Source organism: Phyllobates terribilis, unplaced genomic scaffold (assembly GCF_046119375.1).
Source record: "Phyllobates terribilis strain yellow unplaced genomic scaffold, ASM4611937v1 Scaffold_5__5_contigs__length_657084704, whole genome shotgun sequence".
In the NCBI taxonomy this organism is placed as follows: domain Eukaryota; kingdom Metazoa; phylum Chordata; class Amphibia; order Anura; family Dendrobatidae; genus Phyllobates; species Phyllobates terribilis.
In genome coordinates, this window is record NW_027362765.1 from 442,240,813 (window position 1) to 442,529,170 (window position 288,358).

At 45.5% G+C, this 288,358-nt stretch overlaps 1 protein-coding gene across 5 annotated transcripts; it reads right to left on the minus strand.

Moving 5' to 3' along the window:
* Positions 1-1,315: 1,315 nt before the first annotated feature.
* Positions 1,316-227,009, minus strand: SEMA4G (semaphorin 4G). Of its 5 annotated transcripts, none has more exons than XM_073685302.1 (16): positions 226,799-227,009; positions 219,818-219,898; positions 165,179-165,367; positions 72,941-73,089; positions 62,631-62,693; positions 60,852-60,950; positions 44,938-45,031; positions 42,506-42,619; positions 39,682-39,839; positions 26,702-26,865; positions 17,396-17,540; positions 16,048-16,270; positions 14,255-14,370; positions 6,639-6,793; positions 5,612-5,673; positions 1,316-2,478 (listed from the first exon to the last, which is right to left on the minus strand). In XM_073685302.1, exons 3-16 carry the CDS (start codon positions 165,294-165,296, stop codon positions 1,649-1,651), a joined length of 2,490 nt encoding a protein of 829 aa, XP_073541403.1. In that variant the 5' UTR covers positions 165,297-165,367; positions 219,818-219,898; positions 226,799-227,009; the 3' UTR covers positions 1,316-1,648. The 5 variants fall into 5 exon arrangements, with proteins under 5 accessions (XP_073541403.1, XP_073541402.1, XP_073541400.1 ...); XM_073685301.1 differs by having other exon boundaries at positions 219,783-219,898; XM_073685299.1 differs by lacking the exon at positions 219,818-219,898 and having other exon boundaries at positions 226,799-227,008.
* Positions 227,010-288,358: the final 61,349 nt, after the last annotated feature.

Below are 288,358 nucleotides of genomic sequence, written 5' to 3' on the forward strand. Positions count from 1 at the left end.
AAATATTTCCTGGATCCGCACATTCCTTAACCAAGGAATCTGCAAACACACTAGTGCACGCGCTCATCATCTCCCGCCTAGACTACTGCAACCTCCTGCTCTGTGGCCTCCCTTCTAACACTCTCGCACCCCTCCAATCTATCTTAAACTCTGCTGCCCGACTAATCCACCTGTTCCCCCGCTATTCCCCGGCCTCTCCTCTGTCAATCCCTTCACTGGCTCCCCATTAACCAGAGACTCCAGTTCAAAACCCTAAACATGGCATAAAAAGCCATCCACAACCTGTCTCCCCCATACATCTGTGACCTAGTCTCCCGGTACATACCTGCACACAACCTCCGATCCTCACAAGATCTCCTTCTCTACTCCCCTCTTATCTCCGCTTCCCACAATGGTATACAAGATTTCTCCTGTGCATCCCCCCTACTCTGGAACTCTCTACCCCAACATATCTGACTCTCGCCTAATGTGGAAACAGTCAAAAGGAACCTGAAGACCCACCTCTTCCGACAAGCCTACAACCTGCAGTAACCACCGCTCCACCATACCGCTGCACCACCAGCTCTACCCTCACCTACTGTATCCTCACCCATCACTTGTAGATGTGAGCCCTTGCAGGCAGGGTCCTCCCTCCTCCTGTACCAGTTGGTGAATTGTATTGTTCATTACTATTGTACTTGTTCTTATTATGTACACCCCTTTTCAGATGTAAAGTGCCATTGAATAAATGGGACTATAATAATAATAATGGTTACAACTGAGGCTTCTAATGAAGCTCCAGATGCAAATGTGAACAGACACCAATAGCTACAGATGTGTCCAGGGTTCATCATTACCTTTTCTTGAATTTGGTTGAGGACCTTCATTTCTCACAAATCAAATACAATATCGCAATGTGCTAGCAAAACCCTTGACAGGGTACAATGCACATAGCAAGTAATGGGTGGCCATTAGAGTTGGTGTGAATAGATTTGCACGGTCTGATTCATCAACAGTATTCTGTGGGTGCTGATTCCAAGCCAAGAGATCGGCCTTTCTGGTTGGCCCTCTAATCAATACAAGAGCAGAAGATCCCGTCAGGCAAGAGGTGGTTCTCACTGCTCCCATCCAGTGGCCACAGATTCCCGCCGAATCGATTTGCACCAACTCTAGTGACCACACACAGACACACATAGCATATATACATCTCCTCATGCAATCATATTTTCTTGCGTCTTGCGACACACATCTTTCAGGCCAAGACAAAATTTAAGGAAGAACATATCCGTCATTGTACAAAAATTACCACAGTATCTGTGTGCAGTAGGTAACCTACCTTTATTAGGTCTTTAATTTTCTTCTTCTTTGCTTTGGTCACTTCCATATCAAACTGTAGTGGGAATTTTCCCCCAAAGTAGACAAGTCTCTTTGTACATGTCCATCTTAGGGCTAACACATCACAGCAGAGGAGAACCCAGGTACTCCACAGATAAAGGTTTGTAATGTAAAAGTCAAAGACTTTCACAGTGTTGCTTGATATAAATATAAAATAGAGATAAGCATGAGTAAAAGGAAAATACAATAAAAAGATAATTTTTTTTTTTTTTAAAAAATGGGTTGTTCATTGAGGTAGTATTGTGTTATATCACTGTCTCTTATCAGTTCATCACTAAACAGAACTTTCATCCAACTTTTCAACCAGCTGCGTATGTTTCCTCTTCTCCAGGATTTTACTGAGCTCCTCCGTGAAGGAATTATATAATGGCGAGCTTGCCTCGTCATTTTGTCTTAAAAGCATATAGCTATTCCCGTTCATCTTTCTTAACATGTTGGGAAGGGTGCTGATCCCATTGGTGAACTCTGAAGGTAGTGGAGGTGGTGGCGGAGGAGGAGGAGGGTTTGCTTTGCTTGGAGGACTAGTTGGCGCCTCACCGGGAATAATCTGAAGACAGCCGTCAGAATAATTGTTCATCTCTTCTGACTTGTCTTTGAAGTTTGATGACACAGTTTGGAGCTCTACGGCATTTATTCTGGAGCCGCCCGTGTTGTATGTACCTTTTCTTTTCTGCTGGCAAGATACAGAGACTAAGACAATTGTCAGAACGAGGCATAGGCCACCAAGGATAGTAATTATGGAAATGTACACAAACTCCAACTTGGAAGAGTCTTGAGGTGCAGGTGTTGGCAACTGGACAATGGGAGTTGGTTCCGAGTAGATCTTCCCTTTTGGTAGCTCCAACAAAACACTGACATTATAAGAAGTCGCTACAGCCTGCAATCCGCTTTCTTCAGAGTAACAACTATATTCACCGCTATGTTCGAGAAGAGCATCGGTGATAAGAAGCCCATCGATGCCAACTCTAAGGTGGCCGTCGTCACTATCCAGTGGGTCCGAGCCATTTACAAACCATAGTGGCTTAGCCAGATTAGAGCGGAGGTCACATTGCAGAAGAACATCGTCACCTTTTAAAACTGTCCTCATTTTCTTCATAGGAGGAGCTGAAAAACAAAAAGGTTACGTATAATTACAGCCGAGACCGCGGTTTAAGACGCAAAATGTCACAGTGCATTAATAAGCTTGGGATGGAGAGGAATCGATAAAAGGTATAAAGCGCCAATATATATTTACTGCTCAATGAAGCGCACAGAATGTGTTTTGATTCTCCTTTCTGTTCTTAACCTCCGTCCTCCTCAATCTAATATTGATTTGTCAGATTTGATTCAGAAAATCCCAGATGATAAATTCTGGACGCCAGCTTTGTGCAGTGAATTCCAATACACAACGCTCCTATTGAAATCATAATAAGTGCAGATGAAGTCTCCATACAGGGGGGTCTCAGATACACAATGCCAGGGTCAGGATAATTACCTAGAAATCCCTGTTCTGAATGGCTTCAGGGTTTTATTGCCATACCAATCATGATCAGACAGCATGGCACATTTCCTTACATTAAGAAGACCTTTTAGCTCTATGTAGGATCAGGCTTTGCCAAGTTTCCTTCTCATAGGCTTTACAAATTAGATTTTTCAAGCATCAGAAATTTAATTGAATTTCCCCTTTAACCATTTTTTTTGCCTTTATATTCAGTGGCGCTTTTCTTATCTTTTTTTAATTTTCCTTTTAATAAAGTACTACGGGCTTGTATTTTGCAGGATGAGTTGTATTTTGGAATGGCATAATTTTGAGATACATACAATAAACAGATTAACGTTTTTAACTCGTAAGGTCCATTTAGAATTGCAACTAATTGTAAAACAGGAGTTTCTAAGAACCTATTGACCTGTCCAAATAAATCGGCAATCGCCTGATGAATGAATAAAAAGCTTGTTTGCCGGTTTAAGATCATTTTTTATCGGCAGCACATCATTCTATTCAAACAGGATATGTGCTGGTGAGAACATGGCGTTCCATGTTCACAGAACAATCATATTAACGATCGTTTTGTGCAAATAGCATTTGGGCCGGCCTGGCCATTAAACGAATGTTGATCGGCTTGCATGTGGCTGATCAGTGGTCATTTAATTCCACATGTGGCTCATATAAATAAACTCTCACTACAGAAGAATGGGAAAAAATACCAAAAAAAACCCCAGTAATTTCAGCAAATTTTGTTTCTTCAAAAACCTCCATAAATCTGTAACCTTACTGATCCACCCATATGTTTTCGTCTTCCCATGACCTTGGGTTACCAGCCACTGTTTTGCTCCAAACCTTGTCACTGTTTGAAGAGGGTGGAGACCTTAATTTCCTGTAAATCTCTTATCTTTAGAAATGTTCCTCAAAATATAAAAAAAAAGTACATATTTTTAAAATTACTAAAAACAATATCACTATATTCTAAGTACTGGAACTGATTCAATGAAATCTATAGCGTAAAATAATTGTAGATACATATTATTTACTACAAACAAGAACAGTTAAAAAAAAAAATGAAGCGATAATGTCTTATAAAAAAAAAAAGCTCCATGATTAAATGGAAGAAAGTTTATTATGAAAAATATTCCGAATTCTGCTTCAACTTGTGGTCTTCAGAATTTAACTGAAGCCACTTTTTGTCAAATTTGTCATGTCATTTGAGCCAATTTGGATTAACTGAATGCAATTTTCAGGCATTTTATGACACCTTTGACACAAATTATCTCCCACTAGTAATATTCACGGCCATTTTTTTTAATAACCATCTTGCTTTTTCATTTCTAAATAATACCATCTTTGCTCCTTTGTACACTAACTACTTCCCATGTTATTCATGTCCTGTGAAATGGTCCGCATGTGTGGAGGGGGCTAAGAAGCTCAGCTCCCTCCACATGCAGCAGATATAGGCTATATTAAATAGCCAACATCTGTTTCTAACAGTCGTGGCTGGCATCGAGTTCCAGCAGCGGCTGTTAACCATTTAACTGCTGCTGTCAATCTGACTGCGGCATTTAAATGGAACGAGCACCGATAGATATTTAAATAAAAAAGTGCATGTTTGGCATCATCGGAATCGAAGCAACATGCCCAATCATGTTTCAAGGTCATTTTAACTGCACAATGAACGCCATAAAAACAGAAGCCAAAAAACAATGGTAGAGTTGCATTCTTTTCAACATTTTATCACCCTTGGATTTTTTTTTCCCCATGTTTTAGTACAGTATATGGTAAAATGAATGGTGTTATTCAAAACTACAACTCTTCTTGCAAAAAATAAGCTCTTTCTTCTTTTGGAAGAAAGAAAATGTGGCACTCATCATAAGTGTCTTGGTATCTTTATTTGGTATAAAAAAATGTAGCAGCTAGGATACAGAGGAAGGAAGCTTGTGCATGTAGGCAACAACTGGTTCATGCTTTGTCCGATGTATGCATAGGCCAGACGACGCGAACAGCAGGGTGAAACGACCGTCGCCTACATGCACAAGCTTTCTTCCGTTGTATCATAGCTGCTACATTTTTTATTCCAAAAAAAAATATAGAAGACACTTATGGAGAGTGCAGCCTTTTCTTTCTTCCACAGCATTTTACTGTACTGTCTTTTGTTGTCCTGTGCACCACCTGGGTGTCATCCTTGCACGTCTGGTTACATTTGATTTATTCAGTAGTTTCCCAGCCTTCAAACACATCTCTTACATCTATGTTGGTGGAAACATAAGGAAGTGATGGCTCTTGAAAGAAGGCAAGGAAAAAATGAGGGGGGGACGACGAAAAATTCCCTGGCCCTTAAAAGGTTAACCACTGCTAAAGATCTCTTGTATAAACGTGCAGGATCGGCAGTGCTTCTATGTTTAACATTGTGCATTTGGGAAGTTTATGTGAAACTGTGGGCAGCATTACGACTTCCTGAGACTTGACGTTTTTAGGCAACAGATCCCATGTGATCACTTTTGGTGAAAGCATCTGTTGCTTTTTCATATACCTGATATTCTAATGGAAGGCTCACTCATCAGATTAACTGTGAACGCAAAAATATAACAATGCTAAAAATAACATCAGCATAGATTTACTGCCCATTTAATAGCAGCACTTTGTATATTAAGCTTTAACTCCTACAGCCCTGTGTTCGCCGTCTCCCTGGCTTAGCAGCCGGCTCAATAAGTCTTATTTTCTTGCCAGCATGCAATGCTGATGTTGTAAAAGAAACAGAGCGTTTACCCTCGTCGGCGTCGATTAAACATCCTCCGTTACCATTCTGCATATCCTGCGTCATCTGTACCCTGCAAGCAGCCAAAAACAACAATTCATACAGTGAAGTGCGATGACAGTCTTAGGCCTCAAGTCAATTGCAGGCACGAGACGTAATAAAAATTGAAAGTAAAAAAAGCAAAAAAAAAAAAGCACAGAATTCTTGATGACATCAGTAGAAAGGAAAACAATTGTGTCTCTGCTACATTCATTTAAAGGGAATTTTATATATATTATATATATACATACACAAAATTTTTGCCATCCTGAGAGCAGCACGATGTTGGCGATATATCGTTTACTGGGCTGCTTGTAGTTTTGAATCCCTGTTTTACCAGCTGCAGCTCTAGCAGTTCTCTGAATGCTGAGCCGTGTATAACTCCACCCACAACACTGGTTGGCAGCTTTCTGTGTACAGTGTGCAGAAAGCTGCCAATCAGTGTACATGGGGGGGGGGGGGGTTATACAAAGCTCATGAGTATGGAGGACTACATGGCAGCAGGTTTATTAGTCCTCTAGCGATAATCTCCTGCTGATAAAACAGTGATATTATTAAAACTACAGCAAGCAGCCCAGTAAGTGACACATCGCTGGAATCAGAGTCTTTGTCTGGAATTATGCTGAACTTGGGTTAGGTGGCAAAAACCTGGTAATAAATTCCCTTTAAATGATTTTCTGTATCATTCTGAAGTTTACATTTTAATAGATTTGTCTAATATAACATTTGTAAAGAATAACTCTGGTGAAAACAAAATTCATATTGCTAGAAGTTTCTCAAGTACAGCACTTTGTTCTGGGGTTGAAGATATGGTATTAAATGACTTCCAGCGACTCTTGTCTGGCTGAATACAGTCATATAATGAACACAATCACAGCTGGCAATGGAGGTCATACCTTATAACTATGTCCACCTATGGCCAAATCTGATAAGTAGAGTAAAAACAATGGCAGAATTATCTATACAAAAAATTATCTATACAAAAAAAATAAATCTTACCAGTCTTGAGGTTTACGAGGTTTTCTACATGTGCGGCCATCCCAACCGCAGTAGGGATTCCTAGAGAGGACGCATTCATAGCATGAAGTGTAGCGATTACAGCCAGATAGGGGGATCTGTAGCACTCCGCTCTGGCCGCCAATATACAAACTGTTCTGAAAAAACAAAAACAAACAGGTATAAATTATATGTTCAATGTATAAACCTTTTACGTGATATCCATGAGAAGATTATTTGCCCCCAACCGAGTTGCTTTGGTCCAAAAATAGTGCCACCTCTGTCCACAGGTTGTGTGTGGTATTGCAGCTCAGTCTCCATTTCAGTACAGAGGAGCAGCAGAGTCTATATAGAATCCTTCGCCGGTTGAAGTGTGGTTTATGGAAAAATATGCAGCCATGTTTTTTTTTTTTTTTAAATGCTGTCCACTTTGTTTAAAGAAGCCGTCTCTTCAAAATTTATAGTTCCTAATTATACAATAATAAATAATAATCTTTATTTATATAGCGCCAACATATTCCGCAGTGCTTTACAATTCAGAATTAATTATCTATGTAGTGGTGTGTAAGTGTATTAAAATACTTACCGACCACCATCTTCTCCAGTTTCGCGCACCACTCTGGTCTCACGTGACCGCTGTGCCGCCGGCTCACACGGCATATTCAGTGCAGGGCGGTGCAGCTTTCCCAATGTAAGTCTATGGGACTCAGAACAAGGCTCCATAGACCTACATTGAGAAAGCGACTTCTGGTCCACGCACAAACCCCTGTGTGACTGGGTTGGTCCGACTTCAGGTCACGTGGGCCAGAAGAGGACCGGAGTGCTGCTTGAAATGAGGGAAGGCGGTATTCGGTAAGTATTTTAATACACTTACACCATTACATAGATGAGATGAATTATGGAATAAATGTTTTTAGAAAACTTTATTTTAGTTACTGAACTCATCTCAACCTGCTGCAGAGGTCGAGGACACACAGTCTTCTTCCCCCAAACCAGCTTGTTAAAGTAAATCATATAAGCAGTAAACAAGCTCAAAAGACAGTGAGAAATAAATGCTTGATCTTAACCCAAACTAATTACATGACCAGGCTCAATATATAAACCATGAAGTGTCAAAAAATGTAAGTACCAGTCGGCAAAATGAATAGATTGCATTGTGCCTGGTACAGGCCCAGGAATGAAGGTGCATAGTTTCTCTCTGCTCTTTGTGTTTCAATAAGTTTTATTAATTATTTTTAACAAAAAAGTATATACAATGTATACAAGGAAAATATAAGGGACAAGTGAAATGCGTTTTTGTTGCACCTTTTTTCTGCAGGCAAAACCTGCTCTCTTGGCAGTAAAGAAGCTGCGTAAAAAAGCAGGTTTTGCAGCGCTTCTTTGCTGCATTTTTCATGCGGATACAGTTTAGTGCCTGTTGATCCTGAGCTTTCTGCACCAAAAAAATGCAGCAAAACCCAATACCTGCATTTTTGCACTTACTCATTGTTTTCTATGGGTGAAAAAAAAACGCTGCAAAAACGCTCAAAAGGAGTGACATGCTGCAGTTTAAAAAAAAAATGCAGCAGTTTTCCAATTCAGCCAGGAAAAAAACAAACAATGTGTGTGCATGAGGATTTCTGAAATCTCATAGCTTGGGCTGGTACTGTAAAAAGCAGCTTTAAATTTGCATAAAAAAGCAGCAAAAACGCAACGTGTGAACATAGCCTAACACTGATACCAGGGGTGATAACCCTAAATAGCTCTAGAAACAGATACTTAAGCAAGATATAAATTTGTTTATCTATCCAAGAGTCTCATATTCAGAAGCGATCCCCAACATACACTTCCATGTAGCCATGTAATTGGTATAAGTTGGTCAATTTTATACAGTTGTTTTATAAGGGATTCCAAGATGCAAGAGTAAATGGACTCTCAAAGAATTACAAATGAAATCATACAGTTCACGAAGAAAAAAAATAGGTAAAACACAACATGAATTCTATTCAAATACATAAACTATGCACTGAAACCCGCGCACTCAATTTCAGGGGAAAAAAATTGTTACAAAGCTGCAAAAGGTATTGCACACAACTGTCAACCATGTGCGGAGTTCTGAGAAATGGGTACATCGTATAAAGGCATGTACCTTTGCGCTATGTATATCCCATGTATAAATACGCTGCACAAAAATAAGAGGCTTAAGTGATGCATATAAATATACACTGCTCAAAAAAATAAAGGGAACAGTAAAATACCAGATCCTAGATATCACTGAATGAAATATTCCAGTTGCAGATCTTTATTCATTACATGGTGGAAAGCGTTGAGAACAATAAAACATAAAAATGATTAATGTAAATCAAAATTAATATCCCATGGAGGTCTGGATTTGGAATGATACTCAAAATCAAATTAACGGGTTGATCCAACTTCAGTGGAAATGCCTCAAGACAAGGAAATGATGCTCAGTAATGTGTGAGGCCTCCACGTGACTGTATGACCTCCCCTACAATGGCTACAATGGCTACAATGGCTGGGCATGCTCCTGATGGGGCGGCAGATTTTCTTTTGAGGGATCTCCTCCCAGACCTGGATTAAAGCATCAGTCAACTCCTGGACAGTCTGTGATGCAACGTTGGTGGATGGAACAGACATGATGTCCCAGATGTGCTCAATTGGATTCAGGTCTGGGGAACGGGTGGGCCACTCCATAGCTTCAATGCCTTCATCTTGCAGGAACTGCTGACACACTCCAGCCACATGAGGTCTGGCATTGTCCTGCATTAGGAGGAACCCAGGGCCAACCGCACCAGCATATGGTCTCACAAGGGGTCTGAGGATCTCATCTCGGTACCTCTGGCGAGCACATGGAGGGCTGTGCGGCCCTCCAAAGAAATAACTCCCCACACCATTACTGACCCACTGCCAAACCAGTCATGCTGGAGGATGTTGCAGGCAGCAGATCGCTCTCCACGGCGTCTCCAGACTCTGTCACGTCTGTCACATGTGCTCAGTATGAACCTGCTCTCATCCGTGAAGAGCACAGGGCGCCAATGTCGATTCTGCCAATCTTGGTGTTATCTAGCAAATGCCGATCGCACAGCACGTTGTTGTGCTGTGAGCTCAACACCCACTTGTAGACGTCGGGCCCTCATACCACCCTCATGGAGTCGGTTTCTGACAGTTTGAGCAGACATATGGATGTTCGTGGCCTGCTGGAGGTCATGTTGCAAGACTCTAGCAGTGCTCCTCCTGTTCCTCCTTGCACAAAGGAGGAGGTAGTGGTCCTGATGCTGGGTTGCTGCCCTCCTATGGCCCCCTCCACGTCTCCTGGTGTACTGGCCTGTCTCCTGGTATATTCTCCATGCTGACACACACAGCTACCCTTCTTGCCACAGCTCTCCTTGATGTGCCATCCTGGATGTGCTGCACTACCTGAGCAACTTCTGTGGGTTGTAGACACTGACTCATGCTACTGTATCTCAAGGGGTGAGAGCAATGACAAAATGCAAAAGTGACCAAATCAACAGCTAAAAAGGATGAGAACAGAGAAATGGTCACCACCAGCAGAACCACTCCTTTATAGGGGGTATCTTGATAATTGCCTATCATTTCTACCTGTTGTCTGTTCCATTTGCACAACAGCAGGAGAAATTGATTCACATCAGTTTTGCTTCATAACTGGACAGGTTGATTTCACAGAAGTGTGATTGACTTGGGAGTTACATTGTGTTTAAGTGTTCGCTTTATATTTTTGAGCAGTGTATAACGCTGACAATTTGTCAGATCAAAAGAGAAAAAAAAGATTGGTTGTTGCGCAATGCGCCCAATCTGAAAAAAGATAAATTAAAAGGCCAAAAAGAAAAATTAACAAAAGTTCATGAAAATATAAACTGGTATTACTTCCAGAATTCTAGAATGTTCAGATAGTAGAAGGAGTATAAAATAGTACTGCAATAATAATATACTAAATGGAATATATTCAATATCTAATATAGGGCACGTGCAAAGAGGGTGGACGCTGAAAAACCACCAGCCTGATTGCAACCAACCCAATAATAATACATAAAAAGTATCCTAAGGTAACTAGTTAGGAATGTCCAGGTATCTGGCAATCCCTTGTACTTCCCTTACCAAAGGCTAATTCAAAGCTGAAATTAAGGCCCCGATTCATCATTTCCGTTTTTTTTTTAAAAAAATCACTTTTTTGTATTTTGGCTTTCGTTGTGTTTTTTTGTCAAAATGGTGCAAGTGCTTTATGAATTTTGCGTTAAATAAAAAATGCTCCTTTTTTGTCTTTGATCCACTTTAGAGCAAAAAGTCGCAAGTTTGCTTACTTTCAATTAGATCCCTAAAAAGGAGTACCAACCAAATGCAAATTTAACTAGAAGTCCTCATACTTAGAACTAGAAATAATTTCTTTTGCATTTACTTCCCATGTCTAAATGGAGGGGGGGATACAATTATTTTTATTTTGTTCCTTGGAAACTCAAAAAAAATATTTGCATGGGTTTAGCCAAGTGATAAGTAATGACGTCTCATAACTGCCAAAACTCTGTATTTGCAAATGAGCAGAAGATGCAAGGAACCATCAATATGTGCAGCTAAGGAGCCAAGTACTTCAGATAAACATTTCTCATTTCAAGACGGTTTCAGAAGATTTATACAATTGTTGTCCCCTAAGATGCACTTTAATTATTACAAAAGCCCAGCCTACAACCAACATTTCTTGCAGGACTCTGCATTTATATTCTACCACTAGGATGCATTACATTTAAAGGGACGTCACATCAGTGAATGACTGCCTTGGAACAACTACGTCCCTATGGACAAAGTCATTATGGTGAATGTCATTGCAAACTCATCCATTAGACAGTACAATTATAATGGTTGTAAGGTCACTACAGTCTAGTCCTCACATCAAAAGGTATAGGCAGGAACCTTTGAGATTAAGTAAATAAGCCTTAAATTATATTACAGTTACATTTTTAAATGATTGCTGCCCGCAGCCAACAGGACAACACTGTGCATGGATTTAAACTTAAAGAGGACCTTTGACCAAATTTTCCATGTTCAACTGGACACACAATATAATGGAGGCTGCAGGGAGGAATAAAATGATTTTATTTATTTTACCTTTATTTAATTCCACCTCTCCATTGCAATCAAAGTTTTTGACACCCAATGGGTTTAGGTTTGTTAAGTCCAAGTGGGTGATATCAGATTAGCCTTCACTGGGGGCGTGCACTTCTTACCCCTGTATGATGCTGACCAATCATAAGCAGGCAGCAAAACACTGGAGAAAGAAGATGCACTCACAGTAGCTTAGAGCAGGTTTTTCAGTGTGTGAGAAGTAAGGATACAGGTATGATCTTCTAATCTAACATCCTGCATGATTAGTAAGTGTTGGAAGTAGAGAACAGATATCTAATACCTTAGGAGTCTACTCCTAACACACCAGCCACCACGCTCCAGCTGAATGATTTCTGTACAGCAGTTATTTGCTCACCATTCTCCACACTTCCCTCTCAGCTCCTGAGCATTGCTCATACTTTTTTTGTCTTGCATATTCTGGGGTTGACATAGAATCATCATCATGTACGTCCTGTCATGTGACCTCAGGTTACAAACACACATTTACAAGATGGGAGGTCACATTGCAAGACAGCTATGTACATAAGAGTTATGAGGGATTAACATGGTTTACTCTAAGTATCACTCTTTGCAATAGTACAGCGCTCCCCCCCTCTCTAGACAGAATATAATCTGGAAAGTTTACATGGAATTTGAACATTGTGTAAGAAATTTACTGCTAGTTGTCTGAACAAAATCCATTGTAGAACTAAAGTAAATCAGAACCTGTTACAGCAGGTCAGAAGCTATAAAGCCAGACTTGTAAAATTCACAGTATCATCGGCTCTGGTGCTGGATTTGTTGTCCATACATTGAATTACTGCAGCTTTTATACAAGACCTTGAGCAGCATAGTAGAAGGACACTGGAATATTTCTCACTTTTACAACCCCTGTTCTTCATTCTAAAGTTCACATTGTTTGCATTTTTTCTTTAAAAGGGCTTACCTGATTTTGCCTACACATTTGATATCTATTCTGCAAAACTTTTAGACAGATGTGGAAAAAATGCAGCAAAGTAAAGATACTTTCAAAAATAGAAGTGTTAGTAGATTGATAAAAAATAATTAACAAAACGCTAAGTGATCGAACAAAAGAGAAATCTAAATCAAATCAATATTGGTGTAAGCCATACTGTTTTGAAGGAAAAGTGACGCTATGTTCACACATCGCATTTTTTATGCAAATTTTAAGCTGCGTTTTACAGTACCAGCAAAAGCTATGTCCACTGCTGGTCCAAACACCACGTTCAGCGCTTCCTAGCTGACCCAGGGGATAAGACGCAATCTGATATCTTTTCAATTAGACAATAGGCACACAAACAGTGGTCTAATGTAGACCGAAACGTTTGTAAACCTTTATTGTTGGATTGCATATTAAATCATTTATTTAATTTCATCTACTCTGAGTGCCAAATTTTCTTATCATTGAAGGGAACTGGATCCTACATGTGCACCATTATACAGTAGTGCCATGGTCAGCTCTATACTGCTTACACCCAGAGAAGATCTGTGGTTAGTTCTCCAAGATGTTTGGAAAAATCTCCCTACAGAGTTTCTTCAAAAACTATGTACAAATGTACCTAGAAGAATTGATGCTCGGACGCTGTTTTGAGGCATAGGAGCAGTCACACAAACTATCAAATTGATATAGATCTCTTTTTGTTCATTCAATTTGCATTTTGTTAAATGCTAAAAATAAACTATTAACATTTCCATTTTCGAAAGCAGTGTTACTTTGCAGCATTTTTTCCACATCTGTGTGAAACTTTTGCAGAGTAAAGTATATATTTGCTGATGCCATTGATTTTGCCAGCTAACTAAAATGCATTCACAATGTAGGATTACGCTTCTTTACTGCTCCGTTTTATGATCTGGGCTGTATAGATCCCACATCTCAACTCAGCTTTGATCAATGGCTTTCTAGGTACTGAGACTCCCCACCAATCACTGGAATAAGAGAACAGAGGTCCTTAGTTGAGAGCTGTGTCACGTTATTATTGTTCAGCTTTTTTTCCTATGAAAATCATTGTGTTAATCTATCCAAGGAGAGCCACAAATTCAGTAACTGGTGATGGGGCACCATGCTCATATGAGGGCTTCTGACCTTTGTTCCATATGGAGGTCTCAGTACCAAGAAACCAGCTAAACAAAACTGACATGACATGTACAGACATTTTGGAATGGTAGGAACCCTTTATATATAGTCGATTTCCCAGTGATAACAAGACAAAGAGTCACATTTTGGTACAACTCATAAAAGGCACCAGATTGTTCCTACAGATGTCGCAAACAGTACAAAGATTTATACGTCTGGCCAAAATTGGATTACGTTGCCCGCGATATTGGCACTGCACAAAATATGTTGTCGCCAAAGGCCAGTGTCCTTCCATGGCAGTGTCCTTTGCATCTACAAAAACCAGGTCCTACCGTACAGATAAAGTAGTAGTAGCTTATAGAATTACACTGAAATGAAACAGATACAATAGAAAAGCATAATATCCTACCTGTTTTTTGGATACAACCAAATTTTCAACAGCCTGAGGAGTCTTGAAAACCTGTATTTCTTCTATTATGTGAACCTTGTTGTTGATAACGACGGCCTTGTGAATCCAGCCATTGTCTGCAGAAGAGATTATAAAGTCTGATTGGGATGGTATTTGTGTCCTCTTTAGTACAAGATATGGAAACCATGACAATATGGGGAAAGCAGTGGGGAGGAGAACGGACAAGCCAGAAATCGCTGTATGCAGGCTGGAATAAATGGTTCTGTGATTTCAGGATACGTTCTCTCCAGACTAATGCAGGTCTGGAGGCACAGCTGGACATTTGGAGAATTTCTATTCAGATATTAGAGAACTGTATGAATAGTGATTACCTACAACATGTATAATCTAAAATGCATCACGTCCGTTTACATGGCAGCCTGTAATCTGCTGATAGACTGCAGGTAATGGGCTAGCATTGACATTAACAAATAGCGTTATCTTTTGTCCTCATATAGAGGCACAATAAGCTTAATGTTGGCTGGTTATGTGCATGCTTGATGGGTTTGTAACACATGAGCAGGTCGAAGCACTTTACTTGAATACAGTTGTCACTTATTTTGACCTAAAGGACTGTGCATCTTACCATTTATCCCATAGGGGGATATGGGGCACCCATGGCGGCTCATGGCTACTTCCCAATTCTTCCACTAAGGATTTCAGGGAGACTCCATCATGCAACAGCGTAACCGGCCTAGGCATTACATGCTGGGTTAAACTAGTCGCTTGTCTATGGTAGCCCAGTGTCTGAGGGTCCGTAATGGAGAGGGGTCTGAGCAAAGCACCAGAATTGGTGCATCTCATGTGATGCGCCAATTCTGGGGAGGCTGTCGTCTTGTATTTTTAGGCTGGGAAGGGCCCAATAACAGAGGCCTTCCCACCCTGGTAATATAAAGCCCACAGCTGTCTGCTTTACCTTGACTGGTTATCAAGAATAAGGGTGGACCCCAGGTCATTTTTTTCATTTATTTATTAGGTTAATACATGTACAGTAAGAGACAAAACGCTTGCAAAAACGCGAGTGAGCTGAGGTGCGGGATTCATGTGGAAATTCAGCTGAGTGAAAGTCTGAACAAACACTGATCATGGGAACGTACCCTACGGCAACAGTTTGTGCACAAGCAAACTGGACCAGCAGCAGTATTGGTACTTCACTTAACTTGACACATAAAAATTGCATTTATTTCTCTTCCAAAATTAACTCTGTCTCAAAACTCATAGTGTCACTTGCACCTTTATAGAGAAACACCTCAAATATGTTTTTTTGAGATTTTTCTCAACTCACAGCAAATTTAGTTTCCTGGCTTCTATTCAGACTCACAAGCCGTTCGGCTGCTCCCAGTAGCTGCTGTGCAGTCGCATTGTCTCTCTGGATTTACGCATCTGTTTACTATCCCGAACTGGTTTCATTATAGAAAATAAACCAGACTTAACAACTCTCACGTCTATTGGCCCACAGTTTTGGAAAAAATAAAGTATCAGCAGCACATCTAACAGTTCTCTCAATGCTGAGCTGTGTATAACCCACCCATACCACTGACTGGCAGCTTTCTGTGTACACTGTGCATAGGCAGAAATCTGCCAATCAAAGGTGTGGGTGAAGTTATACAGAGCTCATGAACAGATTCCCCTTAAAGGCACATACGGAAAATTTTTTTGCAAACGAACAAGAGTGGGTCACCTGTGGTTAACCACCTTACATGTAACAGTAGTGAACCACGGGACTAAAGCAGAGAAGATGTCGTCATACAGACCTGTCCCTAGAAACAGAACGTCATACTGTTCATTATTCAGGGCTGTGACTCGATCTACAGCGATACGGGTATAGACGATATTCTTCTTAGAGAGAAGCTGCTGGTCTCCAATTGGCTTAACGACATCAGATACCAGAGGTTGCTGCTTCACAAAGTCAAGGACATAATCCGGGAGATCTTGTGAAGAGTTGTAGCCACTGCTCCGAAGTTCATTTGTAATACACTGTCAAGGAAGAAAATCCAACTAAGTAAAATATCAAAATAAAGATAGTAGAAACATGCTCAAGGAAATCATTCTAAGGCAATGAAAATCATCCTTAATATGGTTACCTCAACGTTTACTAAGATACCATCAACTAAAACAGAGGAAGAACAAGATCTAAAAACAACCATTTTATAACTTTTTTACAGTTTATAAAGTCAACTTTTTCCATAATTTTGGTCATCAAGGTGCAATAAAAACACTTAAATTATTTACATATACAATAAGGTTGTAACCGGTTTAAAAACCCGTTCTACCAAAATGTGAGCAATCCATCTAAGATGGGACATCAGTCCCCTACAGATCAAAGGTCAGCAACCTGCGACACTTCAGCTTTGGTGAAACTACCTCTCCTGTCCTGACTGATGTACTCAGAAATAAAAAAGGTTTCTTCATTTTTCTTATTTTAAATGTTCACATCAGGATTTTTTATCTAAAGCAAAGAGTACAGAACCTGGCGGAGCACCGGGAAGTGTTGCAACTGGAGTGACTAGGAATCGGGAAGGTGAATGTTTTCTTTTAATATGTTATAACATGCCAAGCAAATTCCCGAAAGGAAAAATACTAGCGGGACAACCCATTCGTTCTGTGCCGATTTTTCTAATATATCTTTACAGCAGTGAGTTCTTCATTTATTTTTCTAATCCAGAGCTCAAAATCTTCTCCATCAACCTTTGTTTCAAACATCACAGACTGGCAACCTACAGCCCAAGCTGGAGTGGACATAGGAGCGCACTGCATACTGTTACATATTGGACTGAAGGGCTGTAGATACTAAAGCCAGGAAGCCATCGAGCACTTCCCCTGCCTTAAAGGAAAGTGCTCATCTGCGTAGGAACGGTGCCTGTGACACGAGACCATTGTAATAACAATCACTGCTTCCCTGTAGGGGAAATCTGATGATAAAAGAAAGCAATAGTAATGGAGGAAGGCAATGGATTCTGAAACCCTAGCCTCAGGCACCTAGTCCTGCCAATGAGCACAACATAAATGGTAAGTGCGACTTGTGTAATTCAATAAATTGGCTCATATAATGGGAGCGCACTACTAAAAATAAAAAACTCTCTATACAAATTAATCACTTACTGAACCAGGTCTTGGTTTGGGAATTTTTCCATTATATTTAATCCATTTTTTTAAGGACTCTTGATAGATCATGTATGGTCCTTCAAATACTTTCTGAATATCCGGTAGTCTATATCGACAGACTGCTGAGATCTTCATATTTCCCCTATGTACAAGAATGGGGACATATAATCAGATAACAAAACACTCCACTAGTGGACGACTCACGGTTCGGAAATCACTGAACAATAAATGATGACAGAAGGAAGGAAATAGACCATAAAGAATTCGGAGACATAAACAGAGCAAAAAAACAATTATTATAGGTCATACAAACAAAAAAAAATAAATCCTGTTATAGACAAGGAAAATGCACGAATATGCTAAAACCATTTAGGCATTACATGGATGAGGCATAAAGGAACGGAAAGGGTAAATCCAAAGAGAATCCACCAGAACCAAGAAAAAAAACAATTCTTCTTCTTCTTCATCATCATCTAGATAAATAGGTTTCTAACCCCCGGCTTAAATGAAGTATTGTACATGAATTTGTTCTGATTAACAGAACAATCAAGCAAACAAGCGAATTATTTGGAGTGATTTTCTTGTGTGCTCCATCTCCAATACTCATTATATACAATTTATGCAATGTGCGAGAAAGCGGGTGTTTGGACTGGGAGAGGAATGACAGAAAGAATTACAAGGGAAGGTTTGAAATTCTGCAACATTGTGTGACATCGCACGGACCAATAGTTCCCTGACAGACTAGAAAATTATTCTTATTATTTTGGACAGCTAGACATGATTAACCCTCGCTCTGTCGCAAAGCTGGAAGTCATCCTTAATTTGCAGTAAGAATTGCTACGTCAGAGTAGCCTGCTTTCTGGCCACCAATGCATGTCGTGGGACAAGAGAAGAATAAAAGATTACCATGGTCAACTCCTGGAAAAGCAAGGATTCTTGTTGGACCTGATGAAGATCTTTTAAGTAGAATTGTTTTAGTCGCCATAGCCATTAACAAGAGTAGTAATTGTAAAGGTCTTTGGTAAACACCTAATTTTACCAATACGATTCCTGAAATTGATTTAGTATGCTTTTTCTCTGCAAAATGTTATGAGGAACTCCTATTACAATGGTAGCTGACATCCTATCAGGGCCCAGCGCCACCACCCGGCACATCCGGGCAAATGTCGGGACCCTGGACAAACTCGCCGCCTGGGACACCAGCACACTATGGCACCACCCCCTCCCCTCCGCATCCTTATTTAAAATGATTACCTCTCCCCGTTACCCACAACTCCGGTCTCTTCAGCGTCTTCTGACTGTGTGACGCCTCAGAGGAGAGGGCGCGATGACATCACTACAGCGCCTATATTAGTGCAGAGAGTCAGAAGACGCTGAGGTGACTGAAGCTGCGGGGAATGGGGATAGGAGAGAATTTGATTATTTTTTATGTATGGAGCACAGTATGGGGCCCATAATACCGTATGGAGGACTACGTGGGACCCATAATACTGTAACGAGGACTACGTGGGGCCCATAATACTGTAACGAGGACTACGTGGGGCCCATAATACTGTAACGAGGACTACGTGGGGCCCATAATACTGTAACGAGGACTACGTGGGGCCCATAATACTGTAACGAGGACTACGTGGGGCCCATAATACTGTATGGAGGACTACGTGGGACCCATAATACTGTAACGAGGACTACGTGGGACCCATAATACTGTAACGAGGACTACGTGGGGCCCATAATACTGTATGGAGGACTACGTGGGGCCCATAATACTGTATGGAGGACTACGTGGGACCCATAATACTGTAACGAGGACTACGTGGGACCCATAATACTGTAACGAGGACTACGTGGGACCCATAATACTGTAACGAGGACTACGTGGGACCCATAATACTGTAACGAGGACTACGTGGGACCCATAATACTGTAACGAGGACTACGTGGGACCCATAATACTGTAACGAGGACTACGTGGGACCCATAATACTGTAACGAGGACTACGTGGGACCCATAATACTGTAACGAGGACTACGTGGGACCCATAATACTGTAACGAGGACTACGTGGGACCCATAATACTGTAACGAGGACTACGTGGGACCCATAATACTGTAACGAGGACTACGTGGGACCCATAATACTGTAACGAGGACTACGTGGGGCCCATAATACTGTAACGAGGACTACGTGGGGCCCATAATACTGTATGGAGGACTACGTGGGGCCCATAATACTGTATGGAGGACTACGTGGGGCCCATAATACTGCATGGAGGACTACGTGGGGCCCATAATACTGTATGGAGGACTACATGGGGCCCATAATACTGTATGGAGGACTACGTGGGGCCCATAATACTGTATGGAGGACTACGTGGGGCCCATAATACTGTATGGAGGACTACGTGGGGCCCATAATACTGTATGGAGGACTACGTGGGGCCCATAATACTGTATGGAGGACTACGTGGGGCCCATAATACTGTATGGAGGACTACGTGGGGCCCATAATACTGTATGGAGGACTACGTGGGGCCCATAATACTGTATGGAGGACTACGTGGGGCCCATAATACTGTATGGAGGACTACGTGGGGCCCTTAATACTGGATGGAGGACTACGTGGGGCCCTTAATACTGGATGGAGGACTACGTGGGGCCCTTAATACTGGATGGAGGACTACGTGGGGCCCTTAATACTGGATGGAGGACTACGTGGGGCCCTTAATACTGGATGGAGGACTACGTGGGGCCCTTAATACTGGATGGAGGACTACGTGGGGCCCTTAATACTGGATGGAGGACTACGTGGGGCCCTTAATACTGTATGGAGGACTACATGGGGCCCATAATACGGTATGGAGGACTAAGTGGGGCCCATAATACTGTATGGAAGACTACGTGGGGCCCATAAACTATGTGGTGCCCATAATACTATATGGTAGACTATGTTGTGCCCATAATACTGTTTGCAAGACTATGTGGTGCCCATAATACTATATGGAAGACTATGTGGTGCCCATAATACTATATGGAAGACTATGTGGTGCCCATAATATTATATGGAAGACTATGTGGTGCCCATAATACTGTATGGTAGACTATCTAGTGCCCATAATACTATATGGAAGACTGTGGTGCCCATAATACTATATGGAAGACTGTGTGGTGCCCACAATACTGAACGATGGACTATGTGGTGCCCATAATACTGTATGGAGGACTATATGGTGCCCTTTATTTTGTTTTTATGAAATAAAGCCCCACATACACTTTAGATAGCTGTAGATAGACAGTTTTTTCTCGCGACTTTGCCATATACAGGAACGCTCCACGCTGCCAATCCAAAATCAAACATGCCGGATTCTTATATCCCTTGACATGGATAATGTCAGGGGGAGGGCGAGCCATTCACAATAGACTAACGTCAGCTGATATCGACAGGTTCAGCTGACAGTCTAATGTGAATGTGGGCCTTAAGAGTGTACCTAATATATAGTTAGGACACATGTCTGTGATGGGGCCTCTGGAGAAAGGAGGTTCAGTCCAGGTACGTAGGCTTTATTTTTTTTAATGGATGATGAGAATCTGGGAAATGGTCCTTCAATAAAATGAGCCAAGTCCTCCTGTCCCAGGTGGCCAAAGTCTGACAGCAATAAACACGACCAGAAGAGGTGTAAAAGGATCTATAAATGGTCCACCAGTAAAACAACAGTCACAGAACAAAGTTAGGAAAAACAAAAAAACTTAAACTTTTTCTTTCTTCACACAAAGTGGCACAATATGCTTGACAAAACCAGTAGGGCATGAGAGCCTCGTGGTCACACTTTATGGTGCTATTGCTCAAACATACCAGAACACAACTTGAAGACCCTGGAGAAGCTATAATCACTCTCATCCCTGCCACAGAGGAGTTTCCGACCGGAGTTACTTCACAAGGACCTATGGACAGTGTTGGCTAGACAATGCTATACACATGATCATAAACTTACAATTCAACTTTGCAACACAACTTTCGACATACAAACATGGCCACACGTAACATGCTACTGTTCATTTCACTATACCACAGGATTGATTTAACCAGGTCACAGGGTGGGATGTTTGTGTCGGTGTGTTTAGGGATGGATATACCCTCTAGTTACTTCACTCTCGCCCCGCATACGGATACAAAAGTACCAATCAGCGCTCATTCACCAAGATGGATTCATATTCCACCAATTCTTAAAACTTACTCCAGAAGAACCATGTGAGAAGGTGTCAAAACTGCTGTAACGCTCTTGATGTATTAGAATTGATTTTGGGTTAAATTTCAAGGGAATTTTGCTATGATGCAGCAGAAAGAATGCCAGGGTGAAAGGGAGAGTGTAATCTGTGATGGCTGACCTAATCCTCCAGAAGGAAGAATGTACAGGACAAATCACAAAAAGTTTGCAAAACAGTTGCTTCGGCATTGTTACAACGCCAGCAATGCGATGGGAGGAAAAGTATCAATGCATGTAATTTAGAGGGAGCTCTGTACCTAGACAGCACTTTATAGCTCATCTCCTGAACACGACAAGAGATGAGGGAGTCATGCGCGAAGCAATATAGTCTCAAAAGCACATTGGCTAAAGAACACAGTTCCTAAGTGGTGGTGAAGGAGGAGGGCCATCTGTGTAGGGGAAGACACCAACATGGCACAGATCAGGACGAGATGGTGTCTGACTGGGCAGAGTTAGAACACAAGGATTCAAATTGGGACTTGGGTCAAACATATGAGGACACCGGACGGAGAGAGGTGAGAAAATGATGGAGTTGGCATGCTCTGCAGAAGAACAACGTTCTGTAATATTACCTTCAACCAGGTCACTCTATGGTCCTTGTCATATCTCTACAATCGGCTCAGTAGACCCTTGATGGTTAATGTCTCACAGAGCTCCAACCATTCCAAGCCGACGATGTGCTCAGCCAAGCCGCTAATCATCTACTCTCTGGGCCTTGCACAAAAAATTCAAGATGATAATTTTCACCCAACAAGTCTGTCAAAGAATGACAGACGATCCACTGTGCAGCATCATCATAGACCCTGTGTCATACTCTCCATCTTCAAGACCAACGTCTCTCCGGAAATAGACAAATTGGTCTAACCTCCAGCTACCGTTGCTGCACAATTAACACTCCCACAGTGGTCTAGCCTGCAATTCTCGGGCACTAGTCTAATAGACAGACACCAGACCCCACTCTCAAAATGGTCCCAACAGAGGTTCCCTTTACACCCCATCCTCCGGCAAACAGCCCCCCGATGCTAAAGCACTTCTTTTTATTAGCTCTTCTCTTGCCATCAGCACTTCAGGGCAACAGTTTTGCATCGCAACACACGCTCCCAATGGCTTAACGCTCTTCCTAGTTCCACGCTGATGGTGGTACCTTCCCATTATGGGCAGCCAAGAAATAAAACCGTTTTGCTACCAGCTATTGTGACTGGCATGGGAAGCTCTACTGAGCACTACTGTTTCCCAAAAAGAAATACATTTTTTCCAGCTTTCTGAACAATCTGATTTCAGAACTGTGGCAGATGGATGATGCCAATCAAGCAGTTTGTGGATGGTAAGAAATCTATTCCTTCGCAATATTTACTTGATAACTCACTAGATATTCGCAAACAAACCCCGTATGGTCGGGCGTCACTCTCTATAATCTTGGCTATATTTCACATAGTTTTCTTTTGGCGTCATTTTGAGCATCTGTTAGCAGAAAATGCTTCTACTCAATCAAAAGGCCCCCTCTCACTCCTCATTGTCACCACATGAAAGGTTGTCTTGTACGAAGTCAGTGCCAGGCGGCTTGTGAGTCACAATTCTAAAGATACCAGGTGCTAGACTGGCATAAATCCAGGTGACGGAACCATTAGGATAAAAATAACACTGGTCATTTACTGATTATTGCTAATTATTCCTCCTGTGTCATCACTAATGAGAACTCGTATGCTTTCAATAATCTGAAAAACACTTTATTTTTTACAGACAATGAGATGTCCCAAGCCTATTAAATGGCTTGTATCATTCTTCATTGCTCAGCAGCACGCCGCTCCCCTGCCTCCAGTGTACCCGCTTGCCAAGGGCAGAGCATTGATGATTGATTGACAGTTCAGACTAGCAGAATGGCTGTGCCACTGACTCGGATTGTGTGTTCCCTGCCAATGCTGCGATATGAGGCAACTTTTGCCTCTGCAGCATCGCAACTGGCCAGATCCAACAATCCGGACAGCTTCAGAGCAGCACTTACAAGCTCTATGGGAAAGAGATTATAAGCACTACGCTCCTTGCCAAGGAGCATAGCCAACTCTGATAAACTGAAGAGGTGGCCGGTAACGTAGGCAATGAGCAGAAATTAAAAATCCTTTATGTTATTAAGCACGGAGGGGATTTTTAATACGTAAATTGCAAAATTGCTTATTTTTACAAACACTTTAGCATTTTTAACTACTTTATTTATTGATGATGAGAATAACCCTTGAAGCTTAAAAGGAAAATTCTCACTTTATAAAGTAATGACAAATGGCTAGGATATGCCATAACATAATGATTGGTGATAGCAGAAACCCTGGAACATCAAAGGATACTAAGAATAAGCATTGAAAAAATTCAGTGCTAATGCTCCTTTATGTTTCTTTCTTTGTTGTTCTACCAGTCTTCTATTATTCCTCCTAGAAATTCTAAATTTTATAACCATTCTTCAGTCAGAAGGGTGTGTCCGTACATAGACTGCCTCTGGTAGCATTGATTGGGCAGTGTTAAGCCCCCGTCTCACATAGCGATATCGCTAGCGATATCGCTGCTGAGTCACGGTTTTGGTGACTCACCAGCGATGTCGCTGTGTGTGACACTTTGCAACGATCAGGCCCCTGCTGTGAGGTCGCTGATCGTTGCAAAGTGTCCTGGACCATTTTTTGGTCGTTGGCCTCCCGCTGGCCAGCACACATCGCTGTGTGTGACCAGCGGGACCAACGATCTGGCTGGTAACTATGGTAAACATCGGGTTACTAGGGGCACGTGCGCACTTAGTAACCCGCTGTTTACCATGGATACCACTCTGCTACGGTGCGCGGAGGCTCCCGCGCACCGTAGCAGAGTGGTATCCATGGTAAACAGCGGGTTACTAGGGGCACACGCGCACTTAGTAACCCGATGTTTACCATAGTTACCAGCCTGCTCCTGCTTGCAGCAGGCTGGTAACGGGAGCAGGACATCGTGGAACGATTCTTTCCACGATATCGCTGCTCCCCTGATCGCTGGTGAGCCTGCCTGTTTGACAGCTCACCAGCGATGTACTAGCGATGCAGCAACGATCCCTGACAGGTCGTATCGTTGTCGGGATCGCTGCTGCATCGCTTAGTGTGACGGGGCCCTTAGGGCTCCTGCAGATGGCTGTAGATTCTCTAATCAGATTATGTAAAAGACACTGATCAAACTCTGACCAGAGTGTCAGCATAGTGTGATCCGATTCTCTCAGATGAAGGAATCAGAGCACACTGAAGAGAAGATGGTGAACAAAATTTCTCCATCTTCTCCATTGTGTCAGTGCGTGGAAATGATACTGCACTCTGTCGGCCGAGTGCAACAGTTGACATTCTGGCGATTAGTAAGTTCTTAGTAGTGGGACCAAAACCAATCACCAGAATGTCCTATTCACAGAGGAGATAATACCTGTTGATAGGAATACCCCTTTGAATAACTAGAAAGCAAAGTCCAAGGAGCTCAAGGAGCAAAATACTTTGAAAACTTGTTCTCCGCTAGGCAAGAAAACAATGCTGTATGTCTTCGGAGAGTTTGCTCAGTGTAGTACACATTGTTTACATAGACGAGTAATTCTTTCTTCTATCCCAGAAAGTATTCTCCGTATGACAGGTCGCACATCTGGATTATTGCAAACTGGAAACCGAGCACAGAGATTCACACTGAGAGAAAGACAGCATGCAGAAAACAATCTTCATAGTCAGGAATCGGTCATGTTCCACTGATTATTAACCATTTAAGCAAATTTTTCACTAAATACTTTAACATTTCAATTCAGTAAGAGGCAATTACATAAATCTCACCACTAGTCTGAAGCACCATACAGCTTTATATTAAACATTAAAGTGCACCTTATGATCAGTAACAATGTGCAGTCTCCTAAGCTCCGCCGTTCCTGCCTTTGTTTTTTTTTCAGCATTTCTAGTCTGGTGGAAGTGTAGAGTCCAGACCACTGAACCTTTGAATTCCTACTAAAAGGAACCGGTCAGCAAAGAAAAAAACTGCATTCATAGTGCTAATCTGCAAGTAAATACCCGTCTCCTTAAAGGACATCCTCCTCCGCACACGTATGCTGCAAAGAAGGCTGTCAGTCAAGGTGTGATGGGCACGATTACAATGTACTCACTGCGTAGTGAGCACTGACTGATCACAGCTCCAGCGTCACCCAGATGACTGGAAGGAAGCGGCTGAAGGGAGGACGTAACTTCATTTTCTCCCGGCAGCATAACTTCCAATCATAATGCCACAAATATTTAAAAAAATAATTTACTTGCAGATTAGCACTACACCTGCAGGTAAAAACATTTTTTTATTTTTTTTTTTTTTTACCAACAGGTTCCCTTCAATTTTTTGTCATAAGGAATAGAGTCATTGACAGGACGCGATGTCTTCTGGGTTATTCTCATCCCTATTAAAGAGGACCTGTCACCAATGGTTAGATTTTTCATTCATTATATTCCTGCTGCTCCCCTGAGTAATTGCTTTTTTACTTTTTTAAAATCAGAAATTGGGTTCCAGAGATGTGAGACTTTTTATTTAGTGTCAATCTTTATGGTCTTTAATAAGGGGAGGTGGCTAACTCATTATCTGGGGGCGTGTCTCCAGGCTGCTCTACATAATTACCATGAGAGCAACGCCCTCTTGCTAAAGACTAAAAAAATTTGCAAACTTGGCATACTAAATAAAAAGCCAATATCTCTGAAACCATATGGTGGACTTTCAAAAAGAAAAAAGCAGAGTACTCAGGGGAGCAGTGGAAATAAAAAGAGAGCAAAAATTGGCAACTTTTGACCTGGTGACAGGTCCCCTTTAAGATGCCAAAACATGTCAGCTAGCTAAGATCTAAATGAATAAAGTGGTGGTCATGTATGTAAACCACGACTCCATTCACATGGGAGACACAGTTCTTGTAATCAGTGGTGGTTCGAGTCTCACCGATCATAAATTTATCACCAAATCTTCTTTTGGAGAGATTGCTTTTGGACCCTATTATGGATCTAGTGCAGATATAAAATAGAACACCTACCATTGAAAAATAAAGGCTGCATAGAAGATGGTTTCGTCCCAGTTTCCCACATCCAATGTGTAGGCACTCTTTAAAGTTTCATAGTATGGACTCGAGCAGAACAATCTCGCTTTCAGGAATGATGTCCACTTCTTCTGTAGAATCTTCCTGCCTCCTATATCACTCTGAAATTGTAAGAAAATTGCATTAATCTTTTCTAAAATATAGAATACAAGCAGGAGGCAAACCAAAACTTAAACCGGACCTGTCACTTGCCATCATTATTCTTTTTAACATGGCATAAATGCAGATGTTCTCCTTAATCTGATTTGGATTGTTTTTTGTTTCTGTGCCTTTCTGTTCCTGAGATATGGCTCTCATAGCCTTATCTGCCAAATGGGCGTGGTCCCAACTCTTCTCTGTTGGTTTTATGGGGACCACACCCAGAATACATTTCTATTCATGGAAAATTGGGCCATTTCTCAGAAACGGAGAGGCGCAGGAACAAAAAAATAAAGTCCGATTCAGGAGAATTTTTGTATATTTTTGCTACTTTGGTTTGTTTTATGTGTACCTGTGTAAAAACACTGTATGTTACATGATAGGAGCATCCTTTGTGCTGGTTGAAGGAGGACAGTACATAACAGCATGGATTATATTGTATAGCAGTACTAAGTAGTGTAGCGCTGAATCCAGCACTAATGTGATACAACTCACGTACTAGAAGCTGCAGCAAAATGTGCCCAACTCTCTTCCTCTGCCTGTTCTCTTACTGGGTTCCTCACTCTTCCCTCTACTTAGACTTTAATAGGAGCTGTAATCTGATACCTCAGTGAGCTGTCTTGTTTTGACCAAGAATACTTTTAGTTGTTTTTCAGAGATTTTGGTGTTTTCAGAGAGCAGGGAGGATGGAGACGGATAGGCTTATAAGAGGAGAAAGAAGCACATTTTGACAATAAAATATATTAGAAGGTTTCTTATATCCACTGGCATTATCGACTACAATTATTTAAATTTCCCATAAAGAAATGAAGGGCATTAAATACCGATGTTCAATGAGGTTGACAACTGAGAAGGACAAGTATTCTAACTTTTTAGGTTAGGCTTAATTTCATCAGTTTGATACAAGTGGTGGATAGAAATTCAGCAACTAATCTGATAACATTCCGGCTGAATTTAGAAGCCTGTATATCACAGAGTATGGATTGGGATGTCTTGACAACCGCAGGTCTCTTCAGCTGAACTATTCAGCCTAATATGATTATGAGGCTTTGGAGTTTTGGTCAGGGACCTGTGGTCAGCAAAAAAATAATGCTCAGTATGTGTTAGGGACGACAGAGGCGACACAGGGAAGATCACATAATATCCCACCGTTGCCACCAATTTGTCAGGGACGACACCGGGGAAATCACACAATATTCCACCCCTGCCGTCACTCTGTCAAGAATTCACAGGATTGAGCAGGGATTCGCGAGCACATGATCCCGATTGCTCACTACATAGCTATCCGCAAGCGAGTAGGAAGTGTATGGCGTCACACCCCCGAATTGCAACGAATGAAATATGTGTATACGACCCAGTACGGTTACTGCCAGCTCCACGATAGCCCAATTATTATTATTCGCTGCCACCACTGGCCAGTTTGAAATATAATACAGGCCTAGTCGGACGCCTGCATTCTGGTAGCATATATGGCTTCAGGGGAGGGAAAGATCACAGAGCAAAAGAAAGAGGACTATTAAATTTTATATTTAATCCAAAAGGCAGTGTTTAGGAAAAATATACAAAGATTTTACAAAAGGGGACAACACGATACATATGCAGTTACACAAAATAATAAGAATTAAAGAAGAAACTTACTATACGACTGCAGAGACGATTCAATATAGCTGGAGGAGAGACACTCCACTTGATTAGACCGTTATCGAATGGGATCCTTTGATATAATAAATATATACTCCCAGCAATGAATACTGATCCATCCTCAGTGGGGTCTTTCATGCTGAAGGGGGAGGGCGGCGCACACACCCCCTGTGCTGACATCATGTGGGCTGGGCTCCAGCCTTCACATTTTTATTAAAATCGCTAACTTCTGGGATAACTTATCGCTCGTTGATTGCAGAAGCATGCAAACGATGCCATAATTTCCATTATGGATTTGCCTTTCTTTAGAGACCACACATGACATACTTGCGGTCTGTTATTTTGTTACTTCTGCGTTATTGCTCCCCGAAGTGGCTCACAGCTACGGAAATTAAGCATATTGTTCCTTAGCTGACCCTGTCACTAAAAATATGGGTCCCATTATTATCGGACGTATGAAACTTTAGTTATTCCATATTTTGTGTCGGCTCCGGCCAGTCTGCAGACCTCTGTTAAATTCCCTTGACGATCTGGGAATACAACCTTCTCAGCTAGATGTAAATTTATGACAAGCCTGTGTTAATTGGGTTTGGTAGCACCTTTTGGGCTAGCATTTGTTTACAAGGCATTTCTCATGTGTGTTAATTTGCATACAGAAACATGGTAGATTGTCAGCTCTTCTCTCCTGACAAATACTATAAGGGAGAGGGGAGAGGAAGAGGGGTCTGGGAGGGAGAAATTCTTAATATTTTTCTGACAGTATGTGAGCAGTGTTTCACAGACGTATGAATTTGGCCTTATAATGGGATAACCACAAAAAAAGAGCCAAGAGCAGTGTTGGACATGTTTGGGCTCTAGCTAACTGGCGAGGCGCCAACTGACGGACCCAGTTAGCTCAATATGCCCTCAAAATAGATCTAATAAATAATCACTATTTCTATAGCGCCAACATATTCTGCCACACTTTACAATTAAGAGGGAACATGTACAGACAATAATAAAAATCAAAGTAACACATTGTTCAACAGTTACAGAAGCTTACAACCTCTAAGGAAATAGGGGGGACACAATAGGCAGAACGTGCTTATGTATGGTCCAGCCATCTTTATAATAAATAGGGGTTATGATATGATATATAGCTGCATGAAACAGTCATCAGCCATACATGGTATACATGGCCCCCCCATCACTGCACACATGAAAAAAAAATAAACACTTATACTCACCTTCCTTCCTCACCTCTGCTCCAGAACTGCGTCATGTCGGCCAGCATCTGAGCAGCGCATGACATCACTGCCATGCGCCCTCAGATGCCGAGGTGAGCTGGGATACTCACTCCTCTCCACGCCGGGACTATGTGCGTGGAGAGGAGTGAATATGCATTATTTTTTTTTTTTTTTAATATCGGGCACTGTCAATTGCAGCAGTAGTTCAGCGCTCCTCTGTGCCCGCTATTAAAAGAAAATGCATATTCACTCTTCTCCACGCCCATGGGCGTGGAGATGAGTGAACATTCATTTACCTTTAGCAGCGGGCACACGTGGTAGCTGCAGCAGCGGCTACTGCCTGTGCACCGGCTCCTCTGCCGCCACAACTCCCCCACCGAAATGTATATACCCGAGTATAAGCCGAGGAGGGCCTTTTCAGCACAAAAAAATTTACTGAAAAAGTCCGCTTGTACTCGAGTATATAAGGTACAACATCAGCTGATGTTTTTCTTGGACTCACCTCAACATTAAGCACTTAAAGTAGTAAGATTGTATTTTGTAGTGAATAGGCAACCAAAGCAATGACTGGCACAGGGTGGAAGCATCAGTGTACCGGTTGGACAGAAACAGGACCCTGGCTGCCTCTAGAAGGAAATATTTACACAAACAAGACCCTTTAAGGTTTAACTCCACTTTAAAAGTATGTCTATACAGAAAATGCTCAAAAGAATGATTATAAGGATCTCCATGTAAAAACGACTTGCTGTTCATACGTTCAGACTTTTCGTTTTAGTCTTATAATGAATTTCTAAAAACTCCAAGTGGTGAAAAGAAGTGACCTGATCATCCTTCTGGCATTTTCTGCTGAGAAGACGTGTTCTACTTTTCAATACAAGTCAATGGGAAAGCTCACAAATGGCCAGAAGATGCCTGGACATCTTTTTGTGCCCTTTGCCATTAATTTTTTGTTTAAACGCTAAAGGTTTCTTCATTATTTCATAAAGTGAAAAAAAATCTGTAAAACGACAGTAAAAGAGACTTAACAAAATCCATGGGAAAAATCTGCAAAAGAAATACCAGCAGCAAAACAATAGAAAAGACGCTCCCCAGGAAACTACCGAAAAAATGACACAAGATGCTTCAAGAAAAATACATCAGATCCTCAAGCGTCTTCCGCTTGAATAATGTGGTGGGTTCACCTGAGTTTAAAAGATTTTGTGTGCATATACCCTAAAAGAATTATGAAGAGTTTATTGAGCTACATCAGGATTGCGTTTAAACATGCAACAAGCTTATCTGGAAAAGGTCCTGCGCCCATCTCCAAAACTCTACTCCAGATATGGGAGCAATGGAGGCCATTCCGGTGACTCACCGACTACAACACCTACATTCCTGACCTGGTAAACAAGGCGTTATCTGGAGCAGGATCACAAACTAGAAATCAAATTGTGAAAGATCTAAGTCAGCTATTTGCAGAAGTCCAAATCTTTTATTTTCCCTGCATTATCTGTTGGCTTTATCTAATCTCAGCCATATCCTCATAATGAAATATAAGGGAATTTTATTAGTGCTTATCTAGTCAGGCTGTGATGTACATTGCAAGTATATAATCAAGACCTGCCATGTATTAGCTCACATTCACAATCAGGTCAACATGGTGATTTATTAATTATTGTTTATGAATATCTGTTGTCACTGAATGAAGGGGATAGCAAAAATGGCTCCCATTGACTTTGAATGGGGCGACAGTGTGCATGCTCAACCTCTATTTCATTTAGATAGGGGCCTCTGGGCCCGTAACCCATCCTTGTGATCGGTGGGAGTGCCGGCAATTATCAACTTGCTTTCCTGAGGATAGGCGAAAAGTATTGATTGTAACTCTGAATTTAAAATTCCCCAACATCTTGTTTCTACAGCTTCTGCGCAGGTCAACCCACAGCTCCTGCGCAGGCCAACCCACAGCTCCTGCGCAGGCCAACCCACAGCTCCTGCGCAGGCCAACCCACAGCTCCTGCGCAGGCCAACCCACAGCTCCTGCGCAGGCCAACCCACAGCTGCTGCGCAGGCCAACCCACAGCTGCTGCGCAGGCCAACCCACAGCTGCTGCGCAGGCCAACCCACAGCTCCTGCGCAGGCCAACCCACAGCTGCTGCGCAGGCCAACCCACAGCTCCTGCGCAGGCCAACCCACAGCTCCTGCGCAGGCCAACCCACAGCTCCTGCGCAGGCCAACCCACAGCTCCTGCGCAGGCCAACCCACAGCTCCTGCGCAGGCCAACCCACAGCTCCTACGCACACCAACCCACAGCTCCTACGCACACCAACCCACAGCTCCTGCGCAGACCAACCCACAGCTCCTACGCAGACCAACCCACAGCTCCTACGCAGACCAACCCACAGCTCCTGCGCAGACCAACCCACAGCTCCTACGCAGACCAACCCACAGCTCCTGCGCAGACCAACCCACAGCTCCTGCGCAGACCAACCCACAGCTCCTACGCAGACCAACCCACAGCTCCTACGCAGACCAACCCACAGCTCCTACGCAGACCAACCCACAGCTCCTACGCAGACCAACCCACAGCTCCTACGCAGACCAACCACAGCTCCTACGCAGACCAACCCACAGCTCCTACGCAGACCAACCCACAGCTCCTACGCAGACGAACCCACAGCTCCTACGCAGACCAACCACAGCTCCTACGCAGACCAACCCACAGCTCCTACGCAGACCAACCACAGCTCCTACGCAGACCAACCCACAGCTCCTACGCACACCAACCCACAGCTCCTACGCAGACCAATCTTCAGCTCCTACGCAGACCAACCCACAACTACGCAGACCAACCCACAGCTCCTACGCAGACCTATTTGTCTCCATAGTAATACAGAACAAATGCTAGACTGACAAATGAAAAGAAAATAGAAAGGCAGCAACTCACACAGGTGTGAAACGGCCGTCATCCTCTTCCCCTCTCGCTGCATTGCTCACTCTTGCCTTGCAATGTACCGCTTGCTGGATTAGCAGTTTTTCCAGATTAAAGGACTTTTAATTGCAGCAGGATCGGTGAGTTGCTGCCTTTCTATTTTCTTCTCATTTGCTTGAATATTTGTCGGCTTTTGCACCACCAGGAAATTCCTGTCACAGCTGAGCCAACAATACTCTGGAGACTGGTGCCTATTAACCCCTTATTTCATATTCAAATGCTAGACTGACCCTGCAGCCATACTACGTGTTATCTGCTCCCTACTTCTTGCTAACCTACCTAATGCAAGTAGGGAACAGGCAGAAGTAGTATATGTGCTAAAAAGTCACAAACACAGACTTGTTCACAGCCAAGCTCGGACTGGCCCACAGGAGAATCCTCCGGTGGGCCCCCATGCAGGGACTGGCTCTCTACACCACCTATATCATAAGTAGTTGGCACAATACATGTTTCACTATGTACAGACAAGGGTATCATCTCCACATTCATTTTACCCAGTTTATTATTACATAGAAATAAAGGCAAATTTGTGAGTGAGGGTAATGTGATACTTGCATGTAGCTGAACAGTGGGCCACCAGACTCAATGTTACTGGTGGGCCTTTGGCACCCCCAGTCCAGCAGACACAGCCCTTAAAAAAATATGGGTGTTTTTGCAATCCAATGATAGATGAACTCCATCATGAGAGATTCATTTCCGCTGTTGTGCAAATTTATAAAAAGTAATTTATCTCAAGCAGCAGAGATGCCAAAACTGTTTACAGGGACTATGCTCAAATCTCTGTCACTCTGCTCCTGCTGAGCAGTCGGTCAAATAGCATAAATGCATAACAAAGAGGTGGACTTTTAGTTTAGGACTGGCAAGGCATTAGAAAAACCATAAGCAAAGCATTCTGAGAGTTAAGGTAACGGTCCAAGCGCCTATGGTGCTGGCAGAACTCTGATAAGGGAAAAAAATAAAAAACAAAAGTATAAGAACTGGGACAGTTCCCGGACAGATTACACTTCTATGTCCACTAAAAGCAAATGTACTATGTGGGGATGAAGACACCAAGAGCATGCTTTTCTACAGGTTTTGTGTGAAAGGACAGGTATACTGTAAGTCTATGATATATGTTTATATAAAAAGAGGAGTATTGACATTCAGGAAAACTGCTTAAAGTAAATGCACAGTTATCATCATAGTTGGTCAATAATCTTAGTCACAGAAAATGACTCAAAAGTGAAAGAAACTTGAATGCAAACAAGTTTCGAAAATGGAGTTCAAATTATTTTTTCTCTGGACTGTAGACCCAAAATTGTGGAAAGCCTACATACCATTTCGACAGTGGAAAGCAGAGCTAGGAGCCGCATATATTACACCCAAATGCAATAATATATAAATTAGTACTCGGGGCGCAGTTAACCAATAATTAAACAAAAAGTTGCAATTAGTACAGGTTTATACTCAGAGCACAGGAACTCCCCTGTCTGAGCCTCTCTGCTCCCCACGGCCCCAGTCTGACAGGGAATACCTTACACAGACTGAATATAGTGTATGGATCTTGTTGAGCAGCAAATGAAAGGAGCTACTAAAGGAGCATCAACTAGGGATTGAAGCTGCACTACAATATGGTGTGTGGGAGGGAAAGAAGCAAAAGAAGGTAAGGAAGAATGTTACAAAAATGTATACTTCTGCAAAACCTGGAGGATCATTAAATTAGGGAAAAAAATAAAAAAAATGTTGAGTTCCTCTTTAAAGGGGACCTTTCAGCACCCTAACATGAAGTAGTTAGAGGCGTTGGTTTCAGCAGTGTGTCCTTTATGTGCATCTATAGCGTAGTTCTCATAAAATATACATCTTGTTAGTTGCAGCACAGTACGAGTGATGTGATCTGGGTGTCCTGTGCCTTTATGAGCGGTGGACCCACATGCCTTTTGTGTTTTCATTGGCTGTAAGCCATAATCATCAACATTAACAGAAATAAACACTTGAAATAGATCACTGTTTGTAATGACTCCATATAATATATGAGTTTCACTTTTTGGATTGAAGAACTGAAATAAATTAACTTTTTGATGATATTCTAATTTTGTGAGAAGCACCTGTATGTATTTCATTAAAACGACGCATGACCGAAACCAGAGGCACTGTCAGGGAAACAGGAGCAACAAAGTCAATGTGACCAAGAAATCTACGCAAGTAATGGCAGCGCTCACCAGGGAGTTGACAAAAGCAGAAAAGTCCTTTATTTCTCCATTCAGCAACGTTTCGACCTGCATGTTCTTTGTAAGACAATACAGGGCGAAACGTTGCTGTCTTTTTACATGTCATGTATGGAGGAATAGAGGACTTTTCTACAGTTCACAACTCTCTGGTGAGGGCTATCATTATTTTGTATGGATTAAACCGGAATCTGTCATGACTTCATGATGCCCTCTAAAAAGAAAAGCATCAAGGTGCTTTCAGAATCCCTTTAAAGTAAAGTCCAAACAAAATAAATGCTTTAAAAAGGTTACAAAAGTGATTGTAAAAACAAGCAACTTTGTTTAGGGTTCGCTGCTCCTGGCCTTGCTTACTGCCCACATCTGCAGTCCGGTGGACGGACTCCTAGACAAGGAGCACAACGCTTACAAGCTCTTTGCAATAGAGCTTGCAAGCGCTTCTCTGAAGCTGGTTATATTACTGGATCCTGCCAGCATCTGTGCTCTTGCACTCCTCTAATGCTCCAGAGACAAAGCAGCCTCTACTTGCACCATTGGACAGTGCACAAGTCAGGCCGACGGCACAACCATACCGCTGGTACAAGCTGTCAATAAATCGAGAGCGCACCACCTCCTGGCAAACCGGAATCCAGGTTCCAAGGGAACAGATCCTGAATATCGATGAGAAAAACCTTTAAAGGCTACGTTCCCATGGTGAGCTTTTTGGTAAGTTTTTGATGATGCATATTTTCTGCACCCACTAAGTAAAATAGGTTACTTGTTTTGTTGTTTTGTTTTTTTAGAAAATACGCAGGGTAAAAACTCCTGATCACTCTTTAGGAAAAAATATTCTCAAAAATGTATTTTTCTTAGTAAGCTATATATAAAGGGTGCATCTTATGCCTATAGCAAAAGCAAACTGATTATATAAGAAGAAAAACTGTTTTCCCAGTATAGACACCACTGTCCTATAAAGGCAACGATACTGCAGCTCCGCACCAGTGAATCGAATGGGACGGATCTGCAATACCAGAAATAGCCCATGCTCAAGAGTGGCGCTGTTTCCGGGAGAAAGCCATGTTTTCCTTATTTCATATAATGGCCATCCTCACCGTGTAAAGCGATTGCCTCCACGTCTCATGCAGACGAGATGATGTGACCAGACACCCACTTGGTTGTCTGACAGCCACAACACAAGTTCGATGTATAGATACACGTTCTGGGTGTCCGCGCTTCCAGCAGGAGGAAATGTTTCACAAATTGATAAGAAATAAAGCTATTTACCATCTGTCTGCGAGTAACAAAACAACAATGAGATCACCGGGAAAACACGCTTTATGCGGATTTCTTTTCAGACAACATTCATGGCTGGTTTTTAAATTGGGCAAACATGAGCTATTTTGTGATATTTTGGAACAGCCGGGGCGAGACGCATTTATTGCCTTATGTGAACGCAAGAAACATGTTTGATAAAGTGATCTTCTGGGACCATTTCACTTCATAGGCGAGACAGTGCCAGCTACTCAAATTGGAACAAATCACTGTTTTTCACCAGTGGGTCTGAACGGATTACAGAAAATAGGATTTGGTTTCACAGCTAAAAATGAACGTTCAATCCCAAAAAATAAATAAATAAATAATGGGTCATCAATATATGCCATGTAACAAAGCAGAGACCGTACAGCTCTAGTAAACCTTCACATATCTATTCCCCCCTGACATCTATGTGCCCTAAGACAGTATATAGTCAGCCCTCTTAAGCCCTGCCAAGTCCCACTATTCACTTGGGGCCCTTCAGAGTCTAGTTCTTGAAATCTGTGGGGGTCCCAGCAGTCAAACCTCCAGCGATCGCAAAGTTATCACCTATCTAATTGATAGGGAATAACTTCCCAACTTGGCACAACGCATTCAAATGTATTTATTTTGGTCTAGAAATTATTTTTGCAATTGGGTTTCATTAAAAATTTTGAACAGTTTGCCTTCTATATAACTTCATGTTTCACTGTCAATTGCCGGCTGAAGAAAGAGTTAACTAAGATTCTGGCAGTGAGCTTGTTCAACAGAGAGCTTGCAACTCTTCTGTCTTTAACTGAATTCCTCTGTGCCAATTTATCATTACATAAAAGTTCAGCTCTCCTGTGATTTTTGGTCATCAATCAGCTGAGAGGAGCTCAGAAAAAGTCAGATGAAAGAGTTACAAACCCCTATTCAAAACAAGCTCACTGATAGATTCTCAGTTAACTCATTCTGCAGTCAGCAATGACCAGGGAAAAAACAGCCCCAGAAGTCAAACAGTGCAACATTTTTAACAAAATCTAGATGCAAAATTATTTTGAGCCCAACAAAGTACAGACCAAAAGTTTGGACACACCTTCTCATTTAAAGACTTTTCTGTATTTTCATGACTATGAAATTTGTACATTCACACTGAAGGCATCAAAACTACGAATTAACACATGTGGAATTATATACTTAACAAAAAAGTGTGAAACAACTGAAAATATGTCTTATATTCTAGGTTCTTCAAAGTAGCCACCTTTTGCTTTGATGACAGCTTTGCACACTCTTGGCATTCTCTTGATGAGCTTCAAGAGGTTGTCACCGGAAATGGTCTTCCATCAATCTTGAAGGAGTTCCCAGAGATGCTTAGCACTTGTTGGCCCTTTTGCCCTCACTCTGCGGTCCAGCTCACCCCAAACCATCTCGATTGGGTTCAGGTCTGGTGACTGTGGAGGCCAGGTCATCTGGCGTAGCACCCCATCACTCTCCTTCTTGGTCAAATAGCCCTTACACAGCCTGGATGTGTGTTTGGGGTCATTGTCCTGTTGAAAAATAAATGATGGTCCAACTAAACGCAAACCGGATGGAATAGCATGCCGCTGCAAGATGCTGTGGTAGCCATGCTGGTTCAGTATGCCTTCAATTTTGAATAAATCCCCAACAGTGTCACCAGCAAAGCACCCCCACACCATCACACCTCCTCCTCCATGCTTCACGGTGGGAACCAGGCATGTAGAGTCCATCCGTTCACCTTTTCTGCGTCGCACAAAGACACGGTGGTTGGAACCAAAGATCTCAAATTTGGACTCATCAGACCAAAGCACAGATTTCCACTGGTCTAATGTCCATTCCTTGTGTTCTTTAGCCCAAACAAGTCTCTTCTGCTTGTTGCCTGTCCTTAGCAGTGGTTTCCTAGCAGCTATTTTACCATGAAGGCCTGCTGCACAAAGTCTCCTCTTAATAGTTGTTGAAGAGATGTGTCTGCTGCTAGAACTCTGTGTGGCATTGACCTGGTCTCTAATCTGAGCTGCTGTTAACCTGCGATTTCTGAGGCTGGTGACTCGGATAAACTTATCCTCAGAAGCAGAGGTCCCAACTTCATTTATAAGGCAAGAAATCCCACTTGTTAAACCTGACAGGGCACACCCGTGAAGTGAAAACCATTTCCGGTGACTACCTCTTGAAGCTCATCAAGAGAATGCCAAGAGTGTGCAAAGCAGTCATCAAAGCAAAAGGTGGCTACTTTGAAGAACCTAGAATATAAGACATATTTTCAGTTGTTTCACACTTTTTTGTTAAGTATATAATTCCACATGTGTTAATTCATAGTTTTGATGCCTTCAGTGTGAATGTATAATTTTCATAATCATGAAAATACAGAAAAATCTTTAAATGAGAAGGTGTGTCCAAACTTTTGGTCTGTACTGTATATGCATTAAGGTAAAAAAAATAAAATTATACACAACTAGGTCTATATCCTTTAAAAACCTTTAATTAAAGTAAAGACTATGTTGGCTATAAATCATCTGAAGCCACTAATTTCAGGGGGACCGGTTGACCAGAGTAAGGGAGCATCTCTTTACTCTCCCGTGAAATTGGATGTTGAATTTCAACTGTCTGCGCTTTTTATTCTCGGAAAAATAAGTCACCGCTGAAAGTTATTTCCCCCCTCTCCCTATTGAGATCACATTTATATACCAAACATGGGCATGGGGGTGTTGAAAGGGATCATTATCAGCCAAACAAGGGTTTGGTCAATAGCTACCTAATATGTATCACTAACCCAACTTGTTGCAATAAGCTTGTATTCTGACAACCCCATTGGAAGGAACATTGTAGATGCGCAGTATCTTTAGAAATCAGTCTGACAAGAGCTTTCTACTTGCTAGCAAGTAAAACCCTTTTATAAAAAATCTCACATGGTCATGGCACAGCTCTATTTAGAAAGGTCCCTGTGTTAACGGAAGAGTAGAACGGCCCCTGTGTGAATTTTAGAGTAGCAGCTCTATTTAGAAAGGCCCCTGTGTGAATGTAGAGTAGCATTGCACCCCCTCCATATACAAAGGGTAATTGGGGGTCATTAAAGCTGTTGTTGCATGATCTATCTTCAGCAGCGCACCGCTCCCTAGCCTCCTGCTTGTCGATCATCATCAGATCCTGATGATGGGCATTTCTGATATCCAGCATGGCTGAGTCGCTGGCCCATACTCCGCACTCTCCTATGCTGCAAGCAAAGGCAACTTTGGCTCTGCAGCATCTGAGGAGTGCAGGGCCACGGAAGCTGGTCGGATCCAGTGATTCTGACCAGCTTCAGAGCAGTGCTTACAGGCTCCAGAGCAAAGAGCTTGTAAGTGCTGAACGCCTTTGCTTAGGGGACCAGCCAACCATTTTCGCATGTAGCATTTTATCAGTACATTGCCTCCATTAAGTGACATAGTTCAGTAACACTAACATGGATGGAAGTAGACCGGCTCGTCTTACCTTGCACACACGAGCCACTCTTGCGACTTTTGTCTTGTCTAGAAACTCTGAAGTTTCTTCCATAATGTTCTCATTGAAGAAGTAGTAGATTTTATCATCGTCTCCTACGGCAGTAGTTAAACTTTCTGGGATCAAAGTAGAAGTCACAAACTCTGCATCTAAAAAATGACAGAAAAATATATATTATTATTTTACATAACTAATTAAACAGAATGCACAAAGTAAGTAAACGTCCCAGAAAAGAAGCCAGTGTTTATAGTCTAAACTCATGTCTGATACATTGTTTTAATACATTATGGCTGTGGGAGCTCGTCTTCTGCTGCACAGTACCAAATCCTCTGCATAAATATAGCAATAAATGAGAAAATCTGGGCTTCCTGCAGTCACACATTAAAATCAATAATTACACAGCAAACAGCTTCGCCTTTACTCCCCATTTTCTAAGTACAGGCATTGATGGTATAAAGCCAAGATATGGCATCAACATCTGATGGGTTGGCGTCCAAACAAGAGGTCCCCTGACAATTAGAAGCTTAGAGCGGCAGACTAGGAAAATGTCATCCAACGTCTCCTGTTGGCTCCGTTCTGCTTTTTCTGAAGGCCACACTATTGTTCTCTTAAAGTCACTGGCGCACCAGGCAACCGCGAACAAAAAAAAACCCCAAAATATCAGAGCTTACAAAAGACATGATACTTTGCTTTGGGATGTCAAACTCTAACACACAAAGGGCCAAAATGAAAACCTTGAACAAAATCGCAGGCCAACCAGTATACAGTATAATGGGCCCCACATAGTCCTCCATACATAATAATGAGCCCCAAAAAGCCCTTCATACAGAATAAGGGGCCCCACATAGTCCTCCTTACAGAATAATGGGCCCCACATAGTCCTCCTTACAGAATAATGGGTCCCACATAGTCCTCCATACAGAATAATGGGTCCCACATAGTCCTCCATACAGAATAATGGGTTCCACATAGCCCTCCTTACAGAATAATGGGCCCCACCATAGTTCTCCGTACAGAAAAATGGGCCCCACATAGTCCTCCCTACAGAATAATGGGCCCCACATAGTCCTCCATACAGTATAATGGGCCCCACACAGTCCTCCATACAGTATAATGGGCCCCACATAGTCCTCCATATAGAATAATGGCCCCACACAGGGGTGGTAGTTCTGGTGTCGCAGGTCAAATAAAACCACCCTGCGGGCCAGATTTGGCCCAGGGGCCAGAGTTTGACATGTATGCTTTAGGGTAGGTCTCCGTAGGTCGTATATCCAGAGGATTATTTGTCCGGATCCACTGTATATTACCATAGCACCATTGTGGATGAGATTTTGTGAAATATCATCCATACACTGGAGAATATCTGTTGCGGAAATTGACGATCATGTCAATTTATGTTGTTATGAGCACAAATTTCTCCCCACCGATTTTGCCTGAGCATCTAATGGGTATGGGGACTTCCTGACTATTTCCCCTATAAGTTATGTCAGGAACATACGGATCAAGAGGTTGGGATTCAATTACCTGAGCCTCTTGTTTGCAGAAGACAATCACAAGGTGGATGGAAACTATTAAAGAACTCATGAAAACCTCAACGAGAAGGCTGACGGCAAAGGATACCATTATCTACATGTTCCCGAGATGAGGTCATCGTTTCTTCACAAATAAATTAAGGTTATCCAGAAATAGTTCAGTAATTAAAGTCAAGGGCTAATTCTAATAAGCAGAAAAAATCTGACAAAGAAATCATCCCGTCCAGAGGCGACATTCTTGTCACAGCTGATAAAGGAATGAGAGCTCGGAAACCCAGACAGCTATGAAAAGGCCAATTACAATCTGCCTGCCATCTTGGAAAATTTCACACTGACCCAGAATCCCATGTTTACCGAATGTCACAACCGAGAACGTCAGAGAATGAGCAGAAGCGTTTTCATATGTTCTGCCATCAATTATTTACAGCTCTTCCCAAAAATGTCACTCGAACACAAACTGTAAGGTTGAAACAGAGGACAAAAAGCATCTTCAAAGACTATCGAGACAAGTCTGGATATGAAAGGGGTTCAAGCGTTTGCTGCCTTAGACATGGAAATAGTTGACGAGCCCAAATATTCTGGTGGCAAAGGACAATTCTGACGAGACCAAAGAGTCACAGAAATGATACCACAATTTATAGGACATAGCAAACATAAAATGGATGGTCGACACAACAAGAGAGACATATACTGTGCCATGACGACATGAAGAAAGGAGTCAACATATCGACCAGATCCCTAATCTGGCCAGGAGGCAACCATCTACTTGTGTGGTAAGTAATTTTGGGCCATTTGTGTGGCTATACTACTTAAAAGGGAATAGGTCATTAGAAAATGACCTAATGGTTAAATCAGATTTTTGTGTTTAATGTATTTTTGTGCAACATTTGATTGGTCCAAATCACAATTTTTATTAAAACATGAAAATGAGGAATCTTGCAAATGACCATCAGCCCCCAACAATGTGATTGTGGGGCACGAATCAGTTACAATGGCAACTGGGGATCCCCACCGCTGCCATATTCCTACTTCTGAAGCTCAGCCACAGGCAGAGCTTCATAGTAGACCGCAGTTATACTATATACTGCAAATGCTACAACTTTTACCATAATTCACACAGGACTTTATGTAGCCATAGCCTTAACTCCTACAGGATTTGCTTTCAGGTACCACCATACATAAAAAGGCTTCCAAATAAGCCACCACTGGATTCAGGCATGTCCTAAAAATATATGAGCTGTTAATACTCAAGAGCTTTTATCCCCAAAAATGGAATAACTTACCCATCAGCCAGTGCACAGTAGATGCCTCAGTTTTTATAGCAATTGGACCAATATTTCTTCTTATATCTGGCAGATACTGGAAGCCATAGCGAGAAGCGGTGTACAGGCCTCCATCTGGAAGCAACAACATTCAAAGTGATTAGATCTATATTTATCACATAAAGTGGATATAAACAGCATTATCGCGTTTTAGACCCTATTTACACTGCCCATTCATGGCCGTAAAACGACCACCGTGCGGCAATAGATAAAAGACGATCAGTGGTCTTTTATAGGACGATAGACATTGTAGGTGCACAGAATGATCGGTAATACAATCGTTGTGTGTGCAGGGAACATCGTCTCATTTCCTGAAATATCACTCTCACGCTGCAGATTTAAAACATTCGTGCTGCGGATGCCGTCCATTGATTTCTATGAATACGTGAGGCCACATCTCCACTAATAGCGGTACTGTGCCAAGGCCCACTACCAGAGATAGATGCGGGTCCCAGTGGCGGGTTCCTGCATTTCTAGTCTATCCTTTGACTATGCCATAAATGTACAGCGGGATAACGAATTTAGATTGCGAGCCCCAATGGGGACAGTGACAGTAATGTGTGTAAAGCGCTGTGGAAATAATGGTGCTATTTAAGTGAGTAAAATAAATAACTAGGAAAGCTGAGAGCAAATACAGCAGTCATTATTTCCATGTGGGTGGACATCCATAAATCCCTAACTTATAAAAGGCATTAAAGTCTATTATAAAGTTCTATATTCCTGCTTCAGTATTGAGCCGTGGCCTCTACAACTGGATCTGATCAGTTTCAAAAAGCCTGATTTGTCAAAAAAAAAAAAAGCAACCCTGACATTTATGGAAAAAAAAAATCTACCAAAAATGAACAACTATTAGGCTAGGTTCACACATTGCACTTTTTCAGCGGTTTTTTTTTTTGCCGCAAAATCTGATCTCTTGCCAGGAAGGTTTGTTCAGGATTTTTCGAGTTTTTTCTCCTTGTTTTTGGTGCGTTTTTCAGGATCCCAAAGTTCAGCTTTGATTCCACCACAGAAGCATAAACACAGGTAGGACACTATTTATTTTTACACTATGGTCTGCCATTGAATTGCTCAGGGATTGTTCAATTTCACACCTCACTGGGCCACAGGTATTGTTCAATCTCATACCTAGCTCAGCCAATGTTTACTGTGTGCAAATCAATAATTTAATTAAACTGTACTATCCAAACTGCCATCTCAGGTGACCAAGACAAGATGGTAAAAAATCACAAAAATAAATGTGTTTCACATACTGTTCTACTTGCCCTTTTTCACTAAAAAGGCAGCAAAACCTGATAGCTATGTTGACACTAGGTGTTTTTTCACCACCCATTACTTCCAATGGGTGAAAAATGCTGAAAGTAGTGACACTCTCTATTCTGCAAAAAAACACGCAAAGCACAAAATACTGATCAAATAAAAATCAAGGTGTGTCCACGAGATTTCTGTAATCTCATACTTTGCTGGTACTGTAAAACACAGCAGAAAATTTGCATTAAAAAAACGCAGCAAAAACGCAATGTGTGAATATAGCCTTATAAAGTGGAGCTGGAGATCCTATAGTCACTGATCACTGTTTTTTCCTTTAGGTCCAAGAATGCACTGTAGCTACAGAGGGGAGGAGAAGTAGCAGCGGATCTCTGGTACCTGTGGAGCTTCAAGTCACATCTCCGTAAATAAAAATCACAATTATGGCAGCATAATGGTTTCAGATGGTCTTTGTATTCATTAAGATGAAGGTATTATGACTGTGAATAAGACTGACCTGCGATATCAGACACAGTCCATTCAGTGGCGAGGCATGGGGACACCATATAGGCAGCTGCAATGGGTGTAGATTTTTATGGGAGCAAAATAAGAAAAATAAAAAGTAGCAGTGGCATCCCACTACTGCAGAATATCTGGGACACTGCCCAAGTCGCAGACTTCACAGGGTGCCCCAAATCTTCGGGGGAACACTAATTTAAGTTGTACAAGACATCAGCAACCAGGCAGAGGCGGCACAATAACGTCACTGCGGTGCATCATTTGTGCCAGTCCGCTCTGTGTGCAGGGGAGATAAGGACACAGTCAATCGCATTGGGAGAGTATAAAAAAATTTTTTTTTTCCCGACTTGAGGGCACAGAGATGGCATTGTTACTTTTGTAGGGGGCACTCAGAACATTATTTATTTTAAGAGGGGATTAATTGATTTAAGAGGGCACTTAAGGGGTATTGTTTTAAGAAGGCACTCAGTGGGCATTATTAATAGCTTTGGGGGCACAATACTTATTTTGCCCGAGAAACTATACACCAGTGAGTGAATTTCAAAGATATCCGTTTTTACAAACACAAAAAAAAAATAAAGCAGCCATGTTTATCAACCCCTTTAATGCTGAATACACACACATCTTACCTATTATGAGGCCAGTGTAACCTATCACGGGGTCATACGGGCACTTCTCTTTTCCATCATCAAAGGTAGCAGGTAAAAGGAATGTCCGGGCATCCTAAACACACAAACAAATAAATAAGATAAAAGGGACAGAAAACTACACGCCTCATTGTACTAGATAAAAGCTGAACTCGAGAGCCAAAACCCAGCTGAGCTAATGGATCACAGGAGCGCGCATCCATCAATGAGCTGCAGCCCCACAGCCGGGCTGCCCGGCTCGCTCCATGTAACACAACCTGAGAGCTACAAGTCCCGACTGTGCTTTACAATAAAGGTTCACTGAAAAGGGTTTCTTTTCTGTCAATAACAAAACAATAGATTTCCCGGCTTCTTGGAAATGGCTCTTTAGTGTATGGTGCGCCGTGCCAGCACCACTGGATTGTTAATGGCTTATTCCCAACATACAGCTCGGCTCTAACGGCCCTTAGTGAAGCACAAACTAGATATGAGATGCATCTGCTACAGCAAACATTACACCCGTCAGGAGACTGAGCAAATGCAGGTCCAGATAAAAAGGGACTGTCAGCACAGAATGACTGTTCAAACCAAGCACAGGAGCTCACTGCACCATTGGCGTGCATTTAAACACACCATACCACCTGCTTGTTTTCCCTCAATATCCACCCCTTCTCCTATTTGTTTGACGGCTCTGACTTCATAGAGCCGGAGAAGGGTTAGAGATAGGTGGAAGCAAGCAGGTGGGAAGGTTTACTTACATTTTTTGGCCCTGCCATGATGGACCGAGCACCTGTTCTTGGTTTGAACAGTCTTTCTGTGTGGACAGAGTCCCTTTAAAAGGAATATATCAAGGTGGGATTCTTTACAGAATTATTATATCATTGGTGAAAGACAAGGCCAGACTTCATGTTAGGCTACGGTCAAACATTCAGTATTTTACATCATTATTTGTAGCCAAAATCAGGAGTGGAACAATCAGAGGAAAAGTACAATAGAAACACGTCACCACTTCTGTATTTATCACCCACTCCTGGTTTTGGCTTACAAATACTGATGTGAAATACTGACCAAATACTGACAGTGTGACCGTAGCCTTAGATAGCACATCGGCAAAGACAGAAGCAATCTTAAAGAAGTCATGGAAGGACACATCACTCAAGATATTTCTGTGGCTGACCTAAACTGGGCTAGCAGAAAAAACTCATACGAATAAGGCCACGGCCCCACTATCAGTATTTGGTCAGTATTCGGTCAGTATTTTTTCTCAGGAGTGGGAGCCAAAACCAGGTGAGGAACAATCAGAGAAAAGGTGTAATAGAAACAAGTCACCAATTCAGCATTTATCACCCACTCCTGGTTTTGGCTTCCACTCCTGAGAAAAAATACTGACCAAATGCTGATAACAAGGCCGTGGCCTAAGAATTGAAGTTGCAGAAATTGCTACATGTGAATACATGCATTTCAGTTCTACACCTCGTTCATTCATCATGTCCAGCAAAGGCAAAGTCAGATGTTCCTTTTAGGGTTGTACGAGTTGGCAACACAATGTTAGGAGCTGTGCCTTGTAATTAATAAAAAGGGATCTGTGAGGGCCAGAAATCAGACCAAACAAATTTAAGCAGTAAGTTGGACTCCTTTATGCATACTATGCGTCATAACACCCATCAAATATATCATAGTGGTATAAATTACATGTTGGATTCATGGAATTTAAAGGGGTCTCTGGAGAGAATAAGTAGTCACTGGGGTTGAGCCAGTATGTTCTGTCCGAGTATTCTCGGGCCGAGCTCCGAGTATTTACAGCTGCTCGGTGATATGGTTGAATCGCTCCCGTGTGCATGATTTGCAACTGTTTGACAGCTTTATTACATGTGAGGAATGTGTAAGAAATAGACAATTCTTCACATGTAATAAAGCTGTCAAACAGTTGCAAATCATGCACACGGGAGCGATTCAAACATATCACCGAGCAGCTGTAAATACTCGGAGCTCGGCCCGAGCATACTCGGCGAAAGGGTTAATAGAACATACTTGCTCAATACTAGTAATCACCTATCTAAAGGATAGTTGATGACTTATGGCGTGGTGGAGATCCGACTGATGGAACTCGCACCCACAGGCAGAACGGGACTTTTATCCCTGTTAGAACGGAGCGACAAGTAGAATGCCCCATTGCCGCTCCACTATGAATGCTGGATAAAGTCGAGTGCAGCACTCAAGTGCCCCATAGGGAATGAATTGAGTGGCAAGTCAAGGATGCGCACTGCTGCTCCATTATACCGGGAATAAATGTGTCCCATTAGGGATAAAAATACCCCTTTCTGACGATTGAGGAGGGTCCTAGAAATCGGACCTCCACCACTCAATAAGACACTTATTCTATGAATAAGTCATAACTTGAATTAATCAAAGATCCCCTTTAAAGGGGTTATCCAGAGCCGCTCACTTCCATATTGGAAGTAAGCAGTGCTGATGATGTTATGACCCCACAAACCTCTTATAATGGGTACATGATCAGCAGGTATCATGCCCGAGCCTGGTTTATTAGGACAGGACACATGCACGATGCGCTACCAATCATGCACGCGTTTCGTCAAGTCATCAGTACTGCTCACGTCCAATACAGAAGAAAGCGGATCCGGACGACTCCGGATAACCTATTTAAGGGCCATCTCTCAGCTCCATTTATAGAGTAACAGCGGTCTGGTCACCCTCGTTAAGTGTTTTTCTCTTTATCAGAATACATTATACCAAATGAGCAGCTGTGATCAGAAAGAAATTGAATTGTGAAGACACTTTCATAACCGCTAAAGACGTGTTACTAATTACACTGCAGCTCAAATAAGGTAAGACGAATGAATGCGAGTGATGAATTCCTTGAAGAGAAAATTAATAAGTCAGAACGCATTCTTGGATCACACTAACTGCGAGTTTCTACAAAGTGATTTCTCAATCCCTATATGCAGACTTTGGAATTTCAGCACTTTTTTTTTTTTTTTTAAGCTGATGAAATATTTTGCTCTTTGACCAAATGGCATATTGAGAAATGCTGGCGGGAACATTACCCCTTACAGATCATCTAAACATACTTGATGCTGATGACAAAGAGCAGAGCAAGGGAGATGGTTCTGTCCAAGCTTTACGTTGGGACAAAGAAACAAGACTAGAAGCCAAAGACAAGCTTCAATCCCCTCCGAACATCCCAAAGGTCTAGATCTGGCCAACATCATGTCCACACCAAACATTGGTCCTTCTCAAAATGACATCTTGCTTTCATTTCATGTGTATTATATCCAATGCCTATTCTATTTGTCAACTAGCAACTTAGGCCAATCTTCAGCAACGCCGAGACATTGCCTTGGGCAAAAGGGGTTTCCAAGAACCCCAAAATAGGGTCTGCTTTCTGTTCCAGAAACAGTATTACTCTTATCGATAGGATCAGTCTGGTATTGCAGATCCTTCCCAATGAAGTAAATAAGGTTGTGCTGAAAACCTAGAGGTTTCCAACACCTGGACTTTACTAGGTAAGATGGGCCTGTCTATGTGCCCAAAACTACAGCGCATAAGGTTAGGCAATTTTTTTTCCTTTTCTGTAAATTATGTACATCGGGCATACAAAAAACTGCCTATTTGTACTGCTTTATAATAATGGCCATATACATTAAACAGGACCCGTCATATTGAAACATTGGCAGCATGTTAGCGGACAGAAGCAGTTGAGTAGAGAGTGAGTGTGTGAGTGAGATACCTATATATCTAATTTATATATTATATATACACACAACTTTGTGGAAAACTATTTAGGATAATTTGTAATTTAATCATTGAGATCCTCACTGACTGATGGCTACAAAGTCCAGTGGGCGGTCTTAACAACTGATTGACAGCCTTCTCTGTCAAGTATGAATACAGAAATGGCTGGCAATTACTTTTTAGTACCATTCACTGGACGCTTAAAACTACTTGGGCAACCCCTGCTTAAATGCTGTAGTCCAAAGTATAAAAAAAAAATATAATAGATAATGCTCAAACATTGATTTTTTTTTTTTGGGGGGGGGGGGGGGGGGTAGAGTGTTTGACAGCGTTTTATTCCCTTTTATCAATTGAAATAAACATGCATGTGATGACCAGGCTGAGAATTCATGTTTATGGAGAAGTCTGAAGTCCTTATCAGCTCAAAGAGGTTATCCAGGATTTTTCTTATTTTCTTTTACTATGGGCCTAAAAACTAACAGGCAGGTAGTTGCTAACAGAGGCCCCTACCCGCCTGCTGTACCCAGCGCCGACCCAGTGGTCACTGACCGTTCCTGCCGGCGATTCAGCTGCTCCATATCAACAGAGCAGCTCTTCTGCCAGACTGTTCGGTCAAAGGGGCGTGACTTTCGATATCATGCTGACTGACAGCCGGCTCCCTGCATTCAGCAGCTTGTTGGTCGTCACACCCGGTCAACAGAGCAGAGTGGAAGAGAAGCTGCTGTTCTGTCGACATGACATCGGCGAAAGCTGCTGAATCGCCGGCAGGAGCTTGTCTGTGACCGCTCGATGCCAGCAGAGATCGGTGCCTGGAAACTACCTGTCCTGGATAACGCCTTTAAGTCTTAACACTACTGCAGCCTGTATAGCTGACATGTGCGTGCCGACAAACATTTTACATAAATTCAGTTTAACTGTTAAAGTATGTTGTATTACCTAACCGGTTACAAAGTCATACAGAAACTAATGACTGCGTTTACTTCTGCAATTCATGGTATGAATGAGATCATTAGGTCACAATCCTCTGAAAACTCACAAGAATATTTCACTAAGAATATAAAGACTTAGTAACTAACTAAGGACATTGCCATCACGTCTAAATCTTAACACAAAGGAATTGGCATTGGGAATTTCAATGGGATTACTAACCAGAGGTCCAGAAAAAAATATACCTGCCACTAGCCCTCCGACTGACCACTACTTTAAAGCCCCCACACACAATAGATGTTTCATCGACTGACATCTATTTGTGTGACAGCCATCTCTCCTGAGTCCCCAAAACACAAGAAAGCTTGGCCAAGTGCTCTTGTGTTCTCTAGAAGAGACCTGCTGTTGGAAATCAAACGTGCCAGGAGGCTCCACAGCCATTAGAATGACGAAAGAGTCCGCCAGCGAGTTCGGCCAACGTTAGTCTAATGTGTATGGGAGCCTTAACGCAGATCTCTTGTTATGATAATCTCAAAATATATTTACATGTGTGATCGACCTTAAAAGATCTTCTTGTATGAAAACACTTCTCTTTGTAACCATCATTGAACTGACGGTATGATCAGGTCATGCACTATAACATGGTGATGTCATGGGAGGATGGATGAAGATTCAGTTTCACAAATGTGTGACTCCAGTTACATGAAATCTTGAAGGAACACTATAATAGTGAGGCACAGAAGAGCACGCAAGCAAACAAATGTGCTCATCATTGTGACGAATATGGTTATTGTATTCTCTGTCTCTGAATCAGTGGTAAAGTAAAGGTTCAGGTCACCAAAACCGGGACGGGGGACAGTTCTCTCGAAACCAATGCAGAAGTGGAGATAACTAGAACTGAACTCTGAGCATGGAGGCAGTTTTCAGAACTAAAGAATATTAGTACTTTCATCTATTTTTACTTGAAACACATTAAGATAACTTTTCTTCTAGCTGTAGAACCTGCTTCAACTATATCTCCCGATACTGTCCATACACACGATGATGGTGGGGGAGAGAAGGACTGGGCAGATTACGGTACATTTTGACACCAAAACCTTTTCTTTTCAGGAGATATAAGCTGCAACCAGGGATGTCTGGAAATAGCTTTCGCTTCTCACGTTGTAGATCTCAGCTGAGATATGGGCTCCTGTGTATGGGGTACTCAGAAGAGATGGCCATCATGTGTGTATGGTCAGCTTAAAGGGGTTTTCCAGGCTTGGGGTTCAAGTCTGCAGTCACTCTGACTGTCAATATTCTCTGGTTCCGCCGCCGGGAGCATGACCTCAAGTATGCAATTTGTATTCATGCAGTCACATGCTGACTAGACGTGCACAGTCTTGCTCTATACAGGTGAATTGAGCAAGGCTGGACAAGTCTAGTAGGGAATGTGGCCAGAAATATGTAAATCACTCCCGGTGGCTGAGAATCCGGACAGCGCGCATTGTCAGAATTCACACAGACACAGAGTGACTACAGACCTGAGCCACAAGGCCAGACAACCCTTCTAAGAGTACTGCACCTCTGGATTATAGTCTACCAGATGATTTGGTCAATCTCTGACATAACCATAAAATGAGACCCTTCCGAAGCTCTACAAAGCACACCGACCGATTTTGCTCACAAATTGAACAAAGAAACAAACATTTTTGCTTTATGCAGAAGTTAAAAGTAGGTTTCCTGGCATGTAGTCAATAAAAAAGTGTCATGTTAGAACACAGGCACGCCTGAAAACTCCCCCCAGATATGATCCCCTTATCTGTCATTTAGGCGCTCTCACACTCTAAGGTATTTATGTATGGACGGTATCACCCCCCCACTTCTCCTCTCCCCATTTCCTCTTTCATACATCTTTTCTTTTTTTACTGTTTGGATGCAATAACCCTTTACTTTCACTTTTTATTTTTCATAATTAGCTGCCGCGGTCTATTAGAGGGAATGTGTCATCGGAAAATTAAAAATTGCTTACAACAGATTTTTGTATTAAATGTATTATTTACATTTTGATAATGTTTTCACTGTCTACATTAAAAAAAAATCTTTACATTTTTACATCAGCTACTAGGCATAATATTACACTCCTGCTTCCTGTTCCTCACATGGACATTAGCAGCAATAGACTGCCTCACACCGTATTTGTTTGCATAGAAGCCTTACATTCACTAATTTGAGCAAAAGGAAATTGTGGGGTGTGACTGCCAGGAGGCAATTTTCATACATGCAGTCACGTGCCCACATACTTGAGCCCCGACTGTTTGCAACCCCGTTTAGGCTTAGTCGGCAGTGTGAAAAATACAAGATTTTTTCTTATATACCGTATATACTGCATTTTTCGGACTATAAGACGCACTTTTTTCCTCCAAAATTTTGAAAGAAAATGGGCAGTGCGTCTTATAGTCCGAATGTTGGGGGGGGTAGTATGTATTTATTTTATTATATATACAGTACAGACGAAAAGTTTGGACACACCTTCTCATTTAAAGATTTTTCTGTATTTTCATGATTTTGAAAATTGTACATTCACACTGAAGGCATCAAACTATGAATTAACACATGTGGAATTATATACTTAACAAAAAAGTGTGAAACAACTGAAAATATGTCTTATATTCTAGGTTCTTCAAAGTAGCCACCTTTTGCTTTGATGACTGCTTTGCACACTCTTGGCATTCTCTTGATGAGCTTCAAGAGGTAGTCACCAGAAATGTTTTTCACTTCACAGGTGTGCCCTGTCAGGTTTAGTAAGTGGGATTTCTTGCCTTATAAATGGGGTTGGGACCATCAGTTGTGTTGTGCAGAAGTCAGGTGGATACACAGCTGATAGTCCTACTGAATAGACTGTTAGAATTTGTATTATGGCAAGAAAAAAGCAGCTAAGTAAAGAAAAACGAGTGGCCATCATTACTTTAAGAAATGATGGTCAGTCAGTCCGAAAAATTGTGCAAACTTTGAAAGTGTCCCCAAGTGCAGTTGCAAAAACCATCAAGCGCTACAAAGAAACTGGCTCACATGAGGACCGCCCCAGGAAAGGAAGACCAAGAGTCACCTCTGCTTCTGAGGATAAGTTTATTCGAGTCACCAGCCTCAGAAATCGCAGGTTAACAGCAGCTCAGATTAGAGACCAGGTCAATGCCACACAGAGTTCTAGCAGCAGACACATCTCTTCAACAACTGTTAAGAGGAGACTTTGTGCAGCAGGCCTTCATGGTAAAATAGCTGCTAGGAAACCACTGCTAAGGACAGGCAACAAGCAGAAGAGACTTGCTTGGGCTAAAGAACACAAGGAATGGACATTAGACCAGTGGAAATCTGTGCTTTGGTCTGATGAGTCCAAATTTGAGATCTTTGGTTCCAACCTTTGTGTGACGCAGAAAATGTTAACGGAAGGACTCTACATGCCTGGTTCCCACCTTGAAGCATGGAGGAGGAGGTGTGATGGTGTGGGGGTGCTTTGCTGGTGACACTGTTGGGGATTTATTCAAAATTGAAGGCATACTGAAAAAGCATGGTTTCACAGCATCTTGCAGCGGCATGCTATTCCATCCGGTTTGCGTTTAGTTGGACCATCATTTATTTTTCAACAGGACAATGACCCCAAACACACCTCCAGGCTGTGTAAGGGCTATTTGACCAAGAAGGATAGTGATAGGGTGCTACGTCAGATGACCTGGCCTCCACAGTCACCAGACCTGAACCCAATCGAGATGGTTTGGGGTGAGCTGGACCGCAGAGTGAAGGCAAAAGGGCCAACAAGTGCTAAGCATGTCTGGGAACTCCTTCAAGATTGTTGGAAGACCATTTCCGGTGACTACCTCTTGAAGCTCATCAAGAGAATGCCAAGAGTGTGCAAAGCAGTCATCAAAGAAAAAGGTGGCTACTTTGAAGAACCTAGAATATAAGACATATTTTCAGTTGTTTCACCCTTTTTTGTTAAGTATATAATTCCACATGTGTTAATCCATAGTTTTGATGCCTTCAGTGTGAATGTACAATTTTCATAGTCATGAAAATACAGAAAAATCTCTAAATGAGAAGGTGTGTCCAAACTTTTGGTCTGTACTGTATGTATTATAAGTATGAAGGCATACTGAACTAGCATGGCTACCACAGCATCTTGCAGCGGCATGCTATTCCATCCGGTTTGCGTTTAGTTGGACCATCATTTATTCTGCAACAGAACAATGACCCCAAACACACCTCCAGGCTGTGTAAGGGCTATTTGACCAAGCAGGAGAGTGATGGGGTGCTACGCCAGATGACCTGGCCTCCACAGTCACCAGACCTGAACCCAATCGAGATGGTTTGGGGTGAGCTGGACCGCAGAGTGAAGGTAAAAGGGCCAACAAGTGCTAAGCATCTCTGGGAACTCCTTCAAGATTGTTGGAAGACCATTTCCGGTGACTACCTCTTGAAGCTCATCAAGAGAATGGAAAGAGTGTGCAAAGCAGTCATCAAAGCAAAAGGAGGCTACTTTGAAGAACCTAGAATATAAGACATATTTTCAGTTGTTTCACACTTTTTTGTTAAGTATATAAATCCACATGTGTTAATTCATAGTTTTCAGTGTGAATGTACAATTTTCACAGTCATGAAAATACAGAAAAATCTTTAAATGAGAAGGTGTGTCCAAACTTTTGGTCTGTACTGTATATGTATGCATATATACCAGAATGGGGGATATCATCAGAATTTGGGGACATTACCCCTATACCAATGTCTGAAGCAAACCCCCTCCCCCTTAACAGGGCATCGTGACCACATTCTTTGCTTACATTTTTTGTTCAATTTTCCTCCTCTAAAACCTAGGTGAGTCTTATGGTCCGAAAAATACGGTAGATAGAGATATGGAAAATTCAAAAAAAAAATAAAAAAAATGTTCTAAAAACATTTAAACATAAACATATGATTTAAATAATAGATAATTTTTCTGATGACATTCCCTTTCATCCTCCTTTTCATTTACTGTAATTGTTGCTTTATGTAGTTTGCGACCTCGCTTGTTTAATGGCAAAACTCCTTCGTTCTCAATAAAAATTCAAATTAAAGAATAGATAACCACTGAATGAATCTACCCAATGTGTCAGCCTTTCTGCTCCAATGCCCCTATGTTAACACTTCCGGTCTTCTGGCTGTTCAGAGACAGCTACCGCATTAGGCTAAGTGTTGTCATGAACATTGGAGCAGAGGAGCTGAATGCTTCAGGTTTTAAAAATAAAGCTCATTGTTTCTAATTATCTCAAATTTTTATCACTTTTTCCCACAAATATTTGAAATTAACAGAAAACACCACCCAATAACAAAAATGTACTATAATCGTCGCATCAATCTATTTGAAATGATATTTTTCTTCCCGTTTCCCCAGAATATACAGCTGCGCACCAATTCACATATTCCTATGAAGAGAAATGCGAATGGTCAGTTCAGTAAATCTCATTGTGCTCAGGGCTGAAATGTGTCCTAGTTTTTCCAGAAACGTCTGTAAATGTCTGTTTTGCTCCAACATCCTTTATATATTTAGTTCATCACAATAAATTGAAAAGGCTTCTAACAATAATCCAATCTGTATGAAGGCTTCTTGATGTTGGATTAGAGAAATTGTTAATGATTTTTTTCTTGTTCTTCTAATTTGAAATTAATTCCAAATGCAGCAAAATTCCACGTTAAAATATTGCAATTCTTAATACAAGCAAAGGGTCAAGCCCATTGAACTATAAAAAATATGTAAGCAGTAGTTCAAAAAATTTAAATATTACTTTAAAAAAACAAGCTCTCATATGACTATGTTAAAGTAAAAATAAAAAGTTATACCTTTTGGAAAAAAAAAGCAAAAAAAAGAGATAAAAATTTCATACGGAAGGGTTTTGGAAGGAGTTGTCCCAACGTCATTAAAGGCTGCATTTTATTTTTGCAAAAAAACAAACTGTGCTTTATTCAACTTCCCTTCCCCAGGAAACAGAGCTGGACGGCAGAGGAGCGCTGTGCTCCTGAATAAAAAAGAGAGGAGACTAACCCTTTAACGGTAGGTCATTTTCTAATATCAGAATCCATTTAGACTCATTTTATATTCAAAGCTTAGAAACAATTCTCATCCTTTTGCCTAACGAAATGCAAATATAAAATGTGGAAGGCGGCTGAAGTTTTTGATCTGTTTTATTCTCTGCGCTCACAGGGTCTTGGCAGCGGCATTTCATCATGTACACAAAATGTTAACAAGAGCGAGGGGAGCAGAGTGTTTACATACATAGAGGACCAGGTCTCCCACCATCCGGGTCTGTTTTCTGCTTTAAACATGACAAATCACAGAAACCTAAACATGAAATAAAAGAGGGAAAACAACAGACCCTACATCAATAACCCGGGGGGTTAATGGGCGCTGCTATAAATACAGGATCTACAATGAATCCTTAGCACACCGGGTTTTGATTAAAAAACTACATATACATCTCCTTAAGGAGGGCACATTGGACGCCTATTTGGGCACCAGAACATCTGCTTAGAGTTTATATAACATGTAAACAAGTAAAAAATGAGCATTTCTATTTCTATATAGTAATATATCAGGCTATACATTTACTATACAGATTGTGGTCTTAGCATGTCAAACCCTAAAGCTGCACATTCATATTTTCCTAGTCGCGAGGCCTTTGAAACACCATCCCAAATCCACCCAAGGCAGCCTATAAACTTTCCAGAACCACCAATAAACCAATAAATGGAAATATTGAAATAAATATAAAGTTGTTTAACAGCGACAAAAAGAACAGTCTATTTTATCAATTTTAAGTTACATATTTTAGGGAAACCCAAGCGACAACCTACATGGGTGCCATTGTGTCCACCACAAAACATTGATTATTGTGATGCAGTTATACATCCATTGTTCCAATATTTTTTGCAAGACAAGGTAGCGTTGTTATTCTGAACTCTACAAAGGTTGGGATAAAATGCATTTGACAGCTGTAAAAATGGCCATATTGATTGCAAGCCAACTTTCTTAGAAGAAAATGACGCTAAAGACAAAGTTATCCCTCAATATGGGCCAAGAGGGGGCCGACACTCGCCGGCGAGAGGGGGCCGACACTTGCCAGCGAGGCAACGTCCCAGGACATGAAAAATCATTCTGATTTGTTAGTCGGAACGGATCCTTTTTACCATAATATAACTCAAACTTTGAATAAAGCGCTTGGACTATAACCGCATCAAAGTCTATATGGACAAAAGTACAGCATTATGGACCATGAATTAAGCGACAGGACACATGGTAGACCCCAAATGTATTCACAAGTTCTTCCTTCCTCAGAAGTTGTGACTGTGGGGTTCTAAGCATTGGGGTCTTCTGCGATTTGACATTACAGACCCTGAGGATAAGTGATAAATGTCTATTATGGGACCCTATAGGCAGCTTCAACATTTCTTTTTACAGGAAAACAAGAAAGGGGCCTGGATAATTTCTTGCAAAAACATAATATTGTAGGTTATGCATACTAGATTTTGTGAAGGGATCTTGAGAACTGATCTGATTGCCATTTGTGGCGTCGGGATGGAATTTTCCACCAATATGGGGAAATTAACATTTGCCTCATGAGATTTTTGTGTTCCTCTGGATCAACATGATCCACGATTATATGTTGGACTTGATGGACTTATGTCCGTCTATCTTCAACCTTGAAAACTATGAAACTATGACAATCTGATAAATTGGCTACAGACAATCTGATAAAAGGGTAATCTGATCATGGGGCCTCAAGGAAGAATCTGGTAGCAAATTTCACTGCAGCGCCAACAAATGGTATAATAAATTAGATCAATCACCAGATTTCAAAATAGACGTTGCATACATTATTAATTAGATTCCTCGGACCTAGTGACATTGATGTACTTACATTGAAAATTCATGCCTCTATGGCTGTATTTTCCTTTTTAAAGTTTTCCTTACTGATATTTAAATAAATACTTAATGAAAATGCTAATGTTGCTCCAATTTGCTCGGATCTGGTGATAGATCCCTTTTTAGCGTCCCAGAATTCCCAATTAAATCAGTGACCTTGCTGTGTAATTTCAGACATACCGGGGCCTTCGAAGTTCTGTTGTAATCAAGTAATCAAACTGAATAATATAAAGTCCCACCTATACTGCTCTCCTTTATAGGACATCAAACAAATTTTTGCATAGATCGTCAAAAATAAACAATACGGTGATATTTCATATAGGATGACACTGACTGCCCACGGCTAAACTAGTTATGTCACCCTCCTAATCCTCTATTCTATGATAAGGTTAAATAGACTAAACTACAAGACGTCTACTGCTCATTACATCACAGATATACGGATACGACTCTCATTGACCCTTAGGCTCCTCCATCCAACAGACACAACAAATATTTGGAAAGACTTCAAAGTGCAAGAGATATAGTCAACACCTGCTAAGAAAACACATAGGTTACTAAAAGGTCTCTGAAGAATCTCTGACTCTTCTCAGAGACCCCTGAGCACTTTGTCAGCCTCCAGGTATTTCACAAGTCCCCCCTACCATAAATACAACTTGCTACCCCGCTTTGAACTCTAGGACTCCCTAAAATATAACAACATTTGTAACAATATCTCTTTGTTAGATGGGTACTCTGACGAGAAACCCATCTCAAAATATCACACTGCTGTGACCCCCAGTGATCAACTTTAGAGCAGAACTGAACAGCAAGTGCTACAATTTCCTACAGCACACTCGCAGGAAAAATGAAGTATTACACAGCTGTGTACAATGTTTAGGACACTGAAAAGTTCAGTCTATGATGTCTTATCAGCCACAAACTGAACTTGTAAAACATAAAAAGTGCAAACTTTTACAGGGGCAAACCTCATAGGGCAAAAGAAAAGTACGGGAAATAAACTTGTTACAGTTCCACATTATTTCTAACCTGCCTTATAAATATTAGAACTTCAGTAAGATTGGCAACAACAAGGTCTGTATTCAGCACTTCCCATAGGAGATTTACTAGAAGAGACTTCAAGGAATAATATACTGACAAGTATCAGTCTAAACCAGCAGACATACTACTGGGAAAGTGATGAAACCAGTGATAAATGGCAGCAGCCAAGGGCTGGTGCAATATGGCAACATGTGGGTAAGCAGTTTAGGACTGGGGTGTCTGGTGCTTTGATAATAATTACTTGCAGATGTTGAAGTAAAATTCCAATTATTTTGACGCTTAAACACAGCTTTTAAGATTCTCATTTGATATACGGCAAGATTACATGGTTCTAAGACAGCATGGTGGCTCAGTGGTTAGCACTGCAGCCTTGCAGCGCTGGGGTCCTGGGTTCAAATCCCACCAAGGACAACATCTGCAAGGCGTTTGTATGTTCTCCCTGTGTTGGGGTGGGTTTCCTCTGGGTTCTCCGGTTTCCTCCCACACTCCAAAGACATACTGCTAGGGAATCTAGATTGTGAGCCCCAGTGGGGACAGTGTCGATAATGTCAGTAAAGCGCTGTGGAATTAATAACGCTATATAAGTGAATAAAAAAAAATAAAAAAATTTAATCAACAATAAGAAATCTGCTGTAAACTAAAGTGTGGTTTTAAAAAGGACCCTAAAAATGGAGTGAAATACCTAGTAAAATCCTTGCGTTCCCCTGATTCTGCTGCTGTTTTCCGTTTTCTGCTGCGTTGCTCCATTGCAAAGATATTCACTTTTGTTTATTCTGTAATGTATTATGTGAAATCTCTGCTTTGCGATCCAACTGAGCCTGTTCATGTTCATTCCTCCCTCCCCAAGGCGGCCAGTCACCGCTCAGCAGCTAATCTAGCAGTCTATCAGTCTCAGAGGCAGCCAAGCTGTGATTGGCAGTGTCTAGGGTGATGGGTGAAAGCGCACGCCCCCAGATAAGACTCTGAAGAAACACCCAGTTGGACTGCAAAGCAGAGATTTCACAGTGCGCTCCAGAAGAAACAAATGTGAAGGTCTCTGCAATGGAGCAACACAGCACAAAACAGAAAACAATGGCAGAAGCAGGAGAACTCAAGGATTTTTATTGGGCATCTAACGCAATTTTTTTGAGCAAGTGACAGATCCTCTTTAAAATATTGCATAAATTGCAGATATATAAATCCTAAACTGAACTTCTGTAATACATCTTCTGGAATAATTCCTTTGGGAACCTTACACTCAGTGTTCCTCTCCCCCCATCTCAGTTGTCCAAACACTCCGATCTGCCTCTTTATTGCCGTATGACAGCAAAATTTTGACAAAATGTTATTTTTCATTCTTTTTCCCAGCAATTATAGCAGTTAGTGATCACAGCAGTGTTTTCCTTTCCACAATGGTCACAGCATTTGTCCACTCTCCCCTACAAACTCAGCATGTTCCCTTCTCCCCAGTGGCTACAGCAGTTTCCTGTCTCCCCAGTGGTCACAGCAGAGTTCCTTCCTTTTCTCTGTGGTGGTAACAGCATTTTTTTCTCTTCTTATTGGTGGTCACCGCAGTACCCACATGACAGATCAGCAAAGTATTATATTCATTTAGCATGCTACACGTGAACAGCCCTTTTCCACTTACAGCATGTAGTTTCTGGTCACTGCTTACAGCTCTGCTAGCAACGATAGAGTGCAGAACCACCATTGATAAGTTTGTGAAGTCTTTGAAATTATCTCTATGATCCAACTTCAGAAACCTCCTAGTGGACAGCTATTATCTCATCTCCAGGATGAAGAAGAACTCACCACCAGAGGTGGCAAGTTCTCCTTCAATGGAAGTCTTCAAACAGAGGCTGGACAGACATCTGTCTGAGATGGTTTAGTGAATCCTGCATTGAGCAGGGGGTCGATGACTCTGGAGGTCCCTTCCAACTCTAACATTCCATGATTCTATGATAAGTTATGGCCTGCCAAACACTGCCCCTTCAGGAGAAATGCAGTATTACATGCCAGTGGTTCAAATAAATGGATAATATCTAAGAAAACTGCACAGAACAGGTCCACCATATCTAGAGAAATCCGCTCTTTGTTGGTGATGCTCTGCTCTGGCTATTAGAAGGGAGTCCCTAAAAGGACATATGCAAAGGATTATCCTGGTGCGACAACCCCTTTAAACGTAACACAAGCAATGCAAATAATTATATTAATGACTTCATTATACAAATAACAATTCAAATCATTGAGGAAATGGACAGTAGATAAAACAAACAGTGTTGGTACTTACAATGTAGCAGCAAAGAGGGGAAAAGGCGTACGTCCCGCAGACATACAGGTGGGTTTCATTAAACCTCTGCAAGAGCCTTATATGGTTGAAACACTCAGTCTGCCGGGAAAGGAAAAAAGGAAATTATTATGTTCTAGCACAAGAGCACTAAATTCTGCTGGTGAGGAGACAAACTAATCTTACATTAAACAGTATCTGGTTTGTAGACTGAATTTGGCAGGACACGAGCTTCTCTAGGATATATACTATAAATGCAGAGAGATTGCACGGAGATAACGGGATCTGACAATGCTTGCTACATGGACATCCAGCTACAACCCTAACAATAGGCTTCATTATCCTAGTAATGATTAATAACAAGCTCCGACCTGGGGCCAGTTTCCATAACATTTTATGGAAATACAAAAATAGCAACTCGGTAATAAAACGCTATAATTGGAATAATCGTCAGTGATTATGTAACACCGCGCTGGGTTGTGGTTATTTTACAACCTGTCGGCAAAAAATGTAGCACTATATATGGCAGCCTGTACTGAGAATCTATCCAGGCATGAGATATATTCCCATAACTGCACAAACCTGAAAGAATACATTTTCACCATTCTTATTCTCCAGTGCCATACTATTGGGAGTTCAGTTACAGTATTGCATCTCCCAACAGTATACTGTATTTTTATTTTTTTTTACATGGGCCTGTCCAGGGAATGGGACTGCAAAAAGTTAAGGCTCATGCACAGAGCCGGCTCCAATTTTCTGCGGGCCCTTGGGTGACAGAATCTCAGTGGGCCCCTCTACACTTTAAATTTTTCCTCTTTGCCTTCCAAAAGCTACAACTTTTGGTAGATAGAATATTATCAGGATTTGTTTCTTTGCTGTATGATCGTTCGTTTTTACCATTACCATTTTGTGCTACGACTTTGATTTGTTTCTATTCCATTTTTATTTTAGGAAACCAGGTTATTAGAAAATGTGATTCTGCCATTGCAATATTTTTTTTCCATTTTGATGTACACTATATGGCATAAATATTCTGTTTTATTAGTTAGCACAGTTATGCATGCAGTGTTGCCAAATATGTTAAATTTAAAAAAAATGTTCTGGGAAAAGGGGGTAACATGAACTTTAATATATGTTATTAAAAAATTTTTTTTTTTTTAACATTTTGTATAATTAGTCCCTATAGGGAACTTTAACCTGTAATCATTGATCATTTGTACACAACACTGTAATACTGTAATATTGCAGCGTACTGTTAAATTACCTACGAAGCCCAGGTAAAAGTGTACAAATAGACATGTGGCCTTCAGTGACTCCCTCCTCCCCCCCAGATATCATGACATGTAGAGTGGAGCAATGGGTGTCAAAAGGGATACCTACCCCCATTTCATGAATGACAGTAGCATCTAAGAGGTTAAAGTTCTGTGATCATAGCTAGCTCCCATGGCAGCAGTTAAACTCAGATAAATCACAGCCAGCTCCTGGCGCTGCGCGGAGCCGGCCCAGCTCCTGGCGCTGCGCGGAGCCGGCCCAGCTCCTGTGCCAGATCCCTATCTGCAGTATACACATCATGCAGAGTGCACATTGAGATTTTTGAGAGACAACCCCGGCAAATCTGTGGCATCCTCATCCAAAACAGAGAGGGGTTTACAAACACCTCACCGACACACGTGTGGCTCCTGGCGGAGCTAAGGCAAAGATAGGGCACAAATTAAATGTTCCCAAGGTATCAATACAAATGCTAATCGCTATCCTTCCACCTTTCCTGGTTGTCCTTTTTACCTGATTGTTTCGGCCTTTGTCCTGGCACGCCTTGGTCTCATCCGCATTAACTTCCCAGTGAATCTAAAACAAATAGAGAGATAATAAAATATTATTGTGGCTGGTGGCTTATTCACCATTAGATGAGACATTCTCCATCTTGGATGAGAGGACATGACTAATGCAACAGCTATTCATGTAGTCAAGAAAAGAAAAATGTGTCCTAGCCTGGGAATCAGGTATTGGTGCTCAAATACATAGTCATCCTGCCTAATATCCCTCAAAATATCAGTCAGCTCATTGCTTAAAGTTACTACAATATGTATTTGAGATATATGCATCTAAGGTAGGAAGCAAAAAATGGCAAATATTGGTGTATGTGCCAGTCATACATTATGCACATCTCTGGATCTCTTGGCTTGTACTCTGCATTACTTCATAATATCACGGCACCTTCAGCTGGCACCTACATATAGCTTCATCGCATACTTATCAGCATTAACCAAGGGGTGCTGCAGCAGCAGAGGTATCTAGATTGGGTGCCAGTGTAATAATAGTCAACCCCAACAAAACCAGAATATTACTTTGTTATGCTTTAGAGAACATGGCTCTTGCCTGAGACATTTCACAGCAGTTCTGGCATTTCTGATCTTACTACAAGAAGACAGTTTGTACATCGCTATTGTGCTATAAAGCTTTTTTCCACGTTGCAATGATCGGATCAGCGCATACACATTTTTTTTACAACTCCCAAAAAAGAAGTTTTGGCAGAAGGTCTATTAACAGCCTCTAATTCAGCAGTATTGGAGCTAATGAGGAGGAGAGGATTAAAGGGGTCATGTAGATTGTGATGAAATTGCTCCCCAAAGGCTGAACCAGAAGCTCTCCTGCGTGTTTGGGCTCTTACGTTACAGAACAGGCACTTCTGTACACAGAGGGGCATTTACTAAACAAGAGGACTTGCTGGTGGTTCTGACAGACACTCAGTTGCACGGAAGAGACAAAACTTGTATTAAAAAGTTTCCCCCAACTCTGATGATCTGAAGCGTTGTCTCCCGAGACCACCCAGCAAACAGCTGATTATACCCAAAGGAGTTGGTAATCAGAGCACCCCCCCATGAAACAACTAATTTTACCCAGGGAGTCCGCTAGACTAACAGTCTGTAAATGAAGCAATGAAAGGGTTTGTACCAAGTTAAGATACCACTTAAAGATAAGGGATAGCATGATTTATGGGGTCCGACCGCTGGCACTCCCAGTGCTGCACATGGCCATCTCTGGAACTCACATTGAGAATGAATGGAGCAGAGGTGGACATGCAGGACATCGCTCCATTTGGAGGGGTCACTTCAGAGCCCCGTTGATGGGATAGATCGGGGTCCTAGCAGTCAGATCCCCGGTGATCAGGAAGTTATCACCTGCACAGTGGCTCAGTGGTTAGCACTGTTTCTTTGCATCACTGGGGTCCTGGGTTCAAATCCCACCAAGGACAACATCTGCAAGGAGTTTGTATGTTATTCTTGTGTTTGCGTGGGTTTCCTCCGGGTTCTCTGGTTTCCTCCCACACTCCTAAGACATACTGATAGGGAATGTAGATTTTTATTTTATTCTTTTTTTTACAGTTTTCTATGGTACCCGGGTCCATAGGAGAGTCTCCTGTCCTCCACACCCGGGTACCATCCGCACATTGGAACGCATGGAATGCGCATCTACAGATGCAGTGATGCGGAATCCAAGCGTTTCAATACAAGTCAATGGCGGCAAAAAAGCAGCACTTCCGCAAAATAATTGGTAGTGCTGTGTTTTTTTCCGCAATGATAATCTGCAGCGGAAATTTCCGCGGCATGTGCACAGCACATGCATTATCATTGGGGACCATGGCAGACCTTCTACCATACGTTTTTGCCGCTGCGGAAACGCTTAAAAAACGCATCGTGGGCACACAGCCTAAGCCTTACTTCAGGCAGCAAGTAACCAATTTACACTCTGTTCCACAGGATAAACATTTCGGAATGTGTATTTTCTCATAGTGATTAGTAACGGGAAGATCTGCAGTCACAGTGAGAGGCCTTTCTAATACAAAGTTATAGAAATAATGGCTTCAATGAAAGCAACAAATAGAGGAGTCGGACTCTGATGCCGTGAGTCATTTGTTGTCAACTTGTTTAACTTGGCAAAGGAAAATCAAAAGCAGTTTTACATCTGCCCTTAGGCTACAAGGAGCGTCCGACTATCACCTGCTGAGTCACAAAGTAGGGGATCGACTGTCATCAGCGCAATCACAGAATACACATTGCTGACAACAGTCCTGATACTTCTGTTAGCGTGTACTCATGACTCATACACCTACTTGCAGAGAAAAATACTATGGACTGTACTTGCCTTTTCCCTTGTCTCTCATATTTCAACACTCAATTTTCTTTAGATACATACAAGCACCACCCTTTAAAATATGTCAAAAAGGCTTTAAGGAGGCATCAGATTGACAGGTGAAGGCACAGAAAAACTTTATTAATGATTCCTAACCTTAAAAAAAAAAATTACACTTTCATTTAAAAAAAAATGTAATTTAAATTAGATTTTCTTAATAAAAAAAAAATAATAACATATTATATATATATATATATATATATATATATATATATATATATATATATATATATATATATATATTATATGTTATATTATAATATATATATATATTTTTTTGGATATTTATGATGGTGTTTTCTTACATTTTTGCAGCTGTCCAAACGTTTTTTTTTTTTGTTTTTTTTTAAACATTCTAGTTTGGCACTTGTCTCCTAAGCAGGCTGAACTTTTTTGGTTTCCGTAGTTCACATGTCAACTTTGCTGTGTAGACTGAAGCCCCCGTCTCACATAGCGATATCGCTGCTGTGTCACGGTTTTGGTGACTCACCAGCGACCTCACCAGCGATGTCGCTGTGTGTGACACTTTGCAACGATCAGGCCCCTGCTGTGAGGTCGCTGATCGTTGCAAAGTGTCCTGGACCATTTTTTGGTCGTTGGCCTCCCGCTGGCCAGCACACATCGCTGTGTGTGACCAGCGGGACCAACGATCTGGCTGGTAACTATGGTAAACATCGGGTTACTAGGGGCACGCACGCACTTAGTAACCCGCTGTTTACCATGGATACCACTCTGCTACGGTGCGCATTCAGTCTTAGTGAGACTGAATGAGAAGAGTTATCTCATTATCAATCAAGGGTAATCACGTTAATGACAGCTCTAATGTATTGCCCTGATCTTAAGCGTAAAGGCCCCATCACACTAAGCGATGCAGCAGCGATCCCGACAACGATACGACCTGTCAGGGATCGTTGCTGCATCGCTAATACATCGCTGGTGAGCTGTCAAACAGGCAGGCTCACCAGCGATGAGGGGAGCAGCGATATCGTGGAAAGAATCGTTCCACGATGTCCTGCTCCCGTTCCCAGCCTGCTGCTTAAGCAGGAGCAGGCTGGTAACTATGGTAAATATCGGGTTACTAAGTGCGCGTGTGCCCCTAGTAACCCGCTGTTTACCATGGATACCACTCTGCTACGGTGCGCTGGAGCCTCCGCTCACCGTAGCAGAGTGGTATCTATGGTAAACAGCGGGTTACTAAGTGCGTGCGTGCCCCTAGTAACCCGATGTTTACCATGGTTACCAGCCAGATCGTTGGTCCCGCTGGTCACACACAGCGATGTGTGCTGGCCAGCGGGAGGCCAACGACCAAAAAATGGTCCAGGACACTTTGCAACGATCAGCGACCTCACAGCAGGGGCCTGATCGTTGCAAAGTGTCACACAGAGCGACATCGCTGGTGAGGTCGCTGGTGAGTCACCAAAACCGTGACACAGCAGCGATCTCGCTAGCGATATCGCTTAGTGTGACGGGGCCTTAAGCCTAAATCTCAAAATCAATTATTCTAGTAAAAAGTGGGAGAACACAGAAGTGAATTCTCGCTTACTGACCACATTTTCAGCAAGTGAAGTCGTGAGGGGTTGTGGCGTAGGAATCTACATGTTTTACTAACTGTAGCACAACTTTTCTTGTGTTTACAGAAAAAGGGGGGAGGCTCCTGCTGCAGCTAGTTGGATAATATAGGATACTGAAGCAAAGTCGGAGAGAGCACTTTAGACATAGACAAGATTTAGTATGCCAGGGGAGGAGTCCTGAGGAGATAATCTGCGTATTCCCACTGCATTTTGGGGTAAGTGAAGAGTCTCCGCGAGCTCAAAGAACACTGGATTTTGGCTGTTGGAGCTGAAAAGAGGACATCGGTAAACCAGGGGAGGAGTCCTGAGGAGATAATTTGCGTATTCCCACTGCATTTTGGGGTAAGTGAAGAGTCTCCGCGAGCTCAAAGAACACTGGATTTTGGCTGTTGGAGCTGAAAAGAGGACATCGGTAAACCAGGGGAGGAGTCCTGAGGAGATAATTTGCGTATTCCCACTGCAATTTGGGGTAAGTGAAGAGTCTCCGCGAGCTCAAAGAACACTGGATTTTGGCTGTTGGAGCTGAAAAAAGGACATCGGTAAACCAGGGGAGGAGTCCTGAGGAGATAATTTGCATATTCCCACTGCATTTTGGGGTAAGTGAAGAGTCTCCGCGAGCTCAAAGAACACTGGATTTTGGCTGTTGGAGCTGAAAAGAGGACATCGGTAAACCAGGGGAGGAGTCCTGAGGAGATAATTTGCGTATTCCCACTGCATTTTGGGGTAAGTGAAGAGTCTCCGCGAGCTCAAAGAACACTGGATTTTGGCTGTTGGAGCTGAAAAGAGGACATCGGTAAACCAGGGGAGGAGTCCTGAGGAGATAATTTGCGTATTCCCACTGCATTTTGGGGTAAGTGAAGAGTCTCCGCGAGCTCAAAGAACACTGGATTTTGGCTGTTGGAGCTGATAAGAGGACATCGGTAAACCAGGGGAGGAGTCCTGAGGAGATAATTTGCATATTCCCACTGCATTTTGGGGTAAGTGAAGAGTCTCCGCGAGCTCAAAGAACACTGGATTTTGGCTGTTGGAGCTGAAAAGAGGACATCGGTAAACCAGGGGAGGAGTCCTGAGGAGATAATTTGCGTATTCCCACTGCATTTTGGGGTAAGTGAAGAGTCTCCGCGAGCTCAAAGAACACTGGATTTTGGCTGTTGGAGCTGAAAAGAGGACATCGGTAAACCAGGGGAGGAGTCCTGAGGAGATAATTTGCGTATTCCCACTGCATTTTGGGGTAAGTGAAGCGTCTCCGCGAGCTCAAAGAACACTGGATTTTGGCTGTTGGAGCTGAAAAGAGGACATCGGTAAACCAGGGGAGGAGTCCTGAGGAGATAATTTGCGTATTCCCACTGCATTTTGGGGTAAGTGAAGAGTCTCCGCGAGCTCAAAGAACACTGGATTTTGGCTGTTGGAGCTGAAAAGAGGACATCGGTAAACCAGGGGAGGAGTCCTGAGGAGATAATTTGCGTATTCCCACTGCATTTTGGGGTAAGTGAAGAGTCTCCGCGAGCTCAAAGAACACTGGATTTTGGCTGTTGGAGCTGAAAAGAGGACATCGGTAAACCAGGGGAGGAGTCCTGAGGAGATAATTTGCGTATTCCCACTGCATTTTGGGGTAAGTGAAGAGTCTCCGCGAGCTCAAAGAACACTGGATTTTGGCTGTTGGAGCTGAAAAGAGGACATCGGTAAACCAGGGGAGGAGTCCTGAGGAGATAATTTGCGTATTCCCACTGCATTTTGGGGTAAGTGAAGAGTCTCCGCGAGCTCAAAGAACACTGGATTTTGGCTGTTGGAGCTGAAAAGAGGACATCGGTAAACCAGGGGAGGAGTCCTGAGGAGATAATTTGCGTATTCCCACTGCATTTTGGGGTAAGTGAAGAGTCTCCGCGAGCTCAAAGAACACTGGATTTTGGCTGTTGGAGCTGAAAAGAGGACATCGGTAAACCAGGGGAGGAGTCCTGAGGAGATAATTTGCGTATTCCCACTGCATTTTGGGGTAAGTGAAGAGTCTCCGCGAGCTCAAAGAACACTGGATTTTGGCTGTTGGAGCTGAAAAGAGGACATCGGTAAACCGCGCGCCGCATTTTGAGGCTTTTTTTTTAAGCTTTTTTCACTGTTTTCAGAACATTAACAATAAGAACATGGAAGAGTCCAGGAGCCATTTGGTGAGCTGCATATCCTGCTACATGTTCACAGACTTGCCAGTGGAAAAGCCAAACTTCACATGCCAGAAATGCAAGCTTGTGTCCCTGTTGGAGGAAAAGTTGCGAAATCTAGAAGAGAGGTTAACTACCTTGAAAATCATTAAGGAAGGTGAAGAGTTCTTAGACAGAGCAGAATTATCTCTTCATGATTCAGAAAGAGAAGAAATTCGAACTGCACCTGACGAAACAGAGGAATGGAAGCATGTGACCCAAAGAAGCAGGAGGATCGAGAGGCAGTCAGCACCCATACTGCTCAGGAACCAGTACCATGCTCTTACGCAGGAGAACCATGAAGAAATACAGCAAAATAAGACTTTGCCAGCAATGAATAACCTTGTAAGCCCTCAGAATCCTCCTGGATGGAGAAAGAAGAATGTTGTGAAGAAAAAACGGAGAGTGGTGGTCATGGGGGATTCCCTGTTAAGAGGAACAGAGGCCGCTATCTGCAGACCAGACATAACCTCAAGAGAAATGTGCTGTCTTCCAGGAGCAAAAATTAAAGATGTGTCTGACAGGATATCAAGACTCTTCAGACCTACAGATCACTACCCATTCCTGCTAATACATGTGGGGACAAATGACACCGCAAGAAAGGACCTGGAAACCATCTGCAGTGACTTTGAAGACTTAGGCAAGAAAGTGAAAGAATTGGGAGCGCAGGTGGTCTTCTCATCCATCCTCCCAGTGGATGGCCATGGAACAATGAGGTGGAATAAGATTCTACAGGTGAACAACTGGCTACGTCGATGGTGCCGTCAACAAGGATTTGGATTTCTGGATCACGGAATGAATTACCTATACGATGGACTACTTGCTAGAGATGGGGTGCACCTTACGAAGACTGGAAAACATGTATTTGGAAGTCGCCTTGCTACACTCATCAGAAGAGCTTTAAACTAGAACAATGTGGGAAGGGAAGCAAAAGGCCAGAAAAAGCCATACAGCTGACAAATACTATTGAGATCTCTGCTACTGGAAGTGGAAAAGAAGAACAAAGACAAAAAAATCGAAATAATAAAAATATGGGAGGAAGAGAAACCAATCACAAACTAAAATGTTTTTATACAAATGCACAAAGCATGGGCAACAAACAAGGAGAATTGGAACTACTAATGAAGGAAAAGGAATATGATGTCATTGGAATCACTGAAACTTGGTGGGACGATACACATGATTGGAATAAAAGGCTAAAAGGATACAACTTATTTGCAAGAAACAGACTTGATAAACGAGGAGGAGGTGTTGCATTGTATGTTAGAAAAGCGTATATCTGCACAGAGATTGAAGCTTCAGAGACTGGGAGTTCTGTGGAAACTGTTTGGGTAAGAATACAAGGAGAGAACAACGGAAAGGACACCATTGTAGGCATTTACTACAGGCCACCTGGGCAAGCTGAAGATATGGATGAACTCTTTATGTATCAAATGACCAAGTTCTCCAAAAAATATGACGTAGTGGTCATGGGAGATTTCAACTATCCAGACATTTGTTGGGAATCTCTCTCAAGTAAAACTAACAGGTCAAGCAAATTCTTATCCTCTCTTGCTGACAACTTTATCTTCCAAAAGGTAGGGGAGAAAACAAGGGGATCTGCTACTTTGGATCTAATCCTTATAAACAGGGAGGAAATGGTTGAGGAGGTAAAGGTGGCTGGGACCCTAGGAGGCAGCGATCATGCTATTATAGAATTTTGGATAACTAGAGGAGGAAGACATGTGAAGACTCAAACTTCAAGGTTAGATTTTAGAAAGGCAGATTTTAAGAGACTCAGAAAGAGAATAGGAGGGATCCAATGGCTGGATGTCCTTAAGGACAAAAATGTCCAGGAAGGATGGGAAATTTTTAAAAATGAGATTCTCAAAGCACAATCGTTAACAATCCCGAAAAGTAGGAAGAATGGGAAGCATTTAAGGAAACCAGGATGGATGAACACAGAACTTAAACACATGCTAAAAAGAAAGAAAGAAATGTTTATTAAATGGAAAGAGGGAGGCATATCTAAAGAAGATTATAATGCAGTCTGCAGATCCTGCAGGGCACGTATCAGGTTAGCTAAAGCTGACAATGAATTAAGGCTTGCAAGAGATGTCAAAAGCAATAAAAAAGGATTTTGGGGGTATGTCAAAAGTAAAAGAAAAGTCAAAGATGCTATAGGATTTTTACAGGAAGAAAATGGAGAAATGATAAGAGAGGATGTTGAGAAGGCCGAACTTTTTAATTCCTATTTTGCATCTGTTTTCTCTCAGAAAGAAAATGTAACATCAACTGATCTTCACTGTCCTTTTAAAGGAATAGAGGAATCCAAGTTATCTGTAAACAGAAAGATTGTGAGGGAATATTTAGCTAACATAAATGAGTTCAAGTCTCCAGGTCTCCAGATGAATTACACCCCAGAGTACTGAAGGAGATCGTAGAAGAAATTTTAGAACCACTCTCCATAATCTTTGAAAATTCTTGGAGAACAGGAGAAGTCCCAGAAGACTGGAGAAGAGCAAATGTTGTTCCTATCTTCAAAAAGGGGAAGAAGGTGGACCCAGGGAACTATAGGCCGGTGAGTCTGACTTCTATACCAGGAAAGATCTTTGAACAAATTATTAAACAACATGTATGTAAGTACATGGATAAGAATGAAGTGATTAACCAGAGTCAGCATGGGTTTGTAACTAACAAGTCATGTCAGACTAACTTAATTTCCTTCTATGACAGAATCACTGACTGGGTGGATCAGGGAAATGCTGTAGATATAGTATATCTTGACTTCAGCAAAGCATTTGACAAAGTATCTCACACCATCCTTATTGAAAAAATGACCAAGTATGCAATGGACCAGGCAACTGTTAGGTGGATTCATAACTGGCTTAGTGATCGGACTCAAAGGGTGGTTGTAAATGGCTTCACATCCAGCTGGATGAATGTCTCAAGTGGGGTACCACAGGGCTCCGTCCTGGGACCTGTATTGTTCAACATCTTTATCAATGATTTAGATGAAGGAATTGAGGGTAAACTGATTAAATTTGCTGATGACACAAAGCTAGGAGGGATAGCTAATACTAGAGAAGAGAGAGAGAGGATTCAAAAACACCTAAATAAACTGGAGCAGTGGGCAGCAACCAACAGAATGGCTTTTAACAGGGAAAAATGCAAAGTACTACATCTGGGCAATAAATATGAAAAAAGCATATACAGAATGGGAGGAATAGAGCTAAGCAACAGTACATGTGAAAAAGACTTAGGTATACTAATAGATCATAGACTGAACATGAGTCAACAGTGTGATGCAGCAGCAAAAAAGGCAAATACAATTCTGGGATGTATTAACAGAAGCATACAGTCTAGATCACGTGAAGTCATTATCGGTCTTTACTCCTCTTTGGTCAGACCTCATCTGGAATACTGTGTACAGTTTTGGGCACCACATTTTAAAAAAGACATAGACAAACTGGAGCAAGTTCAGAGAAGAGCGACCAGAATGGTGACTGGTCTGCAAACCATGTCCTATGAGGAACGGTTGCAGGATTTGGGAATGTTTAGCTTGCAAATAAGAAGACTGAGAGGAGACTTAATAGCTGTCTACAAATATGTCAAGGGCTGTCACATTGTAGAAGGATCATCTTTATTCTCATTTGCACAAGGAAAGACTAGAAGCAATGGGATGAAACTAAATGGGAGGAGACACAGATTAGATATTAGAAAAAACTTTTTGACAGTTAGGGTGATTAATGAGTGGAACAGGCTGCCACGAGAGGTGGTGAGTTCCCCTTCAATGGACGTCTTCAAACAGAGGCTGGACAGACATCTGTCTGAGATGATCTAGTGAATCCTGCTTTGAGCAGGGGGTTGGACCAGATGACCCAGGAGGTCCCTTCCAACTCTACCATTCTATGATTCTATGCATTTCTTTTGCAACTCATTTGGCTCCGTGGCGGTAGTATAGCTTCTCTTCTGTGATCCACTCAAATGAGGAATTGGGCGTTGGGCAGTTGCCTCAGCAATTATACCACCAATTGTGCAATATCATGTAAACATTGATGTGTTAACAGGTATTAAATCTGCGGATTATCCCTGCGATTTGGAAATTTGGGAAGTCATTTAATGTATCCTATGATAGTGAACAACAAAAAAACCTTACTGTTCTCCGGGACCTCTGAGAAATGTCACTTGAATTGAGCGAGAAGATGGCACCTCTGGCCCCAACGTACAGAATCCCATTTTCATCCTCCAGGAGTAAAGTGCTGTAATTCTTAACATTATCACTAAACCATTTTGCATCAGAAAGTTCTGTGGAAGAAAGAAATGCAGAAATTAAGAATAAGATTCTATTGAAGGTTATGTGGTTACAATACAGAGTATTTTAGAAAGTAGAAAAAAAATGTATGCTATTGTGTGGTATCTTACAAAATATTACATTTAGATGAGGCAGTCCGGTAAAAAGAAGTTATCACTTCTCCCCAGGATAGGTGGAAGCCCCACCAATCCATAGTACATGGCACGGTCATCCCTGGTGGAATGGAGTGGTCAGGGGCATGCTGGATCGGAACTCCATTCATTCTCTATTGGAATGCTGAACACTGCGATCGGCTTTATAAGACAGCCCCATAGAGAATGAATGGAGCGATGGTCGAACATGCAGACTGCCGCTCCTTCCTACCGGGGAAAGAAAGTCCCCAATTCTTCAGGTCAGTGTGTGACCCATTCAGTAGGTGATAAACACTTTTCACTGGAAACCCATTTAACGTGGTTGTTTTATGACGCCAATCCTTGGTTATATGCAGACCAGAAATTTATAAAATAGGTGTATACGTATATAATAGGATAATAAACGTTTTCAAGATGTAATACGTTCTTGCAGCCTTTACTCCCAGGTCAGTCTTGTTAGATGATACGTAACCCGTGGTATTTTAAAGGTTGGACGAACTTGTATTACCAGTTATTAGTCCTTTAAAATGTGTCATGTTCCAAATACAAACCCTAAAAAAATAAGACTAAAATAGCCGTGCTCTTTGCTGACGGTGCCTTGTAGTACAAATTTTAGGAATCTTTGTTCCACCTCAAACCTGCACTTCTGGTCAGCAAACAGGTTTCTTATTTAATCAGATTTCCTTTCAGTCCAACTAAGTATTTCAGGTGATTTATTTCATAAAGATGACATAGCTTTCTTCTGTCTGGGAGGCTGGCCATACATTAGATAACTGTCAGAACAACACTTGTTTGGCTGACCGCCATCTCGCTCTATCTCTTATAAAGTTGGCCATACACAGACTTATGTTGGCCAAACCCGCCGATATCGACTGGTTCGGCTGACAGTCTAATGTGTATGGGGAGTGTCGGCAGACTGATTGTCGGGAGATAGTTTGTCTATACACAGTTCTTGTATCTAATAAACCACATCATTTTGAGTGCCGGATTCCTGCTTTTTATAGGTTACCTAGGGTTGGGACCTTATCTGTGCACCACAAGATTGGCGGAGTGCCACACTTCTACTCTATGATGGTCAGGAGAGATGTTGATCAGTTATGTAAGAGTGCGGAAGGCCGATCGCATTATTCTCCCTTAGATATGCCACCGGCCGACCCGTCAGTTGGCGGCTTTCTCATAGAGAACACATTAGCGCTTGGCAGAAAGAGTGCTCCTGTTTTGGGTCGAATCAGATTAAATAGCTGTCGGCCAAACGATCTTTCGGCCAACAGCCATCTAATGTGTATGGCCAGTTTTAAACCCTGTTCACATTATGTTCAAGCCACACATTCATGACTAACCGTTGGGTGTTTCTGTTGAACCCCTGAAAAATGGAATTTGGAACCCCCCTGAGTACTTTAATCAAGGTTTTATCACCTGGAGATTATCAATGTTTTGACTAGCTGGCATGTGCTTGCTATCTAGACTCTGCCCCTTCCTGTGATAAGCAGCTCATTGTCTATAGATATGTATATACGGAGCCTGGTTTTGGCGGGGGAAGCTTTCTGACCTCTGCTTCATGCTGTATCTAAGAACTCTGGGTCAGAACGGCTGCATCCAGTAAACTAAGTGACACATCGCTGCCATCAGGGTCTCTGTCTACATCATGCTGCTCTCAGATGAGGCATCAAAAACCTGCTGACGTATTTAAAGGGGTTGCGAGGGCATTTAAGATTGATGACCTATATCAATATCATTGGTGCATGTTGGACACCTGGTTCCCCACCGATCAGCTGCTATTAGTTCCAGCAGGAAGCAGATCTAAATATTAAATAGTACAGCTTCATATACAGAAAAAAATATATATATCTACAGGAAACTGGTACAGCGATGGGAAGCAAAATGGCTCCACAGTATGCAAATCTTTTCATGGCCAAGCTTGAAAGTGACTTTTCGTCCTGATGTCCTATCAGGCCTCTGGCCTACTATTGTTTCATTGACGATATTTTAATCATCTGGACGGGGTCTGAGCAACAGCTGAAGACGTTCCATGAACACTTTAATCAATTTCATCCCACCATCAACCTAACACTCAACTACTCCTGTACTGAAATTAACTTTTTGGACACCATCATCAAGCTACAGAACAATGAAATAGAGACATCCTTGTACCGGAAGCCAATCGACCGTCCTACATACCTTAAATAGGACAGTTTCCATCCAAAACACATAAACTCTATTGTTTACAGCCAAGTTTTGTGACGCAACAGCGACCTCAGCAGCGATCTCGTTACGTTTGACCCTTAGCAGCCCCTGCTGTGAGATCGCTGGTCGTGTCGGAATGGCCTGGAAATTTCTTTGATCGTTGAAGTCCCGCTGGGTAGCATGCATCGCTGTGTTTGACACCTTACCAACGACCTTGTTGACGACACAGACAAAGAAACACATAGGCGTGCATCGTTATACAGATCGCTACGGGTCGCTGCATCGCTGCTGCGTCGTTGGGAAGATCTGACTGTTTGACATCTCACCAGCGACCACATAGCGACGCAGCAACGATCCCTGACAGGTCGTATCGTTGTCGGGATCGCTGTAGCGTCGCTTAGTGTGACAGGGCCTTTAGAACAAGGATGAATCATCATCGCCACACAATAAAAGAAAAAAAGAATAGATCTACCTGTAGCCAAGCATTTTTGTTCCCCTGATCACAGCATAAAAGATATGAAATTACTAGTATTAAAAGGTAACTTCAAATCTCACAGAGAAAGGAGAGTCTCAGAATATAAACTGATGATGACCTTTAACACTTTCAGAGCAGGAATGAATGTGTCGCATGGATTTATGTCATTCTACATCAACTAAGGAATGTGCTCCTCAGATTCTCAGACTTGTGAGGTCATCACAACACTGGACCTGGTCACAGGACAATAAAACCTTCACACTCCTTATCTATTAACTGCTAAAATATTTATAGCCAGAACTGTTTATTTCTTCCATAATAACTCTGCTTTTCATCACCTGTCTTACCTATTGCACTTTTTTTTTTTTTTTCTTGTGTGTCTTATTGTGTATAAATATGTGACTCTTCAGATTTTGTGTTATACTATGCCTGATGAAGAGACCTGAGTAGTCTCGAAAGCTTGCAATTTGTTACCATCTTTTCAGTTAGCCATTAAAAGGTATCAACCACTGAGGACTCTCAAATCTAAATATTTATAAAAAAAAATAAAATTATGGCAGACAGATTGCAAGAAATCTATAAAATCGCTATGGACTGATGATTTTGCATTGTAAATTCTGAATGCATCCTATAGAAATTTACAAGTTGTCCTATTTAAGAAAAAAACAACAACTTTCTAATAGATTTTTAAATGGGTTTTCAGTGAATTTAACACATTTTCTTAATAGCAGGCAATGTGATAACCTAATAAAATGACCCTAACTCGCCTATCAAATCCCTCGAAATTGCAGCACTGCTGTTTCCTAGGCCTGAAACAATAATGGTTGCTAAGCAACACGCAACAGCCTCTACTGAGAAGAAGCCAGAGGGAGCAGAGCGCTGCGCTTTACGCTGCCTGCCTGTTGCCATGGCATGGCCTCGGGACACAAGGTGCTTCATGCATCCAGCTCATCTGCTGACTCAGTATTTAGATCCTCAGGAGGGAATACAAAGTAATAGCTTAAGGCCGCATCCTCCACAATGCAACCTCCCCTCCCAACAGACACGTCCACGTTAATCAAACTATATCGGCAATGCAATGTGAAAATGTGCGTGCAATGTAGTGTAACATTGCTTTAATACGGCATCCGATGGTTTAAGGTTATTACAGTAATGCTCGTTCCCTGTACAGAACAGAAATATTCTAAAAATTAATTCGAAAACAGAATACTGAGTAAGGCTATATTCACACTTACAACAGAGTGAGCGATGCGACTGACACTGCAGACCCCATTAACTTACAGTGGGGTCTGTCGTTTTCACAAGAAAAATAGTAGTAAATGCAAATATGACAAAATCTATGATGGAAGGGTTTAAAGGGACTCGGAGGTAAACATAGCCTTACACAAGGCGTTTTCTCAAGCACTGAAATGGGTAAAATGGTAAACTTTGCAATTTACCTTGGTTTTAAAAATCCTCTGTAATAAACTCTATAGTCTACAGATTGTTGCCTGCAGTTTATCAGAGGTGGCCAGTTTCCTAGGCAAGGACAGCAAGCTTGCAAGCGCAGCTCTGAAGCTAGCTAGATGGCTGAATCTGAGAGTAGCTGCACTCCTCCAACCCTAGTGGCAGCACCTGAGACAGCACAGTTTGGACTAGAGGTGCTGTCCTGCTGATCCAAACAGTCATGAAAAATGTACACCCCCCCACCTCCAGCAAGTAGTAAGTAGTAAGCCAGAAGTGTGCAACTGAAGACCGAAAACGACAAAAACCTCTTCAAAGGACTTGGACATCTTTGGGGACATTTATTTTTACCAAAATAATGTATTTTTTGGTTAAAGCTAATTTTTTTTACATTTTGTTTAATTAAATATTTTGGACTTTTTAGCTTGCACACTCCCTCATATGAAAAGCAACCCCACACATGAATGGTCTCAGGATGCATTACTCATGGCAGCTCTCACCTTGTGTTCTCCAGACAAATCATTTTTCCCACATGTCCCTAACAGTCTTATGGGGGCTTCATCAGAGAAAACAACTTAACCACAGTCCTCTCTTTGTACTTCCTGCTTCACTTTAATACATGTATTTTTTTCTGATGAAGCCCCCTTCAGACTGTTTGGGATGACTGGAAGATTGATTGCCCAGAAAACACAAGGTGAGCGCTACCTGTACCATGCCTTACACAAGAGCACTGCCATGAATAAAGAACGGTATCTGAATATCCTCCAAGAAAAACTTCTCCCAACGATCCAAAGCAATGTGGTGATGAACAATGCTTTCTCCATGAAGGCAAAAGTGATAGCAAAGTGGCTCAGTGAGCAAAACATTGAAACTTTGGGTCCATGGCTAGAAAACGTCCCAACTTTCAATCCCATTGAGAGTTGGTCATCAATCCTCAAAAAGAGGGTGGAGAAACAAAAGAACAAAAATTGTGATAAACTCCAAGCACTGATTAGACAAGAATGGATTGCCATGAGGCAGGATTTGGGCCAGAAGCTGATATTCAGCTGCCAGATCGAATCACAGAAGTTTTGAAAAATAAGGGAGAACTTTGTAAATACTGAGTTTTTGCATAAATTTGATGTATTTGTCAATAAAAGTTTAAAAACATATGAAATGCAGATAATTATACTTCAGTAACCGTAGAAACATCCGGCAAAGATCTAAAAACACCGAAACAGCAAATTTAGTGAAAACCAAAATTTGAGTCAGTCTCAAAACTTTTGGCCACGGATCTACAGATGTAAGTAGTTAGACAACTCACTAATGGACTTTAGTGATAACTTTCTCTACAGCAGACCCGGAACTGTGATACAGAGTGGCTGCAAAAGCCGAACACTATCGCAAAAATGCTTTTAGCCAAAAATACATGCATTTAATTTAATTAAGGAAATCAAAGCTTCCAAAGTTGCTAATATCCTTTGAATAACTGAGCCATTCTCCAATTAAAGTTCTAGTAGTATATCTCAGGTTAGCGTTTTATAATATATATGTACTTTTTTATTACATGTCCATTATTCCAGATCATTTAATCATAAGGTCCTACTCATAAGAATGGATTACATATGTAGACCCCAACTATCCACAAACAGTGGCCAACAAGTCCATGGATTCTTTCTGCTATTGCAGCTCAACACTAAATAGGAAAAGCACAATTTATATGTGCGGATATCAGCCAAAGGAGTGTTTGATAAGGACACTCAGTCTTGATCATTGGCTTGATTACAAATACAATTGGTCACCAACTTATTGGATTGTTTATGTGGGCCATTAAAAACAAACAGAACGATACCCATATGTTTTGCATGGAGTCATGTAAAATGTTGTTCAAAATGAACATCAATCTACTTACCGTATATACTCGAGTATAAGCAGACTTCTCCAGCCCATTTTTTAGGTTGAATAAGCCCCCCTCGGCTTATTCTGTGGTATATACATTCCGGTGGTGGATAGTTGTGTGTGTGTGGGGGAGGGGGGGTTGCGGAGGGGCGGGGCACACACAGTAGCCGGCTGCTGCAGCTACCACATGTGCCCGCTGCTAAAGGAGAATGAATATTCACCCTTCTCCACGCTCATTGGAGTGGAGAGGAGTGAATATTCATTTCATTAATAGCGTGCGCAGTGTCAGCAGCACCGCAGCTACCGCTGCAGCTCAGTGGTTCTCTGTGCCTGCTACTAAAGAGAACGCATATTCACTCTTCTCCACTCCCATGGGCGGGGAGAAGGGTGAATATGAATACTCATTAGTAGTGGGCACGGAGGATCACTGAGCCGCAGCGGTAGCTGCAGTGCTGCTTACACTGTGCGCACGCTATTAAAGAACAGGGATATTCACTCCTCTCCACTACCATAGTCCTGGCGTGGAGATGAGTGAATATCCCCGCAGCTCAACTCAGCGTCTGAGGGCACATGGCAGTGACGTCATGCGCTGCTCAGATGCGGAGGGGAGCTGCTGGCAGAACAGGAGCAGCGCTGGAGTAGAGGGAAGAAAGGTGAGTAAAAGTGTGCAGTGTTGGTAGGCCATGCATACAAGGATTGGGGGGCCATACATACCAGGATTGCAGATGAGGGGGCCATGCACACCAGGATTGGAGATGAGGGGGCCAAGCACACCAGGATTGGAGATGAGGGGGCCAAGCACACCAGGACTGGGGATGAGGGGGCCAAGTGCCTTGCCCCCTGGGCCATGGGGCACCCAGAACCGGGCTTCGGTGCAATGTTGGGGGTAGTAGTGGCAACCCGATCCCGTGGCTCAGGGTGGTCAGACCAAATGCTGTGGCAGTCTATTTGTAGGGTTTTGATTGTCCGACTACGCCACCTGTGGATTGCGGTCAGGGATGACCGCCGCTGCAAGGCAGACCGCTGAGGCTGATGTTGGTATGCAGCACAGGGATAGGATAACTCCCCACGGGAAGAGTGTAGCCTCAGGGCAGTGTAATAGGATGCTGGGGGTGATGGTGCAGGCCGCAATAATAAGGGTTCAGAGTCCGCTTCAAACAGTCCAGGGTCTTTATTGTAGTTAGTAATAATGACAGGAGTACAGGGTAGGAATGGGCCTGGGTGTCTGAGAGCATTCGGGTGAGCCCCATTGGTCAGGGTGAGTGGGTAGGCCTACCGTTCTCTCTCTGCCCTTGCTGACTATCCCCCTTTTCGTGGTGTGATAGCCCACGTCCCTGAGCTGGCCGTGTACTACGCCAGTATGGCTTGCGACTCCGGCCTTAGGTACCTGTTGCTTCTCCGTGCTGAACCGCCTCTATCCCTGGCTTGCTGTTCCTCCTCTGCCTCCCGGACTCCTCAGCTGCTGCTGACCTGTCCCTTTCCTCTGGGAACCCTTCTGGATGCTTCAGAAGTGGGTCCTGGTCTCCCTAACCCTGCCCTCAGTTCCAGCTTTTATAGGGGCAGCCTTCTCCCCCTACTGGCCTGGGACAGGAGGTGCTGCATGCTAATGGTCCCTGACCAGGGAACCTCCCTCCTGCTCTCAGACACAGCCTTTAACATTTGTGGCATCCAGGCCTGGGGTGACACACAAGCACACCAGGATTGGGGATGAGGGGGCCATGCATACCACAAATGCAGATGATGGGGCCATGCATACGAGGATTAGGGATGAGGGGGCCATGCATACCAGGATTGGGGATGAGGGGGCCATGCATACCACGATTTGTGATAAGTGGGTAATGCTTACCAGGATGGGGATATTTACCAGTAGCAGCTGCATTTCCCACCCTAGGCTTATACTTTAATCAATATGTTTTCCCAGTTTTTTTAGGTAAAATTAGGTGCCCTCCAAAGAAATGCCACAGAAAACCAGGATTGGCTAAGTCACCACTGGTGCCCTGTGCTCTTCACAGATGAAAGCAGTTTCACACTGAACACATGTGACAGACGTGACAGAGTCTGGAGACGCCGTGGAGAGCGATTTGCTGCCTGCAACATCCTTCAGCATGACCGGTTTGGCAGTGGGTCAGTAATGGTGCAGTGTGGCATTTCTTTGGAGGGCCGCACAGCCCTCCATGTGCTCACCAGAGGTAGCCTGACTGCCATTAGGTACAGAAATGAGATCCTCAGACCCCTTGTGAGACCATATGCTGGTGCGGTTGGCCCTGGGTTCCCCCTAATGCAGGACAATGCCAGACCTCATGTGGCTGGAGTGTGTCAGCAGTTCCTGCAAGATGAAGGCATTGAAGCTATGGACTGGCCCGCCCATTCCCCAGACCTGAATCCGATTGAGCACATCTGGGACATCATGTCTCACTCCATCCACCAACGTTACGTTGCACCACAGACTGTCCAGGAGTTGGCGGATGCTTTAGTCCAGGTAGGTCTGGGAGGAGATCCCACAGGAGACCATCCGCAACCTCATCAGGAGCATGCCCAGGCGTTGTAGGGAGGTCATACAGGCAAGTGGAGGCCACACACAATACTGAGCCTCATTATGACTTGTTTTATGGACATTACATCAAAGTTGGATCAGCCTGTAGTGTGTTTTTCCACTTTAATTTTGGGGGTGACTCCAAATCCAGGCCTCCATTGGTTAATAAATTTGATTTCCATTGATGATTTTTGTGTGATTTTGTTGTCAGCACATTCAACTTTGTACAGAACAAAGTATTCAATGAGAATATTTCATTCATTCAGATCTAGGATGTGTTATTTGAGTGTTCCCTTTATTTTTTTGAGCAGTGTATATATTTACTTATAGCGTTATAAGAACCAAACAGGCAGAGAAGAAATATGCAAGAGAACGTCGCAGATCACAAGGAAGATTTATGGCTGTAAGACAAAACAATTATGATAATGTAAACACATTGAAGCAGGTTGCGTTATAGATTCATGAGGACTTTATTTCTCATTACCGCTGTAATCCACTGGAGTGTACTTGGATAGGAGCGAAATAAGCAGAGATTTCTCCAGAAACCATTCCAATTGATGACACAGGAGTATTCTTATTGGAGGATAAGTTTTGATAAATGCCCCTTGATTCACTTAACTAATTGGCACAATGTTTGGCATCAGGGTACACAAATACTAAATAACAAGTAGATATAATCATCAACGCACGTCAGCTTTAAGATGAATTAATTACTCAAGAACTTTACTCAGAAAACTTAAAGGTCCATAGATTATCATGAGCGAGCCTTCCTAGGAGTGTAAACAGGCTGCCAAACACCCGATGAATGAGCAAAGCGCTCGTTCACCTGAGGAAATTATCTTTTTTTGTGCTGCACAAAAGATCATCAAGTGATTAAAAACGGAATAGCTGAATCCTTCTAAGCTCTATGTAGAAACAGGAGGTCAATTATCTCTGCACAAGTCATGAGTCACAGCAAAAGTCCCTGACAGGGTGAGAAGGGAGCAGCTGGGTCAGAAGTTGGAGAGGAAGGTGTTATGAAGGGACAAGAGACTTCCTGTTTCTACATAGTTCATTCTCTTTTCTCTGCTCATTTACCAGAACACTGCGGGGAGAAAATTAACTTTATTCCCCATGGCAGTGTTTGTGTTTCAGTTACGGGGGCAGCGCCAGCGCGGGATCAGCCACTGCTCTGAGAATACAGAAGGAGTAAAAGCACCCCCATGCCCTGTCTGACAGAAACCCCTAATCACAAATGGCTGGCCAGTGAAACGTTTCAGATGATTTTTCAATAATGTTAATGGGGACTTTAGCATGGGAGATCAGATTGCGTGACCCAATGCATAAAATTAGTGCAGACAACCTGTTCAGCAATGCGATAGATCTAATAGGAACTCATTAAGGGCTCTTTCACACGTCAGTATTTCGGGTATGTGTGGTGACAGCTTCCAAACGTACCGGAGACACTGACACATGTAGACCCACTCATTTCTGCACAGTTGTCAGTGTGTTTCCACAGATCGTGTGATCCACACGTAGACATGTCCGTTTTTGGCTGGCAGCACAGATCACACAGACACATTCAAGTCAATGGGTCCGTATAAACAGGTACCGCACATGGATGTCATCCGTGTGACACGTACCAGCGTTTGGGAATCAGCAGTACAGTTCGCGCTGTTCCCAAGCGCCAGGTGCTGAACACTGCCCTCATCATTGTCCCCTGCCGGCGCTGCGATCAGCACTAAGGAGCTGGGGAGAATGACTCCTGAATCGAGCGGGCCCCGGAGCGGAGCTCAGCGAGAGGTGTCCTGTTACTTACTGAGAGCAGCTCCGGGGCCTGCTTGCTGCAGCAGTCATCCTCCCCGGCGTGAGCAGTCACATGGATTACAGCGGGGGACACTTAGGACAGGTGAGTATAAGGTTATTTTTATTTTATTCTTATTTTTACAGGTGGAGACACCAGGAGCGGACTACTAGTCTCATCATTGTCCCCTGCTGGTGCTGATCGCAGTGCCGGCAGGGAACAATGATGAGGGCAGCATTCAGCACCCGGCGCCTGGGAGCAGTGGTAACTAACGCTGATTCCCAGGTGCCGGTACACGTGCTCCTGATGCGGCACACGGTTGCCACACAGGTGCACAAGGACACTGATATCTCCGGTACTGGTTTTTCCGGTACCGGAAATATCAGGACGTGTGAAAGAGCCCTAACAGTTAGATACAATCCTCATAGTTAAAATAATAAAACTTCAGTGTCTTGATGAGAAGATTTTATGTTCTGCTGCCGGGGATTGGGCAGGCAGAATAACTCAACAGGCTACATTAAACTTTAACTTATGTCATCACTCGTCTTTATCTTCCAATTCATGGATCAAAGGCTGGAGAGTAACAGGCACATCATATGTCTTTTCTTGCATGTGCCCTATTCACTGACATTTTATCTCTAAGATAATAAACACATTAGTATCAAATCTTCATCCATGGCATCGGCTAGTCACACTCCACGAAGAGTGGACGAATAATTTAAATGGAGTGTGTCAGCACAAAATGACTGTGCAAACCAAGCACAGCTGCTCGGTGCACCCTTCAGAGTTGCCAAACAGTTCAGTACACTTTTCCATATATTCACCTATCCATCCATCCAACCACTCACTCATCCATTTCTATTTTGATTGCCACCTCAAGTTTTATAGAAGCTAGAGAAGTTTGGAGATGAAAAACAAGTGGAAAAGTGCACAAAATGGTTTGGCCAAACCAAGGTTCACCGAGTGCCTGTGCTTGGTTTGAACAGTCATTTTGTGTTTACAGACCCCCTTTTAAGACTGCAATAATAAGACCACAAGTCATCTATCCAAAAGTTGAGGCATACATAACTTTCTTTTGCCTTTGTTGCCCATTCATTCATAATAGATATTGGGCTAAATTCACCGGACCCTTTGGCAGCGTAATTCCCCTTCTTAATAACTAGTCTCCTAGTCAATAAACCTTATGTTCTGAACTTCTGATCATTTCTATGTGCAACCGATGTATTGGTGGAAAAGAAAAACTTCAGTAATAAAACTACTAAACCAAGTCATCTCTACCCCAAAATACCGCAATGGTGGATCCCCATAACATCCTTTCCTTCTGTTTTTAGAACAATGCCTTTATTACTGCTATGACTTATTGTGCCCAGAAAACCACAAGAGAACAATCAAGACTAAGATCTCTAGTCCGCTGCACTTGTTCCTGCTAATCACCAGGGAACTACCTTCTGTGAGAAGACTCCTGTTCACGGAAACGCTGGCCGAGCGGCTGCCAGATATTCCCTTGGTGCATATCAAAAAATTAGGTCAACTACTAGGTCAGAACAATGAAGCGTTCTCTGAAACACTTTATATTAATAAAATAGTTTTTGTTTAATAGCTTTTTTTTTCTGAGAGATCAAGATCAAATTATGGACCTACTTTCAGTCCTCGACTATTTTATGGTTAACATGTTATTGGACAGATCTAGAGGATCCCACAAATAGCCCTTTAAAGATAATAAAAGCGAATCTGCATACAACTTGAGCTTTCTTCTTCGTCTCCAGTCACACAACACATGCTGGAGGGAGTCATAAAATACAAGGACTGACGCCAATCATATCAAAATAATTGTACCCATAGACTCTTTAAAGGGACTTACCGGTTTCAGTAACATGGTCTTTATATTTGCTCCTTGCTAAATATTTTAATTTACCTTTGTCTATTTCCAGGAATAAACGAGCTGCTGTTATAAAGTTTTCTTTTGTTTAGTACTTGGAAGGTAAAGGGGTTGTCCTAAAATCAAAACTTAATCACGTATCCATAGGATTGGTAATAATTTTCTGATCCCTGGGACCCCTCCGTTAACAAGTTACCAAGTCCCCTGGGTGAATGGACTGCCAGTCGCACATGCACAAGTCCCCTCTTCTAGCGACAGATGAGGGTTTCCGTAGCTGGACCCACACTGATATAGTATTTTTCACCTACCCCAACTCCCCCATACATGGGAAGGCTCTGAGAATGCTCTATGAGAATGAGAGAGGATACGTACAGGGGGTTATCTCACTGCAAAATAAAAGAACATATTCTGTAGGAGGATAGTCGTGGCCTCCATGCATAGATGGGTGTCCATCCTGTCGGAATCAGCAGGTTCAGCTGACTTATCAAATGTGTATGGAAGCCTTAAAGGGGTTGTCTGGTCTAAAATATGACTGCAGACTTCTGAATCTTCACATCGCACACACTGCGTGCTGTGAGGATTCTCCAGTGAAAGGAGAGAAGGGGGCGAGACCACAATCATGTGATTGCATACATGCGGTCACATGCCGACTAGACTGTATTCAGTCTCACTCAATGCATATTGTGGCTTGTGGCCGTGAGTATGCATATCACATACTTGCAGTAACATGATTGCCCGCTCCAGACACCGGCGAATCCTCGCACTGCACGCGATATGAGGATTCACATAGAGTGACCGCAGACTCGTAGTTTTAAACCGGACAACCCCTTTATAGCTTGAGTAGGCCAAACCAGTAGATTTAGTCACCCATGTAACATATTTGGGAACCTCCTCACTTTCCACCAACATAGGATATTGGAGGAAATCCTTTTCTTCCCAAGGGAGATAAGCCACCAAAAGGGACAATGGTTACTCTCATCCATGTATTATATGGACAGGCATAAATCTATATGACCACCAAGACTATTTAATCTTCTTGCAAAACTAGATGATTTCAGAGGTCTCGAGAACCAAAACTGCATCAGTCGGCTCAGTGGCAGCCTTCAAATTAAAAGGGGTTGTGATGAGACAACCCCTTTAAATAATCACATCATACATAAATCTTTCAGTACTGGATGACTAAAAAGCAGTTTTGAAATATCATTGCACCAACTGGGGTAAATTATTATCTTCTTTTGTACGGAGCCTCATTACTCCTGAGTCTCAGAGTCCGTCCTAATCGGAGCAATTTATACATTTTTCCTGATCTGCTCCCCGGTGCTGATCCCTTGGCCTTAGTCCAGATATACCGTAATCCGAGAAGTCTTCTCCATTTATTACCATTAGACAGAAGCTTCCTATTTTTATTCTTGCTCTAGGAAACGTTTGACCTTGGTTCAAATAATATCTATTCTGATATTAAACACATTAGTGTGCATGACACAGAAGAGTATTGGGGCATACAATTAGCATTATACAGCCATGGCCGAAAGTGTTGGCACCCTTGAAATTGTTCCAGAAAATGAAGTATTTCTCCCATTAAATTATTGCAATTACACATTTTGTTATACACGTTTATTTCCTTTGTGTGTATTGGAACACCACAGAAAAAAGAGGGAAAAAAGCAAATGGGACATAATTTCACACAAAACCCCGAAGATGGTCCACACAATATTGTTGGCACCTTTCCAAAATTGTGGGTAAACAACTTTGTTTCATGCATGTGCTGCTCGTTCAAACTCACCTGTCACTGTAACAGGTGTGGGCAATACGAAAGTCACACCTGAAACCAGAAAGAGGAGAAGAAAACTGTCTGAGGACCTGAGAACCAAAATTGCTGAAAAACATCAACAATCTTAAGGTTAAAAGTCCATCTCAGAGATCTTGATGTTCCTTTGTCCACGGTGCGCAACATAATCAAGAAGTTTACAACCCATGGCACTGTAGCTAATCTCCCTGGACGTGGATGGCAGAGAAAAATTGATGAAAAATTGCAATGCAGGATAGTCCGGATGGTCGATAAGCAGCCCCAATCAAGTTCCAAAGAAATTCAAGCTGTCCTGCAGGCTCAGAGTGCATCAGTGTCAGCGTAAACTATCAGTCGACAGTTGAATGAAATTAAAAAGCTATGGCAGCAGACCCAGGAGGGCCCCACTGCTGACAAAATACATATAAAATCTAGACTGCAGTATGCCAAAATGTACGTGAGTAAACCAAAATCCTTTTTGGTAAACAGTCTTGTGGACAGATGAGACAAAGATAGAACTTTTTGGTAAAGCACATCATTCTACTTTTTACTGAAAATGGAAGCCTACAAAGAAAAGAACACAGTACCTACAGTCAAATATGGTGGAGGTTCAAAGATGGTTTTGGGATTGTTTTGCTGCCTCTGGCACTGGGTGCCTTGACTGTGTGCAAGGCATCATGAAATATGAAGTTTACCAAAGGATTCTGGGTCACAACGCAGTGCCCAGTGTCGGAAAACTCAATTTGGGTCCTAGGTCATAGGTCCTCCAGCAGGACAATGACCCCAACCATACTTCAAGAAGCACCCAGAAATGGATGGAAACAAAGCGCTGGGGAGCTCTGAAGTGGCAGCAATGAGTGCAGATCTAAATCCCATTGAACACCTTTTGAGATATCTTAAAATTGCTGTTGGGAGAAGGCACCTGTAGTGCCGGCGTCCCTGCCCTCTGCTAGGCAGGGACGCTGCTCCCCTCACCGCTCTGCTCCGTGCCCGGCATCTTCCCCCCGCTCTGCTGTCAGCGCGCGCTCCGTCCCCGCGTCCTCCTCCTGCTCTGCTCTCAGCGCGCGCTCCTTCCCGGCCCCTGTGCTTAGGGCGCGCGCGCGCGCGCTCCCCTCCTCTTAAAGGGGCCGCGCGCGCCGCCCTAAAGAGTCCCCGGCCAATGGCCGGAGGACTTCATCATATATAAGGCACCTCCTCCAAAATGGAGGTGCCCGAGCAATGTTGTTTGCACCTGTGTCTCACCTGTGCTTCAGCCCTCAGGTCCCGTTGCCAGTTACCTGCCAGTTTCCTGCTAGTTACCTGCCAGTTACCTGCCTGATTCCTGCCTGAATACTTGTTACCTGTCTGCCAGTCTGAGGTCCGACGGTCTGCCTTGCTACTCCTGTCAGTCTGTCTAAAGGACCAGCCTGCCCGCTCACCTGGGAGCGCATATCAGCTACCTGCCTGCTTGCCTGAGGTCCGACGGTCTGCCTTACTACTCCGGTCAGTCTGTCTATGGACCAGCTTGCCCGCTCACCTGGGAGCGCTTCTCCGTTATCTGCCTGCTTGCCAGCCCGGAGGTCCCGTTGTCACGTGCGGTGACCACCAGCTATTCCAGAGACTCTTGCCCGCTCACCTGGGAGCGCATCTCCGTTACCTGCCTGCTTGCCAGCCCGGAGGTCCCGTTGTCACGTGCGGTGACCACCAGCTATTCCAGAGACTCTTGCCCGCTCACCTGGGAGCGCTTCTCCGTTACCTACCTGCCTGCCAGCCCGGAGGTTCCGCCGTCACGTGCCGTGACCACCTGCTATTCCAGAGACTCTCGCTTGCTCACCTGGGAGCACACATCTACCATCTGCCTGCTAGCCTACCCGGAGGCTCTGCCATCACAGGTCGTACCTACCCCTTACCCAGAGACTGCCCTGATCACTTGCCGTAACTCCCTGTCCATTCACCCAGAGACTGCCACCCGCTCCCTTACAAGGGCCGCCCCCTTGTATAGTAGCTCAGAGGTTCCGCCTCCCGGACCCGTTACAGTTTGCTCGGGCCATGGAACCCGGTGGCACCCAAGCTCCCTCGCTCACGGACCTGTGTCATGAACTGTCCCGTCAAAGGTCCCAACAGGAGTCCATCCTGGGTCACCTGCGGAATGTCAATACTCGCCTGGACACTCTGACTGCACCACCTGCAGCCACTGCCAGTACCATGACTCGCAGCCCGGCAGCTCCGCTACCCACTAATTCCATGGTAACCTATCCCGGTCCCCGGCTGTCTGCACCTCCTCGCTTCGGAGGCGACTCCGTCCAGGCTCGGGGCTTCATAAATCAGTGCACCCTGCACTTTGAACTTTTGTCCCATCAGTTTAATTCCGACCGGGCCAAAATTGCCTTTATCATGTCCCATCTCACCGGGGAGGCCCTGGCCTGGCTAAATCCTCTATGGGAGAGAGGAGACCCCCTGGTGTCCAACTTGCCTGCTTTTCTCTCGGCTTTCCGGAATGTCTTCGACGAACCCGGACGGAAGACCACATCCGCATCCTCTCTGCTACGCCTCCGTCAGGAGGGTCTCACCGTGGGCCAATATGCCATACGGTTCCGCACCCTTGCCTCGGAGCTGGCTTGGGATAACGACGCTCTGGTATCCGTCTTCTGGGAGGGTCTGTCCGGTCGTATTAAAGATGAACTTGCTGGTCGGGACATTCCTACCTCTCTCGATGATCTAATAACCCTTGCCACCCGGATTGACCTACGGTTCCAGGAGCGTGCCAAAGAGGTCACCCGTGAGAGAAGGATTCCACGTTTAGCTCCTACTTTCCAGAAACCCGTCATTCCCTCCATCTCTCCCCAGGTACACTCTCCTGAGCCTATGCAGGTCGACCAGACCAAGATGGTCAAAACCCGTCAGGACTCATGCCGTGCCGAGGGGAGCTGCTTCTACTGTGGCAGTAAGGAGCACCGGATCCGTGCCTGCCCGGAGAGGTCGGGAAACGCCTGTGTCTAGGTTCGCTCAGAGAGGTCCACCTAGACAAGAATAAATCCTCTCCATCCCTGCTGTTGTCAGTTTCGATCGTCTACGAGGAGAACCGTTATTTCGAACTAGCCCAACTTGACTCTGGAGCAGCCGGGAACCTTATTTCACAGTCCCTGGTTGAGAAATACCGCATCCCCACCAAACCTCTGGCTGTACCCTTGTCTGTCGCTGCCGTGGATGGGGGCCTCTTACCTCGCCCCATTCAACTCATCACCGAATCCATTACCCTGCAGGTGGGAATGCTGCATTCTGAAAGTATCTCCTTTCATGTTCTGCCTGGACTCTCTCACGCCCTCTTGCTAGGTCTGCCCTGGCTCCAGAGACATGCACCCGTGCTAGACTGGCAAACCGGAGAGGTCCTTCGCTGGGGACAAGACTGTCATAAAACCTGCCTGGTTCCCGTCCATCCCGTCCGTCCCTCTCCTACCCCAGCTAATCTACCTGGACTTCCGATTCCTTATTGGTCTTATGCAGATGTCTTTAATAAAAAGGAGGCAGAGACATTACCACCACATAGACCATACGACTGTCCTATCGATCTGCTACCCGGTACTACTCCTCCCCGTGGGCGTATCTATCCTTTATCCGCTGCTGAGACCCGGTCAATGTCCGAATATATTGAGGAGAATCTGGCCAGAGGATTCATCCGGAAATCTACCTCCCCGGCGGGAGCAGGCTTCTTTTTCGTCAAAAAGAAGGACGGCTCTCTCCGTCCCTGTATAGACTATAGAGGCCTAAACCTGATCACGGTGAAGAATAAGTACCCCCTTCCGCTCATTCCAGAATTATTTGATCGTCTGAGGGGGGCTAGGATCTTCACCAAACTGGACCTTCGTGGGGCGTACAACCTGGTTCGTATTCGTCAGGGGGATGAATGGAAGACGGCATTCAACACCCGGGACGGCCACTATGAATACCTGGTAATGCCCTTTGGTCTCTGTAATGCTCCTGCCGTCTTTCAAGAGTTGGTCAATGACATCTTCCGGGACCTTCTCTACTCCTGCGTAGTGGTGTACCTGGACGACATCTTGGTCTTCTCTCCGGATCTCCAGACTCACCGGAGGGACGTTCGTCAGGTCCTGCTCAGGCTAAGGCAGAACCATCTCTACGCTAAATTTGAGAAGTGCCTCTTTGAGCAGACCTCGCTTCCGTTTCTGGGCTACATTATCTCTCAGACCGGCCTACAAATGGATCCTGAGAAACTGTCTGCCATCGAGAAATGGCCCCGACCGGAGGGGTTGAAGGCCATTCAGCGATTCCTGGGCTTCGCCAACTACTACCGCCTCTTCATACCACACTTCTCTTCCCGGACGGCCCCAATTTCTGCGCTCACCCGTAAAGGTACTAATCCCAAAGAGTGGCCACCCGAAGCAGAGGAGGCCTTTCTTTCCCTTAAACAGGCCTTCTCTTCCGCCCCGGTGCTGCATCGCCCAGATGGCAACAAGCAGTTCTTCCTGGAAGTTGACGCCTCCTCCTCTGGAGCCGGAGCGGTACTTACTCAAAAATCATCTTCCGGGAGGATGGTAACTTGTGGCTTCTTCTCTAAACTCTTCTCCTCCTCTGAGCGCAACTATTCCATAGGAGACCGAGAGTTATTGGCCATCAAACTGGCATTGGAGGAGTGGCGTTACCTGCTCGAGGGGGCTCTTCACCCGGTAATAATTTACACTGACCACAAGAACTTGGCTTACCTCCAGCATGCCCAGAGACTTAACCCGCGCCAAGCCCGGTGGTCCTTGTTTTTTGCTCGTTTTGATTTTGTCCTTCATTTTCGCCCGGCTGACAAAAACGTCAAGGCGGACGCCTTGTCTCGGTCCTTTCTGGTGTCTGATCTCGAGGAGGATCCGAAACATATCATCGATCCCGCCAGAGTAATGCAGGTGGCTCCCGTGTGTCTAAATCGTCTTCCTCCTGGTAAGACGTTCGTACCAGTACCTGATCGGGAGAAGATCCTACACTGGGGTCATTCGTCTAAACTAGCTGGCCACGCCGGTCAGAAAAAGACCCTCCAGCTTATTACCCGGCACTACTGGTGGCCTAACCTGCACAAGGATGTAATAGACTTTGTTTCTGCCTGTGTGTCCTGCGCCCGCAACAAAGTTCCGAGACACCTGCCGGCCGGCCGCCTCCTACCTCTGCCAGTACCTGCTGCCCCCTGGCAGCATATAGCGATGGACTTCATTACTGATCTGCCCGTCTCTGCCGGTTGTACGGTCATTTGGGTGGTCGCTGACCGCTTCTCCAAGATGGCTCACTTCATTCCACTGCCAGGTCTTCCGTCTGCACCCGAGCTGGCTAAAGACTTTATCCGCCACATCTTCCGTCTTCATGGCCTGCCCCGTCACATCGTGTCGGATCGTGGGGTACAGTTCACTTCCCGTTTCTGGAGAGCCACTTGTAAATTGCTGGACGTCACCCTGGACTTCTCCTCCGCTTACCACCCACAGTCTAAGGTCAAGTGGAGCGGATCAATCAGAACCTGACCAGTTACCTTCGGCACTTCGTTAATGCCCACCATTCTGACTGGGTGGATCTCCTGCCATGGGCCGAATTCTCGTACAACAATCACGAGAGCGAGTCTTCCTCCAAATCCCCGTTTTTTGTAGTCTACGGTCAGCATCCTCGGATCCCGTTTCCCGTCTCCACCTCGGCGGACAATCCGGCTGCGGAATCTCTTGTTAACAAATTTTCCTCCATATGGGAGAGTACCCGGTCCGCACTCCTTCTGTCATCCGAGCGTATGAAAAGACACGCTGACAAAAAACGTCTGGACCCTCCTCAATTCCGCCCTGGGGATAAAGTCTGGCTCTCGTCCAAATATGTCCGGCTCAAGATCCCTTCCTATAAGTTAGGGCCTCGGTTCATCGGCCCACTGGAGGTCATCAGTCAGATCAACCCGGTGGCCTATAAATTGAAACTCCCGGCCAACTTACGGATCCCTAACTCCTTCCATGTGTCTCTCCTCAAACCTGTGGTGCTTAACTCTTTTTCCAAGTCTACAGGTACGCCTCCTGCTCCGGTTTCTGCTGAGGACGAGTTTGAGGTAGAGAACATTCTTGCCACCAAAAGGGTAAGAGGAAAGACCTTTTTTCTGGTAGATTGGAAGGGGTTTGGTCCTGAGGAGAGAACGTGGGAGCCCCGGGAGAACATCCATGCCCCTCTCATCCTAGCTAAATTTCTGTCTGGCCTAAAAAAGGGGGGGCCTAAAGGGGGGGGTACTGTAGTGCCGGCGTCCCTGCCCTCTGCTAGGCAGGGACGCTGCTCCCCTCACCGCTCTGCTCCGTGCCCGGCATCTTCCCCCCGCTCTGCTGTCAGCGCGCGCTCCGTCCCGGCGTCCTCCTCCTGCTCTGCTCTCAGCGCGCGCTCCTTCCCGGCCCCTGTGCTTAGGGCGCGCGCGCGCTCCCCTCCTCTTAAAGGGGCCGCGCGCGCCGCCTTAAAGAGTCCCCGGCCAATGGCCGGAGGACTTCATCATATATAAGGCACCTCCTCCAAAATGGAGGTGCCCGAGCAATGTTGTTTGCACCTGTGTCTCACCTGTGCTTCAGCCCTCAGGTCCCGTTGCCAGTTACCTGCCAGTTTCCTGCTAGTTACCTGCCTGATTCCTGCCTGAATACTTGTTACCTGTCTGCCAGTCTGAGGTCCGACGGTCTGCCTTGCTACTCCTGTCAGTCTGTCTAAAGGACCAGCCTGCCCGCTCACCTGGGAGCGCATATCAGCTACCTGCCTGCTTGCCTGAGGTCCGACGGTCTGCCTTACTACTCCGGTCAGTCTGTCTATGGACCAGCTTGCCCGCTCACCTGGGAGCGCTTCTCCGTTATCTGCCTGCTTGCCAGCCCGGAGGTCCCGTTGTCACGTGCGGTGACCACCAGCTATTCCAGAGACTCTTGCCCGCTCACCTGGGAGCGCATCTCCGTTACCTGCCTGCTTGCCAGCCCGGAGGTCCCGTTGTCACGTGCGGTGACCACCAGCTATTCCAGAGACTCTTGCCCGCTCACCTGGGAGCGCTTCTCCGTTACCTACCTGACTGCCAGCCCGGAGGTTCCGCCGTCACGTGCCGTGACCACCTGCTATTCCAGAGACTCTCGCTTGCTCACCTGGGAGCACACATCTACCATCTGCCTGCTAGCCTACCCGGAGGCTCTGCCATCACAGGTCGTACCTACCCCTTACCCAGAGACTGCCCTGATCACTTGCCGTAACTCCCTGTCCGTTCACCCAGAGACTGCCACCCGCTCCCTTACAAGGGCCGCCCCCTTGTATAGTAGCTCAGAGGTTCCGCCTCCCGGACCCGTTACAGCACCTTTCACATATGAGAGACCTGGAGCAGTTTACAAAAGAAGAGTGGTCCAAAACTCCAGTTGTAAGAAGACTGTTGATGATTTTAGGAAGCGATTGATTGCAGTTATTTATTCCAAAGGGTGTGCAACTAAATATTAAGTTGAGGGTGCCAACAATTTTGTCCGGACCATTTTTGTGGAAAATTATGTCCTATTTGCTTTTTCTTAACTGATTTGTGTGTTGTTTCAATACACACAACCAAAATAAACATGTGTATAACAAAACATGTGTAATTGCAATAATTTTCTGGGAGAAATACTTCATTTTCTGGCACAATTTCAAGGGTGCCAACACTTTTAGCCATGACAATATACTATTATTGGACCACATCTTCCTACATATGAAGGAGGGTGGAGCTTCCTACTGCACATGCTCACAGGCACCTGTCCAAACATTTTAGGACAGGTTTCTCTCAGTGAAACAAGGTGGCCATTTTATGTCTATAGTGATTACTTCCCTAGATAAAACCATTGTGATTTTCTAATTAAATGTATTTATGAGTTTATTTATAATGACTTTTCCTTTAATTGCTTTTTTTTTTCCATTTCACAGAGAACCCCTTTAAGTCTAGAATCAAAACTACTTGACGAGTTTGAGATTTAGAAACGTCCTCATTAACCCACAGGCATTCTGCCTCATTAGTAGGAATATGGGAATTTCAAATATTGCTATACTTGGCTGAAAACTATATTGGTACATTTTTTATGGGGTTTTGCATTATGAGAATGGTGAGACTGTAATATCTAATTAAAAATCATAAGAAAGATGAATATATACACAGAAGGTAGGAAGTACACAGAAAGTACACGCAAAGGCAACACAAAGTCTACCATAACTAAACTGGATTTAGCTACATCACGTCTCCTCTTCCTTAAACACCATCGTCAAGGACGTGTCCTACATTTATACAGATTGCAGCAATATGGTGCATACGATAGAGACGGCGGTATTGTCTACCGCATAATACCACATAATCTGTCCTGCATTCTCCTATATTAAATTTCTATTGGTAAGAATAAAGCTGATAGAACGAGAGACCTAAATAATGCATGGTCCTCTGGGCCACACTAAGACCAGAACCTCCAAGGACTGCTGCACTGATGGTAGGGTGATATTAAATGCCAAGTGACATGCACTCTCTGACGGTTAATGCAATTTAAAAACGTATCGCGTCTATTATCCCATCAGAGCTTTACTACAAGAAGCCATGTTTGAGTTGTTGTCAGGAAGAGATGTGTGAAGGTCAAGCATGAATAACCTGCGGAGTAATTGTAGCACCCTGAGGATTCGGCTGCTACAGGGGTGTTGCACATCAACCCAGAGGTGTGATATTCCACTCCCGGGTAAGGATGGAGTGTGGACCTGAGCTCGGTAGGCTGCATGCACTACACACATCCCATTTCCGAGGGGCAGGCCGACGGTACTCCCACTTAGAAATGTGCAGGTACGACCGAGTCTGTTCCTGGCTGGAGTGGGAGGGGGGTGGAACATCCCAAGTAGTGTAGGGGCAGATAGGGGGAGCAGCCTGGGTAAAGTTAGGAGCTCATTGGGTGCTGGTCACCTGAGCTCACACATAGAGGGAGTATATAAGGTGGGCACCATCTTAGATCAGAGTCAGTCTGTCAGAGTGGAGGCAGTCAGCGAGTCTTTGCAGAGAAGTCAGAGGAAGAGGAGCAGAGCAGCCCCAGGCCCAGAGAGAGTGAGAGAGGAGAGTCAGAAGGACCCAGAGAAAACAAGCAGGAACTCTGAGAACCCATATACGAACCTAGGGTGAAGAGTTGGCAAAAGGGTACCGGATCCCAAACTGGTGGGGGCTCAAGTACACCTCAGCCAGAGACCGGAGGCCGTGGGCAGGATCTGCCACGGCCACCCACCACATCCACCCTGAAGGCAAACCACGTGTAGGGTCAGGGAACCCAAGGCCAAGGGTTTCCCAACAGAAGGCCCGAGGGAGCTGGACCTAGGTGGATCCCTGGTGGGGACGGCCAGAAGACAGGACAGGAAGGAGGGCTCAGGGTCACGCTCCGGACTTGCTTGGGGGTTGGCTGAATCCAGGACCTGGTGGACGCAGCACGGCTCGGGTGGTCACTTGAAGCTGGAGTGACCGGAACATCAGCAGTAAGTAAATACCCTAAACTGCACAACCCGACTCTGTCTTTAATTACCATCTATGCTGCACCACCACAACCCCCATCCTCTGCACCTGACCCCCTGAGGCCATACCCCTCCCGTTGGGGGTTATACCATCTCAAGCTGCACCAACACCATCAGCCTCAGCGGACCCTGCTGCAGCGGCGGCCGTAGTGACCGCAATCCAACGGGTGGCGTAGTCGACATAACGAACTTTGTAACATCTGTAGGACTGCCACACACTCTGAGCTTGACACCCTGGGCACGGACCGGGTCACAGCCACTCGGAAGACTACAACCCCCATCTGATCCGGCTCCGGGTATTCCCCTAAAGAATATGGCCCAGGGGGCGCGTCAACTTTGGCGTAGTCGGCAGGATTACGTGCCCGCAACACCCGGGTACTGCGTGCCTGAAGAAAAGTGCAAGTTTACCTCAAAAAGAAGTCTCCTGCCGGTTCCGGAGGGTCCCCGCCATCGGACCCCATCACCAGTCGATTCCCGCCGGTTGTCCGCCATTAACAGCGTTTTCCCGCCATCTGCAGAGTTTCCCGCCACTGGGAAGCGATTCCCGCCATTTCCAAAGGTTTCCCGCCTTGGAAGGGCAAGAGCGGACGCCATTATGGGCGTGCCAGAGGATGGCAAGAGGCCACCTCCCATCGTGGGCCAGGACCGAAAATGGCGCCAAAAGTGGAAACCGCCCCCACCAACAGAGACTGTGATGCTAGAGGTGTCTGTCAGCGTGAAAGAACCGCCTCTGGAGCTGACAGTCACCAAGTGGCCCCGGGACCGCCCTCGAAGGGGGAGGAGACGAAAGGAGAGAGCAAAGATGGGTGTCGCTTGGGGCAGTCTGGAGCGAGCGCACCCGGAGGCAAGAAGCCTGGAGAAGAGTATCGGAGGAGCTTACCCGGAGATGGCGAGAAAGCAGAGCAGCACCGGCCCGTTGGCCAGGAGCCTGCTAGAAACGGAGGAGGAAGAGCAGAGCAGCACCGGCCCGTTGGCCAGGAGCCTGCTGGAGACAACGGAAGGAGAGCAGAGCAGCACCGACCCGTTGGTCAGGAGCCTGCTGAAAACAACGACCCCACTAGGCCTAGTGGAGGTCCTAGCACAGCTCCCCCGAGACCGGGAGTGTGCACAGACCGCTCTGGAGGGCCTCGCAAGGAGGATGGCCCGGGTGCAGCGAGAGACGTTGGCGGAGTGGAGCCGTGAGATGGCCCAGCAGACCGAGACCTGTCAGCGGAGCACGCCACCCAAGACGAGGAGACAGACCGCCTCTGAGGATGGCGCGGGAGGACTGAAGGCCGGAGACGGCGCCGAGAAGGGAGCCGAACGAGTGGAGGCAGGTAAAGGGGACGTCTATACCCCAAACCGGGAAACCGCGTACCTGCCCCAGCTCCCCGTCGCAGAGCCCGAAGTCTATCCTGCCGTGCCCGTCGCTGCAACGTCACCGCCGCAGACTAGGCCTCAAACGGGAGCCGCGACCCCTGTGACGTCACACGCCTCGACCCCGAGCGTGACCAAGCAGGAAGTACCACCAGCCTGGTCGCAAGGCCTAGTACCCCCGGGCGCCGCAATACCAACAGCGCCCCCTACCTCCGCGGAGCCCCCGGCCTGGTCGCAGGGCCAAGTAGCCCAGGGCGCCGCCGTCCTTACGGTGCCCTTCACCTTCCAGATACCCCAGGCCTGGCCGCAAGGCCCGGACAACCCGGGCGCTAACACCACCGCGTCCATAAGACCAAGAGTGCCGCATCTGGGAGAGGACCTGTACGCCCAGCATACGTGCCCGGATGGGCAGCCATTTATATGGCCACCGGAGTTCCACCATCCCCGACTCCGGAGAGAGAGACCCCTGGATGAACCCCTGATCCCGGCTCCAAAGCCCGTCAAGAGGATCTCGCCCCCGCTAGCAGAAGCGCAGTTTGAGTGGGACCCCACCGGAGAAGATCTCATGGGGTTCACTCAGGAGACTCGGGCAGCTGCAGCGGAGCGTGCTGAGTGCTGCCGCCAACAACTCGAGGTCTTCGAGAGGGAGCGGAGAGAGAGGCGGGTCCGGGAACAGCAAGCTCAAGTAAGGAGCGCGGAGCAGAAGAGCCGGGCCAGGAGAGACCCCCGTGCAGCGCATAGTCCCCGCACCACCGGGACTGTGATTAAGTTTAACATGCAGCATGGGTGGGGCTTCATCCGAGACCACCGCACCCCAGGTGACGTCTTCGTGACAAGAAGAGACGTTGAGTCCCACCTACCGGAGGGACACAGAGGTCGTGACCTTTATATAGGGGACGAGGTCACCTTCACCCGGCACAAGTGTGCCAAAGGACCCTACGCCCTCCATGTGCATCGCCTGACGGAGGAGGAGCTGCGGTGTGAGGAGGAGCAAGAGGACCCGGACGGGTCTGAAGCTAAAGTTAATCACAAAGAAAGAGCAGGAGGACGTCGTCATTGAGGACGGCAGAGTAGAAGCTGTATATAGTTGCCCGTCGGGGCACAGTGAACCGTTGCTGCTAATATAGTCCCCGTTGGGACAGAGAACTGAACTGTTAACCCCGTGTGTCCCTATTCCCACTGACCGAGGACTGAGAGCGGTCAATCCTCCCTAATACCTGGCCGAGGACTGAGAGCGGCCATATCCCTTTGTATATAGTTGCGCTTCCTAAAGCGCCCCCTACCGGTTTTATAGGAAACTGTTTTCTTAAAGAGACTGTCGCACTTTACCCGGTCACAAGTTGCACCGTGACCGGAGGTACCAGAAGACAAGAATGTTTTTATGAAAAGTTTATATGAAAAGTTTATGCTGATATATATGTTGTTTTATATGTTTTATTATGTTTATATGAAAAAAAAATTGTATGTTTTGTGGTGTTTTGTTCTTACAGCCCGAGGACGTGCTGTGATTTACCAGGGGGGAATGTAGCACCCTGAGGATTCGGCTGCTACAGGGGTGTTGCACATCAACCCAGAGGTGTGATATTCCACTCCCGGGTAAGGATGGAGTGTGGACCTGAGCTCGGTAGGCTGCATGCACTACACACATCCCATTTCCGAGGGGCAGGCCGACGGTACTCCCACTTAGAAATGTGCAGGTACGACCGAGTCTGTTCCTGGCTGGAGTGGGAGGGGGGTGGAACATCCCAAGTAGTGTAGGGGCAGATAGGGGGAGCAGCCTGGGTAAAGTTAGGAGCTCATTGGGTGCTGGTCACCTGAGCTCACACATAGAGGGAGTATATAAGGTGGGCACCATCTTAGATCAGAGTCAGTCTGTCAGAGTGGAGGCAGTCAGCGAGTCTTTGCAGAGAAGTCAGAGGAAGAGGAGCAGAGCAGCCCCAGGCCCAGAGAGAGTGAGAGAGGAGAGTCAGAAGGACCCAGAGAAAACAAGCAGGAACTCTGAGAACCCATATACGAACCTAGGGTGAAGAGTTGGCAAAAGGGTACCGGATCCCAAACTGGTGGGGGCTCAAGTACACCTCAGCCAGAGACCGGAGGCCGTGGGCAGGATCTGCCACGGCCACCCACCACATCCACCCTGAAGGCAAACCACGTGTAGGGTCAGGGAACCCAAGGCCAAGGGTTTCCCAACAGAAGGCCCGAGGGAGCTGGACCTAGGTGGATCCCTGGTGGGGACGGCCAGAAGACAGGACAGGAAGGAGGGCTCAGGGTCACGCTCCGGACTTGCTTGGGGGTTGGCTGAATCCAGGACCTGGTGGACGCAGCACGGCTCGGGTGGTCACTTGAAGCTGGAGTGACCGGAACATCAGCAGTAAGTAAATACCCTAAACTGCACAACCCGACTGTCTTTAATTACCATCTATGCTGCACCACCACAACCCCCATCCTCTGCACCTGACCCCCTGAGGCCATACCCCTCCCGTTGGGGGTTATACCATCTCAAGCTGCACCAACACCATCAGCCTCAGCGGACCCTGCTGCAGCGGCGGCCGTAGTGACCGCAATCCAACGGGTGGCGTAGTCGACATAACGAACTTTGTAACATCTGTAGGACTGCCACACACTCTGAGCTTGACACCCTGGGCACGGACCGGGTCACAGCCACTCGGAAGACTACAACCCCCATCTGATCCGGCTCCGGGTATTCCCCTAAAGAATATGGCCCAGGGGGCGCGTCATAATCATCCCCTACAAAGCTATACGGGCGAAGTTCATGGTAGAGGAGCCCTTTGATTTCTAGCGTCATCTCTTGTCACCAGATTCTTCCAATTCATCTTACAAAAATTCTGCTTTCACAAACCCACCAGAGAAAATGATTATGAATTGCCATACTCTACAGTTATTATTACACATACCTGAGGTCATATAATAAGCTAGTGGATCAATCCATAAGAAACAGACCATAGTGGCAAGTGACTGGCTCCAAAACCAGCGCCGAATAGGGCTGCCTTTTAGTGGAAATGGTGACAGCAACAGAGAGGCAGGGGATTTGTAAGGTAAGAAATTGTTCGTCTATTTATATTTTATATAATTTACTACTTTTAACCTAATTTTTGGCCAAGAAAAATCGCTTTAAAGACGACCCATTGCCAACACAAGAGTGTTCTGTTTTTGCTCTTTTAATATCGCTGCTCACCTGAATATTGTTAACTTTTTGTTGTACGGTTCCCAGAGATATGGGTCTTATTTAGTGTTAAATTATCAGTCTGTTCCATGGGGGAATGGCTCACATGTTATGCAGAGTAGCCTTAATACACCCCCCAAAGAACGAGCCACACCCCCAAGGTAGAGACCATAAAACTTAGAATGAGATCCGTTTTGTTTTTTTCACGGGTAGCACTCGGATCGAAAATACGGTCAGGTACTCAAGTCCTTAGACTTAGTACCAATGACCCACGCCTTACAGGACACTGGATTACGTACAACTTGATCATTTGTAGTCTGTATGAACCAAGGCCTAGATGTCAAAACTAAAAGATAACAAGCCAAAATGGGAAAAAATTATTTATGGTGGCATCCTTGATTCTAGAATAACCAAGTCAATTACAAGTAATAAATACGATACAGGACACCATCACGTAAAACTATGTTCTAAGGTAATCAATATTATTATTAAAGTGTTAAAAAAATATAAAAGTAAATAACTTATGCTAAAACTTTATTCAAACTTCAATACCATTAATCAAGCAGTTCTTAAACAAATTACTGGACCAATAACCCCACTAGAAAGACACAAATATGGAGGAGATGGTTGATGGTCTTGAAATCTTCAAATGGCCTTGACCTGCTGCTTTTTATTGGAGACGCCTTCCTGCCACCAATACTAATGGACCAAACATGGCAGAGATGAACCTCACGAGCACGAAGTCCTTCTGAAGTCAATAAAATATAAAAAGGGAAAAGAGACCAGAGAGATATCAGAGGAACCATAGCAAGCCAAGCTGGCTAACACATTAATTATTTTAATTATTTTACAGTCCCACGATGTGTCCCCCAAAATATTTGTTGCGGGGTCCCTCAAACTATGGGCATTCTTGCGGTTTCTCCATTGGGAAATGGCATAGCAGAACAGTCAATGTGTTACTTTTTTGTTCAGTTACTTCACCTTTATATAGAGTATGAATGAAGATCGAATAGAGGCAGGTCATTAGGCTTCTACAAAAAAGTAACAACGTGTTCTTACCTTATTTGTCTTCTAAATTTATTTCGTATAAGAGGAACGAGTCTGAAGCTTGGATTTAGGCTTCAGTAGGATTTACTCAACATACAACATCAAGTACAGTAGAAAAATTGGTGAACCGCATATGAAGCATTTCAGTAGTACAAACATATAAATTGAATTATATTGGCAGCATGGTGGCTCAGTGGTTAGCACTGTTGCTTTGCAGCCCTGGGTTCAAATCCCACTAAGGACAAATCCCACTGCTAAGAGTTTGTATGTTCTCCCTGTGTTTGCGTGGGTTTCCTCCGGGTTCTCCGGTTTCCTCCCAAACTCCAAAGACAAACTGATAGGGAATGTAGATTGTGAGCCCCAATGGGGACAGCAATGATAATGTATGTAAAGTGTTGCAGAATATGATGACGCTATAAAAACAAAGCATAATAAATAAATATTGCAATTAAACATTGTGAAGCTAAGTAAAGAAAAGATAAAGGAGACAAGGTGAACTGAAGAAAATGCTTATTGTTTGGCAGGTGTGGGTGAGAGTATTGGCCCACTTACACTGGCTGATAATCAGTAATACTCATTTCCCAATTATCAGCCTAAACAGGCTATCAATCACCTGAAAAAAAAAAAAAAAAAAGCAAAAAGCTTAAAAATCATCACTCTCGACAGCACATTGTCCCGTGAAAACAGGAGATGTGCTGCCGAGAACATGATGGTTTATGCCCAGAGACTGGATTCAGATCATTATGTGTGCATGGAAGTGTGGTCGACTGTCTGTAGGGCCATTAAACAACTTGCACGGAAGCTGATCAGCGGTGGTCTAATGACCTGGTACGGCCTCTCTAAGTCCAGCTTTAGTTGTCCACAGTGTCAGATGGGTGTCTTTATTTATTAACATTATTGTATTTTACTAATTAGACACGGGATATACATGTTTGTTATCTGAGCATGATTTTCACACTGTTGTGCTTGATCTCCCAGGATTTTATGTTCATGCTCGTAACTAGTAATGTTGACAGAGGTTTATTATCCAGGTTGCAGACTGAAATGTTGATCTCCATATAACACCACACCTTCTAGACACTCTCACGATGTTTACCTTTCCCACATCCTCACCCTGTCGTCTATATTGTCACCCCACATTGATGACACTATTTAAACAAAGTTTATGCATCTCCTATTGAATCCATGTAACCAGCAGTGACCACAGAGATTTCGCTGTATCAATAACCATCATAGGCACTTTAGGAACAAACGTTTCCAGGAATTGTAGACCAGCCAACAAAACATCCACCATTAAGCTCCCGATACATATTAGACTGCTTTCGGTGGAACAATGCTTGGACCGATGGTTCGGCGGCCAGCCATCTTGATCACCTCCCCCACACACAAGAGAGCTCATTTGACCAAGTGTTCCTGTGTTCTCTTTGAGAAAGCCTTCGACAGACATCTCTGCTAGTGGCTTATCTTCGGGGAGAACAAGGTGATAAGTAGTCCAAAATCAGACATGCCCTATCTACATCTTCACCGACAATCAGTTGGCTGGCACCCCCATACACAGTGTACTGGCAGAACTGCCAATATGAGTGTAATGTGTATGGGGGAACTGTACCTGCACTCTGGAAGAACCTTTAATATATTCATTTTTGTTGTCTATGAAGAGAATGTTAAGATTCGCAGTATCACAGGATTCTTCAATAGATACAGATTAAAATTAAAATGTCTTTGGCAATTCACATCTTTATCTCCTAATTATTAAAATGGAGGTGAGCCTACAAAAAGGTGTCCACCACTCTATTCCCAATATTGGAGTAGCCAAATGATCGTTCGGCCAACCATCATCTTCCTCAAAGATTCAAGGGTACTTGTGTTCTCTGTGAGAGAACCGCAGCTAGGCTCTTATGGCAGCGGCTTGTCTTCCAGAGAACAAAAGGATCGAATAGATAGATCAATATCAGTAAGAATCAATAGAGAAGGACAAATTCCTTTTCCTCCATTGACAAATAATGTCCAGGGGAGTAGGGAAGCCCCCACACACAGACTGTTGGCTTATCCTGCTGATATCTGCATGTTTGGGTGACTTAAGTCTAATGTGTTTAGAGGCTTTAAACTTTCTTTATCTCATCCAAAAGCAGCTTAAAAGGGAATCTGTCAGCAGGATTTCAACCCCCAAACTATTTCAATGCATATGCAGCTCTTTAAAAAAAAAGTCCAGCAATATCTTTACATGGCAAGTCCGGTCCTGTATTAGTGAGAAATTAGAAGTTCAATTGATATGCATAGGAGGCTGAAGAGCTATTTGTAGCTCTGCAGCCTCTGTCACTCCAGCTCTATTCCCCGCCCAGCACCCCATTCTCCTGCTTGACCAACAGCTTCTATGCTGTGTGACTTCAGGCAAAGGAGTTGTCAGTCAAGTAGGAGGAGGCGACACTGGGTGGGGAATAGAGCTGGAGTGACAGAGGCTTCAGATCTACAATAGCTCTTCAGGCTCATTTGCATATCAATTCAAACACTGATTTTTCAGTAACAGGACGGACTTGACCATATAAAAGGTCTTTGAAAGAGTTACATGAGCATATAAAATAGTTTGGCGTGCGAAATCCTGCTGACAGATTCCCTTTAAACATTTCCCTTCAACCAGAATAAAAAGGAAAACCTGTTTATGTATATCAACCGTGGACAAGTTTATAGGGGTTGAGCAACGCCTCTTTTCCTCCCAATCTGAAATCAGGCGTGGAGAGATGCTGCTGCACCCCAGGCGAGAGAGAGTTGCAGAAGCAAATTTTCAATGACTGGCAGGTATTGTGCTCATGTCCTATTAATTAGATATGCACAAGTAAAATTCTAGCAGGAAAAGTACATTTGAGATGTCAGAGAGACAGGATTGGTGTGGGAGTACAAACTCCCAGGAATTAATGAGAAGGAATGAATGTGCAGCATGGATTTATGTCATTCTATTGTACAAGAAATATTCCGCTTAGACCTTGTGGGTGCATCACCACCATAGACCAGCTTCATGGTAGGGTTTTCAGAAAGAAAATCTCATTGTTGGTCTTAGAAACTCGGTATGATGCTCATTTGAGGAGGAGTCATTCTACTCACAGATATAAGCCCTGTGGTGGCACCAATCTGTGGCCTTAGTGGTTACATACTATATTTTACTGGCATCGCCATGACTAATGTGACCACTAGAGCTGGTGCAACTCATTTCGCAGGATCAGGTCCATAGATCACGTCGGTAATCAGTGACTGCTGGAGAGGAGCCCTGAGAACCTCCTCATCCCCAGCTCAATAGATTTGCTGGCCTGGTGCAACGTCATTATTGCCAGGCTAGCTAATCAAAAGGAGAGCCACATATGCCATCAGGTAAGAGGCTATTTCCAGAGCTCCCATCCAGCGGCCTCAGATTATGAACTTGGCTGATGGAACAGGTCCTGCAAATCCATTCGCACTAATTCTGACTGATTGTCTACAGTAGTCATGTGTTGGCCGCTTGTTGGCAAAGCCTCTGCGCAGGCTGCATTTTTATAACCTATTTGCTGGCATTTTCCAGTCTTATTTATTTTTTTAAAATTGGGATAATCTCTTCGATGTTGAGCTGCCAAATAGCCACAGGATTATGATTCACTCATATCTTTTTGAAGAGCCAGAGAAAACTTATTTTCCTTTTTTAATCCATAAATTGTACCTCCCTCTTTATGGTGCCCTAGGCAGATGCCTACTCCTTTTTCCTTACCTGATGTTATAAGGTAGTCTAATTTTTATGCACAAAGCTTCACTTTTGGTCTAATTGTCTTTTAACTATTACCAGTCACAAACTGGCTACAATACGGCAGTAAAGACAAGGAGGAAAAGTCCAGACAGAAGTGCAAGACAAATATAAAACCTTTACTATTATTACTGTAAAGGTCTAATCTGAAGCCTAAAGTCAATTTAAATCTGCCTCCACCATTGTAGAGCCGTCTAATGAGGCAGAATAAGCTGCGTTATTAAAATTGAATTTACAACACTCCTAAAAAAAAGCCTGGAGGGGTGACGGAGCAGTAAAGCCTCGCAGCCGTTGAGAACACTTCTTCCACAAATGGTGAGGATTGAAGGAGCTTTCTTTTCCGCATTCCCTGCCAGCCTGAAATTGTCATTATTACATCTTGATTAAGTTCCCTAAAACTGCTGGAAAGGTTGAAGTTGTGTTATAACAAAGCCCATCTCTAAGCAAATTACAAGGTCTCCGCAGCCTTCCCTGGCTTGGCCGGTGGCCAGGAGCACATTACTGCACAACGTGTTGGAAGGTTGGTCTTCTAGGAGATGCTGACCATTCTCGATTTCAGCTAAAATGATAAGTCATCTCCCTCCAGCCCCCTCCTATAATGCAATAAGAAGTAGAAAAGAAGATCACTTATCCCAGCGAGGAGTAGATTTGTGTCTTTAATTACCAGAGAAGATGAATAGGACGTTGGCCACCTTTATGCCAGATACACAATATTCTTTTAATTCCCTTCTTCTTTAACTGCTGCAATTAAAAAAGGTTCTTTACAATTTAATTCATTTTTGTATTATCAAAGCAATTACTCATCCGCCATTAATTATCCTTTAAAGGGGAAGCACAAAAATAAAGTTTTCTTCCCCTAAGAATAAGAAGATCTGCAGCAGCTTACTCTTTCCTACTCCCTCGCATGGACTACATTTTGCTCATGGACATTATGATGCCTCCACTGACTACAAGTACAAATATAATAAACCTTAGTTTACGGCTTACATTTTCTCTTATAAACCAAGACTTCTCCATTAATGTTGAAGGTGAAAAGTGCCCTGTGTTCAGCTTAGCGCAGGGCTTTAACGTGTGGCGCATGACACCAGAATACAAAGAATATCGCAGGACAGGTGAAGAATGTACGATTCCTGAGGACCCCACCGATCACTAGAATGGGAATCCCAAGTCCCAGTTCTTCATGATTGATGCCGGATAATGATTGGATCAGCATGGCTGTGCATGGATGATGATGCTCCATTCAATGTCTTACGGACGGAGGGAAAAAGCCAAGTAGCCAAGTACAGATCCCATAATTTATGGAGAAGAAAGCATGGGCAGCGATACTGCTGCATTTTAGAGTCCAATGAAACCCTTGCTCTAGTGATTGGGGAGAGGGAGCCCAGCGATCAGACATTTATTACTTATCCGATGGATAGTTAATGTGATTCGCAAGAAACCCCTATGCTTCTTTAAGTTGGGGCAGGATAATACAGATATGGGTCCATACTCCCAGTGGCCAAACTGGTACACAAAAATAAAGTGTCCCGTTTGACTAAAAGGGTTGCAGAAAAAATTAACCGTACACCAATATAAACGTTACAGTCTCTCAAAGTTTTGATTGACAGGCTGCTGTGTATGTATATATACTTATTAGCCTGATAAGAAGGAGGAGGAAGACTCTGTAAGGATGAGCGGATCCGTGGAAGTTTGGGTTCTGGCACCCAACCGAACTGGAACCCGAACTTTGGACTCTCTCTTTCGGAGGTCAGCACCGAACACGTCCAGTACAAAGCCCAAACTTTACAATTTTGGTTTGCTCATCTCTACTCATGTCGTGAACTGGAATCAGAACTGTGTGACTTGTGCATTGGTTCTGCCTACATTTAGGCCTCCTGAACCCATCGTTAACAAGCACCCTCTGCTGAACAATTATGTTAATTTGGGGAAGAGGAATAAGCAGTAGTCAGGTTTGTCTGGCAGCAGGTTGTCGCCTATAGGAACAAATGATTGGGTATGTTGAAATTCAATTTGCCTGATCCCCCTCGCACCCCCGATATTGGCCATCAAGGAAGAATTAGGACACCACAGACACATTAGATAGTTGGCTGTTTGTGACTCCATGAGGTTTAAACAACCTTCATTTAAAGTTCGGGCACCTTAATATAGTGATCAATTTTCTCCAGATTGATCCAATAGGTTCCTAAGTGAGCAAGGAGATCTTCTCAGCCCAGGAACATAGACAATACATCGGCATCAGTTACAAAGACTCTTTTACTCACAGCAACAGTTTCAACTTTTTATGGAAAATTAGAACAAAATCTTCTTGTGCTCAGAGCAAAGCAGACTAATTATAAAGCAGGGAAACTCATTAGACAAGGATAAGCCGACAAGAGTCATTAAAGGCATAAGGGAAAAAAATCTATTTATTTCACTTTAAAATTATAACGTTGCACAAATTCGTTTCTGGTTTTATTATGCTAATGATCTGGAAACAAAGGATGAAATGTACAGAGATATTTACATACATTATACACAGGGCTGTCGAGTGGGTAAGCCAAACTACCGACTCCTCAATTTCTCTGACTCCACGTTACGGCCTCACTACTGAGCGTGTACATAAAGTGCAGCACAGATTCATCTCATCTAAAAGCCGAGATCCTGAGATCAGGAACACAACAGACATTTATAGGACATGTCACAACTTTCCCAAATTGGAAAGTATAGAAGAAACTTTGTAATTTATTTATTTATCCATCTGTAAAAAACACTGATGACACACTGATCCAAAACATGGATGACACCAGTACTATTTTTTTTATGTATGTGAAAAATACTGACAGAAAATCTAAAGCAAAAAAATACATTTATTTAAAAAAAATAATAAAATCAAAATCTAAATATCCAAGAAGGAGAGGTAGCAATTGCAAAGTCGCTGCAGTATGATTGGAGCAAAGTTTCAAACCCCACATTGCTGGTGTAGACAAATATAGTAATCGATCAGCGTTGCTTCCCCAGGGGCCCTCGCTGTCTATGCTGCCAGCGGTGATGCAGGAAACACTTGCCTTATTTAGATGCCAAACTGAGAGGAGAACAACGGCCTGGGAGGAATATATTATACATGCATTTACAAAAATGGGGAGAACCCCCCTCCCCAAATAAACCCTCTCTAACAAGCCATAAAACTTAGCTTTTGTATATTAATTATATGAAAATGCATAAGGGTATAAAATCTTGTCCCTAATCTGCCTTAAGTATTGTTATAGCGATGAACACTTGTATATACTCACTTGTTGACACCCCGGGGTGCCATCATTCATACGGTAGAATAGGACAATTTGTACACATAGCACAAGTCCCCGCAATATGTTTCACCGCACGTGCGGCGTCATCAGGGGATGGGACACTGGCAAAGATCTTATTTAGATGGGCTGTGCTGCAATACAGCTGCCGTAGTAGGAGAGGAGCAATGCACTTTTTCAGCCTGTCTGCATTGCCTACAATGCTAGCGAGTGTATGGACATGCTGCCTATGCATTGGTTCAGGGATCCAAAATAACACAATAGGAAATGCAATTTTAAGACGCACGGTACGAATTTATACTTTAAAAAGAAAAAAAGAAAAAAAAAAAGAAGAGGGCCTGGAGGATCCTAGTTATGAACAAAGATAAAAAGAATTGCATTTATTTACTCTTGACAAACGATGTCTAAGGGGGACATAATTACTTTGTGTAAGTACATAAATGGCCCATACAAAAAATATGGTCAAAAGCGGTTTCATGTAAAACCTCCTCAAGAGGCAAGAGGGCACTCCAGACATGCTTTTTTTTTATTTTATTTTTTTTTAGAAGAAGAAACACTAAATTACTTACCAGTAATGTGTTTTTTTTGAACCCATGACAGCACCTACAACGAGAGAGGGGATCCGCCCTTCCAGGACAGGAAACCTACAGAATAAAAGGGCGGCGCCTCTCCACCACCTCAGTTGTTTACAGAGCATGAGAGGATACTACTTAATAGTTCTATATCCCATGATTTTTCCTTCTACACACCACGTGAATCAAACACCATGAAGTAAAAGAAGTGATCAACTTCTACCAGTGATGGGAGGGAATATAAGGGTGCTGTCATGGGTTCAGGAAAATCACATTACCGGTAAGTAATTTAGTGTTATCCTATCACCCATGACAGCACCTACAACGAGAGATTTACAGAGAAAAAATTCTAAAGTTAGGGTGGGACCACAGCCTGTAGGACAGTTTTCCTAAAGGAAAGGACAGCAGAAGATCCCAGATCAAGCCTATAGTGTCTATAGAAGGTGCAAGGTGAAGACTGAATCGCAACCTTACATAATGCTTGATGGGGACATCCGCTTTCTTATTGTTCTGCCATGGATTCCCCGGATTAGCACAGAAAGTAGGGTGCATAATTTCCTGACTTTTATGGAAATTGGAAGCTATTTTCGGAAGATAGGGTAGCTCTGGAATCGGCCCATTGTCTAGGATCTGTATAAACAAAGGATTAACCAAAAAAGCTTGAATGTCACTAACTTACCATGCTGAAGTCAGGGCCATCGGGATAATAGTCTTTAATGGAAAGACCCTGAATCCATGGGTTCAAGCGAAGGCTTGTTACAGCCGTAAGCACTGGATTCACATCCCAGGGTGCCATCTTTGGACTGAAAATGGGCCTAGATCCAAAGCTCACTTTCACAATCCTTGCTTATTCTATGAAGGTTGGACACTGTTCTAGTAGTCTACGGCTAAAAAGGTCCACTTGCAATTCTCTTCCTATTTATATGAGGTGCTGTTAAAGATAAAAGGTGAGACTTCGTCATCTGAACTGATTAGACATAAGTGTCATTAGGGATCTTGGCAGAGTTCCTCCATAATGGTTTATGTAAGATAAAGCTACTCTATTGTATGACAAGACCTTTACATGGTGACCATGTATAGATGAATGGCGCTTTCTTATATACTGCCTAAAGCTTCTTTAGGTTAGAGGAACCGGGTCTTTAGAGGCAGCCCCCGGGTGTGTACCTGTGACCATGCTACTACTGGAATGTAGGAGATTAGAGTTATTAACAGCAATATTGCTTTGTTCAGAGTTGTGGCCAGATGGCTTATTAGTTTTGACATATAGCAGGACTCCTTATTCTACCTTGGGAGACCACAACTCTTACTCACTGCCCAGTGAGTTCTACAGCGCTCGATGGATCTGCCAATAATCCCAAAATAGTTGAGGTAAGCTATTGTCAATGCCTCTTCCTTCGATATAAGAGTTGTCCCAACTACTATAATTCTCCATAAAGCCTTAAGGTTCATTAACATCTGAATGGAAGGAGACAAACTGAAAGCCTAAATCCTCATTTTATGCCAAGAACTATTCTCAGGAAATTTGACGTTTCATGTGAATTGGAACCTGATTGTATACCTCCTTAAACGCCTATACTACTATATAGCAATCTGGAACTGCAGATTTACTAGCAGGTCTTATAGAGTCCATTCCCAATTATCTAACTCAGGAATCTCTACAGCCCCTTCGGGTTGTAGCAAACCCAGGTAGGACTGGGTTAAATAATAGCTTTGATTAGGGCCCCTGGAGAGCTAAGCACCATAGCAGGCTAGGCATTCACCTTAGTCAGACTGCTGGAGAGCAGAGCAGATGGTATGTGCCTTGGAGCTAATCAGAGACACAGGCCAGACTCCACAAGTATCAGTGGTTCCCCTGGATAAATATTGTTTTGTTGGATCAAGCTGGGTTAGTTGAGCTGTATATGAGTAGTCAGGGTCTGTCCTATTTAGTCAGAGCTTGGACAAGACCAGAAATATTAATGTTTATGACTTCTGTGCAACCTGTAAAAAGCAATAAAACTGCGCTCGATTGGACCAAACCCACAATGGCTGTATGAGCACTACATGATGCCTCCTACCTTTAAGAGTGAAACCCTACAAGGTTTATTATTAACCTGCAAAACTAAGGAAGCGCTCTTATTGTCACCTGCCTCCAATCGGCTTCCACCGAGCACCAGCCAGGAATACTGCCACCCTCGGTCTCAAAATAGAGGCTAGGATATTTTTCTCCCTGAATTCGGTAAGCTTGCCATGCACAGTTTACAGTCGCTGAACTTGGTTTTGTCAGACATAAACTTAGTTGTGGAACCAGTAACTTTACAAAGAGGGACTATGAGGCACAGACACCCTATAAAAGCACTACAAGGCCCAGGGGCACCCTGAAGCACTGAGAGACACTATAAGGCACCATTAGGTACTAAAAGGCACTGTGAATCGCTATGAGGTACTAACAGGCGCTATACGGCACTATGAATGCACCATAAGGCACTATGATATGCTATGAAGAGCCATAAGGAGCTATGAAGTGCTATGAGGCACTATGCCATGAGGCACTATAAAGCACTATGAGACGCTATACGGCACTATGATGTGCTTTGAAACACTAACATGAATTATGAGGCACTGTAAAGCGCTATGTGCCACGAGGCACTATTAAGTGACATGAAGAACTATGCCATGAGGCACCATGCTATAATGTGCCATGAGGCACCATGCCATGATATGCCATGAGGCACCATGCTATGATATGCCATGAGGCACCATGCTATGATGTGCCATGAGGCACTATGATGTGCCATGAAGAGCTATGCTATGATGCACTATGATGTGCCATGAGGCGCTGTCAGGCACTATGATGTGCTATAAAGCGCTATGCCATGACACACTATGATGATGTGCCATGAGGCGAGGCACTATGATGTGCTATGAAGCGCTATGCTATGATGCACTATGATGTGCTATGAAGCGCAAAGAGGCTTTATAAGGCTGCGTGCCCACGATGCGTTTTTCATGCGTTTCCGCTGCGGAATTTCCACAGTGGAAAGGCATCAAAAACGCTTGGTAATCCACACCTCATGGTCCTCAATGGCATTCCGCAATGTCAATGCACATGCTGCGGATTTTTCCGCAGCGTTTCTGCGGCGCTCATAAATCCACAGCATGTTCATTAATTTTGCAGACACGCAGCGGAAGCGCCGCCATTGACTTGCATTGAGACGCATAATATCCGTGTCTGTACATTTGTACACGCGGATTATTTGCGTTTCAATGTGCGGATGGTACCCAGGTCTGGAGGAGAGAAGACTCTCCTCCAGACCTGGGTACCATTGTACCTGTGAAAAAAAGAATAAAATAACAAATAAAGTTTATATTCACCTTTCCGACGGCTCTCTCTGCTTGCCGGCAGCGCTGAAGGACCTTCGGTGATGTCACAGTCATGAGACTGCAGGCCCTTCACCGCTCTGTCTCGCGATATGCCGGCAGCCGGGAACCAGACAGGAATGAGAGCTGCAGCAAACGCCGGGGCATCGGGGGTGAGTATAGCTTTATTTTAAGCATTGTTTTACGGTCACAGTATATAAATCCATGCTGTTTGCATGGATTTATATAGTGTGACCTAGTTGTCAAGCACTTTCCAAGTGATGCTAATCGCCTGGAAAGCGCTTGTCAATCTGCATGCGGAAACACATGTGAATCCGCATGTATTCCGCATGTATTCTGCAGGAAAAACCCATGCACAATCTGCATGCGTTTTTTCTGCCAGGGAGATGCACTACGCTCAGATTTATATTTAAAAGAATAATCCATCTGAATGAAGGATAAACCTTTCCTTTGGGTGGTAAATCTCAATTGTCAGACTAGCCCCACCTGAAGGAGCCAACTGATGAGACGCAGCTGGACAGCAGACCTTCACAGAGACCATGTGCTGTATTAACACCATGTGCCGTCCTATGGATGGAGTAAACAGACTGGAGGACAACAGTAAAAACCTCAGTGTTAGTATAACATTTACTGAGCAGATAGAGGCTCATTTTTGTGGTAAATTCTGAAGGCCAGTCATGAGGCTCTATGCGGCCCAAACATGTGGCTAACTTTAGCCTAGCGGTCTAAGGTCCAGCTTCCGTCCTGAAGCCAATTTTAAAGCACGATGCCCTTGGCCCAGATGGGGTCTTAGAGCGCACACACACCCATTTTTGAGTTTTGCGCTAACATCCTTCAGCCTTTCCTAGTAACCATAACAAGGAAAGGGCCCCATAAACAAGGTAAACATTCACGAAGATCACTCACCACCAGCTGTACGGATTCGGAGGCTGGAACGAGTCACAGGCCTGTTCCTCTCCATTCTTCCATGTCTGAGCAATACTGGGGTGGTCAATCCCAGGCAGGGGCGCCTCCAATAGTGCGCCGTTCAAAGCTGGAGCTGCTGCCTCCAGGCAGGGTCGCAGCTCAACAGGTGCTCCCATTGATGTGCAGAGCTGAGCTGGTGACCCCAGACAGGGGCGCAGTTCCACAGCAGCTTCTCCACTGATGCACGGAACTGGAGCTGCCGACCCCAGACAGGGGTGTAGGTCCACAGCTGCTCTCTCACTGACGTGCAGAGCTGGATCTGCAGACCCCAGACAGGGGCGCAGTTCCACAGCAGTTTCTCCACTGATGCACGGAGCTGGAGCTGCCGACCCCAGACAGGGGTGTAGGTCCACAGCTGCTCTCTCACTGACGTGCAGAGCTGGATCTGCAGACCCCAGACAGGGGCGCAGTTCCACAGCAGCTTCTCCATTGATGCACGGAGCTGGAGCTGCCGACCCCAGACAAGGGTGTAGGTCCACAGCTGCTCTCTCACTGACGTGCAGAGCTCGATCTGTCGACCCCAGATAGGGGCGCAGTTCCACAGCAGCTTTTCCACTGATGCACGGAGCTGGAACTGCAGACCCCAGGCAGGGCGCCACTCAGTCATATCCGGATCTTCAACAGGTAAGCCTGTCTAAGGTTCTCCCATTGGGAATAATCTTCTCTTCTTTCTTCTGCCGCCATATTAACAAGGTTCCCCCTCAAGGACAGGAAACCAACTGAGGTGGTGGAGAGGAGCAGCCCTTTTATTCTGTAGGTTTCCTGTCCTGGAAGGGTGGATCGCCTCTCTCGTTGTAGGTGCTGTGTTGGGTGATAGGATAAATATCCAATATCTATAAAAGGCCTCATTCAAACATCCGTGTTGCACATACGTGTTTTATCTTTTTTTCACTGATGCAACATGTACCTATTATGGTCTATAGTGCCATTCACATTTTCGTTGTCTGTGTTTTTTCATGGACCGTGTGTCTGTGCCATATTCGCGGAGAAATATCCGTTTTTCTCCAGCATCACAGATGAAAAGTGACAATACAAGTCTATGGGTCCGTGTAAAACACACATAGATGACATCAGTGTACAGTCCGTGAGCTGTAGGTATGTAAGATTGCAAAGTAGAGGAGAAGCTTTGCAATTTATTTATCCATCCACGAAAAACACTTATGGTAAAAACGGACACATGGTCCAAACACTGATGACACACTGATCCAAAACACTGATGACACACTGATCCAAAACACTGATGACACATTGATCCAAAACACTGATGACACCAGTACTATTTTTTCACAAATTTCAAGTAAAATTCTTGTTCTAAATATTGATAAAGTTGAGTCACTCGGAAAAAAATTGCATTTTTATTCCAGATTGGTATATGTATTATGGATGTACCTTCATCCCTTTCCCATTCCTCGGTTAAACTTTATGGATGTGTCTTTTTCAAGTGGTTACCCTGTGTAACTCACCTGAAAAAGCGCAAAATAAATGCTAAAAAGACAGATCATACAGTATGCACAGCAAAGCAAAAAGGGCCTGCTGTTCATATGTTCAAAAAGATTTCAAGCAGTTAAAAGAAGTGACCCGACCATTCATCGGGCGTAGTTTTTTAACTTCTTTTTTTGCAGCTTTTTACACTGGACAGCCGCCGCTGTTAAATGGCCGTCTTCTATGTACATGGAATGACTATTAATATAATCCTTCTGTGTGCATAGAATATCACTTACACAAGGTGCAACATAAAGAGTTTCACTCCCACCATAATAGGCAAATGTGAATGCGACCTAAGGTGTATGGTCACCATTATAGAGATCAATAGTAAAGGAGTGTGACACAATGTAAATTGATCTTATAGTGCGGCAAGCAATGCAAGCAGAGAGATACTTTGAGCTTCAATGTAGCTGTCATTAATCATCATTATATCACAAATAATTCTACATTTTTGGCTTTAACTTTTTTAAATGGTTCTCCCATCTTGATATGCATTAGTGGCCATACTCCCTACAAGACATGCTGTATGGTGTCCTTCCTACAGACAAGTGGAAAATTCCAGTCCGCCTCCATAATAATAAAAAATGACGTGTAGATGTGAGAACAAGGCTAAAATGTCTGCTAATTAAACAGAATTCTTCACTAACCAAGCACAAACCAAGGACAGCTCCTTGACAACTGCAGGGATTGAACAAGGCTGCATGAAACGCTATATGCAAGTTCATGGTAAGAAAACTTTCTCAGAGTAAAGCTGCTGCCATCAGTCACACAGAGTATGGGGATGGATGTATCCGGAGGTTCTCACATTGAGGCGAAGAAATTGGAATAAGTGCAATAAAGTTTTATCCGAGTAATAATGGGGAGACCAAAGACAACGGTCCTCACCTGGTAGGGTTATGTGACCACAACCACACAAAAGACTCAAGGCTGCTGCAGACCCACAACTGAAAACTGAATTGGAACGAAAGGGTTAATTCTGCGCCGCCAGTAGATCAAAGATGGACGATGAAAGCGGTATCCAGATGTGCAGTTTATTAGTCAACGCGTTTTGAAGTTACAAACTTCATCAGAACAAACCACAGTGTCTTGCCCTGAGAAAGAAGTTTGTAAGTTCGAAACAAGTTGACCAATAAACCGCATATCTGGATACCGCTTTCATCTTCCAACCCTGATCTACTGGCGGCGCTGCAGACAATGGCAGACACACCGGGAGCAGCAGCGGAGACCCAACTTTCTGCCTCTCCACTGCGGATCCTACCAAACACTTGTAGCACCCCGAGGATTCGGCTGCTACAGGGGTATTGCACCTCAACCCAGAGGTGTGATATTCCACTCCCGGGTAAGGATGGAGTGTGGAACTGAGCTCAGTTAGCTGCATGCACTACACACATCCCATTTCCGGGGAACAGACCGATGGTACTCCCACTAGAGAAATGTGCAGGTACGACAGTGTCTGTCCCTGGCTGGAGTGGGAGGGGGGTGGAACATCCCAGTAGTGTAGGGGCAGATAGGGGGAGCAGTCTGGGTAAGGCTAGGAGCTCATTGGGTGCTGGTCACCTGAGCTCACACATAGAGGGAGTATATAAGGTGGGCACCATCTAGAGACAGGGTCTTTTGTAGAGTCAGAGGAGGAGAGCAGAGAAGCTCAGCCAGGAGGGCTGACAGGGAGCTGTGGCTCCGGCTGGGCCCAGCTCCAGAACAGAGCCTGCTGAGAGAGAGAGAGAGGAGTCAGAAGGACCCAGAGAGGAAACAAGAAGGAACCCCAAGACCCCAGAATACAGACAGAAGGGTGAAGGGTTGGCGGACAAGGGTACCGGAACCCGAACTGGTGGAGGCCACTAATCCTCAGCCAGAGACCGGAGGTCGTGGGCAGGATCTGCCACGACCCTCACCAAATCCACTAGAAAGGCACACCGAGCATAGGGTCAGGGGACCCAGAAGGGGTCCAACCAACAAGAGGCCCGAGGGAGCCGGACATAAGTGGATCCCTGGTGGGAACGGCCAGTAGAAAGGGAAAGTCAGAAAGGAGCTCAGGACCACGCTCCAGAATTGCTTGGGGGTTGGCCGAGTCCAGGACCTGGTGGACGCAGCACGGCTCGGGTGGTCACTCAAGGCCAGAGTGACCAAAAGAACATCAGTAAGTAAAAACCCCTGAACTGCACAGCCCGACTCTGAGTCTTCTTGCTTAACTCTCCTGCACCTTCACAACCACCATCCTCTACATCTGACCCCCTGAGGCTATACCCCTCCCGTTGGGGGTTATACTACCACAGCTGTACACATACCACCAGCCTCAGCGGACCCTTCTGCAGCGGCGGCCCTTTTGACCGCAAATCAACGGGTGGCGTAGTCGGCACTAAGAACATCTAACAACATCTGCAAAGACTGCCGCACACTGAGTTTGACACCCTGGGCACGGACCGGGTCGCCGCCACTCGGAGACTACAACCCCCATCCGATCCGGTTCCGGGTATCCCCAAACAGCACTGGCCCAGGGGGCGCGTCACACTCACAAGATCTCAGTGCAGAAGACAGAGATGTTACAGCAAGGCGACGCATTCAATCAAAGTCAAGTTGAGGGCGCAAGGCAGGGTTTTCCGCAGCAAGTTGGCGCACTTGCCAGGATTGAGACTGCCCTCTATTGCTCATTTGATCAAAGTTCAAGAGATTTTAAGGGTAATAGGACTATGATACAATACCAGCCAAAGCAATTCATCTGAAAAAAAAAACAATAAAAAGTCCTCAGTGCTCTATTGATTTACAAGAAAATCATTACGTATGCCCAGAAAACCTCACAGTCAATATTAATGTTAGGGTCAGACAGGCGTAGATTCTCTCAACCGAAAGAATTGGGCCAATTATGCAAATCTCACTTATCACAGTTTGATCAGAGTGTCAACATATTGTGCGCAAAGAATCGGAGCACACTGCGAGGAGAAAGTGGAGAACAAAATGTCTTCATTCTGTGAGTGCACAGAAACCGGACTGCACTCAGATGTCATTCAAGTGCAGTCCGATGATTTTCACACACTCCTCGACTTGCATGGCCCAGAGCAAACAGAATATTGGATCAAAATCAAACATGTGCGTAGCCCCATAGACTAACATTTGTATGATAATGTAACATTCGTATAATTAATAATGAATAATAATAAATAATCACAGAAACACCTTACCCAAGTACTCATTCAGACATCAGTTTTTCACGTATGAGTTTTATCCGTGTTTTTCATGGATAGAAAACAAACTTCTTATAGTCTATGGAGCTGTTCACATGTCCATAGTCCGCACAAAATCACAGAGACATGTCCGATTATGACCCAGGATCAAACTCACCAATGCAAATCTATGGGTCTGTGAAAAACAGAAAAAAAATTGGACAGAACTCAGATACCATCTGTGCTCCATCCGTTTTTTAATGACTAAGGCTGTGTGCCCACGATGCGTTTTTTTAAGCGTTTCCGCAGCGGCAAAACGCTGCAGAAACGTTTAAAAAACGCTTGGTAGAAGGTCTGCCATGTTCCCCAATGATAATCCGCATGTGCTGTGCACATGCTGCGGAAATTTCCGCTGCGGATTATCATTGCGGAAAAAAACGCAGCACTACCAATTATTTTGCGGAAGCGCGGCGTTTTCGCCGCCATTGACTTGCATTGAATCCGCATCACTGCATCTGTACATGCGGAATCCATGCGTTTCTATGTGTGGATGGTACCCGGGTCTGGAGAAGAGGAGACTCTCCTCCGGACCCAGGTACCATAGTACCTGTAAAAAAAAAAGAAATAAAATAAAAAATAAATATTATATTTACCTTCTGACGGCCCCCGCTGCACTTGTCTTCCCTTGCCGGCAGATCGCGATGGACTGAAGGACCTGCGCTGACGTCATTTAGTCATGTGACGGCAGGTCCTTCAGTGCAGTGTACCGCGATCTGCCGGCAGCCAGGACTGAACGAATAAAGACTGCGGGGTCCATCAGAGGGTAAGTATAGATTTATTTTTTATTTTTTACGGTCACACTATATAAATCCATGCCGGTTGCATGGATTTATATAGTGTGACCAAGTTGACAAGCACTTTCCAAGTGATGCTAAAATCGCTTGGAAAGCGCTTGTCAACCCGCATGCAGAAATGCATGTGAAGAACGCTTCACATCCGCATGTCCCTGGCAGGAAAAACGCATGTACAATCCGCATGTACAGTCCACATGTACAATCCGCATGTACAGTCCACATGTACAATCCGCATGTACAATCCACATGTACAGTCCGCATGTACAGTCCGCATGTACAGTCCGCATGTACAGTCCGCATGTACAGGCCACATGTACAGGCCACATGTACAGTCCGCATGTACAGTCCACATGTACAGTCCACATGTACAGTCCACATGTACAGTCCACATGTACAGTCCACATGTACAGTCCACATGTACAGTCCACATGTACAGTCCACATGTACAGTCCACATGTACAATCCGCATGTACAATCCGCATGTACAGTCCGCATGTACAATCCGCATGTACAATCCGCATGTACAATCCGCATGTACAATCCGCATGTACAATCCGCATGTACAATCCGCATGTACAGTCCGCATGTACAATCCGCATGTACAGTCCACATGTACAGTCCACATGTACAGTCCGCATGTACAATCCGCATGTACAATCCGCATGTACAATCCGCATGTACAATCCGCATGTACAATCCGCATGTACAGTCCGCATGTACAATCCGCATGTACAATCCGCATGTACAATCCGCATGTACAATCCGCATGTACAGTCCGCATGTACAGTCCGCATGTACAGTCCGCATGTACAGTCCGCATGTACAGTCCACATGTACAGTCCACATGTACAGTCCACATGTACAGTCCACATGTACAGTCCACATGTACAGTCCACATGTACAGTCCACATGTACAGTCCACATGTACAGTCCGCATGTACAATCCGCATGTACAGTCCACATGTACAATCCGCATGTACAGTCCACATGTACAATCCACATGTACAATCCGCATGTACAATCCGCATGTACAGTCCACATGTACAATCCGCATGTACAGTCCACATGTACAATCCGCATGTACAGTCCACATGTACAATCCGCATGTACAGTCCACATGTACAATCCGCATGTACAATCCGCATGTACAGTCCACATGTACAATCCGCATGTACAATCCGCATGTACAGTCCACATGTACAATCCGCATGTACAGTCCACATGTACAGTCCACATGTACAATCCACATGTACAATCCACATGTACAATCCACATGTACAATCCACATGTACAATCCACATGTACAATCCACATGCGTTTTTCTGCCAGGGAGATGCAGAAACGCTCAGGAAAAAAAACGAGGCATTTCTGCATTGTGGGCACATAGCCTAATAGGATAAACATGAGAAAACTCCCATTAGTTTTTGCATACAAGTAAGGGCTTATTCACACGTCTGATTTTTCCATGCACGAGAAAAACAGATCGGTTATTCTGATCAGAGTGTGGTCTGAGTGTCATTAAAAAAAAAAAAAAAAGAAGTTTCTCCATCTTCTACATTCTGACAGTTCATGAAAATCGGAGTGCACTCGGATGTTATCTGAGTGCAGTCAGATTTTTTTCACAGACCCATTAACTTGCATTGTCGACTATGATCCGACAAATCGGATAAAAATCAGACATGTCTCATGTCATGAAAATCAGCCCCATAAAATATAGCTAGAGTGCTATACATGAAAACCACGGATGGCACTTGTACGGGAAAGCCAGCCATGAACGAACCCAAAGTCTGATGGTAAAAACGGACACGATGACGTCTGAAGCCTAGAGCATCAGTGTCACAAAAAAATCATAAAATCACTAAAATTGCATATTTCGCCAATGTAAGCAAAATACTGTTACAAAACCGCGCTATGTAGAATCAATATGAGGAGGAAAGTCTATCTACAGGACTACTAGACTCAGGGCTAATGAGAATGACCCTGCTCTAATGCGAGAAGAAAGTTTTAATCATTTTTGCAGATCAAGGAACATATTCATGTCATATACTGACTGAGCTAACTGAAGGATAAAAACTGCATTTAATGTACAAGACAGGAGGACACCTTCTTCCATCCATTACTGGAATTCTCAAAGGCTTTTAAGGTCATTCAACTTGAGGTCTATTTCTTCACGATTTCCACTGAATTTCGTTGTGGATGTTACTTATTAATTGCCTGACAATTATTGGTTGAGGTTACAGCCTGTGTTGTAAGGTCACATAGCAGAGCTCATGTGGTTTCCAGCTTTCGCCATTTAATCAGATGATAGCAGCATGTTCCAGAAAATCTTGCTTTATTCTTGTAAGAGCCGTGTTTGGTGGGCTCTGAAAGGTTTCGTGTAGTAAACATCTCGGGATCACGATGTTCAGGATGTTCCCCACAAAAATAGTTTTTATGATGTTCTTAAAATGCATTTAAGATAAGGAACACAGAAGATCCTTTTCCAGAACATTCAGTATTATCTGCCCTAGAGTGCAAGAAATGTGCCATGAAGGAGCCAACAACAAACAACCAGAGACCACTACTCTTGTGTGTGAACGCTCATAGTTAAAACTTTAAGATTGCGTTCACACTGAGTATTATTGGATATACAAACTGTCTCTTCAGAGAGGAAGGGGAGTAGAACTCTATAGCGCCACCTGCTGGAAGCAGCGATCTTACAAGTCACTATCGACCCTTTAACGAGCCTTGCAAGATGACTTGGGATAAAAGATAAATCAGAATCTCAACTTGCAGACACGGTGTTTCGGGGTATTGCCCCTCATCAGTGCAAAGTACGACATCTGATTTGACTAAGTGAGAGGCTCTGGACTGAGGTCTAAAATCTAATGCAGAAATTCCAAATTGACCCTCAGATTTTTACCATGGATTTGCTGTTTGGCCTTTAATAGGGCTGAGGTTATGCATACACGGAGGCTTGTTTGAGGAGGTTTTGGTATGGAGAAGAAACTGAGCCCAAACTCTCCAAATCCTCCTCAAGAACTCAACTCCTTAAAAACCTGGAGGTTTTGCTCAATTTCTGATCTGAAAACTCAGCAAAATTATTCCGTGAGCGCATACCCTAATACAAGGGTGGCTATTAAAAAATGTTTTTTTTTACCAGGATTCCAAAAATGTTAAATGATTTTTCTTAATCTGTAAATCTGCGGTAGAAAATACAATAAGTGGTATATGAACTAAAGCAAGGATTCCCACTGAAAACAATGGAGGTCAGTTTGCAGCAGAATTTAAGAGGATTGTTGAGTGAGAAGCGTACCAAAATACACGTTATAATTATGCAGTGTAAATGTACCTTAAAAAGAATATTTTAGAACCCAATCACATCTTTAATAAACATATTTTCCTTAATTTTTTACTGTGATTATCCACATAAAATCGTGAAATGCCATTTTAGAGCAGTCACAATCAGCTGATATTTCCTTTTACACACTTGTCAGCTTATAGACTGGGACAGAATGTGTAGTATCATTTTATACTACTAAAGAGTACGTGATTTAAAGAGGTTGTCCACTACCCAAACTCAGTTACTATTTTTGCCATAAATGCTTAAGGATAATGCCCCTAGACAACACCACATACCTTTTCTGCCAGTCTCTAGTTGTTTTACACCTTTTTTGCTTCACTTCCTGTCCCATGGCACCAGCACTGCTGTCACAGCAATCACTTCCTCTTAAGAATCCTTGGCTCCCTTCTAACTATATTTCCCATCAGCCCTTGTGCTGGGCTTCAAGTCAGCATTGGCACACCCTTTTTAACTCTGCCTAAATCCCTCCCACTACTCCCCAGCATGATCTTCTGCACTGGGCGCTTTTTACAGGGAATAGAAGTAATGCACAAAGCACCAGAACAGCAGCCCTGGCCATAAAGATTATTCCCTATTCCCCCTTCACTGACTAATGGATAGGGGAGAAAAATATGAGTGCATGTGACGCGCCCCCTGGGCCATATTCTTTAGGGGAATACCCGGAGCCGGATCAGATGGGGGTTGTAGTCTCCGAGTGGCTGTGACCCGGTCCGTGCCCAGGGTGTCAAGCTCAGTGTGTGGCAGTCCTTACTGATGTTACTAAAGTTCTTTATGTCGACTACGCCACCCGTTGAATTGCGGTCACTACGGCCGCCGCTGCAGCAGGGTCCGCTGAGGCTGATGGTGTTTGTGCAGCTTAGGTAGTATAACCCCCAACGGGAGGGGTATAGCCTCAGGGGGTCAGGTGCAGAGGATGGTGGTTGTGGAAGTGCAGGGATGATGGTAATGAGAGTCAGAGTCGGGTTGTGCAGTTCAGGGTTCTTTACTTACTGCAGATGTTCCGGTCACTCCGGCCTTGAGTGACCACCCGAGCCGTGCTGCGTCCACCAGGTCCTGGACTCGGCCAACCCCCAAGTAGTTCTGGAGCGTGGTTCTGAGCTCCCGTTCTGTCCTGTCCTCGTCTCTGGCCTTCCCCACCAGGGATCCACCTATGTCCGGCTCCCTCGGGCCTCTTGTTGGCGAACCCTTGCCTCTGGGTTCCCTGACCCTATGCGTGGTCTGCCTTCTGGGTGGATGTGGTGGGTGGCCGTGGCAGATGCTGCCCACGGCCTCCGGTCTCTGGCTGAGGTATGTTGTAGCCCCCCACCAGTTTGGGATCCGGTACCCTGTTGCCAACTCTTCACCCTGTGATTATATTTGGGCTCTCAGAGTTCCTTCTTTCTCCCCCTCTGGGTCTTTCTCTCTCCTCTCTCACTCTTGCTCTGGGGCTGCTCTGCTCCTCTGCTCTCTTCCACTGACTTCTCTGCAAAGACTGGCTGACTGACCGACTGACTGACTGACCCTGATCTTAGATGGTGCCCACCTTATATACTCCCTCTATGTGTGAGCTCAGGTGACCAGCACCCAATGAGCTCCTATCTTTACCCAGGCTGCTCCCCCTATCTGCCCCTACACTACTGGGATGTACCACCCCCCTCCCACTCCAGCCAGGAACAGACTCGGTCGTACCTGCACATTTCTAAGTGGGAGTACCGTTGGTCTGTTCCTCGGAAATGGGATGTGTGTAGTGCATGCAGCTTTCTGAGCTCAGTTCCACACTCCATCCTTACCCGGGAGTGGAATATCACACCTCTGGGTTGAGGTGCAATACCCCTGTAGCAGCCGAATCCTCAGGGTGCTACACATGTGTCTGCAGGGTGGGCCGAGTCTGCAGCAGTATGCACAAGAGCAGAGTGAGGTCTGTTGAATGGAACCTCACCCACACAGGGAGGGCCGCATCTGCAGCAGTATGCACAGGAGCAGTGTGAGCTCTGTTGAATGGAACCTCACCCACACAGGGAGGGCCGCATCTGCAGCAGTATGCACAGGAGCAGTGTGAGCTCTGTTGAATGGAACCTCACCCACACAGGGAGGGCCGCATCTGCAGCAGTATGCACAGGAGCAGCCTGAGCGAGAGAGAGCAGGCCGGACACAGGGCAAGGGCAGGCCGGAGCCAGAGCGAGAGCAGGCCGGAGCCAAGGCGAGGTCAGGCTGGAGCCAGGGCGAGGGCAGGCCCTAGCCAGAGCAAGAGCAGGATGGAGCCAGGGCGAGGGCAGGCCGGAGCCAGAGTGAGGGCAGGCCGGAACCAGAGCGAGGGCAGGCCGGAACCAGAGCGAGGGCAGGCCGGAGCCAGGGCGAGGGCAGGCCGGAGCCAGGGCGAGAGCAGGCCGGAGCCAGGACGAGGGCAGGCTGGATCCAGCAGTGTGAGCTCTGCTGAATGGAACCTCACCCACACAGGGAGGGCTGCATCTGCAGCAGTATGCACAGGAGCAGTGTGAGCTCTGCTGAATGGAACACCACCCACCCACACTACAAGACCTTCTCACACATCAGTTTCCAGAGCCAAGAAGTCAGGGAGAATCTGATGTGAAATCTCATGAAGTCAGGGGATTCTCAGCCAAAAATCAAGTGATCAAAAGAGGAGAACAGGTTACAGAAAGATTTGGGAAAAATAAGTGTTTAGTAAAGTGCTTATTTATGGCAGTAAGTTCACATGAAAGGGACCTCCAACGTAATGGCTAACCCCTTTAATGACAGCTAAATTGTTCTGCTTTTAAACAAGTAAGAAAAAGGTAGGATAGTAACACACGGATCAGTCTGTATCGGCATCTGGCTGTCCTCAGGGAGGGCTCTGTACTCCTTCATTTCCTGGAGACTGTAATAGTCAGACTATCCTTTGTCAATAAACTCCAATTCTTTTAGGCATCATAAAGCTAACACCATCTTGCATTTTTATACAGGAACTGCCCTAGGAAAAGGGTTGTTTATTTTATTTAATTTTTTTAAACTAAAACCAAACTAATAACTACAACATTCAAAATATTCTTCAACTAAGCAATCCTAAATGCACCAAATTTATCATAATGGCTCATGGTGAATAAATCTGGTGCGACTGTGGACACGTGTCTAATTTTATTGCACTTCTTAGCTCGCTTATATTTAGCCCATTTTTGTTTGCACCCAAATTTCTGTGAAAACTAAGCCATACCCCTCCTTGTAAAGCTCCTGTTCCCCCTATTGAGTATGGTGCAGGTGGCGTCATGAACACATTAATTACCGCAGGTTTAAAACGAGATCCAAGAATTGGGTGAATTTTCCAGCAGAGTCAAGACCCACTAACCATAGTGAACCCACTGTATTGTTTCTCACCGTTAGACTAAAGTGAAATTATCAAAACTAAAATGAAGTACATGGCAGATTCCTTACACTGGGAGATTATCCCAACAATTATGGGTTTGATGACCAGACGATCAGTTGAGGTCATGGCGAGTAGATCGTTTCCAACTATAATATTAACTGGACATGAAAAGCAAAGAGGACAAGGCCTGGCAGAGCGGACGCCACAGTCTGGCTTATACAGAGGTTTCCCCTGTTATGATGGCGGTAGGCAGAAAATGCCTGCCTTCCTAATTATATTCCAAAATACAGCTGATCATAAGCATAAAACTATTCTCTGACATTAATTTTATCAAATAGCAAGATGAACGTACTCTAAAAATCATTATCAAATCATCTTTAGAAATAAGAATTCTAAATATACATTGTAAGAATTGGAGGAAGCATTGCTTAACTTTATTACTTTCAGGGTTATAAGATCATATGACAAAACTTTGTTCTTGTGTAAACCCTTACGTGTGACTTTGAGGTTGCGTTGCCCTTTGCGCTTCTCTGATGTTTGTTAATGTTCTCACATATCAGGAAGAACAAGTTAAAGCTTGTGGTGGTCACGTCCGTGTGATATTTTGCACTAAACGTACACCGATTTGTCATCTATTTGTTAATAATAATAGGATTAAGCCCTGGTCAGCCAACAATATTTTTAATCTGTAACACAAGGTTCTCTAACCCTAGACTCCCAAGCATTTTGGGCATTGCAATTTTGCAATAGTCGGAGAGCCAGGAGATAGAAAATGCTCCACTTAAAGGGGTTGTCCAGTCACCAGATATTAATGACCTATCCAAAGGAAAGGGTTGGTGGAGGTCAGACATCCGAGATCCCCACCAATACGTAGCCTCATTCAATGTAAAGTGGAGTGGCCACTGCAGGGTACTGCAGAACTGCCCCTATTCAAGAGAATGGCTCCAATTCTTTTAACTGTATCTCCAGTTTTCTTTATTTATTTATTTTTTATTTATTTATTTTTTTTTAAAGTCTTTACATTTTTACTTGACAGCTTTGCTTCTCTTTAAACCGCACTTGTTTGGATTTCGATCTCGTCATTACTGATGGCAGCACAGGTTAATCCATTCCTCTCCAGGTTCTTCTCTTGCTCGTCTTTTAGACAGATTCATGACTTTTACCAAACATCACTTTTTTTTGCGCATATCATTTCAATCCCCTTACGGAGTAAAGGTTTCTGGTGCAGTTTCAAGTTGGTGCATTTTTCAGACGATCATGCAACTTTTCAATGGTTTGGTGACTTTTGGTGCTGAAAAGTCACCAAAACTGTTAAAGACCGAAAAAGTGCATTTTAGAAGAATTTAGCTCAAAAGTTATCAGCAAATAGAACAAGATAAATGAAGAAAAGAAAATTGACTTCAATGTGTCTCAAATGATGAATTGGGGCCAAAATGTTTACATCCGGCCGCCACTAGAACTTAACAGCTAATCAGTGGATGTGCCAGGGCTCAGATCCCCACTGAGCTGACACTGATGACCTATCCTAAGGACAGGACATTGATATCTGGGGACTGGACAATCATTTTATTGCACGCCTATATATGTTATCAGTTAACTGTGGATAGAATTGCACGAAGATATCCACGTAAATGTTTGTGTGTCCATTGCCACGTGCTAAATGTTGATTTTTGGATAATGCAATGGCCCTAAGTGCAGCTCATATTTCTTATGTGCCAGCAGGCATTTTACTAGTGAAGCAGCACTCTCGGTTAGATAGAACTGTGCATCAGACTTGATGTATTTCAACAGGTCCAGGTGGACGCGTACAATATTCAGTAGCCAATTGCAATATGCCACATCTTATCCTCCTCCTTTACTCTTGCAATGTTGACACTCGGTGGCTTCAGGTGAAGTGGTATACGTGGACATGTTATTCTGCTGATGTGCTTAGTGACATCATTTTTGTATCCATTTCTTGAGGCGTCCCATAATCCTCTCCTGGAGGTGTCCAAACATGTTTGAAACCTGTTACCTGGCCATGAAAAGTTTGCAAATTTTTATTTTTTTTGCATTGGCCACAGACCCGATGTTATGCTACCTCCACACCAAAACAAGCATTTGCTTGAACGGAAAGGTTTCAAAATTGACCTCTTGAATCAGTCTGTGTCATATAGACCTCCATCATAACAATACGGCATGGTGGACAAAATCAACTGCATTGCTCAAAGTAACGTCTCGACTGGCAGAGATTGATTCAGTGGGGCACATTGATTTCTTTTACTGAACTTCCCAATGTAGTAAGAGAAGGGGACACATTTATATTTATGGTATTAGGCTGGATGGTTCTCCTTTTAGAAACAGGATTCTGTCTGTGTGCCTGGTGTCTTACTGTTGGGAGGGTGAAGTTTATGAAGAGATGTAATTTCCTGTCTCACTGTCTCTTCCTCTTACCAGAAGAAATGGCAGAAATATTTCCCTCTTACCCAGTCCCTTTTATCTTCTTTTACAGTGCAATTATACAGTTTATCTGTATGCATCTTTTCTACATGTGCCATTATGACATTAAAAATAAAACATCATGGTGATTGGCATTTTGGCATTAACCTTGCCAAAGGAAGGGCAATCCTCCAGTCATGGTTCCCTAGTTTTCCTCCATAGTTATTTCATCTCCTGAGTGCTGAAGGATGACTCTTCATTAGTTGGAGGTTTAGTAATTGTTTTATAGATTTTGGCCTTAATTAATTGTAAAAAAAAAAAGTCAAAAGAAAAATGTAAATTAAATCAGCTTGGTTTCTTATTTTCACAGCTGTGAAGTTGCGGTTGGGGAGTTTGGTGGAAGTGAGCGGCAAGTTCTAATGGGCTAATTTTAATGAATAGAAGTTGTTAAAACAATGGTGGTGAATAGGCTTTGGAGGCCAACCTGAAGGATGTGATAATGATAACGTCATCCAAGGGCGGTTTAGCTGTTAAGCACAGGAATGAGGATTTTTGGTAGGGTCATTAGAGCCATTGAAGTGGACTGGCTTTACTACTGGGACAATTCAGATGGTGTTGCCCCTGAATTGCTGCCTGCCGATTGCTGTATGGCAGGCAGCTGGGGGATCTCACGTAGTCTGTGAACCTCAGAAGTGACTTGACTAGCATTTCACCAGACTCTTACTATACTCATGGGATTAATTAAAGAGGTTGTCTGGGACTTTAATATTGATGGCTTATCCCTGGGATAGGCCAATGTCTGATCAGTGGGGGTGCAACACTTGGAACCTCCGCCTATCAGTTGTTTCCCATGGTGGTGGCTAGAACTGCTCAGAGTGGCACAGCACAACTCAGTTGATTGTATAGTGGCCAAGTACTGCACATCTGCAACCTATTCAAATCAATAGGGAGTGGATGTGCAGTACACAACCGCGGCCACTATTCCGTCGACAGAGCTGTGCAGTTCCAAAACGGAGCAATTACGGCCACAGATACTGGGAACAGCTGATGGGCGGGGGCAATGGGTGATACCCCCACACCGATCAAACAATGGCGGCCTATCAAAGTCCTGGACAACCCCATTACAAGCTATGGCTTTTGGTACCAAATAACGTGCTGTGTATTTTTATTAGACCGTATAGGACAGTGTGGGTCGTAATGAATGAGGGTCCATCCCATGTCCAGATTTCATCCTCTAGTAAAATGAAAGCTGAGCTCTGATTGATTGCTATGGAAAACAGATGCTTTTACTGTAGGACAGTTTTACTTAACGAAGCCGGATATGGATTATACTGTACAAACCACACAAGGTAAATGGGGCTGGTTTTCGTGGGCCAATGTATGTACATGAGTAGGTGCTCCAATTGGTTGTATCTGCAAAAGATTTCTCCATAACTACGGTAGTTTTTAAACTAAAACTAACCCAGGACTTTATACCTCCAGAATGCATTTGTACGGACATTATACACATTCCTGCCTTGTGGACTGCATTCTAGCTATGCCTATTATCTGAAGGTTGCATATGACATTGTATTACATGATATGCGAGGGTGGCAGCAAGAAACTACAGCCCACACCACATGCTACAGTCACCAATTGTTAAAGATAAGTCAACAAACGGTGCCCTGTGATGGAGATAACTAGAGAGGTTGAACAGATTTTTTTTTTTTATAACTTCAAGGACAAGCGACTGTAAATGCTTTACTTAGCTCGTACTGATCCTGAGCTGCAGCCTGAGTTAAGGTTGAGCACATGGTGTCTCTGGTAGCTTCTACCTGGAACCCGCCCAAAAAACACTAAAAATCTAAAGCTGAATGGGCATATGCACAGCAATGTCACAACAACTTGCTGTGCACATTTTGCCTTTTGTAACTACATTAAGGCTATGTGCCCACGATGCAGAAATGCTCCGGATTTTTCCTGAGCGTTTCTGCATCTCCCTGGCAGAAAAAACGCATGCGGATTGTACATGCGGATTGTACATGCGTTTTCCTGCCAGGGACATGCGGATGTGAAGAGTTCTTCACTTGCATTTCCGCATGTGGGTTGACAAGCGCTTTCCAAGTGATTTTAGCATCACTTGGAAAGTGCTTGACAACTTGGTCACCCTATATAAATCCATGCAACCGGCATGGATTTATATAGTGTAACCGTAAAAGAATGGTAAAAAATAAAAAAATATATATATTATACTCACCTTCAGATAGCCCCCGGTGTCCTTATCGGATCCGTCTGGTGTCACTGGTGTCTGGTGGTGGTCTAAAAGGACCTTCCATGACGTCATTTAGTCATGTGACGTCATGTGACCAGTCACACGACTAAATGACTTCATGGCCGGTCCTTTTAGATCATCGTGAGCTGCCGGGGAGCCAGGACACATCGCTATGAAGACCGGGAGCCATCGGAAGGTGAGTATAATGGATATTTTTTATTTTAATTCTTTTTTATTTTCAGGTACCATGGTACCCGAGTCTGGAGGAGAGTCTCCTCTTCTCCAAACCTGGGTACCATCCGCACATTGAACCGCATGATATCCACATGTGCACACGTAGTCATGCTGATATTAAGCGATTCAATGCAAGTCAATGGCGGCGAAAATGCCACAATTCAGTAAATAATTGGTAGTGCTGCGGATTTTTCCGCAATGACAATCCGCAGCGGAAATTTCCGCAGATGTGCACAGCACATGTGGATTATCATTGGGAGACATGGCAGGCCTTCTACCAAGTGTTTTTTAAGTGTTTCTGCAGCGGAATTGCCGTTGCAGAAAAGCTTAAAAACGCATAGTGGGCACACAGCCTAGACCTACCCAGGCTTCAAAAGCTATGAAGTGGCTAAAAGAAGTGACCGATCCATTCTTCCTTGTGGGTTTTTCAACCTATGTGACTTTTTAACTGATAAAAGAACACAATTTCCCTTCAGAATAGAAGCAATGGAAAGAAAACAATATGTAAAAGAGAAGTACAATAATGTTTTTCCATATATGAAACTTAATTGCTGTGGGTTCAATTCTCAATAATAGCAAAAAAACACATGCATTGCTCTGATTAGAAAGCATTTCCTAAAAAATTGCTTTCCTCTCAGACGAGCCATTGTATTAGGTGAGGCCCGGGTTTCCCCAAGTCTAATCAGTGTACTTGTTCTTCCTTTCCTTGTACAATTCTGGAAGCCAAAGTGTTTTACTTAATATTACCCATTGTCTGGGGGTAAAAAAAGTGGAACTTTTCGTCTGGCACTCATATAATACCTGTTTATACAGTGAATTGGAAAAAATGTCAAAAAGTGAAAGCACCAATCTGACTTCATGAAGTGTGCTGGTGGGCAAATTATTAGGGAAAGCGTTTCGATAGAAACAGACAACAAACTGATCACTGCAATGGCAAAAATTTTCATGACTACAACTTTGAACTTATTCAACAAGTTCTTTAACTCACCAGAACTAGAATTTTCTATTTTGGGGTTTCCCCCCCCCCCTTTGGTCCCACACAGAGGTGCTTCTCACAAAATTAGAATATCATCAAAAAGTTAATTTATTTCAGTTCTTCAACACAAAAAAGTGAAACTCATATATTATATGGAGTCATTGCAAACAGAGTGATCTATTTCAAGTGTTTATTTCTGTTAATGTTGATGATTATGGCTTACAGCCAATGAAAACACAAAAGTCATTATCTCAGTAAATTAGAATACTTTATAACAACAGCTTGAAAAATGTTTTTAAAATCCAAAATGTTGGCCTACTGAAATGTATGTTCAGTAAATGCACTCAATACTTGGTCGGGGCTCCTTTTGCATCAATTACTGCATCAATGCGGCGTGGCATGGAGGCGATCAGCCTGTGGCACTGCTGAGGTGTTATGGAAGCCCAGGTTGCTTTGATAGCAGCCTTCAGCTCGTCTGCATTGTTGGATCTGGTGTATCTCATCTTCCTCTTGACAATACCCCATAGATTCTCTATGGGGTTAAGGTCAGGCGAGTTTGCTGACCAATCAAGCACAGTGATACTGTTGTTTGTAAACCAGGTATTGGTACTTTTGGCAGGGTGGACAGGCGCCAAGTCCTGCTGGAGAATGACATTTCCATCTCCAAAAAGCTTGTCGGCAGAGGGAAGTGTAGCACCCTGAGGGCTCGGCTGCTACAGGGGTATTGCACCTCAAACCAGAGGTGTGATATTCCACTCCCGGGTAAGGATGGAGTGTGGACCAGGGCTCAGTAAGCTGCATGCACCACACACACCCCATTTCCGAGGGACAGGTCAACAGTGCTCCCACTAGACAGAAGTGCAGGCATGACAGCATCTGTCCCTGGCTGGAGTGGGGCGGGGGGTGGAATACCCAGTGGTGTAGGAGCAGATAGGGGTGGGTCTCTGGGCATAGGTAGGAGCCCATTGGTTGCTAGTCACCTGGGCTCACACAGAGGGAGGTATATAAGGTGGGCACCATCTTAGGACAGGGTCCAGTTCAGTTCAGTCAAGAGTTCAGCCAGTGAGGGCTGACAGGGAGCTGTGGCTCAGTCTGGGCCCAGCTCCAGAGGCAGGCCTGGAGTGGAGGCCAGAAACAGCAGAAAGAGAGAGGAGAAGGAACAGAAAGGAAAGTAAGAAAGGAACTGGAACAAAGGAGAAAGGAAGCAAGGAACACCGAGAAAGGCCCATAGACACGAGGACAGAAGGAACCCCATATGCCCAGGAGATACAGGGTGAAGGGTTGGCAGAGCAGGGTACCGGAACCCAAATTGGTGGAGGCGACAAATTCCTCAGCCAAAGACCGGAGGTTGTTACCACATCTTGGTGCGACCCCTCACTACATCCACCAGGAAAGCATACCGCATAGGGTCAGGGAAACCGGAGATAGGTTTCGCCAACAGAAGGCCCGAGGGAGCTGGACAAAGGTGGGTCACTGGTGGGGACGGCCAGAGAAAGGAAGAGAAGGGAGCCCTGTGCAACGCTCTGGAATTGCCTGGGAGTTGGTCGAGCCCCCTTGCCTGGTGAACGCAGCACGGCTCAGGCGGTCCTTCATGTGCACAAGTGACCTGGATGAAAACTGTGAGCCATACTCGGCTGCGCAAACTACATCAGCCTCAGCAGTCTGCAGCGCAGCGGCGGTCCCCACTGACCGCAATCCACGGGTGGCGTAGTCGGACATTGTTATTACCTAAGACTGCCACTGGTTTGACCACCCTGGGCACGGACCGGGTCACCGCCACACAGACTACAACCCCCAGCGATCCGGCTCCGGGTATCTCCTGCACAGCACTGGCCCAGGGGGCGCGTCAGAAGCATGAAGTGCTCTAAAATTTCCTGGTAGACGGCTGCGCTGACTTTGGTCTTGATAAACACAGTGGACCTACACCAGCAGATGACATGGCTCCCCAAACCATCACTGATTGTGGGAACTTCACACTAGACCTCAAGCAGCTTGGATTGTGGCCTCTCCACTCTTCCTCCAGATTCTGGGACCTTGATTTCCAAATAAAATGCAAATTTACTTTCATCTGGAAACAAACCATGGACCACTGAGCAACAGTCCAGGTCTTTTTCTCCTTGTCCCAGGTAAGACGCTTCTGGCGTAGTCTATTTCATGAGTGGCTTGACACAAGGAATGCGACACTTGTAGCCCATGTCCTGGATACGTCTGTGTGTGGTGGCTCTTAAAGCAATGACTCCAGCAGCAGTCCACTCCTTGTGAATCTCTCCCAAAGTTTTGAATGGCCTTTTTTTTAACAACCCTTTCAAGGCTGCGGTTATCCCGGTTGCTTGTGCACCTTTTTCTACCACAGTTTTTCCTTCCACTCAACTTTCCATTAATATGCTTGGATACAGCACTATATGAACAGACAGCTTCTTTACCAATGACCTTTTGTGGCTTACCCTCCTTGTGGAGTGTATCAGTGACTGCCTTCTGCACATCTGTTAAGTCAGCAGTCTTCTCCATGATTGTGGAGCCTACTGAAACAGACTAAGGGACCTTTTAAAAGAGTAGGAAGCCTTTGCAGGTGTTTTTTGTTAATTATTCTAATTTATTGAGATAATGACGTTTGTGTTTTCATTGGCTGTAAGCCATAATCATCAACATCAACAGAAATAAACACTTGAAATAGATCACTGTTTGTAATGACTCTATACAATTTATGAGTTTCACTTTTTGGCTTGAAGAACTGAAATAAATTAACTGCTTGATGATAATCTAATTTTGTGAGCAGCACTTGAAGTTTTAAAAGGAATCAAGCATGTGCATAAGAATAGGCAGCTCCTATCTGACTTCTCTCTACCTGACTTGATTGACCGGTTTCTGGCCATACCAGTGTCTGCAAAACTCCTACAGACTGGGCAGCCAAGGGTTATTGTTTTAAGGTTCTGGATACTTTTTTTGTTCAGTACAGGACAGAGGGGGGGGGCAGAGACAGATTAAATCAGGTTGGGATAAAAACTGAAGAATTTGTAGTGTACATGTGTGACACCCCAGGGGTCTGGTTGCCACAGTGATAGAGATATTACGTCTGAGAGGAGGTGGGAGGTCCTTTGGTCAGGGATCCTGTGCATGCCACACCTCCTGCCCAGTCTTGGGAGGGGAAGGACTTCCCCTATATAAACCCGGGGCTGAGGCAGGGTTAGTGAGAAAGAAGACAGAACAAGAGTAGAGAAGAGAAGCAGCATAGCAAGAAACATCAGGAGCTCTGTGGGGAGCAGTGTTACAACGAGTCAGGGGCTGGCAGCTGCAGAGCTCGCCCTGACTGAGAAGATTTCTAACCGGACCCGGAGTCCGAGGCTGTGGGGACTAACTCCTACCCAGCAGCAGAAACCGTCCGGCAGAGGATTTCAGGTCCTCTGGCCCAGAAGCCCGAAGGCACGGTCACACGCGTGGGACCAGCACCGCCATCGTGGAGCGGAAGCCATTAGAAGGCCCCGAGTCACCGGCCATACGGGTGAGCACCACACGGTACACTCAGGGACGTGGGCTACTTATTCCTGCCTCTAGCAAGGTAGCCAGAAGAGTACAGTTAGTTGGGAAGGCCTACAACTCCGCCTGGCCAGGGGAAATCCCATCTGCTCAAGGACTGACCAGGCCCCTATCACTAGCAAGTACTCCGGGAGGGTCTTTCTTTGTCACCAGTAAAGACCCTGAACTACACCGCACCGTCTCTGAGTGGTTCCTGCTACCCCCATCATCCACGTCGGCTGCCCTGAGGCCATACCCCTCCCGTTGGGGGTTATACCATCCACGCTGCACCATCCTTCCACCGGCCTCAGCGGTCTGCCCTGCAGCGGCAGCTCCATAGCTGCATTCAACGGGTGGCGTAGTCACCAACCATCTACTGCTAGTACATCGCCGCTCAGTTTGACTCCCTGGGCACGGACCGGGTCGCCGCCACGAGACTACAACCCTCAAGAGATCCGGCTCCGGGTAAGCTCCCGCGTGCGCATCGCAGCGCGACACAGGCCCAGGGGCGCGTCAACTTTGGCGTAGTCGGCAGGATCTCGTGCCCGCAACCACCGGGTACTGCGTGCCTGAAAAGCAAAGACTGTTCAAACTTACCAGTGGTGAAGATTCCCGCTATCCGTGGAGGTTTCCCGCCATCCGGCGCCATCTTCTACCTTCTTCCCGCCATCCGCGAAGTTTTCCCGCCATCCGGCGCCATCTTCGACCTTCTTCCCGCCATCCGTGGAGTTTTCCCGCCATTGGACGCCATCTTGAGGACGCCGCGCGGGAAGAAGAGGGGTGTGGACTCCGAAAGCGCGCGAGAACTGAAGCCCCGCCTCACGTCCGGACGTTGCGTAAGGTCCTGGAAGGAGCCCAGCAGACGCCGACGTCACCGGAGCGCGACGGAAGGTCCTCAACCCTGACGATCCACTGCGGAGCCGCGGCCTACGGAACAGGATCATCGCAAGGTAGGCCACGGTCCACTAGGGGGGAGGAAGATGTCGGATACGGAGGAGAGCTTCACTGCCTCAACCCCCGCCAGCGCCACCGCTGCTGCAGTTATGCCCTTCACCATGCCCTATATCCCGGGAGCAGCTTGGCTACCCCAGTACTCAGGGGAGTCACATACCCTGCATGACTTTAGAGAAAAGCTGGATAGCCTCTTCCAGGTGTACCCCCTCACAGAAGAGCAAAAAGTGAGCATCCTGGTGGCCCAACTAACTGGGGCAGCCAAAAGGGAAGTAAAATCCTGGCCACCTGGGAGGAAGACTGTCGCAGGGATACTAACCCGGCTGAAGGACACCTTTGATACCCGCACCTCAGCCGAGATTAAGCTTAGATTCTACGGGTGCAAGCAGCGAGCGCATGAGAGTATAAGGGACTATGCACTAAACCTACAAGAGGCCCTGAGGGCCATAAAGCAGACCGACCCTGATGGGGTGGGAAACGAGGACAGGCTGTTGACTGAACAATTTATAGAGGGTTTATATTGCAATGCCCACCGAACCCAGTTGCGGGCAATGGCCTTACAGGATCCCCATCTAGACTTTGCACAGTTCAAGGACAGAGCCATCCGGGTGCTCCGAGAACCGGCACCGGGTGGCGTTGTGACCCACAGGCGCCCAGCTATCACTTACCACCAGGAGGCGGCGCCCTTGTCGGCAGGGCCTGTGGGAGCTGATGCGCAGGCTTTGGACAATGACCCGGCTCCAGACCTACGCCATCAGATCCAAGAGCTAGCTAAGAGCGTTGCTGCGCTAACCCGAACTGTGCAGTCTTTACAGGTTTCCACCCCAGGGAAGATCCAGCTGGCATCCGGACCGGAGGACATCCCGTGGCGTCGACCAAGGAGGACCCCACCGGCCAGAGGAAGACCCAGTGACCGATACAGCGAGGACGGACGACCCATCTGCCGCCGCTGCAATCAACCCGGACATATGGAAAGGTACTGTTCTTTAAACGGGCACAACCTGGGGTAGAGGGCCAACCCCCAGGAAAAAGATCACCAGGCCCATCGAACTGGCACGACAGATATGTGGGAGGACGTCCAGTCTTGCCTGTGGTACTGGATGGCATTCCCATGAGTGCCCTACTGGACACCGGGTCACAGGTCACCACCATCCCGTACGTGCTCTTTAAGCAGTACTGGAATGACTCGGATATTACCCGCTACCCTGACGACGACTTGAGTATCATCGCCAGCAATGGCCAGCCCGTGCCACAGATCGGATTTAAAGAGGTGACCATCAAAATCGGTAGAGTCGAACTGGCAGCACAGGGACTGATCATTGTAGACATTGACAAACATGAGAGCCACCCAAAAATAACTCTAGGAACTAATGTAATTGAAAATTGTCTTGCAGAGGTGATTTTTCTTCTACAGCAGGTTGCCAGGAACGCCAGCTCCGGCGAGCAGCGAGTGCTCCAGAAAGAGATCCGGGCACTGATGCGACGTCAACAGGTGGAACTCTCCGGCGGTGAGATTGGTAGCGTAAGAATGTGTGACCCTTTCCCTATTGCCATGCCCCCAAAAAGTGAAATGATGATTTGGTGCCGGGCAGCTATTGGTCTGAGAGGTAGAGATTACCAGGCAATGGTAGAACCAGTTTACTCAGACAGTAGGCCCACCATTTTGACAGCACGGGGGGTGGTCAATGTACGCCATGGGAGGGTGCCCGTTCGCATAATCAATATCGGGGAGAGGGAAGTGTACCTGCCCCGGTATGCCACGCTAGCAAAATTATATACCATCAACCAAAACTCTATACAGTCTGTGGAACCCTTGCCTCCATCTCACCCGGAGGAAGGTAACGGCTCTAAGAAAGTAATGGAGGATTGGTGTCAGCAACTACACTTGGGAACTGACTCCACTCCCTCCCATCAGAAACAGGGAGTCTACCGGGTGGTTCAAGAGTATGAGAGAGTGTTTAGTAAACACCCGTTAGACTTCGGGCGAGTCAAGGGGGTAGAACACCGCATCCCCACGGGAGATCATCCTCCCATAAAAGAGAGGTATCGACCCGTACCCCCTGCACATTACCAACACGCCAAGGGGATGCTTAGAGACATGAAGGAGGCTGGGGTAATCCGGGATAGCTGTAGCCCCTGGGCAGCTCCACTAGTCTTAGTCCGAAAGAAAGACAACACCATGAGGATGTGTGTAGATTACCGGAAAATCAATCGTATCACACACAAGGATGCGTACCCCTTACCAAGGATAGAGGAGTCATTGGCTGCTTTAAGATCTGCTAACTTCTTCTCTACCTTGGATCTCACTAGCGGGTACTGGCAGGTTCCTGTAGCAGAGGCGGACCGGGAGAAGACCGCATTCACCACCCCGATGGGACTTAGCGAGTTCACCTGCATGCCGTTCGGACTCTGCAACGCACCGGGAACCTTCCAACGACTAATGGAGTGTTGTCTGGGCCACAGAAACTTCGAGACGGTCCTGTTGTACCTGGACGATGTCATCGTATACTCCAAAACTTATGAGGACCACCTGAAACACCTGGCGGAGGTGTTCGAAGCTCTGGCGAGTTACGGCCTAAAGGTGAAACCCTCCAAGTGTCACCTCCTGAAACCAAAGGTGCAGTACCTGGGACACGTGGTGAGCACTGACGGAGTGGCTCCCGACCCCGATAAGATCACCGCAATTAAGGGATGGCCAAGCCCCTCCAGCGTAAAAGAAGTGCGGCAGTTCCTCGGGTTGGTAGGCTACTACCGAAGGTTTATTCCCGGTTTCACCAAAAAGGCAGCGCCTATGCAGGACCTCCTGATAGGCCAGTCCCGGAAGGCCAAGAACCAGAAGCCGCCCTTCAAATGGGAAGAGCTAGAAGAAGAGTCCTTCCGCCAGCTGAAGATGGCCCTCACGGGGGATGAAATCTTGGCGTACCCGGATTATAGCCAGCCCTTCATCCTCTACACCGACGCCAGTAACATCGGGCTAGGAGCCGTACTGTCCCAGATCCAGCAGGGGAAAGAACGAGTAATCGCCTACGCCAGCCGAAAACTGCGACCCACCGAAAGGAACCCCGAGAATTATAGCTCATTTAAGCTAGAGTTCCTGGCCGTGGTGTGGGCAGTCACTGAGCGCTTTAAGCATTACCTTGCTTCTTCCCGGTTCACCGTGTACACGGATAACAACCCGTTGACACACCTGGACACGGCAAGACTCGGTGCCCTGGAGCAGAGGTGGATGGCCCGTCTGTCCAACTACGAGTTCATAATCAAATACCGGGCAGGGCGCTCCAATACTAACGCGGACGCCCTGTCCAGGATGCCCAACTTGCCGGACGAAGGAGAAGATTCGGAGGGACTGGAAGAGATTGAACTCCCTGCGTTCCACCGTCATGGGACTATCCAGTATTCCCACCGGGTAAGGAGTAAGCAGGCTGCTACGTTAAACCCCTTACCTCACTACAACTGGGCGGAAACGCAAGACAGCGACCCTGCCGTCCGACTGGTGAAGGAGATGCTGACTCGGCCGGAGGCTCGCCTTGAACCAGACGCTCCGGAGGAAGCCAAACAACTATGGGCAGAGAAGAGTCGACTGTTCCTTTACAAAGGGAAGTTGTGCCGCAGAATGGTTAACTCCCGGACGCATGAATTACTCTGGCAAGTAGTGGTGCCACGAAGAGACGCAGCCATGGTCATGGAGGCATACCACGACGGAGCTGGACACTTCGGGTGGAAGAAGCTGGAGTTCCTGCTGCGCGAGCGATTCCACTGGGTAGGCATGAGGGGAACCATTGAGAAGTGGTGCAGAGACTGTGGCCCGTGCAACCTGAGAAGGAAGGACCGCGCCAGCCAGAAGACTCCCCTGCAGTCCATCGTCACCCGGCAACCGTTGGAACTGGTAGCCTTGGATCATGTAAAACTGACCCCAAGCAGAAGTGGCTACGTCTACGCGTTAACCATCGTGGATCATTACTCCCGGTTTCTGGTTGTCGTCCCCGTCAAGGACTTAACGGCTCAAACAGCAGCTAGAGCCTTCCAGCAGCACTTTTGCCGTCCACACGGGTACCCGGACCAAGTGCTGACGGACCAGGGACCTGCCTTTGAAGCGGAGGTCTTCCAGGAATTCTGCAATCTGTATGGCTGCCGGAAGATAAGGACGACACCCTACCATCCGCAGACTAATGGACTTTGTGAAAAAATGAACCAGGTGGTAATGGATCTTCTAAAAACGTTGCCCCTGGAAGAACGCAGTCTGTGGCCTGAAAAGTTGCCCGATCTGGTGGACCTATACAACCACATCCCGGTAGGTTCCACCAACTGTACCCCGGCTTACCTAATGAGGGCAAGACCTGGTAAGTTACCTGTTGACCTGGAAATGGGAGTCCTGACACCTGAGGACACTTCACCAGAAACAGACTGGGACACAGAGAGGCAGCAGCAGTACCGGAGAGTACAGGAGAGCGTGGAGCGAAGTCTCTGTCAGGCTAGGGAAAGGCAAGAGAAAACTTACAACCAGTATGCTCCCGCTGTTCCCCTGGTACCCGGAGAGCAGGTCTTGAAGAGGAAGAGACGGCTCCACAAGTTGGACGACCAGTGGGAGAAGGACCCGTACACCGTACTGCCCTCAAGCCACGAAAACCCGAAGGTCTGTACCATCAGTAAAGACGGAGGGGAAACCACAGCCATTGTATCCCGGGACCACCTGAAGAAGTGTCCCGAACAACTGAGGAACCCTGAAGAGGAACAAGAAGACCATCGACCCGTAGAGGAAAGGGAAGATATGGTTAGTACCGTGCTCGGGGACTTCCCTCGGTCTTGGACTCAAGTCAATGGTGCAGTTGTGGTACCCGTCCTCACCTTCCTCCAACCATCATCCCAAGAACCTACGGAGCAACCGGTAGAGCTGGAAGAACAGCCGGTCCAGGAGGCAGAAGACTCTACACAAGCAGACCCGGAAAATCAACCCTCTGCTTATAGTGAGCCTGCCATACCCCTAGTGAGCCAGAGGGCCCATAGACAGCTGCCCAGTTTACCCTTGACAGCTCCTACACCCTGTAGTTCAGGGCCAGACAGTCAGCTCCGTAGGTCCACTAGGGCCACTAGAGGCCAGTTACCCGCACGTTGGAGGATCTAAATGTTTAAGCTATCTTATAATGTTTACTTGTTTATAGTTGCTTGTGTATAATTTTGTGTTTCTAGTTCTTTTTAGGAGTCCTTGGTGGATTTACCGGGAATCCTTGTACATAGTTGGAGCGTAACCCAGGATGGACTAAAGACTGTTAAGGACTCGGGGCAGGACAGGCCCCTACCTGGTTACGTCTCCCTGTTTTGGTGAAATGGACACCTTGCTTTTCAAAACTGCACCCGGTTGCGGACACGCCGTAACCATCTTATGTGTTTTTCTTATTGTATTGTTATTGTTATACCTTGTTATGTTTTTCTAAAAAAAAAAAAAAATATGTTTAGTCCCGGAGTACTAAATTTCACTAGGGGGGAATGTGACACCCCAGGGGTCTGGTTGCCACAGTGATAGAGATATTACGTCTGAGAGCAGGTGGGAGGTCCTTTGGTCAGGGATCCTGTGCATGCCACACCTCCTGCCCAGTCTTGGGAGGGGAAGGACTTCCCCTATATAAACCCGGGGCTGAGGCAGGGTTAGTGAGAAAGAAGACAGAACAAGAGTAGAGAAGAGAAGCAGCATAGCAAGAAACATCAGGAGCTCTGTGGGGAGCAGTGTTACAACGAGTCAGGGGCTGGCAGCTGCAGAGCTCGCCCTGACTGAGAAGATTTCTAACCGGACCCGGAGTCCGAGGCTGTGGGGACTAACTCCTACCCAGCAGCAGAAACCGTCCGGCAGAGGATTTCAGGTCCTCTGGCCCAGAAGCCCGAAGGCACGGTCACACGCGTGGGACCAGCACCGCCATCGTGGAGCGGAAGCCATTAGAAGGCCCCGAGTCACCGGCCATACGGGTGAGCACCACACGGTACACTCAGGGACGTGGGCTACTTATTACCGCCTCTAGCAAGGTAGCCAGAAGAGTACAGTTAGTTGGGAAGGCCTACAACTCCGCCTGGCCAGGGGAAATCCCATCTGCTCAAGGACTGACCAGGCCCCTATCACTAGCAAGTACTCCGGGAGGGTCTTTCTTTGTCACCAGTAAAGACCCTGAACTACACCGCACCGTCTCTGAGTGGTTCCTGCTACCCCCATCATCCACGTCGGCTGCCCTGAGGCCATACCCCTCCCGTTGGGGGTTATACCATCCACGCTGCACCATCCTTCCACCGGCCTCAGCGGTCTGCCCTGCAGCGGCAGCTCCATAGCTGCATTCAACGGGTGGCGTAGTCACCAACCATCTACTGCTAGTACATCGCAGCTCAGTTTGACTCCCTGGGCACGGACCGGGTCGCCGCCACGAGACTACAACCCTCAAGAGATCCGGCTCCGGGTAAGCTCCCGCGTGCGCATCGCAGCGCGACACAGGCCCAGGGGCGCGTCACATGCAAGCTGCAAGAGAAAATGATTAACATTCAATTAAAAATGCAAAAATGTTTTTTACCATATAAGATACGCTAAAAAAAACACAAAAATATGGCTGTAGTCTGTAAACCTTTGTATGTACTTTTCAAAAATGTGCATAGCAAAAAAAAGAAAAATTCACGAAGTCAGTTTTAAAAAAAAAAAAAAATACATCAACATAAAAATGCTATCCAATCTACGAGGGACTTGGTATTGAGAAGAAAAGAAGAGCAGAGCAGATTGATATATAGTATTAATAGAAATCCTAGCTCTTTCTAAACTTGAGTCCAGTGGGTGGTCCCAATCAGTGATAGATTGCCACCACTGCATGCTTGCTCACATAAGGACGACTGTCAATCATTGAGTGAGACCGCCCCCACAGGACTCTCAGGCATAAAAAATTTAATTTTAATTAATAAAAATACAATTTTTACTGTATTTTCCCACAAAATTATATATCAATCTGCTCAGCGCCTCCTGCTCTCTAACATGATGCTGGTAGATTGGATGCCATTTTCATATTGACAGGTTCCTTTTAAATGTTGTCCGTGCTGATCTACACAATCCAATTAAAATATTTTTCTTTTTTATGTCTAGACCAACCCAAGTCTTGAAATCCTTACCTTGGCATCCATTAAATACTTCACAGCAGTAATGACCCCAGTTACCCGACTTCTCTGCCTACAACAAGGCAACAATAACCTGGGAATCTTCCATAAGCCTTTCCTGTCCCTTTGATGGTCGCAGCCAGTTATTAATATTAATGGAGCAGCCTACCCGTTTATAGATGGAGCGGAGAGCCTGATGTCAGACTGAAGAGCACTTTGCTTTGAAGATGAGATCTCTGTATACTTTGTGACACACAAGTTCCATTCATTATTTCTTTTCTGGGATTTTCTATTTTTTTTTTTATTGTGCCATAACTCCCTGTACACTTAAATGGATATAAATACAAGTTTCAGCGTGTTGCGGTTCTGCACTATGATGGTGTTTAGGTTTCTTATGCGTCCCCAACAGAATACAGTGTTCTGCTTCTATGTATAAGGCCATAAGTCTGTACAATACAATATCTTACTAAGAGAATCAAGTTACTGACAGCAAATATACAGGAGGGCTGAAAAAAAACACCAAAACTAGGAAAGGTCAAGATTCGGGATGAAAATTGGTAATTTCACATTTGCGTAAAAATCAGATTGTGAGACCGATTGGGGACTGATTTGTGTGAAGACCATCTCTGTACTGCGCTATGGAATATGATGGCACTACAAGTTATCAGTTAATTATTTTCTTTATTTTCTTAGAGTTTATAAAGTTTTATAAAGAGTTTATAAAAATCCAATGTAGCAAAATAACGGTGGGTAATATTGACACAGTACGTACACCAGGACCAAGGAGCATTAAACTATTCCTCAGATATATGAAACATTTGAGTGTTTGTCTTTTAACACATACAGCACATAAACCTGAAATAATGTGTTTATTTCTCGTTGTCCCCATCAGATTTAAGGGCAGATGAAATGGTTTCCTTCTTGGCTTCCAAATGAGCGCAGTTCTCACCGGTCTTGTTTTATAGCTAAACTTTGCAGAAGTGATGCAGTAAGTGTTCTGTCCAGAGAGACATCGATTTGACAGCGTCTTACAAGTAAGTACACCGATGCCCAGAACACTTAGGGAATAATAAATGAGGAGGTGTATACCTTACAACGGTGATATACCAGGCTCTGTGCTGGGACAAAAGGAGATTGCATTCCTTTTATTAGATGCAATAGTCACTATTATTACATGGCTTCAGGAGATGGTATACAATGGATAAATAACTTATAATATAGCTTTTGTATTCATAGGATCTGCAGCTAGATGGTGAGGATCTGCGCATTTCTCAGCTATAGAAACCATCACCAGATTCTTCATCCTCGGTCTCAAAATCTGCTGGGGATCTGTTTTGATAGAACATTTAATCCTCGTAATAATCAAACATGCATATGGTATGATTTGTATGTCTTTGTTCGGAAAATGTCTGATCTTCCTACCAAAGTTCTTAAAATTTATTTATTTTACTCACTTATATAGCGCCATTAATTCCACAGCGCTTTACAGACATTATCGTCACTGTCCCCATTGGGGATCACAATCTAGATTCCCTATCAGAGTATGGGAGGAAACCGGAGAACCTGGAGGAAACCCACACAAAAAAGGGGAGAACATACAAACTCCTTGCAGATGTTGTCCTTGGTGGGATTTGAACCCAGGACCCCAGCACTGCAAGGCAGCAGTGCTAACCACTGAGCCACCATGCTGCCAAAATAAGGATATAGCATGTAAATAAAAATGAGGATGGAGAGGGGTGAGAATAAAACTTTTTTGCCCTCGTTCCGCACAAATTAAAACTGCTTTTGGTGCACCTAACATATTAAAATGCCAAGAAGTCCCTGAATTCTCATGTTCTTTAACTTGCCATCACTGTTTACAGTGGGTGGTACTTCTTTCATCAGCATTCTGACAGCACTATAGGTGCTAAAACTTCCTTTGCCTCACTTCCCAACGTGCATTGCTCTTGCTCTTGTCCAATAGCTCGTCTGCTCTTAACTGGAAGCCCGCCTCACTGTTTTGCCTAGAAGTTTAACAGACAGGAGAGAGGGAGCAGAGAAACAAAGACCTGCCCCCACAGATTACACTGGACACATGGACAGTAAAATGGACAGAAGAGACACAATGACCGGTAATCTGGTAAGATCAAGTCTGTAGTGTAGAGATCAAGTTGTCTGCAAGGAAGAATTTGCTCACATATTAAATGATGATATTTATTGTAATAGTGATGTCTTACAGTTGAAGACAATTTATTTTTATTCAGTCATTTTATGTTATACACTTCAACCGATTTCCGTTCCAAATCTATATTTTTTCTTTTCTATTGGATTTACTTGTTGGTTAGTATAAAAGGGTGCAAGTGGCAGAGAGGAATGCCGAACAGAGATAAAGTGCAAATGTAGCACCCTGAGGATTCGGCTGCTACAGGGGTATTGCACCTCAACCCAGAGGTGTGATATTCCACTCCCGGGTAAGGAAGGAGTGTGGAACTGAGCTCAGATAGACTGCATGCACTACATACATCCCATTCCAGAGGAGCAGGCCGACGGTACTCCCACTTAGAAATGTGCAGGTACAACCGAGCCTGTTCCTGGCTGGAGTGGGAGGGGGGTGGTACATCCCATGTAGTGTAGGGGCAGATAGGGGGAGCAGTCTGGGTAGTGATAGGAGCTCATTGGGTGCTGGTCACCTGAGCTCACACATAGAGGGATATATAAGGAGGGCACCAACTTAGATCAGGGTCAGACGCTGAGAACAAGTCAGTTGGAGAGGAGAGAGAAGGAAACAGCAGCCCTGGAGAGAGAGAGAGTGGAGCAGAGAAAGACCCAGAGGGGGAAGACTGAAGGGACCCAAGAACCCAAATTAGAGCACCGGGTGAGGAGTCAGCAAGAGGGTACCGGAACCCAAGCTGGTGGGGGCAAAGACATTCCCCAGCCAGAGACCGGAGACCGTGGGCAGTGTCTGTCACGGTCACCCACCACATTCACCCCGAAGGCACACCACATGAAGGGTCAGGGAACCCAGGGCCAAGGGTGTCCCAAAAGAAGGCCCGAGGGAGCTGGACCTAGGTGAATCACTGGTGGGGACGGCTGAAGAAAGGACAGAGGGAGAGCTCAGGGCCACGCTCTGGACTTGTTTGGGGGTTGGCCGGATCCAGGACCTGGTGGACGCAGCACGGCTCGGGTGGTCACTAGCAGCTGGAGTGACCAGTACAACATCTGCAGTAAGTAAACACCCTTAACTGCACAACCCGAGTCTGTCTTCATTGCCGGCTGCATCGCACCACCACAACCCCCATCCTCTGCGCCTGTCCCCTCTGAGGCTATACCCCTCCCGTTGGGGGTTATCTCACCAAGCTGCGCACCCACCATCAGCCTCAGCGGACCCTGCAGCAGCGGCGGCCACAGTGACCGCATCACAACGGGTGGCGTAGTCGACACAAAAGAACTTTAGTAACATCTGTAAAGCTGCCACATAACACTGAGCTTGACGCCCTGGGCACGGGACCGGGTCACAGCCGCTCGGAGACTACAACCCCCCATCTGATCCGGTGCCGGGTATTCCCCTCAAAAAGGAATATGTCCCAGGGGGCGCGTCAACTTTGGCGTAGTCGGCAGGATTACGTGCCCGCAACACCCGGGTACTGCGTGCCTGAAGAAAAGTGCAAGTTTACCTCAGAAAGAAGTCTCCCGCCGGTTCCGGAGGGTCCACGCCATCGGACTCCATCACCAGTCGTTTCCCGCCGATTGTCCGCCATTTCCAGCTTGTTCCCGCCATCTGCAGAGTTTCCCGCCACTGGGCGACGCTTCCCGCCAAAACCGCAGATTTCCCGCCTTGGAAGAGCAGCGGACGCCATTATGGGCGTGCCAAAGGAGGGCAAGAGGCCACCTCCCATCGTGGGCCAGGACAGAAAATGGCGCCAAAAGTGGAAACCGCCCCCACCAACAGAGACTGTGATGCTGGAGGTGTCTGTCAGCGTGAAAGAACTCCCCCTGGAGCTGACAGTCACCGAGTTGCCCCGGGACCGCCCTCGAAGTGGGAGGAGACGAAAGAGAAGAACAAAGATGGGTGTCGCTTGGAGCAGTCTGGAGCGAGCGCACCCGGAGGCAGGAAGCCTGGAAAGGAGTAGCGGAGAAGCTTACCCGCATATGGAGAAAAAGCAGAACAGCACCGGCCCGCTGGCCAGGAGTCTGCTAGAGACCGAGGAAGGAGGGCAGAGCAGCACCGGCCCGCTGGCCAGGAGCCTGCCGGAAGAAGAGCAGAGCAGCACCGACCCGATGGTCAGGAGCCTGCTAGAGTCCACAACCCCGCTAGGTCTAGCGGAGATCTTAGCGCAGCTCCCCCGAGACCGGGAGTGTGCACAAACTGCCCTGGAGGGCCTCGCAAGGAGGATGGCCCGGGTACAGCGCGAGATACTGGCGGAGTGGAGCCGGGAGATGGCCCAGCAAGCAGAGACCAGTCAACGGAGCACGCTACCCTGGAAGAGGAAGCAGACCGCCTCTGAGGATGGCGCGGGAGGACCCAAGGCCGGAGACGGCGCCGAGGAGGGAGCCGAACGCATGGAGGCAGGTAAAGGGGACGCTTATACCCCAAGCCGAGAAACCGCCCACCTGCCCCAGCTCCCCGTCGCAGAGCCCGAAAGTCCCCCTGCTGTGCCCGTAGCCGCCAGGTCACCGCCATGGACTAGGCCCCGACCGGAAGCCGCCGCCGCGACCCCTGTGACGTCACACGCACCGACCCGGAGCGTGACAAAGCAGGAGTTACTACCAGCCTGGTCGCAAGGCCTAGTACCCCCGGGCGCCGCACCACCAACAGCGCCCCCTACCTCCGCGGAGCCTCCGGCCTGGCCGCAAGGCCAGGTAACCCAGGGCGCCGCCGTCCTAACGGTGCCCTTCACCTTCCAGGTGCCCCAGGCCTGGCCGCAAGGCCTGGGCAACCCGGGCACCACCACCACCGCGCCCGCGCCCGCAATACCTAGGGTGCCACACCTGGGGGAGGACCTCTTCGGCCAGCTCACATGGCCGGACGGGCGGCCCTTCATCTGGCCCGAAGGGTACCCTGAGCTGGAGCGGCAGCAAAGACTAGGGCCCTTGTGTGAGCCCCTAATCCCGGCTCCGAAGCCCGTGGCTCGGGTCTCGCCTCCTCTAGCAGAAGCCCAATTCGTGTGGGACCCCACGGGAGAAGATTTGATGGGGTTCACCGGAGAAACTCGGGCAGCCGCAGCTGAACGTACAGAGTGTTGCCGTCAACAGCTGGCAGAGTTTAAGAGAGAACGGGAGGAGAGGCGGGTCAGAGAACAACAGGCCCAAATCCAGAGCGCGGAGCAGAAGAGCCGGACTAGGAGGAACCCCCGTGCAGCGCATTGTCCCCGCACCATCGGGACAGTGATAAAGTTCAACCCGCAGCATGGGTGGGGCTTTATTCGGGACCGTAACAACCGTGGTGACGTTTTTGTGACCCGCAGAGACGTCGAGTCCCACCTGCCGGAAGGTCACAAAGGCCGTGACCTCTACGTCGGAGACGAGGTCACTTTCACCCGGCACAAGTGTGCCAAAGGACCTTACGCCCTCCACGTACACCGCTTGACGGAGGAGGAGTTGCGGTACGGGGAGGAGGAGCCAGAGGACCCGGACGGGTCTGAAGAAACATCATATCAAGAAAGAGCAGGAGGAAGACGCCGTTGAGTGCGGCAGAGCAGGAGCTGTAAATAGTTACCCCATGGGGGTATAAAGAAACTGAAACTGTTGCTGCTAAAATAGTCCCCGTTGGGACCAGGGAACTGTTTACCCGTTAACCCCTTCATCCTACAGGCTGAGGACTGTGAGCAGCCATTCCCTACCCTCTACCTGGCCGAGGACTGAGAGCGGCCAACTTTCAACTTCCCTGTATATAGTTGCGCGTCCTAAAGCGCCCCCTACCGGTTTTATAGGAAAACCAGATTTTTCTAAGAGACTGTCGCACTTTTCCCGGACACACGTTGCACAGTGTCCGGAGGAAGAACCAGAGACAAGAGAAGTCTACGAGAATGTTTATATAAAAAGTTTTATATATATATATAATGTTTATATGTTTTATATGTTTATATGAAAATTTTGTATGTTTTGGTGTTTTATGTCTTACAGCCCGAGGACGTGCTGTGGTTTACCAGGGGGGAATGTAGCACCCTGAGGATTCGGCTGCTACAGGGGTATTGCACCTCAACCCAGAGGTGTGATATTCCACTCCCGGGTAAGGAAGGAGTGTGGAACTGAGCTCAGATAGACTGCATGCACTACATACATCCCATTCCAGAGGAGCAGGCCGACGGTACTCCCACTTAGAAATGTGCAGGTACAACCGAGCCTGTTCCTGGCTGGAGTGGGAGGGGGGTGGTACATCCCATGTAGTGTAGGGGCAGATAGGGGGAGCAGTCTGGGTAGTGATAGGAGCTCATTGGGTGCTGGTCACCTGAGCTCACACATAGAGGGATATATAAGGAGGGCACCAACTTAGATCAGGGTCAGACGCTGAGAACAAGTCAGTTGGAGAGGAGAGAGAAGGAAACAGCAGCCCTGGAGAGAGAGAGAGTGGAGCAGAGAAAGACCCAGAGGGGGAAGACTGAAGGGACCCAAGAACCCAAATTAGAGCACCGGGTGAGGAGTCAGCAAGAGGGTACCGGAACCCAAGCTGGTGGGGGCAAAGACATTCCCCAGCCAGAGACCGGAGACCGTGGGCAGTGTCTGTCACGGTCACCCACCACATTCACCCCGAAGGCACACCACATGAAGGGTCAGGGAACCCAGGGCCAAGGGTGTCCCAAAAGAAGGCCCGAGGGAGCTGGACCTAGGTGAATCACTGGTGGGGACGGCTGAAGAAAGGACAGAGGGAGAGCTCAGGGCCACGCTCTGGACTTGTTTGGGGGTTGGCCGGATCCAGGACCTGGTGGACGCAGCACGGCTCGGGTGGTCACTAGCAGCTGGAGTGACCAGTACAACATCTGCAGTAAGTAAACACCCTTAACTGCACAACCCGAGTCTGTCTTCATTGCCGGCTGCATCGCACCACCACAACCCCCATCCTCTGCGCCTGTCCCCTCTGAGGCTATACCCCTCCCGTTGGGGGTTATCTCACCAAGCTGCGCACCCACCATCAGCCTCAGCGGACCCTGCAGCAGCGGCGGCCACAGTGACCGCATCACAACGGGTGGCGTAGTCGACACAAAAGAACTTTAGTAACATCTGTAAAGCTGCCACATAACACTGAGCTTGACGCCCTGGGCACGGGACCGGGTCACAGCCGCTCGGAGACTACAACCCCCCATCTGATCCGGTGCCGGGTATTCCCCTCAAAAAGGAATATGTCCCAGGGGGCGCGTCACATATGTTTAGGCTATGTTCACACACGTTGTGTTTTCCTGTGTATTTTGCAGCAGACTTTCATGCAAATTTCCAGCTGCTTCTAGAAGTACCAGCAAAGTGTATGAGAAACCAGAATTCGCTGTTCACACGTTGCTTTTTTTATTGCTGCACATTTTCTGCCTTGCTTGGGTATTTGGAAAATAGAGCGTGTCACTTCTTTCAGCGTTTTTGCAGCATTTTTTCACCCATAGGAAGTAATGAGTGGTCAAAAAACGCAGCAAAATACGCAACAAAACCTGCGCTTTTTATGCAGTTGTTTTCCCGCCAGAGAAAAGTTAGCAGCAGAAAAAAAAAACGTGTGTGAACATAGCCTTAGTGTGCAGATTGTGGGGGTGAAAGACCCCCGCTGATCATCAGGTACAAACCTCTCTCACATCTGTATTGAAGTAAGTACTTATATTGTAAGTAATTACATATCAATTACACATACAGGGCAAGTTTTTTTGTATCTGTGATTGACTGTGATGGTAAGGAAAGAGGCTTTTTAATGCTAACCTATGGTCCCTGCATTTGTAAGTACATCAGCACCCCCAGTGCCAAAGTCATCAATACCATGAAAAGTCACCATATAAAGGCTCCAAATCTATGGAATAGATATAATTAGACATAGATTCCAATTTTAATATTAGAAAAAAGCATTTCACAATATCCCAGTAGGACAAGCTGCCAGCCATATAACTTACTCCCTGCTAAACTTAGTTTAGAAAAGACAACTGCCTGTCTCTTCAGTGTCTAAGGGCATGTGCACAATATGTCTATTTTTTCCAGGGGAAGAGACGCCAAGTTTTTCTAGGCAAAGCCGCTTAAGAAAAAAGCCAGCGGTCTTTTTCCTGACTCATGTCACCATTCACCATTCCTTTTGAGGTGTCTTTTCACTAGAATTTCCACTATAATGGCAAGATCTTTTAATCATTTCAGGGTTCAGAAACCATTACATGTAAGACCTATGGGGGCCAACAACCAACAGATCAGTGGCAGATTCTTATTTTAGAAAATTCTCTATAATTTTTGAAAACCCTTTTAAAAGTGTCTGCAGTCAATGTCACGATTCCTTGGTCAAGTGCAGACTAGACTCCTCTGGCATATCTCAATTTTCTTCTAAATGCGGCTAGTCGGCATGTGACCACAAGTATGTCAAATCACATATGCGTTCTCATGACCACTCGATCACACCGGCAAGCTTTTGTCCCAAGCCTTGACAACCATTTAAACATCCCCCATACCTTTTTTTTTTTTTTTTTACCCTTGTTGGTTGTCTCTCCATAGTCTGCTGAAAGGAACAGGAGGAACTTGACTAAACCTAATCTAAGAAGAATCCCTCTTACCCAACCCACCAAGCTGTACACCGATCTAATGGTGCTTCTAAATAAATTAACTCCCACTGAATATATGACATAACAATAAAAACACCTCAATGGTTTATATTGGAAAAAACTTCCATTGAGCAATTATTCCATCCATAATAACCTTGAACGTGACCTTCATGCGTTCTACCAAGAAATCTAATGATATTCTTCATATATGCCTTCGGCAGTTTTCCTCCTTGAAATACAATTTTCCAATACACAGAGCACTCGGATGTATTTCTGAAGAGCTCGGCCTGGTTATATTTAGTTTGTTGTTCACGCTTTATATTACAGCTATTGTGAGATCTGGGACGCAGCGTGGACTATTACACCGAGCCAGACGCGGGTTACCTAGCACAAGCATCTACAGCATCAATTCACCCTCGTAAAAGTGACTTGTGAGCCTGAGAAACGGCTCCGCACCAAATAGGAAGGAGACGATTAGGTGATTGACAGAAAAATCACTGTCCTCATTAGCGCCCTCGTTAACGGGTGATCTCAAGTAGAGATATTTTCTTCGTCAAGTTGTCTGGACAGTTTCATTATATTCTCAATATAAGACTTGTAAAATGAGGATAAATGAGGATAAACGCGGAAATACTTGCAGTGTATGTGACAACATGTCGGTCTTAGTAAAGGATTGTAATTCCCATGAAATAATTCGGAAACACTTTTAGAACTCTGTGTTGTCCCTTTCCTCTGTTACTCCTGCAAATGTATGAAATTTACGGACAACTTGGAGTAACGGAATGGGTGGGTGACCATACTGTCCAAGGGCGGGTACAGACGACTGTAGATTTGTCTCATCCAAGAGAATAGTGCAGATTATGCAGATAAAACGTAGAGTGCAGATTATGCAAATGAAACGTAGAGTGCAGATTATGCAAAACTCCAATCAGAGTTTCATTTGCATAATCGACATGATTCTCTCGTATGGGACAAATCTACGGTCCTCTGTACCCGCCCATGGACTGTATGATCACGCACCCATTTCGTTACTGCAATCAGTGTGCAATCACATTCTATCGAATGAAAATATGAAGAAAAAAAAAAAAGTCTCCATCTTCTCTATTCTGTCAGTCCGTTGAAATTGGCCTGCACTCAGATGTCATCTGAGTGCAGTCCTTTGGTTTCCACAGACTCATTGACTTACATGGCCAAGTGCAGTCCAAATATAAAAGTCTGTCCTTCTCTGTTCCTGCTCTCCTGTCTGTTAAGCTACATAAAAGGTATAACAGAGAGGAAGGCTTTCATTCCAGGGCAGGCAAACCGTTAGATAATGGCAGGTACAATGCATGCTGGGAAATGATCGGATGAGTGTTCGGGCACCTATAGTGCTGGTAAAATGCTGATGAAAAGAAACTGCCATCTGCAAAAGATTTAACAGCACACTGCAGAGCATGATAATTTATACAGTCCCGGTACATATTAGACTGGCAGATGTTAAAAAGCAGTTCTAACTTCTTGTAGGGAATTAGAGTCATTATTTTATATTTTCTCAAGGAAAATAGTAAACAAAGATTTTTTCTGATATAATATACATAATTCTCACTCCTTCTCCCAAACTGATCCCTTTCCTCACGAGCAAGGGAATCAATAATTAAAAGGAACACGTGAAATAACACTGGGGCACAGAACAGTCATTTTGTTTTAACCAGGGGGCCTCAGATTTTCATATAAATTGCATAGTTTCTTTAATGCCCATAGACTTCACATACTGTATTACACAGCGGCAATATATTTTTCCAATGCTTCAGTGACGGCGCGTTACTGGGGTCCACCATTATAATTGCATTAGAAAGGTCCATGACTGGTTGGTATTGAGTTGGCTGGATAAGGGCCAAACAACACATCCCACAGCACCAAGATATGGAAAATCAGTTCTCGCTTCACAGGGGCCCAGTTCATAATGGTTTCCCCATTTCCTTTCACAGAAGAATATCTGGATGTCGGCGTCAGTTCTCACCGAGTCCACATCACTTCTCACTGGTGAGACCGAGCCTATGTTCTAATTTTTATTCTTCCTACAACATAATTTCTGTAGTTTATTAACCTTCTGCACAGGGATAAAACAGATTTTATAAAGCCTATTGAAAAAGAACAGAAGCAAACATATTTTATGAGATCAAACAAGCGCTAATCAAGCAGTTTGTCAGGTCACACCGGCATCTCACAGAGGAAAATTCCACTATTAACACTCATCTTCCTTTTATCACGTGATAATCCGGATGGTGCCTGAGCTCTCTGTGCAAAGCTCTGCCAGCAACATTCAAGTTTGCACAGGTATAAACGTCTGCATACCATCTGCTGCTAAGGGCAGTTACACTCCCAATATAGCCTTCCTCCAAGAAAGCAAAAAAAAAGTCTATACTATTTGAAGAAAAATATTGGGGAACACCTCTTAAAGAGAACAAATACTTTCTCCTGTAAGATGTAATGACTGATAGCCCTGATCTCTGTAGCTAATGAAGGTATAGATCAGAGCTGAGTGTTATTACAGACAATTCTGCAGCTCTCCTCTAATAGTGCTGTCAACTCTGATTACTAATTATTGTGAGATGAAATCTGCTCGAGGTGTTCGTAATCACACTCAGCAACTCTAAAGTACACAAGACAGTAAGTACAGAGAGCAGAACTATCCACATCTCACAGAAGAAGAAATTTTCTTCTAGGGGCGTGTTCTTTTCACCCTAAATGAAGTCTCCTCCATCTGATTGGTCAATATCATGCAGGGGAAGAAGATAAACATGTACATGCCCCATCAAAGACAAATCTCTGGCAATACCCACTTGGGCTTATCATAAATTATATCCTAAACTTTACCACCTAAAATCTCTGCAGAGAGGGAAAAAAAAATAAGTTTAATTTAGCTCCAGCATGGTCCTGTACTTGGATGTTACTGGTGTATCAAATCAGTTCATAAAGTGTCTTCCTTCCTAAATATTCCTCAAACAATATTCCACTTTTGTGGAGTGACGGATCACACTTCTCTATCTGGCATCTGATTCACAAGTCTGGGCTTGGTGAAAGTCAACGCGACCTTATCTGCCTGACTGCATTGTGCCACCTGTAAAGATTGGTGGAGAAGGATAATGCTACGGTTTGTTCTTCAGGTGTCAGCCTAAGCCACTAAGTTCCAGTGGAGGGAAATCTTAATGCTTGAGTAAAACAAGACATGTTGGACAATTGTAGCCTATAACTTTGTGGTAACAGTTTGGGGGAAGGCCCTTTTCTGTTCTCCATGACGTTACATAGTGCATAAAGTCCATAAAGACATGGTCAGGCGAGTTTGGTGTGGAAGACCCTGACCGGCCGCACAGACCTCTGACCTCAACCCCATTAAACAGCTTTGGGTTGAACTAGATCGGAGATTACGAGCTCGGACCTTTCATTTAGTATCAGTGATTAACCTCACATATGCTACTTTGGATGGAGGTGAGGGGAGGAATAGCTCCACATTAAAAAATGCAGCAGCTACTTGACAACTTAGTTTTTGGCTGGGCGAGTGCCGCCCTGTGTAGGGTCCAATATAACACTGGCCAAGAAGCCGCACGATAAATGCTTGAAGATGAAAGTCGCTGCATCTTTCGGATAGATTATTGGAAATTATAAATTGATTGCTCATCTTTGACACACGGATTTGCAAAAAGCGTGCTGCAATATCAATAAGCAAATATTTTACACTCACTTTTTAATAATCCTTTTAAAAGCCACTAGTCCAACAAATCTAACATGGTTCCACGCGTCAGAACTAGATCCAATGATGGTCTCTGTCAGGATTGTCAGGGATTCGTGCACATATGATCCGATTACTCACTACGTAGCTATCGGCAAGCAAGCAGAGTGCGTATGGTGTACATACCTCCGGATTCCAACGCATGGAATATGTGTACACACCCCCCGTAGATCACTGCCAGCTTCACGACAGCCCAATTACGATTATTCGCTGCCACCACCGATCAGTTTTAAAATATAATACAGGCCTGATAGGACGCCTGCTTCCTGGTAGCGTATGGCTTCGGGGGAGGGAACGATTACAGAGCAAAAGAAACAGAACTATTACATTTTATATTTAATCCAAAAGGGAGGCAGTGTTTATGAAAAATATATAAAGATTTTACAAAGGGGACAACACAATACATATGCAGTTACACAAAATAAAATGGGATTAAAGAAGAACTTACTAGACCGATCGCAGCAACGATTCAGTTTAGCTGGAAGGAAGCACTCCAAAGCCCATTCCGCCCCTGCTTACACATAAATATGTAACTTCCAGCATGAGTATGGACCCATCTTCAGCTGGGTCTTTTATGCCGAAGGGGGACCAACCCACATACTCCCCTGCGATGACCTCACGTGGGTTGGTCCCCGCCCTTCATGGTTTTATTAAAATATCTAACTTCTGCAATAACTTCTCGCTGGTTGATCGCAGAAGTTCGCAAGTGACACCAAATTTTTTTATTATGAATTTACCTTTCTGTATAGACTACACATGGCATAGCTGCGGTCTGTTATTTTTGTACTTTGGCATCATAGCTCACCGGAAGGGCGTACGGATCCGGGAAAAGGTGTATTGTTCCCTAGCTGACCTTGCCACTAAAAATATGTGTCCCATTATTATCGGAAGTATAAAGCTTCCGATGTTCCATATTTCGTGTCGGTGCCTGCAAGCCTGCAGATTGAACACATATGCAAATGGAGATATCTTGGTATGAGGGAGGATTCCTTTGAAACCTAGGAGCTGCATCCTCCTCACCCAGGTGTATATTTATCACAGGCCTGTTCTACTATGAACTACATTCGTATGTTAATTAGAATGGACAATGGAGCTTGCCATCTCTCCTGTGTATGACGATTTTCATAGAGACAGCTCCATAGATTGCAAGCTCTTCTACTCTGACAAATAGTATAGAGGAGGGGGAAGAGGGGTTTGGGGGTAGAGAGAAATTCTTAATATTTTCTATGACAGTCTCCAATTACGATTGTTATGGTTCGTGTCACTTTTGTGAATGCAGAATTACCATATACATTTATCATATCAGTTCCACAAGTGAAACCTCTGTACGTGATGGTTATTACTGGGGGATTACATTCTCATGGATGGATTACAAGTGATCAGCAGTTTGGCACCAAGCTGCTGTATGCCTGACAGAGATGTCACCTCCGATTCACAAAGCTAGGAAGATCTTCAGCCGTGTGTGCAGAGTCCTGGCAACAAATCCTGCAGTCAGATGCCCTATCCTGCCTCTGATGTACATAGCTGCTGCTTATGTCAGGACCATTGTAGTTAGGAGGACAAGGGGTTACAGAAATAATCTCTGGACAGTCATTAGTTTGCATCAATTTAGTTGCAATTGTGCTTTTTTTTTTTTCTACTGCAAAACGCCCATCTAGGATTTATTACAAAATTGGTCAAGCGAGGAATGGGTTAAATAAAAAACAAACTCAATCTCTTCATCAGCAGCTCTGGTGGTCCCACCAGTCTCTGCTTACATCTTGCATGCTGCCCGGCGCCTGCACGCCGCCGAATGCAGAGGGGAGAAAATGAACATTTCTGACTGACACTCCCTCTGCATTGCGGGCGGTATCAGTGGCCACCCTGTATTCTCAGAGCGCTGACTGAACCTACGGCGCCCCCGCCTACATGACTGAAACCAAATGCTGTCGGGGAGAATAAAGTTAATTTTCTCCCCGCTGTATTTGGCTGTGTGCAGGCACCGGGCTGCATAATAACGCTGTTAACCTGCAGATTAACAGCATATCTGCTGATTAATAGCGTTATTTCTGGTGACAGTTTCCCTTTAAAGCACCACTCCGGGGGGAGGGGGTTTCAGCGCTGGAGGGGTGCTTCTAACGTAAGGTCCCTGCCCCCTGTTTTACACTCACCCCCCGGCCTCTGGCTTTTTTTGGTGCCATTCCTGTCCTGTGGCGCCATGTTGTGACAGCAACTTCCGTCTAGCCGAAATTCAGAAGTTACGTCACAAGCTCTCAAAGCAAGTCTATGATACTCTCATAGACTTGTATTAAAATGTGACCTCTGGCTTGCCAATAAAACTAGAGCGATCCGGCAGGTCACAAACTGACGGAGACCGACGGGAGCGGCGGAGATAGAAGGTGAAGACGGCGGCAGGTGAGTATAAGATTAGGGTTAGGGACCATAGATTAGAAGCACCAGTCCGGTGGTAAAAAAAAAGAAAAAAAAGAAAAGAAAAACACTGGAGTGGTGCTTTACTTGCATGCATTTGGAGCTAAAAAATTTTTTTGCAATGGTGTTTCATTACAAATGTTGTGCCATTTGGTCTTTGCAGACTTTGATTCCCTGCACAATTGATGTGGTCTGTGGTCATAAATCATCTGAAATAGACAGATAACAGAGTTACAAACTTCCCGATACACAGTCATAGTGGGCTTTGAAGGGTTCTCAGTTGATTCATTCTGCAGCAAATGGAAGGCTATGGAAGGAAAAGAGTGCAACATTTTCCATGAAATCCAATAGCAAAATTGATTACATGCATTTAAGTATTAAGAAAAAAGAATAAAACTGGCCTAACCAATTGGACAACCCCATTAATCCGTAATTCTGTATAGTGGCCGTACTTTGTGATCTGTATTATCGGGACAGCTCGTGACCTGGATCAATAGCATCATGGGCACGTATGATGACATGATGATCAAGGGAAGTACATAGAAGACAGAAGAGAGTAGGCAGCCGCTATACATTGTATGAATTAGCTGTTGGCTGAACATGAGCATATTTTCTTAATGGTGAAAGTCGAAGCAGCAGCTACCCAACACCTCTAGATGGCACTGATCTCATGTGACTACAACATGCCCTATCCTTAGTTTCCTTGACATCTGCCGCTGGGGGAGAATCAGGACACCCCAATACACATTAGATGGCAGGGACCATCATAGTATGGGTAAGGACTAGGTTATGTGCTTATTTATGACCACATCAAAGTTCAGTTCCACTTTTATGCGGTCACTAATCAGCTGAGAGGAGTTCAGAAGAAGGAAGATAAGAGTTACACACTCTCTGTCATAAGAGCTAACTGACAGATTATCAGTTAACTCATTCTGCAGCCAGCAATAGACAGCATAAAGGCTATACAAAGCAAAAAAGGTGAACATTTTTAAAGCGAGCCAACTGGAAAAATTATTTGTAATTACTAAATATCCAAGTCCTGTCCAGACTGTCCAAAAGGAAGAAGAGACGGACTAGAATTTGGAAACCCAGTGTCATCTTCTGCATGTAACATCTATAGATCTCCAGTCTGGGAGATGGAAGAAGATTTCCTAAATGACAGCAGAAGTTCCGACACTTATAACTTTATCATTGCGCTTGTATTAATACAGTTATCATGCAGATGGGCAACTACTGGAGCCTATAAATGCTCTGCTTTCTAACACAGCTGCCAAGTGGTATTGTACGGATGTAGAGCACAGATTAGAGACTCGCTACTTGTCATATATTCTAAAAGCGGAGATGTACCCATCGCAATGAAAGCAGTTAATAGCAAGGAAGCAGCACTCCGCAGAAGCATCCAGGAATAAGCCATCACAATATTGTAACTCACCTTGACAGCTTTATACTGAAAGATAATTATACTGCTGAGGAGTCTGAGATCACTGAAGAGAAGGCGTTTGTGTAACGCTGGTTCACACTGCATACTATCACACAGATATGGCTACTGGATACAGGAGACTCAGCATTTATTCAGATTGACAATTTCTTTCCAAAGTACTGCAGCAAAGCCTTAAAGGGAATGTGTCATCAGAAACTGGCCTAATGTTTAAATCCATTTTTTCTACAAGCTTTTTTTTTTTTAATCAGACATGCTTACGTTAATATGTTTTATAGAGGTGCCTAAAGGGAAGCGCATGAAAAAAGAAACACCTGGAGCAAAAAAGAAAGAAGACATCAAAGACGTGGAAAATGATCTCCATAAAGAATGTGTATGGTTTACAATGTGTTTTATAGGGCTGCTGTGTAGTATAGGACACTATGCGTGTAGTTACCTCGCCACGAAGAAGAGACGTCACAAGGATAGAAGCGCAGTTGGAATGGGGAGGACAGCTCAGGCCTCCTTCTCTGTGACCCTGTTCTATTTCACGATTTTGAGAAAAATCAGAATCATACTTAAAAGGGTTGCTGCACTACTTTTGCAATGCTGACTTTTTGTAAGGATAGGTCAACGGGTGTCGGCGCCGGTGGCCAGATGTCAGTCAACGGCTGTCGGCGCCGGTGGCCAGATGTCATCAACGGCTGTCGGCGCCGGTGGCCAGATGTCAGTCAACGGCTGTCGGCGCCGGTGGCCAGATGTCAGTCAACGGCTGTCGGCGCCGGTGGCCAGATGTCAGTCAACGGCTGTTTGCGCCGAACAGGAACTGGGTTCCTGGCTCCAAGGCCCCAACATAATGGCCTGTCTCTACAATATGGGCACCTTGTTACCTGTTGTGGGAGTGGAGTGAACAGAAACAAACCTATGGTATGCGGAAAGAACGTTTTTTGTGCAGATCGGGTGCACCTGCTGCTTCTTTATCCACAAATTGCGCATGCGCCAGGTGCTGCAAGTCTTGGTGAAAGAAATGAAGAGGAAGAACGTGCACCTCGTGTCAGCAGACATGGCCATAATGCAGAACAAAACACGTGCAATATCTCAGGAGAAATTCTGCAATGTCGGACACTCTTTGGTACAATCAATCACACCACAATTGCCATAACAGGTTGCCTTTAAATAATTCATGTTCCCAGCCTTGTTATCTTGGCCCCTGCTAATAACATATGAAAGAGAAGCAGACCTGTGAATTTGGAACAGGTACACAGAACAAATAGTAGGAAACTCTCTCTTCTATGTCAGAAGCTCTACTGAAAGTGGCTATAATATCAGCAGGATATCGGTAGGTGCACGGCAGACTTGTGCACGGCAGACTTGTGCACGGCAGACTTGTGCACGGCAGACTTGTGCACGGCAGACTTGTGCACGGCAGACTTGTGCACGGCAGACTTGTGCACGGCAGACTTGTGCACGGCAGACTTGTGCACGGCGCATTTCTTAGTGTACCGCCTACTTAGACCTCCGAGGATGAGAAAGAATGGTTATTGCAAGATGGAAAAGCTACAAAAAAAAAAAAAAAGTACAAACTTTAAATCTTCCTTCTAGATTCATTTTTTAATTAGACTGAGCTGCCTTATGATAATTCAGCCAATTGTTTTCCACCAAAAAAAAAACTGGAAAGTGATCAAAACTTGCAAAATTGGTAGATAAAGAAGATGAAAGCATTCGGAAGGAGTCAAGGTTAGACACATCAGCTTGGTTTACATGAAGAAAAAGCCCAGCAAAAAATAAAGTAATGAATGGTATATATTCAAGGACAGTCAGAGGATCCCTGGGGAATATTCTATCGGCCAATCTGTGCAGGTGACAAGAAACCATCCCTTCATGACTATAATAAAGGTGCGCCACTGATTTTCCCAAACCTCCAGCAGCCACATAGCAAAAAAGGGAAATTTATAAGGCCAGATTACAAGATTCTATGGGGACTTGCTGTAAAATCACAGGTTTAGTGTAGAAGAAAAAAATTGCACGTGATCTAGCGAAGGTTGCAAAAAAACTTCCAACATGGCTAGATTTTTTGTGATGGGGAGCCAAGTCATTTACGGTCGCAGAGGTGCCACAATTTGAGAACAATTAAAAATCCCCATGTAGCATTGACCTGAAAGATTCTTCCTTTTCTATAAAAATTCTTCCAACCGTTCTATTTTAATGTTCTTGGTTCTTCTAGTCTCTGTGAAAGTGATGTGGTAATACAATGATATATTACTAGGCAGGTTTACCATTCAGGACTCTATAAAAAGTTTGGCAACAAGTTTTGTGGAGGAATGGGATGTACCTTATTTTCGAACTATAAGACGCACTTTTTTCTTCCAAAATTTGGAGGAAAGTGGGGGGGGCGTCATAGTCCGGATGTACGATCCGGCTGTGGATGGTGGAGGGTGTGGAGGGAGCGTCGGAGGAGCGGGGTACAGGAGGCAAGAGCCGCATGCTGCAACTAATACAGTGCCCGCTGTTAAAGAAAATGAATATTCACTGCTCCCCATGCCCATGGGCAAGTGGAGGACTAAATATTCATTCTTCTTAATAGCGAGCGAAGTGTCAGCCACAAGCATCCTGCAACAGCTCGGCTACCACTATTAAAGAGCATGAATATTGAATATTCACTACTCCCCACTCCCATGGGGAGTAGTGAATATTCATGCTCTTTAGTAGCGGGCACACGTGATCGCCGAGCCGCGGCAAGAGTGGCGGCTGCGGCTGACACTGTGCGCGCTATTAAGGGGAATGAATATTCACTACTCCCAACGCCCAAAGTCCCAGCGTGGGGGGCAGTGAATCTTCCTGCAGCTGACCTCAGCGTGTGAGGGCGCATGGTGGTGATGTCATGCGCTGTTCACACAGTGAGATCAGCTGCTGGCAGCAGAACAGGACGCAGCTCTGGAACAGAGGGGAGGAAGGAGAGTAGAATCCTTTATTTTTTTTTATGTGTGCAGCGTGATGGGGGTGCCATGTATACCAGGATGGTATGGGGGCCACGTATAACAGGATGGGGGGGGAATACATATAACATGATGGGGGGTATTAGTACAAAATTGGGGGAAATTTCCCCTATAACAGTGTCAGCAGCAGACCCTCCCCCTCCCATAACAGTGCATCATGACCACATGTTTTGCTTCAATTTTTTTTCTATTTTCCACCTCTAAAACCCGGGTGCGTCTTATGGTCCGATTCGTCATAGTCCAAAAAATACGGTACATCATTATATTGACAACCTCCCGGGTTCAAGAAGAGACAGATATAACTAAGGAACAACTTGACACAACAGAAGAACAGGAGTTTTGGAGTTACCTTTTTAACAGAAAGAGTGTCATTTTTTTTTTTAAAGCAAAAATTTCATAAAAATGGAAAATCAACCATTATTATTCCAATGTATCAAAAAAAAGAAACAACATGCAGTAAAAGTCTATAATTGTTTTAGATCTACAGCTTCTCTGCAGACCTGTGTGCCTCTTTGGTAACACTACAAACTCACTCTATGTAGTCTGATCATGTAGTTCCCTTGCTATCTATCCGTCCTTTATTTTTTTAAAGGGAATCTATCAGAAGGTTTTTGCGACATAACATGAGAGCAGCCTGATGTAGGGGTTGAGTGTCTGATTCCAGTGATGTGTCAGTTTCCAGGCTGTGTCTTGCTGTTGCAATAAAATCAATGCTTCAGGAGCAGGAGATTATCACTACAGGACTAAGTGTTTAGTGTCCCTAGTCCATCTACTGTATAACCCCCGCCCACACCACTAACTGGCTGCTTTCTGTGTACATTGTACATTGACCGAAAGCTGCTAATCAGTGATCGGGCAAGGTTGGACCAGGAGGCACGAGACACCTAGTCCTGTATCGATAAACTTCTGCTCACAAAACACTAATTTTAGTGGAATAGCAACACACAACCTAGTAAGTGGCATCGCAGGATTCAGGATCTCAGCCATCTCCGGAAGAGCCATCTCCGGAAGATCACGCTGCACTCAAGATTATATAGCAAAAACCTGCTGACAGATTCCCTTTAAAGCATACTAAATGTACATTAATAAAAAGACAACAGATTGAGAAAATTAGGATTATGGGACCAGACTACAAAGGGTTTGTTTGTAGTCTGTTACCATGGAGACATGCAAAAGGGGCTACATATACAAAACAATCTGAGATTTTAAATTTCTAACTATCAATAAAGTGGCTTCATTTTTCATTTTAGATGTATTGGAATCTTAAAACAATGAAAAAAAAAATGCTCAAAACATGGAAATAGCCTTTAAAGCAGATCTGTCAGCGGACAGAACAATACAAACTGCAAAAATTATTAAATAGACCAAATAAGGCTGGAGTAATTATGTTAAAAGTCCACGTCAGAATGACAATGTGATCATTTTCTACCTGATAATAAAATAAGCAACAAGTTCAGAAAAAAATAATAATACAGCCACTCTGACGTGAATCTTCCAAGTAAACACACCAGCCTCATAAGGTCTAAGACATTTTTTAAATTATGTATGCATTTAGTATTGCAATCCTCTTTAGGAAATACTATGATAGAGAATATACTTAGTAAAGAAACAAATGTAGCATCCTCCTTAAAGATCCAATCTGTTTCTAGATTTATCAGGAGCAATAATTATTACACATTTCCCCAAGGAGAAGAGTAAGCCACATCATTAGCATGTTGGTAGAGACTTTCAGGAAATGATCTGCGCTCTTTGCATCATCATCATCATGGCTCCTTTCTGCCCGTGTCATCTACATAAAGATGCAAATCATCATTAACAGCAACAATTCATCCTCCGTAAACACAAAATGCTGCAACAAGCAAGTGCCACCGCTCCACTGCTCATTAGCCAGTCAATAGTGTCTGATGGATGAGACTGATAGAAGCCCATGTATTATCGGCACGTCGGCTGGCTGACCGGCCAGGAAAAACAATGCCACGATTTCACCGGTTGAACGGTTCTCAAAACACCTCAAGAGAAGTTTAATAAACATGGCATTACCGTTATATGTCACCGTGATCCTGGGAGTCGCATCCAAATCTGCAGTTGACCTCTTTGACAGATAGCCAATAGTTATTGCACAAAATGCCACAAAGTAGCAAGCCACACGTTTCTTCATCTTCTCTTGCAAAATCCCTGTATTCAGTGTTCAAAGCTGGAAAGATTTAAGAAGCTGCCGGTAATTTCATCCTGAAAGATAAGAACATCTGTATGAGAATCTGGGTTGTTCAGCAGTTATCCATTTTATTCCTCATTAGTATAAACCAGGAAACTGTGAACATATGGTAAAAAAAAATAACAAAAACACTAAACTTGAGACATGATAACTGAAAAGCAATTAATAGATTTAATTGACACATGGGTAAAATTGGACAAAAGATTCTATGGCTTGTAACTCATAAAATCATTAAAAGTAAGCTATCAGAAAATTAGTGTTTAAATCACTACATTACATTTTGTTTACATTTTGGCAATGATTTTTTTCATTATATCACACACTGTATTAAAGGGACTCCGTCAGCAGGTTCATAATATGTAATCTGAAAGCAGTACGATGTAGGGGCAGAGACCCCATTTCCAGCGATGTATCACTTTTTAGGCTACTATTTGTAATTTCAATAAAATCCTTATTTTATCAGATGGAGATTATCACAAGAGGACTAGTTGTCTCCTGCCATTTAGTCCTCCTGCTGTGTAACCATGCCCCCCACCACTGATTGGTAGCTTTGTGTACAATGGGAGAAAGCTGCCAATCAGTGGTGTGGGCGGAGTTATACCCAGCTCAGCTTTCAGATAACTGCTAGATTGGCAGCAGAGAAAACAGGGATTTTAACAAAATAATAGCACACAGCCCAATAAGTGATACATCACTCGGATAACCTTTAAAAATAAAAAGTTGCCATCTTGCAACTTTCTCATAAATTAGATGATGGGGATTTGGGCTGAGATTATTCCAATGTGTATAAAGGCCCTATCTCCCCTACAGTAAGGGTGTAAAAATATAACTAGTGGTACAACACATTTCAGTGGATATAGTGGTCACAGGAAATTACATCCGCTTCACAGACTGCGCCAAAAGGATACAGGATGGTTATAGGTTCGCTCACTCCAGTTTTAGAAACTTGAGAAAACTTCATAATATCCCGCTAGTAAGACTGAAAACAAAATATTATATTACTCATCTACAAGAGATAAAATCCTTTTACAGTGCAAGAGACTGCTCCTCTGTGCTACACAGGACCACCCAATTTTGTGCCAAGGAGGAAACTTTAGAAGGAAGAGCCAGATTTACAGTGAAGGAAATAAGTATTTGATCCCTTGCTGTTTTTGTAATTTTGCCCACTGACAAAGACATGAAAAGTCTATAATTTTAAGGGTAGGTTAATTTTAACATTGAGAGATAGAATATCCAAAAAAAAAAAAAAAGAAAAAAATCACATTGTATAAATTAGATCATTTTTTTTGCATTTTGCAGTGAGAAATAAGTATTTAATCCCTCTGGCAAACAACACTTAATACTTGGTGGCAAAACCCTTGTTGGCAAGCACAGCAGTCAGACATTTTTTGTAGTTGATGATGAGGGTTGTGCACATGTCAGGAGGAATTTTGGTCCACTCCTCTTTGCAGATCATCTCTAAATCATTAAGATTTTGAGGCTGTCGCTTGGCAACTCGGAGCTTCAACTCCCTCCATAAATTTTCTATGGGATTAAGGTCTGGAGACTGGCTAGGCCATTCCATGACCTTACTGTGCTTCTTTTTGAGCCACTCCTTTGTTGCCTTGGCTGTATGTTTTGGTCATTGTCTTGCTGGAAGACCCAGCCATGACCCATTTTTAATGTCCTGGAAGAGGAAAGGAGGTTGTCACTCAGGATTTTACGGTACACGGCTCCATCCATTCTCCCATTGATGCGGTGAAGTAGTACTGTGCTCTTAGCAGAGAAACACCCCCAAAACATATTATTTCCACCCCCATGCTTGACAGTGGGGACGGTGTTCTTTGGGTTATAGGCAGCATTTCTCTTCCTCCAAACACGGCGAGTTGAGTTAATGCCAAATAGCTCAATTTTTGTCTCATCTGACCACAGCACCTTCTCCCAATAACTCACAGAATCATCCAGGTGTTCATTGGCAAACTTCAGACGGGCCCGCACATGTGCCTTCTTGAGCAGGGGGACCTTACGGGCACTGCAGGATTTTAATCCTTTAAGGCGTAATGTGTTACCAATGGTTTTCTTGGTGTCTTTGGTCCCAGCTGCCTTGAGATCATTAACAAGTTCCCCCCGTGTAGTTTTAGGCTTATCTCACGAGGTGAGATTTTTCATGGTGCCCCAGATCGATGGCGATTGACCGTCATTTTGTATTTCTTCCATTTTCTTACTATTGCACCAACAATTGTCTCCTTCTCACCCAGCATCTTACTTATGGTTTTGTAACCCATTCCAGCTTTGTGCAGGTCTATGATCTTGTCCCTGACATCCTTAGAAAGCTCTTTGGTCTTGCCCATGTTGTAGAGGTTAGAGTCTGACTGATTAATGGAGTCTGTGGACAGGAGTCTTTTATACAGGTGACTATGTAAGACAGCAGTCTTTAATGCAGGTAACGAGTTGATTAGGAGAGTCTAACTGGTCTCTAGGAGCCAGAACTCAAAATAGTTTGTAGGGGATCATATACTTATTTCTCACTGCAAAATGCAAATAAATGTATCTAATTTATACAATGTGATAGAATATCCCCCCAAAAATCCAGACTATCTATTCATGTCTTTGTCAGTGGGCAAACTTACAAAAAACAGCAAGGGATCAAATTATTTCCTTCACTGTATGCTCCCTCATGAAAGAACAACAGGACAGCCTTGCGTATGATCATTTTAGGGTTAGCATACCAACAAAAATCTAGATCCAGACTTAGGAACGATAATGAGACCCCATACTATTTCAGAAAACGTATAGACACAGTTGTTATCAGGGAAGAGAGTTGTCTGATTGCTGGGTACGGTGCACAAGCACTTTGGTTACTCTCAATAACAAGGTTCTTACATGATAACACAAGGAGGACCCCATTTAGAAGAGAACTTCTAAATAAACCAATTTTTAGTGCATTAACGCGTCTCCAAAACATTTGTAAAATTACCCTTATGCACAAAATAGAAAATTATTTTCTATCACTAGTCATTCAGCAGATTCAGCAAAAGACACGGCCAACCTCCCTCATCTGTATTCCGGCGGTATCCCCTACAAGTCATAATCAACTGCTCAGATAGCTTTTCTAGGAAAATGTCAAGCTTCATTTTAATGGAGATGCATCAAGTTTTATATTTTTCTGCTCTTATGAACTACCAAGTGCCTATGTCGAGTGCAGCCATCTGCTTAAGACTGCCATCTCTCCACTTTTCATATTCCACAGCAGGAAATCTTAAAAGGTATTATTAAATTATCACTGGACTATAGTGGTGGGTGGCAGACTTAGATGATCCCTTTGAAGATTTTGCATTGTGGGTGGACTTCCTTTCAGGACGCTGCCATGGAGGTATATTTTCTTATCAATGGATATGCATTGTGATTGGAGGTGGAGCTAATTGGCAGATACAGTGCCTTGTGAAAGTATTTGGCCCCCTTGAACTTTTCTACCTTTTGCCACATTTCTGGCTTCAAACATAAAGATATGAAATTCTATTTTTTTTGGGAAGAATCAACAACAAGTGGGACACAATCGTGAAGTGGAACGAAATTTATTGGATATTTTAAACTTTTTAAAAAATGTAAAACTGAAAAGTGGGGCGTGCAATATTATTCGGCCCCCTTGAGTTAATACTTTGTAGCGCCAACTTTTGCTGCGATTACAGCTGCAAGTCGCTTGGGGTATGTCTCTATCAGTTTTGCACATCGAGAGGCTGAAATTCTTTCCCATTCTTCCTTGCAAAACAGCTCGAGCTCAGTGAGGTTGGATGGAGGGCGTTTGTGAACAGCAGTTTTCAGCTCTTTCCACAGATTCTCGCTCCCCAGGCAATATCTCTGGACCTGACTTCTCCATCCGGTTCATCAAAACATCACTGAGTATAATTGATTGACAGAATGTAAGTTATTCTAGAAAGTAAGACTGAGCTCATGAAGACCAAGCTAAAAATGGAAATGGGTGAGATATCTTCGGTCCATATGCAGTGTTGGAGTAGGATTGGATTGGGATCTCTTAGAAGGAACTATTAGAAGGATTTAATTCTGAGGGCCAACCCTCCATCTATACAGAATGTCCTCTTAACTGTACCCTAAATTGTGGTTATTTCTGCAAATGTGTGAAACTTGTGAGTCAACCTTGTAACAATTTTCACTACCAATGAGTAGCTCCAAATCAGCTTCAAATGGGGCTGACTACTGCTGGGCCTTTAGGCATCACTAGAACGTAACTTCATCCGGGGGAGGCTCACTGTTTATAAGAGACCTAGAAAGAGTTGGTCTAATTAGGTGCATGATGTGAAACTATCATTTAGGAGCCCCTATTTAATTTTCCAAGATTAGTGAATACCATGATCATGCAAGAGTATCATTGATTTCTACTGAAACTGAATGCAAGGCCATGGGATGGGAAATACACTTCAGTTACGTGAAATAACGGTACGCTTTATCAAAATGAGCTGTTGTGTGTACATAGAGTTGACACAATGTCTGGCCATTATATGACTTGGATCCTGCATTTTTACATCAGTTTCCCCTCATCCCCCCTGCAGACTAAGTCTCTAATTTTCATTTATCTCTGACCTAGTTGGCGAAGAGTAGCTGCTATGATGTCTCCTGTGCACAGCACAAGGAGAAATGGATTCCTGCTGTTCTACAACATGTCCAGGAGCAGTAGCATCAGCATGGATGACACTATACAGAGCTACTGAGCAGTGTGACTGTGAATCCAGCACTGAAGTGAAGTAAAAGAGTTGCATAAAGCTGCAGCATGATCTGCTTGTCTGTCTCTGTGCCAATAGTTCCTCACTCCTCCTTCCCTCTGCCTCTATAGAAAATATAATAGGCAGTGTAAACTAACAAGTCACTGTGCCGACAGTCCGGACAAGACGGAATTGAGTTGTTGTTCAGTTGATCAGTGGAGAAAGAAACAGATTTCTTTGTGAAGATATTTTACAAAAGTTTCACTTGTTCTGTTGAATTACGCAAAGTTCGTTGAAACAATAGGGATCATTTAAAATTGACGCTTTGGTGTATAATATATTTTGCGCAATAACTTTTTTGCAAGTCTTTGTAAATCCGAAAGACGTTCTTATGCTTCATTTTAATAATCCTTATTTAGTAACTGTAAGAAAACCGGCACAATAATGAATAAGAATTGCTTTACCAATTTATAACAGCTCGTGTTCGCCCAGGCAGGTAGCTTTCTGTAAAGCAATATGTATTTAGTATACCGCTGATGAAAACAAAGCTCTCCAGCGTGTCATTACCATATTACTTATTAATACCCCACACATGTACTATTTCACAGTGACAATAACAATTTGCCTCAATAGACTGAACTTTCAACACTGCTGTAATTATACGGTTATGTACGAACGTCCTTTAATACAGATTTTTTTAGGGATTGTCCCCAGAAGGTTTAAATGTAGAAACTAATTTTCTCACAAAGCATCATATACACATGACAGTAGCTGCCATGGAAGATGTCATGTCTTGTGGATCAATACAACACACCAATTTACTAATCGACTCAAAGGTAGATTTAAAAAAATTTGAAAGATTTACATGAAATATATTGATATGAAATACAAAAAAAGTGTAATGTTTTAAAAATACAATTAACATAAAAAACATGATTATTTCTTGATTATGCTTGTTCATATATTCTGCAGGGATGTATAAACATGGTCATCACTGTCTCCAATGGGATTGCCCCACATAGCCCTCCCTCCATACAGAATAATGGGCCCCACATAGCCCTCCCTCCATACAGAATAACGGGCCCCACATAGCCCTCCCTCCATACAGAATAACGGGCCCCACATAGCCCTCCCTCTATACAGAATAATGGGCCCCACATAGTCCTCCATACAGAATAATGGCCCCACATAGTCCTCCGTACAGAATAATGGGCCCCACATAGCCAGCCCTCCATACAGAATAATGGGCCCCATATAGCCCTCCCTCCATACAGAATAATGGGCCCCACATAGCCCTCCCTCCATACAGAATAATGGGCCCCACATAGCCCTCCCTCCATACAGAATAACGGGCCCCACATAGCCCTCCCTCCATACAGAATAATGGGCCCCACATAGTCCTCCATACAGAATAATGGCCCCACATAGCCCTCCCTCCATACAGAATAATGGGCCCCACATCGTCCTCCGTACAGAATAATGGGCCCCACATAGCCAGCCCTCCATACAGAATAATGGGCCCTACATAGCCCTCCATACAGAATAATGGGCCCCACATAGCCCTCCATACAGAATAATGGGCCCCACATAGGGGTGGTGGTTCTGGTGTCGCGGGCCAAATAAAAACCACTCTACGGGCCAGATTTAGCCCAAGGGCCAGAGATTGACATGTATGATCTAAACTATCTAATCAAGAATATCTTTGGAGTGTGGGAGTAAACCTAAGTACCCAAAGAATAACCCATTTTTTAAACAAGAAGTCATTTCCTAACAACACATTCGGTCAGACAGAAGACATCACCGCTTATTTTAGGTGAAGAAAGATTAGGAAAGATAAAAACCCAATCTCCAATCCTTTCTTCTCAGATCAGCGACAAAAAACTGGCACCTTTTATGAAGGTATTGGGGTGCAATGCATTACATGGTCTTTTGCATTTGTGTTGTATCCAAGTAACACCCCGCTCTGCATTGTAGGTAGCTGTTGGTCAAAAGCTTGTTTGGCCAATTTGATGAACCCAAAATTAGTGTATTATAGCTACGCTCGTTCCCAAATATCGACCCGTCTATACAGGACAGCAATCACCCAAAGAATGAGAAAAAAGCTAATTCGTCAGGTGTGAAGATTTTTAAGCTGGCCTAAAAATCATCATTTTCGGCAGCACATCAATCCATGTAAACAGAACGTGCTGCCGATAACATGATATTCTATGCGCACAGACTATCTTTAGATCGGCACTATACAAATCAGATAAACTCAGCTCATAGCTAGGTCAAAGTGAAGTTTTGACATTATGTCTTATTTTATTTCTAGGGACTGGAGAGATCATAAATTTGTAATGTTTTAGCACACAATATGTACTGAGTAATCAATTACACGTTTCCTTGGCCTCCAGGTCAGGATCCTTCCTGAGAACGCCCCAAAAGGTAATTCTCAGATTAGTGTAACAGGTACACAGCAGCTTCTCACACATGACTCACACTATGGTAATAATCTGTAATGTGCTGGAGTTTACACAGCGTGAAGGAAGAGACGTCAACTAATTATACAGGTGGTGTTACACCGAGAAATCCACATAGCAAACATATGGGGAGACACATTTTGATACAGGGAAATCCTATGAGGATACTCTCTCTCTCTTTAACAGGATTGTCCAGTTTAAAGGGAATCAGTCAGTAGGTTTTTGCTATGTCATCTGAAGGCAGCAGGAGACAGAGGCGGAAACACAGAATTGAGGAATCGATGTAAATACTTTTATGCCAAAAATGACAAAAGTATTCTCAGAGTGATACAAATGTAATTTTGCCTGACGAAGGAGCCTCTGTTCTCTGAAAGCTTGCATATATATGTATTTTTTTTCTGGTTAGCCAATAAAGGTATCACTCCAAGAATACTTTTTTCATTTTTGGCATAAAAGTATTTACATCGATTTTTCTGGCTAACACGGTACCACAATACAACTTTGTATTGTACATGAGAATTCAGGGATGTGTGTCACTTGGTAAACAACAGCACTCACATTGACAACTGTGAAGGATTAAATATTAAGATTATCATTGCTGGACTAGTCCGGCAACACCCCCCACCCCCTCCCCCCCCCCGTGATAAGCACTTCACTGTCTATGGACTTTGAATATACAGAGCCTGGTGTGGGTGGGGTTAGATGTGGTATGGGCGGGGTTAGCTTTCTCAGCTCTGCTTCATTCTAAATGTAAAAGCTCTGATTGTGTCAGAACGGCCGCACCCAGTAAACTAAATCCCCCGTCTCACATAGCGAGATCGCTGCTGTGACACGGTTTTGGTGACGCAACAGTGACCTCACCAGCAATGTCGCTATGTGTGACACTTTGCAGCGATCAGGCCCCGGCTGTGAGGTCGCTGATCGCTGCAAAGTGTCCTGGACCATTTTTTGGTCGTTGCCCTCCCGCTGGTCAGCACACATCACTGTTTGTGACCAGCGGGAGCAGCGATCAGGCTGGTAACCTCCCCTGATCGTTGGTAAGCCTGCCTGTTTGACAGCTCACCAGCGACCACATAGCGACGCAGCAACGATCCCTGACTGGTCGTATCGTTGTTGGGATCGTTGCAGCGTCGCTAAGTGTGACGGGGCCTTAAGTGATACATCGTTGGATTCAGCTCCTCTTTGCCTACATTACACTGCTCTCAGATAAGGTAGCAAAAACCTGCTGACAGATTCCCTTAAAGAACACTTTACATCATAGGCAACACGGGAACACTTATCTCAGGAAATCTCTATACTAGAAGCTCCGATGATCTACTAATATCTGTGATGGCATGGCTGCATGTAAATGTATGGCAGGGTGCACAATGAAATCATTAGTTATCTTCAGACACCCCTTATCTGATACAAACCCTGTGGAGGAATGAAAAAAAAGAGAAAGAGGGGTAAGAGAAAGGGAGGGGTGAGAAAGGGGCTCGAGATACAGAGAGAGAAGAAGAAGAGGCGGGTCGAGAGCGAGAGAGAAGAAGAAGAGGCGGGTCGAGAAGAAGAGGCGGGTCGAGAAGAAGAGGCGGGTCGAGAAGAAGAGGCGGGGCGAGAAGAAGAGGCGGGGCGAGAAGAAGAGGCGGGGCGAGAAGAAGAGGCGGGGCGAGAGCGAGAAGAAGAGGCGGGGCGAGAGCGAGAAGAAGAGGCGGGGCGAGAGCGAGAAGAAGAGGCGGGGCGAGAGCGAGAAGAAGAGGCGGGGCGAGAGCGAGAAGAAGAGGCGGGGCGAGAGCGAGAAGAAGAGGCGGGGCGAGGGCAAGAAGAGGCGGGGCGAGAGCGAGAAGAAGAGGCGGGGCGAGAGCGAGAAGAAGAGGTGGGGCGAGAGCGAGAAGAAGAGGCGGGGCGAGAGCGAGAAGAAGAGGCGGGGCGAGAGCGAGAAGAAGAGGCGGGGCGAGAGCGAGAAGAAGAGGCGGGGCGAGAGCGAGAAGAAGAGGCGGGGCGAGAGCGAGAAGAAGAGGCGGGGCGAGAGCGAGAAGAAGAGGCGGGGCGAGAAGAAGAGGCGGGGCGAGAGCGAGAAGAAGAGGGGGGGCGAGAGCGAGAAGAAGAGGCGGGGCGAGAGAGGGAAGAAGAGGCGGGGCGAGAGCGAGAAGAAGAGGCGGGGCGAGAGCGAGAAGAAGAGGCGGGGCGAGAGCGAGAAGAAGAGGCGGGGCGAGAGAGGGAAGAAGAGGCGGGGCGAGAGAGGGAAGAAGAGGCGGGGCGAGAGAGGGAAGAAGAGGCAGAACGAGAGAGAAAAAAAAGAAGAGGAGGAACAAGAAATAAAGACTAGGGTGAAAGAGGGAAAAAAATAGCGTCAGTGACCAGGAAAGAAAAAAAATTTAAGTAAAAAATGAAATTAAGAGAGGACGAACATTTGGCGCATGACAATAAGAAAACAGGTACACCGCTTGTAATACAGGTTAACTTTTCCCATGCCACTTGTATGTTAAGATAAGAGTGCAGCCATTATCGGCGGCCCCAGTGTACAGCAATGTACATTTACAGATACTGATCTCAGAGGCCGCGGGGAGTCACTTTGCAGCTGTGACAAAGGGCGATTTTAATTATAGGAAAAAAAACTAAAAGATCCATTTTATTTTTACGACGTATTAATGACAACTTGAGGGTCTGCAATCTCGGGAGAGAAAGTGACGGGTGTGCAAAATCCCTAAAAATAGGTCTGCATTGATGTCATCCATAGGATGCAGGTTGCCATGGTAACAGCCTGCAGCCTCTGGTACTCGGAGATGCCCCTGAGCAGCATCTGCAGTGTATACGCTCAGGCCCCCTGGCTGCCCCTCACATGTTGCCGTATACCTCCCCCTCTCCATGGTGTAGCACATACCGCAGAGCTAGGAGGAACGTTCATAACCATTTATAAGGCAGATTATCTCCTGGCACAATCTCACTGTGTCTTGCACAAGACGTGATAATTGCTGCAGGCATTAACGAGAACAGGATATTATTTTACATGCAGACAATAGAAGACCTATAGTGATAGCTTATTTTCCTGGGCTTATAAAAACTGGTTGTAACAATATCATTTCCCAACCGGCAGACAGCTCCAAGCGCTCAATAAATGTTTTGCAACCTCGAATCCAAGAATCGCCAGGGTTAGAGGACACACCGGGCATAATGGCCGTTCTGTAACTGCGACTTTGTAGCCGCAGCATCAATATTCAATGTACTGTACTACAATGTCAGAGCTGCGTGCGCTGTATTCAGCTCAGAGCTGCGTGCGCTGTATTCAGCACAGACCAGGTTCTAATGAGCTTGCAGTCTCCAGCTGACAGTCACGGCAGTAACCCTTTCAGAGCCTGGGAACCTTCTCTGTATAAGCAATCGTATCACATTCTAAGAATATGCAAAGAATCAGGGTATTACTATCTTGTCTACACCTTTAGTAGGGGCAATTTTAGCTATGGATTAAAATAAAAAAAATATCTATTACAGCTGGTGAAATAAAAAATTGGTGATGCGTCCAATACTTAAGTAAATATATTTCTAAAGGTGCTATTTATATGAAATGCTCACCTGATGTCAGTAACAACCCATCCAATCCACACAGGCAAAGAAATCAACTCATAGATGTCCATAAATAAAGTTATGCGTAATAATGAGAGATGACACAGGGGAGAAGTATTGAACACATTTACAGAAATTTAATTAATACTTCGTACAAAGCCTTCGTTGGTGATGACAGCTTCAAGACGCCTCCTGTATGGAGAAACTAGTCGCAGGCATTGCTCAGGTGTGATTTTGGCCCATTCTTCCATGTAAACACTCCCGTGGGCTCCTTCTATGAACTCAGCTTTAGTTCCTTCCATACATTTTCTTTTGGATTCAGGTTCGGTGATTGGCTCGGCCATTCTTGCAGTTTTATTTTCTTTCTCTGAAACCAATTGAGGAGTTTCCTTGGCTGTGTGTTTGGGATCATTGTATTTCTGAAATGTCCACCCTCGTTTCATCTTCATCATCCTGGTAGATGACAGCAGATTTTTATCAAGAATGTATCAGTGCATTTGTCCATTCATCCTTCCTTCTATTATAAGAAGTTTGCCAGTGCCGTATGCTGAAAAACACCCCCACATCATGATGTTTCCCCTTCCAAACTTCACTGTTGGTATGGTGTTTTTGGGGTGATAAGCATTGCTTTTTGGCCTCCAAACATGGTGTGCATTATGGTATCCAAAGAGCTCAATTTTGGTCTCATATGACTAGGCTATATTCTCCCAGTATTTCACAGGCTTGTCTAAATATTGTTGAGCAATGAACGCGCTTGAACATGATTTTTGTTCAGCAATGGAGTCTTGCGTGGTGAGCTTGCATACAGGCCATGGAGGTTCAGTGCATTACTTAGTTTTCTTTGAAACAATTGTACCTGCTGCTTCCAGGTCTTTCTGTAGCTCTCCACAGGTTGTCCTTTGCTCTAGGATAACTCTTCTGATAATTATTTTCATTCCGCTGTCTTAAATCTTGCGGGGAGCACCTGGTCATGGCCAATTTATGGTGAAATTATGTTCTTTCCACTTCCGGATTATGGTTTCAACAGTGCTCACTGGAACCTTCCATAGTTTAGATATTCTTCTGTAACCAATGCCATCAGTTGCAACAATAAGGTTGTAAAGGTCTTTAGACAGCTCATTGGTTTTATCCATCAAAAGAAGACACCTTTTTATAGGCCATCAGTTGAATCAGCTGATATATATTTTTTTTTTACAGTAAGTAGCAGGATTGCCTTCTAATTACTGATTTCAGCTGGTGTTTTCAGCTTTACATGGCTTTTTGCACCTCTCTTTCTGCATGTGTTCATTACTTTTTTCCCTGTCTCATTTCTCACTATTACACATAACTTATAGACATCTATGGTGATTTCTTTGCCTGTGTGTATTGGATGAGTTGTTACCGACATCTGGTAAGAAATTCATGTCAGTAGCACTTTTAGAAATATATTTACTTAAAAAATTGGTGACGTATTCAATACTTATTTCACCTGCTGCATTTATTCCAAAAATGGCAGCACTACTTCGATAAGTGAAAAAATAAAACATGTGCACTGTGAGGATTCTCCGGTGCTGGGATCAGCGGGCGCGTGACTGCAAGTATTCGATTTGCATACATGCAGTCAAGTACCGACTAGACTTGCGTGGCCTTGCTTAATGCAAGTGTATTAAGCGAGGCCGAACACGTCTAGTCGGAATGTGGCTAGACGTATGCAAATTGCATATTTGTGGTGACGTATCCAGGATCAGGCAAATCCTCACAATGCGCAGTGTGCATGATGTGAGGATTCACAAGTCAGTAGTCACATACAGTGACTGCAGACTTGTAGCCTGAAGTCGGACAACACCTTTAAGTGTAAATGGTTATTCATTATTTTTTTTATTTATTTAAAAAAAAAAACAAAAAAAACAGGTCACTGGTGGTCTAAAGAATTAAAAAAAAATATGAACAACAAGGGTCTAGTATACAAGTATCTATCAATTTTTTTTGCTTTTTTCATTTTCTTGTTTGTTTTGATTTTGGAACCACCAAAGACCCATTTGTTAAATAAGAAAAAAAAGTAGAAAGTTAAAATTCCTATAAGGAGAAAAAAAAAAAGTTAATAAAAATTATAACATTAATGTACAAGTGCTTCTCACTAAGTTAGAATATCATCAAAAAGTTAATTTCAGTTCTTCAATACAAAAAGTGATATATAGATATATATATATATAGAGAGAGAGAGAGAGAGTGATCTATTTCAAGTGTTTATTTCTGTTAATGTTGATGATTATGGCTTACAGCCAATGAAAACACAAAAGTCATTATCTCAGTAAATTAGAATACTTTATAACAGCTTGAAAAATGTTTTTAAAATCCAAAATGTTCTCCTACTGAAATGTATATTCAGTAAATGCACTCAATACTTGGTCGGGGCTCCTTTTGCATCAATTACTGCATCAATGCAGCGTGGCATGGAGGCGATCAGCCTGTGGCACTGCTGAGGTGTTATGGAAGCCCAGGTTGCTTTGATAGCAGCCTTCAGCTCGTCTGCATTGTTGGGTCTGGTGTCTCTCATCTTCCTCTTGACAATACCCCATAGATTCTCTATAATAGATTCTCTATGGGGTTAAGGTCAGGCGAATTTGCTGGCCAATCAAGCACAGTGATACTGTTGTTTGTAAACCAGGTATTGGTACTTTTGGCAGTGTGGACAGGCGCCAAGTCCTGCTGGAGAATGAAATTTCCATCTCCAAAAAGCTTGTCGGCAGAGGGAAGCATGAAGTGCTCTAAAATTTCCTGGTAGACGGCTGCGCTGACTTTGGTCTTGATAAAACACAGTGGACCTACACCAGCAGATGACATGGCTCCCCAAACCATCACTGATTGTGGAAACTTCACACTAGACCTCAAGCAGCTTGGATTGTGGCCTCTCCACTCTTCCTCCAGACTCTGGGGCCTTGATTTCCAAATGAAATGCAAAATTTACTTTCATCTGAAAACAACACCTTGCATCACTGAGCAACAGTCCGGGTCTTTTTCTCCTTGGCCCAGGTAAGACACTTCTGGCGTAGTCTATTTCATGAGTGGTTTGACACAAGGAATGTGACACTTGTAGCCCATGTCCTGGATACGTCTGTGTGTGGTGGCTCTTGAAGCAATGACTCCAGCAGCAGTCCACTCCTTGTGAATCTCCCCCAAATTTTTGAATGGCCTTTTCTTAAAAATCCTTTCAAGGCTGCGGTTATCCCGGTTGCTTGTGCACCTTTTTCTACCACACTTTTTCCTTCCACTCAACTTTCCATTAATATGCTTGGATACAGCACTCTGTGAACAGGCAGTTTCTTTAGCAATGACCTTTTGTGGCTTACCTTCCTTGTGGAGTGTGTCAATGACTGCCTTCTGGACATCTGTCAAGTCAGCAGTCTAACCCATGATTGTGGAGCCTACTGAAACAGACTAAGGGACCTTTTTAAATGCTTAGGAAGCCTTTGCAGGTGTTTTTGTTACTTATTCTAATTTAATGAGATAATGACTTTTCTGTTTTCATTGGCTGTAAGCCATAATCATCAACATTAACAGAAATAAACACTTGAAATAGATCACTCTGTTTGTAATGACTCTATATAATATACGAGTTTCAATTTTTGTATTAAAGAACTGAAATAAACTAACTTTTTGGTGATATTCTAATTTAGTGAGAAGCACTTTTATATGTACAATAAAAAAAATTACAAGACCTTATTCACATGTAACCATGCAAAAGTAAAACAATTATATTATTCCTTTACATTTATATATGGAAAAGTCATTTTTAACAAATAGCATACCTATCCGTAAGGGGAACATATGGCACAACAGTATCTCCAAGGCTTACTACCTGCAAAAGAATCAATACTAAAAATCTGGAAAGCCGCTGAGTCGAATACCCTGCCCTTCTTCAGGATCTGCTTATTTCACCCACTAAAACAATCCTGAAAATAGGAAAACCTTGTCCTGAAAAGGAAAGCATGACACAGCCCGTGGATCGCCGTGGTGCAGACATTGAGGACGGTTCTTAGGTGTAACACTCTGGCACTGCTCTAGTAGATGAAATGCAGGCGGCACAGAGACACAGCGCAGTGCCACGGTTGCCACAACATTGTAATGGCTTTGCTTTAAGCCTCGGCTTTGATCATAAATATTTTCCAGTTCATGCTTAGTAACCCATGCCTGTTCTAGGTCACTCGTAAGAAAAGCGAGAGAGAAAACCAGACTCCTGTAGCAATCACTGGAAGTACAAACGCTAGATGGAAACAGACCGGGTGAAAGAGGCAAGAAAAAGCAAGAACTAAGCAGTAACCGAGAATGCTTAGAGGGGAATACTACTATCGTGGCACTATGCCACATCACACAGATTCACTAAGAACATGGTACAAAATCCATAAGCCTCTGTTTACAATCAGAAGCCTATGGAGATACAGAAGGGCCCTGATTTTCCAGTTTGACATCAAATAATCATGGAAATCCAACATTTTCTACAGACAAATAGGAAATCCATAATGAAGAGAGAAATAATATATCTGCAGTCAGATATTAGTAGCATTTACTATAATCTGTAAAATAACTAATCATTACAATCACAATAATTTGCTTAAAGGGAACCTGTCAGTACGTTTTTGCTAACCCATCTAAGAGCAGCGTTATGTAAGGGCAGAGACCGTGATTCCAGAGTGAGTGCAGTGATGTGTCACTCACTGGGCTGTTTGCTGTAGATTTAATAAAATCCTTGTTTTATCTGCTGCAGATCTACCAGGTATCTGAATGCTGAGCTCTGTATAACCCCACCCACACCCCTGATTGGCAGCTTTCTATGTACACTGTGCATAGGCAGAAAGCTCGCAATCAATAGTGGGTTTATACAGAGCTCATGAATATGGAGGACTACATGACAGCAGGTTTACTAGTCCTCTAGTGATAATCTCCTGCTGATAAAACTGTGATTTTGTCAAAATAACAGCAAGCAGCACTAAGTGACACATCGCTGGAATCAGGGTCTCTGTCTCTACATCTTGCTGGTTCTTAGGTTAGGTGCCAAAATCTGGTGACAAAGTTCTTTTAAGCTTCTAAAAAAAAAAAAAATCAGAAGGCATTGTTTTTTTTTTACAATGCACGTTTTTACAGATTGCCAGGATTTTAGAGACAGTTCGCAACCTTTGTAGAGCCCTATTGCCTTCTACAGGTGCTGTATTACTATGCAACTCATAGATTGAATGGAGCTATATTACGGTATTCTGTGTAAGCACAGAGTTTTCAGGTTTTTACTGTATAAACAAACAATAGGATACTATGTGTCATCTAGAAGAGGAGCAGCTGTAAATCTTGTTTTTAGTTTACTAATGTCCAAGGTTGTTGTTTTTTTTTTGTTGTTTACAACTAAATTGTTATTTTACTTGCATCAAAGCCATTGTTTATAAGCATTAGAAAACCATGGTAATGTGTAGTAAAGCTGCACTATTTGTCTCTTATGGTTATCTGTGTACTTACCCTTCATGTAAGTAGATCACTAACTACGTGCACGTCTTTAAATTTCCTAAAAAAATTAAAGCCTTTTAATTCAGCAATATTCACTGGAGAATGTTCCCAGAGAGAATATTTTAGCTCTTTATTAATAAGTCAACATGCTGACAGAGGATCTAATTTATGAAACGTATGTCAGTATTTCTAGTCTTGTGACTTTACTTACTGGAAAAAGAGTCTTTAAGAACCTCAACCAGACACATTTTAATTAAGATTTCCTGTAAAATCCTCCATACAAAAATGAGAAGAAGAATCATACATGAAAGACCACAAGTCACAATGTTAAATGAGAATTATTATTAATCAAAGAATCGCATATAAAAGTATACAGAACATTGGTAGGAAAAAAAAACCAAACAAGCAATTGCACACAGTGTTTCCACCATTTGTAGCAGACATACGTCTACCTCATGTATGTGCATAAAGGTGTATTCTACCTACCTGAAAAAATGTACCAGGAATTGAGTTGTTCGATGTACTACAGATCCCAAAGATTTCATTAAGGTTGAGGTTGATGAAAATGTGTTCAAGTCTCATTCCGAAGCAATTTTAAGAAATTCAAACAAACAAGTTGGAACCGATGGTGACATCCGGTAAGAAGTTGACCCCTATGTCCCACGGGACTCTCATATTCCCATGCCAAACTAGATAATAGAGCCATATAGGACAGGAACTACATTACAGCCTTACAAAAGTGTAGGTTCCCCATGAAAGGTGGATCCAGACAGACAAAAAAATGCAACACACAATCCCTCACTCCCCCTTTCGGGATGACAGTTCTCAGATCCCCATCCCACAGACATGGCTGCCCTGACAGAGGATTAGCTGTGGAATGCACTGATGAAGGGTTTCGAGCAAAGAACATCAGAGTTTACAACATGGAAGGAAGAAAGTAAGAGGCTCGGGCTCCAGAGGCAAAATGTAAGTAACAATATACCTAAGGCGGCACTTCTGTACTAAGGTCATCATAAAGGGAGGCTTTAAAGTAAAAGAAATGTGACAAATGTAAGGTAAAATTTGGGACCTTGGCTGCTTTAGATTTTTACAACAATCACATATTAGTAGAGACTGAGCTAAATGTTTGATTGTTTGATAGTCGCCTAAACTATTTGCCACCTCCCTACGCTCAAAACGACTGAGCCAATTATTTCTGTAATCTAAGGCCTTGTTCACACTGTGTTTCTGCAGTGCGGTCGGGAGTTCCACCTACATCCCCCTGAAGTGTGTGGATATTTATATACACACACACATAAATACATATGATCTGAGGCCTGGTAAAAGCTCATACATAATAAAGAAAAATGAATAGCCCATATGATGTGTGATGCTACCACAATATTGCAATGAAAGGTTAAATTAAGTTGCATAGGATGGTACTGAATAAAAAAATGCAAAACAATAGGGAGATCACTTTCATGTGGCCATAAAGGGCATAGTGCAAGGGTGAGAGCTCTCTCTTAGAGGCGGCAAACCTTAATTTTGTATTAATATAACGGAAAATATGGAGAGAGCCTCACCTGGGAAGTGCATAGTAAAGATGGCTCATAAAAATGGCAGAAGTGAATGGCAATGGCTGAAAAGTACTGGCGGACACAGACAGAAGAGGGCACCTGTGCAAGAACAATATCGCGGCCATTTGCTGTCTAATAGTTCATCAAAATGCACAATTCCACTGGTTTAAAAGTGGAAATGTCCCCGCGTGTGGCTGCATGAATGATATGTCCACCTCTGATCAGAGGTCCGGAGAGGGATTAGAAAATATTAAAAGATTTGTCCTCAGCCTGCCTCTCAACTGTCCTGCCGCAGCAAGTCCCCGACCAGTCACTGATGGGTGTCTCGCACCACATGAGGCCTAGTCAGCATCAAAAGAGTGAAGACCAGAGGGGGCAATGGTGGACTGAGCAGAGAGATGTGGCAGCAGGACAGGTAAGGTCTAGCACAGGGGAGTATATCATTTAACCCCTCCCAAACCCAGTAGAGAATTCAAAAATTAGGGCCGAATGGCATATTCTTAATTTGCAGGAAATTCGTAACACATTCGATTAATTACAAAACGACTCGGTCTTCTGTAACTACAATGTGACATTACACCAGGGAAGGATTATCAGGGTGCCAACAAGTCACCACGACTATCACATGAACATATGTGCTATTTGATGACCAACTTCCATTCTGTATATACAAATGATCACAAAATGCTTTTTCCTCTTTATCTGAAGACAACAGGGCAGTTTCACAAAGGCAATGATCATCCTTTACATCCTTATATTTCCTGTCTCCCAACTAAATGCATTATCATTCATAGAACCTATCGGTTGTTATCCAGAGCCAACAATAACCCAATTATATGCAATCAGTAGTCTAAGAAAAAACAAACATCACAAAACAATAGAAAATATACAAAATGAAATATGGGTACAAATTAAATGGGTTCACCAAAGGTTGTTACTAAGTAAGCTGTAATACTATACATTATTACTAACCAAAGGGAGGGAAACCGGCATCTCAACACAACCAAGAGGTGTCAACCAGGAGAGTACACAGGGTGATACAAGAGCAGAAAGTCATAGCAAAAATAGGAGAATACATACATACACACATACAATATACCCAGATATATCCCTCCTAACTTAATTTATCCTCAATAACCCAAATATATCAACTTTATGAATATGACAATGAGATGGAAAGTCCCTAACTCCACAGTATGGTGGAAATTGACCCCTAGCAATCCAAACACGTCTGTGCTGACATCCATAAAACACTACGTCCTACAAATGGAAATATAAAGTAGGGCGAGATTACAGGTGCAAAATCATTAACCCTTTATAAGGGAATCTGTCAGTAGAATGAACACTTACAAGTCGTCTATTCATAAGTTCATAAAAAGTTGAATAAAACGATACCTTGACATCTGCGATCTGATGTCTTATTCTAGAGAAACCTATGTTTTTCTTAATATGTAAATGAGCGGTTAAGATCTATGGGCTGGACATAGATCTCCCCAAGAATCTGCCTTCAGAGCTTATTTTAAATAAAAGAGGGAGTTACCAGAGTGAGACATGTAATGACTGACAGGCTGCTCTCCTGATCTACATGTCTCACACTGGTAACGCTCCATTTCATTTCAAATAAGACATTTAAACGGTTTAAGCAGTGATCGGAGCTTAGCGCCTCTTGCTGCTTTTACAGGCTGAAGCTGGCTGTGTAACACAGCCAGGATCTGCCTTGTGTGGAGCAGGCTCAGCTCTTGAGCTCATTTCATACACCAGCACCTCCTTCATGGCATTATGGGACATCATGGAGGGTCAGAGGTTTACATGAATGAGTTCCCTAGGATTAAAAAAAAAACTTGTCTTCTTTCTTTCAAATACAGCGCCACTTTTGTCTACAAGCTCTACCATGCATCATTTTCGGTAGTATACGTCTGCTGGAGGTGGACACTCAGACGCAGTCTACTATGTTTGGATGTCTGCCTCCAGTAGGTGTATACGCCAGAAAATGATGCACGTCAGAGTACATGTTCACTCTGCCGTCACCATTATAATCTATGGCCCAGTCGGCACATAAGTCCAAATCCCGTTTTGCGAGGGGCTCCGACGTAAACCCCGAAGGGGCCACTGAACGGGTGCTGGAACACAATGTGAAAGCAGCCTTACAGAACTCTCCTACTTCGCTTCAGTCATAGGTCCACATTTATCCATTGTGGTGTAATTTGTGCCAAATATTTAAAGTACTGACTTCAAATTTGCCACGCCATATTTATCAATTTGGCGCAAAACACAATAGTGCAAATTTCTAAGCATGGTAGTACACTTTCCAACCTAAGAGATGAGCCCAAGACCAATGCAAGCATGGTAGGTCAATATACTATTAGAAAAGTGCAAAGGACCAATGCGTCAAATGACACATATGAATGTATAGTTTTTTTTGCAAATTGTGACTTTTTTGCAAGTCAAAAATGATTACAACACAAATGTATTTTTCTTTTTTAGTCCCGATTTTTCCACGGACATAGACTTGGATTGCCGATTTTGACCTGACACTTATTACAATATCAGAAATGTGTCCGTGATTTTTGCGGACTACTTGTTCTGCAAAAAACGGACATGTGAACAGCTCCATAGACTTTAGAAGGTACAAGTTTTCTCTGTGAAAAAACTTGGAACTTGTAAACGAAAAATGGACATCTGAATAAGTCCTTACAAAAGTGATATTGGACTTCGCAGAAACTGGAATCAGAACTAGAAATAAATACAAATGCACAGTGCACCAGTCAGAAAATCTTAAATTCTCAGCTTCGCACAAGCCGTTGCACTCGCTCGGCTAGCTGAACACAAGTGTCAAAGAAATTTTATCAGGCCCTATTAATCCTTAAGATCTTGGAGCTGCAGCCACAGGAATAAAGAGGAGAAACCGATCTGAAAAAAACATCCCCTCCCTTAAAGTGACAGTAGGACTCAAAGAAAATATTGTTCAGATGTGAACGAATTCAAGAATTCATAACGCTAATCTCACCGTGTAAATAGTTACAAAACCGACTGTTCATACATAAGAACTTCAAAGATGTTCCCAATCATGCATGGGCGCTCGTTCGGCCGGTACACAATAAAGTAGAACAGTAGTATCCGTTTCCTCTTGGTGTAAATGGGCTATAACCTGCTATATGTTGAAAGCCTCGCTCTAAAAAATACATACATACATCTATATATCTATATCTCTCTCTATATCTATCTATAGATATATACATATATTGGCCTTTATATCTCTACAAAGGTACATAGGCCACTGTGAAGCGGGAGAGGGAGCTGTGTCATTACCTATTGTCATTGGTGGATCCTGTGTTATCAGCTGAGTATAGAGGTGTTACGTGTGATTGTTATACTGTCTCTGATGATAATGAGGCTCCTGAAAACTCTTCCTGAAAGGACAGGAAGTAGGAGTCTAAAAGAGCACCAATGGCCTATGTGAAAATTGCAAAATTACTAAATTAGCTTCAATAAAGATTGTGATTTTAAAAAAGAAGCTCGATTTAAATAAAAGGTCATTTATCCAATGACATTCATTTTTATTGATAAATGAGCAGCAGCAATTAAAAATAGTTAAAGAAGATACTTGTAAATTAGAGAAACATACAAAGTGTTGCTTCATACTTGCTCCTAATAAATATATTTTCTTCTCTGCTGCACCAACAGAGCCTGGCACACGGCATAACATGCCCATCAAACATTCATGACTTGCCCGAACCGTGAACCTATAAACATCAGACAATTTAACACAAACTATAATAGCTACATGGAAACTCGTTGCCTGAAGAGATGACAAATATATTAGTACCAAAAGTGGGATGGCCAATAAATAATAGGATGCACAGGGTTCTTTTTATTTAAGGACTTACCAATCATAAGGAATAGCAGCGGAAGATGGCGCTTGCGATGGCAGAGTCGTGTACAGGAAGCCACCCGGAAGAACCCTGTGTGTCCCCTATTCATACCCCCAGAAGAAGCGAACGCGAAACACGGATTACAATACCCTTCCTTACCTCCTCAACGTTGTTCAGATTTTTTGTGTGATTAAATATGTGCTTCTTCTCTTTGCATATATATATTATTGGCATATAGTGTACATTACCCACCATGGGATATCATTGATGGTCTTTTACGTGCCTCTGTTTAAGGTCCTCTATGCCCTCAGTATAACATGTAGTCTTGAGTCCTGTACATTTCATTAGGCCTGTGTATTTTTTCATGTTTTGGCTGTTTATCTGTGTTCAGAATAGGTGTGGTCACATTTCTCCCCCCTCTTAACTTTTTTATTGTACTAGATTAAATTCCTAATAAAGATTGCCATTACTTATTTGTCTGTATTTGCTTCCATTGTTTTTGGGATGACAAATATATTAGGTTATAAATAATATATGTAAATATTATTAACTTCTATTTCTCCACTAAAGAAGTAAAAGGCCTAAAACTAAATCGTTCAACTTTAATTTGGCAGTTTTACACAAAAAAGCACAGACAGGCACAGACCCATTCAGGTGGCTTAAACAGTTGCTACAAGTCCCTAATATGGCTGAATAAGGTTTGATTGTGCCGCCAACTTATATATTTACAAGACAAACTGTGTAGTCAGTGGTGACTGTAACCACTCCCTGCACCACCAATGATGGGAAGAAAGCGGCTGCAGGGAGAATAAAACTTCATTTTCTCCCTGTGGCCACTGCTCCTGGGTTCACAGGGTTTAAATGCCAATTACCTGCAGATTAACCCCTATATCTACAGGTAAATAGTGTTTCTGGATATGAAAGGTTCTCTTGAAGAACTTTTTCTTTATAACAGAAGTTTATTAAAGTAAATGATTTATGCACAAAATGCATGCATACGTTCAGTATGTGCGTGTGTATAACATATACTACAACATCTTATTATAGCCTGCAGTTATTTCTGTTAATGAGGAAGCCTGTCAATCTTTTTTGAGCCTTAGCCAGACAAATTTCGCCAAGAACCAAAACTCATTCATATCAGCTAATGTGTTCATATCATTCACTCAGGCTTCAAATCAGTTAGCCCTCCCACCGAGAGCGGAGTCAGACGCTACGCTCAGCAAGAGGCAACAGTACTGGCAGCTTGCATATAAAAGGGGGCGAGTGGAGGGGGGGTTTGATATTGATGCTGTTTTCACAATTTCTATAGTGGACACCCGTTAGTGTGATGACCACCATTCAGGATAGCTGACAGCGACATTTGCAGCAACATCAAAACGGGAAGGCAGAAGATACAGTTGGAAAAGTGGTCAGTTAACTTGCCTAGACGTTCCTCTGATGCCAGGAGCCTCAGCTGCGGAGCAATATTCAGGTAAGAACTCCATAGCTGGCTGGCCGATAATCATGGTAAAATTTAGTGCAACGCTACTCTAACATGACCTCAAAGAGGTTGAAGCGTTTGCCACCTTTTGTATGATCTTGCTTCCGTTCCTTCATTCTGGTTTCCATTTATACAAAATGGTCAACACAGTCTGGGACGTCTCAACATTGGCACCGCACCATCACTTCTGTGAGTGGAGGGGGCATGGTTAAAAAAAGGTTTTCATTTATTTCCTCGTCCTCTCCCCCATCCAGAGTCTTTATTGTTGCTGCTTATGTCATAGGGGTTTTTTTGCAGTGATTTTAGCAGTCACAGAAAAACTGCAGCCATTTTAACAAAACTAGTGTTGCCTTATTGCAGCTACAAAAAAAAAGAAAGAAAAGAATCTGCATAAATGATCCCCAAGGCCTTATTCAGGTGTCCGTGAGTCACATACACGTTCTGTGCTTTTCACGTAACCATTATAGTCTATGGGGCTGTTCACATGTCCATCACGACAACATGATTGGTTTCGATCTGAGTCACGGATCAAAATTACCCAAGTCTATGGGTGTGTGAATATCACGGATGTCGTTAGTGATGAACACTGCAAACGATAGGAGAAGCTTTGCAATTTATTTATTTTTGATATGTCAAAAATCACTAGTGAAACAATGATGAAAAACCGGAACGGATGACAAGACACTAACGAAAATCAAAAGACACTGATGATGCTCAGATTGTTTTTTGCATACGTGAAAAATCGAGAAGATGAGGTCGAAAGGACAGATACCTTACCACACTGGTAACACCTAGTAAGGCTGAACCAAGTCATTGCAGCAGAACACAGAGATAACTAGGAGGTGATGGACTCTGCTTACCCTGAAAAATGACTTTGACTACTTGCATTAAAAACTTTCAGACTAAAAAGCAGCCATTTTTTAATTTCTATTTTGTGTCTCTTTAGTCTCTACATTTCCATTGCTGATGTCTACAGGGAAAATATAAGGGTTGCATCATGTGTTGCTCTTTGTTCGGCATTGACAAATGCCATTTGCTCCAGAAGGTCCAGCCAATGAGCGAGTACTAGATATTCTCCACCCTACACTCGGCTCAGTAACCAAGGTCAGACCTTACACACCAGGTGATCATTTCACAACACAGACCTGAATTTCCAGTTAAGAGCATGGATTCCTTTACACTTGTAAACCAACAAATCATGAACGGGAATTGCAGTTCTCTGTACAAGCAGGAATTTTCCCATAACAGTAGGATGGAAATCACATTTCTAGGTTTTACCATGCAGGATTAATCAGCAAAACACAAGTGGCTACTTACGGCTCAGTAGAGAAAAGGGACAGATTCAGAATTTATTTTCACTAAACTTGCAGTCTTTTTGCACTCACCTCACCACTTTTCTAAAAAGTGGGAGATCTACATATTCACTATGAGATACACCAGTGGACCCCAAAGATTATAGTACTACATCTTGAACCTGGCGTTGGAAATAGAGATTCTGCTGAGAATGTATACACCCCCCATGATATGAAAAATGACATATTGACTGCAGAAGGCCAGCCGACAATGTCAGATTGAGGACCCTTGGGCCAACCAAAGAAAAACAGCTTGTGACCCATCATATACGTCTACAGAACATGTGCATGTGTGTTTTTTGTTTTTTTTCAAGAGAATTCCCACCCCACTCAAAGGAGACTATGTTCTGTTAGACCTTTGAATAGACCCATTAATTGTGTCAGAACATGGGCATATGGCAGGATCCTATGGTGGGCCTGATCATCCTGCCATGCCGTTGTGCCAAACAGTGACTGTTACACGCACGCCGACTAAGTTCAGATAAGGACGAGACCTGTTACATGATGCACAGCATTCTTTATCTTGCATGGAGATGGGGGGGGGGGATGGTGTGATGAGGGAGATGATCTCTAGGACAGGCTTCCTTCCAGTCCTTCTCTTCCTGGCCGATAATACTCCACATGTTAGCTCAGGGAATCTAACTGACCTTTGTTTAGCTTCCCTCCTGACCTGAATTCTGTTCCCTTGACTTCTGTGAGATACAGAACACACACATCACCTTTCTCTTTGGCTCAGGCCAGACAGTAAACAACTTACCCACAATCCCCCTGGGGCTCTGGTAAAATACTCCTCTTCTCCTGTGACTGTGTTAACCCCTCTAGTTGCTGGATGCTTCAGGAGCACAACACTTCCTGTCTCCTGTGCTTGTGTTACTTCTAATAGTAGCTGAATGCTTTTAAAGCAACAGCACTACTTCTGCATGTCACATGACCCATGTATGGCAGGCACCCAAAGTAGCTACCAGGTATGAGCCGTGCTTTTATTACCATTTGACAATCGGTACAAAATGGCAAAACATCTTTACAGTTTGATCATACATGGGAATATTGGAATTTTTAAATTCTATATATCAACGTTCTACATGGAAACTAATTTATGGAATATCCATACCATAACTGGCTTTTATCTAACTAATACCACCAAGCAAATGACAAAAAAAAAAAAAAAAACACACTGGAACCCGTTTGCTTGTTATAGTCTTAGGCAAGAGACTATTTAAGAGACTTTATTTACTATGTGCTGGGATTTCAGGACTACTAAATGTTCGTGTCACCCATCCATTCCTTAAGACAGCGATATCACGTCGCTTATTTATAGGCTGCATGTTGTTCCTCTGGACAACATTTTTTTTGTAGTCATTAGTGTTGAGCATTCCGATACTGAAATATCGGGTATCGGCCGATATTCGCGATATCGGAATTCCGATACTTAATTCCGATACTTTTGCAATATCGTATACCGGAATCGGAAGTTCCCATAATGCAATGAGCCATTTTCATTTTATTCAGCCAATGAGGATCCTAAGAAGTGTGGGCACATCCTGTTAGGCATGTAGGCATCTTAACTAATGGCATGGCTGTGATTGGCTGCTGAAATTATGTCATGATGCACTATAAAAGCCGCCGCCGCCATTTTGAGCTCACTCTGCTGTGAATTCAGTTAGGGATAGGACGCCGTTGTTCTGAGGGACAGTTTTAGCTACCTATTTGGTCTATTCTGCTTTACCCAAACTACTTTATAAATTGCTGTGCCTTGCAGTGCTAGTGCACAGTTCTCTGTGCTGTTCACCGCTTTCTGCAAGGTCTGTGTGTGTGAGTGCAGCTCACCCTGTAGTGTGTGCTTCAGCCACGTCTGGTTGTAGTGCACTCAGTGTGTGTCACTGCCTCATACATTGTCCTTTTTTGCCAATTCATAATTTTTCCTGATATCTCCTATTAGTGTGGTGGTTCCATCCGTATTCAGCTAAATTGGTTCCAAACACACTATATAGGAGTAGATAGAGAAATTTTTTTGGTCTTGCAGCGCTAGTGCACAGTGCTCTGCATCTGTACTGTTCACCGCTGTCTGCAAGGTCTGGTGTGTGAGTGCAGCTCACCCTGTAGTGTGTGCTTCAGCCAAGTCTGGTTGTAGTGCACTCAGTGTGTGTCACTGCCTCATACATTGTCCTTTTTTGACAATTCATAATTTTTCCTGATATCTCCTATTAGTGTGGTGGTTCCATCCGTATTCAGCTAAATTGGTTCCAAACACACTATATAGGAGTAGATAGAGAAATTTTTTTGGTCTTGCAGTGCTAGTGCACAGTGCTCTGCATCTGTACTGTTCAACGCTGTCTGCAAGGTCTGGTGTGTGAGTGCAGCTCACCCTGTAGTGTGTGCTTCAACCACGTCTGGTTGTAGTGCGCTCAGCGTGCGTCACTGCCTCATACATTGTCCTTTTTTGCCAATTCATTATTTTTCCTGATTTCTCCTATTAGTGTGGTGGTTCCATCCGTATTCAGCTAAATTGGTTCCAAACACACTATATAGGAGTAGATAGAGGAGCCTTTCTGCAGCATTGGGCCCTGCAGCCCCAGCCAGATTAGTATTAGCCTATTTTTTGTAGCCTCATCTATTGCATTGTAGGTTACCTTCCTACATTGTAATAGCTACAAAAAGTTTGTGATACTATCGTTATTACATCTTTAGGCACATCCAGTGTCTTTTTGTGACAAAAAAAACCTAAATAAAGTTCACGAAACACTCCACTTTATAGTTGTGTAGGCCACATTAGCTCATATTAAAGTCTAGTCCACACTTTATAAAATTAGTGTTTCTTATACCTGTTAGCAGCTGTTCAGGAATAAGCACACTAAGCCCTTAGTACTTTTCTGCCTATCTTTATCAGTCTACCAAGATGAAGAAGGCAGGGAGTAAGGCACGTGGTCGTGGAGTTTCTGCAGGGAGAGGACGTGGGGATTCTGTGCCTGCTGCGGGCACCAGTGACTCAGCATCCCCCAGTTTTACCAGGGAACAGTCCTTTATGCGCAGCTTTGTAGGAGCTAGCCGTACCCCACTGCTGCGGGAGGACCAAATTGAAGCCGTTGTCGGATGGATGGCAGCTAACGCATCGACTTCAATTAGTTCCAGATCCTCTCAGGTCCTGAGCACTGAAGAGCACCCATCTGTCTCTTCACCACCTGCCAAATTGCCCAGGCAGTCAGAGAGCCCTGGACAGGAGCCATCTCTACTTCTGTTCTCTGAATCTCTTGGCTTGGAAAGAGGGGGCCAGCCAAGAAGAATTCGAGAATTTGAAGAAGAGATAGTATGCAGTGATGCGCAACCGTTTTGTCTCTCTGAATCTGAAGAGGCAGGTGGGCCAGTGCCTATGGTCAGCAGCACACCTCAGTACGCATCTGATGATGAGACTCAGGTGCCACTTTCTGGTGCGTACTGTGCTGTCGAGACTACCCAGGAGAAGTTGTTTGAAGAGGGTGGTGTAGATGAGGAGGTCCTTGACACATCATGGCGTGAGGGACAGGAAGGTGGTGGGAGCAGCTCTGAGGAAGAGATTCCCCGAACAGCCCAAAAAGGAGGGAGAGGGAGGGGGCAGACTTGGTTGCCTGTAGCCTCCACTTCGGCACCCATTAGGAGCATGGCTCTTCCAAAATCCAAAGCGGGCGCTCCCAAGACTTGCAGTGCCTGGTCCTTTTTTGACACAGTTGCAGATGACATTTGCTTTGTCAAATGCAAGCTGTGTAATCAGAAGGTGAAAAGAGGGAAAAGTGTCAGCAACCTCAATACCACAAATATGTGGAAACATGTGGGGACCAAGCACGTGGTGGAGTTACAAAAACACACGTGTGGTTTGTGCCAGCGAATCTCCAGCCAGGCATGGTAGTGTGTGACAATGGCCGAAATCTGGTGGCAGCTCTGGGCCTAGGCAACCTCACTCACATCCCATGTCTGGCACATGTGCTCAACTTGGTCGTGCAGTTTTTTGAGGGACTATCCGGATCTTGATGCACTGCTTCACAAGGTCCGCATAGAGTGCGCTCACTTGCGGCGTTCCAGCAATGCAAGATCACGCATTGCAGCTCCGCAGCGCCGATTACGTCTTCCGGAACATCGCATCATATGTGACCTACCCACCAGGTGGAATTCAACGTTACATATGTTGGATGGTTGTGTGAGCAGCAGGCGCAGTAATGGAGTACCAGCTGCAGCAGGCGCAAACAAGTCGCAGTGCGCGCCGTTCACACTTCACCACCACTGAGTGGGCCTCTATGAAGGACATTTGCCACGTTTTGCGTGCCTTCGATTATTCCACGCGGATGGCGAGTGCAGATGATGCACTAGTCAGCATGACTATCCCCCTTATCTGCCTGCTTGAAAAAACACTGCAAGCACTAAGGGACGAGGTTTTGGAAGAGGTGGAGGATGAGGAGTCACAAATGCCATCTGCTTCTCTACAGTCTGCGCAAGGGGTTCCTCACAAAGGCCTAGGCAGGGGACACTTTGTGAGGAGGATGAGGAGGAGTCCATGGATGAGGAAGACATCTGTCCAGAGGAGGGAGGTACACAATGCTCTAGTAGTCAGTATCTAGAGCGAGGGTGGGGTGATGCAGAGCAGGCAGAGATCACGCCTCAAGCAGGGGACAGTGTTTCTTGGCCAGTTGGCAGTCTGCAGCACATGGTAGATTTCATGCTGCAGTGCCTGAGAAATGACCACCGCATCGCCCACATTCTCAACACGGCTGATTATTGGGTGTCCACCCTCCTAGATCCTCGCTACCGGGACAACTTACAAAGCCTCATAACACCGTTGAACCGGGAGCGTAAAATGAGGGAGTACCAAGACGCACTGGTGCATTCCATCATGTTCTCCATTCCAACCGAGAGCAGTGCTGCTAGTGCTTTACAAAGCAGCTCAGTGCGTCGAGGCAGTGGAGGAAGCTCTGCACAAAGAGGGAGCAGAAGCAGCACCTCAGCACAAGGCAAGACCAGTATGGCCGAAATGTGGCAAAGTTTTGTGTCCCCGCCGCCACAAATGTCTACACCATCACAGACGGCTCCAGTCAGCAGGAGGCAACGTTTCCGTCAGATGGTGACAGACTACATGTCTTGCCCTCTTAGTGTACTCCCAGACGGCTCTTCTCCCTTCAAGTTTTGGGTCTGTAAGCTGGATACATGGCCAGAGCTTAGTCAGTATGCATTGGAGGTGGTAGCTTGCCCTGCTGCTAGTGTATTATCGGAACGCGTCTTTAGTGCCGCAGGTGGTGTACTAACAGACCGTCACATGCGACTATCCTCCGATAACGTTGACCGGCTTACTTTTCTCAAAATGAACAAGGCCTGGATCTCTCATGAATTTGCCAGTCCTCTTCCAGAATAAATAATTGGTTGGCAACAGTATCCAGGTCTCCTGTTCTGTTCATGTTTCTACCACCTTAACTGTAATCCCTGAGCTCCAACACCGCCAGTTGGCGCTCGGAAGTGCCTTCTGCACAGTCAACACTTGCTGCCATGTTAATGGGGTTCAGTAACGTCAGCTGTTCCCCTGCTGTGCGGACGGCAATTTCTCCTGCTCTGTCCACATTCTCACTACTACAGATTTTAAAGTTGCTCCAATTACACCTCTGGCTCCTCTGTTTTCAGTATTATCCCTGAGCTCCAACACCGCCAGTTGGCACTCGGAAGTGCCGTCTGCACAGTCAACACTTGCTGCCGTGTCATTGGGGTTCAGTAACGTCAGCTGTTCCCCTGCTGTGCGGACGGCAATTTCTCCTGCTCTGTCCACATTCTCACTACTACAGATTTTAAAGTTGCTCCAATTACACCTCTGGCTCCTCTGTTTTCAGTATTATCCCTGAGCTCCAACACCGCCAGTTGGCGCTCGGAAGTGCCGTCTGCACAGTCAACACTTGCTGCCGTGTCATTGGGGTTCAGTAACGTCAGCAGTTCCCCTGCTGTGCGGACGGCAATTTCTCCTGCTCTGTCCACATTCTCACTACTACAGATTTTAAAGTTGCTCCAATTACACCTCTGGCTCCTCTGTTTTCAGTATTATCCCTAAGCTCCAACACCGCCAGTTGGCGCTCGGAAGTGCCGTCTGCACAGTCAACACTTGCTGCCGTGTTATTGGGGTTCGGTAACGTCAGCTGTCCCCTGCTGTGTGGACGGCAATTTCTCCTGCTTTGTCCACATCCACTGTACTACTGATTTAAAACCTCCTCCAAATACACCTCTGGCTCCTCTGTTTTTAGTATTTACCCTGGGCTCCAATACTGCTAGTTGCTGCTCAGAAGTGCCGTCTGCACAGTCAACGCTTGCTCCAGTGTTATTGGGGTTCAGTAACGTCAGCTGTTCCCCTGCTGTGTGTCCGGCAAATTCTCCTGCTTTGTCCACATCCACTGTACTACTGATTTAAAACTTGCTCCAATTACACCTCTGGCTCCACTCTGTTTTTAGTATTTACCCTGGGTTCCAGCACCGCCAGCTGGTTCTCGGTAGTTCCATTTGCTCTAGTACCTTCTACTACCCATCCGGGTTCCAGTACCGTCAGCTGGTTCTCGGCAGTGCCTTTGGATTAGGTGCCTCCTTCTCGGTATCCAAGTTCCACCAACGTCTGCTGGTCCTTGGTAGTGCTTTCTGGCACAGGTACCTCCTGCTTAGTAACCGAGTTCCAGTACCGTCAGCTGGTCTTCGGCAGTTCCATTGGCTCTTGTACCTTCTACTACCCATCCGGGTTCCAGTACCGTCAGCTGGTTCTCGGCAGTGTCTTCGGCACGGGTACTCCCTCCTGCCCAGCCTGGTTCCAGCACGCCAGCTGTTTCCGGGTAGTGTCAACGTCACTTTGCCTCCAATGCGTTGTCCTGTCGTGTTGCGGTCGGGTTAGCCGACTCTATGGTGCCTGCAGTTTAGGTGACTCCTATGTGGGCTGCGGGATCTGGCAATGAAGGCTGGTTCCATAGTGCCAATAGGACAAGCACCCCCTGTAGGACTGTGGGTTTTGGTAACTGCGGCCGGCTCGCGGCCTTGAACTTTTTTTTACATGGGTACCTTCTGCTACCCATCCGGGTTCCAGTACCGTCAGCTGGTTCTCGGCAGTGCCTTTGGATTAGGTGCCTCCTTCTCGGTATCCAAGTTCCACCAACGTCTGCTGGTCCTTGGTAGTGCTTTCTGGCACAGGTACCTCCTGCTTAGTAACCGAGTTCCAGTACCGTCAGCTGGTCTTCGGCAGTTCCATTGGCTCTTGTACCTTCTGCTACCCATCCGGGTTCCAGTACCGTCAGCTGGTCCTCGGTAGTTCCTCAGCTTTCTTGTACCTTCTGCTACATTTCCAAGTTCAAGCTTTTTGAAATGGTTCTTGGTAATCACTCTGGATCTCCCTGACGAGGACCCTGAAGACGAGGACCCTGAAGACCAACCCTAAGAAGACGAGGACCCCGAAGACGACGAGGACCCTGAAGACCACCCCGAAGAAGACGAGGACCCTGAAGACCACCCCGAAGAAGACGAGGACCCTGAAGACCACCCCGAAGACGAGGACCCAGAAGACGAGGACCCAGAAGACGAGGACCCCCGAAGACGAGGACCCCCGAAGACGAGGACCCCCGAAGACGACGACCCTGAAGACCACCCCGAAGAAGACCAAGAAGATGACCCTGAAGAAGTTGACCAAGAGGACAAAGAAGAGAAGACAAGCACCAAGATACAGAAGAACAAGAGACAGAAAACCAAGAAGCAGAAATACAAGAAGCTGCAGAACAAAAAGCGGAAGAACATTAAGCATAAGACTAAAAATCAGAGCAAAAGATAATATCTAAATTATAAGCAGAAGATGACTAAGCAGTGTATGGGGATGAGTCCGTTCCTCCTCGTGGTGCCCCTGGAAAAGACCTGCTGCTGCAGGCCACACTGAACGCGGACAAATCCTGTTGTAAATCTTTTGTGACGGGCAGAACGAAAGGTGTAATGTCCAACCTTTTATAGATAACAACTACAGGAATGCCTGTCACAAATAAGAATATGATGAAGAAGAAGAATATGAAGAAGATGAAGAAGTAGAATATGAAGAATGTAAAAAAAAAGAATAATACGAAGAAGGTGAAGAAGAAGTGGATGAAAAAGATGCTGAGGATGATGAAGGAGAAAGTGTGGGAGAAGTAAAAAAGAAGGTGAAGAGCATGGAAGTAGTGAAACATAAATATCTGACAAAATATAAAAATACTTAACATAGTCAATATTTCCGTAACTCAGAACGTCTTAAAAAAAATATTAATTCCTGCTATTCCATTTGATTGGGCTAAACCTCTATGCCTTTATTGTCTCCCCCACCTCCCCCAATACATTCTACATTATTCTTAGTTGTTTTCCTTCATGTAGAATTAACCTACAAGGAAAGAAAGGGTTTATTTTCATTCCGATATTTCTGTCCCATTGACTTGCATTGGTTTCCGGTATCGGAATCGGCGATATCCGATACTTTTTCGGTATCGGTCCGATCCGATATTGCCCGATATCGGAAGGTATCGCTCAACACTAGTAGTCATTGATAAAAAGTCTAGAAATTGCCCGAGCCTTGAGGTAAATAAGCAGTTTTTGTGCTTTTTTTTAGCCAGATATTAGGCAGAGTACACATCACATCTTTAATCTGACAGAAAGAGTTTTTCTTTCACAAAGCCACTTCAGAAAAAAGCCAGCGACTTTTACTGAAGTCGCTCCACTAGCTGTTTTTTTTTAACAATTTTGTGGTTCTGCCAGAGCCATCTTTTGCCTATGTCTTCTATCATAGAGAGCGGGTGGCTTAAAAACATAACTGCCCGAAAAGTTAACATGTTACTTCTTTTAACTGCCCCAGGATTTCCAATCCCTGAAGGGGTTAAAAGAAGCAACTTAAGCTGAAACATGTGCACAGCAATGTAGTTTTGGCATTGCTGTGCATTATGTCCAATTTTGTGGCAGTTTTTCAGGTTGATTCTGAGCGGAATCCACTTGACAAAAAAAAAAAAAAGACATTGTGTGAACATAGACTTACAGATCCTAGATAGGGTATGTGCATATATATGAGTGCAAGTGCTCTTTAATCGAGTTTGCCTAGGGGACCGAGTATCACGGGTGCTCGAGTGACATGTTCGAGTCCCCGCGGCCGCATGTTTCGCAGCTGTTAGCCACAAAACATGCTGGGATTGTCTATGTATGTCAGGCAATCCCCGCATGTTTTATGGCTGTGTAACAGCCTATTAAAAGGCGGCTTATAAGCGGAATCTGCCTGAAAGGCGATGACTCGCCCCCTGGGCCTCGCGTACACGTGTAGTGGGTTACCCGGAACCAGGTCTCTGGGGGATGCTGGGGTATGTAGTCTCCATGGCGGCGACCCGGTCCCGTGGCTCAGGGTGGTCAAACCAGTGGCAGTCTATTTGTAAGGTTTTAAGTTAACTGTCCGACTACGCCACCCGTGGATTGCGGTCAGTGCGGACCGCCGCTGCAAGGCAGACCGCTGGGGCTGATGGGGTAGGCAGCAGAGGTAGTGTGACTCCCCACGGGAGGAGTGCAGCCCCAGGGCAGAGAATGTGGATGATGGGAGTGATGGTGCGGGCGTCCCAGTACTAATAGAGTTGACGCGGTGAGAAAGCACAGAGACAAGGTGTTGCAGTTCAAATGCTTTACTCACAGTTCTCATCCAGGTCACTTGTGCGCAGGTAGGACCACCCGAGCCGTGCTGCGTCCACCAGGCAAGGGGCTCAGTCAACCCCCAGGTAATTCCGGAGTGTGGCCCAGGACTCCCTTCTATTCCTTTCTCTGGCCGTGCCCCACCAGTGACACTACTTTTGTCCAGCTGCCTCGGGCCTTCTCTTGGGAGGGCTTCGTGCTCGCTGCCCTGACCCTATGTGGTGTGCCTTTCTAGTAGGTGTAGTGAGATATGATCGCGACCGCCGGTCCTTGGCTGAGGATTAGTCGCCTCCACCAACTTGGGATCCGGTACCCTGTTCTGCCAACCCGTCACCCGCAATCTCCTGGGCCTTTGGGGTTCCTTCTGCCTTCTTGTCTCTGGGCCTCTCTTGGTGTTCTGTTCCTTTCTTCCTTTCCTTTCTGTTCCTGTTCCTTGCTGTTACTGTCCTTCTCCTCTAGCTCTGGCCTTCACTCCAGGCCTGCCTCGTGGAGCTGGGCCCTGACTGAGCCACAGCAACCTGTCAGCCCTCCTGGCTGAACTGTCCTGAACTCACTTCTACTCTCTGAACTAAGATGGTGCCCACCTTTTATACCTCCCTCTCTGTGTATGAGCCCAGGTGACTAGCAACCAATGGGCTCCTACCTATGCCCAGAGACCGTCCCCTCCTGCTCCTACATCACTGGGTGTACTTCCCCCACCCCACTCCAGCCAGGGACAGATGCTGTCGTGCCTGCACTTCTGTCTAGTGGGAGCACCGTTGAGCTGTCCCCCGGAAATGGGGTGTGTGTGATGCATGCAGCTAAACGAGCCCTGTTCCACACCCCCTCCTTACCCGGGAGTGGAATACCACACCTCTGGGTGAGGTGCAATACCCCTGTAGCGGCCGAACCCTCGGGGCGCTACAGCGACATGTGCGCATACCCTTACACTGAACAAAGCCCAGCGCATTTCACATCTTAAAGGTTTCATAACCTTCCACGTGTGAATTGTCGGAAATGATTTTTGCTCCCATATTATTTATGCTTTTAATAATTTAAACGCGTTTTCTGTGTTACCAAGGGTCACTTCATCATCATCATTACCAAAGCAGAGAAGATTTATTTTCCTGCTAAGGGCACTGACTACAGAACAGAGTGTAAACAGGTCATAAATATTAAACCAAGCTCACGTTACATGCAGGGAACCACACAGAAAACGAAAGTCAAGGAAAGGTGCCAGAAATATTATTCCGAGTGGGCAGTGCCGTAGTTTACAGCTGGGAAGGACACAGGCAGCAGAGGGTCCTCGTTCAAAAACAAATATGAGCGTCCATCACCAATCATAGAGCACCTTCTCTACTTCTTAACTGTCGACCATGACATTCATTAGCCTAAATGGATTTTGTTTTTGCCCTTGAGATGAAAACAAGCAACTTTGCAATCTTCCTAGTATTAAAAATCCTCTCCATTCTCGAAGAACGGTGGGATATTTATTTTGGTTGTTTACTATTCGTTGTCTAGGTTACAGTCCACCACTGCTGTATACCAGTGGTGGCCGAACTCGTAGCAAGGAGCGACGCACTTACAAGCTTTTTGCTTTAAAGCTTGCAGTCGCTGCTCTGAATCTGGATGGATTGTTGGATCTGTCCAACTTCGGTCCCCTTGCACTCCGCCTCAGCCTCTGCTTACAGCATGGGAGCGCGAAGGAGTCAGGCCAGAAGCTACATTGTACTTTGAAGATGGCAGCGGGCCTCCTAACCTACTGGGCCCTTGTGGAGCGGCACAAATCACACATATAGTATGTCCGCCCCTACTTTACAGTGTTAACGTGATCTTGCATCTCGTCGAATGGTACACACTGTATTCCTGAGCCCCATAAAGAGTATTCCAGGCTTTAAATATTGATGACCTTTCCACAGTGGCCAAGAATGGCCACTGCCCGTGAATACAGATGTGCTGCCACCGGAGATGCAAACAACTGATGGCTGGGGGTACCAGGTTTAAGACCCCCAGCATTCTAATATTCATGACCAATTCTAACAATGGGTCATAAATATCGCAAGCACTGCAGCCACAGTTTCCATCGAAAGCAGCAGTGCCTGGAAACAATGATCCAGACATTGCTCTAGAACACTTAGGCTATGCTCACACGTTGCTTTTTTGCTGCAGTTGTACAGGATCCCAAAGTTCAGGTTTGCTTCCACCATACAAGCATGAACAATGCAAGGTGTTAGGACACCAAAGCAAGACATATGTGACACCATAAAACATTTTTAGAAAAATTTTTAAAGGAAAAAGTTTTGTTTAATGTCTAAAAAAAATAGTGACTATTCTGAACAAAATAGTTCATGACAAAAAACTCAATTTCAAATGTAAAAACAGCAGCGGGGAGTTGAATTGGTATAGTTTACCTAAGACATTGGCAAAGCATTGCGTTGGTCAGGCATTGTTCACTTTCATACACTGGTAGGGCATTTAGTTGGTAGGGCATTGTTTTCTTTCAGACATTGGTAGGGCATCGAGTTAGTCAGGCATTGTTTACTTTCAGATGGTAGGGCATTGAGTTGGTAGGGTGGGAATTGCGTTGGTTAGGCATTGTTCACTTTCAGACATTGGTAGGGCATTGAGTTGGTCAGGCATAGTTTACTTTAACATATATCAGTAATTTAATTAAACTGTACTAATACTAACATCCATGCTCATGTGAGGAGACCAAGACATTTTGGTTTACACTTGGGAAAAAAAAAAATATCATGAAAATAAATGCGTTTCACATCATTCAGTCAAGAAAAAAAAGCACAAGCGTGTGCATGAGATTTCTGAAATTATTATTTATTATTAAAGGCACCATTTATTCCATGGCACTTTACATGTGAAAAGGGGTATAAATAATAAAAAAAAAAAGTACAATAATCTTAAACAATTCAAGTCCAAGTCCCAGTCCAGGGGAAGAGAGGACCCTGTCCCCAATGGCTCACAGTCTACAAGGCTCTCTCAGCTTTTGCTGGAACTGTAAAAAACAGCTTTTAATTTGCATAAAATAACACAGCAAAAACGCAACGTGTGAACATAGCCTTATGGTCACTTCAGCGCTCAGTATGGTACTATGTTTTTGAGTTGTGATAATATAATAGGGTCATTGTGTTGACCATATATGTATCAAAAAATGAAGTAGTTGCCCAATTCAATCAGATTACCTATTGTTTTGAGTCTACAGCTCACATGCAGACTAACAGGGAGCAAACAAGTTCTGTGGAGCATATTCCTACACTTTGAAGCCTCATACCTCCTCTCATATGTCCCCTATTTTGATCCTACGTACATTTGGTGGGTTAGCCAAAAGGAAAGGAAAGGCAGAACGGAAAATGATTGCAGGATCAGACTACACAGTTTGGGTTTTGTCTGTTACCTTGTAGATAGTGTTGAGCATTCCGATACTGTAATATCGGGTATCGGCCGATATTCGCGGTATCGGAATTCCGATACTTAATTCCGATACTTTTACAATATCGGATACCGGAATCGGAAGTTCCCATAATGCCTGCGCTCTGTAGTGTCTGTGAAGGATGACAAGTTGGATGGCAGCGCGATCCAGCCTGTCATCAGAATGCCATCCCAGCGGGGGAGAATTCTCCTGATTGTTTAAAAGCCGGCGGGCGGTATAAAGCCGCCGGCTTTTAAACAATCACACAGCCCCATACTGCTTCCCCGCAGCCTCCCACCCCGATCCTCCGCTCCCCTCGCCACCTCCCATCCCGATCGTAAGTTAGGACCGGGCGGGGAGCGCAGCTCCAAGGAGCGGGGAGTGAAGGACCCGGGCGGGGAAGCCGGCAGTGAAAAGACTTCACCGCCGGCTTTCCCGTTCTGTGCTTTCCCGCCGGTTATTTCAAATGAACAGCTGAGGTATCAGGTGATGCCGATCAGCTGTTCATTTGAAGTCGCCGCGGTGCCCTCAGAGGGTTCATGTGAGTTCATGCTTGACTGCATGAACTCACATGAACTTTCCCACGGCCGCACAGGTCAGCCTCACCTCCCAGACCCGTCATGATTAGTGTGTGTGCGGGGTGTGTGCGCGATGTTTGTGCGGGTGTGCGCGGTGTCTGTGCGATGTGTGCGGGGTGTGTGTGCGGGGTGTCTGTGCGATGTGTGCGGGTGTGTGCGTGCAGGCAGACATAGGCCGATGTGACACTACTACTCCCATCGGCCTATGTCTGTCCCCCGTCCACTCCTGCCAGCAGGATCAGCTCAATGGGAGCAGTAGTTCCCATCAGACTGATCCTGCTATTTAAATTGCCCTACTGTGTCCCCAATAAATGTTAAATACACGTCATTGGTGGCCAGTGGTTACCTAAAAGAAATTAGTTCATACATTACCTGTCCCCGCCGATCGCCACCTAAAATAAAGTAAAAAATAAAAAACTACACCTATACTCACCAAGACACCTAATTCCCCGAAGCCATCGATCTCCTGTAATAAAATATAAAATAATAAACCACAACCTTATCCTTACCCCTCCGTAGTAGTCCACGAGTGTCCCACGAAGATCTCCAGTTCAGAGCAGCCACATAGAATGTGACCGCTCTGAACCGCTGCCGCCGCTAGAATGACAGCATAAGCGGGTTCACCGGAGTTCAGGCAGCGCTGCTCCGGTTAGCTGCTTTACGGCCCTGCTGTATAGTGAGAAATTCCCACGGTACAGCAGTGCCGTAAAGGAGGTCTCCGGAGCTGCGCTGACTGAATGCACTCCGGTGACCTCAGTCAGTGGCTCCCGCTGCCGGGAGCGGACGTGTTCCCGGCAGCGTGAGCTTACAGCAGCCATGCACAGCTGTCACCATCTCCAGATGTGACAGCTGTGCATGGGAGATCAGCGCAGGAACGTGGACAGGTAACTATTATTTTTAGTAAACTAAGAATTAAATAAAATTGTGTGTTTTATTTCAAATAAATTATTTTTTTCTGGGTGTAGTGTGTGTTTTTTCTTTTTAACACTTTGTAGGTTAGTAATGGGGGTGTCTTATAGACGCCCATCATTACTAACCTGGGCTTCATGGCAGCTGGCGCTGACATGAACCCCACCACTATTACCCCCTGCCACCGCACCAGGGCAGCGTGGAAGAGCGAGGCTAAGTGCCAGAGTTGGCGCATCCTATGGATGCGCCATTTCTGGGGCGGCTGACGACTGGTGTTTCTAGCCTGGGAGGGGGCCAATATTCATGGCACCCTTCCTGGGCTATTAATATCAGCCCCCAGCTGTCTGCCTAGCCTTTGCTAGCTATTAAAATAGGGGGGACCCCACGTCATTTTTTTTGGGGGGGTCCCCCATTTTAATAGCTAGTAAAGGCTAGGTATTCAGCTGGGGGCTGATATTAGTAGCCTGGGAAGCTCCGTGGGTTTTACCCCCTTCCCAGGCTTCAAACATCTGCCCCAGCCGTCTGCTTAACCTCCGCTAGAGACTAAAATTATGGGGGATCCCACGCCATTTTTTTTTTAAATAAATCCATTATTTTAACACTAAATGACATTTGAGGAGTTAATAAAGATGCAGTCCCTAAATTATTATTTATTTTTTAATTAATTTTTCCCAAAACTTTTGACGTGGGCTTCGCCATATTTTTGTATGCCAGCCAGGTACAGCATCCAGCTTCTATGAACGCGCCATTTTCCGGGGCGGCTGCGGACTGCAATTTTCAGCGGGGGGCAGAAAGCTTGGGCCTCCCTGCGCTGCAGATTCCATCCCCCAGCCGCCTAGTTGTACCTGGCTGGACACAAAAATAGGGAGAAGCTCCACGTTTTTTTTTTTTTAATTATTTCATGAAATTCATGGAATAATTAAGAAAAAAAGGGCTTCCCTATATTGTTGTGTCCAACCAGGTATAAATAGGCAGCTGGTGGTTGGGGGCAGCCCGTTCCTGCCTGCTGTACCTGGCTGGACCCAAATATAGTGCAAAGCCCCACGTCAATTTTTTTTAAATTATTTCAGGAAATTCATGAAATAATTAAAAAAAAATTATGTGGGGCTTCGCCCTATATTTGTGTCCAGTCAGGTACAGCAGGCAGGAACGGGCTGCCCCCAACCACCAGCTGCCTATTTGTACCTAGCCGGACACAACAATATAGGGAAGCCCTTTTTTTCTTAATTATTCCATGAATTTCATGAAATAATTAAAAAAAAAAATACGTGGGGCTTCGCCCTATTTTTGTGTCCAGCCGGGTACAACAAGGCAGCTGGGGGCTGGAATCCGCAGCGCAGGGAGGCCCAAGCTTTCCGGGCCCCACCCGCTGCAAATTGCAGTCCGCAGCCGCCCCGGAAAATGGCGCGTTCATAGAAGCGCCATCTTCTGGCGCTGTACCCAACTCATCCAGGGCCCTGGTGCGGTGGCTCACTGGGTAATAAAGGGGTTAAGGCCAGCTTGGCATTATCAGCTGGCCCTAAGCCCGAAATTCATGGGGTCACGCCAATATTAGACATGACCACCATGAATTTCTAGTAAAGTATTTAAAAAAAACACAAACACCCAGAAAAAAGTCCTTTAATTGAAATAAAGACACAATTCTTTATTGTTCTAAATTAAACCATACTTACAGTCACGCCCATTCCAGCTGAAGCCAACGATCTCCTGCAATAAAAGTAAAATAATAAAGCAACCTCATCCTTACCTTTCCATGGTTCCCAGGACAGCTTCAGCTCTGCTACATCGAGATGACAGGCTGGACCGCAGCAGAACGCTGCCATCCAGCCTGTCATCCCGCAGACACTGAGAAGCGCAGGCATGCTTGCGCTCCTCAGTGTCTCGCTGTGACGGCATCCAGATGAGCGGAGGTCATGTCCAATGAACTCAGCTCACCTCATGCACGTCACTGACAGCGTGGGAAAATTCTCCTGCACTCAGCGCTTCAGCGTGAGAATTTTCCTACGCTGTCAGTGACGTGCATGAGGTGCGCCGAGTTCATTGGACATGACCTCACCTCATGCACGTCACTGACAGCGTGGGAAAATTCTCACGCTGAAGCGCTGAGTGCAGGAGAATTCTCCCACGCTGTCAGTGACGTACATGAGGTGAGCCGAGTTCATTGTCGGCTCATCTGGATGCCGTCACAGCCAGACACTGAGGAGTGGAAGTATGCCTGCGCTTCTCAGTGTCTGCGGGATGACAGGCTGGATGGCAGCGTTCTGCTGCGGTCCAGCCTGTCATCTCGATGTAGCAGAGCTGGAGCCGTCGTGGGAGCCATGGAAAGGTAAGGATGAGGTTGGTTTATTATTTTTCTTTTATTGCAGGAGATCGTTGGCTTCAGCTGGAATGGGCGTGATGGTAAGTATGGTTTAATTTAGAACAATAAAGAATTGTGTGTTTATTTCAATTAAAGGACTTTTTTCTGGGTGTTTGTGTTTTTTTTAAATACTTTACTAGCAATTCATGGTGGTCATGTCTAATATTGGCGTGACCCCATGAATTTCGGGCTTAGGGCCAGCTGATAATGCCAAGCTGGCCTTAACCCCTTTATTACCCAGTGAGCCACCGCACCAGGGCCCTGGATGAGTTGGGTACAGCGCCAGAAGATGGCGCTTCTATGAACGCGCCATTCTCCGGGGCGGCTGCGGACTGCAATTTGCAGCGGGTGGGGCCCAGAAAGCTTGGGCCTCCCTGCGCTGCAGATTCCAGCCCCCAGCTGCCTAGTTGTACCTGGCTGGACACAAAAATAGGGCGAAGCTCCACGTTTTTTTTTTTAAATTCATGAAATTCATGGAATAATTAAGAAAAAAAGGGCTTCCCTATATTGTTGTGTCCGGCTAGGTACAAATAGGCAGCTGGTGGTTGGGGGCAGCCCGTTCCTGCCTGCTGTACCTGACTGGACACAAATATAGGGCGAAGCCCCACATCAATTTTTTTTAATTATTTCATGAATTTCCTGAAATGATTTAAAAAAAATTGACGTGGGGCTTCGCACTATATTTGTGTCCAGCCAGGTACAGCAGGCAGGAACGGGCTGCCCCCAACCACCAGCTGCCTATTTGTACCTGGTTGGACACAACAATATAGGGAAGCCCTTTTTTTCTTAATTATTTCATGAATTTCATGAAATAATTAAAAAAAAAAATACTTGAAGCTTCTCCCTATTTTTGTGTCCAGCCAGGTACAACTAGGCAGCTGGGGGATGGAATCTGCAGCGCAGGGAGGCCCAAGCTTTCTGCCCCCCCCCCCCGCTGAAAATTGCAGTCCGCAGCCACCCCGGAAAATGGCGCGTTCATAGAAGCTGGATGCTGTACCTGGCTGGCATACAAAAATATGGCGAAGCCCACGTCAAAAGTTTTGGGAAAAATTAATTAAAAAATAAATAATAATTTAGGGACTGCATCTTTATTAACTCCTCAAATGTCATTTAGTGTTAAAATAAAGGATTTATTTTAAAAAAAATTGACGTGGGGCTTCGCCCTATATTTGTGTCCAGCCAGGTACAGCAGGCAGGAACAGGCTGCCCCCAACCACCAGCTGCCTATTTGTACCTGGCCGGACACAACAATATAGGGAAGCCCTTTTTTAAAAAAATTATTTCATGAAATAATTAAAAAAAAAAATGCGTGGGGCTTCGCCCTATTTTTGTGCCCAGCCAGATACAACTAGGCAGCTGGGGGCTGGAATCCGCAGCGCAGGGAGACCCAAGCTTTCTGGGCCACCCCCGCTGCAAATTACAGTCCGCAGCCGCCCCAGAAAATGGCGCGTTCATAGAAGCGCCATCTTCTGGCGCTGTACCCAACTCATCCAGGGCCCTGGTGCGGTGGCTCACTGGGTAATAAAGGGGTTAAGGCCAGCTTGGCATTATCAGCTGGCCCTAAGCCCGAAATTCATGGGGTCACGCCAATATTAGACATGACCACCATGAATTTCTAGTAAAGTATTTAAAAAAACACAACACCCAGAAAAAAGTCCTTTAATTGAAATAAAGACACAATTCTTTATTGTTCTAAATTAAACCATACTTACCATCACGCCCATTCCAGCTGAAGCCAACGATCTCCTGCAATAAAAGTAAAATAATAAAGCAACATCATCCTTACCTTTCCATGGCTCCCACGACAGCTTCAGCTCTGCTACATTGAGATGACAGGCTGGACCGCAGCAGAACGCTGCCATCCATCCTGTCATCCCGCAGACACTGAGAAGCGCAGGCATACTTCCACTCCTCAGTGTCTGGCTGTGACGGCATCCAGATGAGCCGAGGTCATGTCCAATGAACTCAGCTCACCTCATGTACGTCACTGACAGCGTGGGAAAATTCTCCTGCACTCAGCACTTCAGCATGAGAATTTTCCCACGCTGTCAGTGACGTGCATGAGGTGAGCTGAGTTCATTGGACATGAACTCGTCTCATCTTTATGCCGTCACAGCCAGACACTGCAGAGCGCAAGCATGCCTGCGCTTCTCAGTGTCTGCGGGATGACAGGCTGGATGGCAGCGTTCTGCTGCGGTCCAGCCTGTCATCTCGATGTAGCAGAGCTGAAGCTGTCGTGGGAACCATGGAAAGGTAAGGATGAGGTTGCTTTATTATTTTACTTTTATTGCAGGAGATCGTTGGCTTCAGCTGGAATGGGCGTGATGGTAAGTATGGTTTAATTTAGAACAATAAAGGATTGTGTCTTTATTTCAATTAAAGGACTTTATTCTGGGTGTTGTGTTTTCTTTTAACTTTGACTATGGGGTTAGTAATGGGGGTGTCTTATAGACGCCTCTCCATTAGTAACCTGGGCTTGATGTCAGCTGGCATTATAAGCTGACATCAACCCCAGCCCTATTACCCCCTGCCACCGCACCAGGGCAGCGTGGAAGAGCGAGGCTAAGTGCCAGAATTGGCGCATCCTATGGATGCGCCATTTCTGGGGCGGCTGACGGCTGGTGTTTCTAGCCTGGGAGGGGGCCAATATTCATGGCACCCTTCCTGGGCTATTAATATCAGCCCCCAGCTGTCTGCCTAGCCTGTGCTAGCTATTAAATTAGGGGGGACCCCACGTTATTTTTTTTGGGGGGTTCCCCCATTTTAATAGCTAGTAAAGGCTAGGTATTCAGCTGGGGGCTGATATTAGTAGCCTGGGAAGCTCCGTGGGTATTACCCCCTTCCCAGGCTTCAAACATTTGCCCCAGCTGTCTGCTTAACCTCCGCTAGAGCCTAAAATTAAGGGGAACCCCACGCCAATTTTTTTTTAAATAAATCCTTTATTTTAACACTAAATGACAAGTACAGTAATCAACACTATCACTGTACTTCATATATATGTGACTGACATGTTTCTATCTATCTAATCTATGTGTGATTCTCTATTCTTTCTATTCTAAATTGTCGGGTACAGATGCTGAATTGCCGGCCGGCTTTCTTAAAGAGACGGTGCATGAAAACACTATTATTTTTTTAAATAAATCCTTTACACTAAATGACAAGTACAGTAAGCAACACTGTCACTGTACTTCTTATATATGTGGCTGACATGTTTCTATCTATCTAATCTATGTGTGAAGCTATATTCTGTCTGTTATAAATTGTCGGGTACCGCTGCTGAATTGCCGGCCGGCTTTTTTAAAGAGACGGTGCACGAAAACACTAATATTTTTTTTAATAAATCCTTTACACTAAATGACAAGTACAGTAAGCAGCACTGTCACTGTACTTCATATATATGTGACTGACATGTTTCTATCTATCTAATCTATGTGTGATGCTCTATTCTTTCTGTTGTAAATTGTCGGGTACCGGTGTATGCCGCTGATGAATTGCCGGCTTTTCATGTCATTCTACATTATTCTTAGTTGTTTTACTTCATGTAGAATTAACCTACAAGGAAAGAAAGGGTTTATTTTCATTCCGATATTTGTGTCCCATTGACTTGCATTGGTTTCCGGTATCGGAATCGGCGATATCCGATACTTTTTGGGTATCGGCCCGATCCAATCCGATACGATATTTCCTGATATCGGAAGGTATCGCTCAACACTACTTGTAGACGCATGGGTCGGCACAGGAGCTGTGGAAACTAAACGATAGATTTCTAAATAAGACCGATTGCAAAGTTGTTTCATTCGTCATTTTATATGCATCAAGAGGACAGAAAAAATCTAAAAGTTTTTGAAGGTGGACACAGCATCCATGGACAAAGCCTTCTCATCCAGGAGCTCCATATCAACTATAGGGTAGCCCTCAATATTAAATCACAAGCTTCAGTTTCAGAAGATCCTCACTGTAATTTTGCAGATTCTGGACAAACAAAATGCTGCTATAACGAGCTTTAGAAAGGTTGGCTAGTAACTGCACAACTCCAGATCTGTCACTGTGAAAAATGAGGATCACTACAATACCATCATGATGGCTTTTAGAAGAAGGTCAAGTGGCAAATAAAGAAAGACATGGCTGGTTTTGTTTTAAAGGCAATAAAATAAAAAAAAAAGCAAAAAACTGTCAAAAACTAAAGATTTTGCTATTTTTTTTTGTAGTTAATTTCACATTGCTATCTCACGTCACACATGGAGGAGAACGCTTTTTGCTCTTATCTCCATATCTACTGTCCAAGCGTCTTCTATCCAACCTTCTATACTTATCAGGCCTCTTTCACACCAGGGTTAGGAGCCACTGAGGGGTACTCCAACCATAATAATAGGTGACAACATATCTCCAAAGATTTGTGTCACCTGCTCACTGGTGGAGAAAGGAGATGTCAGCAGGGACCCCCAATGATTACAAGAATGTGGAGGGCCGAGGCTTGTTCTTCATTGTTTCTGCTGCCAGTAGTGGGACAGAAGACTGCAACTCAGGCCCATTTCATGTGAAGGGGGATAGATGGTACCGTGCATAGAAAAATTCAGAACATGCGATATAAAAAACCTTGCTGAAAAAAAAAGATAGATATACAGTACAGACCAAAAGTTTGGACACACCTTCTCATTTAAAGATTTGTCTGTAGTTTCATGACTATGAAAATTGTACATTCACACTGAAGGCATCAAAACTATGAATTAACACATGTGGATTTATATACTTAACAAAAAAGTGTGAAACAACTGAAAATAGGTCTTATATTCTAGGTTCTTCAAAGTAGCCACCTTTAGCTTTGATGACTGCTTTGCACACTCTTGGCATTCTCTTGATGACCTTCAAGAGGTAATCACCGGAAATGGTCTTCCAACAATCTTGAAGGAGTTCCCAGAGATGCTTAGCACATGTTGGCCCTTTTGCCTTCACTCTGCGGTCCAGCTCACCCCAAACCATCTCAATTGGGTTCAGGTCTGGTGACTGTGGAGGCCAGGTCATCTGGCATAGCACCCCATCACTCTCCTTCTTGGTCAAATAGCCCTTACACAGCCTGGAGGAGTGTTTGGGGTCATTGTCCTGCTGAAAAATAAATGATGGTCCAACTAAACGCAAACCAGATGGAATAGCATGCCGCTGCAATAAGCTGTGGCAGCCATGCTGGTTCAGTATGCCTTCAATTTTGAATAAATCCCCAACAGTATCACCATCAAAGCACCCCCACACCATCACACCTCCTCCTCCATGCTTCACGGTGGGAACCAGGCATGTAGAGTCCATCCGTTCACCATTTCTGCGTCGCACAAAGACACGGTGGTTGGAACCAAAGATCTCAAATTTGGACTCATCAGACCAAAGCACAGATTTCCACTGGTCTAATGTCCATTCCTTGTGTTCTTTAACCCAAACAAGTCTCTTCTGCTTGTTGCCTGTCCTTAGCAGTGGTTTCCTAGCAGCTATTTTACCATGAAGGCCTGCTGCACAAAGTCTCCTCTTAACAGTTGTTGAAGAGATGTGTCTGCTGCTAGAACTCTGTGTGGCATTGACCTGGTCTCTAATCCGAGCTGCTGTTAACCTGTGATTTCTGAAGCTGGTGACTCGGATAAACTTATCCTCAGAAGCAGAGGTGACTCTTGGTCTTCCTTTCCTGGGGCGGTCCTCCTGTGAGCCAGTTTCTTTGTAGCGCTTGATAGTTTTTGCAACTGCACTTGGGGACACTTTTCAAAGTTTGCCCAATTTTTCAGACTGACTGACCTTCATTTCTTAAAGTAATGATGGCTACTCGTTTTTCTTTACTTAGAATTTGTATTATGGCAAGAAAAAAGCAGCTAACAGTCTATTCAGTAGGACTATCAGCTGTGTATCCACCAGACTTCTGCACAACACAACTGATGGTCCCAACCCCATTTATAAGGCAAGAAATCCCACTTATTTAACCTGACAGGGCACACATGCGAAGTGAAAACCATTTCCGGTGACTACCTCTTGAAGCTCATCAAGAAAATGCCAAGAATGTGCAAAGCAGTCATCAAAGCAAAAGGTGGCTACTTTGAAGAACCTAGAATATAAGACATATTTTCAGTTGTTTCACACTTTTTTGTTAAGTATATAATTCCACATGTGTTAATTCATAGTTTTGATGCCTTCAGTGTGAATGTATAATTTTCATAGTCATGAAAATACAGAAAAATCTTTAAATGAGAAGGTGTGTCCTATATATATATATATATTTTTTTTTTTTTTTTTGCAAATATGGTCAAAATGGCCTAAATAAAAGACAAATGCTTCTCTACAAACATGCATAATAAATTTTATCTGTATCTAAATATATTCACCCACATGCCTCACGTCCCTAACCACAGCACAGTAGTAACGATTTATGTCCGCGTTTTAGCAGATTATTAGTAATACACCCTGCACTCCACCTAATGAAGTCTACATGTGGATCTGACCATCTAGAGCTGACTCTATACACAGAAGTAACCCACCTGCTTCTATATTTTCCTTCTGATAGCTCCTTGCAGATTATAGCAACATAGGAGACGATCTATCCATACCGTCTGTTGGAAAGGGTTTGGCACTATGCAAAAAATGATCACTAATTTGAGCAATGTCTGCAATATATCAAATGAAATGTCAAAAGACTTCTGATGCTACAGATTGGTTTAATAGTTAATACAAGTACGAGCTATGGCCTGCCACATTTATGCTCCACTTCTGTCCAGATAAAATATTCTATAGTCTAGAAAAAAATCATGGTAAAACTGACAAAAATGGAACAGGTTTTAAAAACAAACAAAAAAAAAAAAACAACTGATCGTTGACAGAATTCTATACCCCTCACCCCATCTCAGGGCATGGCCAATGGAGAAGGGAGCTGGAGTCAGGAAAGCCTTATGAGCAGATAAAAGGTCTTCCACTTTGGACAATGACCTACTTTGTAAGGCTCGGGTCATCAGAGAAAATGTGTCCAATTATGTTAATCACACTGTGATCAGAGTGTGATCCGATTTTCTCAGATAAGTAAAATAAAAAATTCCCCATCTTCTCCACTCAGATGTCATCCCAGTGCGGTTCGATTTTTTTTCCACTGACCCATGGACACAAATGGCCACATGCAATCCAATAAATAATCAGATAGAACTTTCCCTGGACAGAGTCGGACATGTGCATGGCCCCATAGAATAACATGGGGACGAGTGTGTCAAGCCAGCAACTCACACGGGCAGTAAGCGCCGCCCTACTCACTGCGTTCACCGCTCTGCTCCTCACAATCTTGGGTCATCTCACCGAGTTGCCTCTTGCAGTATTTCCATCTCTGCTGCATCCTACTGCTGCTAGCGAGTCTCCACCTGGCTATAGGGAGGCACGGACAGACTTTGCAGGAACTCAAACACATTGTGTACTGCAAAGTTTGGTTTCCCTAGCCAATCCCTAGGCAGAAGGGGGTTTATTAGGCAGCTCCTCTCACCACTTCTTGCTTAAATGTAGGTTCCTAGTAGCTTGTCTTTAGCTCATGTTTGTGCATGTTCATTCTGACTCTCCCGATATTGACCTGGCTCTTTACTGTTTATATTGATTTCTCCGCTCCTGACCTCAGTTAGGTATATTCAACCTGTGCTGCCTGCCCTGATCTCGGATTGTCTGACCACGTCTTTGACTTTGCCCCCATGTACCTCGCACCCATGCCTCGGACCCTCCGGTCAGCTGTTGCAGACCCGGGTACTGCCCTGGAGTGGTACCTGTTGACTACCTGTGGCCAAGCCTATCCTCACCATCAGTGGCTTTAGTGAATACCAGGTAGTCACTTAGTCACGCCACTCCAGGGTAAGCCCGGCCTGTGGCGCAGTGGGTCCACACCCACCAGCGTTACAGAGTGGTATTGTCACGCTGTCTCAGTATACTGGAGGTAGGGGGCCTAAGCTGACCCTAAGCTGGGGCCCTGACTAATCCCTCAACCTGGAGGTACTGTTAAAGGTACAGAGGTCCAGGCCGCCAGCGTAACCCCTACCTCCTGAGGATCCCTGCACCTAAGTAATCTAGTCCTGAGAAGGACCCCGATCACAACAAAAGGGGACAAGAAATAATATGCCCACACACAGTACTTAGACGAACGAGACAGTACAAGGGAAAAACCAAAACCACCTTGCATACAACAACTACACAACTACAACAGAGGGAACACCAACGGGAAAGGAGATAAATGATAAAGCGAGGAAGGGAAAATACACTCCAAGTACACTTATCTCAGAAACTCCAAACACGACGATCCGCTCTAAGTCTGAATGAAATGCTTTCACCGACACTTCCCAAACAGACCAGCAGGCATTTGAAGGAGTCTCACTACAGAAGTATTGATTGCAGCTGGGCGAGGCTGGACCTCGTCTAGCACAGAGAGAGAGAGAATTAACTCCCTCACTGCCGAAAAACACAAAGCACCAACAAGTCAGCTGCGAGAAGTCAGGCTGTGTACTCGTGACGATCTTCGTGGCGACACACCCGTGACAGGTATCCACCAAAACGACGGATAGCACTCGTCCAATCTTTACAGTCATGTGCACGAGCCTTTAGAAGGGTTCATTAACAAGCTGATAGAGTATCTGTCTCCTGAGCCCCCAACATGATCAGCAATAATTAGGAATACTTGGCAGTGTTTTCCTGTAGTGCCACCAGAGGAGAACGTAAGCAATACACAGCATACAATTGGATCAAATGATTGCATGTGTAGTGCAGGACAGGACAGGTCCTCCAGTCCAGAAATGTTTTTTTGTAATTACTCTTCTCTTTGGAACTAGAGCTGAGGACCCCTCAATGAACAGAGAATCCCCCTTCAGCTGCCTAATAGGGTAAATGAAAATAGGGCAACACTTAGGCTGTGTGCCCACGTAGCATTTTTCAAGCGTATATGCTGCGGAATTTCCGCAGCGTAAACGCTTGAAAAACGCATGTATATCCGCACCCCATGGTCCCCAATGGGATTCCGCAAGTTCTATGCACATGCTGCGGATTTTTCCGCAGCGTTTATGCCGCGTTCAAAAATCCGCAGCATGTCATTTAATTTTGCGTTTCCGCAAGCGGAATTGCCTTTGTCCAATGCATAAAAAACGCAAGGCAATTCCGCATGTGGAAAACGCGTGATAAACGCGCGAAAAATGCGCGATAAACGCGTGCGGAATTCCGCATGCGTTTTTCCGGGAGAGGACTTGCATTTATGCAGCAGAAATTTTCTGCTTCATAAATGCAACGTGGGCACATAGCCTAAAGAGTGCTTCCAAATGCTGAAGAACAACTGGCACAGAAAAAAATAGAATGTAGAAATCTTTCCTTTAAGCCAAGATCTCATTACCCACGGTGGGTAAGAAATGTTTCTATCTGTCCTTTGTACCAGTTTACTAATCAGGCACCTAGAGAAAACACACTTTGAAGTGGTGGGCAGGGATGATGTGACTATAGTCCAAAATTCAGGTCTCCGTTGGCCACAGAAAATAATTGTTCTCCTATGATGCATTGCACCAGGACAAACTCGCCTCGACTACATCTAATCGTTACAAAGCGTCTTATAGAAAGATACATTTTGGCAATGCGGCTTCAGGAACAGATTTGTTTTCCTGACTAATAATTGTAAATCAGGCAGGATTTAAGCAGCGAACATAAGGATCAATTGTATTATTAACCAATAAATAAAATTCATTGGGGTACAAGCAATTAGTGCACATTTATGTCTCCCAGGGAGCAGGAAATGGACTGTGGAGTTTGATGCCCAGGGCTAAATCTGCTGGCTGTCCATTACAATATATTCCCACAATCTCAACAGACTGAACAAAGAAATGGAGGCAAGAGTACAACTTTTCCAGGCATATACTTTAAAGAGGATCTATCAATAGGTCAAAAGTGGCCGGATTTTGCTTTTTGCTATCCTGGCAATTCTGTAGTTTTTATTTTTTTAAAGCTGCAGTTTGATTCCAGAGATATGAGCCTTTTTATTTGGTGCAAATTTTTGTGGTCTTTACCAAAGAGGTCCCTGGGGGCGTGTCTTTAGGCTGTGATACACACCCCTTTGAAAAAGACCATAAAAATTTGCATATTGCGCACACTAAATAAAAAGGTCCATAGCTCTCAAAGCGTATGGCGGATTATAAAAAAAAGAGAAAAGACAAATACTCAGGGGAGCTACGAGAATAATATAAGAATAAAAAGTGGCCACTTTTGTCTTGGTGACATGTCCACTTTAATTATAGCCAGACTCCATTCACTAGACGTAGACCAAAAAGTGTTCTTTTGTCCTCCATGTGGCAGGCAGACCTCTACATTGTGCGATAGAGGAAAGCACCGTTGACACGGGGTCACCACAAAAAAACAGCTATGCTGCGCAGTAAACTGTTTTTTTTTTGCGATGGGTCACTATGGTGTACGGAGGCCACAGGAGCCATCCAGACTGTGGCCACGGTCAGGTATATACGGCACCTTTTGACCACATGCATCCAACAGTAGCAATAAAAGGCAGGTGCACTTTTATACGTCCAGATAAACTGCCGGTAAGCTGGTCGGAGCTTATTTACTTGTATTCACACGTTACAATAAAATTGTGAGTTTTTTTTCTTAAAGGGAATGTGTCATCAGAAAATGACCTATTCTTTAAAAATCTGAATTTGGTGTTAAAATTATATTTAAAAAAAAAATGGAAATGTTTTTTTCTCCATATTTTGATCTTTATTCAAATAAAAAAATAGAAATCTTGCAATTTTCACACTGGACATGGGGGATTTTTAGACTCCTACTTTTTGTTGAGTCAGGAAATCCACTTGTAAGTTATTAGAAGAGAGTGACTGCGACCATATCTTTTGTACTGAAGCATCTAATGAGTGTGTGCAAAGGTCCCTATGAAAGGAGCTATGACATCACCTATTGTGATTGGTGGATCCGTGTTATCAGCTGTGTACAAAGGTGTTACCTGTCATTGTAATCCTGACTCTGCTGATAATGAGACTGTTGAAAACTCTTCTTGGAAGAACAGGAAGTAGGAGTCTAAAAAAGCCCCAGTAGCCGGTGTGAAAAATGCAAACTTAATAATTCTAATTAATTTTTTTATAAAGATCATTTGCCGCTGTGCAAAAACAGTACATGAGCCCTTTTCAATCCAATGATGAGTCTGTGACAGAAAAGGATTGTTGCTTTGGAGGTGGATGTGGTTTCCCTTATCCACTACACCTTGGGTCCCTGTGCGCTACACAAGTTGTACCAATAGCATGTCAGCCCCTGGTAAAGAATCTTTTTTTAAAAATCTCATGCACAATGCTGGTACTATACAACGCCGCTGATTTTGTCTGAAAATATGCTGCATTTATGCCCCATGGTACTACCATAAGGGTTTGTATCAACTACCGGCCTGTTCTACCGGGCGCCGGCTCAGAGCGATCATTGACTGTTCCTGCCAGGGATTCAGTTGCTACACATCAACAGAGAAGCTCTTATTCTTCTGGGCTGCCCTGTCATGGGGCGTGACTACCGATGTCATGCTAATAGACAGCTAGCTCCCCGCAGTTAGGCAGCGGGGAGCCAGCTGTCAATCAGCATGACGTCAGCAGTCATTATGATGTCAACAGAGCAGAGCGGAAGAGAAGCCGCTCCTCTGCAGACATGACGTCAGCGGAAGCCGCTGAATCGCCAGCAGGAGCTGTCTGTGACTATTCGGCGCTGACAGATATCGTGCCGGGCAGGCTGTTAGCAACTACCTACCTGCCTGTTAGTTCTTAGGCCTGTAGTAAAAAAATTATATAGTCCTGGATAACCCCTTTAAAGATGCTGTTGAACTGTGTTTGTGAGGTTTCTTTTTGCCTGCAGGCTTTTATAGAGAGCCTGAAAAAATGGATGTAAAAAATGCAATTGCTTTTTTTTTAAATGCAGTATCCCAGCATTTCAGTACTTAACATTAAAAAACGGGGAGAATGCATAAAAAAAACACAGCAAAAATGCAATATCAGACTAGATTGCCATTGTGTCTTTTAGTGAGAACACCTACAGAAAAAAATAAGTTTTTACCGTTTGGGAACATGGCCTTAAAAAAAGCATTCAAATCTGTATGAAAAAAACGCAAAAAAAAAAGAGAAGAAAGGTCATTTAAATAAATGCAGCAAAAATTCAATTATTAGAGCAGATTGCTATTAAGCATTTTGGTGCAGACACCTACAGAAAATATGCAGCATTTTCACACGTGGCAACGTAAAGACCTTTTATGACCTGCATATGCTCTAAGGCCACGTTCACACGTTCAGGATTTGGTCAGTATTTTACATCAGTATTTGTAAGCCAAAATCAGGAGTGGGTGATAAATACAGAAGTGGTGACGTGTTTCTATTATACTTTCCCTCTGATTGTAAGCCAAAACCAGGAGTGGAACAAATACTGATGTGAAATACTGATAGTGTGAACATGGCCTAATAGTCATCATAAGATAAGACCTCGAAGGCCACATGCACACATTCCATATTTGCGGATTTTCAGCAACAAATACACGGTATAACACAGTACAAGCATTATGTTGGGATTTTAATAAAACTTATCCACACACTGCGTTAAAAATCTGCAGTGTAAACTGACCGACGCTGCTGGTTTACAATTTATACTGTGGATTTCACCTTTTGCAATGTGCAGAGTGAAAGCTGCAGCAAACCTGCAACAAAATGAGTCATTTTAGCAAAGAAATCTGGAACAAAATATGCACAGGTTTTGTTAAGGGATTTTCTGCTAAAAAGAGACTGCTACGCATAACTCCCCCAGAGGAAAGATTTACAAGGGCTATAATTTTAGGTCACAGATATATCAGCAGGAAAACCTGAAAATTGCACCGTGCGTCAATCCACAGTACTGTGCCCCAAATGTAGAACAAGGGGCGAGGCTAAGCGGGGTCCCAAAATGCGTCACATATGGCACAAATGTCTGGTGTAAAGTAAAGCAAGAGATGGCAAAATAAGAAACAAGCGACTAACAAGCCAAGCACCAAGTCTATCATGCAACGTATGCCCCTATAATAAATATGGCACACAGTTTGCCTGCTTGGTTTAGCAGGGTATAGACCTTTGCAGCGCTGGGGTCCTGGGTTCAAATCCCACCTAGGACAACATCTGCAAGGAGTTTGTATGTTCTCCCTGTGTTTGCGTGGATTCCTCTGGGTTCTCCAGTTTCCTCCCACACTGTAAAGACATACGGATAGGGAATTTAGATTGTGAGCCCCAATGGGGACAGCAATGATAATGTATGTAAAGCGCTGTGGAATTAATGGCACTATATAAGTGAGTAGAATAAATAAAAATAGAAAAAAAAAAAAGTAAATGAACATCACAAATAAGAAAATGGTCCATTCAGAAGACTGGAAAAGTAGGAAGACAAATTTTGTGGGAGCCACTCAGAAGCCTGGGAAAGCAATATGAAGAACGCCATGTGGGCAGAAGTACAATGGCTGACACTTATTACAAATTGCGAGGGTGCGGGCAGACACAACCACAAACATACAAAAGGGATTTTTTAACGACCTGAGGAAAGAGAGCAGTAATTAAAAGTAAGTTTGAAACGAAGCTCATGAACTGTGTAATCCTGCCCTGTGCCAGGATTAACAGATGAAGAAATGTGGAATTTCCAGATCTTCGTTGCTTAATGTAATTGGATCAAAATACAATTTTGCTTAATAAAACTGGTCAAGGCCAAAAAAGTTACTAAATACGACTGGGCAATTCTAGAAAACCCCGTTTTACCTGCTCTCACAAAATGCCATATACTGTGATACTTCCTAGTATGGGTGAGACATACAGCAGAGTTCATCCTGAGCTTCCTGGTACAAAGTCAAAGCTAGTGAATAGTAACATAAACCAAATACAGAGAAGTATTGAGAGACTAAACAGGACCTGTCACTTGCCACAGATTAGTATTTTTACCAGCTATAAATGCCACTGTTCTCCTGAATCTAAACTATTTTTATTTTTTTGTTCCTGCGCCTCTCCGTTCCCGAGATATGGCCTCCTTTTCCGTGTATGTAAATCTGCCCTTTTAAGCTAAATGGGCGTAGTCTTCGACACTCCCATTGTGAAATATTTAAAGACCACACCCACACCGGTAAAAAGACTAGATTTACATACAAGGAAGAGGAGGTCATATCTCAGGAAAGGAGAGGAGCAGGAACAAAAGGAAAATATTGCTGAATTCAGAAGAACAGCAGCATTATACCAGGTTAAAAAAATACATATTTATGGCAAGTGACAGACCCCCTTTAAATTTAAGAGGGAATATATCTGCAAAGCGATGCACTTTTCTACATCATTCAGGACCTGCGAAAAGGTAGGCGACGTTGCTGCCATTAGCAATAGTCTCCTAAACAGGTTGGAAGACAAAGATAACGCAGACATATAAAAGGGCCGATTCATCATTTGCATTTTTCTTTTATGTCACTTTTCTTTCTTGTCCTGTGGTGTACGTTGTGTTTTTATTTTCTTACGCCAAAACCTTCAAAATGGCACACTTCGTTCATTAATTTTGCACAAAATCAAAAATGCTCTTTCATTTTGTCTTTTTTTATTATTGTACTGCTGAAATGCAAAATTTGCCCAAAATATAAACACACATAAAATCACCCCAGTGAGGGTGTATGCGTTGAGTACATTTGCACCAAAATTTGCGACTCTTAAAAAATCCCAATTGATAAATCTGCTGAAAAATCTAAACTCCCAACAACAACAAAAAAAAACACAACCAAAACACAGGCAAACACATAAAACAGATCAAAAACACCAAAAAAAAGCATAAATGCAATAATGAGTCAGACCTATATTATCCAAGAACTTGCTTCATTTTAGACTGTATTGCTGAAATTCTGGAGTTTATACAATGGTGCTAATTGGATTATAATGCAAAAAAAACAGACTTGAGCAATGAGAAAAGCTGAAGTGAGGCAGAAGCCAATGTAGAAATATATGTATGACTACAGGATAAGAAAACTAGTGTATCAATGTTTGTAAGGAGGGGACGGCAGCACATTAATGCAACTAAACTGACTTAGGCTACATTCACACTAGAGCTAAAATTATCAGGCCAGTTACGCCTGCAAAATCTGGTCGAGACTGGCGCTATTGTGGGTGAATGCTGGATCGGCCTGATATCACATGCCCCATTCTGCTACGCAAAATGGATCAAACTAGTGAAGGATGCAAAAATCACTCAGACGCTAGCACTTACGACTACATTGGTCCGTATGCTGTCCCTGTGGGTTCCATGAATTGTTGCAGATTTCAGTAGAATTTGTGGGAGAATCAACTGTTTTTACTAGGGACATACAGTCAGCAACCATTATCTGCATCATTATAATATAGTGGATACAGGAAAAGAACTGACACAAAAATAGAGAGGTCATACAATACAGTCTACAGGAAATACACACATTAAACGCTAAGATTTAACACAGCGCCATCTGCTGTCTGCTCAACACAGTATCCAGCATAAGCCTGCAGCTGCTGTATGCTCCAACAGTAAGCCTCAGTACCATCTCCATATATGACACACACACACCCCATGTATATATGTGAGAAATCTACTTACATGTTATGTGGTGCCACTGCAGCAGCAAAAGTCATTTGCAGGGCCCCATGAGAAAGATAGAACATTTACCACACGATTTACATAATTTTTGCAATGGAGTATAATATAGGACATCACTGCAAATAATACTTTACTACACAGAAAAAAAAGGAAATATTTGCCCAGTTACTGTCAAAAGGACACTCGACTGGTTTATAGGGATCTATGATTCCAAATAGTGCATGGCACAGGTGTCTCTTGACACGTATACTGAAAGTACCCACCAAATAGGGTTGCAAAAACAGCCTGAAAGGTGTTCTTTGGGAGAAGAAAAAAGATGTAATTTGAATTACATTTCTAAATACTTTTAATTAGGACATTGAACTATTTTTGTCTAGGGAGGTAATCACTACAGAACAGTAAAATGGCAGCTGTCTTATAACACTGACAGAAACTTCCATTCTAACAAGGAAGATCACTTTGATCATGTGTAGTAAGAACTGTAGGAAGCTCCTCACTGTATATATTCTGACCTAATGCTGGTGCTGAGGTAAGAAGAGGCTGCTCACACTGCTGTCCACCCTGTCTACCTGATCTAATACTGGAGATACCAGGGTGCTGAGGTAAGAAGAGGCTGTTCACACTGCTGTCCACCCTGTCTATCTGATCCAATACTGGAGATACCAGGGTGCTGAGGTAAGAAGAGGCTGCTCACACTACTGTCCACCCTTTCTATCTGATCTAATACTGGAAATACCAGAGGTGCTGAGGTAAGAAAAGTTGCTCACACTGCTGTCCACCCTGAATGCAAAGCGGCTGCTGTGACAGTAACTTGACATGGTAAAGTATAGGTTATCTCTAGGTAATTGCAGACACTCATTATTTAGAAAGACATGGACAGCAGTGTGAGCAGTCTATTCTTACCTCAATACCCTGTCAAATATCCAGTATTAGCTCTGCTGGACATGATAAACAGCAGTGTGAGTGGCTTCTTCTTACCCCAGCACCACTGGCATCTACAGTATTAGACAGACTGGGTGGACAGCAGTGTAAGCAGCCTCTTCTTACCTCAGCACCACTGGTATCTACAGTATTAGGTCAGACAGTATTGACAGCAGTGTGAGCAGCACCTTCTTACTTCTGCACCACCAGTATCCCCAGTTTTAAATCAGATAGACAAGGCGGGCACCAAACAGATTGGTCTTTTACCTCAGTAACTTGATGATGTTATGGTATTTTGAGACCAGATCCCCGAAGAAGAGCTCTGCAACTTTTCAATTGCAACTCCATGTTATATACCGTAGTTTCTCACCGTTTTAAAGAGCTCTACTTGCTGTCAACGAATATGAACATTCATGTTTCCATGCAGAATTTAAGAATTATGAAAACTGGGCATAGATATCAGATCAAAGTTGGTTGAATCTGGCAGTGACGAAACATGTCCTGTTTATGGGGCAATAGACTAATAAGGTTTCTTTTCACATATTTTACACACCCTTTTTGCCATTCTTGCCATTTTCTGGTGTCGGAACATGGGACATGAGCCTGCCGTGTTAGTGACGTAGGCTGACAGAAGATGGTGTGCGCTTATGGTATCTGGAGACTTTCGTTTGTTCAGAACATATATATCCATGCATGAAATTACCCTGTAATTTAGAAGAATAATATCAATGCTGATTATAATCTGTTTTGTACAGAATATTTGAACCGTTTTAAGAAAAAAAAAATTTAATAACATCTGCCAATCTGATTACAGCTAGGAAGTAATTATAAGGCCAATGGCAGAGGAAGGAAAGCCACTTAACCCTTTTAATACTGGATTAGGAGTGACTACTCTATGGGCCCAATTCATCATTTGTGATTTGTTGAAGTCTATTGTCTTTTTTTTTGCCTTGTAGTATTCACTGACATTTTGCTTTAAATCCCCCAAAACTTCGCACAAAGTTCATGAATTTGGCAGAAAACAAAAAAAGCTCCTATCTTTAATTAGTTTTTGCAACTTTTTAGCACCAAAAGCATAAAATATATTTTATATATACACATACACACACATACATACATAAATATACCAGGGGGCAAATGCCAAAGCCAATAAAAAGGTACAGATTACTCCAGAAAAGTGGAGCAGCAGCAATGATGAATCATGACCCATGTGCCTAGGTTTGTGATGACCTGAGAATTGACAGATCCGATCCCTGGAAGACGGCCAGCCGGATCCCTGGAAGACGGCCAGCCGGATCCCTGGAAGACGGCCAGCCGGATCCCTGGAAGATGGCCAGCCGGATCCCTGGAAGACGGCCAGCCGGATCCCTGGAAGACGACCAACCAGTCTGTTATGGCATCGTCAGGCCTTGTTCTTGCTGTTAAAGGGAATTTATAAAAAAAAAAAAAAAAAAAAAACACACAACTCATCCCTTTTCTATGGAGCGAATAAGTCTGAATTCTTGAATTCTGGTGCCCCCATCCAGAGGGAAAGTTTCATTCTGTTATTAATGTAATGTTGCATATTTACATGAATGGTCGGCAACGTTTGAGATGTAGTCGCTCTCTGCTCTGGCTCAGAGATGGAACAGCAATTAATATGCAGAGTATTAAAGCAGCGGCTCCCAGCGTGAGGGATAACTGATAAATCACATTCTCAATCCCTCGGCTCTCCAATTCCTTTCCTAATCAATTGCAAGAAATATTGCCGTTTCCATGGAGTAACTGGTGGTGGCGAATCAATGTGCACCATTAGCTCTTCACTGGTATTATGTAAGGCCGGGACCCCCAACCAGCGACTTAGGAGCCATGTGTAGTTGGCGGCCCCTGATGTGACTCATAGCTCTCTGTATCAGTGTCCACAGGGCCATTATTATCTAAGGGGGCACTGGGGTTATTTATACTTTATATGGAGGCTCACTGAAAATTAAAAACCTTCAAATTAGAGGGGACTTCTACAAAATTGTTCACATTGAGTGAGGCTCGAGACAATCTCTCAGACCTGAATGTGATTCTTATGGTAAGAAAGGTTGGGAACCCCTGATGTACGGCATCACAGCAAAGTCACGGACATACACCCTATGGGGCGCACATCTATGGATCCATATTAATGTGTTGTGTAACATCCTGTAATGCCACCATGAAGCAATATCTAGGAAAGACTACATTATATATGCGCCCATATAAAATCCTGGGTATGCTATGGGCCAATAGGTGCAGCAATGTCCTATCAGTGTTTTGCACGTATGAATATGAGCGGCTTATAGTCTATGGGGCTGTTCACATATGTGTTTTTTTGTGAAAAATAAAAATATTCCATATTTTATCAGAGTCACGGATCAAACTCGCTATTTCAAGTCTATGGAAACGTGAAAAATTTGGACAGAGCATTGACGGCATCCTTGTTGCATCCTAGTGCTGTCTGTTTTTTCACTGTTTGCTAATAAAAAAAAAAAACACTCCATTTTTCTTTTTTAGATTATTTTTATATATAAGAAAAGCTAATGACACACTTACAGTAAAAAAAAACGCACTGACGAACCAAACACTGACATCTGACGCAGCGCACTGATGAAAATCACAAAAAAGAAAAGGAACATCTGAATGAGGCCTTAAAGGGACATTGACAATCAGTAACTAAGTTGTTCCCGTTTAACACTTTCCTCAGCAGATCTGACAAAAAATACCCGATGGCGATCATTGCATCCCAACAGCAATACAACAGTAGTAGAAATCTATACCCTGTAACATTAATGGCTCCGTCAGTGGGCGCTCGTAGTGTGTTTATGGTGCGATACCCACGCAGGACGCTGCTGGTGTGATCATCACATCACATTGCAGTAACTGATATCTTTACATGTGTGAATTAGTAAGGACTGGACTATCGAGCGATCAACAGCAGCGCCATTAATCTTACTCTACGCACCTATCCCCGAGAACTGTTTAACCCATTCTCAGCCAGTAAAGGCCCATTCGATGAGTGATTGCCGGCTTAGCCATATGGATAGCAATGATTTCCCCATCACCATTTACATCATTTTTTTGCCAATCGATGACATTAGGAGATCATTGTTATCAGCAGAGTATTACGTCCCTACGCTCAGGAGACTGACTTTATAATAGGCACCTCCAGGAAAAATCCTCTGGAAGTGCAGGGGTTAATAAGCAAGCAAACAGGCAGGCAAGTAGTGTGCCTGATCCAGCACCTCACAGGGTTAATTCACATACTGGGACCTATACAATAAAGCAATGCAGTCCTATAGGGGGTCCTTGTGGGATTCAGCAGTGTAACAGATCACACCTGTATAATAAATGGGGAAGGGGGGGGGAGACAAGAGCACATTGGGTGCAGCCCCCTAATGTAGAGACTGGAGGAAAGATACCTGGGGGGGGGGCATTCTCCAACAGTGGGGTCAATGCAAAGGTGAAGCAATGCAGGGGTTAAATGCAAAAGGTACAGCGCATTGCATTGTGCAGATAGGTAGGACTGAGGGCAGGTTCCCTCCAGCACAGGACACTAAACCCTGCTCCACCTGTACCGCTCTTACCGTCTGTGTGCGGGCTGGGTCCAAGCACCGGCTGGCAGCGTGATAGATCCCGGATAAATCCCGTATCACGGCGCCGGCTTCCGCTCCTGTGATGATCGGCGATACATAGGCAGGTTCCCCCGGACTCACAAAGACAACGCGCTGCTGGGAAGTGCACGCAGCACACAGGTAGCGCCTGCGCACTCCCCCTAGCGGCCGAGCTGGGGACTGCAGCTGCTAATTCCTGACAGCCTGGAGGAAAGGGTTAACCAGCACCTAATTCTCCACACAAAGTCATTTCTATGGAAGATCGGCTACAAATATGCTGCGGATATTTCAGCCACACTGACTTGCACAATTTTTGTCTTTGGGTAGTGTTACTCTTTATGACAGGGACCTGAACATTGTAGAACCAGGGCTGTATTAGGTCATGTTCACACAGAGGTTTTTTTTTTTTTTTTTTTTTATAATGCTCAGAAAACGCTTCCAATTAATTTCTATGTAAAAACAACTTGCTGTGTTGAAAATCGCCAAGCTGTTAAAAGAAGTGAGCGAACCATTTTACAGCCATTTTCTGCTTACTTTACAATGAAAGTCAATGGGATGGCTACAAAAACACCAGAAGTATATTTTTGAGCACTTTGTAAGCATTTTTACCTAAGGCCACGTTCACACGTTCAGTATTCGGTCAGTATTTTACATCAGTATTTGTAAGCCTAAACCAGGAGTGGGTGATAAATACAGAAGTGGTGACGTTTCTATTATACTTTTCCTCTGATTTTGGCTTACAAAGACTAATGTAAAATACTGACCAAATACTGAACGTGTGAACGTGGCCTAAAAAGAAGGTGAGTGTTTTATTCACTGCTTAAAGGACGTCAAAAAATATGAGAAAATCATCCTCCGTGTAAAAAAAAGAAAATGCTAACAAAAAAATTGGGGAAAAAAAGCTCTAGGAATCGTTATAAAAACACTAACAAAATAGCTTTCCGGTTTAAAATGTGACAGTCTTGACCATCGGAAAATATGTAGTGTGAACAAAGCCTTAGAATATGTGACAAAGAGTTTTTTTTTTTTTGTTGTTCAAAAACAAGTCTTCAAATAGAAACGTCAGGAAACATTCATTGTTTGGGAACCATTTGGAGGAGTTCTCCATTTTCTGAAGCGGATTTTGAGACTTTTTGAAGCATTTTGCAAGAGATTTTTTTCTAAAGTTTTTTTATTTTTTGCAGTCTTCTGATTGGACAGGAGCCACTTCAAAGAAATGACGTGCATTTTCTTTTTTTTCCCACCAGATGTTTTTCAAAATTTGAAGTAGAAAAAATGCTCAAAAGACTGAACATATGAACAGGAAAGTGGTTTTACAATAGTGATGAATAGGAAAACTCTTTCAAGCTTTTTGTTTTTTTAGCGATTTTTCAGGTGCTTTTTGGAGCAGATTAATTAAAAAAAAATTACTTCCACATTCCCTTATATGGAAGGAGAAAAAGGGATTTTTCATAGGGACCTCTGCTATGAGGGACGAACATTTTCTTTCCATCCGAGAAAAATGGTCTGATTATGCCGATCAGAGTTTGATCAGCGTTTGATCAGCGTTTTTGATCAGTGTTTGATCCATTTTTCTTGGAGGTGGAGAAAAAAAAAGTTTCTCCACCCTCTTCATTCAGTCAAGTCCTGTAAATTCGGAGCGCACTTGGTCAGATGCTTTCCACAGACTCATACACTTGCATTGCCGATTTTGATCCAACACTCAGATCAAAATCAGACGTGTCAATGATTTCTTCCTCAGGCCACTTGGTTCAAGGAAAAAATCGGACATTTGCCCGACCCCATAGAATAATAGGTATGAGTGCAATCCGTCAAAACCATGGATAGCACTCGTCCAATATAAACGGTCGCATGCACGAGCCCTAAGTCATTGAGATCACGGTCTCACATCTAATGATTTCCCATGGTGTCACATTGTGACCTACTGCAACTGCCGCAGAGTTGCAGATATTTCCAGAGGTGCATTTGATTTCTGTCACTGGTTGCCAGTCACACATGACCCTCCTGCCTGTATTTTATTACAGCAAAATCACAACTGTAAAATAGTCACATAACAGCAAACTGCACAATTGTTTTTGGCAGCGCAACCAGGTAATTTGTTGTGGTGTGACACATGTGGGACCATTGGACAGCTGTTAGCCAACATCTATCTCTCCTACCCTTTTATACACCTGATTCAGATGAGCGTACATGTGTTCTCACTAGGATATAGGACGTACGCCACTACCACACTACCTGAAACCCTAGAAAGCGGCTTAATTCCCCCAAAAACAAAAGGACCAGGAGTGGAGTTTCAGCTGCCTAATCCTTATCTGCCCCTATCTCTTACTTTGGGGAAGTTATTAGGCCACATACACACTGGATGGTTGACCAAGCTCATGAAAATCAGGTTTAGCTGATATACGTAGGGTCTGTCCATTACTAATACATTTAGGCTCATGGCGTGGTAAAATAAAAAAAAAACTATATATATATATATATATATATATATATATATATATATATATATATTCTCAACTAATGGAAGAAACCATCTGGTCCACTGGCTGCTTCTTCATGCAGGGGACATCAGCTGACTGCTAGAAGAAAGAACTAGGAGATTGTTTCCTCCTGGGTCAGCTGGAGCGTGACCGCTGCAGACATTCCATGGCCGCTGATTGGCTGCAGCGGTCAGGGGACAGCAGCAGCGGTATGGAGGAGCTGCCATGTAGATTGGAGGTCTGGGTGTTGCAGCCATATGAATGACAAAATGTGGATGTTTGAGATTGTCTCTAACCACAATGTGATATTACAAGGTTCTGGCTTTATTATATTTCCAATATCCTACAGATAATTCTGTAGGAATTTTCCATATTTTGTAACCTGCTGTCTCCTTGCACTCTTTGCACGCTTATCTCGCATGTGACCTCCTGCCTACATGTAATGTTTAACAACCTCTTGCTGGCTTAGTTGTTTTTTTGTGCAAACAAACCAGACACAGACATGAATGATACTGTGTAGGCGTCTGTAAGAAGAGCTAACGTAAGACATGTAGCCATTGTGTCCACATAACTATGTACGCTCCTCAGATCAGTCATATCCTTTCATATTGAAACTTTCAGTACGTATTCTAAATTTACCATCCACATCCAAACTACAAATACAATTATTATACAAAGGATAATATGTTCTGTCTTTACTGCTGCTATGCTTGGTGGCAGTTGTTATACGGTGCTATATATTGGATCTGACGCGCCCCCTGGGCCAGTGTTGTTTGGGGGATACCCGGAGCCGGATCAGATGGGGGTTGTAGTCTCCGAGTGGCGGTGACCCGGTCCGTGCCCAGGGTGTCAAGCTCAGTGTGTGGCAGTCCTACAGATGTTACTGGATGTTCTTTAGTGTCGACTACGCCACCCGTTGATTTGCGGTCACTACGGCCGCCGCTGCAGCAGGGTCCGCTGAGGCTGGTGGTGTGTGTGCAGCTTCGGGTAGTATAACCCCCAACGGGAGGGGTATAGCCTCAGGGGGTCAGTTGCAGAGGATGGTGGTTGTGGAGGTGCAGTGAGGATGGTAATGAAACTCAGAGTCGGGCTGTGCAGTTCAGGGTTTTTACTTACTGCTTTTGTGTTGGTCACTCCGGCCTTGAGTGACCGCCCGAGCCGTGCTGCGTCCACCAGGTCCTGGACTCGGCCAACCCCCAGGTGATTCTGGAGCGTGTTCCTGAGCTCCCTTTCTGACTTGTCCTTCTCTCTGGCCTTTCCCACCAGGGATCCACCTAAGTCCGGCTCCCTCGGGCCTCTTGTTGGTAAAACCCTTGTCTCTGGGTTCCCTGACCCTATTCTTGGTTCGCCTTCCGGGTGGATTTAGTGGGTGGTCGTGGCAGATCCTGCCCACGACCTCCGGTCTCTGGCTAAGGATTAGTGCCCTCCACCAGCTTGGGATCCGGTACCCTTGTGCCAACTCTTCACCCTCTGGTCTAATTTGGGGTTCTTGGAGTTCCCTCTTCTCCCCCTCTGGGTCCTTCTTTTCTCCTCTCTCTCACTCTCTTGGCCTTGGAGCTGGCTGAGCTGCTCTGCTTGTCTGACCAAACCTCTACAAAAGACTGGCTGTTGACTTTCAGACCAAACCTCTACAAAAGACTGGCTGTTGACTTTCAGACCAAACCTCTACAAAAGACCCTGTTCTAAGATGGTTCCCACCTTATATACTCCCTCTATGTGTGAGCTCAGGTGACCAGCACCCAATGAGCTCCTAGCATTACCCAGACTGCTCCCCCTATCTGCCCCTACACTACTGGGATGTTCCACCCCCCTCCCACTCCAGCCAGGGACAGACACTGTCGTACCTGCACATTTCTCTAGTGGGAGTACCATTGGTCTGTCCCCCGGAAATGGGATGTGTGTAGTGCATGCAGCCTACTGAGCTCAGTTCCACACTCCATCCTTACCCGGGAGTGGAATATCACACCTCTGGCTGAGGTGCAATACCCCTGTAGCAGCCGAATCCTCAGGGTGCTACAGATCCATGTGGCAGGACTGGATGATATGTCCGTAGTGGTAGATTTCAAGAGAGTCTGTCAGCACAACATGACCGTTCAAACCAAGCACAGGTGCTCAGTGCACCCTTGGTAAACGCTTCCTTGCCCCTTCCCATCTATTTGTTTTGTATCTATCTCCATTTTCTTTGATTGACAGCTCTGACTTTACAGGAGCCAATTAAGGGTGAAGAGAGATAGAAAATAATCAGACAGCTGTATAAACAGGAACAAGATCGGAATGCAGTGCACGGACTGGCCGGCGGCTCTCCCAACCCAAGTGTGACAGCTTCATATATTTCTATGCAGCTGTCACACTCCGGTCGGGAGAGCCGCCAGCCAGTCCTTGCACTGCGTTCCGATCTCTTTCTGATGTATACAGCCGTCTGACTGCGCCATTAGATGGGAAGGTACACTAAACTGTTTGGCCACACCAAGGGTTCACTGAGCGCCTGTGCTTGGTTTGAACAGTTATTTTGTGCAGACATATTCCATTTTATAGTAAATTGGTCTTTAGCTAAAGTGGTATCCAGTAGAATCAATATGGGTCCAGACACAACATTTGGGTTGTAGGGATGATTGGAGATACCCATCAGACGTAACTATGACCAGAATGGACCCCTTGCCACCATCACCTCTGGACCATTAACAATGATACCATTTCTAAACCTACCATTATAGTTACATTTTAATGATCGGCTGGGGAACCCCCATCATACAGAACACATGCTGGTCCACATTTGATTAAAACCTTCACTATACTGTTATTATTCCACTGAAAGACCATTATTAAGAAATTCTAAATGGTTTCCAGCAGCATGTGATTCATCCACTATTATTTTGTATTTTTGCAGGACCTTTGGAGCCCATTACTGCATCATAACCATAGCACGCAAGATCCGAGGGTTCAATGGATTTAGAGTCAGTAAGGTTTAATATCGTATTGCAATTAGAACTCCATTGGATTCTATTATTTTCTTTGGTAAATACTATCTGTTCATCTTTCATCGTAACAAATTTCATTAAAAGGAATGCGTCAAATTTAATTTTAAAGTTTCCATTTTCATTCTTACAATGTTATTTATTTTTCTATTTTTAAAACTTTCCTGCCCGGTCCATATTTTGGAGCTACACGCTTCCTTCCTGTTGTCTATACAGGATAAGACACATCAGCAGGGTGTGAGCTTTTTGTTAGACGCAATGAATGGGAGTTAATTGTCTAAAAACATGTCAATTCAATGTGCAGGTAGTGATGGAGTAGAGACGTCAAAGGGGCAGGAGAGCTGCATACAAAGCCTTGTCTATGGGAATATTGTTGGTGTCCTGCCTCAGTTACGTCTTCATCAGATGACATTACATCTCCTGCCATGTGATCATCCAGTCCTAGTCTACACAGCAAAGTACACAAGTGATATTTTATGGTATAATCTGGTGGTTACTATGTAAACTCGAATATGTCAGGATTTTTTAATGGTTACTCACATAAAAAAACACTACCAGGATAAAAATATATATATATATATATATATATTTATAATAACAAGCTAATAATGTGTCATTTTCATTATACAAAGAACTCACATTTCAATTGTAGAAATTTTTACACACCTTCAATGCGTCAACTGATCTGTTAAAGAAGCACTCCTCCTCCTCCCATCAAAGTTTTTATCCTCTTAATATAGTGCAGTCATCATATTATATAACGCTGTGTATTTACAATTGCTCATTTTGCCTTTCTACCCAGCTAATTCTTCTGTTTTTTCTGCTCTATGTAGAAACAGGAAATCTTTTGTCCCTGTATTTATCATACCCCTCTTCACCTCCTGACCCGGCTTTTTCCTCCTCCTCTTGCCAGGGACTTTTGCAGTGACTTATGACTCATGCAGGGAAAATTGACCTCCTGTTTCTACATAGAGCTTAGAAGGATTCAGCTATTCTATGTTTAATCACATGATGTCACAGACCTAACGGAAAAGAGAAGAATTAACTGGGTAGAAAGGCAAAATGAGCAATTGTAAGCAGAGGTGTATCTAGGTTTTCTGGCACGGGGGGCAAGAATTCAGTTTGGCGCCCCCCACCCACGCCTCCAAGCACATATGCGATTTATACACTTAGTCACATGCTGACGAGCTGCTCTCCCTAATTCTCTCAATGTTCAGTGAAAATCTGAGAGAAGCAGGAAGAAAAGGTAGTTGTCAGGTGACCGTAAGAATGAAAATCGCATATGAGTGAAGTGGCCATGCGATGATTGCTGGAACCTGCAAGCAGAGCTGAATCCTGACAGTGAGTATATTACACGCTGTTAGGATCGGCTACAGGGCTTCATTTTATAATTAAAGGGATTGTCCAGGTTTGAGATGAAAGTCTGCAATCACTCTATGTGACTGCAGGCTTCTGAATTCTCCCAGTGCATGTGACTCGCCCCCTGGGCCGTGGGGCACGCGGATCTGGGCGATAGGGGAACGATGGGGGTAGTAGTGGCGGCCCGGTCCCGCGGCTCAGGGTGGTCAGACCAATGGTAGTCTGCTACGTGCTTCAGATAATGTCCGACTACGCCACCCGTGGATTGCGGTTATTAGGAACCGCCGCTGCTAGGCAGTCCGCTGGAGCTGATGATGAATGCAGCTGGGATGGTGTGACTCCCCACGGGAAGAGTGCGGCCCCAGGGCAGTGTAGTGGATGGTGGGAGTGATGGTGGTGAGAGTCCCAGTACCGGTAGTGCTGGAGGCGCGAAGGAGCACACAGACAACAAGTTACAGTCCAGGGTCTTTACTCACAGTTCATTTGTTCCGGGTCACTTCTGTCAGCAGTGACCGCCCGAGCCGTGCTGCGTCCACCAGGTGTGGGGCTCGGTCAACTCCCAGGCAGTTCAGGAGCATTGCACAGGACCCCCTTTAATCCTTTCTCTGGCCTGCCTCACCAGTGACCCACTTTTGTCCAGCTGCCGCGGACTTGTGCGGTTAAACGTGGGCCCCGTCCTCCGCTGTCCTACATGGTGCCTTCCTAGCAGGTTTGATGAGGCGTCGCACCAATAGATGATCACGACGACCGGTCTTTGGCTGAGGGTAGTTTCTCCTCCACCAACTTGGGATCCGGTACCCTTAATCTGCCTGACCCTTCACCCTGGATTCTCGTGGGTTCTTAGGGTCCCTTCCACCTTCTTGTTCCTGAGCCCTTCTGTTTCTCTGTCTCTCCTTCTCTTTCTCTGTTCCTTTCTGTTCCGTTCTCTTGGAGCTGAGATGAGCCAAAATCCCAGCTCCCCTTCACCTCCTCCTCGGCCTCTCACTAGGCCCTCCTGGAGTAGAGCTCCTACAGAGCCTCTACTCCCTGTCTTCTCCTCTGGCTGAACTGACCCAGAACTAAGATGGTGCCCACCTTTTATACCTCCCTCTGACCATGAGCCCAGGTGACCAGCAACCAATGGGCTCCTATCTACACTCAGGAACCAACCCCTATCTGCCCCTACAGCACTGGGTGTTCCACCCCCCTTCCCACTCCAGACAGGGACATAGTCGGTCGTGCCTGCTCTTCTGTCTAGTGGGAGCACCGTTGAGCTGTCCCTCGGAAATGGGGTGTGTGTGCTCTATGCAGCTAACTGAGCCCTGGTCCATACTCCATCCTTACCTGGGAGTGGAATATCACACCTCTGGTCTGAGGTGCAATACCCCTGTAGCGGCCGAACCCTCGGGGCGCTACATTCCCCCCTGGTAAAGCACAGCACATCCTCGGGCTGGAAAAGAGCAAAAACAGATAATTACAGGACATGCAAAACTTTTTCAATAACTTTTCACATCAGAAAACAGGCAATACGGTTCAATTCCCTTTATGGGAAATGCTTTTCTTTTCTTGTCACACTATTAAAAAACGCTTACTAATACTTCTGGAACTCTTTTGACATATAAACACTATTAGAAAACATTCACATTACTCTCTAGCAGCATATAAAAACTTTTCATATAAAACATTTGCAGGAAAACATTTTTACAACACATTCTTGGATCCTGGCGGCGATGCAACTTACGACCAGGTGTGCACTCTTCTTGTAAGTGCAGGAACTTTGGCAAACTTGTAAACACGAGGGACTTGCTGTCCCTAGGTAGACGTGGTAGTCTTTTTATAAAACCAGTAGGGGGCGCTTTAGGAAGCGCAACTATATACAAGGGGTTGACCGCTCTCAGTCCTCGGCCAGTTTTGGGAAGGGAATGGCTGCTCACAGTCCTCAGCCTGGTAGGGGATGAGGGGCACACAGGTAACAGTTCAATATTTGTCCCAACGGGGACCACGCTTTCAAGATGGGAACAGTCCCAAAAACAGTTCTGATACCCTGACGGGTAACTATGTACACAGGTACTTTGCTACTTACTAGTAGCGGTGTCCTCCATATGCTCCTTCTTCCTCCTCATATGGTTCTTCAGACCCGTCCGGGTCCTCTTGGCTCTCCTCATAGCCGCGGTGTTGTAGCTCCTCCTCAGTGAGCCGATGAACATGTAGGGCGTATGGTCCTTTTGCACCTACGTGGCGGGTAAAGGCGACCACATCACCAGGGTACAAGTCACGGCCACGGTGTCCCTCAGGTAGATGACTCTCAACGTCCCTGCGGGTCACAAAGACGTCGCCTGCGGTTTCTGGGCCCCTGATGAACCCCCAGCCGTTCTCCATGTGGAATTTGACTATGGTCCCGGTGATTCGGGGACCACGGGCTGCTTGGGGGTCTTGGCGGGCCTTGCGCTTTTGTTCAGCACTCTGGGCCTGGAGCCGTTCCTGTTATGATCTGCTACAGGGACTAAGGAAAGACAGGAGAACTGTCCCTACAATAGAACTAAACTAGATCCCTACGATGTAACGGGGAACCTGATCCTGCGATCAGACCCGTTAAAGTCCTCGGCTAGTCTGAACGAAGACCTATAGATGTGAGGGAGGGATCCCTACAAGAACTAGGGACTGGGATAAGTTGGACACCTCCTAGCAGAAATAGTAGCAGTCAAAGACAAACACACAACAAAAAGCATAGAGGTCAGAAGACCTAGCAAAACTAACAGAGAACGGCAACAGAGCACCAAGCTAGCTCAAGAGTAGTAAATACAATGAAGTCCAGCAAGACCAGGAGGGCGGAGCCGGATTAAATAGGCAAAAATGGTCATGTGACCAGCAAACTAAAAAAACCTAACAGGAGAGTTCTAACAGTACCCCCTCTTCTAAGAGGATCCTCCGGATCCCCTAGGCCCAGGCTTACCAGGAAACCTCCTGTGAAAAGCTCTGACAAGTCTGGAAGCAGAAACATCATCCGCCCTCACCCATGAGTTATCCTCAGGTCCGAAACCCTTCCAAGCGACGAGATACTGCAAACTCCCTCTATACCGTCTAGAATTTAGGATGCGGGAAATTTCATATTCCCTGTCCTCCACCACCAGAGGAACAGTGGCAGAGGCGTCACCATCAGACACATCAGCTTTTTTTAACAGAGAAACATGAAACACCGGGTTAATCTTCCAGGACGTAGGAACCTCCAACCTAACAGCAGATTGGTTAACTATCTGAAGCACCTTAAAGGGCCCTACGAACTTGGGACCCAATTTTTTTGAAGGAATCCTCAATTGCAGATTCTTAGAGGACAACCAAACCATGTCACCAACAGCAAACAAAACCTCTTGCCGTTTCCTATCAAAGTACCTCTTAGATTTTTTGTTAGCCTCCTGAAGATTACCACGCACATCCGTCCAAACTCTCTCCAAATCACCGGAAAAACTCTCCTCCTCAGGCACAGCCGAAACCAATTTGGAGAATGACCCAAAAGACGGATGTCTCCCAGAACAACAAAAAAAAGGCGAACACCCAGCAGAAGAGGATGTATGGTTGTTAAGAGCAAATTCAGCAAGTGGCAGAAACTCAGACCACCCCTCTTGATTGTCTGCCACAAAACAACGCAAGAACTGCTCAACATCCTGGTTCTTCCTTTCTGTCTGGCCATTAGACTCAGGATGATATCCAGATGAAAACGACAAATGAACTCCCAACCTGTCACAAAAGGCATGCCAAAAACGAGCCACGAACTGAGGTCCCCTATCAGAAACAATGTCAGTAGGAACACCATGTAGTCTGACAATTTCCTTGACAAAGGCCTTAGCGAGTGTCTTAGCGCAAGGCAGTTTGATGAAGGGAACCAAGTGACACATCTTGCTAAAACGGTCCACGACCACCCAGATGACCGTGAAACCTTCAGAGGGGGGAAGGTCAGTAATAAAGTCCATAGCCAGATGTGTCCAAGGTGCACTAGGAACCTCCAGAGAGCAAAGCAACCCCGCAGCAGGAGCATGCGAAGACTTGGATCTAGCACACACAGTACATTGGCGCACCCACTTAATGACTTCCTTCTGCCATCCAGGCCACCAAAAACTGCGACCCGCAAGTCTCTTGGTCTCAGAAATTCCTGGATGACCTGCCAACCGAGACTCATGACACTCAACAAACAAATCTCTCCTAAAGGTCCTAGGCACAAACAACCTCCCATGGGGAGTGTTAGATGGGGCATTCTCCTGAGCTTTAAGAATCTCATCCTCCAAAACGGAGTCCAAAGCAGCAATCACAACACCTTCTTGTAAAATGCTCTCCTCTTCCTCCTCAACACCGACCATGGGAGAAAAGCTGCGAGACAAAGCATCCTCTTTAACATTCTTGGTACCCGGGATGTAAGTAACGGAAAAATTAAACCGCGAGAAAAAAAGTGCCCACCTAGCCTGACGGGCATTCAAGCGCTTGGCAGCATCAAGATAGATCAGATTTTTATGATCAGTGAAAACCTGAATGGGAAATTCAGCACCTTCCAAGAGGTGACGCCAGTGTTCAAATGCGAGTTTAATCGCCAGCAATTCCCGATTACCAATATCGTAATTAAGTTCAGTCTCAGAAAATTTTTTTGAAAAAAAGGCACAGGGATGTACTCCATCCTTGTTTTCCTGAGACAACACCGCACCGACCCCCACCGAAGAAGCATCAACCTCAACCAAAAACGGCTTAGTCACATCAGGCTGCATAAGGATGGGAGCAGAGGTGAACCTCTCCTTTAGAAACACAAAAGCTTCAATGGCCTCAAAAGTCCACTGAACCGCATTAGCACCTTTCCTGGTGAGATCGGTCAGCGGTTTGACAATAATAGAAAAATTTTTTATGAATTTTCTGTAATAATTGGCGAAACCCAAAAACTTCTGTATCGATTTCAAACCAATAGGCCTAGGCCATTCCTGCACAGCTTGAACTTTAACCGGGTCCATCTCAAAACCTTCACTGGAGATAATGTAGCCCAAAAAACTAATTCTCTGTACAGCGAACTCACATTTCTCCAGCTTAGCAAAAAGCGAATTGTCCATTAACAATTGTAATACCTCACGTACGCTCCGCCAATGAGACTCCAGATCAGGCGAATAAATCAAAATGTCATCCAAATACACAACCACATTTTTGCCGATTAAAGGTCTAAGGATGTCATTAATAAGATTCTGAAAAAATGCTGGAGCATTGGTAAGACCAAAAGGCATAACCAGATTCTCAAAATGACCCACAGGAGTGTTAAAAGCAGTCTTTCATTCATCACCCTCCTTCATGCGCAACAAATTGTATGCCCCCGGAGATCAATTTTAGAGAACCACTTGGCCCCCACTAACTGGTTAAATAAATCAGGAATCAATGGCAGTGGGTAAGGATTGCGTACAGTAATTTTATTAATCTCACGAAAGTCCAGACAAGGACGTAAACCGCCATCTTTTTTTTTTACAAAAAAAAATCCAACAGCCACAGGAGACATGGAAGGCCTAATGTGACCGGCGGCCAAGCTTGTCTGTATGTATTCCTCCAAAGCCTTTCTCTCAGGAATAGTAAGATTAAATAAACGACTTTTAGGAAGAGTCGCTCCAGGGACAAATTCAATGGTACAATCATAGTCTCTATGGGGAGGCAAAATTTGTGACTCCTCCTCAGAAAAAACTCTCCAAAAATCCTGAATAGGTACAGGCAATTCCCCTTTATCCACAGCAGCAATACGTCCGTTACAACACTTGTCATAACACTTAGGGCTCCAGGACTTAATTTCATTGGTAGACCAATCCAGTACAGGATTGTGCAATTTTAACCAGGGTAACCCCAATATTACTGGAGAAGGCAAATTATCCAATTCCACCAAATCCAAATTTTCTTGGTGAATACCATTAATAGTGAGGGGAAATTCACAGACCTTATGAGTAACACTCTTCAAGGGAGAGCCATCAACAGAAACCACAGCAATAGGGGATGACAAAGTTTTAGGTTCTAATCTAAGTTTTTCCAAGAATCCCCCATCAATCACATTCAGAGTAGAACCACAATCCACAAATACCCGAAATTCAATTAATTCATCCTGAGCAGCAGTAGTGGCAGATAGGAATACTCCCTTAGAATTTAAACAGGCAATACGGGCATAACTGACCATTTTTTTTTCTTTCTTCAAACGAAGCACACAGTTCTTAATAAAATGACCAGAATTTCCGCAATAGAAGCACAAGCCTTCAGAAAGCCTGCGATCTTTTTCCTGAGAGCGGGGTGTCATCGCTCCAATCTCCATCGGCTCTCCATTGTCAGCACAGACCCTCTCAAGACTCGGAGCTGACATAGCAGAGGATTTGCTCTCATTAACCCTTGCACGCAGTCTCCTGTCCACCCGTATAGCTAATTGCATAGCCTCCTGCAAGTTTCCAGGTGTGGGATAAGCAATCAGTAAATCCTTAACCCTTTCACCTAGCCCTGCAAGAAACAAGCTTTTCAAAGCTGAATCGTTCCACCCCACCTGGGCAGACCACCGACGGAAGTGAGAACAATATTTTTCCACATTACCTGATGCCTGCCTCAAACGTCTCAATTCAGACTCAGCAGATGAGACACGATCAGGATCATCATACAACAAACCCAAAGCAGAAAAAAAACTATCCACTGATCTAAAGCACGGATCACTAGGTTGGAGAGAGAAGGCCCATCTCTGAGGATCTTTACGCAAAAGTGACATTATGAACCCTATGCGCTGTGATTCATCACCAGAGGATCCGGGTCTCAAACGAAAATACAATAAACAAGCATTTTTAAAAGAAAAAAAATCTTGTTGTTCGCCAAAAAATAAATCAGGCAGACGTACCTTTGGTTCCACAAAATGTGCTCCAGAACAGCTACTCACGTGTTGTTGGAGCTTGGCCACCTCCAGAGAGAGTCCCTGCAAGCGTTGAGCCAAATCTTGAACCGAGACCATGATGGAAAACTGGAGGTCTTTCCTCAGAGAAAATTTTTTTTTTTCTTTAAGGGCTGGACTTACTGTTATGATCTGTTACAGGGACTAAGGAAAGACAGGAGAACTGTCCCTACAATAGAACTAAACTAGATCCCTACGATGTAACAGGGAACCTGATCCTGCGATCAGACCCGCTAAAGTCCTCGGCTAGTCTGAACGAAGACCTATAGATGTGAGGGAGGGATCCCTACAAGAACTAGGGACTGGGATAAGTTGGACACCTCCTAGCAGAAATAGTAGCAGTCAAAGACAAACACACAACAAAAAGCATAGAGGTCAGAAGACCTAGCAAAACTAACAGAGAACGGCAACAGAGCACCAAGCTAGCTCAAGAGTAGTAAATACAATGAAGTCCAGCAAGACCAGGAGGGCGGAGCCGGATTAAATAGGCAAAAATGGTCATGTGACCAGCAAACTAAAAAAAAACTAACAGGAGAGTTCTAACAGTTCCTCTCTGACGCGCCTCTCTAGCCGCTCCCGCTCAAAGGTCGCTAGTTGCTGATGACAGGCCTCCAGACGACGGACGGCGTCTGCCCGGGTCTCTTGAGAGAACCCCATCAAGTTCTCGCTGGTGGGGTCCCACGCAAATTGGACATCCTCCAGTGGGGGTAGGGTGACCTCTACGGGTTCAGGAGCCGGTATCAGAGGCTCGCGCGGGGGCTGGGCCTTCCATGGCTGATTGCCGGTCACTTCCGCCAGCCACTCCAACGGCAGTCCATCCGGACCGGTATGATGTGCCAATAGGTCCACGCCCAGCGATGGTATAGTGGGGGGACCTGATCTGGGAGCAGCGCCCGGGGGCACTCGGCCTAGCGACCAGGCCGGGGGTCTTTTGGCTGCGCTAGGTGGCAGTCCCATCCGGGACAGGGGCGCAGGCTTAGCGATGGCGCCCGGGTCATCCAGGCCTTGCGACCGGGCCGATGATGCTTCTTGCTTTACGGCGCCCGGGGTCAAGGGGCGTGGCACCAGGCGGGGCGTGGCCGCGGCACTCGCCGCTTGAGGCCTAGCTGGGAGCAGTGGCGGCGCGGCAACAGGTGCGGTGAGTGGGGCTTCTGGTGCTGCGACAGGAGGCTGGGGCAGGCTTGCGGGTACTGGGCTTGGGGTGGTGACGTCCCCTTCACTTGCCTCAGTCCTCGTGGCTCCCTCCGCGGCGTCGCCTCCGGTCCTCTCTCCTCCTGCGCCGTCCTCAGAGGCAGGCAAACCCCGGGGTGCGGCTGAGGCCTGTCGCTGGTGGGTCTCGGCCTGCCGGGCCAGTTCCTCTCTCCACTCGGTGAGTGCACCTCGCTGCGCCCGGACCATCCTCCGCTCCAGGTCCTCCAGTGCAGCTTGCGCACGCTCCGGGTCTCTGGGGAGCTGCGCTAGGACTTCTGCTAGGCTGCAGAGCGGTTCGGCCTGCAGCAGGCTTCGGGCCAGGAGGCTGGTGCTGCTGAGGGCGTCCATCCCCGGGTGCGGTCTGTCTGGACTGATCCAGACCACCCCCTGCCCCGCAGTTTTCTTCTCTTTCCGCCCCCATGGGGGGTGGTCCTGGGGCATTCTGCTGACAATCACTCTCAGGGGCAGCCCCCCCACGTTGATGGACATTTCCACAGCCGTGCTCATGGTTGTTGGGGGCGGGCTTCCTCTTTGGCGCCATTCTGGGACCCGGCCCACGATGGGAGGCGGCCTCCTGTGGTCTTTTGGCGCGCACATTATGGCGCTCGTTCTTCTGGGGCGGGCGCCATCTTTAGTACAATGCAACAGTCTCTTTTCAGGTGCGCAGTACCCGTTGTTAGCGGGCACGAAATCCTGCCGACTACGCCAAAGCTGACTCGCCCCCTGGGCCGTGGGGCACGCGGATCCGGGCGATAGGGGAACGATGGGGGTAGTAGTGGCGGCCCGGTCCCGCGGCTCAGGGTGGTCAGACCAATGGTAGTCTGCTACGTGCTTCAGATAATGTCCGACTACGCCACCCGTGGATTGCGGTTATTAGGAACCGCCGCTGCAAGGCAGTCTGCTGGGGCTGATGATGAATGCAGCTGGGATGGTGTGACTCCCCACGGGAAGAGTGCGGCCCCAGGGCAGTGTAGTGGATGGTGGGAGTGATGGTGGTGAGAGTCCCAGTACCGGTAGTGCTGGAGGCGCGAAGGAGCACACAGACAACAAGTTACAGTCCAGGGTCTTTACTCACAGTTCATTTGTTTTGGGTCACTTCTGTCAGCAGTGACCGCCCGAGCCGTGCTGCGTCCACCAGGTGTGGGGCTCGGTCAACTCCCAGGCAGTTCAGGAGCATGGCACAGGACCCCCTTTAATCCTTTCTCTGGCCTGCCTCACCAGTGACCCACTTTTGTCCAGCTGCCGCGGACTTGTGCGGCTAAACGTGGGCCCCGTCCTCCGCTGTCCTACATGGTGCCTTCCTAGCAGGTTTGATGAGGTGTCGCACCAATAGATGATCACGACGACCGGTCTTTGGCTGAGGGTAGTTTCTCCTCCACCAACTTGGGATCCGGTACCCTTAATCTGCCTGACCCTTCACCCTGGATTCTCGTGGGTTCTTAGGGTCCCTTCCACCTTCTTGTTCCTGAGCCCTTCTGTTTCTCTGTCTCTCCTTCTCTTTCTCTGTTCCTTTCTGTTCCTTTCTGTTCCGTTCTCTTGGAGCTGAGATGAGCCAAAATCCCAGCTCCCCTTCACCTCCTCCTCGGCCTCTCACTAGGCCCTCCTGGAGTAGAGCTCCTACAGAGCCTCTACTCCCTGTCTTCTCCTCTGGCTGAACTGACCCAGAACTAAGATGGTGCCCACCTTTTATACCTCCCTCTGACCATGAGCCCAGGTGACCAGCAACCAATGGGCTCCTATCTACGCTCAGGAACCAGCCCCTATCTGCCCCTACAGCACTGGGTGTTCCACCCCCCTTCCCACTCCAGACAGGGACATAGTCGGTCGTGCCTGCACTTCTGTCTAGTGGGAGCACCGTTGAGCTGTCCCTCGGAAATGGGGTGTGTGTGCTGTATGCAGCTAACTGAGCCCTGGTCCATACTCCATCCTTACCTGGGAGTGGAATATCACACCTCTGGTCTGAGGTGCAATACCCCTGTAGCGGCCGAACCCTCGGGGCGCTACACATGCACTGCACACTTTTAGGATTCTCCCTTTCCCGGTGGCAAGAGTGGACTGTCATGTCAGCATAAGTATGAGATTTGTATACTTCTGGCCACATTCCGACTAGACGTGTCCGGCCTCCAAATCAGGAGTGGGTGAAGAAATGCAGAAGCGGTGCACAATTCTCTATTATCTCTATTATACTTTTCCTCTGATTGTTCCACTCCTGATTTTGGCTTACAAATACTAATGTAAAATACTGACCAAATACTGAATGTGTGAACGTGGCCTTAAAGAGAACCTGTCAGCACGATTTAGCAGCGTAAAGTAAAGACATGGCTGTAATGGCGCTGTTATAGTGATTAAATTGATACCTCTGGTTAAGCAATCCACTCTGTAGTTCTTGTTTCATAGAATCTTAGAGTTGGAGAGGACCTCCAGGATCATCGTGTCCAACCCTCTGCTCAATGCAGGATTCACTAAACCATCTCAGACAGATGTCTGTCCAGCCTCTGTTTGAAGACTTCCAATGAAGGAGAACTCACTGTTATGATCTGCAACATGTACTAAGGAAAGATACCGGAAAGCTGTCCCTACAGTAAGACTAAGCTGAATCCCTACGATGTAGCGGGCTGCCTGTTCCTAGTGAACAGACCCGCCTTAGTCCTCGGCTAGTCTGAACGAAGACCTATAGATTTAAGGGAGGGATCCCTTAAAGGACTAAGGACTGGGACAAAAATGGGACACCTCCTAAACAGAAGTTGTTGCAGAACACAAAAAGACAAACTGACAAAAAGTACTAGAGGTCCCAGAGGACCAAGCGAACTTGACAGAGAAAGGCACAGAAGCACCAGGCTAGAGAAACAGTAAAACACTGAAGTCCAGCACAGCCAGAAGGGCGGAGCTGGAATATAAAGGCAGATGGCCACGTGACCGCAAAACACAAGATAGAAAAAACAAACAGGAGGGTTCTAACACTCACCACCTGGTCCTCTATCAGAAACAATATCGGTGGGAACGCCATGGAGCTTGACAATCTCCTTAACAAACGCCTTAGCGAGTGTCTTGGCGCAGGGAAACTTAATGAATGGAACCAAATGACACATCTTACTAAAACGGTCCACGACCACCCAGATGACAGTAAAACCCTCGGATACAGGAAGATCAGTAATAAAATCCATAGTGAGATGCGTCCAAGGCGCACTAGGAACCTCCAGAGGGCAAAGCAACCCCGCAGCAGGAGTATGTGAAGCCTTTGACCTAGCACACACAGTACACTGACGCACCCACTTGATGACTTCCGTCTGCCATTCAGGCCACCAAAAACTGCGACTGATCAGTCTCTTAGTCTCCGAAATTCCTGGATGACCTGCCAACCGAGACTCATTACACTCCACAAACAAATCTCTTCTAAAGGTTCTAGGCACGAACAACCTCCCATGGGGAGTGTTAGATGGAGCATCATCTTGAGCTTTCAGAATCCCATTCTCCAAAACGGAGTCCAATGCCACCATGCCACCACCACAACTCCTTTCTGTAAAATGCTCTCCTCCTCCTCGGCACCGACCGTAGAAGAGAAGCTGCGAGATAAAGCATCGGCTTTAACATTCTTAGTACAAGGGATATAGGTAACAGAAAAATGAAACCGAGAAAAAAAAAAGTGCCCACCAAGCTTGACGGGCATTCAAGCTCTTGGCAGCATCCAGATAGATCAAATTCTTATGATCTGTGCAAACCTGAATAGGAAATCTAGCGCCTTCCAAAAAATGACGCCAATGTTCAAACACAAGTTTAATAGCCAGCAACTCCTGATTTCCAACATCATAATTCAGTTCGGTTTCCGAATTTTTTTTCGAAAAGAAGGCACAAGGATGTACTCCACCCTTGTTCTCCTGAGACAAAACTGCTCCGACCCCCACCGATGAAGCATCGACCTCGACCAAAAAAGGCTTGGTCTCATCAGGCTGCATAAGGATAGGGGCAGAACTGAACCTCTCTTTGAGATACTCAAACGCTTCAATGGCCTCAGTAGTCCACTGGGCCGTATTCTCACCTTTCCTGGTGAGATCGGTTAGAGGTTTAACAATTACAGAAAAATTCTTAATGAATATCCTGTAATAATTGGCAAAACCCAAAAATCTCTGTATAGATTTCAAACATATAGGCCTAGGCCATTCCTGCACAGCCTGAACCTTCACAGGGTCCATCTCAAAGCTCTTGCTGGAGACAATGTAGCCCAAAAAACAAATTTTCTGCACAGCGAACTCACATTTCTCCAGCTTAGCAAAGAGTGAATTATCACCCAATAACTGCAAAACTTCACGTACACTCTGCCAATGGGACTCTAGATCTGGTGAATAAATCAAAATGTCATCCAAATACACAACCACATTCTTACCAATCAGAGGTCTCAGGATGTCATTAATAAGGTTCTGAAAAAATGCAGGTGCATTGGTAAGACCAAAAGGCATCACCAGATTCTCAAAATGACCTACCGGAGTGTTAAAAGAAGTTTTCCATTCATCACCCTCCTTCACACGTAACAAATTGTATGCCAACTGGAGATAAATTTTGGAGAACCACTTGGCCCCCACTAACTGGTTAAACAAGTCAGGAATTAATGGCAATGGGTAGGAATTGTGTACGGTAATCTTATTAATTTCACAAAAATCCAGACATGGACGTAAACCGCCGTCCTTTTTTTTAACAAAGAAAAATCCAACTGCCATTGGCGACTTAGAAGGTCTAATGTGACCAGCAGCCGGGCTAGTCTGTATGTATTCCTCCAAGGCCTTTCTTTCAGGGATAGTCAGATTAAACAAGCGACTTTTGGGAAGAGTAGCGCCCGGAACAAACTCAATGGCGCAATCATAATCCCTATGAGGAGGTAAAACTTGCGACTCCTCCTCCGAAAAAACCCTCCAAAAATCTTAAATAGGTACAGGTAATTCCCCTTTTTCCACAGCCGCAATGCGACCATTACAGCATTTATCATAGCACTCCGGACTCCAAGACTTAATCACATTAGTAGACCAGTCCAATAAAGGATTGTGCAGTCTTAACCAAGGCAATCCTAGAACAACTGGAGAGGGTAAATCATCCAATACAACCAAGTCCAAAATTTCTTGGTGAACTCCATTGATAGTGAGGGGAAATGCAGCAGTCTTGTGAGTAATACATTTCAAAGGAGTGTTATCAATTGCAACCACAGAAATAGGTGATGACAAAGGTTTGGATTTCAATTTAAGATTTTCCAAAAAACCTTTATCAATCACATTAAGTGTTGAACCACAATCCACAAATACCTGAAATTGAATCAAATCTCCCTGCAGAGTAGTACTCCCAGAAAGAAATACTCCTGCAGAGCCTAAACAAGCTATACGGGCGTACCTGACCTTTTTTTTTTCTTTACTTAAACGACGCTCACAATACTTAATCAAATGGTCACCTTTACCACAATAAAGACACAGTCCCTCGGCGAATCTCCGGTCTCTTTCCTGAGAGCGGAGTAACATCGCCCCAACCTCCATCGGTTCTCTGCCGTCAGAGCAGATTTTCTGGGGACTAGGACCTGACATTACAGGAGTCTTTACCTCATTGAGCCTGCACCTCAGTCTCCTGTCTATACGAACAGCTAACTGCATAGCTTCCTGCAGAGTCTCAGGTGTAGGGAATGCAATTAGCAAATCCTTAACCCTTTCACTCAGGCCAGCAAGAAATAAACATCTCAGCGCTGGATCATTCCACTTAACTTCTGAAGCCCATCTCCTGAAGTGTGTGCAATAATTTTCAACATCATCTGCCCCCTGATTCAAACGTCTAAGTTCTGATTCAGCAGATGAGATTCGATCAGGATCGTCATATAATAGCCCCATAGCAGAAAAAAATTCTTCAACAGACCTTAAACACGGATCATTAGGCTGGAGAGAAAAGGCCCACCGCTGTGGTTCATTGCGCAAAAGTGACATAATGAAACCGATGCGCTGTGATTCATTCCCAGAGGACCTTGGTCTCAAACGAAAATATAACAAACAAGCATTTTTAAAGGAAAAAAATCTTGCTGTTTACCATAAAAAACATCAGGCAGTCGTACCTTGGGTTCCACAAAATGCGCTCCAGAACAGCTACTCACGTGTTGCTGAAGCTCGGCCACCTCCAGAGACCATCCCTGCAGGCGTTGAGCCAAATCCTGGACGGAAACCATACTGATCCCCGAATTTCTTTCCTTTTAGTTTTTTGGTGCTGGACATGTACTAAGGAAAGATAGGGGAAAGCTGTCCCTACAGTAAGACTAAGCTGAATCCCTATGATGTAGCGGGCTGCCTGTTCCTAGTGAACACACCCACCTTAATCCTCGGCTAGTCTGAACGAAGACCTATAGATTTAAGGGAGGGATCCCTAAAAGAACTAAGGACTGGGACAAAAATGGGACACCTCCTAAACAGAAGTTGTTGCAGAACACAAAAAGACAAACTGACAAAAAGTACTAGAGGTCCCAGAGGACCAAGCAAACTTGACAGAGAAAGGCACAGAAGCACCAGGCTAGAGAAACAGTAAAACACTGAAGTCCTGCACAGCCAGAAAGGCGGAGCTGGAATATAAAGGCAGATGGTCACGTGACCGCAAAACACAAGATAGAAAAAACAAACAGGAGGGTTCTAACACTCACCACCTCTCGTAGCCGCCTGTTCCACTCATTGATCACCCTCACTGTCAAAAAGTTTTTTCTGATATCTAAACTGTATATTCTCCATTTCAGTTTCATCCCATTGCTTCTCGTGTTTCCATGTGCAAATGAGAATAAGGGTGATCCCTCTGCACTGTGACATCTCTTCAGATATTTGTAGACAGCTGCGAAAACTTCAGGTCTTCCGTTGGCGTAATACTACTCAGACAACACAGGGTGCGGGTAAAGCAGTGTGGCAATATTTTATTGAACCACCAAACAACAATAAACACATAGAACAGTCCTAGCAAATACCCAAGATGGTATAACACTACACAGTCTCACCCTTCCGCTGGCCCGCCAAGAATAGAACAACTGCGACTTTGGGACTTCCAGGCCAAGTTCCTCAGCCAGTGGCCCCCCGCTTTTGACAGGCCCCCACAGAGAGGAGGTTGCGACAAGCTTAGGAAGCTGAAAGTCCATCGAGGTACAAGACCAGGAGTCTCAAGAGTCCCACCCTGGCTTCTTCGAGAATTTCCATGGGACCAGATAACTGGCTGGTCCCAATCAGGCTTCTCCGAATGTTTCCATGGGTTCCAGGCAACCGGAGGGTCCCACCTGCAACCCCAAACAACATATCCATGGGGCCAGGTGACTTCATCATCCCAACCTGGTCTCCCCAAATGTATCCATGGGTTCTCTGATGGTCAATGGAGCAGATCCATATCCTTCCAGTCAGGGCCGTGTAACCTTAGGCCGGAATCATGTAGAATCCAAATCTGTGTCTCTCTGGATCGAGATATGCTACCAAGCTGATGTCCTGAAGAGTCTGTCTGATCTTTGATTCTCTCTTTCAATTCTCACTGCTACAGAGGCATATGTCCCTTATATAGTTACAGTTGTCCTTTCAAGTACACAGACACAGGTCAAAGATTAGGGAGGGTATTATTCCACAGGGCTCATGTCTCAATGTTTGAGCATTTAAAGGGGCTGCCCGGTACTTTTAAAAAAATGCCAGTGTTTTTTAATGATAAATACAACCTTCTTTCTAATCACCTTGCGCTGCTGATACTGCCGTGAGCGGCACTATCGGTGGCCGCTCACAGGCAGCATGTGACCCCCTGCTGCAGCTGGCGCTGACATCCACTGACGTCACGACAAGTTGCGGCTGCAGCCGGGGGTCCCTCTTTTCAACGTTCTACCAGTGGCTGCTGGATTGTGGGTGGAGTTATTCCCCTGCGTCACACCCGGCATCCACCACGCGCTCTCCCTGTCCTCATGAACTGGGAAAGTGTGTGGTGGATGCTGGGTCTGACGCAGGGGAATAACCCTGCCCAAAACCCAGCAGCCACCGCGGGGACCCCAGCGCTGAATCATGCCTCACTTGTCGTGACGTCAGCGTGGGGTCACGTGCTGCCTGTGAGCGGCCACCGATAGCGCCGCTCACAGGCAGTATCAGCAGCGCAAGGTATTTAGAAAGAAAGTTGTATTTATCATTAAAACACACTGGCATTTTTTTAAACGTACCGGACAACCCCTTTAATCAAATTACATAGCTGGTATAGCAGGGGGCTCTTGTAAATCAACATCTAGCTGGCTTTATTACAATATGCAATTAGCATAGTAACAAACATCATTGTTTCAAAATCAAGAGAAGTCAACATTGAGGTTTACACACATAACAGGTTTGTCCATCTTGACCAGCCACAGAAATACACATACATTCACAAGTCAACACAAACACAATAGTGTATTTCTCTTGGCTTAACAAATCTAGACATCTGGCTGATTAACATAAGAAGCTGTTTTGTCACAACAGCAATTAAAGGGAAGGTGCCATAAAAAAAAATAAAAAAATTCAACAATTGAAAAATGTATAGTATTAATGTTTTATTTTTTTTACAGTATTATTTGATTTAATGAAGTAAAACAGGAAAAATAATTTTAAAAGGTTTGGTATTTCCACTTTTAAACACTAGGGGGCGGAGCTGCTGAAATTTGTCATGAAAACCTAGTGAACAAATAGCTCACATTATGACTGCAGTAAATATGGGTGGGATCTGCTCACGTGTGTGACATCGCTCCTCGCCTCCCCTTCTGGGTGTTTGCAAAAGGAGAAGAGAGGATGACGTTTAGGATCACAGTGCGGAGCCATTTTGTTGGTGACTGCCAGTGATACTGACAAGTAGACTATGACCAAGGACGGCCGGCAGCTCAGATTCTGTTATTTGGTGCTGCTCGCTGTATCATAAACTGGAGTTGATATATGAAGTGTATAACATGCATGATTAGATACACTTAGAGTAACACGCTGGGATTAGATACAGGGCTAAAGGCCCCGTCACACATAACGAGATCGCTAGCGAGATCGTTATTACGTCACGGTTTTGGGATCGCTGGAGAGTCGTTTCGTGATCGCTGGGGAGCTGTCAAACATGCAGAACTTCCCAACGATTTCGGCCGCACCAGCGATCTAACTAACGATCTCGGCGGTCGTTGGGACGCTTTCACACAGCAGCTATTTCAACAATCCGCACCTTGATAGGGACTGTACTGTGTCACAAAGGCGTGCATAAAATCACTTTTCCGTGCCCCCTCATCTCCGATTGGTGGACGCTACTGCGTTTTGATTGGGCGGCCTTGGTTTAACATCGCTACTGTGTCTCCGGTCAGACGGGAACACTGGTGTGTGCATTGTTACTGTACAGATGTATGGATGTCCATATATTTATATGAATATATATATATAGAGATGTAAATGGCCATTTATGTGTATGCATATCTGTATGTTTGAGAGTATGTATGTGTATATATAGTTATCTGTATACATATGTGTATATGAGTGTGTGTATATATTTATGTACTTAAAAATATGTATGAGTACATGGATGAATCTGTTTACATACGAGTACACGAATGTATATGCGTGTATGTATGTGTGTATGTATGTATGTATGTATCTGTATACGCATGTGTATACATATGTATGTATATATATATATATATATATATACAGTACAGACCAAAAGTTTGGACACACCTCATTTAAAGATTTTTCTGTATTTTCATGACTTTGAAAATTGTACGTTCACACTGAAGGCATCAAAACTATGAATTAACACGTGGAATTATATACTTAACAAAAAAGTGTGAAACAACTGAAAATATGTCTTATATTCTAGGTTCTTCAAAGTAGCCACCTTTTGCTTTGATGACTGCTTTGCACACTCTTGGCATTCTCTTGATGAGCTTCAAGAGGTAGTCACCGGAAATGGTTTTCACTTCACAGGTGTGCCCTGTCAGGTTTAATAAGTGGGATTTCTTGCCTTATAAATGGGGCTGGGACCATCAGTTGTGTTGTACAGAAGTCAGGTGGATACACAGCTGATAGTCCTACTGAATATACTGTTAGAATTTGTATTATGGCAAGAAAAAAGCAGCTAAGTAAAGAAAAACGAGTGGCCATCATTACTTTAAGAAATGAAGGTCAGTCAGTCCGAAAAATTGGGCAAACTTTGAAAGTGTCCCCAAGTGCAGTTGCAAAAACCATCAAGCACTACAAAGAAACTAGCTCACATGAGGACCGCCCCCAGAAAGGAAGACCAAGAGTCACCTCTGCTTCTGAGGATAAGTTTATCCGAGTCACCAGCCTCAGAAATCGCAGGTTAACAGCAGCTCAGATTAGAGACCAGGTCAATGCCACACAGAGTTCTAGCAGCAGACACATCTCTTCAACAACTGTTAAGAGGAGACTTTGTGCAGCAGGCCTTCTTGGTAAAATAGCTGCTAGGAAACCACTGCTAAGGACAGGCAACAAGCAGAAGAGACAAGTTTGGGCTAAAGAACACAAGGAATGGACATTAGACCAGTGGAAATCTGTGATTTGGTCTGGTGAGTCCAAATTTGAGATCTTTGGTTCCAACCACCATGTCTTTGTGCGATGCAGAAAAGGTGAACGGATGGACTCTACATGCCTGGTTCCCACCGTGAAGCATGGAGGAGGAGGTGTGATGGTGTGGGGGTGCCTTGCTGGTGACACTGTTGGGGATTTATTCAAAATTGAAGGCATACTGAACCAGCATGGCTACCACAGCATCTTGCAGCAGCATGCTATTCCATCCGGCTTGCGTTTAGTTGGACCATCATTTATTTTTCAACAGGGCAATGACCCCAAACACACCTCCAGGCTGTGTAAGGGCTATTTGACCAAGAAGGAGAGTGATGTAATGCTACTCCAGATGACCTGGCCTCCACAGTCACCAGACCTGAACCCAATCGAGATGGTTTGGGGTGAGCTGGACTGCAGAGTGAAGGTAAAAGGGCCAACAAGTGCTAAGCATCTCTGGGAACTCCTTCAAGATTGTTGGAAGACCATTTTCGGTGACTACCTCTTGAAGCTCATCAAGAGAATGCCAAGAGTGTGCAAAGCAGTCATCAAAGCAAAAGGTGGCTACTTTGAAGAGCTTAGAATATAAGACATATCTTCAGTTGTTTCACACTTTTTTGTTAAGTATATAATTCCACATGTGTTAATTCATAGTTTTGATGCCTTCAGTGTGAATATACAATTTTCATAGTCATGAAAATACAGAAAAATCTTTAAATGAGAAGGTGTGTCCAAACTTTTGGTCTGTACTGTATATATATATATATATATATATATATATATATATATATATGGACTGCTTACTGCGGTGACTACTGCTACTACTGAAAGAATGAGAAACAAAGCTTTTGCATAGTAGAACACACAGTTTATTAGACACATCAGTACAGAAATGTCAGTAGTGTAGAAACATGAGTAGTTGCCCACTATAGGTTCTGATGCTGCCAAGGAACAGCACCAGGACCGTTAAAATACTGGCAGTAGTTGTTGCGGCAGGTCTTCGCATCATGGGTGTTTCTGCCATGTCCCACTGGTTGAAGGCCTGCAATTGCAGGATCGTTTGCACGCCATTCACCGAGCTCCACTTCCCCATTGGCTAGGTCCACAGAGTCCACGAAGCCAGGCGGACAGTACGTAATTGCATCACGTCGACGAAGAAAGTTGTGAAGCGTGCAACAGGCCAAAACAACAGAGTCTATTGATTTAAGCTTCATGTTAATTGGCATGTGAAAAACTCTGAAGCGGTTGGCCAGGACAGCGTGTCAGAAAACGTGCTGTGTGGGTGTGTGTGCACAAGACCCCTAAAATATCTGCCCATGCAAAAGCATATATATACAGATAGAAGCCAAGCCCTCCCTCCCTGAAGAGCAATGATAGAAGATAATTGGTAGATGTCCTATAAATGAATTAAAAATGGAAACTCATTTGAGACCCCAAACAATACCTACCTCGCTAAAAATGTCTGATTTCTTCAAAGTGGAGTCACAGCTGGAGAACGCTGGTGGAATCCGAAAAACAAGGACGCAGTAGCGACCACCAATCGGGGACGAGGGGCGCGGAAAATTCCAATTTATGCACGCCTACGTGTCTCAGTTCTGAATCGCTAACGAGGTCGTTGATAAGGTGTCAAATACAGCGATGCACACAGCGGGAGCGCAACGACCCAGGAATGGTCCGAGAATCTTTGTAACGATCAGCGATCTCACAGCAGGGGCCTGATCGTTACTACCTGTCAGACATAACGAAATCACTAGTGAGATCGCTATTGCGTCACGAAAACCGTGACTTATCAACGATCTCGCTAGCGATCTCGTTATGTGTGACGGGGCCTTAAGAGTAGTTTATCACATGATGTGATTAGATATTGAGCTCAGCGAAGTTTATCACACAGGATGGGATTACCATAGATTGTGGATGCAAGAAAGTGCCAATATCCAGTGCTTGGTTAAGAGTCCGTTTATTTAGAAGCTAAAGTCAGACGTGTTTCGTGGACGTCCTGTCCACTTCATCAGTGCATAGCTTGTGTCAGGTATAGAAAGGAGTGGACATATATATGCAAAAAATGTGAAAAAAACTGGCACCAAAACAAGGTGGCCATTAAGGCAGAAAAGTACAATCAATAAAAAGGCATAAATTTGAGTATCCATCAATGTATATATGGTCGGGAATAAAATATTGTTAGCGTGATTAAAAAATACTTAAGAACCTATATAGTTCAATGCAAAAAAATAAATAACTAAATAATTTAAAAATGTACAGTACAGACCAAAAGTTTGGAAACACCTCATTTAAAGATTTTTCTGTATTTTCATGACTATGAAAATTGTACATTCACACTGAAGGCATCAAAACTATGAATTAACACATGTGGAATTATATACTTAACAAAAAAGTGTGAAACAACTGAAAATATGTCTTATATTCTAGGTTCTTCAAAGTAGCCACCTTTTGCTTTGATGACTGCTTTGCACACTCTTGGCATTCTCTTGATGAGCTTCAAGAGGTAGTCACCAGAAATGGTTTTCACTTCACAGGTGTGCCCTGTCAGGTTTAAGAAGTGGGATTTCTTGCCTTATAAATGGGGTTGGGACCATCAGTTGTGTTGTGCAGAACTCTGGTGGATACACAGCTGATAGTCCTACTGAATAGATTGTTAGAATTTGTATTATGGCAAGAAAAAAGCAGCTAAGTAAAGAAAAACGAGTGACCATCATTACTTTAAGAAATGAAGGTCAGTCAGTCCGAAAAATTGGGAAAACCTTGAAAGTGTCCCCAAGTGCAGTTGCAAAAACCATCAAGTGCTACAAAGAAACTGGCTCACATGAGGACCGCCCCAGGAAAGGAAGACCAAGAGTCACCTCTGCTTCTGAGGATAAGTTTATCCGAGTCACCAGCCTCAGAAATCACAGGTTAACAGCAGCTCAGATTAGAGACCAGGTCAATGCCACACAGAGTTCTAGCAGCAGACACATCTCTTCAACAACTGTTAAGAGGAGACTTTGTGCAGCAGGCCTTCATGGTAAAATAGCTGCTAGGAAACCACTGCTAAGGACAGGCAACAAGCAGAAGAGACTTGTTTGGGCTAAAGAACACAAGGAATGGACATTAGACCAGTGGAAATCTGTGCTTTGGTCTGATGAGTCCAAATTTGAGATCTTTGGTTCCAACCATCATGTCTTTGTGCGACGCAGAAAAGGTGAATGGATGGACTCTACATGCCTGGTTCCCACCGTGAATCATGGAGGAGGAGGTGTGATGGTGTGGGGGTGCTTTACTGGTGACACTGTTGGGGATTTATTCAAAATTGAAGGCATATTGAACCAGCATGGCAACCACAGCATCTTGCAGCGGCATGCTATTCCATCCGGTTTGCGTTTAGTTGGACCATCATTTATTTTCAACAGGACAATGACCCCAAACACACCTCCAGGCTGTGTAAGGGCTATTTGACCAAGAAGGAGAGTGATGGGGTGCTACGCCAGATGACCTGGCCTCCACAGTCACCAGACCTGAACCCAATCGAGATGGTTTGGGGTGAGCTGAACCGCAGAGTGAAGGCAAAAGGGCCAACAAGTGCTAAGCATCTCTGGGAACTCCTTCAAGATTGTTGGAAGACCATTTCCGGTGACTATCTCTTGAAGCTCATCAAGAGAATGCCAAGAGTGTGCAAAGCAGTCATCAAAGCATGTTAAGTATATAATTCCACATGTGTTAATTCATAGTTTTGATGCCTTCAGTGTGAATGTACAATTTTCATAGTCAAGAAAATTCTTTAAATTCTTTTGGTATGTACTGTATATATATAATTCCTGAAGTGGGAATTGAACCTGTTGTATTGCGATCAACTGGATTGTGTTTAGATCCTAATCATGGTACAACCCTCTAAACCACGGGTGCTCATGTATATTGAGACTGATTTTGTTCTGATACTTGGACCCTTGAGGTTTGGTGTCTCCTGCAGCACTCCATTATACCATCATATGAGTTGTGCATTTCACAACTCACCAAGGTGAGCATCCTTTTTCCTTTGTACCACTACTTGTCTGGGTAACAGCACTATTGGCGCCCCCTCTCCATCTTATTACAGGATGGGATTAGATACACAGTATCTAATGTATGTAACGTGTGACCCCGCTCCCTCCACTTCAATGGGAGCAGTAGTATCATGTGTGACCCCATTCCGTCCACTATACTACTACTCTGATAGAAGCAGATGGAGCAAGGTCATACATTACACCGCTGCTCCCATAGAAGTGAACGTAACGGTGTCACACATTACAGCACTGCTCTCATAGAAGTGGACGGAGCGGGGTCACACATTAAAGCACTGCTCCCATAGAAGTGGACAGAGCAGGGTAACACATTACACCACTGCTCCCATATAAGTGGATGGAATGGGGTCACGCATTGCAGCACTGCTCCCATAGAAGTAGAGAGAGCGGGGTCACACATTTCTAAGGGAGCAGTGGTGTAATGTATGACCCCGCTCCGTCCACTTCTATGGGAGCAGTGGTGTAATGTGTGACCCTGCTCCATGCACTTCTGTGGGAACAGTGGTGTTATGCTTGACCCCACTCCGTCCACTACATTACTTACTCCATTGGAAGTGGACAGAGCAGGGTCACACATTAATTGCCCCCCTACCTCCCCCCGAAAAAAATAATAATAAATATTAAGCGGGGTCACAGAAGAGCATATCTCATAACTTTGCAGCCCTTACAAAGTAATTTTTCTCCTACTGAACCCGCTAGATTTCCCCATATAGTCCAATGGACCCCACATAGTGCTCCACAATGTAATGTCCCCACCTAGTGCACCATACCACATAATGGTCCCACATAGTGCTCCACAGTATAATGACCCAACATAGAATAGATAAATAGAATAGATAGAATATATAGATATCCTGTAGACATATAATTTCACAAGCCTCCTACATATAATAAACGTGCAACCTTTAGTGCCTTTCATGTGGCACTAAAGGGTGTTTAGCCTTGTTTACCCTAAGGTTAAGTGCACACGTAGCGTTTTTGATTCGTTTACGCGGCAGTTTTTCCGTGCGGAAACGCATCAAAAACACTTGGTAATCGGTCTGCCAGCTAATGCAATGGCAATCCTGATGTGACATTTCCGCTCAGGATTGACATTGCATTTAAAAACGCAGCATGTCCTTTCTATGTAGCGTTTCCCGCTCATTGACTTTAATTGAACCACAGCAAATACGCAGGTATAATATTTATTCCTGCGGATTTGCTGTGTTTCAATTAAAGTCAATGGGCGGGAAAACGCTGCAGAAACATAGAAGTGGTACCTGGGTCGGCTCGGGAGGACTACTACTCCCATCATCCGACCACCGCTCCCGCTGATAACAGCGAGAGCGACGTGGCTGAGGGGAGTCGTAGTGTCCTCTGCCGGGAGCGCGCTCGCTTCTAGCAGTGTACATTGCTGCGCTGCCAGGACCTGAGGTCACGTGAGCTCTCAGCTGAAGAGTGATTGCATAGTGTTCATTGCTGTCTTCTACAACAGTGACATCAGTGATTGCTGATGTCACTGCTGTAGAAGTGACCCGGATCGCCGAGGGGCAATCTGGACTACGTCGTGACGGCGGACAGGTAAGGGATATGGTTGTTTTTATTTTTATTTTTTTTACAGAAGATCGAGGGATTCGGAGACTGAGCGTAAAATAAAAATATTATTAAAACCGTGTGTATTTTTATTTCATTAAAATACTTTATTCTGGCAGTGTCTTTTATTGAAAAAGCAGTGAAAACTTTACTACGTGGTTAGTAATGGGGGCGTCTTATATACCCCAGCCCCGTTACCCTACTCACCACTACTACACGGCAGTGGGAAGAGCGGAGGCTAAGCGCCAGTTTTGGCGCATCTTATGGATGCGCCATTTCTGTGATTGCTGAGGGGTGATATTATTAGCTGCAGAGGGGGCCAGGATCCATGGCCCCTTCCCTGGCTATTAATATCAGCTTACAGCTGTCTGTTTAGCCTTTTCTGGTTAGATTTTATAGGGAGATCCTATGTCAATTTTTTTCTGGGGTCCCCCTGTAATCTAGCCAGTAAAGGCTAAGGAAACAGCTGTGGGCTATTATTAATAGCCAGGGAACATTGTTGGCTAATGGCCCCTTCCCCGGCTACTAATATCAGCCCCCAGCGGTTGGCTTTCCCTCTGCTGGTTATAAAAATGACACAGGAGCCCACGCCATTCTTTTTTTTACATTTTAGGCTCTGTGCAACAAAAGTGCGGCATTAGAACACCACGTTTTGGACGCAGCAAAAATACACTGCGTCCAAAGCGCTGCTGAGTGCTGATCGGGGGGATGTAGCAGCTAACGAAACAGCTGTGAGCTGTTAATAATAGCCAGAGACCATGTTTGCCTAATGGCACCTTCCTAGGCAAAAAATAGCAGCTCACAGCTGCCCCTGAAATTACATGAGTAGAAATGCTAATGAGATTGGGTTTATGGGATCAGCTGACACCTAGTTCTTTTGTTTGGTGATGACAAGGTATCAATCAGACCCTTTCATCACGAAACCTAATTAAAGTAAAGTAAAGAACACATAGACACAGAGTAAACACTTTATTTGAAATACAACAGACACATTATTAAATTAACCAATATACTCACCCCAGTTCTGACGGTAATCTAAAGCAATGTCCCACGTTCCTTTTCAAATAACTTTATTTAGCTCCAAAAAACATTCACGTATGTACAAAAACGCTTAAAAAAAAGCATTAAAAAACGCATCAAAAACGCGGTAAAACGCATGTTTTTTTCCGCAGCGTTTTTCCTGCCACGGAGATGCAGAAACGCTGCAGAAATTTCTGCTTCAAATCCTGAACGTGCGCACATAGTCTAATAAATAAATAAATGTAAAAAATGACATGGGGTCCCGATTGCCCTGATGCACTGGCAATCGGAGTAATGGTAGTTGGGGTTGATGACAACTGTGAATTGTCAAAAATCACATCTGGCATCAAGCCCTGGGGTTAGTAATGGAGAGGTGTCTATCAGACACCCCCATTACTAACCCAGTAATGAAAAAAAAAAAAAAAAAACACAGACAGAAAAATAATTTTTATTTGAAAAAACACTCCCCGACACTTTCCCTGATTTACCAATTTATTTTTTTTTAAAAAAAAAGCCAAGCACGCTGGGCTGCCATCAGGGCATTACTGCCCTTACTACTGTTTGGGGCCCGGTGAGAAGAAGCAAAAAGGAGGGGCCCGGTCATGCTAGCAGCACTGGTCCTCCTTTCTTTGCTTCTGCTCACTGGGCCTCAGGGGCAACAGTTCAGGGCTGCCGCATGCCAGGTGCATGATGCACCCGGCGGATGGAAATGGGCATCATGATCATGACTTCGATCTCCTGATACACTGCGCGCACATCTTCAATCTTGAGCAGAGCATTGTGCCTCAGAGGCAGCGGCAGGCGGTGTGTGAGGAGGAGGGGGCTGCTGAGTCTGGTGCTGAGGGAGGCCTGGTGCTGAGTGGAGGCTGGTGGTGCTGAGGGGAGACTGGTGGTGCTGAGGGGGGCCTTGTAGTGCTGAGGGGGGCCTGGTGCTGAAGGGAGCCTGGTGCTGAGGGGGGCCTGGTGGTGAGGGGAGGCTGGTGGTGCTGAGGGGGGCCTTGTAGTGCTACGGGGGGCCTTGCGGTGCTGAGGGGGGCCTTGTGGTGCTGAGGGGGGCCTGGTGGTGCTGAGGGAGGCCTGGTGGCAAGGGGAGGCTGGTGGTGCTGAGGGGGCCTTGTGGTGCTGAGGGGGGCCTGGTGGTGCTGAGGGGGGTCTGGAGGTGTTGAGGGGGGCCTGGTGGTGAGAGGGCCCCGGTGGTGCTGTGGGGGGCCTGGTGGTGGTGAGGGTGACCTAATGGTGGTGAGCCTGGTGGTGCTGAGGGAGGCCGCGTGGTGAGGGGAGGCTGGTGGTGCTGAGGGTGGCCTGGTAGTGCTGAGGGAGGCTGCTGGGGGTCAGGGGAGGCTGCTGGTGCTGAGGGGGGCCTGGTGGTGAGAGAGGCCTGGTGGTGAGGGGAGGCTGGTGCTGAGGGGAGGCTTGTGGTGCTGAGGTGATGCTTGTGGTGCTGAGGAGGGCCTGCTGGTGCTGAGGAGGGCCTGCTGGTGCTGAGGGGGGCCTGGTGGTGCTGAGGGGGGCCTGATGGTGCTGAGGAGGGCCTGGTGGTGCTGAGGGGGGCCTGTTGGTGAGGGGGCCCTGATGGCGCTGTGGGGGGCCTGTTGATGGTGAGGGGGGCCTGATGGTGGTGAGCCTGGTTGTGTTGAGGGAGGCCTGGTGGTGAGGGGAGGCTTGTGGTGCTGAGGGGGGCCTGTTGGTGCTGAGGGGGGCCTGGTGGTGCTGAGGGGGGCCTGGTGGTGCTGAGGGGGTCCTGGTGGCACTGTGGGGGGCCTAGTGGTGAGAGGGCCCTGGTGGTGCTGTGGGGGGCCTGGTGGTGGTGAGGGTGGCCTGATGGTGGTGAGTCTGGTGGCGCTGAGGGAGGCCGGGTGGTGAGGGGAGGCTGGTGGTGCTGATGAGGGCTGGTAGTGCTGAGGGAGACTGCTGGGGGTGAGGGGAGGCTGCTGGTGCTGAGGGGGGCCTGGTGGTGAGGGGAGGAGGGTGGTGCTGAGGGGGGCCTGGTGGTGATGAAGGCCTGGTGGTGAGGGGAGGCTGGTGCTGAGGGGAGGCTTGTGGTGCTGAGGAGGGCCTATTGGTGCTGAGGGGGGCATTATGGTGCTGAGGGGGGCCTGATGGTGCTGAGGGGAGGCTGGTGGTGCTGAGGAGGGCCTGGTGGTAATGAGGGGGGCCTGTTGGTGAGGGGGGCCTGGTGGCGCTGTGGGGGCCTGGTGGTGGTGAGGGGGGCCTGATGGCAAAGGGAGGCTGGTGGTGCTGAGGGGGCCTTGTGGTGCTGAGGGGGGCCTGGTGGTGCTGAGGGAGGTCTGGTGGTGTTGAGGGGGGCCTGGTGGTGAGAGGACCCCGGTGGTGCTGTGGGGGGCCTGGTGGTGGTGAGGGTGACCTGATGGTGGTGAGCCTGGTGGTGCTGAGGGAGGCCGGGTGGTGAGGGGAGGCTGGTGGTGCTGAGGGTGGCCTGGTAGTGCTGAGGGAGGCTGCTGGGGGTGAGGGGAGGCTGCTGGTGCTGAGGGGGGCCTGGTGGTGAGAGAGGCCTGGTGGTGAGGGGAGGCTGGTGCTGAGGGGAGGCTTGTGGTGCTGAGGGGATGCTTGTGGTGCTGAGGAGGGCCTGCTGGTGCTGAGGGGGGCCTGGTGGTGCTGAGGGGGGCCTGATGGTGCTGAGGAGGGCCTGGTGGTGCTGAGGGGGGCCTGGTGGTGCTGAGGGGGCCCTGGTGGCACTGTGGGGGGCCTAGTGGTGAGAGGGCCCTGGTGGTGCTGTGGGGGGCCTGGTGGTGGTGAGGGTGGCCTGATGGTGGTGAGCCTGGTGGCGCTGAGGGAGGCCGGGTGGTGAGGGGAGGCTGGTGGTGCTGATGAGGGCCTGGTAGTGCTGAGGGAGACTGCTGGGGGTGAGGGGAGGCTGCTGGTGCTGAGGGGGGCCTGGTGGTGAGGGGAGGCGGGTGGTGCTGAGGGGGGCCTGGTGGTGAGGAAGGCCTGGTGGTGAGGGGAGGCTGGTGCTGAGGGGAGGCTTGTGGTGCTGAGGAGGGCCTGTTGGTGCTGAGGGGGGCATGTTGGTGCTGAGGGGGGCCTGATGGTGCTGACGGGGGCCTGGTGGTGCTGAGGAAGGCCTGGGGGTAATGAGGGGGGCCTGTTGGTGAGGGGGGCCTGGTGGTGGTGAGGGGGGCCTGATGGTGGTGACCCTGGTGGTGCTGAGGGAGGCCTGGTGGTGAGGGGAGGCTGGTGGTGCTTAGGGGGGCCTGGTAGTGAGGTGTTGCTGGTGGTGGTGAGGGGAGTCTGGTGGTGTTGAGGGGGGCCTGGTTGTGACAGAAGGGTGGTGGTTCTGAGGAGGGCCTGGTGGTGAGGGAAGGCTGGTGGTGGTGAGGGGAGCCTTGTGGTGAGGGGAGGCTGGTGGTGCTGAGGGGGGCAGGGTAGTGAGGGGAGGCTGGTGGTGCTGAGGGGGTCCTGGTGGTGAGGGGAGGCTGGTGGTGCAGAGGGGAGCCTTATAATGCAGAGGGGGACTGGTGGTGCTGAGGGGGGCCTGGAGGTGAGGGGAGGCTGGTGGTGCAGAAGGGAGCCTTATAATGCAGAGGGGGACTGGTGGTGCTGAGGGGGGCCTGGAGGTGCTGGGGGTGTGGTCTGGTGGTGAGGGGAGGTTGTTGGTGGTGAGGGGAGGGGGTCTGATGGTGAAGGGGGCCTGGTGGTGTTGAGGGGAGGCTGGTGCTGAAGGCAGGCTGCATCCATCAGGGTGAGGCTGCTGAGGGGAGGCTGCATCTGGCAGGGTGAGGCTGGTGCTGAGGAGGGGCTGCTTCTGACAGGATGAGACTGGTGCTGAGGGGAGGCTGCGTCCAGCAGGGTGAGGCTGGTGCTGAGGGGAGGCTGCGTCCGGTAGGGTGAGGCTGGTGCTGAGGGGAGGCTGCATCCGGCAGGGTGAGGTTGTTGAGGGGAGGTTGTGTCCAGCATGGTTAGGCTGCTGAGGGGAGGCTGCGCCCAGTAAGGTTAGGCTGCTGAGGGGAGGCTGCATCCGGCAGGGTGAGGCTGGTGCTGAGGAGGGGCTGCTTCTGACAGGATGAGACTGGTGCTGAGGGGAGGCTGCGTCCAGCAGGGTGAGGCTGGTGCTGAGGGGAGGCTGCGTCCGGTAGGGTGAGGCTGGTGCTGAGGGGAGGCTGCATCCGGCAGGGTGAGGTTGTTGAGGGGAGGTTGTGTCCAGCATGGTTAGGCTGCTGAGGGGAGGCTGCGCCCAGTAAGGTTAGGCTGCTGAGGGGAGGCTGCATCCGGCAGGGTGAGGTTGCTGAGTGGAGGCTGTGTCCTGCAGTGTGAGGTTCCTGAGGGGAGGCTGCATCCGGCATGGTTAGGCTACTGAGGGGAGGCTGCGTCCGGCATGGTTAGGCTGCTGAGGGGAGGCTGCGTCCGGTAGGGTGAGGCTGAGGAGGCGGCAAGGACGACCAGGGCTAGTCAACGAGGAGCAGGGGCACCAATTGCATTTCAAGAGGATGCCATCCTCTGCGGACAGGTAGGAGGAACAAGAGTAGTTGACAAATAGGGTGATTCCCCCCTTAGTCTTGACTACTTTTATTTTATTTTATTTTATATTTTTTTACATTATCAGTTTTTGAGTTATGTTTTGAGGTGTATTTGTATTTATATTCTAGAATTTATAGGTTTTTAATGAATACCAATAAATATATTTTTAGTAGTGTATAATTTGTGAATATAAATGCAATAATATGTATTGTTAACATTTTATTAATTCGATGATCGCAGGCTGAGGTGGCCATTAGCTTCTTCTTGACTGGGCGGCCGTGCCACTGGCTGTGTGAGTAGCTAACTTAAATCCATATATTAATTTGTCCACCATCTCAGTACGTGATTGTATGATACAATCATTCCCGCCCCTCCTGGAAGGAAGGAGGGGAGGGAATGATTAATATAGGTGGGTATATATGATTGCATAGCTCCCAACCATCCCATCTGTTCTCCGGTTCTTTCCTCTTCTCTGATATTTTAATTGCTCTGTAGCTCCTCCTCTGGGGGTGGTGCTGCTCATAGGTCAGTGAATAAATTAAGTTACTCACCTCATCTTTCTCCTGTAATTGCATCTCCCCCCAGGACTCAAACTTACATCCAACTGGGAACTCAATGTCCAGAGGTTACAGCTCAAACCACTGAGCTACAGCTCTCAATGGTAAACACAAGGAGAATTTGGTTATCTTGACTCTACAATGCAGTCAATGAATCCAGAAGCAGCTCATACAAGTGACACGCCCCCTGGGCCGTGGGGTACCCGGTGCCGGGCCGGTAGATGCTGGGGGTGATATCACGGTGGCTGGCCCGGTCCGTGGCCCAGGGCGGTCAATAAAAAGGGGAGCATTATTTATAGGGGATATTATAAAAGAGTTTGTGACGCCACCTGTGGCTAAAGGGAGCCGCCGCTGCGGAGCAGTCCTCTGGAGCTGGTGTTACGGCAGCAGGGATGGTGTGGCTCTCCACAGGTAGAGCTAGCTCCAGGGCAGTGTAGGGGTATTTCGTGGATGCTGGTGAGAGACGCCAGGACGGTCCCGGAGGAAAGACGGACACTCACACGGGGGTAAGCTTCAGTACCTTTACTGGTGATGATGCAGGCACGGTCCAGGGTACTCCGGGCGAAGGGTGCACTTTTGGACTCTCCCCAGTGAGCGGATGTAGGGCCTCCTGATCCGTTGCTTCCTCTTGCTAAGCTTCTGACCTGCCTGGAGCTAGGCCTAGCTTGGTTACTGTCTCTTTCTTGCACCTGCTGACCTGGTGGTAGGGCCTTCTCTTGGAGATCACTCTCCCTGGTCGCTGGGGCCTCCGTGACTCTTAGCCCTGGTACTGTAGTCAGCGTTTGGTAAACCTGGGACCTGTAGTCCTCCAGGTGTCCGATGGGCCCTACTGGGTATAAAGGGACCCCGTAGGCGTGGACCCGGTGTCCGGTATACATCTCGGGGTGAGCCTGCTATGCTCCTCTGCCCCCTTGCTACTTCTTCCTTCTCCTCTCTCTCCTCTGCCTTCGGCCACACTCAGGGCCCTCACTAGGCTTCACCACGTGCTGTAGGCCTTAGCTCGCCTAAGCACAGCAGCAGGCGTTCTGCTCTTCACTGCTCTCTCAGCGTCAGCACACGCTCTGACTCTCTGACTGAACTGAGCTGCCTGGCTCCACCCTCCCTTTATATATCCCTCTGGTGGTCTGAGGTGGTAGGGTGGAGGTGTGTGAATGTATGAGGGCCTCTTGTGGAGTAGTCCATCCATGCACCCTTCTGGGTTCTGTGGCACCAGTGCTCAGCAGGGCGCCACATCCCCCCCTAGTAAAACTCAGTACTCCTGGACTGAAGCATTTTTCTCAAAAACAGGTAACAATAATAACAACAATAATAACATCAATACATTTTCTTATATAAAACACTCTTCTTAAAGTCCCAATGAGATCCATTAACTGGTGTCCATCTCACTTGTGAAGATAAACAGCATGAGGGACCCGTCCGAAAACCCTCAACGTAGGCCCTGGGCGTGGCTGCAGGGCACAGGTTATCAGGCGTCGGACCACGTCTTCGGCCACGCCAAACGGGTTTTTGTTCTGTGGTCGCTTAAAAGGCACTCCAGGGAGTGCAACTATGTACATGACAGTTTTTGGGCTGCTCACAGTCCTCAGCCACCGAGTCCTTTATATATATACCCTTACGGGTAACTAAATGCAATGAGAAGTGTCCATGTCACATAAATTGTCCATTAGCAAGGCAAAATAAATCAATAAATAAATACATGAAATTATTACAAGAACATACCCTACGGGGTAACTATTTATACTGTCAGTGTTTCTCTATTTACTCTCTATACCTGACAGGGGTCTGGCCTCTTGTGCTATGCGATGACCTACGTAGTACTGAGATGCGTGTAGGGTGGATGCTTGCGCTATTTTCCACTCTATTAGCTCTATGTGTTGGTGGACTGCAAGACTGCCTTAACCTCTCTACGGGACTGGCAAGTATACCATTGGCTGGGCCTTCTTGCTCTTCTTCAGTCAGTGATCCTTCTTCCGGGGATTCTTCCTGAGCAGGCTCTTCTGGGGCACTTACAGGTCTTACTTGCAGTGGAGAGTCTTCTGGCTGTTGGTAGAAGTGTATCACAGGTATTATTACAGCTCCACCGAGTTGAGGCCAATCTGCCGGGAAATCTCCTAAGTCAGTATGGAGTACTTCTTCTTTAGGCTCCTCCGGTACGGTGAGAGGCACTTCCTCCTGGGGCTTCAACAGACTTGGGCACAACTTCAGATGGTCTCTCGATACCGTTGCAGTTGTTCTTCCTCCGTCTTTGCTAATTAGACAGGTTTTCCTATTGTCGAATCTGGAATTCAGCACAGTGTAAGGTTCTCTTTCCCACTGGTTGTCAAGTTTGTGGTTTCTCCTTTTTCGTTTTAGCACAACTTCTCCAGGTGTTAAGGGTTCTGCTGGTGCACTCTTGTTGTACTGTGCTTCCTGCTTATCTCTCACCCTATTTAGACTGTCTTCGACACAGGCCTGTACTCTCCTGTACTGCTCCTGTCGCGTCGTGTCCCAGTCTTCAGTGGACATATCTGCTTCGGGTTCTACTACACCAAGCTCCAGGTCCATGGGCAACTTTCCGGGTCTTGCTCTCATGAGGTACGCTGGAGTACAATTGGTGGAACTCACAGGTATGTGATTGTACAGATCTACCAGGTCAGGTAGTTTGTCTGGCCACTGATTTCTCTCCTCTAGCGGTAAAGTCTTCAACAGGACGATGACTATGTTATTCATCTTTTCACATAACCCATTGGTTTGGGGGTGGTACCGTGTAGTCCGGATCTTCTTACACCCGTACAGATGGCAGAACTCCTTGAACAATTCGGCTTCAAAGGCAGGGCCTTGATCCGTCAGCACCTGCTCCGGGTATCCATGGGCCTGCAGAAGTACGCTTGAAACATCTTTGCGCAGTCTCTGCCGTCAGATCCTTGACGGGGGCGACCACCAGGAACCGGGAGTAGTGATCCACCATGGTCAAGGCATAGGAGTATCCTGACCTGCTGGGTGACAGCTTGACGTGATCCAAGGCAACGATCTCCAAAGGTCGAGTTGTCTTGATGGGCTGCAGGGGTGCCTTCTGGCTGCTGTAGTCTTTTCTTCTGAGGCTACAGGGTCCACAATCCCGGCACCATCTCTCTATGGAACTGCGCATTCCAACCCAATAAAACCGACCCTTCAGCAGGGTTTCTAGCTTCTTCCAGCCAAAGTGCCCCGCTTGATCGTGGTAGGCCTCCAACACCATCTGGATGTCTGTCCTGGGCACTACTATCTGCCATACCATCTCATGGGTCCTAGGGTTGACATACCATCGGCACAGCTTCTCTCTATAGATGAACAGCCGGCTTCTCTCATTCCACAGTTGCTTGGCTTGCGGAGGAGCGTCCTTCTCCAGGGAGGAACCTTCCTGGGTTATCAGTTCTTTGATACGGCTGACAACTGGGTCGCTGTCCTGGGTCTCCTTCCAACTATGATGAGGTAAAGGGTTTAGTGTCTTACCACGATACCTCCTGGAGGTGCGCTGCTCGTCGACCATCCCATTTCTGTGGAAGGCAGGTAGGTCAATCTCCTCCAGGTCATCCACTTCTTCTTCAGTGTCCGACTGGTGAGGCCTTCTGGATAGGGCATCGGCGTTGGCGTTCTTGTGGCCTGCCCGGTACTTGATGGTGAACTGATAGTTTGACAGTCAGGCCATCCAACGCTGTTCCATGGCTCCCAACTTGGCTGTCTCTAGATGCGTCAAGGGGTTGTTGTCAGTATAGGCCGTGAACTTAGTGGAGGCCAGGTAGTGCTTGAATCGTTCAGTAATGGCCCAGACCAAGGCCAGAAACTCCAACTTGAAGGAGCTATAGTTTTCTGGATTCGGTAGGGCGAAGCTTCCTGCTGGCATAGGCAATCACCTTTTCTTTGCCATTCTGCTCCTGGCACAACACAGCTCCCAGTCCCTCGTTGCTGGCGTCGGTGTACAGCAGGAAAGGTTGGCTGTAGTCAGGGTAGGCCAGGATTTCTTCGCCAATCAGGATCTCTTTCATCACTGCAAAGGACTCAGCCTGTTCTTTACCCCACTGGAAGGGGGGGGTTTTGCCTCTGTTGGACTGTCCTACCAGGAGATCTTGCAAAGGCACTGCCTTCTTGGTGTAGTCCTTTACAAATCTCCGGTAATACCTGACCAGTCCCAGGAACTGACGTACCTCCTTGAGATTCTTCGGTTCCGGCCATTTCTGGATGGCAGTGACCTTCTCCGGGTCTGGTGCTACTCCTTCTGGACTGAAAATGTGCCCAGGTACTGAACCTTCTGTTTGAGCAGGTGGCACATGGAAGGCTTCAATTTCATCCCATACCGGGACAACGACTCAAATACCTCCGCCAGGTTCTTCAAATGGTCCTCATACGTCTTGGAGTACACTATCACGTCATCCAGGTATAGCAGCACAGTCTCGAAGTTATGGTGTCCCAAACAGCACTCCATCAATCTCTGAAATGTTCCAGGGGCATTGCAGAGTCTGAACGGCATACTGTTGAACTCGCAGAGTCCCATCGGGGTAGTGAAGGCCCTCTTCTCCCGGTCCTCCTCAGCAACTGCTACTTGCCAGTACCCACTAGTGAGGTCAAGGGTAGAGAAGTAATTTGCAGACTTTAGTGCAGCCAGGGATGCCTCTATACGGGGCAAAGGGTATGCATCTTTATGTGTTATGCGGTTTACCTGTCTGTAATCTACACACATCCTCATGCTTCCATCCTTTTTCCTGACCAGGACCAGGGGAGCTGCCCAGGGACTACAGCTATCTCTTATTACCCCTGCCTTCTTCATGTCATGCAACATTTCCTTCGCTTTCTGGTAGTGTGCTGGTGGTATGGGCCTGTAACGTTCTTTGATGGGTGGATGGTCACCTGTGGGTATATGGTGTTGTACCCCTTTAATCCTCCCGAAATCAAGTGGGTGTTTGCTGAATACTCCCTCGTATTCCTGAACCACCCTGTGTACACCCTGTTTCTGATGGACAGGAGTGGCGTCAGTCCCAACATGGAGCTGTTGACACCAATCCCCCACCTGGGTTTCCGAGTTGTTATCCTCCACTCTGTCTGGCGAGGTTAAGGACTCCACTGTGTGGATAGCGTTGTTATTTACAGTGTACAATCTGGCAACAGTGGCATATCGTGGTAATTTGACTTCATCCTCTCCATAGTTTAGGAGGCGTACGGGCACCCTCCCATTGCGTACATCCACCACCCCTCTGGCAGTCAAGAGTGTAGGTCTATGTTCCGAGCTAAGGGGCTCTACTACCGCCTGGTAGCTCTGTCCTCTGAGACCTATTGCTGCTCTACACCAAATCAGCATTTCACTCATCGGGGGAATCACAATGGGTATCGGGTCTGTCACCCGTACATTACCAATTTCACCACCTGTTAGCTTTACCTGTTGCTGGTACATAAGGGCTCGTATCTCTTTCTGGAGCACCCTCCTCTGCCCTGGTTTGGCAGTGTCGGCCATCTGTTGGGGCAAGAACAACACTTCTCCCAAACAGTTACCAACAATATTTGTGCCAAGTACCATATACAAGTCTGTATCACCAGGATTAGTCTCTACTACAATTAGTCCCTGGTCCTTCAGTTCCACTCTTCCCACCTTTACTGCCACATCCTCAACCCCGACTAGGTTAAGGGGAAGGCCATTGGAGGCATACACGGAAAGGTTTGGAGCTGGCGGGTGAAGTTCGTCTATGGACCAGAACCTTTTGTAGAGGACATCAGGCATGATGGTTACCTGAGATCCAGTGTCCAGCAGGGCAGGTGTCGCGATGCCGTCCAGCACAATGGACAGGAAAGGTCTTCCTCCCACGAACCGGTGGTACCAGTTTGATGGGCCCGGTTGGTCTACCCCTGGGTGTCGGCCCTCGGCCCCAGGGTTTTCTCGTTTAAAGGACAGGTCCGGGCAGCGTGGCCCGCCTTGTGGCAACGGTAGCAGACGAGTTCCTTTGGAGGGCGGCGTTGGTCGCTGGTCCTCCCACGGGGTGGCGTTGCTCTCCTTCTTCTCCTCATCCTGGGGACATCCTCAGGGCTGTCGGCTAGCAGGATCCTTCCTTCCGGCTCAGGCTCCGTCTGTAGCTGCAGGGTGCTCAGGACAGTGGCCAGGGTTTTACCTAACTGGCGTACTTCAGAGCGCAGGCTGTCCAGCTCGCTAGGAGGCACTGTTTGCATCTTTGTTTCTGCCGTTAATGAAGGAGCAGTGGGTGCTGCGGGCACAGGGATGGCCCCACCCTGGTAACGTTGGATAGCCGTATCTGTTGTTTCCAGGGGCTGCAGACCCTTTATAGCCATGTCCTTAAGGGTGTCAAAGGTGGCATCTGGATGATCTAAGGCCCACCACCGTACAGTTCTGCTCTCCTCCTGGGACCTCAACCCCCGGATGAACTGTTCCGTCAGCATTTTATTTTCATTTTGTATGTTGGCTGGACTAACCTGTTTCAGGGCCCGCAGGGCTTCCTGTAAGCGCCAGGCATAGTCCAGGACATTGTCCTCAGGTTTCTAGACACAGTGGTAGAACCTCATCCGGAGATCTGTCTCAGTGCAGTTTTCAAACACAGTTTGCAGTCTCTTAAAGATGATGAATACTGATTCCTGGTCTGCAGCTGGCCAGGTTTCCACTTCCCACTCTGCGGCACCAGTCAACTGTCCCAGCACAACAGCAGCTCTCTGCTTACCAGTCATAGAATACATGTCCAGTACACAGCATATTTTTCTCTTGAATCCAGACAGGGTGTCTGGTTTGCCATTATACTGGGGAAGCCATTTCGCTCCAGGGATATACGGCAGGGCCATGGGTAACAACGGGGTCACGACCCCTGCTGGTGGAGCGATCGCTCCGGCCTGTGCAGCGCCGGGCGCAGGTTGGGCATCAGGAGCGTTAACCGGTGCTCCGGCGGCTTGCTGGTCATCGGCCATGGTTGCGCCCCCCTAGTAAACCGCAGCCTACCTTCTTCACTTCTTATCAGGTAGGAAGCAGCTCCGCGGGTGACGGTCTTCTTTCAGGACCTTGCGTTGCTCGCGTCTGACGTCAGAGCGTCCACTGGGCTCCTTCCAGGACCTGACGCTTCCTGCTTCGACGTCAAAGCGTGGGGCGTGTCCTGGGCTTTGCGCGCTTTAGCAGTTACGCCTCCCAGGTTCCCGCGGTTACACCCTTCTTCTTCCCGCGCTGCAGCGCGATGATGGCGGCGATCCTCACCGCAGTTTAACACACAGTTCAGTTCAATAAAGACACACAGTACCCAATGGCAGCGGGCACGCAATCCTGTTCGTGACGCCAAGTTTGACGCGCCCCCTGGGCCGTGGGGTACCCGGTGCCGGGCCGGTAGATGCTGCGGGTGACATAGCGGTGGCTGGCCCGGTCCGTGGCCCAGGACGGTCAATAAAAATGGGAGTATTATTTATAGGGGATTTTATAAAAGAGTTCGTGACGCCACCTGTGGAATGTGGCCAAAGGGAGCCGCCGCTGCGGAGCAGTCCTCTGGAGCTGGTGTTACGGCAGCAGGGATGGTGTGGCTCCCCACAGGTAGAGCTAGCTCCAGGGCAGTGTAGGGGTATATGGTGGATGCTGGTGAGAGATGGCAGGACGGTCCCGGAGGAAAGACGGACACTCACACGGGGGTAAGCTTCAGTACCTTTACTGGTGATGATGCAGGCACGGTCCAGGGTACTCCGGGCGAAGGGTGCACTTTTGGACTCTCCCCAGTGAGCGGGTGTAGGGCCTCCTGTTCCGTTGCTTCCTCTTGCTAAGCTTCTGACCTGCCTGGAGCTAGGCCTAGCTTGGTTACTGTCTCTCTCTTGCACCTGCTGACCTGGTGGTAGGGCCTTCTCTTGGAGATCACTCTCCCTGGTCGCTGGGGCCTCTGTGACTCTTAGCCCTGGTACTGTAGTCAGCGTTTGGTAAACCTGGGACCTGTAGTCCTCCAGGTGTCCGGTGGTCCCTACTGGGTATAAAGGGACCCCGTAGGCACGGACTCGGTGTCCGGTATATATCTCGGGGGAGCCTGGTATGCTCCTCTGCCCCCTCGCTACTTCTTCCTTCTCCTATCTCTCCTCTGCCTTCGGCCACACTCAGGGCCCTCACTAGGCTTCACCTCGTGCTGTAGGCCTTGGCTTGCCTAAGAACAGCAGCAGGCATGCTGCTCTTCGCTGCTTTCTGAGCGTCAGCACGCTCTCTGACTCTCTGACTGAACTGAGCTGCCTGGCTCCACCCTCCCTTTATATATCCCTAACGGGCCCCCTCTGGTGGTCTGAGGTGGTAGGGTGGAGGTGTGTGAATGTGTGAAGGCCTCTTGTGGAGAAGTCCATCCATGCACCCTTCTGGGTTCTGTGGCACCAGTGCTCAGCAGGGCGCCACACAAGTCCATAGAAATACATTGTGTAAAACAATGTATTTTATGGTGCCTGTATACTGAGCAGAAGAAAATTGTTTTTTTGATCCTATAAAAGTAGTAAAATATATATTTTTTTTTGCTGTGAGTCCCTGGTCTTGAACCACAACCTTAAATCATTATTGACACAGACACTTAACCTGCAGGGCCACAAGTTCTAGTGATGTCATTGCTAGAATTCTGTCTACTTGATCTATACTGCAGGCCTAGGCTGATAGAAATACACTGCTGTGTACAATATATGTATTTTTATTCTACATGGAGAATAAGAGATTTTTTCAGCCTATAAAATTGCTAAAAAAATAATAAAGAAAAACATTTGATAATGGAAAAATATTGAAATTTTTAATGCCTTTTGTAAAAAATAATGAACATCACAAATCAGCAAGTAACAATGACATTTTCGGTGTCCCTGTAATCGTAACGACCCGCAGAACACAGCAATCAGATTATTTATGGGGATCGGTAAATGATGTAAAAAAACACTGATATTTTTTCTCTATTAAACCCATAAAAAATGTAATAAAACTGTAATGCTGACGCCGTGTTCACATGTAGTGTAAATGCTGCGTTCTTTCTGCTGCCTTTTTCTGCAGGTGTCCACACTACACGACACAGTAGCAATCTTCTCTGATTATTGCGTGTTTGCTGCATTTCTTTTATGCGTTTTCCCACTTATTTGATGCGATTTTGGGGCAGGTATGAAGCAGAGTTTTTAATGCTTTTTAATAGTACAGAAAAGCTTTGATTCTGTGCCTAAAAATGCAGCGGCGTTTTTTTTTCTTCATGTGTTTTTTTTTCAGAAGAAGCCTATAAAGAGAAAATGCTCCAAAACCGCAGAGTAGTGATGAGCGAGCGTGTATTGTTAACCTGTTTGTTAGACAACTGTGACACATGCAGGGATTGCCTAACAACCGCGACACATGCAGCCGCGGCAGGTCATAGATGCCGAGCACGCTGAAAATACTCAGCGAGCACCCGAACGTGCTTGCCGAAAGGGTTAACAACACACGCTTGCTCATCAATACCACAGAGTTCAGCAGCGTCGTCAGACGTTTCTATGTGGAGCCTAAAAAAAACGCAGATACTTCAATAAGTGCAAAATCAAAGCTTTTCTGTACTATAAAAAGCACCTTAAAAACGCGACTTCACATCTGCACCAGAAACGCATCAAATAAGGGGGAGGAGATTGTTATTGTGGAGTTTGATGCCGACATCTGCTGAAAACATAAAACACAGTATTTCACGGCCTTACAGACACATCTGCCCCATCTCAGGCTGCACATAACACATCTGCATCTCTGGCTGCTGTGGGCATAAAAGGGGACAAACTTATGGTGTGGCCCCCATGCTCTCCTGACCGCAACCCCATTGAGAACCTCTGGAGCATCATCAAAAGGAATGTCTATGATGGCGGGAGGCAGTTCACATCTAAGCAACAGCTCTGGGAGGGTATTCTGTCCTTATGCAAAACAATTGAAGCAGAAACCATCCAAAACCTGACAAATTCAATGGACGAGAGAGTTCAGAAGCTCCTTTCGAACAAGGAGTCCTATGTGCAAATGTAACATCACCTAGAATAAAGTTTTGAGTTGAAAACTGTTTGATTTCAGTTTGTAATAACCTGCTAATGCTTATAATTTCAAAAATAACCATTTTTTTGTTCTTTATTAAAATGAAAAGGTTGAAAACTCTGCTGTGCATAATAATTTGGAACATGCATTTTGAGTGCAGTTTGAGTGTTTTATTTTTTTAAAAATATACTGTTATCATAGGCAGTTTGTACAAAAACCTTTCAATTGTACTCTAATAGTTATTTGACTGGAAAATTACAATGACTGCAATTCATATAGGTAATTTGGAAAAATCTGAGAAAATATTATTTGCATAATAATTTGGAACACAGTGTATAACGGATCTATATAGTGCCCCAAAGTATAATGTGCCCCACAGTATAATGGCCTCATATAGTGCCCCACACTATAATGGCCCCATATAGTGCCCCACATAGTGCTCCACAGTATAATGGCCCCATATAGTACCCCCACAGTATAATGTGCCCCACAGTATAATGGCCCCATATAGTGCGTCACACTATAGTGTGCCTCACTTAGTGCTCCGCGGTATACTGGCCCTATATAGTGTCCCACAGTATAATGTGCCCCATAGTATAATGTGCCCCACAGTATAATGTGCCCAGGGGGCATGCCCAGGTTACAGCTAGAGGCAGGAGGAGCAGCCTCAATACAAGAGATGCGGTCAGTCGGTGACCCCAGGCTCTTATGCCCAGGGCTTCCGTATTTGAGGTGTGTAAGTGTTGTGCTTAGACACTTAAAATTTTGTATTAAAAATAATTAATTATATAATCAATAATTATTAATACAAAAATAAAAATCACAGCACCTTCCCTTTAAGTTTAATCAGCATTTGAAGTTTTCTTCCAGGTAGGCGGTCTCAGGTGGGTCCAATTAACATTATCTCCATGGGTCCCGGGGTGGGCGCAATTTGGACTTTCTATATGGGGCCCCATGAAATCTACATATTCCACTGCACGTCCAAGTTGTCGAAATAAATTAAACTGAAGAAACCAAGAAAAATTAACTTAATCCCATGATAACTGGGCTCTTTTCCGTTTTTTGTCTTTTCCTCTCCTTCCAAGAGCCATAATTTTTTTATTTTTTTGTCCACATAACCGTATGGGGGTTGTTTTTTGTGGAAGAAGTTGTTCTTTTGAATGACACTATTCATTTTATCATGTGATGCACCGGAAAGCAGGAAAAAAAAGTCCAAGTGTGTTGAAATTGCAAAAAAATGTTCAATTCCACAATTATTTTTTTGGGGAGGTGGGGGGGCGGTTATTTACCATGTTCACTGTATGGCAAACCTGACCTAGAAATATGATTCTCCAGGTCAGTACGAGTATGCAGATACCAAACTTGTATAGTTATTTTTTTTAATTTAAGTGAAAAAATTGGAAATTTGTAAGGGAAAAAAACGAAACATTTTGCTTGTGTCGCCATGTTCCGAGGTCTGTAATGTTTTCATTTTTCGGGAAATGGGGTTGTGTGAGGGCTTAGTTTTTGTGCCCCGAGCTAACATTTTTACTGATACTATTTTGGGGTAGATATGATGTTTTGATCGCTTCTTATTGCTATGTTGCGGAAGCCAAAAGTATGTTAATCTGGCCTTTTTTTTCTTGTTATGCCGTTTACGATTGGATTGAATATTTTGATAGATCGGACTTTTATGAACGCAGTGATACTAAATATGTGTAATGTTTTTTAATTGCTTTATTTTTAAGGGGCAAAAAAGGTGATTTCAACTTTTGTATTTTTTCATATTTTTAAAAACACTTTTTTTTCGCTTTTTATCATATTTGTTAGTACTCTTAGGGGATTTGAAGCTGCAATTGTCCAATCGCTAGTGATATACATAGCACAGCTACAGGCTAACTCTCACAGGAGAATCATCATGACAAGGTCTTAAGCAGATCTCCAGCTGTCATGGCAACCCATTGGCGCCCCCCAATCACGTCACAGGCACGCCGATGGGCACATGAATTTATGCATCCCCCTGTACATCATATGTCATGAAGGGGTTAAAAAAGGAGCAAATGAAATAATGAATAAGGTGCAAATGTGGCGCCCCTGAGGGTTCGGTTGCCACAGGGGTACGGCATCTCTTTAATGAGGTGTGGTATCTCTCCTTCGAGGTAAGGATGGTGCAGCTGTCAGGACCCCACCTCAGCATTCAACACTACATCTTTCCCACCTGAGGGGGGCTAATATGCACCAGGGTGCTGCCCCAGCCGGGATAAGAGGAGATGGGGGAACCAATGTTAGGGGGGAACCCAGTAGTGGGTGAGGGTGGAGGATGCACAATTAGGTTACACTTGCTAATTCATATTTAATAAACGGCCATCTTGGGCTTATGGTATTTAATTGTGATCTTCATCACTGAACGTGGCTTTCTGTGTGAACCTGCAGTTGATGGGGACACAGTCCTCGTGCTCTGGCCTTGAGGCGAGGAGCGGGCGCGAGTTAACGGTTGTCTCTACCCGGTCAAGGTCCCTACCTAAGAAGGCCTGGAGGGGAGTAGAGGAGAAAAGCTCCACAGGCAAAAGAATCCCAGGAGGATACAGACGGAGCGGCATACGCCACCTGTCCTCACTATTCTGGCCTAGCCAGAGGGACTCCTGCTGCAAAAGGGGTACCGGCCCCCGATATCTGACTCAGTCATTTCAAGTCTTAGTCGGAGAAGCCCGGAGGCTCAGTGGATCCCAACGGGTAACGGATGAAGCGGAGTCGCCATCCGTACCCTTATTCTGTGCATAGTCCAGAGGGAGACCCGGCCTTTCCACACACACACGGACAGGATAGGACCTTGTGGGACATTCTAGGAACACCTGGGTGCTTGGGGTCCTGATTAGCGCACCTGAATTATCCGGAGTGTACTGAACCCTTTCCTGGTGGCTGCAGCGCACCGTGAGGAGCAGGGAGAAGCCTTGCAGCTGTGCATACTACCGTGAGTAAAGCTTGGAAGACTACCCCTATGGCCTCCGGTCCTTTATTGAAGCGCGGCACTGCACTACACCGCACCTCATCTCCCACTACTACTCCCATACTCCTCCTGTCCTTTCCTCTGCCCTGAGGCCCTGCTCCGCCTGTGGGGAGTAGTACCATCTTCTGCTGCCACTACATCCCGCCTCAGAGGACTGAACGTAGCGCTGGTGGAAGATCACCAGAAACCACAGGTGGTGTAGTCGAAATACCACTCAACCCTGAAAGTGACGCGCCCCCTGGGCCTGTGTTGTGCAGGGGATACCCGGAACCGGATCGCTGGGGGTTGTAGTCTTCCGTGGCAGTGACCCGGTCCGTGCCCAGGGTGGTCAAACCAGTGGCAGTCTTAATGTTGTAACAAGTGTCCGACTACGCCACCCGTGGATTGCGGTCAGTGGGGACCGCCGCTGCGCTGCAGACCGCTGAGGCTGATGTAGTTTGCGCAGCCGAGTATGGAATAACTCCCCACAGGAGAAGTATTGCCTCAGGGCAGCTAGAGTGAATGTTGGGAGTGATGGTGTGAGCATCCCAGTACTGATGGTGCTGGTGCGGCGATGAAACACAGAGACTTGTGGTTGCAGTTTCCAATGCTTTACTCACAGTTGTTATTCTGGTCACTTGTGCACATGAGGGACCGCCTGAGCCGTGCTGCGTTCACCAGGCAAGGGACTAGACCAACTCCCAGGCAATTCCAGAGCGTGGCACAGGGCTCCCTTCCTTTCCTTTCTCTGGCCGTCCCCACCAGTGACCCACCTTTGTCCAGCTCCCTCGGGCCTTCTCTTGGCGAAACCTATCTCCGGTTTCCCTGACCCTATGCGGTATGCTTTCCTGGTGGATGTAGTGAGGGGTCGCACCAAGATGTGGTAACAACCTCTGGTCTTTGGCTGAGGAATCCACCAATTTGGGTTCCGGTACCCTGTTCTGCCAACCCTTCACCCTGTATCTACTGGGCATATGGGGTTCCTTCTGTCCTCGTGTCTCTGGGCCTTTCTCTGTGTTCCTTGCTTCCTTTCTCCTCTGTTCCAGTTCCTTTCTTACTTTCCTTTCTGTTCTTTCTTCTCTCTCTCAGGCTCCAGCCTTCTGACAAGGCCTGCCTGCGGAGCAGAGCCCATGCAGAGGCTCTGCTTCCTGTCTTCTCCTCTCACTCTTAACTGAACTGGACTGACTACTGTCCTAAGATGGTGCCCACCTTATATACCTCCCTCTATGTGTGAGCCCAGGTGACTAGCAACCAATGGGCTCCTACCTATGCCCAGAAACCCACCCCTATCTGCTCCTACACCACTGGGTATTCCACCCCCCGTCCCACTCCAGCCAGGGACAGATGCTGTCGTGCCTGCACTTCTGTCTAGTGGGAGCACCGTTGACCTGTCCCTCGGAAATGGGGTGTGTGTGGTGCATGCAGCTAAACGAGTCCTGGTCCACACTCCATCCTTACCCGGGAGTGGAATATCACACCTCTGGTCTGAGGTGCAATACCCCTGTAGCAGCCGAGCCCTCGGGGTGCTACTGTAGCACCCTGAGGATTCGGCTGCTACAGGGGTATTGCACCTCAACCCAGAGGTGTGATATTCCACTCCCGGGTAAGGATGGAGTGTGGAACTGAGCTCAGTTAGCTGCATGCACTACACACATCCCATTTCCGGGGAACAGACCGATGGTACTCCCACTAGAGAAATGTGCAGGTACGACAGTGTCTGTTCCTGGCTGGAGTGGGAGGGGGGTGGAACATCCCAGTAGTGTAGGGGCAGATAGGGGGAGCAGTCTGGGTAAAGCTAGGAGCTCATTGGGTGCTGGACACCTGAGCTCACACATAGAGGGAGTATATATGGTGGGCACCATCTAGAGACAGGGAGAGCAGAGCTGAGAGAGTCAGAGGGAGAGTTCAGCCAGGAGGGCTGACAGGGAGCTGTGGCTCTGGCTGGGCCCAGCTCCAGGGCCAGGCCTGCAGTGGAGAGGAGGAGGAAGAGAGGCCCAGAGACGCAAGACAAGAGGGAACCCTGAGATCCCAGAAGTAAACCAAAAGGGTGAAGGGTTGGCAGAAAAGGGTACCGGAACCCAAACTGGTGGAGGCTAATGATCCTCAGCCAGGAACCGGAGGTCGTGGTCAAGTTTTGGCGCGACCCTCACCACATCCACCAGGAAGGCACACCACGAGTAGGGTCAGGAAAGCCAGAGAAGGTTTTGCCACCAAGAGGCCCGAGGGAGCCGGACAAAGGTGGACCCCTGGTGGGAACGGCCAGTAGGAAGGAAGAGAGGGGAGCTCAGGACCACGCTCTGGACTGCCTGGGAGTTGGCCGAGTCCCACACCTGGTGGACGCAGCACGGCTCGGGTGGTCACTCAAGGCCGGAGTGACCGCAACAACACCTGTGAGTAAAAACCCTGAAACTGCATCGCATGTCTCTGAGCTTCCTTGCTGCACCATCACAACCACCATCTTCCACATCTGCTGCCCTGAGGCCATACCCCTCCCGTTGGGGGTTATACCATCCTTGCTGCACAATCCTACCACCGGCCTCAGCGGACTGCTCTGCAGCGGCGGCCTCCTAGCCGCAATCAACGGGTGGCGTAGTCGACACTTAAACAACATCTACAAAAGACTGCCACACACTTAGTTTGACCACCCTGGGCACGGACCGGGTCACCGCCACACGGACTACTACCCCTATCCAGATCCGGCTCCGGGTGTCCCTTGAACATGGCCCAGGGGGCGCGTCAACTTTGGCGTAGTCGGCAGGATCTCGTGCCCGCAACCACCGGGTACTGCGTGCCTGAAGAAAAGTTCATATTTACCGTAAGAAGAAGTCTCCCGCCGGTTCCGGAGGGTCCCCGCCATCGGACGCCATTTTGGGTCGTTTCCCGCCGTTTGCCCGCCATCTGCAGCCTTTTCCCGCCATCCACGGAGTTTCCCGCCATTAGGAGACGATTCCCGCCATCTGAGACGATTTCCCGCCCTGGCAGAGCGGACGCCATTATGGGTGTGCCAGAGGGTGGCAAGAGACCACCTCCCATCGTGGGCCTGGTCCCAGAAGAGCGCCAAAAGCGGAGACCGCCCCCACCAGCAGAGACTGCAATGATAGAGATGTCCATCAGAGCGAGGGGTCTGCCCCTGAAACTGACAATCACCAAGTTGCCCCAGGACCGCCCTGAGTATGGGCGGATCAAGAACAAAAGAGAGAGGATGGGTGCAGCCTGGAGGAGTCTGGAAAGATCGCACCCGGAGATGGAGGGAGAGTCAGGCAGCACCGACCCTCTGGTCAGGAGCCTGTTGCAGGCCGCCACCCCAGAAGGCCTGGTGGAGATCCTGGCACAGCTCCCCAAAGATCGGGAGCATGCACAGACCGCGCTGGAGGGCTTGGCTCGGAAGATGGCCCGAGTGCAGCAAGAAGTGCTGACAGAGTGGAGCAGAGAAATGGCCCTGCAGGCTGGAACCCGCCAGCAAAAGACGTCACCCGGGACGAGGAGTCTGTCTGCCTCTGAGGATGGTGCAGGAGGGACGAAGGCCGGAGACGACGCCGTGGAAGGAGCTGAAGAGATGGAAGCAGGTAAAGGGGACGTTACTACCCCAAGCCTAGAAGCCGTAAGCCTGCCCCAGCTCCCTGTCGCAGAGCCCGAAATTCCCCCTGCTGTGCCCGTCGCTGCATCGTCACCGCCGCCGACTAGGCCTCAACCGGAAACCGCGGCCGCGACCCCTGTGACGTCACACGCCTCGACCTCGAGCGTGGCCAAGCAGGAAATACCACCGGCCTGGTCGCAAGGCCTAGTACACCCGGGCGCCGCCATTCCAACAGCGCCCCCTACCTCCGCGGAGCCACCGGCCTGGCCGCAGGGCCGAGTAACCACGGGCGCCGCCGTTCTTACGGTGCCCTTTTCCTTTAGCGTGCCCCAAGCCTGGTCGCAAGGCCTGGTCAACCCGGGCGCCGCTACTACCACAGCGCCCATAGCACCTAAAGTACCGCACCTGGGTGAGGACCTGTTCGCCCAGCATACGTGCCCGGATGGGCAGCCCTTCATATGGCCACCGGAGTTTCACCATCCCCGACTCCGGAAAGAGAGACCCCTAGATGAACCCCTGATTCCGGTTCCGAAGCCCGCAAGGAGGACCTCGCCCCCGCTGGAGGAGGCACAGTTCGAGTGGGACCCCACTGGAGAAGACCTCATGGGGTTCACTCAGGAGACTCGGGCGGCCGCAGCGGAGCGTGCAGAGTGCTGCCGGCAGCAGCTCGAGGTCTTCGAGAGGGAGCGGAGAGAGAGGCGGGTCCGGGAACAGCAAGCGCAGATAAGGAGCGCGGAGCAGAAGAGCCGGACCCGGAGGAACCCCCGTGCAGCCCACGGTCCCCGTGCCACCGGGACTGTAATTAAATTCCAACTGCAGCACGGTTGGGGTTTCATCAGGGATCATCACACCCCCGGCGACGTCTTTGTCACCCGCAGAGACGTAGAAAGCCATCTGCCGGAGGGACACAGAGGTCGTGACCTGTATGTAGGGGACGAGGTCACCTTCACCCGGCACAAGTGTGCCAAAGGACCCTACGCCCTCCATGTGCATCGCCTGACGGAGGAGGAGCTGCGGTGTGAGGAGGAGCAAGAGGACCCGGACGGGTCTGAAACTGAAACCAACCAACAAGAAAGAGCAGGAGGACGCCGTCGTTGAAGTACGGTAGAGAGAGACTGTATAAAGTTGCCCGTCGGGGTACCAAGAACTGTTACTTATTTAAAATATAGTCCCCGTTGGGACCAGCAGATTGAACTGAAACCCGTGTGTCCCTATTCCCACTGACCGAGGACTGAGAGCGGTCAATACTCCCTAATACCTGGCCGAGGACTGAGAGCGGCCATATTTCCCTTGTATATAGTTGCGCTTCCTAAAGCGCCCCCTACCGGTTTTATAGGGAACTGTTTTATTCCAAGAGAGACTGTCGCACCTTACCCGGTCACAAGTTGCACCGTGACCGGAGGAACCAGAAACAAGAATGTTATTTATATGAAAAGTTTATTGCTGACATATATATGATGTTTTCTATGTTTATGTTTATGAAAAAAAATTGTATGTTTTGGATGTTTATATTTTACAGCCCGAGGACGTGCTGTGATTTACCAGGGGGGAATGTAGAACCCTGAGGATTCGGCTGCTACAGGGGTATTGCACCTCAACCCAGAGGTGTGATATTCCACTCCCGGGTAAGGATGGAGTGTGGAACTGAGCTCAGTTAGCTGCATGCACTACACACATCCCATTTCCGGGGAACAGACCGATGGTACTCCCACTAGAGAAATGTGCAGGTACGACAGTGTCTGTTCCTGGCTGGAGTGGGAGGGGGGTGGAACATCCCAGTAGTGTAGGGGCAGATAGGGGGAGCAGTCTGGGTAAAGCTAGGAGCTCATTGGGTGCTGGACACCTGAGCTCACACATAGAGGGAGTATATATGGTGGGCACCATCTAGAGACAGGGAGAGCAGAGCTGAGAGAGTCAGAGGGAGAGTTCAGCCAGGAGGGCTGACAGGGAGCTGTGGCTCTGGCTGGGCCCAGCTCCAGGGCCAGGCCTGCAGTGGAGAGGAGGAGGAAGAGAGGCCCAGAGACGCAAGACAAGAGGGAACCCTGAGATCCCAGAAGTAAACCAAAAGGGTGAAGGGTTGGCAGAAAAGGGTACCGGAACCCAAACTGGTGGAGGCTAATGATCCTCAGCCAGGAACCGGAGGTCGTGGTCAAGTTTTGGCGCGACCCTCACCACATCCACCAGGAAGGCACACCACGAGTAGGGTCAGGAAAGCCAGAGAAGGTTTTGCCACCAAGAGGCCCGAGGGAGCCGGACAAAGGTGGACCCCTGGTGGGAACGGCCAGTAGGAAGGAAGAGAGGGGAGCTCAGGACCACGCTCTGGACTGCCTGGGAGTTGGCCGAGTCCCACACCTGGTGGACGCAGCACGGCTCGGGTGGTCACTCAAGGCCGGAGTGACCGGAACAACACCTGTGAGTAAAAACCCTGAAACTGCATCGCATGTCTCTGAGCTTCCTTGCTGCACCATCACAACCACCATCTTCCACATCTGCTGCCCTGAGTCCATACCCCTCCCGTTGGGGGTTATACCATCCTTGCTGCACAATCCTACCACCGGCCTCAGCGGACTGCTCTGCAGCGGCGGCCTCCTAGCCGCAATCAACGGGTGGCGTAGTCGACACTTAAACAACATCTACAAAAGACTGCCACACACTTAGTTTGACCACCCTGGGCACGGACCGGGTCACCGCCACACGGACTACTACCCCTATCCAGATCCGGCTCCGGGTGTCCCTTGAACATGGCCCAGGGGGCGCGTCACTACAAAAGCCCATTACATCTTTTATGTGACCGCCCTGGGCACGGAACGGGTCTAGGCCACGACTGCATCCCCTCAACATCTGACCCGGCTCCGAGTAACCCCACTTCCCAGGGTGAGGGCTGCGAGGCGTCACACAAACATGACTAATAGAATGATTGGCTGCAGTGCTCGTGACATAACAATGTTGTGCTAGCCTCGGCGCCGATATCACGGGAACAGCACCAGTACTTGGGCATTTAAGAAGGAACCCCTTTAAAGAGAATATGTCATCAATTTTTTGCAGCCACATTTGAGAGGAGCATAATGAAGGTAAAGACCCTGATTCCAATGGTATGTCACTTACTTCATGCTCCAGTTTTGATGAAATCGCTGTTTTATCTACTGCAGTTCTTCTAGCCTTCTCCATGAAGGGCTCCTGCTATGTAGTCATTTGACAATTATGAATACCGGCTATTCCCCATTTCCCCTCTCCCCTCCCTCATTGATTGGCAGCTTTCTGCCTGTTATCAGAAAGCTTGGGTTGGGTTAGATTGAGAGGACAAGCAGAGCTGCAGTGGATAAAACAGGGATTTATCAAAACTACAGCAAGAATCCAAGCCATGCAATCAGACTCACTGTCCGTATTTTGTGGGAAGCATAAACCTGTTGTGAGAATCGCCTCAACTAGTCTAGGTAGTGCTACACTTACTGTAGCATAGAGGATTCACTTCGGTGAGAACTGTAACATATATTTGTAACACAATGGCTGGCGCCCCTGTATGGTGTCCCCTTCTCCTTCCATGCAGGGACGCTGGCTTACTCACCGCCCCAGCCCTCAGCATGGCCCCTGGTGTGCTCCCTGTCCTCTGCTGCTGTGTGCACTAGAGTTCCCGGCAGCGCCTAGTACGTACGTAGTAGTGCCCCTACTCTTAAAGGGGCAGCGTACCCTTATAGTAAATGCCCTCAGCTTGTAGCAGAGAGGCATTTAGTATAATTAGTACACCTGCAAGATGGCTCCCAGCCAACAGCCCGCTCTCCCTTAGGGAGTCAGTTAAGCAACAGCATTTATTAGTGTGTAGTTTCCCCTACTAGTGAGTTGTTAGGTCGCCTGGTCCCGGTACGTCCAGTGTCCTGAACCCTAATCACTGATTCTGGTGCGACCAGTGTCCTGTTCCCGTAGTCCCCTGGTCCTGGTGTGGCCAGGGCCTGAACATTGTCCTCTGGTCTTGGTGGGGCCAGTCCTGTTCTCAAATCCCCTGGTCTCAGTGCGGCCAGTATCTGAACGTTTCCCTATCCAAGTATTCCATGTATCTGGACTGCTACAACCTGTCTCTGAAGTACCCGTCTGAGTCTCTGTGTCAGTAACCGTTCTGCAGTCATCCTGAACCTATTAGTCTGAACAGAGCCCGAGTTTGTGTCAGCCAACCTGACCCCTGGGGTCAGCTGCAGCAGTACCAGGATCTGCCTAGAAGTGGTATCTGGCGGCTACCTGAAGCCCAGTCTGTCTCCACCATCAGGAGCTCCAGTGAACACCAGGTAGCCGCTTAGCTGCGCCCCTTTCTAGGCAGGCCCAGCCCTGTGGCACATTGGGTCCACAAATCCACTTGCGCCACCGTTGGGCATAACAATATTCAGATATAAGCTCATAATAAATATTGATTTTGCCATAGATAAGGTTTTTTCCCTTGGAAAAATTATACGTGACTTTGGGCTATCCCGACCGGCCACTGCGGTCACGGTACTGGTGCACTGAGGTCTGAGTGCTGGTCAGGCCTGGCCAGGAACGTGCGACAATCTTTGTCAATAGTGGGGTTAATAATAAAATAATGAAAAGGTTCATGACGCCAGTTGAGATGTTCGGTATGGCTGGGCACCGGTAAAGGTCCCTGGGAGTTAGGTGGTGATGAACAGTGCTGGATGATTAAAACTTTCCAACCAGGGCTGGCTCCCAGGGGAGTTGGAGCAGGAATGGCGCAGCAGAGAATAATCAGCATTAGACGGGGTGTGAATAATATTGAAGATATAATCCCATGTCAATCATTGTGCCCTGTTTGGCGGGAGATTATAGAGGTCTACAATGTACAGCTGTAATCGGACACTTTTGCAGTTAAACAAGAAGGGAGGGGTCTGAGGGACAGTGAGTGACAAAACCCCCACCTTTTTCTGTGGAGCTGCCACAGGAAGACCCCATGTGGACCCCAGCCATGCGGCATGTCCTTTATGTCAGACAAGTATAATTCAATACCGAGTTATGAGAATATGATACATCCCAGTGATACACCAAATAGATTTTTGGACTCACACATTCCAGCACAGTCTAGCGCGTAGGGATGGGGAGATACACGGTACAGCCTTTTGGAAACCCCTAGGGCCACTGTGTTTGGTCTGTCAGCATAGCAGGGGCACGGCTGGATCCGATGACACCAGAACCGGCTCCCCAGGACCATCCATTAAGGAAGTATAGCCCATTTTAGTTTTTGGAGTTTTTAGCTGAGATAGACCAGGGGTGGAGATTTAGGTCCAGCCAGGGGGCAGGAGGGGGAGTGACCTAGAAGGGTTCAGAGCTCCAGCAGCCCTAGCTCAGTGTCTTTTTACCTGGGAGGTCACGACGACACATCGTGTGGGAAAAGTCCGGCAACAAAGGGGACCACAAGCCTCCCATGTGGCAGCCCCTCCCCCGCAATCCAGGTCTTCCATCTGACTGGTAACTGACGTTTAACATCTGCTTATATCTTTTGTACCACCACTATTATGTTTGCATCCCGGACCATTATGTATGTATAACCCTTATGTATATAGTGTATTGTCTAGTGTGCACTTAAGGTGATTAAATATATAATTTAACTTTGGGCTACTCTTTTATCTCGATCCACGAACTCTCATGTCCATTGTTCGGTCCAATGAACATGCTACCGGGGCTGGTTCCTGATCCGATATAATCCCCCGGTCCGCTAGCAGGAATTATATTTAATAGGAACTGGTGGCAGCTCTACCAGGCTGACAAGGTACTGCTTCCCTGGGGCTAGTGAAGAGACCGCAACCTGTCTGGGGTGTGAGTGAGTGTGGTGCCACATCAGTGACTGAGTGGGTCATCTCTTCTCACTCCCGGTGCCTTCCTGTACTCATGTGGACAGGGGGTGTCTGTGTAGAACTGTACAAATCTGACCTTACGTGTCCCCAAGGGGGTGTGGAACATCACATTGGTGCAAAAGGCAGATCCGTATCACGTGATTTGTCTGATGTAACTGTAGCACCCTGAGGATTCGGCTGCTACAGGGGTATTGCACCTCAACCCAGAGGTGTGATATTCCACTCCCGGGTAAGGATGGAGTGTGGAACTGAGCTCAGTTAGCTGCATGCACTACACACATCCCATTTCCGGGGAACAGACCGATGGTACTCCCACTAGAGAAATGTGCAGGTACGACAGTGTCTGTTCCTGGCTGGAGTGGGAGGGGGGTGGAACATCCCAGTAGTGTAGGGGCAGATAGGGGGAGCAGTCTGGGTAGTGCTAGGAGCTCATTGGGTGCTGGTCACCTGAGCTCACACATAGAGGGAGTATATAAGGTGGGCACCATCTTAGGACAGGGTCTTTTGCAGAGTGAGGTCAGTCTGTCAGAGTTGAGTCAGAGAAGCAGAGCAGAGGAGAAGAGCAGCTCCAAGGCCAAGAGAGAGAGAGAGGAGAAAGAAAGACCCAGAGGGGGAGAAAGAAGGAACTCCAAGAGCCCAAATTAGACCAGAGGGTGAAGAGTTGGCAACAGGGTACCGGATCCCAAGCTGGCAGAGGCTACAGCACACCTTAGCCAGGAACCGGAGGTCGTGGGCAGGATCTGCCACGATCACCCACTAAATCCACCCGGAAGGCAGACCAGGAATAGGGTCAGGGAACCCAGAGACAAGGGTTTACCACCAAGAGGCCCGAGGGAGCCGGACATAGGTGGATCCCTGGTGGGGAAGGCCAGAGAAGAGGACAGGACAGAAAGGGAGCTCAGGACCACGCTCCAGAATCACCTGGGTGTTGGCTGAGTCCAGGACCTGGTGGACGCAGCACGGCTCGGGTGGTCACTCAAGGCCGGAGTGACCAGAACAACTGCAGTAAGTAAAAAACCCTGAACTGCACAGCCCGACTCTGAGTCTCATTTCCATCCTCGCTGCACCACCACAACCCCCATCCTCTGCAACTGACCCCCTGAGGCTATACCCCTCCCGTTGGGGGTTATACTACCTAAGCTGCACACACATCACCAGCCTCAGTGGACCCTGCTGCAGCGGCGGCCTTTTGACCGCAATTCAACGGGTGGCGTAGTCGACACAAAAGAACATCTAGAAACATCATAAGGACTGCCACACACTGAGCTTGACACCCTGGGCACGGACCGGGTCACAGCCACTCGGAGACTACAACCCCCATCTGATCCGGCTCCGGGTATCCCCAACAACACTGGCCCAGGGGGCGCGTCATAACTGTGACGTCAGGCTGGTGGCAGGGGTGAGATTCTGGGGGATCTCTCTGCTGCCATTCTTCACAAGTGGTGGCAGCAGTGGGATTCTGTGGGATCTCTCTGGTGCCATTCATCATAAGTGGTGGCAGCAGTGGGATTCTGTGGGATCTCTCTGGTGCCATTCTTCACATGGGGTAATAACCAGTTTGTACCTTTTACTGAAGTTCTGCAAACAGCTCGAGAAGATTCCATACAGTGAAGGTTCAATTTCTCTGCTGTGATGTAATATCTCTGGTAAAAACTCCTTGGACGCTAGAGATCCAAAATAGCCAGGTACTGGATCTGTGATCCCTTCCACCGAGCAGGCAGCTCGAATCCTGGGGGAAAATACTTACTTTCTCTTGCAGCAGTATCCCTGATTCTATGCGCTGCTGAGCTCCTGGGCAAAGCAATTTACTGCTTGTTATATGATGACTGAGCAGTCTCTCAGTTTAGCATGGACTCTGGAAATCTCTGTGCTCTAGGGACTGGTACCCTTCCTCCTGCAGCTTGTACTTGCAGAGAGCACACTGCTCTCCTTTACACTGCTCTCCACAATGATCTTTCTTCCTCACACTACAACTTCAGAAGCACCTCCTCCCCTTTCAGGGATTGTGCACAACTTTCTGGTTTAGGCAAAAGTGCACAGTCCTTCAGTTCTGCAGTTTCCCAGCAGAAAAATCAACC

Coding starts and splice junctions, on each gene's coding strand:
- SEMA4G (XM_073685302.1), bottom strand. CDS start 165,296: ATGAAGAAACGTGTGGCTTGCTACTTTGTGGCATTTTGTGCAATAACT. Junction 42,620..44,937: donor TTACACTGGCCTCATAATAG/GTAAGATGTGTG, acceptor TGTTGCTTCCAG/ATGGAGGCCTGTACACCGCT. Junction 2,479..5,611: donor TTTAATCGACGCCGACGAGG/GTAAACGCTCTG, acceptor TTTGTTTTTCAG/CTCCTCCTATGAAGAAAATG.